Source organism: Prionailurus viverrinus, chromosome B3, assembly GCF_022837055.1.
Source record: "Prionailurus viverrinus isolate Anna chromosome B3, UM_Priviv_1.0, whole genome shotgun sequence".
Lineage (NCBI taxonomy): Eukaryota > Metazoa > Chordata > Mammalia > Carnivora > Felidae > Prionailurus > Prionailurus viverrinus.
Genome location: NC_062566.1, coordinates 105477473 through 105759213, shown reverse-complemented (window position 1 = coordinate 105759213; position 281741 = coordinate 105477473). Strand labels below are relative to the sequence as shown.

Sequence of the window (281741 nt, the reverse complement as noted above, 5' to 3'; positions counted from 1 at the left end):
TCTCTCTTCACACTCTGCCCTTACCCTGCTTGCTCTCTCTCTCAAAATAAAAAACTTAAAATTAAAACAAAACAAAACAAAACAACACAATAGTATTATTACCTCTTCAGATTTGAGGTTTTCCCTTTGTCCTGTATTAGGGGTTCTCTTAACTGAAATCTCATTATAGCATATATCAAAACCTGGGATTCTCTTGCTTATGTATTATTGGCTTCAAATGTTCTGTCTTTATGATATAAGCTCCATGAACAAAAAATAGCCTGTGCCTCTATTTACTTCTGGGTCCCTGGGACAGCAGGCATTTGATTAACATATGTTTAATGAATACTCAATCCGTAGACAGGCTATATAGTATGTACATTTTTCTGGGGGAAAAATTCTACAACTTCCAACAGGTTCTCAAAGAGATTAATGATCTAAAAAAGTAAAAAATTATGTAACAGTTTACTTTTTAGTTGTTTTAAAACTTTAGCTTGTAAATAAATGGTTCCAATTTATCTGGTAGGAATTTTATCACTTTTCATGCAAATATTTAAAGGATAATTTAGATTCTTGAAATGTTTTGCCTGTAATTACTTCAATGCCCTGTTTTATAGAATGTGATTTCTGTCCAAATTATTATTTATCTTTTTAAAAGTCTATTTATTTTGAGAGAAAGGGTGTGTGAGTGGGCAGGGGCAGAGAGAGAGAGAGAATATCCCAAGCAGGCTCTGCCTTCTCAGTGCAGAGGAGCCTGATGCAGGGGCTCGAACTTATGAACCAGGAGATCATGACCGAAGCTGAAGTGGGATACTTAACCTACTGAGCCACCCAGGCGCCCCAAGGTATTATTTCTTTAAAAGCAAATTTTTATTCTCTCCCTCTCTCTCTGCCCCTCCCCCACTTACACACACATGTGCACACCCACACTCTGTCTCAAAAATAAATAAATGGTAAAAAAAAAATTTTTAAAGGGGTTCCTGGGTGGCTCAGTCAGTTGAGTGTCTAACTCTTGGTTTCAGCTCTGATCATGATCTCACTGTTCCTGAGTTTGAGCCCTTCGTCCCCTCCTTGGGCTCTGCACTGACAGCACAGAGCTTGCTTGGGACTCTCTATCTCCCTCTCGCACTGCCCCTCTCCTGCTTGATCGTGTGCATGCTTTCTCTCAAAAATAAATAAACACTAAAAAAACTAAAAGTGAATCTGCCAAAAGTGTTCTGTATAAATGAGGGTATAACATTTGTTCCCAGTTAATAAGCTATAGAAGTGTAATCTTGAGAATATTACTTTGCCCCTCTTTTTATCTGGGTTGATTTAGGGATGAAATTCGCCAAACTCATTTTAATGGATAGTGTTACTTTTGGTTATTTCTCATTGAAGTACTATGATAACAGCCTTGAAATAGTGAACATAAAAAACTGAACTAATACTCCTTCAACATTTTCCACTCTGCAAAATGTTTCAAATAGCGTTACAAAATAAATATTTTAAAAACATTTCCCTTGGCAGCATATTCCCAAAATTTATTTATGGACACAAGCTGTAAATTTTTAAAATTAACATATAATGTCCAAATATATAGCATAATTTATAAGTAACATTAATCAATTATAAACCCAAATACAGCATTTACATCTGAAATCTTTTTTCTATCTTTCCTAAAAATCATCTACATTTTCCCACATTACATATGTTAAGGGGATTATAGAATTATAAAACATTTTAGATCTATATAGGATCTCAGAGCTCATATACAGCAACTCCATACCAAATTCATAAATCTATAATATTATTAGCAGATACAGGCATACCTCATATATTGTGGGTTTGGTTTCAGATCACTGGGATAAAGTGAGTATCACAGTAAAGGGAGTCAAATCAATTTTTTGTTTTACCAAAAAGTGCATATAAAAGTCATGTCTATACTGTAGTCTATTAAGTGTGCAATAGCATTACATCTACGAAAAAAACACCCCAACTGACATATCTTAATTTAAAAAATACTTTATTGCTAAAAAATGCTAACCATCATCTGAGCTTTCAGTGAGTCTGTAATCACTGATCATCATCATAAGGAAAGAGTTTAAAATACTGCAGGAATTACTAACGTGTGACACACACACAAAGTGAGCAAATGCTGCCGGAAAAATGGCACTGATTGGTTCGACACAGGATTGCCACAAAACTTCAATTTCTAAAAAACAAAACCCAATCCCCGCAATATCTGTGAAATGCAATACAATGAGGTATGCCTGTGATTATGTGCAATCTTAATTACTTCCTCAGGCAGGCAGACTATAACTTCATGATGCAGTGTTGAACAGTTCCAAGTGAATGAAAATTTGGATGGGCTAAGAGCACTGTGGTGGGGCAAAGGATACATCTTTGGTAGAAGAAATGAGTAGAACCAAGGCACAAAAATGGGAGTGTGTTAGACATGGTTAGCAAACAAATGCACTGCAGGTGGTCAGGTACCTGGAAGAGAGTAGTAGGATATAAAGTTGAAAAGTTTGTAAAAATGTTTAATAAGAAATTCGTATAAACAATGAAGTGTTGCCTTTCTTTACCAGTAGAAGAGCTGCAGTATTTATTACTCACTTAGCTCAGGGATGAAATTACACCCAGCTTGAAGGTAATCAAAACTATTGTTTGATAGATACTTTTTTGTTTCTTCTTCTTTTTTTAAATCTGTGATAAATGAAAAGGCTAATGTGTTTTGCTTTAAGTCTTGTTTACCTATTAAGAGGAAAAATAAGGTAATTTCATATATTAATCTTGGATTTTATATCAAGAAGCCCAAGGCCTTGATTTTGGTGACATGAGATCATGACTTCCATAGATGCAGTTAGAGGAGGAGACCCCAGTGAGTCAGGACTTTGAATATGAAGTTATACTACTCCCCTCACCTTCCAAACCCTCACTAGAGGGAAGTAAAACAAACTAATGACACACCAAGAAACCCGCTAACAGACCATGAGGGAACAGGTCACGAGGATAAGGAAGAGGCTGCAGACCAGCTACAAGTAGGCTTTCTGCGTTCTACAGCGAGGACTAGCTCCCAGGGGACTCACTCTGGGCTTTCCAGCCACTCTGGGAATAACACTGGTGTTCTTCAGCGTAATTCTTAACCCACCATACTGAGACTGTGACGTTTCTTCAATGGATTGAGAGGTCAGAACCTATCACACATCTGATGAACCCCAACCGCTTGAGTTATGAAAACTCTGAGGTGAGTGTGGGAAGGGTGTTTGCTAGTAGAATCACAGACACCAAGATATGTTCCCCATGTGTGAGGTAATCCCCGATACACCCACGACCACCTAATTTTCCTGATTCAGCATTATTGTTCAAAAGGCTCTTGACTGCTTCATGGGGTGGGGGTGGGGGGTGTCCTATCTGAAAAAGACATAATGACCATATTGTCCTATATTTTACCTTCCAGTTAGGCCTCAAACATGTTACTGGCTATTGCAGATCTGCACGTGCAGGCGTTCCATGTACACCTATTCCCCTGAAACTCATTCCAGTGAAACTTGGGTGACTGTTCCATGAGGCGCTTTTAGAAGTCAGAAGGAAAGATTGTAGACTTCTGCCTTTGGGGACTTTAAGGTATTCCATGTCATCATATGTTAATGTCTATTATAAAGCTGGTTTCAGATTCTGGGCTTGCAAGCAGTGGTTTTTTTCCAGTCCTGACCTTGACACTTTACAGAATTCTTTTGTCCATTCTTGTGAAAGTCTTTGTGCATGAATTCCATTCTGCATGAAGATGCTAGTGCAAACTGGTATTGGCTTTCATGTTCCCATCCCGTGTCTGTTTTCTCCTAAACACACAGTGACAAAACAGGTTATGCTGAATAAAAGAAATACATTCAAGCCAGTATGTTACAGATGAAGAAATCAGAAGACCAGAAGTTCTGTTTTGATTTGATTTTAGACTCTGACTCTACTCTGCTATACCTTTAGGCACTAGCTCTGTCTTCTGTGAGACGCAATTTCCTCACATGTTAAATGAAGAGGTTAGACTCGATGTTCTCTAAAATCCCTTTCAACATTAAAAGTTTATTAAACTGTTGTAGACTGAGTAAAAACAAAAGGAATATTTCTATTGTTTGTATTAGAATACTGAAATTTAATGGAAAAAAAAGAATTTTAGTCCGTTTTTGTTGAGGAAATAGAGTTGAGGGAGCATGTCTTGCCCTGTCCACAAAAAGTTTGTATATACTCCTTTAAGAAAGTTACAAGTTTCTCCAAAAAGAAACAATGAGTTCATTGCTTTAGGAGAGTAATAACATTGATTTGAATTACAAGGTTTAAAGTGACTGCTAAGTATTACCTAATTCAACATACTCTTCAAATAGTTCTGAATCGTAATCACCCTAAACATAGTTCTTTGCTAAAAAATAAAAGTAGAGGGAGACAGGTAGACACCAATAACCTCAGGAATTCTGTAACTCGTTGAACAAATGTTGCTAGCCATGGGGATGGATGTGTAAATGAAAAAGAAAGAAGAAAGTCTGGGCTGTGGTCAGCAGGCCTTTGCCGCAAAGCCTGCCTTTGAGTTGACTTGCAAGGTTCTGTGTTTCTTCGGCAAAAACTGGTCAAAATGGTTACTATACAATCTGTTCCCAGAGTTTTGAAACATTCAGTGAAACTTTTTAAAACTTTGCATGATGTATTTCTTTTTTTTTAGAAAGTTATTGTTTGAGAACAATGTCTTTTTATACCAGGAAATAGTTATCCTGAAATGACACTGAAAACTTCTCCCTCCCCCTTTATTTATTTATTTTTTAACCAATACATGTTAAAGTAACAAGTCTAAAAAAAAAAAAAAAGAAAGAAGAAAGTCTAAGAATCTCATTCAGAACTAAAACAAACAGAAGAGAATGCTGCATAAGGTGAAACTACTTTATTACAAGCATGAACCTGGTATGAACCCTGAAGATTTAAGCTGTATTTCTGAAAATAAGACCCTTGTAATATAAAACATTTTAAAACTGTAGAGCACCGTATCAAGTTATAAATATTTTTTAAAAATAAAGCCGAACATAAATGTTCACTAGAACATTTCTAAAATTCAATAATGCTTACAGCAGAAAGGCATTTTAAAAAATATTTCAGAAGTTCTATTAGAAAACATGAGGTTATTCTTGAATGTCATTCAGATGGTTTCTTATGATGGTTTTACTTACCACTTCTCAACTTTATGACAGTGCAAAAGTGATACTTCTTCACTAGAAACTGTATATGGAATTTTGCATTCCGATCTTTTCTGAGCTAGCGATATGTGGTACAATACTCTTGTGATGCTGGGCAGTGGCAGTGAGCCACAGCTCCCAGCCAGCCACGTGATTACGTGGGTAAACAACCGATTCACTCGTAACCATTCGGCACCCATACGACCATTCTGGTTTTCACTTTCAGTACAGTAGTCAGTGTATTACATGAGATATTCAATACTTTATTATAACATAGGCTTTGTGTTGGATGATTTTGCCCAACTGTAGACTAACATGTTGTGAGCACATTGAGGGTAGGCTAGGCTAAACTGTGTTCAGTGGATTAGGAGTATTAAATGCATTTTCACTTAGGTATTTTCAACTTAACAATGGGTTTACCAGGACATAAACCCGTGTTAAGAGGAGGAAGATCTGTAACTGAAATTAAATCCAAACACCTTAAGAATGTCTTCAAGGCCCTACATCATCTGGCCCCTACCTCACTCTGACTTAAAACTCTATTCCAGGGGCACCTGGGTGTCTCAGTTGGTTAAGTGTCTGATTCCGGCCTAGGTCAGGTCTGTGCTGACGGTTCAGAGCCTGGAGCCTGCTTCGGATCTTGTGTCTCCCTCTCAACCTCTCTCTCTCTGCCCCTCCCCCACTCGCTCTCGGTCTCTCTCAAAAATAAACATTAAAAAAAGAATATAACTCTATTCCAATCACAATGGCCTATTTCTCTAACCAAGCATCACAAACTTTGCCACTGCCACCTCCCTTGACTGGAACACTCCCTCTACCTCTTCCTATGGATGGCTTCCCCTCAATATTCACATCTCGGCTTAAATAGCATCCTCTCAGTGAAGCTTTCCCTGGTCATAATATCTAATGGACTCCCCATCTCCTGTATGGTTTTATCACATTATCTTGTAGTATATTGTTCATAGCACTGAAATGATCTTACTTGTTTGCTTTTTATATTCTTTCCTCACTAGCATTGAAACTCCATGAAGGCAGGGACGATATCTACTATATTCTGTGCTTTATTCCCAGCACCTAGATTTAGTAGGGACTCAGGACATATTTGACTGAATGGATCTGCTTTATTATTTTATAGTGCTGTATGGTACAATTATATAAATCTATCACAGTTTACTTAACTATTATTCCATTAATGGACTTTCAGATTGCCACTAATTTTTTGCTAAAACAATGCTACTCTGAGGGTGCCTGGGTGGCTCTGTCAGTTAAGCGTCTGACTCTTCGTTTTGGCTTGGGTCTTGATCTCACGGTTAGTGAGTTCAAGCCCCGGGTCGGACTCCGCGCTAACAGTGTGGAGCCTGCTTGGAATTCTCTCTCCCCGCCTCTCTCTGCCCCTCCCCCAATTGCGTGCCCTCTCTCTCTGTCACTCGCTCTCTCTCAAAATGAATAATTAAACATTAAAAACAGGGCGCCTGGGTGGCTAGGTTGGTTAAGCGTCCAACTTCAGCTCAGGCCATAACATCATGGCTCGTGAGTTTGAGCCCCTGCATCGGGCTCTGTGCTGATAGCTCAGAGCCTGGAGCCTGCTTCAGATTCTGTGTCTCCCTCTCTCTCACTCATGCTCTGTCTCTCTCTCTCTCTCAAAAATAAATAAATGTTAAAAAAAAAAATTAAAAACAATGCTACTCTAAAGATTCTTGTGTCTTGTAATTGCACATAACTACACATAGGCTGGGAGCCAATAAGAAATGAGTAAGTAAGACAATATCCTGTCTTCACCCCAACATCATTTGTTTCCTTTTCCCACAGAGATTTAAAGAGCTCTTACATGCAAAATAGTTTTTAAATATAAAACCAGTTTTTTTTTTTAATAGTTCAGATCCAAAGAGAAAGTTGTTGCTTTCATCAGAATATATTCTTTGTCACAATCGCATTAGATTTCAAATTCTCTCATATCAAAAAAATCAGCTGGGATTGTAAAAAGATAGAACAAGACCTTTAAAACCACCTCTGCAAATAATTTTAAGTTGGATCTCTTATCATCTCATCATCTTAATCATCTATTTTGGCTCCTTGCCTGTTTATACCTTCAGCAATTTATACTAGAATGTTAAAAAGTGCTATACTGAACATTTTGTAACTATCATTTAAAATGGATATTTATTATGGCACAAAAACAGACACAAACACCAATAGAATAGAATAGAAACCCCAGAACTAGACCCACAAACGTATGGCCAACTCATCTTTGACAAAGCAGGAAAGAACATCCAATGGAAAAAAGACAGTCTCTTTAAAAATGGTGCTGGGAGAACTGGACAGCAACATGCAGAAGGTTGAAACTAGACCACTTTCTCACACCATTCACAAAAATAAACTCAGAATGGATAAAGGACCTGAATGTGAGACAGGAAACCATCAAAACCCTAGAGGAGAAAGCAGGAAAAGACCTCTCTGACCTCAGCCGTAGCAATCTCTTACTCGACACATCCCCAAAGGCAAGGGAATTAAAAGCAAAAATGAACTATTGGGACCTTATGAAGATAAAAAGCTTCTGCACAGCAAAGGAAACAACCAACAAAACTAAAAGGCAACCAACAGAATGGGAAAAGATATTCGCAAATGACATATCGGACAAAGGGCTAGTATCCAAAATCTATAAAGAGCTCACCAAACTCCACACCCGAAAAACAAATAACCCAGTGAAGAAATGGGCAGAAAACATGAATAGACACTTCTCTAAAGAAGACATCCGGATGGCCAACAGGCACATGAAAAGATGTTCAGCGTCGCTCCTTATCAGGGAAATACAAATCAAAACCACACTCAGATACCACCTCACGCCAGTCAGAGTGGCTAAAATGAACAAATCAGGAGACTATAGATGCTGGAGAGGATGTGGAGAAATGGGAACCCTCTTGCACTGTTGGTGGGAATGCAAACTGGTGCAGCCACTCTGGAAAGCAGTGTGGAGGTTCCTCAGAAAATTAAAAATAGACCTACCCTATGACCCAGCAATAGCACTGCCAGGGATTTACCCAAGGGATACAGGAGTACTGATGCATAGGGGCACTTGTACCCCAATGTTTATAGCAGCACTCTCAACAATAGCCAAATTATGGAAAGAGCCGAAATGTCCATCAACTGATGAATGGATAAAGAAATTGTGGTTTATATACACAATGGAGTACTACGCGGCAATGAGAAAGAATGAAATATGGCCCTTTGTAGCAACGTGGATGGAACTGGAGAGTGTGATGCTAAGTGAAATAAGCCATACAGAGAAAGACAGATACCATATGGTTTCACTCTTATGTGGATCCTGAGAAACTTAACAGAAACCCATGGGGGAGGGGAAGGAAAAAAAAAGGAGGTTAGAGTGCGAGAGAGCCAAAGCATAAGAGACTGTTAAAAACTGAGAACAAACTGAGGGTTGATGGGGGGTGGAAGGGAGGGGAGGGTGGGTGATGGGTATTGAGGAGGGCACCTTTTGGGATGAGCACTGGGTGTTGTATGGAAACCAATTTGACAATAAATTTCATATATTGAAAAAATAAATAAAAAAATAAAAGCTCAGAGAAATGAAACCTAAAAAAATAAATAAATAAATAAAATGGATGTTTATTGGTATTTACATTAATTTTTACATTAAAAAATTTTTGCTATATTTAAATAAAAATGTATGATTTATTTCAATAAAATTAATAGCAACAATTAAAAGATAACAGGTCCAGTGGCGCCTGGGTGGCTCAGTTGGTTAAGCGTCCAACTTTAGCTCAGGTCATGACCTCGCGGCATTTGTGAGTTTGAGCCCGCATCAGGCTCGGTGCTGACAGCTCAGAGCCTGGAGCCTGCTTCAGATTCTATCTCCCTCTCTCTTACCCTCCCCTGCTCACTCTCTGTCCCTCTCTCTCTCTAAAATAAGTAAATAAATAAGTAAAAGATAACAGATCTGATAATATTGTTCTTCATGGCCAATAATTTCTTGTAGTCCTTACTCTTTTCCTTTGCTACCGTTCCACTATGCTTTTGCTGAAATGAGACAATGTTTTATTGCTTGTGAGGACTATATACTGTACCTAACCATATTAAATCAATTGGAGACTACATTTGGGCTATTATAATTGGGCTATTACAAGCTTTTTTTTATTCCAAATAACATTGATAAGACATTAAGCCTCAAATATGAATTCCAACTAATTATCAATGTTTTATCAGTTCAAACCCAAGAATATATTGCAAAATAACATCTTGCAAATGAACTGTAAAAGAGGCAGGACTAATTAACATATTTTAGATATCAATAATCTTTGGAGTTTATTATTACTAATTCACTAAATATGTATTCAAGGAAATGTATAAACACAATATAGAACTTGAAGTATATGAACAGAAGTAACAGAAACCTTGCTCAAAATAGGTTTTAAAAATAAAATTAATTATCTCATTTAACAATATCTAGAAGTAGTGGGTTACAGATCATGTTTGATCCAGGGAAACCTAGAGCCATGGAAATAGACAAAATTGCTTCTGGAACAATCTTCACAACATATATTTCATCTCAAGGACAAACACCAATCAACGAAGTATTTTGCAGAAGCTATGTTGTGAAGAATTACTTAAATTCTGTTGATAGGAGCTGTTAAATAACAAAATTCAATTAAGTAAACTTGAAGATCTCATTGGCTTTATTAAATGATTCATTGGCACAAAAACAGACACATAGACCAATGGAATAGAATAGAAACCCCAGAACTAGACCCACAAACGTATGGCCAACTCATCTTTGACAAGGCAGGAAAGAACATCCAATGGAAAAAAGACAGTCTCTTTAAAAATGGTGCTGGGAGAACTGGACAGCAACATGCAGAAGGTTGAAACTAGACCACTTTCTCACACCATTCACAAAAATAAACTCAAAATGGATAAAGGACCTGAATGTGAGACAGGAAACCATCAAAACCTTAGAGGAGAAAGCAGGAAAAGACCTCTCTGACCTCAGCCGTAGCAATCTCTTACTCGACACATCCCCAAAGGCAAGGGAATTAAAAGCAAAAGTGAATTACTGGGACCTTATGAAGATAAAAAGCTTCTGCACAGCAAAGGAAACAACCAACAAAACTAAAAGGCAACCAACGGAATGGGAAAAGATATTCGCAAATGACATATAGGACAAAGGGCTAGTATCCAAAATCTATAAAGAGCTCACCAAACTCCACACCCGAAAAACAAATAACCCAGTGAAGAAATGGGCAGAAAACATGAATAGACACTTCTCTAAAGAAGACATCCGGATGGCCAACAGGCACATGAAAAGATGTTCAGCGTCGCTCCTTATCAGGGAAATACAAATCAAAACCACACTCAGGTATCACCTCACGCCAGTCAGAGTGGCCCAAATGAACAAATCAGGAGACTAGAGATGCTGGAGAGGATGTGGAGAAATGGGAACCCTCTTGCACTGTTGGTGGGAATGCAAACTGGTGCAGCCACTCTGGAAAGCAGTGTGGAGGTTCCTCAGAAAATTAAAAATAGACCTACCCTATGACCCAGCAATAGCACTGCTAGGAATTTATCCAAGGGATACAGGAGTACGGATGCATAGGGGCACTTGTACCCCACTGTTCATAGCAGCACTCTCAACAATAGCCAAATTATGGAAAGAGCCTAAATGTCTATCAACTGATGAATGGATAAAGAAATTGTGGTTTATATACACAATGGAGTACTACGCGGCAATGAGAAAAAATGAAATATGGCCTTTTGTAGCAACATGGATGGAACTGGAGAGTGTGATGCTAAGTGAAATAAGCCATACAGAGAAAGACAGATACCATATGGTTTCACTCTTATGTGGATCCTGAGAAACTTAACAGAAACCCATGGGGGAGGGGAAGAAAAAAAAAAAAAAGAGGTTAGAGTGGGAGACAGCCAAAGCATAAGAGACTGTTAAAAACTGAGAACAAACTGAGGGTTGATGGGGGGTGGGAGGGAGGAGAGGGTGGGTGATGGGTATTGAGGAGGGCACCTTTTGGGATGAGCACTGGGTGTTGTATGGAAACCAATTTGACAATAAATTTCATATATAAAAAAAAATTAAATAAACATTTAAAAAGTTAAACATCAAACATTAAATACTTGATAGACATTCTATTGAAAAACAATCTTTATATCATAAAATTATTGGAGATTTTTTTTCAAAAAAAATATTTTCTGAAATAGAAAAAAATAAAAAAAATAAAAAAAATAAAAAAATAAATGATTCATGAATTGGGCTGTGCCCCATTTAGCAAGTAGAGAGGTACTACAAGGAGTTACACAAAGTAGACGGTTTTTATAGACGGAGGGTGGGGGCAAGAAAGCAATCAGCAAAAGAAAAGGACTTTCCGGAGGAGCCTTTTGCTAGGGGAAAAAGCAAGGCGTCTTATGCAGATTACCTCATCTTTCTTTGGGGGACGGGGAAGACCCAGGTGACAGACTCACTGGTGCTGACATAAAGAAAAATTTCCTGACTGACTGCTTAAGGCCACATTTCTGGGGGACACTCAAACTGTAATTAGACTTGCTATTAAGCATTGGTTTGGGAACCTGGTCTAAGTGACACCACTTTGGACACCATTTTTTAACAGAATGCTGTGGTCAATTAATGATGTCTGCCAAGGGCAATGGAGAGAGGAGGTAGAAGATAGGAAGCCAATGAAAGAAACACTAAAATGCAGACTGGAAAGGAGGAGAGAGTTGCCAGAAGAACAAAGAGATCAACAGTGGGTATGTGGATATGTGGTAGGGGCAAGTAGTAAGACTTTAATAAATGATTCAATGATTTAATTATTTGGAAGGGAAAAAAAGGAATTGGGAAATGAGGCAGTAAATACATTTCTGGGGTTTACAGACTTGTGAAATTGGTAGATAGTACATGCTAGAACTGATTTTATTACGTGCGGGGTTTTTTTAATCTACATTATATCTAAGATTAGATTGTATCTGAGTAAGAATGTAAAATTGAAAGGTAACAATAGCCATCAAATGGCTTCGTAGCACCTGATCTTAAACACTACTTTGTGCCATTAATCATTAAACTTACATTTGTCAAACAGAAACATTAGGGAACCACATCAAAGGGTTCAGCTCAGTTACCTGAACTGTGATTCTCAACGTGCAGTCCCCTGACCTGCAGCATCAGCATCACCTGGGAACTTGGTAGAAAAGCAAATTCCTGGGTCCCATCTCAGACTTTTTGAATCAAAAACTGGGGGATCAGGACCTAGCAATTTGTTTAACAAGCCCACCAGGTAATTTGGATGCACACTCCAGTGGTTGTATTAAACAGCATTTTCTCGTTAAAGAAGCCACATACTTATTAAGTTACTAGTGCACTGGGTCTGCCTGACCTAGATTCTGTACCGCCAAACACTTTCAAGGGGTTAGAGCCAACTAAAAGTCTTTTAAGAATATTGTGGTCTATTGGCCAGCTGTGGTCTATTGAGAAATCTCTGGAGAAAAAAAGCAAGCAAGCTCTGAGCTACAGGAAAGATGATTATTCACATTGGGGGCCAGCAATCCTCACAAGTAAGAGAACTTCCTCTCCCTAACTCCCCATGGCTTGAACTCAGAAGTCTCAGGCACCGACTGAGCCACCCAGGCACCCTCATGCATACAATAATTTTTGACAGATTCATCTATAAGGAACAGTTTTGAATTTTTGACTCGCTACCCATTTACAGCATGTCCTACCAAAAGTCTTCCTTTTTACAGCAGTTTATTTGTGTATCCATTTTATTGTTCTATTAAACATTATAGTGGAGCACCTGGGTGGCTCAATCGGTTAAGTGTCCAACTTCAGCTCAGGTCATGACCTCACAGCTCATGAGTCTGAGCCCCACGTTGGGCTCTGTGCTGACAGCTCAGAGCCTGGAACCTGCTTCAGATTCTGCGTCTCCCTCTCTCTCTCTGCCCTCCCTGCTTGCACTCTGTCTCTCTCTCTCTCAAAAATAAATAAACATTTTTTAAAAATTGAACACCCTACTGCATTTCAAAATAATCAGATCCTTTAAAAAGATCCATCTAAAAAGCATGTTTCTCTTGCCAAGTTCTCCCTTTCAGTCTTGTGATTATCTAAGGTCTTTACCTAATGTAATTAAAATCTGGCTTCTTCATAGAATAACCTAGTGTCAGACAATAGATTATCTAGCCAGCATTTACATGTCATAGAGTTGACTCAGCTGCACCTGTACCCACTAATCCAAGGCTCTCTTACTTTCTCTGTTGACTGTGATTTGGTCCCGGTTACTTCACTGGTCCATCTGTGCTATGGGCATGAGGCTAGAAACAGCAACCTTACATCTGCCAACCCTAGGTATGCCAGGAAAGAAGGTCTAAGACAGAACCCCCCAATGTGGATCGATAACTGTGATTCACATTTGCAAAACTGTCCAAGAACATTCATTTTTCAGTGTTTTTTCAAAGAAAACTGGAAACGTCCTTTAGTGATCAAGATTTCTTTTTTTTTTTTTAATTTTTTTTTCAACGTTTATTTTATTTTTGGGACAGAGAGAGACAGAGCATGAACGGAGGAGGGGCAGAGAGAGAGGAAGACACAGAATCGGAAGCAGGCTCCAGGCTCTGAGCCATCAGCCCAGAGCCTGACGCGGGGCTAGAACTCCCGGACCGCGAGATGGTGACCTGGCTGAAGTCGGACGCTTAACTGACTGCGCCACCCAGGCGCCCCCAAGATTTCTAATAAAAATTACACTATGAGTGGCTGCACCACCAATTTCAAAGCATTTTTAGAATGACCTTAAGAGTGCCATCTTTGTTGCTCCTTCAGATCTTTGCCTTGTCTTGTTACTTCTATGAATCTCTAATCTGTGTTTCAGATTATCATGTAACCCTGAAATGGCTGACAGTGTTTATGAATGCTTTAAATTCATGTCTTTGACATACTTATAATTCATTTAAAAATTTTCCAGTGTCTTAAATTCATTGCTACCAGTAAAATGCAGGCGCATCATTGTTTCTTTTTTAAATCTACATTTTGGAGGCACCTGGCTGGCTCTGTTGGTAGAACACACAACTCAACGTCATGGTTGTAAATCTGAGCACCATGCTGGGTGTAGACATTACTTAAAAAGAAAATCTTTTAAAAAATCTACATTTCAATTAGTACAATGAAAATCACGTATCACTAATGTTTACTAATAATTGTGCAATAGCATAAACTACCATGTTTCAAATAATCTTCAAACATTTATCAACACTTAAATTGATAGTATTTTATCGAAAAATGTAAATACAAAACAATAATTTCTCCTGCCTCAGAAATAATACTCCTTATAAAGTATAGTTAGGTTTGAAAGAAAAGAGAAAGGAAGAATGTTTACAAAAGTTCATATAAACCTACTTCTAATGCATTCAATAACATGTATTTAGTAACTTCAGTTTCTTCTAGAGTAAATTGAACAAACTGAAATTTCTGACTTCTGCCTACATTTATCTAGATTCTTCAAATCAGCATTTTGTTTTCTGCTATGCAAACTTTCCTTCAAGTCCTGAACTAAAATGCTTCACTTTAAAGATATTTCTATTGCAGGGGGAAAAAAATCCCACAAATCAGTACCCTAAGAATTATAAAACTATAAAACAGTTGGAAAGCAGTACATATCTCTCTTCTGCTATTGGAGCTTAAGACTCCCAATAAAAAAATCTCATCTGGTTAAGGATTTAGGACTGAGCAGAGGTAGGAAACATTTTTATAGGTCTAAAACAATAACAAGAGGATTCATACTTCCCAATTGTTAATAATTATCAGTTCCAAGTACAAAAGGCTACTCTATATTACCAGATTGGAAATTAATCTTCATTGCCAGACTTACACATATCTCTCTCCCATGTCCAAAAGAGAGCATGACTAATGCATTACTGGTAATTTCCAACATTATTTACCTAGCAAATATATCATTAGTAATACTGGCGAAAACTTAACCTACATAGGCTACTTTTTTCAAGGTTCTCAATATATAAATGTTTCACATAAGTGTTCAAATTCTAAGGATACAGGCTGGCATTTCTTAAAAAGATTTTGTTTTATTCCTGTATGTAGTGTTTCTAGGATGGTAGTCTGAATATTTTTATGAAGAGTGGGTTCTTACTAGAATCAAAATTACATCAATATTTTGAAAACTTAGTAATATGTGTAAACACGTAAGGGTAAAACAGTTGTTTTTCTCTTTTCCAGAGAAAAAACTTCTCTATTTCTTTGCAGCTATTTAAAACAATATATTGGAGGTTTAGAAAATCAAGAAGTAACATTAACAACTTACTTTCACTGTCCTTGATACAGAAGTCCCAAACTAATCAGAGTAATTTGCACATTTTTATATTACCTCTACTTTAAAGTGTATTGATTTATAGCTAAATGTCAATTAAAATTAACCAGAATGCTTTGAGATGAACCACTTGATTAGCTTTTCAAAAATCAGCTGAGTGTTAAAAAAAAGCTTTTTTTGATGGAAACCTTTTTATTTTTTATTTATTTATTTTTATCTTAAAGAAAGAGAGACAGTATGTGCATCAGCGGGGGAGAGGGAAGACAAGAGGGGGAAGAGGAAAGAATCTTTAGCAGGTTCCACGCTCAGTGCAAAGCCTGACGTGGGGCTCAATCCCACGATCCTGCGATCATGACCTGGACCGAATTCAAGAGTTGGACGTTTAACTGACTGAGCCACCCGGGTGCCCCAGACGAGAATCTTTTTAAATTTACAAATAAATATTAACAAGATTTTGTCGTTACTCTTTAATTTTCCTTAAACGATGGAGTCTAATCTACCCTGACAGTCAATATATGGACCGGCAAGTTTTCACGTGCTATTGCAATCTGTATAGAGAGACAGTTCTCAGAGCTTGAAGGCTGCTTTTTTAAAAAAGGGATTGCAGCAAAGCTTTCTGAGGCGGGTATGACATTTAAAGTAGCCATTTTATGTAGCTATTTCAGTGTACTGACATTTTAATAACTTTATCATGAATGAATAAAACTTGCTCATGGTTACATAAAAAATTAAAACAAAACAGATATAAAAGAAAAATAACTCTAAAGGCTGTCACTGCTCAGAGGTAACTATTATTGACCAATCCTTCTTCAGATTTTTAAAAATGTACACACTAGCATATATTTCCTTTTCAAAGTTAAATAAAAATGAGCTGCATATACGGTCTGTACAGTTTTCTTCTTTTAAAAATGTATATAATGAAGGATGTACTTAATTTTAATGACTATATATTATTATATTCTTGTAGCATAATTTAACTAATATTCTGTTTGTACATTTAAGATATTGTCAGGTTTTTAAAAATTAGTGATACAGGGACCATCCTTATATATACATTTTTATACATTTATATGAAGTGGAATTGATGAATAAACCTCTGTGGATTTCTTTGTGATGACAGATGTCAAACTGGCCTCGAGATAAGATTATATTAATTGATAATGCCATTAGTGGTATATAAGAGTACCTGCTTCCCTATTCATCATCAATACTGGCTCATATTATTGAACTTTTCCATATTTCACTCTGAGTAAAAACTGCTTTATTCTTAAAATTAATTTTATTGTTTTATTTTGCATTTATTTATTTATTTATAAGTTTAAGCCTTTTCCCGAATATGTTACATATTCACATCTTTGTCCATTTTATTTTAGGCTTTTGTCTTACTGACAAAAGAGTGCTCTTTGCATATTAACCCTTTCTGTCACTTACACATAATGAATATATATACACACACACACACACATACACACACACACACACACATATATATATATACACATACATAATTCACTTACACATAATGAATATATATACACACACACACACACACACACACATTATTCCAAAGGACTATTTTATGTAGCCAAAAACAAAAAAAAGGTGACAACTATATACATACTAATGTGGAATAACTCCAACCTATTTCCAAGTTGCAAAAAAAAAAAGCAAAAGAAAGAAAAGTATGTTCCTGTATATTTACCAAAAACAGATAATATGTGGGGTACCTGGGTGGCTCAGTTGGTTATGCATTCACCTCGATTTCGGCTCAGGTCATGATCTCACCATTTGTGAGTTCAAAAGCCCCGCACTGGGCCCTGCACTGCCAGTGCAGACACTGCTTGGGATTCTCTCTCCCTCTCTCTCTGCCCCTCCCCCACTCTCACTCTCTCTCTCTCTCTCTCTCTCTCTCTCTCTCTCAAAATAAATAAATAAATAAACTTAAAAAAAAAAAAACCCAGATAATATATACATAAAAGGCACATAATATCTCTGGAAAGATACCCAAGAAACTAGTTTTAGGGATCAGCTTTGGGAAGAGAAATAGGGAGAGAGTGAGAGGGTAATTCACTTCTTAATGTATATAGTTTTGTATCATTTCAAGGTTTTTTCTTTTTTTGTTTTACCATGAATGTGAATAACCTAATTTTTCTAAAGAAGTGACCTAATGCAAATTCAGTCCTTTTTTTTTTTTGTGGCTATCTTATTTTCCCAAAAGTATTGTTGAATAAGTCACCCCTTTACTCTGAAATGTTATCTTTATCTTGTACTAAATTCCCATATAAATATTAGTCTTTTTCTGGAGTCTTTACTCAGCTTCATTGATTTGTTTATCTGGTTGCAAAGGGTTTCTAGTACTGCACGTTTACAATAAGTTTCAATTTTTAGAAAGATTAATTATTTCTCTATTAATGTTCTTTTTTAAAAAGTTTTTTTTCTCTCAAGCCGCCTGGGTGGCTCAATTGATTGAGCATCCAACTCTTGATTTTGGCTCAGATCATGATCTCACAGTTCGTGGGATCAAGCCCTATGTATGGCTCTGTGCTGAGCATGGAGTCAGCTTAAGATTCTCTCTCTCTCTGCCCCCTCCCCCGCTTGTGCTCTCTAAAATATAATAATTTTTAAAAAGTTTTTTCTGTCTATTCTCATATTTCCAGATGAAGTTTTTTGGCCATTTTTTTTAATTGTAAAATATACATAAAATGTACTACTTTAACCATTCTTTTAAATGTTTATTTATTTTTGAGCAAGAGAGCACAAGCAGGAGAAAGGCAGAGAGCGGGGGAGATACAGAATCCGAAGCTGGCTCCAGGCTCTGAGCTGTCAGTACATAGCCTGACGTGGGGCTCGAACCCATGAACTGTGAGATCATGACCTGAGCCAAAGTCAGATGCTTAACCAACAGACTGCCTACCCAAGTGCCTACCATTTTAACCATTTGTAAGTGTACAATTTCACTGTGCATACTCACATTATTGTGCAAATATCTCCACCAATTATCTCCAGAATCTAGATGAATTCTAACACTTTGTCAGTTTCCAAAACATAATGCTGCCGATATGCCAACTGTTATTATATTCAAGGTATGGATTAATTTACGTAGAGTAACAGTTTTTACGATATTATCACTCACTTAAGAAACATTTATTGAGTGCCTATTACACCAGGAACTATACTAGGCACTGGAGATGTAAATGTAACTAAAGTAACATATCCGTTTTTACAGATATTGTGAAATCCAGAAGAGGAAAGAGATTAAGCAAATCGTTGCACATATAAACATAAAATTGCCAAGCTTTAAGGGACAGATACATGGTTTCATGGTGAATTTACATTAAGTGGTTTGATACAACCCAGGGGATCTGGGCAGTCTTCCTGGAAGAAATGACAACTGAACTGACTCTGCGAAACATACTCAAATCATCTTCAGTATCCTCCAGTTAGCTTCACACAGGCCTAGCACATTTCTTAGGTTTGTCCCTGAGTATATAATCTTTTAAATAGTATATGGGATCTTTTATTCACTTTATGTTCTAACTGGATCTTTTCTATGTATGGGAAAGCTATTGATCTCTGAGTATTAAATTTGTAATCATTGCCTTTAGAATTTTGATTGTTTTTGAGGAAACTCATTCTTTCACTCTTACACATTTTTGCTTCAGCCAAGAAGGTAAGAATGTCTGCCAAAGCTTCCTTTCTTTAGGAAGTTCTAGGGGAGAGGCCTCTGTCTTCTCTCCACCTCTGTGAATGCAAGAGTGATCTATCTATTTGTGAAATGGTGAGACTATGGCATCTATTGAACCACCTTTCTGTATTGAGTAGAATTAACATGTGAAAGGGCCATGGCGCATATGTGGACCGTGTCTTTTGGCTCTCTATAATCAACAGGTCATGCAGATCTCAATCTACCATGCAGCAGGCTGGTTTATAGGTTTGCTCTGTTGACTTAACTCTCCCATCACAGAAAGGATGTTTGAGTTCCATACGCTACATTACTCTATGTATGATTTCAGATTGTTTTGCCAAGAAAAAACTTGAAAGTTCTATTTTCAGGGGTGCCTGGGTAGCTCAGTCGGTTAAGCATATGACTTGGGCTCAGGTCATGATCTCACGGTTCATGGGTTTGAGCCCTGCATGAGGCTCTGTGCTGACAGCTCAGAGCCTGGAGCCTGCTTCTGATTCTGTGTCTCCCTCTCTGTCTACCCCTCCCCTGCTCATGCTCTGTCTCTCTCTCAAAAATAAACATTAAAAAAAAGAAAGTTATATTTTCATTCTTACATCTTGAATTTGCACCTATTTTAGAATGCAATTAAAATACTTAATTGTATCAGCTTAGAGAGTTTCATTAAAGAATAAAAATCACTCTACTTCTGAAACCAACACTATACTATATGTTAACTAACTTGAATTTAAGTAAAATCCTGGAAGAAGGAACAAAAAAAGAATAAAAAGCATTCTGTCAATGTAGTACTTAGTGTTCACTAAACCCCTGGTCACCAAATTTTGTTGACTATACATTCATCATAAAAAAGTTCAAGTATCTATTCCCAATCTGTAATTAATAAATTATCTACATGTACCAATGCTTTTTATATTATAAAATACACATAGAATAAGGATTTTTACAGAATGAGATCTCTAAAATAATTTTTACTTATTGATGATTCTTAAATATTTTGCTCTCATGAAAAATAGAAGTAATTTCATCATTTTTGAAACTCTTGGTTTAACATCTTGGATATAAAGATACTTGAGGGACACCTGGGTGGCTCTGTGGGTTAAGTGTCATGGTTCATGGGATTGAGCCCCATGTGGGGCTCCATCCTGCTTGGGATTCTCTCTCTCTTCCTCTCTCTGCTCCTCCCCCCCCCTCCCTATCTCAAAATAATAATTTAAAAAAAGGTAGTAAGATTCAAAGGGAAGTAATACAAAAAAAGGATACTCGTTTCTTTTATCCTGTATCCTAATTATGAAGATTTTTGTCAAATTCCACTAGAAATATCCATCTTCCCTAACATCAATCAGATGTTACTTTTTTATATCTAACACATAGATTAAAAATATACTCTAACTCTTCATTTAGTAAATTTTCAAACAAGTTTGAAAATCATTTCTAACTTCAGTGTACTTCAATTTTTTTTAATTTATCTTTTTAATGTTTATTTTGTTTTTGAGAGAGACAGAGACAGAGTCTCAGTGGGTGAGGGGCAGAGAGAGAGAGGGAGACACAGAATGGGAAGCAGCCTCCAGGCTCTGAGCGGTGCTGACGCAGGGCTGGAACTCACAAACTACGAGATCATGACCTGAGCCGAAGTCGGACACTTAATGAACTGAACCACCCAGGAGCCCCAGTGTACTTCAATTTTTATATGTGAAAAACTTGTGTCATCTTCAGCAATAAATTCACACAATCAATAATAGAAACATTTCCAAGCATGTGTTTTCAAATTATACATTCTTCTGATGAGAAATCACTTTTCCATTCATTGTTAAAAGATTACTGTTACCTGAAATAATCAGATCAAGTGTTCCTTTTTTCTGTTCCCCAAAATATTTGCCAACATTGCATTTTACAGAAAGCCACTTGTCAGCACAAGAAAGGCAGGAAATTTGAAACTCTTTCCTTTTTATAAAAAGAAAGTGTGTAATTTTTCTTCACTTTGGCAAATCTATTATTTGGCCACAGAAAAATCCGTGAACCTCTCCCTCTATATGAAAATTTTTTATACTCATTCTACATATAATTAAAAAGTATTATAAAGAACCTACACTCCCAGGGTGCCTGGCTGGCTCAGCGGATACAGCACACAACTCTTGATCTTGGGGTTGTTGAGTTTGAGCCCCATGCAGGGTGTGGAGATTACTCAAAAATAAAATCTTAAAAAAGTCTACACTAAAATTTTATTTTATTTTATTAAAAAAATTTTTTTTAACGTTTATTTATTTTTGAGACAGAGAGAGATGGAGCATGAACAGGGGAGAGTCAGAGAGAGAGGGAGACACAGAATCTGAAATGGGCTCCAGGCTCTGAGCTGTCAGCACAGAGCCCGACACAGGGCTCGAACTCACGGACCGTGAGATCATGACCTGAGCCGAAGTCGGACGTTTAACCGACTGAGCCACCCAGGCGCCCCTACACTAAAATTTTAAAGTCTTGTTTTTATTAAATAACTAGACTGATGAGGGGCACCTGGGTGGCTCAGTAGGTTAAGCATCAACTTTGGCTCAGGTCATGATTTCACAATTTGTGGGTTCAAGCCCTGCATCAGGCTCTGGGCTGACAATGCAGAGGATTTGGTTTTCTCTTTCTGCCCCTCCCATATGCTCTTGCTTTTTCTCAAAATAAACTCTTCATTAAAAAAAAAAAGACAGGTTGGGGCACCTGGGTGGCTCAGTCAGTTAAGTGTCTGACTTCAGCTCAGGTCATGATCTCATGGGTCATAGGTTCAAGTCCTGCATCGGGCTCTGTGCTGACAGCTCAGAGCCTGGAGCCTGTTTCGGATTCTGTGTCTCCCCGTCTCTCTGCCCTCCTTCCACACCCCTCCCCACCGCCTTGTGCTCTGTCTCTGTCTCTCAAAAATAAACATTAAAAAAAGGTTTTCTTAAATAACCAGATTGATGACATTCTGCAGAAGTTTGTATAGTCTGACTCCAACTATCTTTTTATTATATCCTGCCAGTGATGAATCCCATGATTTAATGTCACATGTGTCATTAGCACTGTAACCATATTCCAGAAAATTCATTTATTCTAGTGAAGTCAGTTGCCCCACTAATACTAAAAAAGTCAGTTTTGTTTTCCCATGAAAAATTTTTATTAAAGAAGTCATTTACTATTAAAAACATAATCTCTCTGAGATAGCTTTTTTGTAATGGCTTAAGAAAAACAGTTCTTCCCATGTTTCATTATTGACTCAGAATTGAATAAATACCATAAGCTGAGACATGTTAGAAACACTTTTATTTTCATCCAAATTAATAGGAACCTCTCGCACCACATAACTTTTTCTAATATTTGTTCCTTCAACTTTCCACAATAGATTCTATTCATATTCTTTTTAGTGTATGTTACCTAAAGGAATGTGTTTTAGGGGTGCCTGGGTGGCTCAGTCGGTTAAGCGTCAGACCGCTGATTTTGACTTAGGTCACAATCTCGCAGTTCTTGAGTTCAGGCCCCACATCTGGCTGTGCACGGCCAGGGCAGACTGCTCTGCCCCTCCCCTGCTCGTGCTCTCTCTCTTTCTCTCTCTCTCTCAAAATAAGCATAAATTAAAAAAATATATGTTTTGTCCCTTTTTAAAATTCTTTAAATTATTTTAGCTATTTAACTGTGGTAGGAAGGAATGATGTGTAATTAGTGGTAAATTGGTTTCTTTTTAGTTGTTGCTATTTTTTTGTTTTGTCTTTCAGTGTTAGGAAACCTGGGAAGAAATCTTAGAATTCTAAACATTTATCACTTAATGTTACGTGAAATTGTATAAAGTATTGCATGGTCACATAATTTTAAACATCACTGAAAAGACTGCTGAGATTTAAGCTTCATATTCTGGATGCATAGATTTTAAATACCTTGCTGACAGTGTTTTACTTATTAGCTAATATTTCAAACCATCCTAGTCACTAAGGCAAGATTCACTTGCTAGAAAAGTGAATAGAAATCCATATTTCAAATAGTCTTCTTTATAATTTTACCTGACTTCTTATTAGATCTCATCAAGCTGCCATTTTTACCACATATTTTGACTAAGAAGAGACTGTGCTGGAAGTAAGAAAAATCTAGTTTGCCATTTTGTTGTTGCTTTTGTATTATTGATCTTTTCTTGTCTTCTTTTTGTGACTTTTATTTTTTTATTTTTAAATGTGTAAAAATGTTTATTTATTTTTGAGAGAGAGAGAAAGACAGAGCATGATAGGGGGAGGGCAGAGAGAGTGGGAGACACAGAATCTGAAGCAGGCTCCAGGCTCTGAGGTGTCACTACAGAGCCCGACTCGGAGCTTGAACTCACAAACCGGGAGATTATGAACTAAGGCCAAGTCAGATGCTTAACCAACTGCGTCACCCAGGCAGTCCATGAGTATTTCAAAAGTATATGCTTATTGTCTTAGGCCAGGTTCTTAAGAAGCAGAGTTTGAGATGAGGATTCCAGTGATTCCTTTCTGAGAGTGATGTTATGATGAAACCTGTAAGGCAGTGAGAAAAAGAGAACAGGGTAGGAGAAAGGGCTAGGCAAAGGTGTGGACTCCATTGAAATTTATCCTCAGTCTGATCCCACAAGGAGCTTTGGGGTACGGATGGCACCAGGGAGTCATCTCACTTTGAGGAAAGGAGGCAAGCCTTACGTTTGGTCATCAGCTCCAGGTCTCCTGGGGTGTGGGTAGGAAGGCAGTGGTAGTGTCCAACCTCTCTGATTAGGTGGCCCCCATCATTTCAGGGCAATTCCCCCAGGCAGGAGGGATACCTATGAGTTGTTAGCAGCCAAGAACAGACAGCATATGGGGAATGGGTGCAATGACCAGGAAAGAGATCTTGCACCAATACCCATTTTGTGAGGTTAGTGTAGTTAGATGTTATGATTGGTAAATCTTTTTCTGTACCATTGTACAATGTATCGCAATGTGCTAAAAAGGAGCAAACACAGAAGAGTGACACCTGAATTCTTGTTGCTGGATACCCGCCACCTCATGTGACCATCTGACCTTTGGACTGAATGCAAGTGGCATTCTATTTATTAAATATTAGTAAAAATTAATTTCCTGTTTTTAGGTAAAAAGGAAATGTAATGTTTATTTATTTGGGCGGGGGGGAGGCAGAGAGAGAAAGAGGGGGAGACACAGACTCCAAAGCAGGCTTCAGGCTCTGAGCTGTCAGCACAGAGCCGGACGTGGGGCTCGAACCCATAGACTGCGAGATCATGACCTGAGCCGAAGTGGGACGCTTAACCGACTGAGCCACCCAGGCACCCCTAATCTTTTTTTTTTTTTAACACTTATTTGAGACCGAGTGAGAGAGAGCAAGCAGGGGATGGGCAGAGAGAGGGAGACAGAGGATCCAAAGCAGGCTCCACACGGTGAGCACAGAGCCTGATGTGAGGCTTGAACTCATGACCAGCCATGAGATCATGACCTGAGATGAAATCAAAAGTTGGCTACTTAACCAACTGAGTCACCCAGGCGCCCCTAGAACTGCCTATTTCCAGCATTGCCTTCCTATATAAAGTTTCTACAAATGGGGGGGGAGCTGGGTGACTCAGTTGGTTAAGCATCTGACTCTTGATTTCGGCTCAGGTCATGATCTCACAGTTGTGAGACTGAGCCCTGCATTGGGCTCCGGGCTGAGTGTGGAACCTGGTTAAGAGTCTCTCTTTCTCCCACTCCCTCTGTCCCTCCCTCCCTTGCTCTCTTTCTTTTTTATTAATTTTTTTTAACGTTTTTATTTATTTTTGAGACAGAGAGAGATAGACCATGAACGGGGAGGGGCAGAGAGAGAGGGAGACACAGAATCGGAAGCAGGCTCCAGGCTCTGAGCCATCAGCCCAGAGTCCGACGTGGGGCTCGAACTCACGGACCGGGAGATCGTGACCTGAGTGAAGTCAGACGCTTAACCGACTGAGCCACCCAGGCGCCCCATGCTCTCTCTCTTTCAAAAAAAAAAAAAAAAAAAGAGAGAGAAAAAAAGATTTTATATCTAAGTAATCTCTACAGCCAGCGTGGGGCCTGAATTCACAACCCTGAGATCAAGAGTCTCACGCTCCACCGACTGAGCCAGCTACGTTCCCCATTACTACATATTTTAAAATATATTATTCATAAAATGTTACTTAGGTTAACATGCAATAGGCTTAATATTGTTACTTAAAAATAGGCAAATATTTAAAATTTTTATTTTAATTTCAAATACAAAAGTATCGATAGACATAGCATATAAACAACAGCTCCGTGGGGTCCTCAATAATTTTTGAGTGTAGAGGGGTCCTGAGAACAAAAGTTCCAGAACTACTGGTCTGAAATGCTCTGTTCTTTACTCATCTTCTCTCTCTCCCGGCAACAGCACGTTCCTTCCTGTACATGGAGATTTGTGTACCTGTATTATTGCCTCTACCTGAAGAGAGAGCTCTTTGTATTCACCACGGTACTCAGCAAGGCTCTGCATGTAACAGAAGCTCAGTAAGTATTTTTTTCAATAGGTATTTGCTGAATTCAAAAGATGAATGTTGCCTCCCAGTTTTCTTCTAAAATCTGCTCTCCTTTCCAAATTTATCTTTGCTTGACTCCACTGCTCCGTATAGGCAGCCATCGAATCATCTCTCGTTTCCTTTTCATAAAACTCAGATGCATGCTTTTCACTTAGCTCCATACCAACTGCGGTGACTCATCAGGTGTGGTGAGTCCAAGAGGGAGCCTTGCGCTCCTGCCAACTTACACACTAACCTTCCTTAAGTACTGGTATTGTTGCATTACTCTTAAGAGCCTACCGAGTCCCTGTTTACCACCTCAGGTCCAAATACCTCTGCCTGTTTATGCTCACAACTTTATCCCACGTACCATCCTCATCTCCCATTCACCCAACCTTATCTCTCATTCACCCAACGTACACCCTCTTTGTAAGCAAACTGATTCCCACGCACTCTTTCCCAATGACAGACTTTTTGCACTGGCCACTCCCACCACCTGGCTAGATGTTATCCATCCTTTAACACCAGTTCAGTTCCCACAATCTCCATTAAATCTGCTTAGGCCAATGTCTTCTTTCTTCCTGTATCATCAGAGCAAACAGGTGCCTTGCAGGTTTCAAGCTCTGAACTGGACCTCAGTGACAGAAGTTGAATCAAATACAATCCTTGTCCTCCTCAGGACTGCAGCCAATAGGGGAGGTTGACATGACCATAATAAACACTATGTTCTAAGTATGTACAATGAATTATCTCATGTAATATTCAAAACAATCTATTCTGTCTTATTTTCCCATCTAAGAAATGAAGCAGGTGGACACAAAGATATGTAGCCTGCCCTGTCACAAAGCCAGGAAGTGCCAGAGTCCTCTCTACTCCAGAACTGGAGTTCTTAATTGTTATCTCACAACGCTTGCCGAGTAAGAGAATCAAAGCACAATGGACAGAGTGATTGGAGAGCAAGAAAGAAAAAGCCTTTGTTTCTGGGAGGAGGGAGAGGGCGGGCCCAATAAGAGGAAGTTTCATGTTGTCCTTCTGCATGGCCAAAACAACCCCAAACACAAATCAGCATCATCAAGGGCATGGAGCTCTAAGAGACAAACTTGTGCAACATGTTGCTCTTTCTTTTGGATTCCCATGGAACAGGTAGTTGTCTATACTTTTGTTTAAGCATCAAATGCATGGAAGTGCTTCTTTTTTATGCATCTGTTTCTGCTATTAGACCATTCAGTGAGGATGGAGAAAGCATCTTATTCGTCTTTCTACAGCCACTAGCTCACAGTAGGTGCTCAATCCATGTTCATAAAGGAATACATGATGGGTGTGCAGGATGTGTGAGGCTGGGAAGAGAGGGTTGATAAAGAGATCAGAAGGCAGGAGGAGGCCTGATTTTAGAAAGCAGGCTATGGACATTTAAGGCATATTTGCAGGCAAAAGGGAGCAGGGAAGCTAGAGAGGTTTCTTATTAATATTATTTACTGTTTTCCAAAGCAATAAAAGTCTATAGTTTTAGGGGTGCCTGGCTGGCTCAGTTGGTAGAACATGGGACTCTTGATCTCAAGGTTATGAGTTCAAGCCCCACATTGGGTGTAGAGCTTACTAAAATAAAATAAAATAAAATAAAATAAAATAAAATAAAATAAAAGGCTATAGTTTTAAAAAGACATAATACTAAAAGGCTCACAATTCTAACAGTAGTTTTCTGCTGTGATCCCAGTCCTGCTTACCAGGTAACTATCTTAAATTCTTTTAGATGTTTACCCAAATTTACAACCATATTTCTAAACAATGCTCTTATAAAGTTATCTTAAAATTAATTTTATTTATTTTTTTTAAATTTATTTATTTAGCAGGCTCTTCACTACCAGTGCAGAGTCTGACATGGGGCTCAAACCCACGAAACTGGGAAACCATGACCTGAGCCAAAACCAAGAGTTGGAGGTTTAACTGACTGAGCCACCCAGGCACCCCTAAAATTAATTTTAGATATTGACTTCCCATCACAGTGGAGGAAGACTTCATTCCACCACAGTCCACCTCCCTCATTACTGTGGATCTTCTCCGTAAGCCCAGGATACTGACATTTCTCCATAACATACCTTAGTTGTGCTTTCTCTTTCCTCTTTGGGAGACACAACAATGACTCATATCCTTCTGTTCTAGGACATGTTTTTGTATTATTTCTTTGATAAATGGCAGCCTTCAATTTTCTTTCTTCTCTTTCTATACTTCATATTAACTGAAATTTCTGAATTCTTTAAAAAATTTTTTTCATCTAAAGACAAATACCAGGGGCGCCTGGGTGGTGCAGTCGGTTAAGCGTCCAACTTCAGCCAGGTCACGATCTCGCGGTCCGTGAGTTCGAGCCCTGCGTCGGGCTCTGGGCTGATGGCTCAGAGCCTGGAGCCTGTTTCCCATTCTGTGTCTCCCTTCTCTCTGCCCCTCCCCCGTTCATGCTCTGTCTTTCTCTGTCCCAAAAATAAATAAACGTTGAAAAAAAAATTTTTTTTTTTAAAGACAAATACCATATGACTTCATTCATATATGGCATTTAAAAAACAAAACAAACAGGGGCACCTGGGTGGCTCAGTCAGTTAAGCATCTGACTCTTGACCTCCGTTCGGGTCAGGATCTCACGGTTTGTGAATTTGAGCCCTGAGGCAGGCTCTGCGCTGACAGCGTGAAGCCTGCTTGGGATTTTGTCTCTCCTCTCTGCTCCTCCCTCTCTCTCAACATAAATAAATACAATTTAAAAAGAAGAGGGGCGCCTGGGTGGCGCAGTCGGTTAAGCGTCCAACTTCAGCCAGGTCACGATCTCGCGGTCCGTGAGTTCGAGCCCCGCGTCGGGCTCTGGGCTGATGGCTCAGAGCCTGGAGCCTGTTTCCGATTCTGTGTCTCCCTCTCTCTCTGCCCCTCCCCCGTTCATGCTCTGTCTCTCTCTGTCCCAAAAATAAATAAACGTTGAAAAAAATAAAATAAAAATAAAAATAAAAAGAAGAAAAGAGGGGTACCTGGGTGGCTCAGTTGGTTAAAGAAGCTGACTCTTGCTTTCAGCTCAGGTCATGATCTCGTGGTTCATGAGTTTGAGCTCCATATCGGGCTCTGTACTCTGATAGTGTAGACCCTGCTTGGGATTCTCCATCTCTCTCTCCCTCTCTCTCTGCCCCTTCCGTGGCTGTCTCTCTCAAAATAAACAAACTTTAAAAAATTTAAAAAAAAGAAAAGAAAAGAAACGAGTGAACAAAGGAGAAAAAAGAGACAGACTAAAAACCAGACTGTTAGCTATAAACAACAACCACATGGTTACCAGATGGAAGGTGGGTAGGGGGATGGGTGAAGCAGGTGAAATGGGGATTGAGGAGCGCACTTGTGATGAGTACGGAGTATTGTATAGAACTGCTGGATCACTGCACTGTACACTTGACATGAATACGCTTCCTGTCTTGTCCTTGGCACTGCCTGTGGAGGTGGCAGCCATCTCTTACTCGGCATCACGGCTGCCCTTAACCTCTGGTGAAGCCCAAGATTGCTAAAAAGAGGACCAAGAAGTTCATCCGGCACCAGTCAGACCGACATGTCAAAATCAAGCACAACCGGCGGAAACCCAGAGGCATCGACAATAGAGTGCGCAGAAGACTCAACGGCCAGATCTTGATGCCCAACGTTGATTACGGGAGCAACAAGAAGACAAAGCACATGCTGCCCCGTGGCTTCCGGAAGTTCCTAGTCCACAATGTCAAGGAGCTTGAGGTGCTGCTGATGTGCAATAAATCTTACTGTGCAGAGACTGCTCACAATGTCTCCTCCAAGAATCAAAAAGCCATTGTAGAAGGAGCAGCCCAACTGGCCATCAGAGTCACGAATCCCAATGCCAGACTGTGCAGCGAAGAAAATGAATAGACAGCTTATGTGCATGTCATATTTGTGTTAAATAAAACCATAAAACTATGAAAGAAAGAAAGAAAGAAAGAAAGAAAGAAAGAAAGAAACAAACAAACAAACAAACAAACAAACTTATATAACACTGTAGGGGTGCCTGGGTGGCTCAGTTGGTTAAGCATCCAAATTTTGCTTTTGGCTCAGCTCATGATCTCACAGTTTGTGAGTTCAAGCCCTGGGTTGGGTGCCAGGCTGACAGCACAGAGCCTGCCTGGAATTTTCTTTCTCTTTGCCCCTCCCCTGCTCTCTCCCAAAATAAATAAACATTTAATATAATACTGTATGTTAACTATACTGGCATTAAAATTAAAAGCTTAATAAAAATGTTTTTTCTTCAACTTTCCATTTCATTGCTTTTTATTCTACTTTCTGTGAGATTTTTTTTTTTCATTTTCAAGGGCTCTTTCTTGTTAACTAACATATACATTTGATATATATCTAACATACATCTACATATTATATATGTTTAATGCAAATTATATAATGAATATCTACATATAATGTATATCGAACTCTTACTTGTTAACTGATATGTGTAGATATTATTACTTTTTAAAGTTTTATTTTATTTATTTTGAGAGAGAGAGAGAGAGAGAGCACGTGTGGGTGCACACGAGCAGGGAAGGGGCAGAGAGAGAAAGACTCCCAAGTAGGCTCCAGCACTGTCGGATGGGAACCCGACATGGGGCTAGAACTCACGAACTGTGAGATCATGGCCCAGAGCTGAAATCAAGAATCAGACACTTAACTGACTGAGCCACCCATGCACTCCCATGTAATTAAATATTATATATGACATATACAGTTATATGTAACATTTATTAATAAGCTTGTTAAACATTTTATTAAATATACACCATAAAACACATATACACATACCTTATTCTTTTATGGATGCAAATTCTTTATAATAGTGATTATTTTATAGTGTTCCCTACAGTGACCCTATTTTCTCCACATCTGCTTTGGTTTTTGTTGGAGGTTTTCCTACAATGTCTGTAATTTTGGGCTATCTGTTCATTTTTAGGCATGAGGATCTGTAGGATGGGAGAGGGGAACTAGGATTTCAATGCCAGACTTTTGATGCTCGGTCTAATGCCATCTGGTGGACTTGGTACCTGTAAGTACTGAGCCTCTGAGGGATTCTTCAGAGTTAACTGTCTTGCTCTTCATGAACATTTCTCTCTTTTTAAAAATGTTTTTATTTGTTTTTGAAAAAGAGAGCATGAGCAGGGGAGGGAAAGAGAGAGAGGGGGACCAAGGATCTGAAGTGGGCTCTGTGCTGACAGCAGTGAGCCCAACGTGGGGCTCTAACTCACAAACTCCAAGATCATGACCTGAGCTGACGTTGGATGCTTAACCGATTGAGCAACCCAGGTGCCCCATTCTGATTTTTGTTCCTTAAATTGTTAGCTCCACCACCATGCTAAATCAAGTACCACTCTTCCATTCATTTTCCATCCTCTATAAATCCATTAGAATTTCTTTTCTTTTTTTTTTTAATGTTTATTTATTTATTTTTGGGGGGGGGGAGAGAGTGAGAGAGACAGAGAGAGAAAGAACACAAGCAGGGGAGGGGCAGAGAGAGAGAGGGAGACACAGAATTGGAAGCAGGCTCCAGGCTCTGAGCTGTTAGCATAGAGCCCAACATGGGGCCAGAAGCCATGAACACCGAGATCATGACCTGGGCTGAAGTTGTGACGCTTAACCGACTGAGCCACCCAGGCGCCCCTAGAATCTCTTTTCTTCTCACTTGTTTGCTTGGTCCTTCTGAGTTAATAACTTTTTTCATTCCTTTACAACACTTTAGAAAATGTGAGGAAACAGAGTGAAACTTGTGTTACTCCACCTTTTAAAACCAAAGTCCACTGAAGGTTTAAGGAGAGTTAAGGATTTGCTTGTTTTAAAAGCTAAAACACTGGTGGCTTTATAGAAAAGAGGCTGACAGAGAAAGAAAGAAGATGCAAAGTTGGTTTGAGGCTATTGCAAAGTTAGAACAAACCATGAGGAACTGAGTTAGGACATTAGCAGTGGGGAAAACAAGGGTATGTGAAAATGTGGTTTATTCCCCCAGGTACTATCAGTGTGTGACTGAACGAAGAGGGTTGAGGGTCAAAAATTATGTTAAGGCTTTTAGTGTGGGTGACTGAGACAGTGCAGCCATTGAGAAAGGGAACACAGAAGGTGGAGAAAATCTTATGTGGACCTTTGGTGACATTTACTTCAGGAGGCGGCAAAGGAACTGAAAAAGGACTAGGATGAAAGATGAGCAAAGGAGAGTGGTGTTTCACAAGATGCTGGGAGAGGTCAATGTTCTCAAATGGTAGGGATGTCCTCTCAGACAAAAAGACAGAAAGTCCTTGGATTTGGCAAGTAAGAGTTGACTTGTGACCTATGAGAGAAAGGTTTTCATGGGAGCCTAGAGAGTAAAGCTATGTTACAGCAGATTGAAGGATGAAGGTGAGATGAAATAGAGGCAGTATAGAAAGTATTATAGAAAGTGGAGTAAATCAGGGGCACCTGGGTGGCTCAGTCGGTTGAGCGTCCAACTTCGGCTCAGGTCATGATCTCACGGTCTGTGAGTTCGAGCCCCATGTCGGGCTCTGTGCTGACAGCTCAGAGCCTGGAGCCTGTTTCAGATTCTGTGTCTCCCTCTTCCTCTCTCCTCCCCCGCTCATGCTCTGTCTCTCTCTTCTCAAAAATAAATAAACGTTAAAAAATAATAATTAAAAAAAAAAAAGAAAGAGGAGTAAATCCATGGGTTGTCAGAGTCACAGTAAAAGTATTCTATAGAACAGAAGAGACTTACATATTGGTAGGAAGAAGGAAAAGGTAGAACTGGAGAAAAGGTGGAAAATAAAGTGAGGATACAATTGATTCAAGGCCTTGGCAGACATGTGATTAAATACATGGGCAGAGATCAACCTCAGAAAGAAGGGCACTCCTGAACTTCCTAGAATCTCCTAGCAACCTCTGCTCCCCTTAAAACACACACAGAAAACACTCACCCACAAGGTTTTTGTCTTGCACTAGGATCTGTCTCTCTCTCTCTATCCTACCAGTTCCATCTGTAGGAAACAATAACTCATTGTAACAAATATCCTAAAATATGAATTATTCGGGCCAGAACAGCACAAAGGAGCCTTCATCAGAGGAGAGTAAGGTTGCTGGGGCTCCTGGGTGGCTCAGTCAGTTGAGCATCCAACTTCGGCTCAGATCATGATCTCACAATCTGCGAGTTCAAGCCCCGAACGGGGCTCTGTGCTGACAGCTCAGAGCCTGGAGCCTGCTTCGGATTCTGTGTCTACCTCTCTCTCTGCCCCTCCCCTGCTCATGTTCTATCTCTCTCTGTCTCAAAAATAAATAAAAACATTAAAAAAATTTTTTTTAAATAAAAAAAAGGAAAAAAAAAAGAAGAGTGTAAGGTTGGCTTTGGCATTCCTAGTTCATGTCCCCACTGAAGCCTCTCCATCAGGGTGGGGTAAAGAGATATTTTCCATGCTCTCTGGTCATCCAATAGACAACTGTTGTAGAAATATCCACGTTTGTGTGTGCGTGCGCATAGAGACACTTCCCAAGGACACTGCCTTCTCAGAAAGAATACAGAGTTAATACAGCATTACTCGATCACTCTCCATCCTCTTAGCCTGCCCTATTTGTCTCCAAAGCACCAGGGCTGATTTTCAGCAGATATACTTTAGCATGGCTCTATCAATTGCTATAATATTGAAATGCTCTACTTCTGTACTGGCAAGGAAATAGCTGCTGCCCCAGAACCTGATGCATCCACTGTTTTTGCTATCCTAGCATCTCCCAGATCTTCCCATGATCCAGCAACTCAAGGCATAACACCAGCCACAACAAGGGTTAAGGCTGGCCCATGTTCCAACCGGGAGTGGAACACTCTATTGGGAAGTTCAATATCAAGGAAGTTAGAGTGTGCAGGAAAGGGAAGTAAGGTGGGGAAGGAAGAGAAAATACAAGGGAACACAAGGGGATGTGAAACCATACCAAATATCACAAGCTGGCCATACCAATATTAGATATTTGAATATTCCACCATGCATAGTACTTACAATTAGCTGAAATTACACTATATACTTTCTAATATATAGTTATTTGTCTGCCAACTAGAAAGTAAGCTGTATGAAAGCAGGGACTTTTTTTTAATATTATATGTTCAGGACCTAAGATATGCCAGGCATATATTAGGTGAGCAATGATATTTGTTCAATGAATGAATCATTTCATATCAAGGAGAAACATTTTCTAAATAAAACACATTTTTATGTAAGTTCCTAGCCATAACAGATTTAGTTCTTTATAATATTTTTGCAGAATGGTTTCCATTCCTCATTTTTTTTTTTTTTTTTTTTTTTTTTTTTTATTTATTTTTGGGACAGAGAGAGACAGAGCATGAACGGGGGAGGGGCAGAGAGAGAGGGAGACACAGAATTGGAAACAGGCTCCAGGCTCTGAGCCATCAGCCCAGAGCCTGATGCGGGGCTCGAACTCACAGACCGCGAGATCGTGACCTGGCTGAAGTCGGACGCCCAACCGACTGCGCCACCCAGGCGCCCCTCCATTCCTCATTTTTTTATCCTCCAGTTTCCTTATCTTGCCCAGAGGCTGTCTTGTGCATAAGAAATGACCACATGGTGACCATTCCACATTGGAGTCATCTGCCATCTGTCTACTCAAAGACACAGTAAAACTTGGAAATCCTTGCTTTTCCTTTTCTTAGCTCTGATCAAACAGGCAGGCAAGGCACTGTAAGGGAAAAGGGAGATTTGTTTTCTCCTGCTCAGAGCTTTCTCCCAGGGGTGGGGGGGCAAAGGTTCTAATTCATCTCACTTATACTTGGTATTTATGATTTTTCTTTTCCCTTTTTTTTTTTTTTGGTTTCTTTTTCTTTTATTAAAGTTTTTATTTCAATTCCAGTTAGTTCACATACAGTGTCATATTAGTTTCAGGTACACAATACAGTGATTCAATACCTTCCATACAATACCTGGTACTCATCACAACAAACACACTCCTTAATCCCCATTCCCTAACCCTAACCCGTCCCCCCAGCCACCTTCCTTCTCGTAACCTTCAGTTTGTTCTCTATGGTTAAGAGCCTGTTTCTTGGGTTACCTCTCTTTTTTTCCCCCTTTGCTCGTTTGTTTTGTTTCCTAAATTCCACATATGAGTGAAATCATATGGTATTTGCTTTCTCTGACTTATTTTGCTTGTAATTATGATTTTGCTTTTTGAAAGAAACAGTTTTCTTGGGGCGCCTGGGTGGCGCAGTCGGTTAAGCGTCCGACTTCAGCCAGGTCACGATCTCACGGTCCGTGAGTTCGAGCCCCACGTCAGGCTCTGGGCTGATGGCTCAGAGCCTGGAGCCTGTTTCCAATTCTGTGTCTCCCTCTTTCTCTGTTCATGCTCTGTCTCTCTCTGTCCCAAAAATAAATAAACGTTGAAAAAAAAATTTAAAAAAAAAAAAAAAGAAAGAAAGAAACAGTTTTCTTTTCACTGGTCATGCTGCTCTGAGTAGTACTGTGAGTTTTAAAGAGTAGTTTGGTATAATGTAAAAAATTTATACGAAAAATTATCACACGCTACAAGTTTCAGTGGGAAATGATTATTGATAGTAGTCACTTAAAAAAACAAAGTAGTCACTTTGTCGTACAAACCAGCAACTACCAAGTATTGATTTTCAATATTTGAATTTAAGGGTGGGAAATGCTAATTACATTAATATATTCATGACTGAGACTTAATCTACTTAATGTTCCTTTTCTCTTCTAAAATTTCACTTCATCAGCCTGAGGGCAATCATCTGTAATCATTGGTAATCATCTAATTACAAACTTATTCAAGCTGCCAGCTCTTGCTGTGACTGTATTTTATCTCCTTCATCATTACCCTGTATTTTTTAAAATGAAAGAAAACATGACTTCTTTGCAATATGACACTATTATTGTTGCTCAGACATTAAGATGCTGGTAATCATGATCAGATTTATCTTTATAATGTTCACCACAACTTAGGATATTCTATTATCTGGCAAGGAAATTTATTTAATAGAATGCTTAGAAAATTAAATCCAGCCTCCTACTGAATACTTTTCTAGAATAGAAGAGAAAGTAAATAGGTAATTCCAATATGTGAATCCAAAAAGATGAAGACAATGAGTAAGAACACTGCTATTTGAGTATGGGGGGGCTGAAAGTTCCAGAAATCCTACAGAAGAAAAGGCTTTCATATTTCTTTATAGCTCAGAAAATTGTTTTTAATTTTTTTAATGTTTATTTATTTTTGAGAGAGAGACAGACAGACAGACAGAATGTGAGCAGGGGAGGGGCAGAGAGAGAGGGAGACACAGAATCCAAAGCAGGCTCCAGGCTCTGAGCTGTCAGAACAGAGCCCAACACGGGGCTCCAACTCACAAGCTGTGAGATCATGACCTGAGCTGAAGTCAGACGCTCAACCGACTGGGCCACCCAGGCGCCCCAAGGAAATTGTTTTTATATTACATCGTCACATACATTAGTTGGAGATCACATAAGAAATTCTAAGACAGTCATATAGTCTGTATTTCACATAAGTTCACATCAATTGTCTTTTTATTACTGGGCTTTACTTTGCTCGTAACTTTGATCTACCTCATGTAAATGTCTTTGATTCTTGAGGTGCTTGGGTGGGTCAGTTGGTTAAGCACCCAACTTTGGCTCAGGTCACGACCTCACCACTCATGAGTTCAAGCCCTACTATCTGCTGTCAGCACAGAGCCCACTTCGTACCCTCTGTCTCCCTCTCTCTCTGACCGTCCCCTGCTAGCACTCTCTCTCTCAAAAATAAATAAACATTAAAAAGATTTTTTCCCAAGGATCATTTCAACAGTTAAAGAGCTCAGCAAACATCCTTTTTTTTGGTCATTTTTTCCTATAGCTTCTCAGAGCAAGTAGTATAAGCCACCAAAGGCCAGAACTTGAATGTCTGCAATGTGGCGAGCACTGTGTTAGGTGTCTCAGTGATGTTAAGTTAATCTTCAGAAAACCCCTGAAAGGGAGATATTGTCAACTGATGAGTAATTTGAGGTTTAGAGAGATTAAAGAACTTGCTCAAAATCACACACCTCGTTTTGAGTAACAGTCCTTATTAAAATATCTGCCTATTGAGGTTATGTTTGGAGAAAAAAAATCTGTTATTATTTAGTGATAAAAAGAGATACTTATAAGCCAAATGATGTCTGGGATAGGAGATCTAACAGGAATGTGGGTGCAATCGAAGTAAGTCTAGCCATCAGTTAAACTTGGGTGAATGGGGTCATATACAAAAGGGTTTGTGTATCATTTTTTCTACCTTTGTGTATGACCGAACTTTCCCAAACTGAACAGTTTTTAAAAGTAAGTAACCTGAAAAGTAAAATTAGTATAAATTGGGGGCAAGGAGGAGGAAAAATGAGGATGTAAATGTGTGATGACATTCACCTTAGCCTTCAGCTATGTCCATTTAGAGCTAATCTTGTGGCCATATGCTCTGAATCACTTCATATGCACAAGCAAATAGGTACTTTGGTATCTTATTCAAGAAAAAAGTGAACTTGTTTCTTAGCAATTACTAGATCCCAAGCTGTTGGTTTCATTCCTAATCATACTTCTCTGTGTAAAATAAACTATAATCATAATTATTAATTAAATAAAAAACCCAAAGACTAGTTTATCAAATACTTTGGCCTCTCTCTCTTCCCAACTCGATTTAGTGTGCCATTTCACTATTTGTTCATTCTTTTTAACGTCAAAGTGGCAGGAAGAGAACATACAGCTTAAACCAGCCAATTCACTTTTAAGCAACTCTGTCAAGAGGTTTTTTGGCAGTAGGTGCTGTTTCTGATTAACAGATAATTAACATAATTATCTGTTTTAATACTTTTCCTGCCTCGTCCCCAACTTTCATCAGTCTAAAGTAAAAGGAGAAACAGTAAAGCCCATCTAAAAACTAAGTTAAAATAGCACCATTGAAAAAAATTTGTCATGGTGACTGGCATAAATCAGCAGGCACCTATCCCAGGATGTCCTCATCACCACCCCACCCTCTGGCTTCAATGGCAGTCTTGTTGCCATTTGCAAAAGCTCCACAGCTGGTAGCTTGCCAGGAAGTACTCCTTACATGTTAGAGGCATGCATGCCTAGGCACATATATATTATTGGGAAACCTCCAAGGAGCTCTGGGATTCAGAAGTTGGACAAAGGAATATGGTGCTTAGGAATGAAACCAGAAGCTTCAGATACAGGCTGTTAGGCCAAGGTCTCAAGGACTAGCCAGCCAAATGAGGCAGGGAGTTAGAGAAGCAGGCTGGAACGAAGCTTGAAGGAGAGCTGTTCTTTTTAGACATATTTTACCAGAGTTGAAAAGCGGGTTTGATTTGTACCTTCTGTATGCTTAAATTAATCCATTCCCACAAATACAAGACACAATATCAAACACGGTTCTCTGGAATGACTTCCAAGCCTGAAACCCCCACTCTCAAAGGAGTGATTTGAAGTTCTTCATCAATGTGTTGCTGCGAAGGCATTTTGTAGATGTAATTAACATTCATAATCAGTAGACTTTAAATAAAGATTATCCTGGGTAATCTGGATGGGCCTGACTCAGGTGGTTTTCCAGAAGTTCTGCCTGTGGACTACAACTTCAGCTCATGCCTGAGAATTTCAGTTTGCCTTTCTTGACTGCCAGCTCTACAGATTTCACACTTGCCCCCTAGCCAGTCCCCAACATTGTACAAGTCAATTCCTTGCAAAAAATTTAATATATATTTCCCAATGGTTCTATGTCTTTGGTTGAGCCTTGGTATAGTGATTGAACATAAGTATTTCTAAGTATTATGCATAATTTGGACTTTGTATTTAAAAAATTTTTTAACTTATTTGAGAGAGAGAGAGCCCAAGCAGGGGAGGGAGGAGCAGCGACAGAGGGGGAGAGAGAATCCCAAGCAGGCTCCATGCCATCAGTGCAGAGCCTGATGTGGGGCTTGAACTCACGAACTGTGAGATCATGACCTGAGCTGAGATCAAGAGTTGTGGATGCTTAACCGACGGAGCCACCCAGGTGCCCCTGGACTTTGTATTTTAATAGCAAATACAAATATTTTTGTGTGTATATAGGAGAGTGTCTGTGGGGTTATACACATATACGTGTTCTTTTTTTGAGTAGGCCTGACCTTGGGCTCCCATGTCCTTCCTTATAATGTCCGATTCTAGTAAGAATGCTAAGTCAGTTTAACCATATCTGACTGGGTTCCTCGCCTTCACTATGCCCCAGGTGAGGTTTGATTACCCTAGCCTGTTTTCAGCAAGAACACTGCTGATTCAATCTAGCAATAATCCTCCACACCCCAATGTTTCTTCTTCATAATTTTCCATCCACTGACCTCCACACCCTGCTCACTGGCTATAAATTCCTACTTATGCATTCAGAGTTGAGCTCAATTCTCTCCCATATTACAAAACCCCACCACAATAGCCCCCCGCGAATAAAGTATGTCTTCCTGTCTTTAATAGCATCGTGAATAATTTTTTCTTTAACACTTCCAGACTATTTTGATCACATAATTCCCAGTAAAAAAAATTTTTTACCATTCATTCCAAACTGGATAAGCTAGATTTCAAGAAGTCTATACTGTTATACCATGTGCACAATTTTTTAAGAGACAAAAATGGAAAGAAAAAAGTTGAGATTAAAAAGTAAATACAAACAGGTAGAAGTATTCTCTTCCTGCACCTCAAGACTCCTCTTGCATTTATCTCCCTTTGAGGCCATTGTTTAACCTACTTCCCATATAGACACTATATAAAAAGGATTCCAAGGTTCACATCTTAACAGGCAGTAATGGCACCTGTTTCAATTTCTATTCTTACATTCTCAACAAATAATGATTTAAGCTCTTTAAGTGGGACACTCTGGGAGCTTCCCAAAGAGTGAGCACTTAGGACAGTTAATACAGATTAGCCAAATGTGCTCACGATTCAGTCACTCAGTTGACTCATCACTCAGTTAAACACTGCTCCTCACCACAGTAGTAGTCTTGACACCTGCAGTTCTTAATGTTTTTTATTCTGGGGCATCTGAATTTCATTTATATCCCAAATGTGAACCACTAATTTGAATTAGGAGGCAGGGGCACCTGGGTCACTCAGTCGGTTTAGCGTCCGACTGCTGATATTGGCTCAGGTCATGATCCCACAGTCGTGAGACTGAGCCTTGTGTCGTACTCCATGCTTAGTGTGGAGCCTGCCTGGGATTCTCTCTTTCTCTCTCTGCCCCTCCCTCACTCACACATGCTCTCTCTCTCTCTCTCCTAAAATACACAATAAACTTAAAAGTAATAAATTAGGAGGCAAAAGGAAAAATAACACTAAAATGCTAGATAATGGAAAACATTAAAACTTATAATTCTGAATTTTTGCCTCAGGGTAACTTTTATATTCGCAGATTTCACTTAGTACATGATATAGAGTATTAAAAGGAGAAATGTTGATTACACTCAGTTTGGCTCTTCATTTATTGTGAATAAAAAGAAATATTATCTTCCATGGTGTATTTACAAACAATCTGATACTCTTGGTCATTTAGGAACAAGACACAAAAAGATGATAAAAATAATTTGATTTTTTTAAAACAAAAATGTAATAATTCCAAACATCAGTCATAAAAACAGTTTTTGCTTAGCTTTAAAATGTACTTAACTTTAAATCCAGAATGTGGAACTATTATACATCATAAAATCGTGTTTTTTTCTTACACAAATTAAACACTTCATATTACCTATTAATTAGGGTAAAAAATGTCGAAAGGGAAAAGGCCACTCAAGAGAAGTTTTTGGTATTTATACATTGATTTTTACTTTTGCCAAACACAAAAGTGATGTAATATTACCAAATGGGCCCAGGGAAGTGAAAGTTCATGATTCAATAAATGTAGCGAAACCCTGCCTTAAACCAACATGTTTCCATAAAGATTGAAAATGGACTTCATAACGCAATCTTGAATAATGCACAATGCGTGTAACCTTCTGAGATTGGTCATGCTTAACATTTTAAACTATAGCACTATTTTCCTGTCATGACGGCAGCCAGTTCTTCTTGTCCTATCAACACTTGATTTATGTGAGCAGCTGCTACCCACACCGAAACAGTATATTAACTGCCAAATTTAGGGTACTTTTCAAATATTCGCGAATGTAGACTAATATGAAAATCAAAGACCGTTTTGTGGCAATGGCAAAATTTTTACAAACCAACAATCTTACTATTCACTTAATACGGTATTTACGAACATCTAGCACAGCGCCCAAGCACAAGCTGTAAAATGTTTCAAACACTACTATTTATCTTTACAACACACATCAAGTCTTTTCAGTTTCTCTAAGTGTCTTTCAGCTTTAACGGTGCTGATCGGTGAAAAGATAAAAAGCACAACGGAACACATCAAAACCACAGTAAACGTCAGCGGGTGTTAATCATAAGGAAGAACCTAGCAGCAACAACCACATTTAAAGCGACAGAACTTGAGCGCCCGGGACTACAAATCCTAGAGTTCCTTGGGGCGGAGGCAGAGCTTCTTTCAAATTGATAGCTCTTTCGGCCAATGACACAGCCGACGCAAAAGGTGTAAAAAGAGTAGTTTCTTTGCGTTCAAACACTGAAGTCATACTTAGAAGTTATGAGAGTACGTGGGTATTTCAGGACCCTAACTATTAAGTACTTCTTACTCACAGTAAAATCTTCGTAGTCATTGTAACAATTTCTCTACCTGAATTTGGCTCAGTGGAAGTTACAGCATCCAAAAGAAGGAAGGAAGTCACGTTGCCCAAAGTCATCTGAATGGCTCAGTCACCCGAAAAAGAGGCGGAAACCGCTTTATTCTTGCCCTTTATTGGCCACGCAGCCAGGAGGCGTAAACCATCACAACCAATGAATCGTTGAAACTTCCGTTAACGTAACGTAAAAGGGGCGGTACTGTGCGGGGCTATACGTAAACTGAGTTTACTCAGGCGCAGTCGTCCTGTTTTCGCCCAATCCGGAGAGAGGTTGGCTCCTGGCGCTTCGTTGCCCCTCCCCCTCCTCTTACGCTTCCCCGGAGCTATGGCCCGCCTCTCTGCTGCTGACCAATGCTCTGCATTTTCCTTTGCGCGTTTACCCTATCGGAGACGTAGGGGGTGGAGTTCCGGTCGTAACGCTGTGCGCCTTGACAGACCTCGCGTTTCCTCCCGCGCCGGTTGAGGGCTTGCAGTTGAGGTATATTTCACGGGGACCGGTTGGGCTCGTTGACGGGCAGGTCTCTGACGGACGGCGACAGTGTAGGTTGAGTCTAGAAAGCCGCAGTTGCTGATTCTGTAGCACGAGGAGTTCTGAGGGAAGTGGGGAGGGCCTGGGAGGAGAGAGACACGTGTTGAAGCTTCTGGTGCGGGGTGGGAGCCCCTGGACCACACCCGTGCTGTCCCTGCTCCGCGTCCTTAACGCGGGTTAGGTTTTGGGATCGCTGGCCCCAGCGTCTCCTGTAGGTTATCTTTCGGTAAAAGCGAAGCGCCGTTCACCAAGTGTTCAAGAAAGGGTACCCAGGGCCTGTTTTTATTTTTCTCCTGTGCCTCGCTCTTTTCTTACCTCTCGAGTTTGTTAATTTTCGAGGTCGGAAAGCAAATTTTAATTTGGGAAGAGCCGTCCTGTAACATATAACACAGACTGTGAGACCAGCTATGTTAAGCACTGTGCGTATATTATCTCATATAATCCACACAGCAATCTAAGGGGTAGTAGTATTCCTGTTCTCATTTTCACGCGAAGGAGCAGACTGTTTAGTAACTCGTCCACATGTTTTCTTCAGCCCGTCTCTTGACAAACTTGAGTGTGGCATTCCGTTTGCGAGGACATAAAATTAAAATATGCTGTTGTAAAATGTTGCTTATGTTTTCTTTCCGAGCTTGAAGTTATTTCAGAAGCCAGTGCAACATACCCATAGGTATATTGATATTATCGATGTAAAAGATCATCTGGTAGAAGACCTTGGACTAGGAGCCGTTTCCACCTTTTCAGCCGCATCTTCCTCAACTGCAGAATTGAAATCAATACCAGACATGACTACTACCTAGAGTTGTAAGGACCAAATTAGAGACTGGATATAATATATAAATTACTGATGTTAAGTTTCTATGTTTTTCTGCTTTTCAGATTCTTTCCTGTGGAGGCCAGACTAGCATTAAATAGCATAGATTTTTTTTGATAGATATTTTTATATATGTATTTTTATATATTCTGTATGTATAAAGCAGTGATAATATGCAGCCTGCTATCACGTAAGCGTGAACTACCTCTTTTTTTTTTTCTTAAGATTCCTCCCCCCCCCCCCCCCCCCATTTAGTCTGCTGTTTTCAATCCCACTGAACCCTCAGCCTTCATAAATCATTTAGGTAGCACTTGATTAGGAATGGGAAGACCACTGAGAGAGACCAGGATGCTTTCAACCAGATTTTCCATCATCTGTTGTCTGGCTTGATGAGTAACACTTGCAATGTGAGGTGTCCATGATGTTCTTCATCATCAACAAAGGATGACCCTGGCAGAGGCTTTGGTTGCATGGCTTCCAGCACTGTAGGCTTTAATAACCCCTGCTTGAAGAGCTTCCACCAGTGTCTCTCTTGATCGACTTCACAAACATTCATCAGCTTATTCATTTAACGTTTGTTTTGAAAGAGAAGGTGTGGGGGAGGGGCAGAGGGAGAGAGAATCCCAAGCAGGTTCCGTGCTGGCAGCCCAGAGCCAGACCTAGGGCTCGAGCTCACCAACCGTGAGATCATGACCTGAGTCAAAATCGAGTCGGACGCTTAACCGACTGAGCCACCGAGGCACCCCCATTTATCAGCTTATTGAGGATATGATAAAGCATATGACCTAACAGCCAGATGGAAGAGATGCATAGAGCAAGGTGTGCAGAAAGGGTGCGAAGCTTCCATGCCCTTTCTAGGTATATTACTGTCTCCAGTCTTCACATGGTCAGCAGTCTGTAAACTCCAAAATTCGTCTTAAGCCTATATGGCCCCTCTTACCTATTTATTCAGAGTTCAGGACAGTGTTTCCTATAAATGCAAGTGTGTTACTCATCTGGTTTGTATTCCACCTTGGATGGGCATAGATAGCATAAAGTGAAAATAGTTCAGCTCACATAACTACTTTTCTCAGTGCCAGTTCCTCCTGGAAGATCTGAGCAGAAGATTCATTTCCTTGCCCTTTTCAGCTTCTTGTGGCTGCTTATATTAGTTGGGCTTATGGTGCCTTCATCTTCCAAGCACGGAACTCCAATCTCTGCTTCCATCATCACGCTGTCTTCTGTGGTCAAATCTTCCTCTGCCTTCCTCTTATGAGGGCACTTGTGCTTACATTTAGGTTCACCTAGATAATCCAAAATAATCTCTCCATCCCAAGATCTTAGTTACAGAACTCCTTATGTATGGAACCATTTATAGGAATCAGGTTTTGGGTATCTTTGAGGGCCATCTTTTAGGTTTACTACAAAGGATATAAAGAAGGGTAAAACATCCTATTCTAGTGTGGCTTAAAGTCTAACAGGATGTGCTATAAGGGGGGGAAAAAGACTTCCAGGTTGCTGTGAAATGAACTAAGTTCATTTCACATAGGTTGGTACTTCTCCAACTTTTCCTCAGGAAAATAGTGGTAAATGAATATTCCAGTGATAGCTGAACACAAAGCCTGCATTAACACCTTCAAAGAATGAAATTTCTTTGAATTTTACTCTTCTATTTTAAAAACTCATGTGATTTTTGTATTCCACTTCATAATATGCCATGTTTGATATTCTTCTGAATTAGTTGCCACATCATAACTTTGCTATTCTAGGGATTTAGACTTGTGGCTTATAATAGCCAGTTTACTCTAGTCATTGATGTGTCCTCCGGTTTAAGAAGCATGACCTCAGATGATGGGGATTCATTATAAGGAAGGCATTTAAGCAACCCGATAACTACTCTAGGTCCCATTGTTCCTATGGCTAGAATGTGCACTCGGCTTCATGGAGAACTGGACTGACAGTCCCTCACCATTGATACTTGCCAATTCCCCCAGCAAGACAGCCGCTCTGATGACTTTAGGTTTTGGTCATATCTTCAGAAGAAGATAGCCCAACTGTTGCTCTTGTGTCTGCTTAGGAATCATAATTAGGAGACAGGATCTCATGAGTCAGGTTTGTTACCATTCAGTATGAATGAAGATGAAAAAGAGCCCAGCTCTGAGTAGGCATTCATTACGTAAGAACTATTCAGTAAAGATCTCTGTGCCTTGTGTATGGAGTTGGAAGGAGAAGCACATGTGGGCCATCTATATGGGCAGGGCCTGGAAGTGACCTACATTACTTTTTCTCATGTTGCTTGGGCTAGAACTCTGATACGAAGTGACACCTAATGTCTAGGTGTGTGCCTCACTAGTGATCTGCTGATGAATTAGTCTCTGCTATGATACTTAGCTGCTTAAGATTTGTTCTCAGCCTGCAGCGTTTAGTTTCTTCACCCTGTGAGCTCTCCATGGCAGTCACATGTCTCTAGACAACCTTATTGGACAAAGTCCTTTTTTTTTTTTTTTTAATTTTTTTTTTTTAACGTTTATTTATTTTTGAGACAGAGAGACACAGAGCATGAACGGGGGAGGGGCAGAGATAGAGGGAGACACAGAATCGGAAGCAGGCTCCAGGGTCTGAGCCATCAGCCCAGAGCCCGACGCGGGGCTCGAACTCACGGACCGTGAGATCGTGACCTGAGCTGAAGTCGGACGCTCAACCGACTGAGCCACCCAGGCGCCCCGGACAAAGTACTTTTTAAGCTGGCCCCATACCAATGCTATCATAGGTCCGCAGGAAAAAGCTTCGTATCCTTTGCCCTGACAAAGTCTAGATGTACAGACCAATAACCATGTAATGCAGCCATTTTCTTTTGTTCTCTGAGGAGGTAGCCAGCCACAGTCTTAGACTTTGCCAAGTGTGGATTCTATATCCATAGTCTACAGGGGACCAGATCAAGGTCTGAGTTTGAGCTACTCATGCTTGGGTAAAATGGGAACAAGGAGAGAATTCCACAATATTTTTTCACAAATAACTTCTAAAGAAATTCTTTTTGAAGCGTTTTCACTTTGGTGATTTTATTCCCTGAAAATGGACGTCAAGCTAGTGGTTGCAAAACTAGTTTTAGGTCATCTTCTTTGCGAGTCCAATGCATGTCACCTGACTTAGGGATGTGAGGGTATAGTATACAGTTTATAGGCTAGAAAAAAAAATTTTTAATGTCTATTTTTGAAGAGGACAGAGAGAGACAGAGTGTGGGCAGGGAGGCTCAGAGAGAGGGAGACACAGAATGTGAAATTGGCCCAGGCTCTGAGTTGTCAGCACAGAGCCCGACTTAAGACCAGAACTCACAAACTATGAGATCAAGACCTGAGCTGAAGTTGGATGCCCCAGGCACGTAGGCTATGAAATTTTTATTTTTTGTACAAAGTACAGTTTACTGGGCATTTTCCTGATGACTAATTATGTAACTGATGTTTTAAAAAATTCTCCCAGTAGGGCACTGAGTGACTCAGTCGGTTAAGCAACCAACTTCGTCATGATCTCATGGTTTGTGAGTTCGAACCCTACATTGGGCTCTCTGCTGTTAGCACAGAGCCCACTTTGGATCCTCTGTCCCTCTGTCTCTCTGCCCCTCCCCCATTTGTACTATCTCTCTCTCTCTCTCTCTCAAAAATAAAAAGAATTAAAAGAGAATTATCCCAGTAATCCATTTTAAGTAATTTCACTTGTTGAATGTTCCTATTTGGTTCCCCAGCCCTTTCTGTGCCTTGGTTTGGTAATTATCAAATCTAGGTGAACTATCTTTGAAATTGATCATCTCTGGGAAGCTAGCATTTCTCAGAAAATAAAAACTTCCTTAGGTTTCCCAATCATCAAACAGAATCATTTAATTTTATAAGTTGCCGTATTTGGTTTAGAAGAAACTTAAATGATTGAGGTAAATGGTGGTTAGAAGTGATTTTTGGTTTTTACTCTTGAAAAATAGTACTATTTCAGGGTCACATTATTTCCCACTTAAGCATTTAAAATTGGATTCACTTAGTGTTTTTTTATTAAGTTTTTTAATTCCAGTATAGTTAACAGTGTTATATTAGTTTCAGGTGTACAGTGTGCTGATTCAACAATTCTATACATTACCCGGTGCTCATCATGATACATGTGTGGATTTATCTAACGTTAAATGCAGATTTTTTTTCTTAGATTTCAAGTCCATTTTGGCTGAGTTAACTGGTTCATCATTTCAGCTAGATATATTGTACATCATAAAACAAGATCTTTAGCAAAACTCAACATTTTAAGGATCATAACCTTCATTATGTGTTCTTTATTACTTTCCAAATTTTCTTGCCTAAGCATTAATTGTCATGAAACAACTTGAAAATCATAAGCATAAAGTTGTTGGCAGCATGATGTGATAGAAGAAGCACATGGAGTCAGAGATCTTTCTATTGGGGTGCCTGAGGGGCTCATTCGGTTAAGTGTCTGACTTCGGTTCAGGTCATGATCTCACGGTTCGTGATTTCGAGCCCTGCATTGGCCTGTCTGCTGTCAGCACAGAGCTCACTTCAGATCCTCTCTCCCCCTCTCTTTCTGCCCCTCCCCATCTCTCTCTCTCTCTCTCTCTCTCTCTCTCTCTCTCAAAATAAATAAATAAACAAACTTAAAAAAAAAAAAGCTCTGGGGCACTTGGGTGGCTCAGTCAGTTAAGTGTCCAACTTCAGCTCAGGTCGTGATCTCACGGTTTGTGGGTTCCAGCCCTGCGTTGCGTTCTGTGCTGACAGCTCGGAGCCTGGAGCCTGCTTCGGATTCTTTGTTTCCCTCTCTCTTTCTGCCCCTTTCCCACTCACGCTCTGTCTCTCTCTCTCAAAAATAAATAAACATTAAAAGTTAAAAAAAAAAAAAAGAAAGGAAAAGCTCTTTCTATCTAGAGCATACAAAATGTTTAACTTTGCTGAACTTTACTTATTTGTAAGTATAATACTACTACTTGTCTTACTTAACTCTCACAATTGTGAGAATCTGATGAAATGACAAATACTGTAGTCCTTCACAAAATGTGATTCTTCTATTAAGATCATATTAAGTATTTACTGTACTTTTTTTAAGTAGGCTCTATTCCCAACATGGAGCCCAACATAGGACTTGACCTCACGACCCTGAAATCAAGGCCTGAGATCAAGAGTTGGACTTAGCTGACTGAGCCACCTAGATGCCCTCTGTTGTACTTTTAAAGGGTTCAAATTTATCATTAATTCTGTTGTGAGCTCCACTAGTTCATGTGATTTTTTTTTTTTGCTTTTAGAACTCTACCACAGTTTTTTTGCCTCTTCATATGTTGAATGGACCAAGAAATGATAAAAATCCTGTTGAGCATGTCTCTTAAGTTAATGTTAATGAATATTAGTCTCCAAATGTCATTTGCTAACAATATCATTTCATAGGAAATTTTTTTAATATTTATTTTTTTTTATTTTTGAGAGAGAGAGAGGGAAAGAGTGCACACATGCGAGCAGGGGAGGGACAGAGAAGAAGACAGGATCCAAAGTGGGCTCTGTGCTAACAGCAGAGAGCCCAGTGCAGGCCTCAAACTCATGAACCATGAGATCATGACCTGAGCCAAAGTCAGATGCCTAACCAACTGAGCCACAGGTATCCCAGTCTCACATGAAAATTAAAAGAAACCTCTTCTTTCAAAGACTAGTAAGTTTAGTGTGCCATTATAACTAAAACTGATAATTTATATTACTTCATTTACCATGTCAGTTAATATTTCTTTACATTTTCCTTAGTGTTAGTGTGGATGCTGAGATAGGTGATGACTCTATTCTCTTTGTGGGCATTCTTCGTGATCATTGTTATGATTACTTTTTATTGTCTTTTTAAGAAAAAAAATTCACCATTCCTTGAATTATAGCAGAGCTAACGGTTAAGGGCACAGATTTTTAAACCAAACTGCCTGAATTGAGCACTGACTGCAATTAGTAGCTCTATAATCTCAGGCTGTTTACATGTAACCCTTCTGCGTTTCAGTTATCTGTCCATGAAATGGGATAATTGCAAGTACTTCATAGGCTGTTCTGAGAATTACATGAGTAAATATTTGTGCAGTGCTTAAAACAGTGCCTGACAGGGGCGCCTGGGTGGCGCAGTCGGTTAAGCGTCCGACTTCAGCCAGGTCACGATCTCGCGGTCTGTGAGTTCGAGCCCCGTGTCAGGCTCTGGGCTGATGGCTCAGAGCCTGGAGCCTGTTTCGGATTCTGTGTCTCCCTCTCTCTGCCCCTCCCCCATTCATGCTCTGTCTCTGTCCCCAAAATAAATAAACGTTGAAAAAAAAAAAAAAAACAGTGCCTGACAAACCCTATTAAATATCTTTCTCTGATTTTACTCCATATCATTCATCAAGTAGGAATGTGAAATAATAGCTAGGAGAGAAAAAGCTCTAGGTCAAGGCTTATGTGTTAAATTTACTATATCTTATAGCATATATAGATTTTCAATCTTTTTTTAAGCTTGTAAGCACTTGGAAATTTGCATGTCCAGACAACTAAAAGTTATACTGAACTTCACATCATTTGGTACTGCTTTTTATCTTAAATTTTTGCTGGTATTAAGACTTTCCACGTGTGTATGCTTTAAACATTTTAACTGTATGTTGCTTGGTTATATAAATGATATTGATTCATTTAGTGCAGATGAGAATTATAATAACAACCTTACATTTGAATGGCCATTTAAAAATGCTTTGTAGAACATGTGTTTTATATCATTTGGGGGTCAGTGTAAGAAAGCATTTAAGAGTGTGGGCTCTAAAATCAGATTTCAGTTCCAGTCCCTGCTATGCATTTGTGAACCATGTGATCTTTGGCAAATCACCTGCCTTTGCTAAGCCCCACTTTTCTAATTATGGGTAAATAAGGTACTTACTGTATAGGGCTGTCCCCAGGATTAAATGAGATATAATGCATAGAAAGCATTCAGAATAGTACCTTGGATACAACAAGAGTTCAATATATCTTAGTTACTATTAATATCATTGATGGATACAAAAGAGCCAGTAAGAAGAATAAGTGGAAGTGTGAGAAAACCAAGATTCAGAGTAGATTCAGTGATTTACTAAAGGTCATGTGCAAAAAAAAAAAAAAAACCCAAAACAAAACAAACAAAAACATGCTCCCTCACTTCTAGTGCAGGTCTTTTCCCATAACCCCTTTTCAGCTCACTCATATCAACGAAGTCCACCACAAAGACATGTTCCTTTATTTCCCACTGTGTTTCCAATTCTTGGCCACTTGTCAGGATATTTTCATCTTGGTTCTTATTCAATCAGAGTCTTTCCCTTTCTTCGTGAATCCTTCAGCCCTGTGTTACTTGGGCTTTTAAGTTGTTACCATGCATGACAGGCATCTATTTTCAGGAAAGGAAGAAAGGAGATATTGAAGCTAAATTTTTATAATGGTTAGGTTTTTTAAACTTGTGACTCCATTAGCCTATCATTTATTTGTATTTAACGTAGCACTGAATTATTTTTACAGAACTACTTTATTCCCTCTAAATTCTCCCCTCTTTTTTCCCCCTAAGATTGTAAAATCAAATTGAACTTTTTCTTAGGAATTAAGAAAGGAGTTTGAGAATCACACAAATCCCTTGAGCCATTCTAAAAATAGGAAGAATACAATTTATGAATCATTGGGTTATTTTGAAAATCTTGAATGATTAAAATGTGGATGTATCTCTTTTTGGCATCAAAAACGTATGTATATAAGCAAAGCACATAGTATTTACTGCATTATTCTGGAAATTTGAGGTAATTTGATCCTATAACTCATTTCGTGCAAGAATAGCATTTTGAACATAGTTTAATTCCAGGATTTGGGTATGTAAGAATATCTATTAAATTACATTCACACCAGCAGGTGTTTATTGAATGCTTTCTGCTTCTAGGGTACTATGTGCGATGGTAAAGTGATGTTCCCAAATCCCAAGCCTTTTCTTAGCTTCTTCAGTTCTCCCTTCATGGTGTTTTCTGTAACTTTATAGGTTGAGATGAATTGATCTCAAAGCTGTGGTTATGGGTATCATGGATGTCAGTGTTGATACTGTTTGATTTATTTCTTTTTCTTTATTTCTTTGCTTTTTCCAGAAAAGGGATGGCTGCCTCTGTGGCTTGTGTGTGTGTGTGTGTGTGTGTGTGTGTGTGTGTGTGTGTACGTGTGTGTGCGCGCGTCCTACCTTTGTTGTTGTTTTACATATCTGTGTAGTTCCTTATCCTTGCCTCTTTGTCCTCTATGGAGTGTGTTTTGTGTGTGTTTGTATTTTTATATACCTCTCACAGGAAGTAGGATTTTGTGAGGTAGGCTATAGAGTTAGCCTCAGGCTGGTAGAGGATTGATACTAGAGAATTGGAAAACATGGTTCATGTCCTTAAGAGATATACACTCTATAGTAGACAGAAACGAATATAAATATGTAAAACAGCTAGGGATAAATAACACTTCAATATATTTGGTATGCGATTACTGCTATGTAAATAACAGACAATATTTTGGCATTCAGAGTAAGTATAAACCTACTTTAGGCTAGGTTAAGAAAAATGTGGTACTGGTAGAATCTGAGCTAGATCTTGAAGCATGGGTATGACCTAGATAGCTCAAGAAAACAATATAGGATTCTTGGAGAGAATGGCAACCTTTTTTGCAGTTTTATTATTGTAGGGAAGATATTTTACCCGTTAAAATATTGATATGTCTGGGGCTGCTGTAAAATACAGCATGGGATTCACAAGTTCAAACGACTGCAGCCCATGCAAAAACAAAAGAATGTATATGTCACTTTATAAAAATTAAGTAGTTTTATGTACTTAAAAAATGTTTGTGGCATCGCATGTTTACTTTTATTTTCCACTTTGTGTCAGGCTGAATGTCAGTGTTTTTTACAACATGAAAATAATTTCTAAGAACAACGTTTTTTTTATATGATCTTACTCTCATAGGAAGTAAAATTTGTCCCATTCTTGCCATCTTTTTCCAGGAATTAGAGGTTAAATTGAGTATTTCCTGTCCTGTGTGTGTGTCAGGGGTGTAGAGAAAACATATTTCAGTTGCAGATGAGGGGTAATGAAAACTGGATAAACAATGGAGGATAATGGCAGGGTGAACAGTGATGAGATAGATGTGAAGGGCGATTTTCAAGGGAGGTTTTTTTAGTTCCTTGAGTCTTGTCCTGTGGCTTTCTTTAATCAAAGATGATTCTGTGATGTTGGGCCTAGGTGGCTGAGAATACCATATCGTGACAGGTGTTTGAGTTATATTTTGGGTATATTTATTTATTTAAAAAAAAATTTTTTTTTCAACGTTTATTTATTTTGGGGACAGAGAGAGACAGAGCATGAACGGGGGAGGGACAGAGAGAGAGGGAGACACAGAATCGGAAACAGGCTCCAGGCTCTGAGCCATCAGCCCAGAGCCTGACGCAGGGCTCGAACTCCCGGACCGCGAGATCGTGACCTGGCTGAAGTCGGACGCTTAACCGACTGTGCCACCCAGGCGCCCCTATTTTGGGTATATTTAATTTGGAGTTTTGGCAGCATGTTCAGGGGTAGGGGTCTGGGCAAACATTAGAGCTATGGGGTTGGAATTTTGGAGAGAGATCAGGGTTGAAGATAAAATCCAGGAGTTCACATAGAGGTGATAATTTATGTTGCATGGGGAAGAGAGGAAAGAACAAGTAAGGAAAATTCAATCTCACTTGTCATGATTAACAACAGAAATTTGAATAACTACTAATAAGTTATAGCATCTTTCTCTTTAGACTGTAGCTAAGTCCTGAATGATATATATTTTTTTCCGTTCTCTAATTTTTGGACCTCTTGCTAGAGGGCAGTAGTAGTTAATTCCAAGGGCAAGGAAGGCAAGTATTAAAAGAGTTTGATGGCTTAAGTCTAAGCTAAACATATTCCTGTGTTTCCTAAACTTACATTCGACAGTACATTATTTTCAGTCCTTTTTATCCTTCACGTCAGATCTGTTAAGTGTGAAATTTTTTTTCTCTTAATATCCGGCTTTTGCAGGATGGTTCAAGAATTATGCCTTTTGTTGGTTATCTCTGATATCAGGATCTTTCAATATGTTCAGAAGAGAGGAAATGAGTTTAGAATTTAACTACATTCTGATCTTCCCACGATATGGCACAATGTAGTTAGGAGATCTCATCTGTTCTACTGTAACTTTACACAAGTATAAGACTATAAATAGTTATGTTCAGGGTTTTGCCATTATTTTGATTTCATTTCAGCAGATCCCTTTTGGACATTCACCCAATTTGGAGTATTAAATAGTGAATCTACCTTAAAATGTAAAGGAAAGTGTCAATCTATAAATATTTATAAGATATTGTCTGATTGTGTGAGATACACTGACATGATTGTAAGATATCCAGTGTCCGAATAACACTGGTTAACAGTGGAAACTTAAAGAATTATTAATATATTAAAGTATCTTTCTGTTTGGAGACTTTTTTGGGGAACATTTCATTTTGTGACTTCACCTTAGAAGTATCTAGTCTTTCTCACTCTCCTGCCCCGTGTGTGCACATGCGCACGCACGCCCGAATGTGTATGCATTTTCACTTCAATCTCAGTTGTCATGATTAACAGCAGGGGTGTGTGTGTATTTGTTTACTTATACATAGTAGAATTTATATCTGATAGTGTACTCTGCAGGTTTGTTATTTGACACTATTGTATTTCTTTGAAATTTTCTTCTAGGGGTGCCTGGGTAGCTCAGTCGGTTGAGCGTCCGACTTCAGCTCAGGTCACGATCTCGCGGTCCGTGAGTTCGAGCCCCGCGTCGGGCTCTGGGCTGATGGCTCAGAGCCTGGAGCCTGCTTCCAATTCTGTGTCTCCCTCTCTCTCTGCCCCTCCCCCGTTCATGCTCCGTCTCTCTCTGTCTCAAAAATAAATAAATGAAAAAAAAATTTTTCTTTTAGGTCACTTACTGGTCTTCTTCTGTATCAGGCATCATTCTGAGCATTTAGGATGTAGTAATTAAGTTATTCTTTTTAACAACCCTCTGAGGTTGCAACTGTTACCCCTGTTTGAAGAATAGGAAGCTGAAAGACATGTCTTGTGACACCAGGATTTGAACCCGAGCATATACCCGTTCTCTTAAACTACCATGCAAGGCCTATTTCTCTAAGCCTCAGTCTCCTAGTCTAAAAAGCAGTAATAAACAGACCTATCTTTTAGGGTTTTGGGTAGGGTTAAATGAAGCAATGCATGTGAAGAGGCCGATGCTGGATCTAGATATTAATGATCAGTTACTATTAGCTGTTAGTTGGCCACTTTTCTGATTTTCCTCTGGTGCTTTTGTTCTTTGTCTCCCTTGTAGTTTATTCTTCGTTGGCCTGTTCTTTAAACAATGGTATTCTAGAGTTCCACTTTTGACCTGCTGTTTTATAGCATTCTGCATAATTTCCCTTCAGAAGGTTTATCCACTTTCCTAGTTTTTAACTACTGCCTACTACCTGTAATCTGATGACCCAACTCCATACATTTCCGCCAAGCTATAGCCTGTTGTAGCCAAATGTCTGCTGTACATCCACCTTTGGGCATCCCCACGTGTCCCTTGCGCTTGATGTAGATAAAACTGGAAAATTTTTAATGTAAAATGGAACTGAAGGATATGAAGTGGAGAACCTCACACATGCACCCGCAGAAAATGGAACTCAAAAGACTGAGACTGACTTCTCACAAATAATCTGATTTATAGAGGGTTGAAATTTATCCTCTGACCAATGAGCATCACCAAGAATGTCTTCCATCTTCAAGCCAGTGAACTTGCTGCTTGGCCCCTTGCTGGTCTTTCCCCTCTTACACTCCTTGCCCATAAAAGCAACCCAAGCAAAACCTTCAGCAGACTCCTACAGCTTGCTGAAGTTTGAATGTCCCAAGTTGTAGTTCCTCTACTATTCCTGAATAAACTCAGTTTCTGGCAACTCGACTTTGCCTTAGTTTATCTCTCTTCTCTTAGGTAGACATTACATGGTATCAAAGTGAGATCTGAAGAAGGTGATCACCAGGAACACCAACATCCAGAAATAAGTGAGTTTCCTGCACTTGAGCCCTTTGCACTCATAGTTTGTGCAAGACAAGGTAACTTTCAGTTTGGTAAGTTTCCTCTCAGGTGTTGAGCTGCCTTCTTTGGTGGAGCTCTCTGACTTTATTTGGGATCTGGAGAAGGGCGGATTGCCCTTCTGGTATGTACTCTTTTATTTCTGATAATGGGATCCCAGTCATCTGAATTTTCTAAGGGTGGCCCCCCTTGGGCAACCCTCGCTGGTTTTATGTTAAAAAATTACAGCCCTTCCTCACACACGTTTGACTAAACCAGTTTTACTAAGGATAACCTAGAACTCCAGTGACCATTATGCGGAAACTTTGATCTCCCCAAACTTATTTTTCTCTGAACTAATTTAGAAGACCATGTTTACAAAACTTAACAATCCAAGTGGGATGGTTATTTTAATTGGTATCTGGAAGCTTCCAAATGTGTTCAGGATTCTAAAATTGCCTCCTTACAAAATACTGTTGCTAAATTAAAGCAAATAAATAACTAACAATGTGTAAGAAGAAAACACCGGAGGCCTGTTCTTGCTGCTAACCAGGGTCTTTCCTAACTTTACTATTCTACCTCCTCTATCTTCCTGTTTGCCTTCTCTTAACCCTTTACCCTCTCTCTAAACTTCCTTTCTTTCCTATTACTGAAACCTCATCCACTGATCTCATTAAAACCTTCCCTTTCAAAATTAAACCTGAGGATTCTAAACCACCCCAGATTTCCTACACTCCATGGACAAAGGCCAAAGTTAGGACTATAAGAATTTTCCCAAGGTAACTGGGGTCTCCATGCATTTGTTGAGGAATTCATTATTGAAAGTATAACTCGCCAAACTGCTCTTCCATTTCTTATCAGTTAGCCCACATTCGTATCAGAGAAGGTCAAAGTGTAGCAATGGATTAAAACTGCTGTTTGGGGAAATCCCAAACAATCTCTAGAGTTTAAACTAAACCAACCACCAACCCTTTTATATGATCAGGCTTGCAGACTGGACAAAAGGCTACATGAAGCCATTCCTAGGGCCTTCCCCAAACCCGTGGACTGGAACAAAATTCAGGCACACACTCAAAAGCCTACCAAATCTGTCCATGACTAATAAAGCAGACTCTACATCATTTTTTAAAATTCTGGACTTTCCATAGATGTTGAATCCACGCTGGTGGCTTTTAATTCCATGTTCATGAATGGCCTAAACAAGGACTTCTTCCTGTTGGTCAAAAGAACCCATATAGAACGGGAGACAGTGTGCATCCCTGACTTTGTCAATCTGGCTAATCAATTACTTGCACCCTAGAGGATGACACCAGAAAAAAAGACAACTAATATTTTGAGTCTTTACCTTGGAAAGGTAACTTCCAAGGTTTCCAATATGGAAACTCCAAAGCCATCTTCTAGAACTATGTCATTACTGCAAAAAACCTGGCCATTGGAAAACAGATTGCTAGAAATGGACTCAGGAGCTACACTATCAGTAGCTACACTGAAAGAGTACACTACAATTAAAGAGTCTTCCTCTAAAATATGTATGCTCACCCAGGGGGCACCTGGGTGGCTCAGTTGGTTAAGCGTCTGACTTCGGCGCAGGTCATGATCTCACGGTTCGTGAGTTCAAGCCCTGCATCAGGCTCTGTGCTGACAGCTCGGAGCCTGGAGCCTGCTTCAGATTCAGAGCTAGCCCCCTCCCTAGCTCACGCTTGCTCTCTCTCTCTCTGTCAAAAATAAATAAACTTAAGAAAAATCAAAATAAATAAAATATGTATGCTCAGTGAAGGTCTTTTGTTTTTTTAATTTTTTTAACATTCATTTTTTTGAGAGTCAGAGACAGTGCAAGCAGGGGAGGGGCAGAGAGAGAGGGAGACACGGAATCTGAAGCAGGCTCCAGGCTCTGAGCTGTTAGCACACAGCCTGAATCGGGACTCGAACCCATGAACCGTGAAGTCATGACCTGAGCTGAAGTCAGACGCTTAACCGACTGAGCCACCCAGGTGCCCCAGATAGTGGGGGTCTTAAATAAACCACAATGTGTGCCTATTTCTAAGCCCATATGTTTTTGTCTGGGACTTTGGCAAGTTGAGCTACCCATTTCTCCTTAATGATTTAGTTCCCACACATTAGAAGGAGATTTCCTGGAGAAATCTAATGTTGCCATTTTTTTCTCTCAAAAGGGAAATAACCATTGAGTTTGAATCCCAACACTTAGGAAAATTCAATCCTCTTTGCCCTTCCTTGCACTCTACAAGCCAAGGAAGTCTAAACTTCAGACTCATCCCCGCTGTTAAACCTGGTAACCCCCACTTTTTGGGCAAAATCGTTAATAGATGTAGGCAGAGTTCATATTGCCCCTCCCATTAAGATCCAGATTGACCCCTCAAAAAACTCTCCCAACAAAAAAACCAATATCCTATAAATAAAGCTTACAGGGCATAAGGCTTATTACAGAGGATGATAAGCCTCAAGGACTCGTTATCCTTTGCACCAGTCCTCGTAATACCCTATTTTGCCTGCAAAAAATTGAGTGGCTGAGGATGGAGATTTGTCTAAGACCTAGGGCAATAAATAACATTCTAAGTCCCTGCCTCCCCGTCATCCTTAATCTCCACATGCTATTGGTATCCATTCCTACTATAAGCATTTTTTTTTTAACTTTGATTGATTTATGCGATCGATTTTAAAAGATCCTTGTTGGTAGGGATAATTAATATCTTTTTGCCTTTACCTGGGAAGGATAACTGTATTCCTAGACAGTCATGCCTCAGGGCTTCACTGAGAGTCTATCTTCTCACAAGTTTTAGAAGCTGACTTAAATGACAAAATTCTCTGAAGGCTCCATTACTACAATATGTGGACGATTTGCTTTTTTGCTTGCCCTTCCAATGCTCCTCACAAAAAGAGAGTGTTTACGTGTTGAAAATCTTAGCCATTGAAGGACATAGGGTCTCAAAGGAAAAATTACAATTTTTCCAAACTGAGGTTTGATATTTTAGGACATTTAATCTCATAACAGGGACTGTACCTAGTTTAAAGGTTTCAAGACATTTTCAACTTTCCAAACCCTAAAGGCAAATGTCACTTACAGGGTTTTTTTGGGGCTAGCTGGCTATTGTCATAATTGGACCCCAAATTTCTCCTTGTTGGTTCATTAAGGAGTATACCCCATTGTTTGGGATGACCAAGATAGTTTGATCTTTAAGACCTTGAAGGAAAGCTTAATAAATCCCCCTGCCCTTGGATACACAAATTATCAGCTACCCTCTTTCCTTTTTGTATATGAGAGAGAAGGGAATGCCCTTAAAGTACTTACCCAAAAACGCAGGGGCTATCACTGACATCTGAGTTACTACACCCAAAAATTAGATTCATTTCCCTGAAGACACCCACCACACCTTACTTACCTACTACTGACGCTTTAGTTAAAGCTACCAAAGAGATAGTTATGGGATCCTCTTTGACCATCTTTGTACCCCAGTCTGTCAGGACACTCTCACATTCACACCACACTTAACACCTTTCAGCAAACTATCTCACCTCCTGTGAAATCCTCATATGCACTGTCCCCCATATCACTCTTGTTCAAAAAGCAGAAGTTTTAAATTTCAATTAAAAAGTTTTTCTTTTCTAGTACATGCTTTTTGTATTCTAAGAAATCTCCACCAATCTTATGGTCATAGGTTCCCTATTTTTTTCCTTGGAATTCTGTAGTTCTTGCTCTCATGTTTACATCTATGATCAATTTTGAGTCAATTTCTTATTCTGACTTCTCCTTTGTCTGGTATTAAGAAGCCACTGTAGCTTTCCTTTTATTAATGTTTGCATGGTATATCCTTTTCTATCCATTTACTTTTAATCTGCTTTATATTTAAAATAGTTTTCCTTTGGACAGCATATGGTTGGGTCTTGCCTCTTTCCCCTGAGAATCTCTGCCTTTCAATTGAGATATTCAGATCATTTATATTTAATGTAATTGCTGATATGGTTGGATTTAAATCTACCATCTTGCGGGGCGCCTGGGTGGCTCAGTCGGTTGAGCGTCCGACTTCGGCTCAGGTCATGATCTCGTGGTTTGCGAGTTCGAGCCCCGCGTCGGGCTCTGGGCTGATGGCTCGGAGCCTGGAGCCTGCTTCCGATTCTGTGTCTCCCTCTCTCTCTGCCCCTCCCCCGTTCATGCTGTGTCTCTCTCTGTCTCAAAAATCAATAAACGTTAAAAAAAAAAAAAAAAAAAAAATCTACCATCTTGCTAGTTGTTTCTAGATTTTTTTATTTTTCTCTTTAGTTTTTTGTTCCTTTTTTCTTCTTTCTTGCTGTCTTTTGGATTAAGTGTTTTTATAATTACATTTTATCTCTACTATTAGTTTGCTAATTTTACCTGTTTTTTCCTTTAGTTGTTGCTCTAGGGTTTACAATGCACTTCTTTAACTTGTGTAAAGTCTACCTTCAAATAATATATAATATCATATATATAATATGATAGTTATATATAATATAATATGATGTCATATGTGTTATATAATATATATAATAATGTACTTCTTTAACTTCTATAAAGTCTGCCTTTAGATAATGTGATAACAAATTGTGGTGTAAGAACATATATTGCAGCATATGTTTCCATTTCTTCCCTCCCGTCCTCTTACTAATGCTGTCATGTATTTGACTTTTAATAACACTCTAATATGTTGTTAGTATTTTTTGCTTTAAACAGCCAATTGTTTTTTAAGGAGATTTTTAAAAGAAGAACAGGGTCTTAAATTTACCCTCATATTTACCATTTTCAGTTCTCTTTATTCCTTCATGTCAATCTAGATTTCCAGTACTTGTCTGGCTGAATAACTTTCTTTAACATTTCTTATTTTGCACACTACTGGCAATGATTCCTCTCAGCTTTTTTCTGAATGTTTTTCTTTTAGCCTTTTTTTTTTGGAAAGGTATTTTTGCTGGGTATAGAGCTTTGTGTTGACAAATTTTCCTTTTCTTTGAATGCTTTAAAAGTGTCACTCTTTGTCCCCTGACTCCCATAGTTTTTTTATATCTCTTAGCAGTCACTTCAAATTTCCCTCTTCCCCCAGCCCCTGGCAACCGTTAATCTTTTTGATGTACAAGTTTGCCTCTTCTAGACATTTCATATAAATGGAATCATACAATATGTGGTCTTTTGTGTTAAATATATGGTCTTAGCATAATGTTTTCAAGGGTTATCCATGTTGTAACATTTAGCAGGACTTCATTCCTTTTTATGTCAGAATAATGCTCCATTGCATGGGTATGCCATATATTGTTTATTCATTCATCCATCAATAAACACTTGGGTTGTTTTTTTGCTATTATGAATAGTGCTACTGTGAACAATCCTATACAAATATTTGCATGAACATATGTTGAACTTTATGAGAAACTACCAAACTTTTTCACAGGCTGCTACATTTCACATTCCCACTGATATTGTATAAGGGTTCCAATTGCTTCACATTCTCACCATCATTTATTGTTTTTTGTTTGTTTTGTTTTTAATAGCCAATTCATGATCATTTTAAAGTCCATTATTTGGGTGATCTCCATGTCTTTTCTAGTCATTGCCTTATTTCTTGACAATTTGTTTTTTTCTTGCTTGTGTGAGTCTCTTTTTTTTTTTTTTTTTTTTTCTTTTTTTACTTTTTTTTTTAATTGAATTCTGGGTATTGTATGTAGAAGAATAGTAGATACTGAGGTAAAAAATATTTAGTCCTGGAAGTGGACACATCTCTGCTTCTATCAGACTGTTAGTGTTAAGGATTGAATAGTCTAATCAGTAGGTGAGCTGGCTTAGGTTTTGTTGTTGCTATGGTTACCTTTAGTACACTACAGACTTGAAATTCTTCAGCGGTGGGTTGTTAATATCTTGTGCTTAGTATTGCGCCTGGTATGCTGAAGAGTTTTCCTCATTGTTCCTCCTCCACTGTCAACTTTTAGCAGGCCCTGCTTACCTATGCCAAATAAGGGATTTCATGACACTGTCTTCTTCCTCTTTCAGCCATTGATGCTTTTCACTCAAGGTGAGAATCATGGTGGAACCAGGGGGTCATTCTCCTCCATGATGGTTTGTTTGTTTTTCAAATGCATATATCTGTGCATAATCACCACCCACAAAGTTCTCCTGTTGTCCTTCCCAGTCCGTATCCCCCTCAAAAGATAACCAGTATTGTGATTTCTACCATTTTAGACTTGTTTTGCCTGTTTTTAAATTATGTGTAAGTGAAATTATAATAGTCTCCTTCTGTTTCAGGCTTCTGTCACTAAACAGTTCTGAGATGCTTCCATTATCGTTGCATGTACCAGTCGTATATGGTTTTTTATTGCCATGTAGAATTCCAGTGTATTAATATACCACGGTCGATCAGTAAAGACTATTTAAGCAATTGGATACGTGTCTAATTATCTAATTAACCATCTTGTAATTTTCTTAAAAACTTGTAATTACCCTAAAAGTAACAAGCCAACGTTGGCCTTGTTGCTCAGGCCAGAAACCTAAGAATCATCCATCTTTGTCACCTCTCCCCATACCCTACTTGCAGTCTAATCAGGAAATTCTGTTTATTCCTCTTTCATAATTGTGGCCTGTATCCAGCCATTTCTCTCTTTTATATCTGCTGCCCAGAATTTTGCACAAACCTTTCACTTACTTCCATTCTTCCCCCAAGGTCTATGCTCTAGGCAGCAGCCAGAGGAATCCCTCCACAAACATCTCTCACCTGCTCTCAACTGGCTTTCCTTCTCACTTAAGAATAAAATATACGGGTGCCTGGGTGGCTCCTTCAGTTAAGCATCTGATTTCGGCTCGGGTCATGACCTCACAGTTCATGAGGTCAAGCCCTGCGTTGGGCTCTGTGCTGACAGCTCAGAGCCTGGAGCCTGCTTTGGATTCTCCCCCCCCCCCCCAACCCCCCACCCCCGCCTCTCTCTCTCTCTCTCTCTCTCTCTCTCTCTCTCTCTCTCAAAATACATAAACGTTAAAGATAAATAAATAAAATTGAATGTTCCGACCGTGGCCCTGCAAAGCCCTTATTTGTCTCCAGCTACCTCTTTAACCTTATTTCCTGTACCACTCTCCTTCTCTGACTCATCTTCAGCTGCTGTGGACCACTTGCTGTTTCTCTCTGCCCAGGAGGCTTTTAGCCCACACCCTCATTTCCTTCTGGTCTCAGCTGAAATGTCACCTCATGGGAGAGATTTTCCTTTATTTATTTTTTGAAGTGTATTTATTTATTTTGAGCAGGGGATGAACAGGGGAAGGGCAGAGAGAGAGAGAATCCCAAACAGGCTCTGTGCTGTCAGTGCAGAGCCTGAAGCGCCAGGGCTCGGTCTCACTGAGTGTGAGATCATGACCTGGGCTGAAACCAAGAGTCAGACCCTTGACTGACTGGGCCACCCAGGCACCCCGAGATTTTCCTTTAATGACTGAATCCAAAAGGCTTGTCCTGCCTCATTTTTATGGCCTTAACCAGTATTATTTTTCATACCACTTTGACTTTTCATTATTATAATTAGTTATTTGTCTAATAGCTGTCTGTCACCCCACTGGCCTCAATGAAAGCTAGGACTTTGCCTGTGTTCTTTGCTGAATCCAGTGTGTTCTAGGCCTGTCATTCCCATCCTTCAAGATTTGGTTTTGAATTATTGAAAAGGGTCATTCTTTAGGACTTCTGAGCAGATTTAATGTTGATATTGCTTATCAATTTCTAACTATACCATAATATGCAAGTGGCTGGTTCTCAGATGTTAACATCATTCTGTTATGGCCTCTAGGCATTGGTTCTTTTTTTTATCCCCCACCTTTTTTTGCAGTTATTAAAGAGAATGCATGTGCTTAATTTTTAAAAACGTCTATTCAGACTTATAAAAAGAAGTAGTAAACATATAGTACCAACTCAAAATTTTGGATTATTCCACACTGCTACTAACTGTTCCAAATTAAGACATCTGGTGACTGGGGAAGTTTGGTTTCTGTCTCTATTTGGTTAACCAGCTGGTTGTTCTGGAAAGGCAAACACAGTTAATTGTTCTTGTTGAAAGAAGCAGGGCGTTCATAGATTTACTTCAAAGCGTGACTTTTCGGTGGAAGATTTACTTGAGAAATTAGACAGCGCAGGATGTTACTGAGAAAAATGTCTTTGTTTTTAAAAAGATACTTGAATGTTATATCTGGAACTTGATACTTGAATGTTGTATCCCCGACTGCATGAGAAAGTGTGTGTGTCATTCCCTCCTCCCCCTCCCCCTTTTCCTTGGTAACAGATTCCTGCACTTTAAAAACTCTTTCTCTACGAATTTTAGTGTATTTAATGCATGAGATGCCATATGTTGTTGCAGCCAGTATCTTTGAACATTCCTGTGAATAAGAATAGCATATTCAGACTCACTAAGCAGGATTAATTTACAAAGACATTTAGTCTCAGTCATTAATGAATATGATATTTAAAATTACATCGACGTTGTAGCAGATGTCAGTTTAGCATACCTTCCACTCAATATTCAGCACTTCTTCCCAGTTGAAAACAAATGGCTCTTTGGCAAATTGTTTCAAAGCCAGTTCTGTGTTAGTTTAAAATACACACACAAATTTGTCTAAATTTTTGACATAAATGTTTTCTGAGAGATGTTCTGCTGAAGTTAAACCAATGCATACTTTTTATCCCAAGGTATTGTTTCCTCTAAGACATACTGATACTGAATAGGAGTGACTGTTACTATTTCACTCTTCCTGGTTTTTCTGAAATAAATATTAATAACCAGCTTCCTAAGTTTTACTTGTGCAGTTTTGCTTCAGATAGGCTGACATTAGGGGCGCCTGGGTGGCTCAGTCGGTTAAGCGTCCGACTTCAGCTCAGGTCACGATCTCGAAGTCCGTGAGTTTGAGCCCCACATCGGGCTCTGGGCTGATGGCTCAGAGCCTGGAGCCTGCTTCCGATTCTGTGTCTCTCTCTCTCTCTCTGCCCCTCCCCCATTTATGCTCTGTCTCTCTCTGTCTCAAAAATAAATAAATGTTAAAAAAAAATTTTTAACAGATATGCTGACATTAGATATGCTTGATAACTAATAAGCTTCTTTAATATCCAGCATAGAGATTTTTGTGGCTCCCATTAGATTTTTCATGTTTGCCATTAATATATGACAGTAGTAGCTACTCCTTCCAAGTGCTCTATTAATATAGTCTGCCCCCTTTTAAAAAAATAACTATGATATATGCTTACTATACAGCTAACATCATCTACCCATATTGTTTTTATTTATTTTGAGAGAGAGAGAGAGAGCATGTGTGCATGCACGCACTAGTGGGGCAAGAGCAGAGAGAGGGGCAGAGCCAGCACAGAGCCCGACATGTGGCCCAAACCCACGAACCATGAAATCATGACCTAAGCCAAAGTCAGGAGGTAGACACTTAACCAACTGAGTCACCCAGCCGCCCCCACCCTTATTTTTTAAAAATATGATATGTACTTGGGATGCCTGGCTGGCTCAGTTGGTAAAGCATGTGACTCTTGGAGTTGTGCGTTCAAGCCCCACACTGGGCATAGAAATTACTAAATAAATAAATAAAATCTGATGTATACTTATTATACATACGTCTATGAATAATGCACATATATGTATAATGTTACATATCTGTAGGTGTGCCTTATTATAGGGGAAGTATAATATAGGAGTTAATACTGTGGGCTCTGGAACAAGAATGCTTGAGTTCAGAAACCAGCCTTACTGTATATTAGTTGTTCATTATTAAAAATTGTAGCAATATATGGGGTGCCTGGGTTGCTCAGTTGGTTGAGTGACCGACTTTGGCTCAGGTCATGATCTCACAGTTTGTGAGTTTGAGCCCCGTGTCAAGCCCTGTGCTGACAGCTCAGAGTTTGGAGCCTGCTTCGGATTCTGTGTCTCCCTCTGTCTCTGCCCCTCTCCTACTTGCGCTCTGTCTCAGTCTCTCTCTCAAAAATAAATGAACATTAAAAAAAAAATTTAGCAATATAGAAAAGTACTAGAAAGACAACACACACCCCCATGTGCGTGCACATGTACACATATGCACTCCAGATATTTGAAATACATTTTACGAACGTTATTCTGGAGATCTTTCTGCACATATATACAGATAGAGTGAGCAGAATTGTGCATAGGAATGATTTTATTAAAATAGGATGGTATAGTATACATTTTCTCTACATAGTATTACATTTAATTTGGATTTAATAAAAAATAAATAAAATGTAAGTGCTGAAGGTATGGTGTTTCTTTAGTATAAGAAATTAATTGCCCTTTTATTTTTAAGTTTATTTATTTTGAGAGAGAGAGAATCCCAAGCGGGCTCTGTGTTGTCAGCATGAGCCCAATGTGGGGCTCAGTCTCATAAACCACGAGATCATGACCTGAGCCGAAATCAGGAGTCGGTCGCTTAACCGACTGAGCCACCCAGGCGCCCTCCCCCCACTTTGGATTTAACCTAAAGAAAATGTGAATAGTATTATGAGGTTGGGGTCATTTTGTTTTTCAGTTTTTTAAACTATATGTTTCAGATATCTACACAACTGATGGATATACTCAGACGTAGGTTTTTCTGGTGAGCAGGTAGCCTTTCATGTGATGACTGGAGGGCTCAGACCCTTTCATTTTATGGCTCAACCAGAGGGCTCTGAAGTCCTCTGCATCCAGCCAGCAGTTAGGTGAAGAGAAGGTGAAGACACACCACTTCCGGATCACCTGGCCCAAACATGACACGATGTACTTCCACTTGCAAAAACTAGTCACTGGGACTGAGGCAAACCTTGGGGGCCCTGGTCTCTGTTTTCTCCTCTGAGATCCGTACCAAGTCCTGGGTATATCCCACTCCTGTGAGCTGCTTCTCATTTCCCACAAGTAGCATAGACTTTAGAAATACAGTAAGCCCTAGCAGCCCTCTTTGCTGAGCTCCTGTGGTTTAGTAAGTAAGGGTATTTACTTCTTAGAGTGTTTCTGAGGTTGCCTACCTTCCTCCTCAATTGACTTCTTTCCAAATCTGGGAGTGTTAGATTTTATTTTTTATATTTTTATAATGAAAAGAGAGAGCTGACTGGGGGAGAGGTTGGTGGTGGCCTTCATGACTGGCCTGAGTTATCTCAGGTCTGGAATTGAGACTGACATAAGAGCTTTTTGGCATAGCAACATTCCTAGCACGTATGTATGCAAAATCCTTTCTTATTCCTCCAAACGTCCATGATGTGTATCAAGAACATTTTCAAAAAGTGTTTTTTGAATAAGATTAGGTTTCTAGAAGAGTTGCAAAGATACTACAGTTTCTATATACCCTTCACCCTAATGTTAATGTTTCCAAACCAAATTTGCTAACATTTACCCAAACTAAGAAATTAACACTGGTACAATACTATTGACTAAACTATACAGTTTGTTTGGATTTCACCAGCTTTTCCACTAATATCCTTTTTCTGGTCAGTCCAGTCAAGGATACCACATCCACATTTAGTTGTCAAACCTCCTTAGTCTCCTCCGGCCTGTGACAGTCTCTCAGATCTTGCTTATTTTTCATGACCTTGAAACTTTTGAAGAGTACCAACCAGGTGTTTGTAAGATATCCCTGAATGTAGGTTTGTGTGATGCTTTCTCATGATTCCACCGGGGTGATGGATTAGGGGGAAGAATACCACAGAAGCGAAGGATCTTTCCCATCATGTCACACCAGGGGGCACGTGACATCAACACGATTTAACCTTCATCAGTTGGGTAAGGTGATATCTTCCAGGTTCCTCTACTTAAAGTTACTATTTTTTACTCTTTTCATACTCTATTCTTTGAAGCAAGTAATTAAGACTAGTCTGTACTGGAGGGGAGGAGAATTAAGCTCCACCTCCTGGAGGAGGTATATCTCCTTAAATTACTTAGAATTCTTCCCTTGTTTAAAAAAAAATTTTTTTTTAACGTTTTATTCATTTTTGAGACAAGGAGAGACAGAGCATGAACGGGGGAGGGTCAGAGAGAGAGGGAGACACAGAATCTGAAACAGGCTCCAGGCTCTGAGCTGTCAGCACAGAGCCCGACGTGGGGCTTGAAATCACGGACCTCGAGATCATGACCTGAGCCGAAGTCGGACGCTTAACCGACTGAGCCACCCAGGCGCCCCTCTTCCCTTGTTTATTTACTTATATAGGCATTTATTTTTATCCGTATGGATTCATGAGTATTTTATTCTTGAGATTATAATCCAATTTAACTGTTATTTTGCTGTTCAAATTAGTCTAGTGTGACCAGTGGGAGACCTTGGCTCTTGTGCCTTATTTATTTATTTATTTACTTACTTACTTACTTACTTATGTATTTAGCACTACTTTACTTTCTGGCATTATTTGATGCTCTCTGCTGATCTTGAATTTTCCCTGCCCCAGACCTAGAATCAGCCATTTGTTCAAGGAGCTCAAAGGGTATTTTTAATAGGTTAGATCTTAAGCTTTTCTGACTAGTACCTAACTAAAAGATAAACTTATAGCAGTGAAACTGTATCGTCTTATAAAACATGTTGAAGTTTATTTGCTCTTTACAAGTGTATTTTTCATTATAAGATAAAAAATAAAATCTTAAAAAGCACCAGCTCAGTTTGATATGTTAGTAATTTATTCAGATTTGAGAATTATTTGTTTGATACTAGTGTTCATGAAATTTTGCATATTGATTCATTTTTTAAAAAAAGTTTTAATATAAAAGTAACTGAGACTGCTTACCTATTTTAAAAGCTTTAAGAATTATAAACTTTTAAAATTTGAATGTAAAATGAAATAAAATGAATGCAAAGCACATGAAAGTTCATTAGAAGAAAGGAAATTAACATTTGTTGCTTATTTTCTTAATGCCAAGAATTGTGCCCTCTAATACTTCTGCGTTCCTGTATTCTGTGATTACCCGTTCTTATACTATATTGTAATTGTTTACTGTTCAGTCTCCTAACTACTTAAAGACAGCAAATATGTTTTTGATCTGAATCTCCAGCATTTAGCATAGTACTTAGCCATAATAGGTACTCAATATTGAGAGTGTCCATTTTTATCTCCACGTTATTTTTTTTTTTATTTATTTAAGTGATCTCTGTATCCAACATTAGGCTTGAACTTACGACCCCAAGATCAAGAGCTGCATGCTCTTCTGACAGCCAGCCAAGCACTGCTTTATCCCTACTTAAAGATGGGGAAACTGAGGCTTAGAGAGTTCAGGTAATTTGTACTATGATGACTTTGCTAGTTTGTGGCAGAACAAGAGCATGAAATTAGGATCTTTGATTCTTTTTTTATTTTATTTTTTTTAAGTTTGTTTATTTTAAGAGTGAGAGAGACAGGTGGGGACAGAGAGGGAGGGATGGAGGGAGGGAGAGAGAGAGACAGACAGAGAAAGAGAGAGAAAGAGAATTCCAAGCAGGCTCTGCACTAACAGTGCAGTGATGCAGGGCTCAAACCCATGAACTGTGAGATTATGACCTGAGCTCAAACCAAGAATTGAATGCTCAACCGACTGAGCCACTGGGTGCCCCTGATTCTTTTTTTTTTTTTTCCCTTCTAATTTTTTTTTTTTTTTTTTTTTTTTTTGAGAGGGAGGGATAGAGAATCTGAAGCAGGCTCTGTGCTCAGCGGGGCTTGATTTCATGACTGTGAAATCATGACCTGAGCTGAAATCAAAAGTCAGACGCTTAACTGACTGAGCCACCCAGGCACCCCAAAATGTTTGATTCTTTTTTTTTTTTTAATATTTATTTATTTAAGAGGGGGCGGGGGAGGGGCAGAGAGAGAGAGGTAGACACAGAATCTGAAGCAGGCTCCAGGCTCTGAGCTGTCCGCACAGAGCCTGACGTGGGACTTGAACTCATGAGCTGTGAGATCATGACCTGAGCCGAAGTCAGATGCTTAACTGACTGAGCCCCCCAGGATGTTTAATTCTTAAGCCTATTGCTTTTTCTGTTGTACCACACTCACAGTTTTTTGATAAGCTGAAAATAACTTCACTGCATTATTTTCAAATTGATAATCTCTGAAAGTATTCAGAAGAAACTGGCAATATTTGTTGCCTCCAGGGAGAGGAAAGGGGCTTGAGGACAAGCCAAGACATTAGTTTTGGAACCTTTTGAATTTTAAACCATATGACTATTTTAGATATTAAAAAATATAAATACATTTAAAAAAATATACGGAAACTTACCAGATGGAGTTTTACATTGTTTTTAAACATTGTATCATTTCAATGGTTGTTTTTTTATTTTGTAGAGCAAATATAGATTTGCTCTGTATTAATGGTAGGATCCCTGATTCTAAAGATATCTTTTATAGAGTCTTCTGGGAAGTTTTTTGTGTATTTTATTTTTACCCTTTATTTTTGGACAAGAAATTTGAAAGATGGGGTGTAGGAGAGGATAGATGTTTTAAAGGGAACAGAAGATCAAGGTCCCTCTGTTCAGTGTGAATGAAATTTGACTTCTTAAAATATGTTCCCTAAATCTTCCTTTATAGGAGCCTCTTACCTTAAGTGAGTACTCGGTGATACACCCAAGACTTTATTTGATTATATTTAATTAGAGTGGTTCCGGCTGCATTAATAAAAACTCTGCTACAAACTGACTTAAATAGAAAATGTAGAATCTCATTAACATGGACTAATGGAAGCAAAGTTCTTCCCATCAGTTGAATTGGGTTCACTTTAGAATTAGTGTTGCACGTCTGAACAAATTATAGTTGGAAGGAGAATACTGAATAGATTGGCAAGAATATAAGTTTCTGAACCAAGGATAGAATTAAAAGGATAGAATTACTGATTTAAAAGGATAGAATTACTGTGATTGGTTTAGGCTAATCAGGATCTGCCCCTGGAGCTAGGGTCAAGTCTTCAAACCATGTTGATGCCACATGGAGGAGGGAGAGAAGGATGAGTTGGAGAGGTTCCATCATACTGTCCACTAGAGCTCCTTAACTGCCTTTCAAATAATATATGATGTATAAGGGACCCTCCAATCCTAATCACAACTTTTGAGGAATGTAATTGTTCATGCTGGCTGATGGGTGCATATTCTCTACTCCATACAAATTCCATAATAAGAAGTTTAAAAAGAAAGAAAAGGGGGGACACACAAAAATAATGAGTAAGTGATGGTTGCTTATTGTAATATTTTTCCAGGCCAGTATGTGTTTTTTTAATCCTCCTGCTCCCTTTCTTTCTCCGCTGCTTATATGTGGGGTTAACATGTAATGCCCCCTCTCAAAGGCTAATAGGCATGTTCCTTAATTATAGTTGACATTAATGCTTCAGTACTTACATTGAAGAGCAACAGCATAGTATTAGAGTGAGCACAGGTTCTCAGGTTTTTGAAGTTACAACTTGGGTTTCGAACTGAACTCCCCCCACATCCTCACCTTAGTGGCTGTGAGAGCATTGACAAGTACTCAGTCCCTCGGAGCTTTAATTTCCTCTGTAAAATGGGGATAATGAGTTCCTGGGTGGCTCAGCTGCTTAAGCGTCTGACTTCGGCTCAGGCCATGATTTTCATGGTTCGTGAGCTGGAGCCTCGCCATCGGGCTCTCTGCTGACAGCACAGAGCCCGCTTCAGGTCCTCTGTCTCCCTCCCTCAAAAATAAGTAAACATTTTTAAAAAATGAGGATAATAATCCCTATCCTGTAAGGTTAAATGATTATGATTAAAAAAAACAAAAAACTAGTAAGTTGGTAGCACAGAGCCCAGCATTCGTTGAACTCTAGTTATGATTATTTTCTTCTCTGTGAGGCTCAGTTATCCTTGCCTAATTTGATAAATGCAGTATAGCATTGTAGTTAAATTGTAAGTGTAGATTGTGAACTTATTAATGCCCATTCCTGAATGCCTTTTCCCCATGAAACTTTTCCCTACATTTGGGACATTTGCCGGACCTCTGCATCCCAGTCATCATAGCTAATTCCTTATAGTAAGTGGGCAATACTAAGTTTCAGCTGTGGGGAATTAAGTTTTTCTGACTCAAGTCTGATAAATTGTCTCAAAAGAAAACTGGTCTTATGTCCAACATATACTTCCCATACAACTGTTACTCTTCAGTAGTAAAAGTATAAAAGTATATATGCTTATGCTGTCAAATCTTTCACGTATGGTGAACATTCATACCTGCAAGATAGAAACACATGTATTTTTTTTTTTAATGTTTATTTATCTTGAGAGAGAGACAGGGAGCACAAGCCAAGCTGGGAGGGCCAGAGAGAGAAAGAGAGAATCCCAAGCAGGCTCTGTGCTGTCAATGCGGAGCCTGATGCCAGGCTCAATCCCACGAACCGCGAGATCATGACCTGAGCCGAAATCAAGAGTTGGACGCTTAAACAACTGAGCCACCCAGGTGCCCCAGAAATATATGTATTTCTAAGGATACCTCCATTTCTGATTTCATGCAAAATAATATGCAGAAGACCTTTGGTATAGTGCCTTTCATAGTCAATAGTTTCTTTTCTTTCTTTTTTTTTTTTGTAGTTTTATGGTTTTATTAACACAAATATGATATGCACATAAGCTGTCTATTCATTTTCTTCGCTGCACAGTCTGGCATTGGGATTCGTGACTCTGATGGCCAGCTGAGCTGCTCTTTCCACAATGGCTTTATGGTTCTTGGAGGAGACCTTGTGAACAGTCTCTGCACAGTAAGACTTATTGCACATCAGCAGCACCTCAAGCTCCTTGACATTGTGGACTAGAAACTTCCGGAAGCCACGGGGCAGCATGTGCTTTGTCTTCTTGTTGCTCCCGTAATCAACGTTGGGCATCAAGATCTGGCCGTTGAGTCTTCTGCGCACTCTATTGTCAATGCCTCTGGGTTTCCACCGGTTGCGCTTGATTTTGACATGTCGGTCTGACTGGTGCCGGATGAACTTCTTGGTCCTCTTTTGAGCAATCTTGGGCTTCAACCAGAGGTCTGAGGACAGCCATGATGCCAAGTTACAGATGGCTGCCACCCCATAGTCAATAGTTTAAGAGATGTGAAATATATGTTATTTTCTTTTTTTTGCTTTTTATTTAAGTGGAAAAGAAAGCTACTTCCTCTTCCATTATAGAAATATTTAAGCTAGGCTGTCCTTCAGATTTCATACTTAAACTTAGCCAGCTTAGAATAAGAGCAATACCTAGTTGCAGCTAGATACGTTTGGGATGCACTTCATATACAGAAAGAACATTTTATTGGTTTTATTTTAATAGGAAATAAAGTGAAATAGTATTTCAATTGATTAAAGAACTTAAATCTTATTAAGACACAAGTGATGAGGAATTCACACTTATGTTTAGGGATTTTGCTATTAAGTAAACAACTGTTAATTATCTCAGGACAATTTTTATTATTTTTTAATTTGAGAGAGAGAATCCCAAGAATCCCACAATCCTGGGATCATGACCTGAGCTGAAATCCAGGGTTGGACGCTCAACCGACTGAGCCACCCCAGTGCCCCTAAGGATAATTGTTGAGATAAGAGATTGGTCAGCACTTCCATCTAATGTGTTCCAAGATGGCAGTTCATCAAGAATTTAATATTCTCACCCCCTTAAAACTCGTCCTGAGATGTTTGTTTTGGGTCGTCTTTATAAACATCTTCCACCCTCTGCATCATATTGAGACGTGAGAACTCTGTATCCCAGCAAGAACCACAACAGCAGTTTTGAGGTCCTGCCGTTTCCTGATCTGCACTAGGTGGTTCAAGATGAGATATTAGTAATTGTTCTACCTCCATTCTCAGCATCCTTAGGCCCATATTTAAAGTGGCTATGATTGCTAGCTAACTGTAACAGGCAATCTTTGTAAAATGAAGAAAACTTTTTAGCCACGCGTAGCTTTAGACTTTACTAAACTTCCATTATCTGGATCTCTTCTTAGATTGTCTCACCTCACCTGTGTATGACTCCAGAGCTGGGGCAGTACCTCCCCCTTCCCCCGCCTTTTTTGTACATTCCTTTTTCTTTGCTGTTCCCTTGTGGCTTATTTTCATTTCTTTTCTCCTCCATGTTCTTTAGTACGCTTGTCTGTCCCCTTCTTTTTGCACCCCTTTCCACTTGGGTATGTGTATGTATGTATGTTGACATAAGAAAGGCTCACGCGGCTCTCACTAGCCTGTTGAAATCTAGAATGCTAATCTTCCTTTTATGCATCTAACAGAAACAAATAGAGAAAAATTATGGTTAATCTTGTGTGTTCTTTTCATATGTTTTTGTTAGATTGAATCATATGAGGTTGTCAATATTGTTTTGATCTACAGAAATAGATTTAATTTAATACTTCCCTAAGCATCCTGCAGCCCAAAAGTAGGATTTGGAAATTGTTTGGATGAGAGGCCTGAGCAAGGAGAATTAGATATCGCAGAGGTTCTGGCTTAACTGAGTAGATGAGAATGCTGTCATGCTGTTAATACCATCGACCAAAGTGGAGACAATTGTGAAGTGTACATTGTGTTTGTTTTTAAGGGGAAGGCTTGGTGGGGTTGGGAGGGGGAGCATAAATAATCACTTTTATTTTGGGGTGTAGTGGGATACAGTAAGGAGAAATGGCCAGTAGACAGAAATATAGATTTGTAAATAGATGAGATCATTAACATGTAGTGGTGCTTGAAATGTGAATGTGACAGAAGTTACCCAGCGAGAGTATAGAGTGGGAAGAAAAGAGATCCTATGGCTTCTCTTCAGGACTGGGAAGTGGGTCATGCAAAGAAACCTCAGATAAGGGCTATACGTAGAAGAAAAAGTATATATCATCTTAGAATGATTCATTAGTATGTAAAATTAAGAATTAACTACCTAGCCTTGGAAGGTTATATTTCAAATATGACTCACTTGCATATGAATGTGTTAAAACATAAGTAGAGGTTTTCATGTTTCCCCATAAGAGATTGAATTATTTTACTGTTTGAATGAATATAAGCTCTATAGTTTGAGATTGTTGTAAGATATACCTACCTTACTTCTAATATCTTTCTTCTTCCTTCTCCTCCCTCCCTTTTTCTTCCTTTCTTCCTCTTCCTTCCTTCTTTCCTTCCTTCCTCCCTCCCTCCCTCCATTCCTTCCTTCCTTCTATCCTTATTTGAACAGTGTATCATGTGGACAACCACTGTGATTATTATCATTGCTACAGTCTTAAAGTGTTAAGTTTGCTGTAGTATTTAATCTGGGGCCCGCTCTGCCTGTCCGATCAACCCCCAGAATCCGTTGAATTAAAGCCACACAGGGAACTTTTCCAATGTGAAACAGACTCTCCAGGCAATGTACTGCAGGGAAGGAGTACAGCACTATTGTTCTGCTTGAGAGCATGGTCATAGACCTACAAATTACTGTTAGCTAAAAGGCATGATAAACTTGGTTATTTAAAATTCTCATCAACCTTGGACACCTGGGTGGCTCAGTTGGTTGAGCATCTGACTCATGATTTTGGCTTAGATCATGATCCCAGGGTCATGGGATTGAACCCTGTGTTGGGCTCTGTGCTGAGCATGGAGCCTGCTTAAAATTAAAATTCTCTCTCTCTCTCTCTCCCTCCCTCCCTCCCTCCCTCCCTCCCTCCCTCCCTCCCTCTCTCCCTTCCCCCTCTGCCTGTCTTCCCTGCTTGTGCACTCTGTCTCTCTCTAAAATAAAAAAATAGCAGTGCTTGAGCCTGCTATTGAGCAGCTAGCTGACTCTTGGTTTCAGCTCAGGTCATGATCTCACAGTTTGTAGGTTCGAGCCCTGCATCAGGCTCTGTACTGATAGCTCAGAGCCTGGAGCCTGCTTTGGATTCTGTGTCTCCCTCTCTCTCTCTCTCTCTCTCTGTCCCTCCCCTGCTCTCGTTCTGTCTCTCTCTCTCAAAAGTAAACATTAAAGAAAGAAAGAAAGAAAGAAAGAAAGAAAGAAAGAAAAAGAAAGAAAGAAAGAAAGGAAGGAAGAAAGAAAGAGGAGGAAAGAAAAAAATAGACAATCTAGCGTGGTCATGAAGAGCACAGTCCTTGGACAGAGTGCCTAGGTCCACGTTCCAGCTCCACCATTTACAAGCTACTACAGCCTGAGAAGTACTTCTCCAGAATTTCATACTGGGAACCCCTGTTGTATTGTTTCTTATTGTTGCTGTAACAGGTTACTACAAACTTGGTGGCTTGAAACAACACAAGTTTATTATATTATAATTCTGGGGTTCAGAAACCCAAATTAGATTTCACTGGGTGAAAATGGTGGTGTTAGCCAGGGCTGCATTTCCATCTGGAGGCTCTAAAGGGGAACAATTCTTGGCCTTTTCTAGGTTCTAGAGGCCACCCATTAATTTTTTTGTAAATGTTTATTTATTTTGAGGGGGAGGAGAGAGCAGCAGTGGGGCAGAGACTCCCAGACAGGTTCTGTACCGTCAGTGCAGAGCCCTACTCAGGGCGCCATCTCACAAACCGTGAGATCATGACCTGAGCTGAAACCAAGAGTTGGATGCTTAACTGAGTGAGCCAACCAGGCACCCTGAGTCCAGCCACTTCTTGACCTTCTTCACCCAAACCAGCAATGTATCTTTCTGTAGCTGTAACATAGCAACACCTATCTCTGATTCTCATCATGTTCTGCCTCCTCCATTTACTTTTTTTTTGTTTTTAATATTAGAGGGGGGGAAGATAGGGGGAGAGAGAGAGAGAGAGAGAGAGAGAGAGAGAGAGAGAATTTTAAGCAGGCTCCATGCTCAGCATGGAGCCCGACATGGGGCTTGATCCCACAACCCTGGAATCATTTCCTGAGCTGAAATCAAGAGTGGGACACTCAACCAGCTGGGCCACCCAGGTGGCTCCTTCTACTTTTAAGAACACTGGTGGGGAGCCTGAGTGGCTCAGGCGGTTAAGTGTCCAACTTTGGCTCAGGTCATGATCTCACAGTTTGTGGGTTTGAGCCCCACGTTGGGCTCTGTGCTGACAGCTCAGAGCCTGGAGCTGCTTCGGATTCTGTGTCTCCCTCTCCCTCTGCCCCTCCCCAGCTCTTGCTCTGTCTCTCTCACTTAAAAATAAGCATTAAAAAAAAAATTAAAAAAAAAAAAAAACAAACACCAGTGATTACATTGGCTCCACCTAGCTAATCCAGAATAATCTCCCTATTATAAGATCAGCTATAAGCACAACTCAGCACAGAAGCCAAATAATCCAAATGAAATGAGCAGAAGATCTGAATAGGCATTTTTGCAAAGAAGACGTACAGATGGCAAATGAATACAGGAAACGATGCTCAACATCACTAATCACCGGGAAATGCAAATCAAAACCACAATGAGATATCACCTTACACCTGTCAGAATGGCTAGAGTCAAAAAGACATGAAATAACAAGTGTTGGTAAGGATGTGGAGAAAAAGAAACCCTCATGCACTTTTTTTTAAAATTTATTTTTTAAATAGAGATAGTGTGTGCAGGCAGGGGAGGAGGGACAGAGAGAAGAGAGGTGAGAGGAGAGAGAGAATGTTAAGCAGGCTCCACACTCTGCACAGAGCCCAACTTGGGGCTTGATCCCAAAACCTGGGATCATGACCTGAGCCGAAATCAAGAGTCAGGCACTCAACCGACTGAATCACCCACGTGTCTCCCTCACATACTGTTATCGGGGGGAATGAAACTGGTGCAGCCACTGTACAAGACAGTATGGAGGTTCCTTTAAAAATGTAAAATAGGAATACCAAATTACCCAATAATTCTACTACTGGGTATTTACCCAAAGAAAATGAAAACACTCATTTAAAAAGATACGTGCTCCCCTGTGTTTGTTGCAGCATCATTTATAATACTACCGAGCTACAAAAAAGGGAATGAGATCTTGTCATTCATGACAACATGGATGGATCCAGAGGCTATTATGCTAAGTGAAATAGGTCCAACAGAGAAAGACAGATACCATATGATTTCACGTATATGTGGAATTTTAAAAACAAAAAGCAGAAACAGATCCATAAATACACAGAACAAACTGATGGTTGCCAGAGGGGAGCGGTGGAGAGAGGTAGGCAAAATGGATAGAGGGGAGTGGGAGATACAGGCTTCCACTTACGGAATGAGTAAGTGACAGAGGTAAAAAAGCATGGGGAATATATATAGTCCGTGGTATTGTAACAATGTATGGTGACAGATGGTAGCTACACTTGGGGTGAGCATAAGATACAGACTTGTGAGTCACTGTGTTGTACACCTGAAATTAATGTAACATTGTGTGCCAATTATACTTCACTAATTTAAAAAAGTTTTTTTTAAAGGTCAGCTGATTAGCTGCCTCAATTCCTCTTTGCCAGGAAACCTCTAACATTCACAGGTTCCAGGGATGAAGGCTTAGACATCTTTGGAGGACCACTTTTCTGCGTTCACAACTAGATTTAAATTCTAAAAGTTACATTAAGGCAGCTAGGGCCAGGAGAAGATGATCCCAAAGTGGAGAATGCTGAGAATTAGGAGTATGACCAATAATTGAGTTTAAGCTGAAAGGAGCTGCTGAGCAACACCTATATAGGTTATAAAATTCTCTTACTGGCATAAAGCATATATGGTAGATTCAGTATTCAAGACCGATTGAATCAGAAGGAGGCAACTAAGTTTTAGCCATATCATGGCAGGGAAAGATTAAAATATTAGAGTAGATTTTATTTTTTTTTCTTTTGTTTTGTGCCAGCTCTAAAAGGGAAATGTTCTTGATTTAATCATAATTTTGGGAAGCTTTGGGTTTAATTTTAGTTTTTTGTATTTTTCTTACAGATTTGTACTGCACTTTGAGTGCTCCTCCTGACATGGAGAGGATTGAGGAACAATTCGCTAACCTGAACATTGTTAAACGTTCCTCGGGGACTACAGAGCCTACTTACCTGCTGGGCATAGATGCATCAAAAACCGTACAAGCAGAAAAAGAAAGCTTGATCGCTGTTTTATGTTCTAACGGATCAATCAGAATCTATGATAAAGAGAGGTTATACATACTACGAGAATTTCGTGGCTATCCTGGACTTCTCAATGGAGTCAAATTTGCAAATTCTTGTGACAATATATATTCATCATGTACTGACGGCACTGTAAAATGTTGGGACGCTCGATTAGCCAGTGAAAAACCTGTCCAGCTGTTCAAGGGTTACCCTTCCAATATTTTCATTAGTTTTGATATCAGCTGTAATGATCACGTCATTTGTGCTGGTACAGAAAAAGTTGATGATGATGCATTGCTGGTATTTTGGGATGCAAGAATTAATTCTCAGGATTTGTCTACTTCTAAAGACCCACTTGGAGCATATTCAGAGACACACAGTGATGACGTCACTCAAGTACGCTTCCATCCCAGCAATCCCAACATGGTGGTCTCCGGTTCAACTGATGGCCTGGTGAATGTATTTGATATTAGTATTGATAATGAAGAAGATGCACTGGTTACGACCTGTAACTCTGTTTCTTCCGTAAGCTGTATTGGTTGGTCTGGGAAGGACTATAAACAGATTTATTGCATGACACACGATGAAGGATTTTGTTGGTGGGATCTTAATCATCTGGATACTGATGAACCAATTACACGTTTGAACATCCAGGATGTCAGAGAAGTAATTAATGTGAAAGGAGGCATTTTGGACTATTTGGTTGGTGGCCTGTATCACGAAAAAATGGACAAATTGTTTGTTGTTGGGGGAACAAACACAGGAATTATTCACTTACTGAGCTGTACTACAGCAGGATTGATTCATGTGACCAGCCTTCACGGAGGGCATGCTGCTACAGTCCGTTCTTTCTGTTGGAATATGCAAGATGATTCTTTGCTAACCGGAGGGGAAGATGCACAGTTGTTACTTTGGAAACCTGGAGCATTAGACAAGACATTTACAAAGAAAGACAGCATGAAAATAGCATCCTCTGTGTACCAGCGAGTTCGAGTTCACAGTAATGATTCTTACAAGAAAAGGAAGAAGCAGTGATGTGATGTTGGGAGCTTCCTTGAAAGGTTTTATAGTCGCAAGTAATTATCTTTGTGTTCTACCTGTGACAGATCTGTTTAAAGCTCATATGTAAAAACAAGCCAGTTAGCAAACAATCCTGGAAAAACGCTGAAAATGGTTTAATTCAGGTCTTCATGTATTCTAAAATTATTTTTTTTAAAGCTGCCAGTTGAGTATATAATCAGTGAGTTGAAAGTAAAATTACATTCCTCATTTTTAAAACCCATCTGTTGAGTTAGTAAATGTTGGGTTTTAAGAAATAGCTTTGATAAGGACTTTTTAGAAGTAGATGGCTGATATGACTTTAAAAAATCAGGTGGTTTGAGCTATATTTTGTAAGCTCAGTTTTTTACATTTTAAATCATCTTCATTATTTATAAAACCAAATCAGACTGTTTTCTGTCAGAGCTCCTACTTGCTTAATACACATAGATTATGTTGGAGTATTTAAATGTAAATATTCTAATGATTCTAAATAGTACTGAGCTTTTTTAGAAACAAAGTGATTTGCGTCTATTTAAAAATATATATTTAGTAAATATTTGCATCTATATTTTAAAATGGTTAAATAGTAAGCAGGTATTTCATTGAGGAAAAAGAAATTATCTTGCAAAATTCATTTTGAGTCCGTGGAAATACAACAATGAAAGTATAATAGCAGAATGACTTTTTTATTTCAAAGTAGTCTAGTATTTTGTGATAAAATTTTCTTTCATAGTGCTTTATCCATATTTTTAAACATAAGAGCCCATGGGGAGTGGGGGCCATGCAAGAGGTGGCCGCCAGAGCTTAAAGGGGGACACCACCATAATCTAATTTAAACGTGAATTTTTGTTTACTGCTAATTTTTTCATCCTTCTACGTACTTTTCCAAGGTATCCTAATAAAAAGTTGGTCACTCTAAAGGTTTAGTATGTTCTTACGTTTAATTAAAAATAAAAATATCTTTTTATAGATAAAAATATTTATAAAAATATTTTAGAACGTTTTTATCTTTTGAACTAAAAATATGCTTGAAAAATACAAGCATTACTTTAGAACCTTTTACATTTCTCTTTAAATGTTAATAGTGACTTATCTCTGCAAGTAGCAGTGGGGGAACTTTTTATTCCATAGAACAATGCAACTTCTATTTAGGTATGATCTTGCTTAACTCACTTGGGACTGAACAATACGCATAGTTAAGTCACTCTTAAACATATTCAAAATGGCGTCTGGGTGGCTCAGTCGGTTGGGCGGCCGACTGCGGCTCAGGTCATGATCTCGCGGTCTGTGGGTTCGGACCCCATGTTGGGCTCTGTGCTGGCCGCTCAGAGCCTGGAGCCTGCTTCCGATTCTGTATCTCCCTTTCTCTCTGCCCTTCCGCTGCTTGTTCTCTGTCTCTGTCTCTCTTTCTCTTTCAAATAATAAACATTTAAAAAAATTAAAAAAACATTCAAAACAGATAATTCTTATTTGGAAAAATTCAGCTCTTCTTGCTGTTGTTTAAACCATAACCCGGTGGTTAATCCTGGACTTTATTCTTTCCCCCTAACCAGTCAATCACCAAATCCTTTGCCATTCCACCTCCTAAAATCTGTCTTCTGTTCTTTTGCTGTTACCCCACCACTATCGCCTTAAATAAGAGTTTCATCATTTCTCACCTAGATTACAGACCCTGTCTCTCCAGTTCTTCCCACTGTTTCTAGGCTGACCAGAGAAAACACAGAGCATTTGATAATGCCTCATGCTGCTTAAAATCTTTGGTACATTTTGATCTTTTGATGGAGCAAGCACTATATAAAAATGAAAAACCATATTTCTAAGATACTTAGGATTTGAGACAGTGCTGACTATGTAAGTAGAAAAGCTGTATAAAAAGATTTGGAGACCTTGCATGTATAACACAACAGGAAATGAAACAGTTATCAAAACAGTATAAGCTTTCAAAAATATTTAAAATTTAAAAGTAATTAATAGGGGGCGCCCGGGTGGCTCAGCCGGTTGGGCGTCCGACTTCGGCTCAGGTCATGATCTCACGGTCGGTGAGTTCGAGCCCCGCGTCGGGCTGTGTGCCGACAGCTCGGAGCCTGGAGCCTGCTTCGGTTTCTGTGTCTCCCCCTCTCTCTGCCCCTCCCCTGCTCATGCTCTGTCTCTCTCTGTCTCAAAAATAAATAAAAACATTTAAAAAAATTTTTTAAAAAGTAATTAATAGGGTTGGAAGATGGAGATGAGGAAATGTCTTTGAAAGTAGACCCTCAAAGAGACAGCAAGTGAGAGAAAAGGCAAAAGCCACAGAAGGTAAATGTAGAGGTCTAATATCAGACTATCGGTGTTTACAATGTGGAAAAAACGTTTTTAAGGGAGTGGGAGGGCTTATTAAAACGAAATAATATTAGAGGCTATCCCCAGAACTTTGTCTGTAGATTAGAAGGCCAACAGAGTGTCAAATGTAACGAATGAAAAAGACCCACACCGAGGCATAGCACAGTGAAGTTTCAGAACTCCAAGAAGAAAGAGAAAATTGTAGAAGTTTCCAAAGGGAGGGGAGAAAAATACAATCATTAGGTACAAAGATAACATGTGCATTAGACTCTTCATTAGCAAATCTGGATGACACAAAATGCTGGATCAAAGTCTTCAAAGTCCTGAGGATAGTTTCCTGCTATCTGAACTTACGCTCTCCAAACTCATGAATCAAGTAGATGACCGTAAATCTTTTTGAGACATCCCTTACTAAGTGAATGTTTCCTATTTCCTCTCTGAAACTCAGGAACCAAATTTACTTAGCTAACCAGAATATCCATGGCTAAACAGACTCATTGGCCACTGAGGAATTAAAAGATTTGGATTTCAGGAGGTACTTGCCTTTTCAACCTATAATTCTGTAGGTCAAATTGTCCTCACATGTGAGGTTTAAAACAATTTTTCTTAAACATTTATTTATTTTTGAGAGACAGGGCAAGACAGAGCATGAGTGGGGGAGGAGTGAAGAGAGGAGGCGGGGGCGGTGGGGGGGTGGACACAGAATCTGAAGCAGGCTCCAGGCTCTGTGCTGACAGCACAGAGCGGGGCTCAAACCCACGGACCATGAGATCATGACCTGAGACAAAGTCAGATGCTTAACCGACTGAGCCACCCAGGCGCCCCCTCACAGGTGAGGTTTAAAACACTTTCAGACATAAAAATTTCAGACTTTACTGTCTGTGGAGCTTTTTAAAAAGGATACTGAAAGATGTACTCCACAAAGGATAAGGGAGAAAATCAAGGAAGACAAGAGATACCAAGAATCAGGGCACCAACCCAACATAGTGGCAGGATAACAGCCTTATAGCAGGCCTGCAGTATTGAGTCCAGGTCGGAACAAGAGGACATAAGCTATCAGGAGGGAGATGTCCAGGGAGGAAAATAAACTTGACAGAGGTTTCCCAGTGCATTTGACCACGTGGAAAATGGTTATGTGCCTTAAACTCACCAATTGAAAGAAACCCTCATATTGAAAATGATTTAAAAATAAGAGTTTTTAAAAGATTAAAAAATAGAGGCTCCTGGGTGGCTCAGATGGTTAAGCATCTGACTCTTCAGGTCACGATCTCACGGTTGTGAGATCGAGCCCCATGTCGGGCTCTGTGCTGAGTGTGGAGCCTGCTTAAGACTCTCTCTCTCTCTCTCTCTCTCTCTCTCTCTCTCTCTCTCTCTCCCCCCCCCTCTCAAAATATAAAAAATAATCTTAAAGGGTTAAAAAATAAATACTTTCAGCGGTGCCTGGATGGCTCAGCTGGTTAAGTAGCCAACTCTTAATCTCGGGATCATGAGTTCAAGCCCCCTGTTGCACCCCACATTGGGCCCCACCCTGGGAGTAGAGCCTGGGTGGCTCAGTCGGTTAAGTGCCCGACTCTTGATTTCAGCTCAGGTCATGACCTCATGGGTTTGTGAGTTTGAGCCCCACGTGGGGCTCCGCACTGACAGTGAGGAGCCTACTTGGGGTTCTCTCTCTCTCTCTCTCTCTCTCTCTCTCTCTCTCTCCCTCTCTTTCTGCCCCTCCTCTCTCTCTCTCTCTCTCTCAGAATTAAATAAATTTCCCAAAAAAATAAAGACATAGGTTTTAAAACTTGAAGAATGAAGAAAGGCATACCAACCCCCAGAATGGGAGAAAATATTTGCAAATAATATATCACATGAGAACTTGTATTCAAAACATTTTTTAAAAATGTCACCACTCAATAAGAGAACACAATTTTTTAAATGGTCAAGGGTGTGAATAGACTTTTCTCCAAAGAAGATACAGAAATAGTCAATAAACACACACTAAGATGCTTAGCATTATTAGTCAGCAGAGAAATGCAAACCAAAACCACAATGAGATACCACTGGGTATCTATAATGGGATGGCTATAATAAAAAAAAAATGTTGGTGAGGATATGGAGGAATGGAAAGCTTCATATTCTGCTGTTAGGAATGTAAAATAGTTTAGCTACAGTCTGGCAATTCCTCAAACAGTTACTCTTTGACCCAGCAGTTCCACTCCTCGGCTTTTGCTGAAGGGACCTGAAAACATAAGTCCACACAAAAACTGGTACACGAGTCTTCGTAATAGCATTGTTCATAATAGCCAAAAGGTGGAAACACTCCAAATATCCATCAATTGATGGAGGGGTAAATTATGGTCTGTCCATACAATGGAATATTATTCAGTCATAAAAAGAAAAGAAGTGCAAATACATGCTACAAGTTGGATGAACCTTGAAAACATGCTAGGTAAAAACAGCCGCAAAAGACCACGTATCATAGGATCCCATGTACATCAAACGTCCAGGATAATCAAGTCTATAAAGAACACATTTGAGTGGTTACCTAGGGCTGAATGGTGGGGGGGAAATGGGAGAGTTGGATGATTTGGAGGGGAAGGGGTGGTGATGAAAATTGATGGCGATTTTAGTTGCACAACTCTAAAAACCATTGAATTATACACTTTAAATAAATGTGAATGTTACCCACATGAAACTACTACCAAACAAAAAAAAAAACAAAAAAAACCAACTATTACCAAAAAACTGTTTGTCATACCAGACAAATATGAACCAAAAAGCCAGGGTGACAGTCTTAATAGTTGACAAAATGGAATTTAAGGCTAAGACAACCTTAATTCCAAAGCCAGATGAATATGAAGAAAAAAGTGAATCCACTTTGTTTAAGAATATATATTCCCCGTTAAAAATATTAGCTAACCAGGGGCACCTGGATGGCTCAGTTGGTTAAGCATCCGACTTCAGCTTGGGTCATGAGCTCACAGTTCATGAGTTCACGCCCTGTGTTGGACTCTGTGCTGACAGCTCAGGGCCTGGAGCCTGCTTTGGATTCTTTGTCTCCCTCTCTCTCTGTTCCTCCCCTACTTGCACTCTCTCTCAAAAATAAATAAAGAGTCAAAAAAAATGTTTTTAAATAAAAAATATTAGCTAACCAAATTCAATGGTGCATTTTAAAAAATATGACTAAGATGTATCTCAGGATGACTCAACATCAGAAAATCTATGACAGTAATAGACAAAAGGGAAAAAAATCATGATTATCTTAATTGAGATAGAAAAACACAGTGTGGTTTTGCACCTATTTATGAAAAATGTAAACATCATGCTATTGAAAGAATAGTTTTTTAACTTGGTTAAAGTTAATATATCAAAATCCAGGGGAGACATTATTCTTAGTGGAGAAATGTTAAATTAAATACATTCCCTTTAAGACCAAGACTCAGGAAGTCTATCACAATAGTATGAATTCTGGCTAATACTATAAGGAAAGAAAAAGTATGACAATGTGTATGGATTGGAAGAAGAAAGGGAAAAAAAAAACTCCTTTGCAAATGATATACACCTAGAAAATCCAATATGCAAATGACCTATACCTAGGTATATACCTAGACTTGTGTTTTCAATTCTCTTTGAACTATTAAAAGAGATTCAACAAAGTTGCCAGGACAAGGTCAGCCTACGGAAATCTAAAGGATATTATTTTATGATAGCAGGAAATGTAAAAACTATCAAGGAATTAACAGAAATACCCAAGATCTATTTAGAAAAACTTTAAAATTCCAGTAAAGACATAGAAGATGTCCTAAGAAATACTCCTTGCTTCCAATGATGGTAATATTTTAAAAATGACCATTCTGAATTTAATCTGAAAAATCAATATAATCCCCACCAAATTCTAGTTGGATTTTTTTGAGGAACTGAAACTTACTTTAAAATTTGTATGGACTAATGAGGTCCACAAATAAAAATAAACTTAGAAAAGGGGAACTCTACCAGATATTAAGACTATCGGATTCCACAAAATCATAGAAAAACTGTGATGTGTCCTTAGAACAATGTCGATGAATAGAGCTCAGAGAGCATGGGTATATAACAACTTAACACCTTAGAAAGGTGACAATGTAAAAGGGAGCTTTTTATTAGATGGTATTGGGAATAGTAGCTCACTAGATGGAGAAAAATAAAACTAGATTCCTTTAAAAAAAATTTTTTTTAACCTTTATTTTTGAGACAGACAGAGACAGAGCATGAACGGGGGAGGGTCGGAGAGAGGGAGACACAGAATCTGAAACAGGCTCCAGGCTCTGAGTTGTCAGCACAGAGCCCGATGCAAGGCTTGAACCCACAGACCGCGAGATCACGACCTGAGCTGAAGTCGGACGCTCAACCGACTGAGCCATCCAGGCGCCCCACTAGATTCCTTTTTAAAAAAAATTTTCGGGGTGCCTAGGTGGCTCAGTCGGTTAAGCATCTGACTTCAACTCAGGTCATGATCAGTGAGTTTGAGCCCTGCGTTGGCTCTGTGCTGACAGCTCAGAGCCTGGAGCCTGCTTCAGATTCTGTCTCCCTCTTTCTCTGCCCCTCCCCCCTCACACTCTGTCTCTCAAAAATGAATAAATGTTTAAAAAAATTGTAAAAAAATTTTGTTTAATATTTATTTTTGGGAGAGAGAGCACAAGGGGGAAGGGGCAGAGAGAGAGGGAGACACAGAATTGGAAGCAAGCTCCAACTGTCAGCACAGAGCCCAACTCGGGGCTCGAACCCATGAATCATGAGATCATGACTTGAGCCAAAGTCTGATATTTAACCGACTGAGCCACCCAGGTGCCCCAAAACTAGGTTCCTTAAATGGTAGATTTAAACGATAAAAGATGAAACCTATAAATTTAATACGAGGAAGTATGGGAAAATGCCTCTGTGGCCTGCAAGTGGCAAATGACTTTCTAAACTTCAAAAGTATGAAGTATAAGGCAAAAAAGAAATTCTATATCAAAATTAAGCATTTCTCATCCCCCCAAATCTATAGATAAACAACAAGATGGGAGAAAATATATTTGAAATCAACAAGTGGTTCCATTAGACTATAGACGGCATTGTAGATCTATATGGGAACACAGTGGCAATGGGAAAATGAGCAAAGAATATGCAAAGGCAAATTTCAGAAGAAACTAAAACGGTGGCCAAACTCCCTAGAAATTAGAGAAACGGAGACTCACAAAAATCACTTCATCCCTTTTAGAACTACAAAAATTAGAAAACTAAATGATGCCAAATGTTGGAAGCATTTGGGCATATAGGAACCATCCTGTACTGGTGATGGGAATGTAGGCACAGAGGCAGCTATTCTGGAGAGCCAACACATGTGTGTTGATGTACTCTCTGACCTAGCGATTGTACTGCTTGGTGTAATATCTCAAAGATATTTTCATATAGGCCCATTACTGGGCATCATTTGTGATGTTATAGCGTTGGAAACAAAGTGGACATCCATCCCTGAGAGACAGGATAGGTAAAAACGTGTCGGTTTACACAATGAAGTACTCCGCAGTATTTACAAGCCACAGTTGAGATGTATACTGGGCCATATGGCTTGATCATAAAAATATAGCATCCAATGAAAACAGCAGGAGACCATGCATGTGTGGGGAAAGCCATTTATATAAATTTAAAATATACAAAGAACTTCACATTTTGCACAAACACAGAAAAGTTGTACATATTAATGACAATAGAGCGGTTGTGGGTATTGGGGGAGAAGGGACTGGAAGTAGATTTAGAAATAAAAGAGGAGGGGCGCCTGGGTGGCTAAGTCGGTTGGGCATCTGACTTCAGCTTAAGTCATGATCTCGCGGTTCGTGAGTTCTAGCCCCGTGTCTGGCTCTGTGCTGACAGCTCAGAGCCTGGAGTCTGCTTCAGATTCTGTGTCTCCCTCTCTCTCTGCCCCTCCCCTGCTTGCGCTCTGTCTCCCTCTGTCTCTCAAGAATGAATAAACGTTAAAAAAAATTGATTAGAAATAAAAGAGGAATGCCGAATGAGCGAGGGAGGGAAGGGAGAAAGACAAGAAATTTTAATGGGAAAGAAAAAAAATCACGTTCAAAGGGTATTACAAATCGGTTGGAGAGTTTCAGAAAAAATACCAGCCACTCAGAAAGCCATGCATATGGGCAGGGGTGGAAGATTATTTTTAGCTCCAAAAGGTAAAAAATTGTGTAAGAAAAGAAATGCACTCAGGGCACTACGTAACTCTTAACCAGTGAATAATATTTATGAGGTCATAATGATGTAAGCACAGTGCTGATTTAATCAAACATTGTAAAACTATTGAGAGCAGGGAAGAGACAAGGAAGAGGTGTGCAAGTGTTGAACTACTACTCCCATAGTAGAAAGTCAATACTCTTTCTGTAGATAAATCAAACAAATAGCACTACGAACACATTATTTAGAAGCATGTAAGTAAACTGCCTGCCAAAAAGCTAAACAAAGTGAAAGGGATTCCCTTCCAGAGAAGAGCTAGGCAGGAGAGATGGGGGAGGAGACTGCTGTTTTTGTTCTTTGATATTTGTTATGTACTTACCTTGTGTACTTCTGGCTGCAAATACCAGCTCAATTCAAACGAACCATATAAGGAAACTAATACCTCACATAAATTCAGGAGTGGAACATTTCCAGGGTTGGTTGTTAGGAAGAATGCAAATTCTTTCCATTTTTCTGCTCTGCCAATCTTCATCTTGTCAGCTTCAAGTTCACAAGATTGCTATAATCGGTAAATGATCACATCCACATTCAACAATGTCCAATGGAAAACAGACTGTTTCTTCGTCTGTGATCCTTTTTATTAATGATCACACACACACACACACACACACACACACACATACACTTTCTGAGAAGCCTCATAGCAAGTGTCATTGGTTGGAATTTCATTATGTGCCCATGCCTAAAATAGTCACCAGCAGAAGAAATGTGATCGCCACCAATTCGTCCAATCGTGATTCATTGCCTGTGGGGCTGAGAATAACATAGGCTTCTCTGAAGCTTGTGGGTTCAGGGAAGGATATAGAAATTAGATTGGGGTTAATGAGTAGTTGTTGACAAGGTGGCCACAGTGTCTCCTACAGGTACTACTTGACCTTGGTCATGTGTATGTATTTCCTCACAATATTTTTCATCTGAACATTGACTCAAATAAATGTAAGATATTTGTGAGGCAATAATTCGCCCGCACTGTGTTGCTTTTCCCTAATCACTGTGCACTAAATGCAAACTATTCTACCTTTACCGGATGATCGTTTAGAGGAGAGGTCGACATTTTACAAAAATTAAAAGGCAAAATTGAAAAATGTGAGTCAGATGATATTTGTTATCCTTTCGGCAAAATTTATATAATCTTCTGCCACGGCAGTCAGCAATGTCATATTGAATCAATTTACTATTCAATTACTGACCCATTTTACTAATCCATCTCTCAGATCCACACTCCAACTCAATTATCTAGCTTTGAGATTACTCACACATTATGCCTTTTGCACTTTAGCACTGCCTGGGTTTTGTGCATTTCACTGCCTGTTCTCCTTTTGATCATGTAAGGGGTCAGAATTAAAATCATATAACTTTGTAGCGCCATCCTCCTCCTTCATTCTTCCCACCTCACACTTTATGCATAAGCAAAACAAACAAAAAACAAACAAACAAAAAAACTACTTGAAATCCTTGAATGCATCGTTGGTTTCATTATCTGAAAAATAGAGGGAGACAAGAGGAAGAAACCCCTGTCTTCCATTATCTGTTCTCCCTTTCCATAGTTATCAAACTCCAAATCATAGATGGCGATGTAATATCCAGAATAAGGACTATTTCCCAGAGTATTTTACAAGTCTTTGTGGTTACAAGACTATGTTAGGCGTAATGAGGTATATGTGGAAACTTCTAAGAATCTGCACAAAATGATGGTTGTTGAGTTCCCTGTGTCCCCTCTCCTGCTGTCTATGGATGTGATAGCTGGAGTTCTAGACAACATCTTGGACTGTGAGGGAGGATAAAGGCCATGACTAGCTTCTAGACTACTTGGCTAAAATTAGTCTGGGACCCTGAGGTTGTGTAGAGAAAGAAAGAAACTGCTCTATTGTTTAAGCCACTGTTATTTTATTTTATTGTTTTAAGCTTATTTATTTTGAGAGAGAGAGAGAGGTGGGGAGGGGCAGAGAGAGAGAGGGAGAGAGAATCCCAAGCAGGTTCTGTGCTGTCAGCTCAGAGCCCAACGTGGGGCTCAATCTTACAAACCGTGAGATACATGAACTGAGCTGGGATCAAGAGTCAGATGCTTAACTGACTGGGCCACCCAGGGTCCTCAAAAACCATTGTTATTTTAAGTCTGTGTTACAAGCAGTGGAATCTAATTGATAGCATTGTTTAAACGTTTTAAGATTGTTGGCAATGTTACATGAGCTGACCCATGTAAAAGCTCTGAGAACAGTGGGAGTAAAGTAAGCACTAAGCAGTATTTATATATGTTATGCTCTTTCCATGCTTTGATAAAGTTGCTTCCTCTGCCTGGCAGTTTGTTTCACTCCTGTTTGTCCTTATGACCCAGATCAATCATTTCCTCCTCTGTGAAACTGTTTCTGATCCTTCTTTCACTTTATACTAGCGCTTAATCTTGTGTTTACCTTTATAGCAACTTGGATATTTTTATTTACACATCTGTCTCCCTACTAAACCTCTCTTCCTCATTAAAAAAAAAAAAAGACAGCAAGAGTTTTCTTTCTTTCTTTCTTTCATTTTTTTAAGATTTTATTTTTAAGTAGTCTCTATACCCAATGTGCGGCTGGAACTTGCAACCCCAAGATCAAGAGCCACACACTGCACCAACTGAGCCAGTCAGGCACCCCTAGAGTTCTCTTTCAAGAAGCACATAAATTTCATGGCTCACATAGATTCTGATAGTGCCCCTAAACCTATGACAATATTCAATTTGCCAGTCTGGCAAACCACCACATCCTGATGCACACAAGGAGATGCCACAAAGGAGAAGAGAAAAGAGGGGTGGTGCCTGGGTGGCTCAGTCGGCTAAGCATTGGACTCTTACTCTCGGCTCAGGTCATAATCTCACAGTTTGTGGGTTCAAGCCCCATATCGGGCTCTGAGCTGACAGCACAGAGCCTGCTTGGGATTCTGTCTCTCCCTCTCTCTTTGCCCCCTGCCCCCTCATGTTCCCTCTCCTCTTTCTTTCTCTCAGAATAAATAAATAAACTTAGAAGAAAGATACTGACGCACCCCGAAGTTCCCGATGCATGCCAAAGATTCCTGTGCGCCAGTCCTAGAGGAGACATATCCTTCCTCCCCTCTCCTGGCCCACTCATTTGATCAGCTGAGATACATATCTGTTGGGCTGGGCACTGTAGTGGACGATGCTGGAGAAAGAGGTTTGATCTCTGTCCTCCAAGAGTCTGCGATGTGCTAAGAGACACAGAGTTTCAAAATAATAACAATAGAAATATGAACAGAGTGCAAACTAGGAAGGAGGAAACCATTCATTCTGTTCTGAGCACAGGTTAAGAGAAGATGATGTCCGGAATGTATTTTGAATGAAAACTAGTTTACCCGATAGTCTGGAGAAAGGGAAAAAAGAGCAACAGAAGATAACATGGTCAGAGGGAACAACATGTGCAAAAGCACAGAGGCATAAGATACGTGCTTAATTTTCGTCCTGAGCATCGGACTCCGGTCCTTCCCAAGTTTCTGTGCAAACACATTCCTGAAACGTTTCTTAGGGTGATTTACCTCTGCAGATGGCTCCCTGCATCTATTATGTCTTGATTTCTCACTGTTTTAATTCTGAGGACAATGTTTCCCTGAGCTGTTGTCTAGACTCCGTACCACGAGGTGTGGCCAACGTGGTTAATATTATTATTCTAAAGAAGCTCTCCTCGGTGCCACTTCAAGGCCCCACCGTTGACTCACCCTGCAGTTGTGGGCTTTAAGGAGCTCTTGCCTCTTAAAGGCCCATTCTTTTCTCTGACATTTGCAAGACTGCCTTGGAAAAACTTCTTGGTTAGTTTTTAGCTACTCATTTCTAGTTAACAGCACATTTGTCAGTTTTCTACCTTCTGTCTTTAGTACCTAGCCTAGGGGCAATGCTGCATTAATTTAACTTGAGTCTGGGTTGTTTTTTTTTTTTTTTTTTTTGTTCCAGTAACTTCCCTCGTTGATTAAAGTAGACTGTATGAAGTTGCCATCTGTGCCTTCATTTCTCTTCTCTAGGACAGAGGAAAAGCTCCATATAGCCTTAGGGGCTTTACAAATAATGCAGCTTGGCCCAGGAGTTGAATGAGATCCAAATAGGGGGTTTAACCAAGTGGTCTTTTCCCTGGAGACCCTCAGTAGCTCTGATTCCCACAGCGTCCTGAGCCTGGCGTCATTGTACTGCCTCTTGGCTGGATGGAGCCGTAGCACTCTGCCTGGCAATTCCTTTTAAAGTTGGATTGAGTGTTCTACCAGCCTTGAAGGCTGTTCCAGATCCACGCACTATCTGTAGGCACCTGCCAGGGCAGTTCTCTCCCTGCTTCCACAGGACTCAACACACATGCCTCTGCTGTTACACGTTTCGTTTCCATTTCTGTCTATTCTGTCTGGTGTACGTAGCCATCAGCTTCCTGCCATTAGTATTGACCAAAGCCAAAGAACTGAATTAAAAAGAAGGCGGTGTCCCGTCTTGCGAATGCCCTTTCTCTTCACAACAACTCTGTGGCTTACTTGGCCACAGAGTCTTGGATTGAAAAGGCCTGAGTGCTGATTCTCAGCATCCATCCGCCGGCAAATACGCTCGCTCATTAATAGATGCTGAGCTCCTCCTAGGTGAGGATTACCGTGCTCTGCCTCCATGCGGTCTTTTTGTTTTCCTTTACTGCTGCATCTGTTGCAATGTGATCAGTCACTGGCCCTGGGCTCTAGGTTTGATCCCCTTCCTGGCTTGGCTCCCTGATGCAGACTTGGAGATAATCCTCACAAACAACTCAGTGAAATAGGAGCCATCAATATACCCATTTTACATATGAGGAAACAGAGGTTGACAGAGGTAAAGTTACTTCTGACTCCACAACTGGCCCAAGAAGCAGTGTCAGCTTTGTGAGGTCAGTGGCAGCCTACTTCGACTCGTGCCTGAAGACGAATATTCTGTACTACTTTCATCCTTGCTGGCATTTTGGTGGCTCAGGTATTTGCTTATGGAAGTAAGTCATATATGTTACTCTTAGTTTTGGTCCTTAGCCCACAGAATGATAGATGCCACATAAACTACTTTAAGTATGGTACGGGGTACTTTATTGGCAAAGCAACTAAATCACAGTTCTTAAGATGTGTTAACGTGCCATGAGGAGCAATGTGGAAAACGTGGTAGAGTTTAGTAGGAGTGGATAGAATGCCACAACTGAGCACCGTAGGGAAGACCAAGTCAAGGAGATCTATTCGTGGTGACAGAACAAGTATATATACATTTTGAGAAAGAAGGTGTTTTCCTGGTCATGATAACAATTAAAACAATGTTAAATGTTTTACGTTTGCTTCCCTGTATTTGGTATTTCAAATCAACAAAATTTAAACTGAAGAAGAAGGAGGAGGAGGAGGAGGAGAAAGAGGAGAGGGGGAGGTAACTGGCTCCTGTTAATGACGTCAGGGTTGTTTATAGGAGGCACCAGGTGATGTGGTTAAGAGTGTGGATCCAGCTGCCAGATTCCCTGGGTTAAATCCTGACTGTATTACTCTTTGCCTCTGTGGTTTTGGAGGGCAAGTTACATAACGTTCTGTACTTTGGCTTCCTCATCTGAAAAAGTGGGCAAATTAATAGTCTTATAAGAATTAAATGAGTTAATATATGTAAAGCACTTAGGACAGTGCTTCAGACATGAAAATTGCACCGTAAGTGTTATTATTATTATTTTTTACCAGCAGCAGCAGCATCGTTGAAAACAAGGAGCCGGATAAAATGAAGTCCAGAGTCATTAGTCATTTGTTCACACCATTTTGTACTTGCGTTATGCTTTCCAGTGTTCAAAGAACTTTCATATTCATTATCCTGTGTGATTCCATCACCATAATACACTGTTGGCTGGTACAGCCAGTTATGCCGTCTTCATTTTAGAGATTCATTCATTTAGCTCTATTTATTGAGGCCCCTTATGTGCCTGGCACTGCTATGTTCTGAAAATTCACAGGAAACTTGTGGTTCCTGCTCTTTTGTTAATAAGAACTGTCTTGGGGAGTAGGTTTTGAGGGGGCCTTTCACTTTCTTTTAAAAAAATGGTTTTTTTGTTCTTTTTATTTTTTGAGAGAGAGAGAGTGTGTGAACGTGAACGAGGGAGGAGGAGAGAGACGGGGAGAGACAGAATACCGAGCAGGCTCCATGCTGTCAGTGCAGAGCCCAAAGCAGGGCTTGATCTCACGAACCATGAGATCATGACCTGAACCAAAATCAAGAGTCAGGAGCTTAACTGACTGAGCCACTCAGGCGCCCCTTACCCTCTATAGTTTGTTTGAATTTATATGATAAAATATATCACTTTTATGGTGATGGGGGAAGAGTCTAATGGGAAGGCAGGCATGCAAATTACTAATCATAATACAATTGTCATTATGGCAGTATAGACAAGGGTCAGTGGACACATAGGAGTTCTAAGAAGAAAGTCTGAGTAGTGGCATTTAAGGCATGTTGAGTAGAAGTTAGCCAAATTAAAAAAAAAAAAGGGGGAGAAGGGCGTTCAAGCAGAGAAAGCCTGAATGAGTGTGGTATACCTTGAGGAAATTACATATCATTCATTGTTGCTTGACACAGATAGAGGGGGGAAATGATATAAGTTAAGCTGTTTAGGTAAGTAGGAGTCAAATAATGAAGGAATTTACTAGCCAGAGGTGGGTTCAGAGTTTGCCTGTAGGTGATGGGTGCCCGTGAACAATTTTATGTTGGGAAATAACATGATCAGCTTTGTATCGTTCTCCTGGAAGTTGGCGGTGGAGACCATGAAAACTGATACTTTTCTGAAAGGCCAATACAGTCAAAGCAATACCAGTGTCAGAACTTAAGTCTTTTAACCTGAGATTAGCAGGTTTCCATTAAACTGTGCTGATTCCTCTATAAAGCAATATATAGGGGCACACTCTCTCTCTCAAAAATAAATAGACATTAAAACAAATAATAAAGCAATATCTAAACAAGGTCTCACTATTTACCATATTGATCTGGCAGTGTGAATTTAAATTCATGACTAAGAGAATGGGAAAAGACTTCACATAATCACCAGGCAACCTGACCTTCCCTTTCATCTCTTTTGGGAGCCATGCCTATTAGAAGATACTTTTCACTTGAATTCCATCTCCTCATTTGAATGGAAGAGGGCTTACATTTCATTCACTCTTCAGATATGTGCAGAGCATAATTTCCACTGAACCTAGAGGTTCTAGGGCCTCTATCCTTTAAAAGTTCCTGTATTTTTTTGTTAGGTCTAGATTTAATTTTTACTGATACGGCATAATCCCATTTCCTCCAGTTCCTTTCATAAGGTTGTGAATCAAGTCCAAAGACGTATGCATAGCGGCCTTTGGAGGAGAGCTTGCTTTCTTTATGAGACACAATAGCTGTTCTGTTTGTTTAACCCTCTCTTCACTCCCACACCCCTCTCCTCATTAGAGGGCATCAGTCAGCCTAATGTGCAGCAAGCTGGTCAGCAGGAAATCTTCTACTTGGTGTGACAGTGCTTTTGCTGCCAGTGTTCTCTAACCAGCGTCCATGCTGTCTGGCAGAAACGAAGAGAAATAACCATCCTGCACTATTAACACCCTCTCTTGGCTTTTTCTACCTAGAGCTCTGTCCTATTAATCCAGTAAGACCTTATTAGAATTCCAAGGGTTTCCCAAGCTCTCCAAACCCACATGGTTGGTATGATCCTGTGTTACCATCAGAGCATTAGTCTGAATATATCCTAGAGATGGTATCATCCTTCTGGTGAAATTCCTGTCATCGAATGTCTCTTTGCCATGAATGTTTTAGTTCCTACTTGCTGGAACAAGAAGTGCTAAACTATTCCCTCTTATCAATGACAACACCCACTTCTAGGGGCAAGTTCAATTTTTTTTAAAATTTTTTTTTTAACGTTTATTTATTTTTGAGACAGAGACAGAGCATGAATGGGGGGAGGGTCAGAGAGAGAGGAAGACACAGAATCGGAAGCAGGCTCCAGGCTCCCGACGCGGGGCTCGAACTCGTGAACCACAAGATTATGACCTGAGCCGAAGTCGGACACTTAACCGACTGAGCCACCCAGGCGCCCCTAGTTCAATTTTTTTTTGACTACACGCAGCAACATGGTCTTTTATTCATGCACTCATTCCATTCATTGAACCATTTTTTGAAGGCTTATGATATGCCAGACACTGTGCTAGTTACTTGAAGTGCAGTATTAAACAAAAGAGGTCCTTCCATCATGAATCCTCTCATCTAGTGCCCCTGATAACGGGGGGTCTGCAGTGAGGTGGGGGTAAAAGTGGAGAAGAGCTTGTTAACTGAGACTGGGAGGAAATGGAAGCATCAAAAGTTGCCAATATTGTAATTGACTCATCTTAAGTAAGAAGTTTAAACATATTTTAATGGTTACATACAAGCATGACTGCTATTTTCTTTTTTTTTTTTTTAAGTTTGTTTGTTTGTTTGTTTAGAAAGAGAAAGAGAGCAGGGAGGGGCAGCAAGAGAGGGTGAGAGAGAATCCCAAGCAGGCTCCATGCTGTCAGCACAGAGCTGGATGCAGGGCTTGAACTCACAAACCATGAGATCGTGACCTGAGCTAAAGTCAAGAGTGGGACTGTTAACTGACTGAACCACTCAGGCACCCCTGATATTTTCCACTTAATTAGAGGAAAGGCAATATGCTGTTAACATAATGCGGTAGAGTTTATGAGAATGAGGATGTTTGTTTAGAAGTTAATATTGTTCCTCAAAAAATTAAATACAGAATTATCTATCACATCATCTGTCAATCCCATTCTGGGTATATATCCAAAAGAATTGAAAGCAGGATCTCAAAGAGATATCTGCACGTCCGTGTTCAGTGCAACATTACCCAGTTGCCAGGGGTAGAAGCAGCCCAAATGTCCATGGACAAGTGAACAGATAAAGAAGATGTGGTATACACACACACACACACACACACTGGAATATTATTCAGCCTTAAAAAAGAAGAAATTCTGACACATGCTACAACATGGGTGAACCTGAGTGAAATAAGCCAGTCACGGAAGGACAAATACTGTATGATTCCACTTAAATGAGATATCTACAGTAATCAAGATCATGGGAACAGAAAGTGGCATGGTGGTTGGTCAGGGGCTGGAGGAAGGGACACATGGAGAACTGTTGCTGGATGGCTGTAGACTTGGAGTTTTACAAGATGAAAGATTTCCAGAGATCAGTTATAGAATGATGTCATTAGAGTTAACTTCATCAAACTGTACCCTTAAAAAATGGTTAAGAGGGAAATTTCATATTAGGTGGGATTTTTTTTTTGCCACAATTAAAAATAAAATTAAAAAAAATTAAAGTTAACACAGCATGGAAGCAGTTGTGCGTTCGAGAGAATGAGTGGCGGATTGGGGTCAACCAGAAGGCTGGGTTTGCAGAGCTGACACTGCCAATTCCTAGCTGTGTGACCTTGGACTTGCTTGCATTTAACCTCTAATCCCCAGCATCCACCCTGGTAAAATGGAGCTATGTCACCTACTTCAAAGTTTTGCAACGGTTAAATAAGATGATGTGTGGGTAAATTAGCAAACCTTAAAGCGCTATGCAAATGTAAGGCATTCTGACTGCAGATGCTGGGTTTCCCTATTTTCTGGCTTCACCACTCTTTTCCTCCATAGCAGGGCATGGTGGGAATGTTGAGGCACCAGCTCCAGCTTCTCTTTCCATTTGTCCTGTTACTTTCTCTGCCTAACCTGGTTGCTGATCCTCTTACCAGTAACAGTTCTTCCTGACGTCTCTCCAGACAAACTCCACTGGTCGCCCGTTGTCTTATTTCAGTTAACTTGGTCATAGAATTGGAGAGACCACATAAGACATAGGAGAAAACTGAATAGCAGTGCAAGCTAGTGGGCCAACTTCTGACTAGGATGCTTAGAGTAGCTGGGACCCCAGCTGGCCCTTGATGGAAGGAAAGTTTTGAATAAACAAAATGATGGGAATGGAAGGAAGGGTTGGCATTCTTGATTGGAGAGAACTTCATGCGCAAAGTTTGTAGGGAAAAAAAAATCAACAAGGAAAGTATTTAGTGGACAAGGCAGACACTGGCCTGCCGGAAAGAATGAGCCTAGAAGATGAGAACAGGTACAAAGAATAGGGGACTTCAGTAACAGGCGGAAGGTATTTGATTTTCTGCAGTGAGGGGTTTAGTCATTTCAGTTTGAGAGTAGAGGAATGAGCTGTTGAATGGGAGTTTTAGACCCAAATAATTCTACAATAAAATCTCAATAGGTTATTTAGGGTACTCTACAAAATGACACTGAAATTCAACCAGATGAACCATCGGGTGAGAATAAGTAAGAAAAAGATTTAAAAGTATCATGAAAAATGACCTGCCTTGTCAATGAACGATGGTGGGAAAATTGGTTATTTATTTTAAGAAAATCAATTTAGGTTCCCATTTCACACATTATAGCAAAATTAATTCAAGTTCAATTGAACAGTTCAGTGTAAGAGACAAAACAAAAATTAGAAGACAATATGTATAGATAAGTGTCTGCACTCTGAATAGGTAAGAAGTTTTGAGAATGACAGAATCTCTGATATGCTGCTGGTGGGACTGTAAATCGGTACAATCATATAGGAAAGCAATTTGCCCTGATCTTGTGAATTTGAAGAAGCACATACCCTACAACCTGGTTCCACTTCTGGATATGACACACAAACTCGAGAAACCATACACAAAGAGATGTGCCTAGGAATGTTCTCAGCACCACTGTTCAAAATAGTAAAATGCTGGAAACAATCCAACCATCACAAAGCAATATGAACAAACTGCAGAGCATTTGGAAATGGAATACTATGTAGCAGTGAAAGGGGATAGTCTAAAGGATCCATATCAACATGGTTAAATTAAAAACACATCATTCTGGGGCACCTGGGTGGCTCAGTCAGTTAAGCATCCGACTTCAACTGGGGTCATGATCATGTGATTCATGAGTTCAACCCCCTCATCTGGCTCTCTGCTGTCAGTATGGAACCTGCTTCAGATCCTCTCTCTCTCTCTCTCTCTGTCCCTTCCCTGCTTGTGCTCTCTTTCTCTCTCTCAAAAATAAATAAACATCAAAAAAAAAAAAATAAAAGCACATCATGTTGAGTGAAAAAATAAGTTACAGAAGATAACATACCAATTATATACAAGCCTAAAATATATCAAAAAAGTACTACATGCTCCTTAGGAATGTGTACATATTTAGTAAAAGTATAACCTGTACATATTTAGTATAAGTTATGTAAAAGTATGATATCATGGGATTAAAAAACACCAGATTTAGGGTCATGGTAACCTGTGAGAAAGAGGAATAGGATGGAAAAGTTTACACAAGATGCTTTCACTGTGCTGGTATTTATTTCTAGAACTCGGTGGTAGGTGCCATGGTTAGATGTCATATTCCTCATTCTGGGGCTTTGTAAGTCTAAGATGTTTTGCGAAATAAAATTTAAAGGTAATATATATTCTTTCTAAAAAATTAAAACAATATCTGAATATATAATTTAATCACTACTTCCAACCTGTGACCAAAGGAGTTCACTGCTAACAATTCTAAGTACATCCTTCCAGACTTCTTCTGGATATTTACCTTTTCTAGATATCTATATATTTCATACATCGTGTTTTTTCTAATACAATAGGGTGCTGCTTTACAAATAATTTTGTAATTCTTATTTTTTTTTTCACTTAATACCATAGATACCTCTCCATATAAATACATATACAGGGCGCCTGGGAGGCTCAGTTGGTTTAAGCATCTGACTCTTGATCTCAGCCCAGGTCATGATCTCATGGTTTGTGAATTTGAGCCCCTCATTGGGCTCCTTGAATAATAGCGTGGAGCCTACTTGGGATTCTGTCTCTTCCTATCCCTGCCCCTCCCACGCTCTGTCTGCCTCTCAAAATAAATAAATAAACTTAAAAAAAAATACATACACATCTCCCTCATATTTAATTCCTATATAAGATTCCATGGCACGAATATGCCATAATTTTACTACACCTCGATTGATACATTCTTCGGTGCTTTCTATTTTTTGTTATTAAAATTATGCATTAAACACCCCTGGTGAACCTTAGAAGTGTTCTTGTTTAGAAAATTTTCAGGAGGAAGAATTTTTGAGGGAAAGACTTTTTTAAGAGTTTTGCTTAGCAATTAAAAATGAAAGACATCTCCAAGGAATTATGGTATACTTCTCTATGTAAAATCAATACGTAAAAAATTCATCTAAGTGAACCACAAAAGCACTAAAACTACCAGAGAAGCAAAGAACTCCAATAGATAACGGTGGAAAAATAGACATAAATGACTATTAGATGCGTGGAAAATATTTTAACTATTCCAGCTCTGTGATTGAAAAGATGAAAATGATACTTAGTTTCAAATATTTGGCCTGTACATTTGGACAGGATGAGAAAGGAAGTAATAGTGTTGACAAAGTGGCAGAAATTAATCAAGAGCTTAAAAATGTTCATATTCTTAGGTTCGTTAATTCTATTATTATAAATTTAACTTGAAGAAATAAAGATGTTGTAAGTAGACAACCATTGGGTGTTATTTTGGGGCAATAGCTCCTTCTCTTCTTTTTCTTCCCCCAAACCCATGGAAACAGCAGAGAGCCCCCATCATTCATTTTATGCAACATGGCTGATAGCCAGACCACAGCTGACTGGAATAGGCATAGGTCCCTGACCTAAGCTGGGCCCTTGGTCAGAGCAGGGGACCCTACTAGAGATCTCAGCTGCTCTCTCAAATAAAGACAATGCAAACGTGAGAGCTTGATCTGCCATTTTGTACCACATGGCCTGTCCCTCAGAGAAGGCCCCTCTTCAGTGTGAGAAAAAAAAAAAAAAAAAAAAAGGCGCACAATCACAGCAAAAGACAGAACGCAAAAAAAGACCTCAGGGTTTTCCCGTCCTGCTGCTAGTCCCTGCTTGCTGAGGCTAACTGAATCCCTGCCCAGAATTCCAACAATTCCCCGCCTTTGCTTACACGGGTTCCCATAAGTCCCTGGTAAGGCTCCTGCTGTTCTGACTCAACTGAGAAGCATGGATTCTGCCCTGTTCCTCAACATCCCAGCACACAGAGAAGGATCCCAGCTCTGAAGGTGTACGGGGGGAAGCCAAGGAGGGATGGAAGGAAGAATTCAATTCTGGTGGAGCACTTATTAATTAAATGAAAATAATTTGTGTGACTCACTTTGGATAGTTCCTGGTCCATAGTAAAGAATGCCTTAAACAAACAAACAAACAAACAAACAAAAGCAAACAGGGTGCCAAGCCAGGAGGGAATGAGAATTCTGAGTGTCCCAAAGTTCAGCTTAATATCATTTCCTCTTTTTCCCTTATTATTTTTTTTTTTCTATTTTCCCCTCCTGATCACAAGATTTTACACTGGCTCTGGGCTTCCATAATAATTAGCCCTTGATTATAACTTTTTATAAATACACCAGAGAGATAGTACTTATTATGTCTTACTCAGATTTGAATTTCCCCAGGGTACTTAAATGTTTGAAATGAATGCATTAGGGAACGATTAAATGCATTTATGAAGACTTGGTTAGGAAAGTTCTCCTATATTAAGTGTTTGAAAGGGCTATTGAAATGTGCTAACCATCATGACGATGAGGCTTTCTCTTGAGGTGGGGCACTTGCCATATTCTGCCTATGAAACCAGTGACTTTTAGTTAATTATGAACAGTTTTCTTTGAAAGGTCAAGACAGCTAGAATTTTATACTTTGAAGGAGTCTTTTCCAATGCTTGTTTTTCAAAACTACTTTTTCATAAATACTTTGTTCCAGTTCCCAACTGGTTTGTTAACCGAGTCACTAACTTTCCAAATCTGAGATTATATGCTTTCTTGACTTAGAAAAACCATCAAACAAAACAGTTTCAACTACTTGAGGTGATTTCTGCCATTATTCTTGTTTTCAAAGCTCCTTAAGCCTAAACTCAAAAAAAAAAAAAAAAAAAAAACTCTCATGGAGAAGGTTGACTTGGGTCCATTCTGCAACCCAACTCTACCAGCTTTTCACCAAGACAGAATGAGGGGTTCTTTGTTATTTTGGAGAGAGACAATTATCAAGGGAAATGAGTGTGGAAAGCCTTCATGTTTTCTGTATATGCTACACAGCACTGTATACAGACCTGATTGTATAGATTTCCAGTGGGGCAGGAAGTAGAAATAGTTTAGAATTTCAGGACCTTTCTTCTAATTTTAACTCCTTCCACTTACTAGATGTATAACCTTGAAAAGAAACTAAACTTTCTGTATCTTAGTCTGCATCTGTAAAATGGGGCAAAAGTACCTACACCAACGTGTTGTGAGGTTAATACGCACAGATTGTCTGCCATAGTTTCTGGCTCATTAATGTTCAGTAAACGGGAGACCATGCTGCTGCTGATTGAAGACTTGGCCCATTGTTTCCACTTTCTTTTCTTTAAGATCTTGTGTAAGACATTTAACCTCTGTATCTTATCAATCTCTCCTTCTGCAAGATGGGGAAAGCAGCACCTTTATATTCAATTCTTTCGACAAATCATTAGCAACCAAGGACTTAAAGAGGCAACTTGGTACAGTGTAAAAAGGTCTGGCCCTTGGAAGAACTGGGCTCACATTGTGGTTCTATTAGTTACTGGCTGTGTGACACTGGATAAGTTTTCTGATCCTCACGTTTCATATTTATAAATTAGAATTACTGTGTATAATGGGGCCCCCGGCTGGCTCAGTCGGTTAAGCGTCCGACTTCGGTTCATGTCATGATCTCACAGACCATGAGTTCACGCCTCGCTTCGGGCTCTGTGCTGCCAGCTTCAGAGCCTGGAGCCTGCTTTGGATTCTGTGTCTCCCTCTCTCTCTCTGCCCCTCCCCTGCTCACACTGTGTCTCTCTCGTCTCTCAAAAATAAATAAACGTTGAAAAAAAAAATACTATGTATCTACAGAGTTAAGGTTCAAATTAAATAGTGCACACGAAAGTGAACTAACTTGCTATATGTATGTTCGCAGATACGATTGCCAGTACGACCCAAGATTGTATGTGTTGTATATGTTGTCCTTATTGGTTTATTTTGTTTTAATAACAGCACGTTCAGATTTAAGTATTTAAGTTTTCACCCTTTTTTGGTTGTCTTGCCCTTTTAGAACATTTTAGCAGTAATTTACTCTATGTTCATAGATTTTACTCTATTAATATCTTAAAAACAATGTCCTCTCTCTATAATGGAGAGATGAGAAAGAACCCTAGATGCAACATTCAACCATAGGCTGCATTTTCTAAAACCTGGCTTTGGTGTTTTAAAGGACACAGTAAAAATAACCTATTGAAGAGCCGTTTGCTAAGAATAAAGCTTATTTTCATGTTTGGTAGGTCACTGCACTGTCTTTCCTCGTGTAGGTGTATTCTAGGGGGACTTAATTCTGAAAGTATAATGCGTTTTTTAATTTATTACTATTATTTTTTAATGTTTATTCATTTTTTGAAAGAGAGAGCACAAGTGGGAGAGAGGCAAAGAGAGAGGGAGACACAGAATCCGAAGCAGGCTCCAGGCTCTGAGCTGTCAGCACAGATCCCAGCACAGGGCTTGAACCCACGAACCGTGAGATCATGACCTGAGCTGAAGTTGGACGCTTAACCCACTGATCCACCCAGGCGCCCTTTTTATTTTTTATTTTTGAGAGAGAGAGAGAGAGAGAGAGAGAGAGAGAGCATGCACAAGCAAGGGAGAGGAGCAGAGGGGAGAGGAGGAGAGGGAGAAAGAGAGAGAATCTTTTTTTTTTTTTTTAACATTTATTTATTTTTGAGAGACAGAGCATGAGTGAGGGAGGGGCAGAGAGAGAGGGAGACACAGAATCCAAAGCAGGCTCCAGGCTCTGAAGCTGGCAGCACAGAGCCCGACGTGGGGCTCGAACTTACAAACCGTGAGATCATGACCTGAGCCGAAGTCGGACGCTTACCCAACTGAGCCATCCAGGTGCCCCATGAGAGAGAGAGAATCTTAAGCAGTCTCCATGCCCAGCATGGAGCCCAACTCAGGACTTGATCGCAGGACCCTGGGATCATGACCTGAGCTGAAATCAGTTAGATGCTCAACTGACTGAGCCACTCTGGCACGCCCTGAAAATAGAATTCTATTTTATTTAATGTCTTTAAAAAAAAAAAGTTTATTTATTTATTTTGAGAGAGAGAGAATGAGAGAGAGAGAGAGAGAGAGAGAGAGAGAGAGAGAACAAGCAGGGAAAGAACATAGAGAAGGAGAGACTGAATCCCAAGCAGGCTCCACGCCATCAGTGCAGAGTCCAAATCGGGGCTCCAACTCATGAACCGCGAGATCATGACCAGAGCTGAGATGAAGAGTTGGACGCTCAACTGACTGAGCCACTTAGGTGCCCCCTGAAAGTATAATTCTTAAGAATATCTGCTTTGAGTCTTAAAAAAAAAGCCAACAAATAAACTAGACTTGATGAATTACAGTAGGAAAGAATTCCTGGCAGGGTCACTTTAAATGATTGCCTTTCATGCTTAAGATTAGATTTCATCTAAATATTTCATTTAGTTCAACTCCTAGAAAACCCCAGATCCTGGGTCTAAGAGTAAACTGAGGCTTGGTGAGGTTAAGTGACTTGCCTGGGTGTTGTACGTCCGGATTCTTTTGGGCATAAGTTATAGAAATTCAACTCCAACGTAGCTTAAACAAAAAAGGAAATTTACTGGCTCATATAATTGAAACTACTTTTGGACAGAGTTGAATCCAGCCGCTCCAATTGTGTTGTTAAAACCTGGCATCTGCCAAAGTTTCTTCCACAGTATTGGATTCCACCAGGATGGAGGGGGAGGAGATGGTAACACATAGGTCCAAATTTACCTCACTTCTGTGGTTTATGTTCCAAGAGGAAGAGAGGTATCCCTCTCCCAGCATGCACAGAGCAGATCTTGGGGAAGATCCAACCCATCTCCTTGCGTCTTGTACCTGTCTCTCGTGGGGAGGAAAGAGAGAAGCTGCAGGGTTACCAGTCCACCAGGATCACATGAAGTGAGGAGCATGGTCCTCCAAGAAAAAGAGGGGCGTGGCCAGGAAGCAGATACCGGCCACATCAAGTCTAGGCCGTTACTCAAGGCAGGGCTAGGACAGAAACCAGGACCATAGTCCTAGTGCAAGAGAGGAAGAGAAATGGTTGAGAGCAAAAATAGTTTGAGCCTCTTTTAGAAGGAATACCAATTAGAAATGAAGATAAAGCTCTGAAATGATGTTAACTCGAATGACCGATTTTTTCACTTTTAGAAGTATACGGATATTGTAAGATGCAAATTTTTGTTATTGCTAATGACTGCTCCCACACACTTCTATCATTTAGCATGGGAGTGGTCTGAAAGGCATGCCTCGTTTCCTTGCTTCTTGTTTTCTTCCTGTCACAGTGGGGTAAGCCAGAATAAAATTTCGAGGAAAAAAACTTTCTTGAAGTTTCTAGATGGATTAAAATACAAAGAAAGTGGACGATTATGGTCATAACCAGTATTTATTGAGCAGCTAACATGTGCCAGACACACGTAACGGAGTAAATGCATAACGTCACATAAATGTGAGGACTACCCTGTGAGTTAGGAAGCGTTAGTCTGTTCATTTACAGGCTGGGAAACCAAGGCTGTGAGAAGCAAATAATTTGCCCCAGCTCCTGACTGTCTGAGCTGGGATCCCACCTCAGGTACATCTGATTCCACAGTCTATGTTTTCGGCATCGTGCTTATAATTAGTTATAGCTTTAATTCAGTTAATTGTGAAATTTAACTATTTTAGAAGCGAATTTGTTGCTTACGGTGTGTTATTTTGTTTTATCCTGTACATAACAAAGTGCACTTGAAGCTGGCTATCACTTCCCCATCAGTGACATAGGGCCCCTCTTCCTGTCTTGATCCATCAGTGACCTAGGGCCTCTCACTGCAAGGTAGGGAACTGGAGCACCTAAACATTTTAAATCTTAGCCAATAATTGTACACATGATCACATGGAAAGCCAGGAATAACCTACAACCCTGAGGCACATCTGAAAACCTAACTGTGCTATTTGAATTGCGACCCAAAGAAATGCCACCGCCGAGGGGTTTCCCAGTGTAGATAAATGTGGCTTGAAGAAGTGTTACAGCAGAGTCCCCTGTCTACACTAGCTGTGTGTATACTGATTTTCTTTTTTTTTTTCCCAAGAAAGCAGCTCTTGCCTCGGGCTTTTTCACTATTTTTCCCTCTCAGCCCAAAACCAGCTTTCAAAACGTACACATTTTGGGCTAGTCAACTTCTAGGATGATATATAGGTCTTTTCCTCCATTACTGGTTGATAATTGGTTTGATGATACTTCTGCTTATTATCTTACCCTTCTTTAGTTCACCAGTCAGCTACCATTTGATAGTCTATGCCTTCTAGTCTCATCATATGACCAGCCTGCCAGTAGATTCCAGCAGATTCGCGATAAGCTCAGCCTTGATATCTGGGAGGTGAATGCTTTCATCTGATACCAATGAACAGTTTTGTCACTTGATGATGGCTTCCCAGATGACTATAATGTATATTTTTGTATTATCTAGAGTAACAAGTCTCCAAACTTTTTTGACCATTCATTCCCATCAGTATGTTTTTTTGGAGGCAGTTCTTAATCAAATATACGCATATTTATTTACAAAGTATAAACATACGCTTCCATTTATAACTCAGTCACAATATATGCTTAGGGTGAAATTCATTGTTAACGACAGTGGATATAAATCCTCATTCACATAATCTCCTTGATGAATTTAACATTTTTTTTAAAAGCCAAAATTTGGTTAGATTTGTTAGATTGTTATTTTAACTTTGAAATGTGTTTGTCAAAGATCTGGTACTAGAAATTGCAGTGCTGCCATTTGCTTGTTTTCCTGTGGTTTGTTAGCAAAGGATTCTTCTAAAGTTGTCTATTTTCTACCGGTTTAATTAAACCTAGATAATATCATCAGTAAATCCACTTAGTCGGAATCTAGCAAATTATAAGAAGTCACTACAAGATGACAGGGACTGACTGGACGGGACCACCACTGCCCACCGTTGGAAATGGGTAACTTCCACTTTTCTTTGAGGAAATCTCCTATGTTGTTCTAGGCCAAGAGAAGATTCCGTGGTCAGAGTCCAGGTTCCCTTATTCTGTACATAAAATATTAATTGATCTTAATGACTTTAGTTTTCAAATAGAATTAAGCATAAGCAGATGTCCTCATATTTTATTCTTCTGCATTCCAAATGGATTGCCTCACCCTATTCCTGAAATATATACACCCCTGGCTTATGTGGACCCCTTTAGAAAATACTGTCCAAGGAACAATTTCTCACATAGGCAAGGATGTTCCCACTTTAAAAGACCTGCCCATTTCAGTTACCCAGCCATTTTATAGAAAATGAGTTTTGAAATGAATTCTTTATAGAGATCCATAATTTTCAAGCTAAATCTCCACTCTACAAAATGTGAAATGTTCTAAGCAGCAGCTGTGAGCATTTCAAACGTGCACTACTCCTTGACGGTCCAACTGTTGCCAAGGGAAATGGAGTTGGCTTTAAAATCTTCCTTGGTTTTAATTCTGCATTTCCCTCAATCAGAGAGCAAAGGGGCTCTGCATGGCTGGGACACTCAACTTTTCATGAAGACTAGCATGTGAAATTCAGATGTAGAAATGCAGTTTCTTGAAGGTTGGAAGAAGAATGGTATTCCAGCCAGTTTTATAAAGCCTAGTGGTGGACTTTTAGAGCAAAAAAATGGGCACTATCTATACAGTGGCAAATCATCTGGAGTCAGTAGGGGGAACCGCTTCTACCAAGACAGCCATCTTTTCCTGTTTCCCATTTCAGTTCAAAACCACATTTTTTTTTTTTTTAAATCGTTCATGGCACAAAATTTTTTTTCCACTCAAGATCCGTTCCTGAGGGGCGCCTGGGTGGCGCAGTTGGTTAAGCGTCCGACTTCAGCCAGGTCACGATCTCGCGGTCAGTGAGTTCGAGCCCCACGTCGGGCTCTGGGCTGATGGCTCAGAGCCTGGAGCCTGTTTCCGATTCTGTGTCTCCCTCTCTCTCTGCCCCTCCCCCGTTCATGCTCTGTCTCTCTCTGTCCCAAAAATAAATAAACGTTGAAAAAAAAATTAAAAAAAAAAAAAAAGATCCGTTCCTGAGAGTGTGAATAAAAATTTGCAACACCTGAGTGTTAACACAAACAAGAAATGCAATGCATTTTGTTTGTGTTACTTGTACATATGGTACCTAGTTTTATTTCTTAACTGTATAGAAAACATGATAAAATGCCGACGGGGAAAAACTAGGCTCCAAAACAACACACACAAAATTAAAAGAAAAAAATACCGGAGGGAAGTACATCAAAATGCTAACAGTGTCTAAGTTAAATTTTTTCCCACAAGTTTTTAATAATTGATCTGATATTTGTAGTTAAGCATTAAGAATTTTCTTCCCTCTCAACCGTCCCCCACCCCCCCACCCCCAATAAAGGTGTACGTAGCGTGCATTCAGATAGAGTGACAGTCCCCATAATTCTCTGGAATTGCATCACTTGGGTTTGAGCTCACCAAAGATGCAAACACTTCCCTAAATATTTTATTACTTCATCTAGCTAGAGTTGAGTGAAGTCTTCTCCATAAACTCTTCTGGATCCAACTTGCCAATTAAAATCTCGCAAGCTCCTAGAGTCTGGAGCTGGGATGCCCCGAGCTCTGTGCAGCGGGAGGGCCCAGGTAGTTGATCGGGATAAATGATTGCAGAGCACAGAGACAGCATTCCCACCTGCATGAGCTACACTGAACTGGCCTCTATCAAGGCTTGCAGGAGTTTCAGGGAGCTGACACTCAAAACAGAGGTTTAGGGAAAAGAAGACGAGGTGAGACAGAATTCGAAGCAATACCCAACCCTTGGCCCAGGCCCAGAGGTTCAGATTTCGGTGCCAGGTCCCACAAGGTTCAGCCGAGAGCGACGGCTGGGGGTTTCACAGAGGGCTGCAAGGGGCCCACACCAACAGTGGCGCACAGGAGCGGGCAGGAGATCTTATTTTCTTCTCCGCTTATGTCAGCGCTGGTTCCCGTCCTAAGTGGGGGTCCTCCACCCCAGCCCAGAAGGACCACCCTAGGCGCTGAAGGGCGCGGATTCCAGGCCCGGGGTTCCCCCACCCTTAGCCGACCCTTGCCCTTGGAACCCTCTGCTTGAAGTCGACCGCCGCCCAGAGAAGCCGCATTGCGTGGAACCCCCCCACCCCACCCCCAACCCATTGATCTATCAGTCGCACACCTCCCGGCTTTCAGGAGCTCCGCACAGGCCTAGCGGCTGTCGTACCCCACTACCTCACCCTACTCAACAGCCTAGCGGAAGCCGCAGCGGCGCGGCCGGAGCTCGCGGCTGCATCCGGGTCCTTCTCGCCTCAGCCCAATCCTCGGCCTTGTCTCTTCCCACCCTCCTGATTCTCCGCCCCCCCCGCCGCCAATCCCAGATCTGCTCTCAGTCGAACCTGCTGGCCTGGGAGTGAAGGCGGAGGCAGGCCAATGAGGACTCGCTTCCCGTTTGAAGCCTCCAGTGAGTGGGCGCCGGAGGCGGGCGCTGTTGGCCAGAAGGTTCGGTTGCGCGTGTGCCATGGACTCAGCCGCCCGGTGATATTGACAATAGGAGAGAGAAAGGGGCATTGACGGGGACCCACCGCGGGTACCAAAGGGCGGCTCTGGCAGCGGCGGCTCCAGCTCCAGCGGCTCCTCCTCCTTCTCCTTCCTTCTCCTGCTGCCGCTGCGGATCCAGTCTTCCTCCCTCCCTTCCCCCCCTCCCCACGTCGTCGCCGTCGCCGCCGGGTCCGGGGCAACGAGCAGAGGCGCCGCCCGCCGGGAATGTGAGCGAGGAGCCACCGGCTGAGCCGCTACGGGGTCGGTGCCGATTTGATGGGACGGGCCCGCGGGGGAGGATCTTGAGGCCGCCGCCGCCGCCGCCGCCGGAGCGCTGAGGTTCAGGTCCGGCCGTGAGGCCTAGAGGCGCCGCCGCCGCGGAACCGGAGGGACGCCGCGCCGGACAGCCGTCGCCCCGGGCTCCCTGCCGCTGTCCGGACCTCCCCCCGCACGTCCCGGTCCCGCCACCCGCCCCCGCTGCGGCCCTCTCGCAGGTCTCCCGCCCCTCGAAACCACAGATCATCTTCGGATTCTTCCCCAGAAGCTTCAAGGTAACTTCGTCCCTCCAGCACCTCGGCTCGCCGCTTCCTTTCCTCTTCCCTGTCCTGAGGAACCTGCAGGACACCGGTCTCTGGAAGGCCTGGCCGGGGCAGGCGAGGGGTGCGGTGGGGTGGGGTGCGGGAGAGGAAGCGCCCGTCCCACTTGTCCGATTTACCTGCAAATGCTTGTGATGATGCTTCCCATTCACTCTACCCTCCTCCCTCCTTTTCCCCTCACCTTCCGGCATTGGAGGCATATTCTTGTCCCCCTTTATCCACTGACGGGGGGCGGGGAAACACGGGGGGGGGGGGTTGATGTAGTGTGGAGGATTCAGTAACAGCTTATCTTCTCCAGGGTTTGGGCGGGTGGGGTGGGGTGGGGTGGGATGGGAGCAAAGAGTAATTTAGTATCCCCACAAGGAAACCCATTCCCTGTCTTTCTCCTCCACCCTGGTACCCCCTTCCACACCGCCCCCCCCCCCCCCCAACGGCTTGGATTATCCTGAACCCTGGAAATGCCCCGTGCCCGCTGCTTAGATGACGATAAAGCTTCAGACGTCCTGGTCCAGGGCAAAACCTGTTTCCCCGGGCTTTGCACGGACCCACCGCTACTGCAAGTTCAGTTCTGCAGAGCTTTAGGGTTGAGATCCTTGACGTTTATTCTGGGCCGCGGGCAGAAGGGGCAGATGATAAAAAAAAAAAAAAAAAAAAAAAAAATACTAGCAATAAATCATCTTTAGAGATGGGAGGTGAGGAATAAAAACGAGACAAAAAGAGTGATGGAGGAACAGGATTTACTGAAATCTTGCATTGTTAGGGTTAAGTGAAATTTAAATAATTCACGTACCAGATTGGAAAAGCTGCCCCTAAATTTACAACATACAAATGTGATGTGGAGCTTCTTGCTGATGCAGTCATTGTGAGAAATTTTAAGTAATCTTACTTCTATAGTCATTCATAGCTTGCAATTCCATTTCGAATCTGTCACATGTTTTTTACGGTTAAATTAGATAGATTTCTAAAAACTTTTTTAAGAAAGACAACCTAACGACTTCAAAAATTCCAAACCTCAAGATCCTGTGGTTTTATTTGTTTTCTGTTTATGTTTTTGTTATTTTTACCTTGTCGGAATCCATATAATCCAGATAACTTTTTATTCTTACATGTTCAGGAAGAAACTCCCTTACTCTTTTATTTAGAGGTTAAAAAACACTTGTCTTATGTATTGGAATGACAGGTGAGTAATTACATTTCAGTATTTCCCCCATATGCATTACTTTTATTCAAGTCTGCCATTAATCTTGAATGGAGCCTCAGTGCCACGGAAATGATGGCATCTGTTTAAATTGGAATATGAAATTGAGCTTACGGCTTGTGACTTTTAGGAAATAGCCTTCATTTTAATAATTTGAGAGGTTTAAACTCTCAAAGAACTGTTCAGTTCTCTCAGTTTGATGGAACGAAAACCAGTATTTGATGATGAACTTAAAGGGAACTCAACTTGGTTGTGTAAGTAGGGTGTGAATTTATGTTTTCATTTCAACTTTGATGCACGACTTCATCGTAATTTTGTGTATTAAGCTTTATTAACTTAAGATGGCTTCATTCAAAAAGAAGACTTCTTTGAAATGCTTTTAATTATGCCCTTTATGTGTTCTGTTTACAGTAATCTAACCTGTCCTCATTTGTGGTGTGGTTTAGTTTATCATAGCTAACACAGCACATTGCATTAAAAGTCATGCCTAGATAGTTTCAGTAGTTGTAAATTTCACTTTGCTGTGATACATTGGTGTAGACTCTTGAAGTACATTAAGGGTTTTAACTCCAGAACCCATTCATAATATTAAATATCTTGTGAAAATGTATCGATGGAAGTTTTCCAGTGGCAGAGTAGCTCTAAAATTACTTCAGGAATCTCAAGATGAGAAGAGCTTTGCAGTCAGAAGATGAATAGATGGCTGAGAAGAGTTCTTCAGGTATAAATGAGCATCTTTAATGCTCATTATCAGAGTGGCAGCAGCACAGCGCATTAGAACTATAATATTGCTTATGTGGTACTTCTGTTACTTCTGTTTTTTCCAAAATTTCATGTCCCCCGTTGAACGTACGACTTTTCTTGATTGATTTTATTTGCTTTCTTCATCACATAATCCCGTTTTCATGAATATTGTATATGGGGGTTTTAGAATTTGTATAATTCACATGTATGCTTCCACCCTGGGGATATGTTTATGATGCCTCTTTCTCTTCAGTAGGGATATGTCCTCAGCACCAACTACTCCTCCATCAGTGGATAAAGTAGACGGATTTTCTCGGAAGTCCGTCAGAAAAGCCAGACAGAAGAGGTCGCAAAGTTCCTCACAGTTTAGGTCTCAAGGCAAGCCTATTGAGTTAACACCTCTGCCGCTGCTAAAAGGTAAGGCTCGTGACCAGGTGATGGATTCCTTTCCAGTTGATCTTTTTGTATCCATATATATAATTTTCTTTTCGTGGTATTTCATATTTGTTAAAGTTATGTGTTGCACATTGAAGGGATGGGAGATTTCAGACATGTTGAAGTTACAGGCTTTTTAAAGGGCTCAACCTAATATAAATAGCTGTGGACACATGAAAAGAAACATTATCAGGAGGATCTTTTACACTGATAAATAGAAAAACTGAATGCCAGAGAAACCCGAAGAGGCCTAGGTCTGTGTTTTTCATTTTTTCTTCTGTTGACATTTAGATATATACATCATATGTGATAACAGCTACATATTGTACAGTTTTAGTCACAACAAGTAGACCTAGTAGAGGAGATGGTACCATTAACTTATGTATAGAAAATGGTGTTTGAAAGAATTCGGTTTTAAAAATCAAGAAAAAAATGGTCAGTTAGTAATTGCTTACATGCATTCTTGTTTTCAGATAGTACAAATAGGAAACATGATGATCATACTTGTTCAATACTACTTTTCTCTTTCCTTTGGAATGAATTCATATTTTAATATGAAACTGCTTTTCCTGAATAGACTTCTCAATTTTTGTTTGGGTATGTGGATACTTTTTTTTTTTTTGGTTCCTTTTAATTTCCGTCTGTTTGCTTGATGTTTATGAACAGGCGTGTTTGAAGTGCATCAGAACACAGCATTTATAGCATGGAAACTATCAGAATCTACCTCTGAAGGTTGATTTCGGTTTGCTGAACACTTGAGAGTGAGGAGAGAGGGAGCACGAACAACAGAGTGTACTTTCGTGGCTCAGAGGAAGTCAGAAAACCTGGTGTGCTAGTTCATTAATGAACATTTACTTCTGTAACAAGTTTGTGAAATTAGAAGGTATTATAAGAAAAACTGGAGATCGATTAGAAAAGGTCCTCAAAATGTAGCCTAGGATAGTTCAGGCTTCTGTTTTTCCCCATGTGAACTTTTTTTTTTTTTTAAAGTTTATTTATTTATTTTGAGAGAGACAAGAGAGAGTGAGTGGGGGAGGGGTAGAGAGAGAGGGAGAATCTCAAGCAGGCGCTGTGCTGTCAGCACAGACTCCTATGTGGAACTCTAACTTACGAAACTGTGAGAACATGACCTGAGCAGAGAAATCAAGAGTTCAACGCTCAACTGGCTAAGCCACCCAGGTGTCCCCTCCCCCCCCCCCTTCTTTTTTCTTAAGGAGGGGAGAGTTGTAACTCAGATTCTCATGTTTGTACTTGAAACTGGTGGAGACTAAATGAATTCTGACGACTATAAAGATGATATATCTACTAGTTCCTAAAGATGAGCTCTTATGAGTCTGATGGGGGAGAAAATTTTAGCTAAAGGTTTTGCTAAAATGGAGAAGTCTTTCCAAGATTTTAGAAGAACAAGGAAAAATTGTAGAAATGAAACTAATCATGCTTGAAATACAAAGTTGAGAGGTGCATGGATTCCTTAGTAATTTATTTAATCTGAACTAGACATATAATAGCAATTAGCATCTTTATCTGGCAATGGACTTTTTTCTGAGGAAGTAGATGAAACTTTTTTAGGTTTAGAAAGAATTTTAAACTTTATTGTTATACTCATTTCTTGGGGCTTATGGTAAATATTTAAATTAGAACTGAATTGACCACTCGTTGGTTTTGTGGGTAGTGAAGAGGCATGCGTGAGAAGAATTTGACACATTTTAATATTTTGTTATTCCTTTTATTGTGGTAAAATACACCTAAGAAAACATTGACTGTCGTGGCTATTTTTAAGTATGCGTTAAGTGTGACAGTTAGTACGTTCATGTTGTGTGCATCCATCACCACCATCCTTCTCTGGAACTTACTTGTTTTCCCCAACTGAAGCTGTGTCCCTTAGGGGCACCTGGGTGGCTCAGTCGGTTAAACGTCCGACTTCAGCTCAGGTCGTGATCTCACAGCTCGTGAGTTCGAGCCCCGCGTCGGGCTCTGTGCTGACAGCTCAGAGCCTGGAGCCTGCTTCCGATTCTGTGTCTTCCTCTGTCTCTGCCTCTTCCCTGTTCAAGCTCTGTCTCTCTCTCTGTCTGAAAAATAAATAAAACATTAAAAAAGAAAAAAAAAAGAAACTGTATCCATTAAACACTAACACCCCATTCTCCCCTCCCCTCAGCCCCTTGGCGAGTAACCACCATTCTACTTTCTGTCTTTGTAAATTTGCCTATCCTAGGTAGCTCATATAAGTAGAATCATACAATATTTGTCTTTTTGTCACTGGCTTATTTTACTTAGCCTGCTGTCCTCAAGATTCACCCATGGTGTAGCACATGTTAGAATTTCCTTCCTTTTAAGGCTGAATAATATTCCACTGTGTGTATATGCCGTCAATGGACACTTGGATCATTTCCATCTTTTGGTTGTTGTGAATGCTGCTATGGACATGGGTGTACAAGTGTTTTCTTGAGCCCATGCTTTCACTTGCTCTGGGTACATGCCCAGAAGTGGAATTGCTGGATCATATATTTAATTTTTGGAGGAATTGCCAGACTGTTTTCCACAGCAGCTGTACCATTTTACGTTCTTACCATCAATGCACAAGAGTTGCAATTTCTCCGTATCCTCACCAGCATGTTATTTTTTGTTGTTTTTTTTTGTTTTCGATAATAGCCATCATGATGTGTGTGAAGTGGCATTTCATTGTGGTTTTGATTTGCATTTCCTTTATGGCTAATGAATGATGTGGAACATCTTTTCATGTGCTTATTGGCTATTTGTCTATCCTTTTCTCATTTTTAAAGTGAAGTCTGGTCATATTGAAAAATTTCCAAGAGCTCTGCTCTCCAAGAATGGAATTTTTGTGAACTTGTGTATTTTGCCAGTGTGGGAGAATTGGAGAGTAACAGGACCATACAGTATTAGATACAGCCACAGCTTACTTCCAGACAGACTAAAAGCGATTGTTGTGTAGTAATCATGTAATGGGGAAATATTCTGGAAAGCATCCCACAAATTAGATTTCCGTATCTATAGAACAACAAAGAAGTATAGTCAGATACAGACTTCAGAAATGTTCCTGATTTTTATAAAATGCTCCTGATTTTTATTACAACTTTGTTAAATGACATTTGATTGTCTTGTAATGGATTGAATTTTATTTGTGTGTTGTCTTCTCACCAACTTTAGGAAGTAATTTATGGAATGTAAAGAAAATATAGGAGGAATTTCTTTTTTTTTTTTTTACCATTTCCTTAGGAGAAACCAGAGTAAATTATGTGTGCCTGCCAAAGGATAGTTACTGATTTAATTCTGTAGTATTGCTTTGACCACATTGGAAGGTTTGAGTTAATTTTATTTGGTGGTATAATATAAATGGCAGTTGGATTTTGTGGGTTGCATTGTAGAATAAAGTAAAAATCATGTCCTCAAGATCTTTAATTTTAGGGGAGTTTGAAAATGGAAATTGTGTAATTTTGTTAGTCATCCTTTAGAAATGTAATTTTTGAGAACTCACACATTAGGCGTTCATTAATGATCACTTGTTTTGCATGTATGCATTATCAGAATGGTTATTATATGCATCGTATTTGACTGACTTGTAAGTAATACTGCCATTAACTCTTAGCGTTGTAATATTTATTTATTTTTTGGGAAAGCTCAAGCAGGGGAGGGGCAGAGAGAGAGAGACAGAGGATCCAAAGTGGGTTCTGCGCTGACGGGCTGACAGCCGCAAGCCCGATGTGGGGCTCAAACTCCTGAACTGGGAGATCATGACCTGAGCCAAAGTCGGGTGCTTAACCAACTGAGCTACCCAGGTGCCCCAACTCTTAGTGTTTTAAAAAAGTCTCTTCACTTGCAGAACTGTAACAAAGTGAAAGGAAAGTTTCATCTATTTTGCCTCTTTTCTAACAGGTGGGGTTTTCAAATTTATATCAATGATGCTATTTTCTACAGAAAGCAATGCCAGCATGTTTTTCTGTATATATGCGTGATAAGTTTCCCGGCTTTTCCTCCGCTGTTTGTAGTGACATTGTAGAATAAACCTTTGAAATAGAGACATTTTAATTTTCTCGCTCTTTACAGACTTCTGAAAGTGTCTGCAGAGAGTCCTAAAGTTTTTGAACTTGAAGGACCCTTACTCAAGGGAAATTCAGTGAAGGTTTTAGTGCCTTTGTGCTTGATAAGAAGGTAAAGACTTGGACGCTTTCCTTGTGCCTACACGGCATGACACGAAGCAAGCTTTGATGGTTATCTGTCTCAATAAGAACGGTTAAACTAAACAGGTTGGGGATAGACATGCACATTTACAATAATAATAATAGTAATAATAATTAGTAGTAGCAACAGTAGTGTACTACCTGGTTGGGTGATTTGTTCTCTCCCACCCCATCCTCCTCCCGTGCCCTGTTTCCTTTTTTGACTTTAAAAGATTACATAAGTTTAGATTTGAGTGAAATGTTTTTGAAAAGTACTGCCTCTTTGAAGATGGGGTTATGATGAGAATGACGTCATCATTTCTAGTCTCATAATTCGTTATACGTTTTTGAGGCGTTTTGCTAATAGTTTGGACCTTCAGTATTAAACATTCCAAAAACTATAACGACTTGAACGTTTCAGCAGAAATTCTGCCTCTTGGTGTTAAAACTTTTACATCGGTAACATTGTGTTTCTGCAACGTTCTTTCTTTAGTTAAAATCTTTTTTTTTTTTTTTTTAAGCTCTAGGCTTGTGATTCAGCTTACATTTTTATTTTTGAGGGTGACAGTCTGTGAGGACTTTATTCAAAAGTTTGTTTTATTTACTTAGAGAGAGTGCTTGTGTGGGTGTGTGAGTGGGGGAGGGGCAGAGAGTGAGGGAGAGAGAGAATCCCAAACAGGCTCCGTACTGTCTGTGCAGAGCCTGATGCAGGACTCAATCTCACAAACCATGAGATCATGACCTGAGCCCAAATCAAGAGTCGGATGCTTAACTGACTGAGCCACACAGGGGCCCTACGGACTTTAAAAATCCCAATTTAAAACTAGTTTTTGTGGGGGCGCCTGGGTGGCTCAGTCGGTTGAGCGTCTGACTTCGGCTCAGGTCATGATCTCACGGTCCGTGAGTTCGAGCCGCGCGTCAGGCTCTGTGCCGACAGCTCAGAGCCTGGAGCCTGTTCAGATTCTGTGTCTCCCTCTCTCTCTCTCTGACCCTCCCCCGTTCATGCTCTGTCTCTCTCTGTCTCAAAAAACTAAATAAACATTAAAAAAAAATTAAAAAAAAAACTAGTTTTTGTGCTTTTCTAATTTTTGGATAGGCTGATTCTTTTTCATCCATATGTGCCTTGTGTAGTGTAAAGAAGGAATAGGCAGAAATAGTTCTCGATTTTTATAATGGGTTAGTGCCCTAAAGCGTATTTATAATGAGACTAGTTTCTTAAGGAATAGCGTCCTTTATTTTAGTGTTTACCATCTTCCTTGTGCTGTGCAGTGTCCCGTGGGGAAAGTACTTGGGCTTTGCCACCTGCCAGGGTCCTAGCTCACTCACAACTTGTGTTGTCTGGGGCAAGTATGTCAACTCCTAAAGGCCTTGGTTTTCTTGTCAGTCAAAGGGGGATGATGATAATCAAGAGCTGTGGCAGTGCCACATTCAGTAAATACTAGCTGTTGTTATTTAACTGGGTTTGAGAAGTTAAAATGTGAATAGTGTGGAATTATTTCACTTTTTATATTTTTTCAGCAAAAAGTTGGATTGGAAATTTCTCAGAAAATTATGAAACAAGACCATAGTTTTGCAGTGATGAACCTTTTCCACCAAAAAATTGGAAGAAACAGTTTACCAATGTATTGAATTTGGTAGACTGGTTATTTTAAACACCTTTGATTGGAGATTTTCACCTAATGCATTGGTATGCTGCTACATTTTTTAGCATAATGCTTTTATTTTTAATGTATTCATTTATTGAATAGATAATACAGTTACATGGTTCAACTCTCAAAAAATACACAAGGATGTATAGTGAAAAATCTTCTTCCTGATTTGGTTCTTCCACCCACCCTTCCCTGGAGCAACCAGTCATGATATTCTTCTATAGAAGGTATAGACATTCTTAAACCCTTGATTGAATGTGAAACGTGTTTTGCAGCCTGAAATTATATGCACATTTTGTATGAGTATGTCCATTGTTTAAATGGAAGGATTCTGTTATATTTTTCAGATTCTCAAAGGGGTTTTTGAATCAAAAAAGGTTAAGAACCATTGATCTAGTTTGTATCTTAATGATGCATGTTTTTAGACAACTAAATTGTCGTGTTTGTGTGTGTGTGTGTGTGTGTGTGTGTGTGTGTGTGGTTTAAAGAAATAATCATAAGCTTCCCTTTTAAAGTGGAAGCATGTCTGTAAGTTAATAGGTGTTAACATCCAGCTTCGCAGCCTTTGAGACAATGTGGCAGTGTTTTTCTTTTGGGGAAGAAATTATAAGATCTTGCAGAAAACCGAGTGTCAGTTGCACTGTTTTCATGTGTGAAAGATGATATACTCAGTTGTAGTGAGGAGGTATTTCATTCACTCTTTAGGGAGAAATATTTTTTCTTTACCTGATAGTCTATAGCATAGAGAAAATTCCCATACAGAGTTGTACGTGGGCCAAAAGATATTAACAGTAAGCAGGGGCACCGGCGTGGCTCAATTGGATAAGCATCCGACTTTAGCTTAGGTCATGATCTCATGGTTCGTGAGTTCGAGCCCTGTGTCAGGATTTGTGCTGACGGCTCAGAGCCTGGAGCCTGTTTCAGATTCTGTGTCTTCCTCCCTCTCTGTCCCTCCCCCGCTCATGCTCTGTCTCTCTCATAAATAAACTTAAAAAAAAATAAGATACCTGATTTATTAATCATTGAAAAGTAGGATAGCAAGGTGCCTGGTTGGCTTAGTCGATTAAACATCCGACTTCAGCTCAGGTCATGATCTCACCATCCGTGAGTTTGAGCCCTGCGTCAGGCTCTGTGCTGACAGCTCAGAGCCTGGAACCTGCTTCAGATTCTGTGTCTCCCTCTCTCTCTGCCCCTCCCCCACTCTCTCTCTCTCTCTCTCTCTCTCTCTCTGCCTCTCAAAAATGAATAAACATTAAAAAAAATTAAAAAAAAAAGTAGGATAGCAAGTTACATTCATATCACATTCTTTTTGAGTGTGATAATTACTGTGTAGTTCTTAACCTTGGGTTCATGGATTTCTGGTTGGGGATAGGATGTGTGCATCATGAATGGACTTTGGGGTTCCTTTTTTAATGTTTATTTTTGAGAGATCGTGCATAAGCAGGGGAGGGCCAGAGAGAGAGGGGACAGAGGATCTGAAGCGGGTCTCTGTGCTGATAGCAGTGAGCCCAATGCGGGGCTCGAACTCATGAACCGTGAGATCATGACCTGAGCCAAAGTTGGACACTCAATTGACTGAGTCACCTGGGTGCTCTGGGCTTTAAGGTTCTAAGACCCTCCCAAAATTATATGTAAAGTTTCTGTGAGTGTGCATTTTGTTTTAGAACAGAGTTCACTGCTTTCCTCAGATTGTGGAAGATTTAGCCCTACCATTCTTGCTCTTTCCTCATAGGTAAGAGCTTTGGAGTTAGACTAAAAGACTGGGAATTGTTAATATTTTCTGAGTATTACGTTAGCTGTACGTGTAAACTTATGCTTTATACACTTAACACTAAACGTGATAAGCTACAAACAGAAGTCATCATAACGTGGATCTCTCCAGGATATAACCCAGCCCAGGCATAAAATATTGAGGTGCCAAATGAATCTTCTCATAAGGTGAAGCGGCCTTTTGTACCTAGAACTTTCTTCCCCCCACTTCGTGTCATTCTTCAAATTTCATCTCACATGGAACCTTCTTAGGGATCATCCTTCCTGACTCTTAAGACTGATCTTCTTTGAAGTTGCTGTCAGTTTGTTGTTTCTTGTTTTATATTTATAATCTGAAATTATTTTTTGTTAGTTGGTTCACTTGTATGTTATCTGTTTCTCCTCCTGCATTAGAATAGAATCTTCAGTGTAGAAACCTGGTTTTTCTTATCTCTAGGGCTTAGATCTGTGCCTAGTACATAGCCGGCCTTTGATAAATATTTGTTAGCAAATTAATTAACATTGTTAGTTGACATTTCAGTTGTTAGTAATGGTAGCATAGGCATTTGTTTTTTCTTCCTTAAGTACTAAATTATTTTCCCCGCAAATCCAACTCATGCAGATTTTGTGTTAGCTTTTAATTTATACAAAGTCATAGACTTGTTTAATGAAGACTTTTTATTTTTAAAGGATCAAATTGCCGAGTGTTCTCTTAAAATCCTGAGTGAGGCTTTGTACTTTGATATTTATGCATGTTTCAGGTTAGGAACAGAAGTAGTATCTGGTGAAGGGAGGATGGAGTGGTTTTTAATGTATGACATACTTTGAGTGGTTTCTTTTACTTGGAGGATTCATCACTTGCGTGTTACAGCAAATGTTAAATACAGTGGAATGCCTTTTTTCTGCTGATGTTTGAGGACTGAAGTATGGGCTAATCAAATCACCAGCCTTTCTTTCTTTACATAGTTTAAGAGGGAGTAGCATATCTGAATATCATAATGGATTTTCAGAGCAGGGTTTTATGGTTAAATTTCCTCATCGTTCAAACTTTTAATTTGTAATAATGTTAGCTCTTAATATTAGATGTTGTAGTGCTTACAAAAGAACAGTAAAGTTTCTAGATAGTTCTAAAATGCTAGCTAGGGTAGTTCTTTGGTTTGTTTGCAAATGATGCCATGATGTCCTTTTCTACTACTTAAAAATACTTGTCTGCCCGTTGTATTTGAAGATTTTCTGAAAACAAATATGGGATCTTATTTTTATGTTACAGTAGAATTAAGCCTATGATGAACATATTGCTTGGACAATATGTTATTTTTGCCTAATATGTAGTAATATATACCTAATATATATATAATATATATTACCTACGTGGGGACTTCTAAGTGTTTTCTTTTATCTTCAAAATTGGGAGAGTATTATAGCCCACCTCATAGAGTCAGATGAAGTGCTATAAAGCAGATAAAACATTTATCTCAGTGTTGGATACATGGTAGGGGTTGAAGAATATTAACTGTTATAGTTAATATAACTGTATAATAACTACAGAAAATACAGAAAAACTGTATAATAGAAAAATGCTTCTTGGGGGGGCCTGGGTGGCTCAGTTGGTTAAGTGTCCGACTTCAGCTCACAAGTTTGAGCCCCACGTCGGGCTCTGTGCTGACAGTTCAGAGCCTGGAGCCTGTTTCAGATTCTGTGTCTCCCTCTCTCTCTCTCTCCCTATCCGACTGGCCCTCTGTCTCTCTCTTTCAAAAATAAATAAACATTAAAAAAAAAAAAAGAGAGAGAAATGCTTACTAGTGTTTTTCAGTTGATTTTTATTCTCTTAATATTTTACATGGATTATTTCCATTTAAGGAAGAAAAATATGGAGCATGTAGAACTGTGAGAATCAGACTTTTAAAACAAAAAGAGCTAGTTCTTATGGAACATTCTCAGCATTACTATTTGGTTAACATCTGTTTCAGACTGGCTTCTCATTTCAGGAATAACATAAAGGGGGGTGGGGTGCCTGGGTGGCTCAGTCGGTTAAATATCCGACTCTTGATTTTGGCTCAGGTCATGATCTCATGATTCATGGGTTTGAGTCCCACATGGGGCTTTGTGCTGATAGTTCAAAGCCTGCGTGGAATTCTCTCTCCCTCTCTCTCTGCCCCTCTCCTGTTTGCACGAGCTCTCTGCTGTCTCCCCTCCCCCATCTCTCTCTCTCTCTCAAAATAAATAAATAAATATTAAAAAAAAACGAACATAAAGTGGCTAATATAATTATTTCTAGAGGAAATTCCATTTGTAGGAAGTCACCAGGTAAAATTTTTGTCTGATGAACTTATTTTGGAAGTCATCTACTGGGACAGGATCTCCAAACTTTTTTTTGTAATTGTTTACTCATATCAGTAAAAATAACATATATATTTGTTTATACATGTATACATGTGCTCTTATACAAATATATAACATACATGAAGAAAATAAACAAGTACAGAAACTTAAAAAGCATGATAATGAAATATAAGATGTATAGATGTTTTAGTATTTAATTTTGGTACCTCCTTTTCCCTTACCCATACCCCCAACACATGCACTGGCTCTGAGCACATCTTTGTTTTGAGATTTTGCTTTGAAGAGATAACCACTTCAGCTTCAGAGTCTCACAGCATTTTGTTTTAAGCCAGAGAGAGATGTGAAGGGTGGAATGAGAAAATCTTTACATTCTTAAGGTTTTTGTCCAGGTTTCTGAATTTCTTGCACCTTAAAGAAACAAAATCTGAATTTTGCCAGTTTAAGAAGTATCATAGATCGTTCTTTGTCGAGGGCTCTTATCTTGCTGCTAATGGGTGGCTTTCAGAGGGCCCTTGACTCTCTTGAAATTCCAAGCTATATTTTGTGTCTCTGGGCAGATTGTCGTTTTTCTGGGCAAAGGGTTTAGATCTTTCATCAGATTCTGAAAGGAGTTTCCCCCAAGGCTGGGAGCCACTGCTTTGGGTGATGGGCATTTGGTTCCTCACTTAGAGCAGAGAGAGAGAATTTGTCATATAGTCCCTTTCTGTAGAAGGGAGATTAAAAAAAAAAAAATTTTTTAACGTTTATTTATTTTAGGGTAAGGGAAAAAGCGAGAGACAGAGCATGAGTGGTGGGGGGGCAGAGAGAGAGGAAAACACAGAATCCAAAGCAGGCTCCAGGCTCCGAGCTGTCAGCACGGAGCCCGACACGGGGTTCCAACTCACGGACCGTGAGATCATGACCTCAGCTGAAGTCAGACGCTTAACCGACTGAGCCACCCAGGCGCTCCTAGAAGGGAGATCTTTCAACAAGAAGTTTCTTCTGTGTGTCTCTCCTAATTTTTAATTCTTTTTACTACCAAACAGAATTTTTAAAGGTGTTTGAAGATAGAAGTTAATTACATGACTCCAGCCATTGTGGTTGTTTGGAGCTTTTTGATCCGTATCATTTGAAAAGTTAAGCTGAGTGAATGAATACTACCAATGGTAAACTTGAATGTGCTTGTCAAAAAGCATTTATTCTGGAGTAGCTGTGGACCTGGAAAAAGCCAGGAGGAGAGACTCAGATTGTCTTTGCTGGTGAAGAAATAGTTGAGCAACCAATGATGGAGAAGAGAAGCAATGTCTATAGTTTTGTACCAGGTGATGTATTCTATGGTGTCACCTTGAAGCTTCCCAAGAAACCAAGAACAAGGGATGTTTGTTGTTAATTGAGGGCTGTGTAACTTGCCTCCCCCTTTAGACAGAGCCAGGGTCGGGACCCCGGGCCTGTCTGGTTCCAAAGCCAGTGTTTATGGGCACGAACGTGGGTGAGCCCCGGAGCTAACCACCGTCTTGCTCGTGCTGTGCTGGGATGATCTCCCCAGTGAGCCATTTTACTGCCTCTTGCAAAGAACCTTGAAAATTATGAGGAGACTGAAGTGGTGAGAGAAGTGGAGAAGAGAAGGGGGCGAGCAGCCAGGCCAGCAGCAACACGGGGGGTGGCGGGTGACGATGGACGGAACCGTGGAAGAACAGCCGGCCTCGGAGTTGGCTCCTTCGAAAGGCCCGTCAGTGCTGCCAAGAGGCAGACAGGAAGGGTCACCAACACTTCATGATGGCAAGGGCCGGGGTGGGGAAGATGCCACTCTGGATCCTGCAGGGTTCGAACGCTGTCATGAAAAAGTCATGCTGGTCATGGAGTGGTTTGGGTTTGGTAAACTGGTGACTGTGTGGCAGCGGTTTTCTTTATCATCCGTCTTTACGTCTTTGGGAAGTAGCTTAAGTAGAGGAAAGGGTGTGGGTTCAGGTCTCGGTGATAATCCCGGCTTTGTGAACTGAGGTTAGTTATTTAATGTCTCAGAGCTTTAATTTCTACTTTGGTAACACGGGGCTCACACTTGCCAAGGTGGTTGTGAGGAGTGTGATAATGCGGGGAGGCTGCCTAATGTGTGGTTTGTTGTGTGAGAAATAATTCCTTCCCTTCTCTTTCTGCCATCGATCTTTCTTTGAGTCACTCCAGAGGACCTGGATCTTGTTTCAGATCTTGTGAGGGTGGAGATCTGGCAAAAGTTCATCCATTTATGCAGGGCGTCATGACAGACTTTCACCTTATGGTGATGTTACATTTTTTGGATTTAATTAATTCATGGTTGCTGGTGCCTGGAACATTGTTCAAACATTAAAACACATGGAGAAAATGGGGACTTGGCAGCATTTCAGGAGAAGTACCATCTTTGAATAAGGTAGATATAGGCTTCGGATTAGCCTTTTACTGAAGCGCCTCCAGAAGACGATGTCTGGAAATGGAAGGAGATCACTCCTTTGCCGTACGTTGTAAGGAATTCAGAGTGGGTTCGGGCTCCTGAGGAGCTGTCTTATATTAGCAGGTGGGAAATCACAGCAGAAAACACTTTTCTTTTCAAATGAATGAGTATTTTGAAATCAAGGACGTTTTGTAGCAGAAAGGAAGTTCCTTTTGAGAGTCAGAGGGCCTATTCAAGCTTTGTCTCATCAAGTTAATTTTTCAGAGTGATAGTGATGCATCCAAAGGTCTGGTGTTTTTCCCTAATTTGTGAGCAAAAGTCAAACTGACTTAAAATAAGATGTGTACAGAGGACTTGTTTTGTTTTGTTTTGTTTTGTTTTAAAGGTAGGCTCCCTGCCCAATGTGGGGCTCAAACTCACGACCCTGAGATCATGAGTCACGTGCTCTACTGACTGAGCTAGCCAGGTGCCCCTGTACAAAGGATTTTTGAAAATTAAAGGGAGGTTTTAGTACTCTGTTCTGCCCTGTCTTCATGCATCCTCCTACCTTTGCTTCTTTAACTCCGTCTACAACTGCTGTAACTAGTGTTCTTGATGGTAACCAGCCATCTAGAAATAATATTCATTTCACTTTAAGAAATCGTAAAGACATCATTTTAATCAAAAACAGTTGAGTTGAAATTCTGAAACTTGGTAGTTGTGAAATTTGTCTGGCATGTGGCTGGATCTCAGTGGGGGAGAGCATTGCAAGGTTTCAGGTAGGAGTAACTTCGATGGAACATTTGGCTGCTGAGGAGACTGTTTTACCACCTAGATTTTTTACCACCTAGGTAGGTTTTGGATAGAACTCTATTTTTGTTGTATTTAGATTTACATTGTCATATCATAAAAGGCATTTCAACTAATGGTGGAATTTATTTAGGCTTTTCTGGTTTAGTAGGATGTTCTAGAAATGGTATATACTTTAGACACCATTGGGCCTAGGAGTGGTAAGACTCTGTACTCACACTCCTGAGTTACGATGAGGCTTACATGAAATGAATTGTGTGCAAATGCTTTTCAAAGTGCGTGGGAAGCAAACGCACAGCTCTGAAAGGAGTCTATATATGACCTGGCTAAGTAGCCTCCTCCAAGGGCCTTATATTCTCGTTTTTGTAATTGGTCTGTGGGTTGTGTGGTTCAGTTCATTCAGTCATCAGATTTCTACAAGCGGTATGATGCACCAGGCACTGCCCTGGCAACGCAGTGGTGAGCGAAAGAGGAAGGTTGATGCAGTTCTTCTCAAAAGGCCGTTGTAGCTGGAGGTCAGAGATTGATGGGGCTACTTAGGTTGTTGGAACCAAAACCAAATCATTCTGGTTGGGTTAAAGTTTGTCCTTGATCCTCAGAGCATGTTTTCATAGCTGTAAATATGTGATCACTGAATATATCAATCACCCATAAATTCCCTACTCAGTCATGAGGAATAATATTTTCCCTCATGTTTATATATTCTTGTGTTAGGTGTAATTTTTTTTTTTTTTTTTTTTTGGTCTATATGATACCCGACAGTATTATGATTACACTGAGATGGTCTTACTGTTGGAGTTGGAATTTTAAAAAGTTGTCTTGTTATGGTAACATTGTTATTTTATATAATACTGAGGCAAAACAACGTAATCACTGCTTGCTTGAAAAAGAAAATATTACCAATTTACTTTTAGGCTATAAACATGAAATTGTACAAACCGTAAAAAGCATACCAAGTCCCTTTAAAAGTGAGTACGATCTGTCTGTGGGTCTAGCTCTATGCTCTGTAGACGGCACTGTGTAATTAAAGTACACGATCTTAAGTCTTCCTGGGTTTTAATTCACTGTTTTATGAACTGCTGCTTAGGAGAGTGGGGGACATAATACAATAGATTTAATTCACTAAGAGAATAAAAGTTGAGAAGATTAGAGCTAGAATTAGTGGCAGCGCCAATTGATGTTTATTAACTGAGAATACAAGCAACAGTAAAACCACAGTTAGGCAAAACAGTGAACACTGGTGGTGTTATGGTTACTGTGAACACTGGAAAAATAAATAATTGCAAGTATTTTAACTGTGGCAAATCGAATGAAGTTAAAAATTGAATCCCCCTCCTTGTTCACTGGCTAATTTTAAAATTTCCCGAGCTATTGTGATTTAAATTATTGAGCCTTATCTGAGCCGCATTCTGTGGGCGGTAAAAATTGAGTGGAGTGTGCGCTTTTGGAACCAGTGCTCGAAGTAGAGCTGGATTTGTGATGGTTTACATAAGGAGGAAAGCATCATCTAGGATTATCTCAGACACTGACCTGTGGGAGAGTCCAACAAAATAAAAAGACTGTCTATAGAGAGAGTTTGGAGTTCGTGATGGTCAGTACTTAAATGGCCACCCTTGTACCTTAACGGTTACTGAATTTCAGAATGATTTCAGAATCATTTCATGGTCAGTCAAACAATGTGCATTCCTACGAGTGCATATCTGTATTTAATATTGACATAATCTGGGTGAAATCATATTTCTTTACAGTTTTACTTAATGGAGTATTATTTTTCTCTTCTATGTAGGGAGGACACTACACCTACATTTCTTGGCTAGAAAGATATTCTCCGACCCCTTTTTTGAGCCAGGCTGTTTGTAATATTGTACCGTTTATTAAGAGAATAATTTCTTCACATTAGGGTATCATAGTTCATGACCAATATTCTTTTGTCTCCATAAATGCAAGGATAATTGAGTAGTTACTTGCTTCTTTCTTGGTGAGATGGTCATGAAGTTTTGCTTGACTCATTTGCAGATGAGAGATCAAGAACCTCTCTATAGAGTGGTTTGTTTTCATGACTGCATGATTTAATGTAGCTAATGGTTAGAGTGGGACCCAGATCAGAGTAAGTGTTATATACATGTTAACTACCTTTGTCATTGTTGTTGCTGTTATTGTTACGTATAAATGCTACTTAATCTGTATCTTATGACTTGGATCCTGTAAAGATGATCTGTTTTTGTGTACCGTGTTCAGGAAAATGGGTGTTTGAGTTTTAAAATCCATTAAGGTTATTCATAAACTAAATTGTTTACGTAAAAGAATATATCACTATCTATTACAGTTGCTAATGAGCTTTAAAAAGCATTTAGAAAGCGTTGCTGAGTGAAAGTAACATTTGGAAGCTGTCAGAGTCAGTACGTTTCAGAACCCAAGGACTAGTGTGAGTTGTGTTGCTTTATGACGGATGTTAGAGTGTTGTGTTCACCTGTCTCCCCCAGCTGGAGTGTGTGGTGCTGTGGGAGATGGGGGAGTTGGATGTGTGCGATGACTCTGAACGTTGTCTCTGTGAGACATCGGGAAGGGCTATTGGTGGCCACTAAATGTAGTTAAGAGGTTGCTACCTGGACAGATAGGACGTGGACATTAACCTTACATCTTTGATTAAGTGGCAGTGTTGAAAAATCTTTAAAAAAGAAAAACAATTTGCAGGAATTTCTAGGAGTCTGCAGAAGTATCTTTGGTACAGGTGGCTTACAATATGAATTTCATGTGTGTTAGAAATTTTTTCTTCATCTGTGAGTTTTTTACCTAAAGCTATTTTTATCAACTCCAATTATGGATTTGTTGTGTGCCTGTAATTTTGATTGGCAGTGAAGCCTGCATTTAATCTTTATTTGGACCTAGAAAGGTTTTTTGTTTCCTTTTTGTCTCTCATGGGAAGTTAGTCCGAACCACTCATTTCTCATACTTAACCTCAAGATAATGAGTGTCGTCGATCTGTCTTCAGTTTCCATCGAGACAAGAAAATGTATTCAAGCCTAGTGTATTTTTTCTTTCATGATGAGTTTAAATAAAATAAGTGACTGAGTGAATATGTTTACAAAAGCAACATGTACATGTATTTGAAGTAGGTACGTAATGAGGGAAACCAAGGTCCCAAGAAATAACTGGCAGATCAGAGTTCAGTAAGTGCAGTTGAATAGGAATGTCAGTCAGAATTCTCTCTTCCAAGTTATCTTCTTGAGCTGGTAGATGATGATGTTTCTGTTGTACCTTGAGTTCTTACATTTTATCCTAGAGATTGTAAATACTCAAAAGGCTGAACAGTGAAAGCTTCAGTCAAGGCAGGGCACTTTAGGTGTCTATACTGTTTGACGTTAGCTGTACTGAAGCAAGAGATAGTCCCTTATGGTTATTATTTTTTCCCCTTCCCATCATTTAGCGTTTTCTTTAAAATGAATTTTTGACATTTTTTTCTTCTCTCTGTATAGTAGCTCCTCAAAACTACAGATAGTAATCAACTCTCTATATATGTTTAAAAATTTTTTTAAAATGTTAATTTATTTTTGAGAGAGAGAGAGAGAGCATGAGCAGGGGAGGGCGGAGAGAGAGGGAGACACAGAATCCGAACCAGGCTCCAGGCTCCGAGCTGTCAGCACAGAACCCGACCCGGGGCTCGAACTCACGAGTTGTGAGGTCATGACCTGAGCCAAAGTCGGACGCTTAACCGACTGTTTTTTTTCCGTATACCTGCACACCTGTGGTTAAGTTTAGCTCATAAATTGGATACAGTAACAGATTAACAGCAATAACATTTATGACAACATACCATAACGAAAGTTATGTGATTGTGGTCTGTCTCTCAAAATATCTTTGAACCGTACCCCCCCTTCTTGTGATGATGTGAGATGGTAAAGTGCCTGCATAATTAGATCAAGTGAGGTGAATGACGTAGGCTTGTGATGTAGAGTTAGGCTGCCATTGACCTCCTGATGATACGTCAGAGGGAGGATCATCTTCTTCTGGACCACGGTTAACTGTGGGTAACTGCGGAAGGGGAAACTGGGTAAGTGGGGACTGCCATACAGGTGGGTTTGCTTAGGGCCATTTAGAGCTGTGGCCAGGTCAGAAATACAGAGGTAGCATGCGAAGCTCGGGAGGCTGACGATTTAGACTCAAAGAAGTTGCCTGTCCAGCAAGGTAGAGTTATGGAGAGAGGATAGGTTTGTCAGCGAGTGAGCTAGCCAGCCTTAGAATTCCAGCCAGTTTTCCTTGCAAGCTGGGTGACTTTGCAAGCTGGGTGATCTTCTTAGAACCTCAGTTTGCTTATCTGTAAAGTGATGATAATATCGTCTGCCTTGCAGGATTAGTTTGAGAGGCAATGTATGTGAAATGCCTAGACCAGTACTGACATGGCAGATACTTGGTAATTGATAGTTATCATAATATTTCTGTCCTTGAGGTCAGAGACCATGTCCATTCATGATTGTATTCCCATTGGGCAGGATTGTGCCCCCCCCCCCCCCCCCCCCCCATCTTTACGGCTCAGAGAGTACCTGCTGACTGAAACCATCCTTTCAGGTAGGAAGGGAATTCTTCATGTATATGAGGCACTGCTGACTCATAATATCACTTCCTAACTCAATCCTTTCTTTTCTGATTTATGTTGTCTTAAATATTCTTTTAAAGAATATATATATATATTTTTTTTTAAATTTTTTTTTTTCAAAGTTTATTTATTTTTTTGGGACAGAGAGAGACAGAGCATGAACGGGGGAGGGGCAGAGAGAGAGGGAGACACAGAATCGGAAACAGGCTCCAGGCTCTGAGCCATCAGCCCAGAGCCCGACGCGGGGCTCAAACTCACGGACCACGAGATCGTGACCTGGCTGAAGTCGGACGCTTAACCGACTGCGCCACCCAGGCGCCCCAAGAATATATTTTTTTTAAATGAAGAGAGTTTTGTAAAGATTTTTTTTTTTAATTTTTAATTTTAGAGAGAGAGAGAGAGAGTGTGAGTGGGGGAGAGGGGCAGAGGAAGAGAGAGAATCTTAGGCTGTACACTCAGCGCGGAGCCCGACACAGGGCTCGATCCCACGACCCTGGGATCATGACCTCAGCTGAAATTGAGTCGGATGCTGAAAAGACTGAGCCAGCCAGGTGCCCCAAAGAGAGTTTTTGTGTGATAAACCGAACATAGCTTTAAAGGCAAAGGTTTATGATTATGGTCTGCATTGCCTAGCTGAAAAGGTGTTGCTTTGGACAGAAAACAGCCTCTGAAAGGCCCGTGATTATCAAAGGTTGCCAAGTGCTTTGAAAGGCTCTGGGCAAAAGTTTTCATTTCCGGTTTTATCCTCAGTCTCTTCTGCCGTGATGGAGAGCTGGCAGAGTCTGGAGCGAAGGAGATATGGAATGCGTGTTTACTGAGTGAATGGATTAATATGGTGATTATTCAGACCTCAAAATTCAGTGGGGTCTTTGTCAGGTAGTATTTATTTGATCAGCTTTGGAGAGCAGAAATAGTATACAAACGTTAAGTGGATTTTAGTGAGTCTTGACAATAAGAGCAGCTGGGTTTGCTGCCACATCTCGGGTTTAGACCAGAGACTTACTAGTTCACAAGAATTGCAGCTGGCACTAACCTGGCACTTTGCTGCTCTCTCTTCGAGGTACATCATAGAAAACTTTTCACTGGGCGGGCACCCAGGATCCGAAAATCAGCATTAACTTTGTGTAAATCTCCTGTGGGGGCATTCGAGGGGGATGTGTAAGTAGAAGAGTAAGCTGCCGGAGAGAGTGAGATAGTCTAGTCCTTTCTCTTGCTCTGGCCCCCCTTGCCTCATGGGGATTTATGTCAGCTCGGAGGCAAGTGGTTTTGGCTCAGCACAATTAATCAAAGATGAGTGCTAAAAAAGTTACTACTTTGGTCCTCTGGGTAGTTTCTCGTTCTTCTTAGATGGGCTTTTCACCCAGTCTGTCTTTACTTTTTTGTTTGATGTGTATTCAGGAGATTTAAAAAGCTTATTTTAAATTTTTTTTTTTTTTTTCAACGTTTATTTATTTTTTGGGACAGAGAGAGACAGAGCATGAATGGGCAAGGGGCAGAGAGAGAGGGAGACACAGAATCGGAAACAGGCTCCAGGCTCTGAGCCATCAGCCCAGAGCCTGATGCGGGGCTCGAACTCACGGACAGCGAGATCGTGACCTGGCTGAAGTCGGACGCTTAACCGACTGCGCCACCCAGGCGCCCCTAAAAAGCTTATTTTAAATCTAGGCTTCAGCAAACGTAATTAAAAAGGAAAAGTTTCTGTTTGCTGTTGCAGGAAGCCTGCTTCCCTTCCCCCTCACCCCTACAATTGGTACATTTCTCAATACTCAGGAAGAAGTGAATTTTAGGTTATCCGTGTTTCTATCCCTTCATTAGTGAGTATAATGAAGAGGTGCAAGGATTTGATGTGGTTTGCCAAATTTTTAGGGAACACAAAAAGCACACACTTAGTCGTTCATATTTTTGAAAATCTTTGTACAGTATTTGGGAAGATTTTCTTTTACTAGAAACCTCATTTTCTGGGCTCTTCATTTTGCTATGCATAATTCGAGAAGACTCTATCTATCCATCTATCTTTGTCCTTGGTATTTGAAGGATATGCAGTATATATTCTGAATAGACCGTCATGACCCTGGGAGGCCTTTCTTTGGTTAAGTGTATCTTCAGAAACAGAGGTAATCAAGATCTGTCTCCAGGAATTTTCTTTCTTTTCAAAGCCTCATTTTCACATGTCAAATATAATAAAGGCCTATAAACTCTGGCGAGTGCTTTCATTTAACCATCCAAACAGTTTCTGTTTCAGTTCCAAAAAAGGTAATTTCTCCTCCTCCGATTAAATACTTAGGTTTCTTTCTTTCTTTCTTTCTTTCTTTCTTTCTTTCTTTCTTTGCTTCTTTCTTTCTTTCAGGCAGAATGGAGTCATTCATTGCTCTTGAGTTCTCTTTGGTGTTAATAGATGGGGTGTTTCAGAAATCAATCCATTTAGCATATATAATAAATACCAGCGTTAGATTTTTATGGAGTTTGGAAAGCTCTTATAGAAACACATATAGTTAGGAGTCTACTTGATTTATTGGGGTGGCTTGAAAGAATTATAAATGTTTTGGTATTAAAAGTTGCCGTGTCAGACATAAGACTTTGAAAAGACTCATAAAGAGATGCAAAGAACCTGTTAACGGTGGATATCTTTGGGCAATAAAAATAGGTTTCACTTTCTACCTTGACATTAAAAAAACTAATTAAAAAACAGAAGGGTAGTCATGTGTCTGTTTTCCAAACTAATGAAAGTAAGCAAACTACTGGGAATAAAATGAGCCATTGACCATTGGTGATCATTAGATTAAGCCTTTATGGAATCAGTTGGAACATGAGGAAATATACACAGGATTCTTTTCATACAGCATAAATGCTCAAAGTAACTAATAAAGTATTAGTTGACGTATGTATGTTTGTCCTTCTATCTTTCCATCTTCTGTTGACCCATCATTGTTCTACCCATTTGTGATAGTCAAGAAAAAGAAATTTAGCTTGTCATCTCTTTAGTATAATTGGTTTCTTTTCGATAAGGAAAGAGCTTTAATTGCTCATCTATTCAGATAAGCTTGAAAAAGCATTATTTTTGATGTTCAGCAGGAGGGTAAAGTACTTAATTTTCAGAAATGGTAGATGGGGTACTGAAAAGGTAAATTCTGTTGGTGTAAAGTCTTTTATTTCCACTGTTTTCTGAGATACAGTACTTATCTTGGTGATTTTATTGTGCAAAGAACTCCGCTTCTTGGCTGTCATACACCGCACATTAATGAGCTAGAGCTACACAATAATTTGTGACTTGCACTATTTCCTTTTCTAATCAACTCATCAACTCATCAATATCATGCCCATTCTGCATCAGTTTACTCTAGAATTGAGAAAAATTTTTTTTTCTTTTTTTTTTGTATTGCCGTAAGAGAACCAAGAGAGCTTAGTGGCTTGCATTCCGTTTGGGGGATAAAAAAATATTGAATTGGCTTTTGCTGCTTAAACCACTCCAAAACTCGGTGGCTTAAAACAACAGACAGCCATTTATTTAGCTCCGCATCCTGTGGTTTGGCAGTTTGGACTGGGTTCAGCTGTGTGAGGGTCTTCGTCTCTGCTGGACTCACTCATGCACCTGCAGTCAGCTGGCGGCTGACGGTCTCATTCACATCTGATCATTGGCTGACTGTTGGTTGGTTGTGGGTACCAGGGTGTCTGGGCCGTGAGAGTCTCCTCATCCAGCCCGGTAGCCTGGACCTTTTTACGTGGTGGGTTGTGGGGTTCTCTAGAGCAGTAAGAGAGGGCAAGCACAAATACTTTTCAGGTCTGTCCTTGCATTGTGTTTGCAGTTATCCCCTTGGCCAGAGCAAGTTACAAGCCGGTTGAAACTCTAAGAGTGGAGAAAGACTCCCTCTCTTTGTGGGTGGAGCTCCAAAATTATACTGCCATGGCATGAATACAAGGAGGGGAAGAATTTGTGGCCGGTTCTGCAACCTGCCATGGATATTCTGAGGACTTCAGATCTTGGTTCAGTGGATATTGTCTCTGTTTTGAAATACATCTAACTACTCACTTTCTCTTGTGCTGCCTTCTGAGTCCAAACCACTCAGTGTGTGCCTCCTTACAGGTTCCCTGCTTCCCACCCTTGTCCCCTGTGCTCCCCACGGCAGCCAGAGCAAACTTTTCAAATTAGAAGTCAGAGCATGTTCAAAACCTCCCATTGGCTTCCCATTTCATTCAGAATAAAATTTAAATTCCCTACTGAGGCTGCAAGACTACCTGACATGGCCCTTTCTTTGACCTCATCTCCCCGGACTCTCTCTCATCCTGTCCCAGCTGCTCTTCCCTCCTTGCTGTTAGTCAGACATGCCAAACCTCCTGCCTCAGGGCTTTGCATTGGCTGTTTTCTCAGCCAGAAGTTCAGCGGCTCCCTCCTTTCCTTCCTTGGGGTCTCTCTTTATAAATCACTTTCTCAGAGAGGCCTTGGTTGATATCCCTGCATAAAATAACATTCTTTCCTACCAATTTCTCACTTGCCTTGTTGTACTCCATGGCACGTATCACCACCTGACATTTGTTTATTTTCTATCTCTTCCATGAGGGGTGGTGACTTTGAGTGTTAGCCCCAGTGCCTCCAATGGGGCCTGGCGCAGAGTTTATGTTCCCCAAGCCTCGGTGGAATGACTGTAAAGTGCAGTTTATCACCTACTCTTAGTGGTGGCTCTTCTCTAGAGCTGGTGAGGTCTGTGTTCCATCAGTCTTGGGCTAGAGGCAACCTGTTTTCCCCTTGCCCGATGCTCAGCTGGACTGGTGTAATGATGCTTAATGAGGTGTTCATCCTACTCCTCTTTAAAAATTTTCAGCAATTTTTTGGGGTGCCTGGGTGGCGCAGTCAGTTAAGCGTCCGACTTCAGCCAGGTCACGATCTTGCGGTCCGTGAGTTCGAGCCCCGCGTCGGGCTCTGGGCTGATGGCTCAGAGACTGGAGCCTGTTTCCGATTCTGTGTCTCCCTCTCTCTCTGCCCTTCCCCCGTTCATGCTCTGTCTCTCTCTGTCCCAAAAATAAATAAACGTTGAAAAAAAAAAATTAAAAAAAAAAAATTTTTCAGCAATTTTAATTCGGTGATTTTGGGATCATTTTCCTTTATAGAATAGATTTAGAAGTATAATCATTCTATTATATGCTGATGGTTTGTGTAAATGCACAGCTATACATATGTATGGTTTTTTTTTGCCCAAGAGTGGCACACAGCAAACCCTCAGGCTAGCCCTGGAGGCTCAGGTAGTTGTGGTCTTAACACCGTCTTCACGTACTCTTGAAATTCCTCAGTCCCCCAAGCCTCTTTTACTCAGACCTATGTACCAAATTGCTGAGGCCCCACTGGGCCTCTGACTTCCTCTGAGCAGCTCTGAAAGGTGCTATTCTTCAAGTGTAATTTGTGTCTCGGATGGCTTTCCTATAGCTGCTTCTCAGGCTTTGAATCTGAGTTCTGTTAGTCCACGGGAGCTGACCATTGCGGGTATATGTTCGTAACAGATAGTCAAACCTCTAATTTGGAAAAATGAGATGGGACAGAAGTGAGTAGGAGGAAGGGCAGTCTAGCTTAGTAAAGCCCCTGAATCACAGAATATTTAAAAATAAAGACAGTTCTATGATTTTTAAATTACAGTGCACATGATAGACTAATACATAACTGGGACATAATGAGCCATGTAAGCAGCAGCAATGGAAATATTTACAATTCACAATAGGCCTACTGAATAAGCTAAGAAATTTAAGCAGCAAAGTCTGGGTAAGGGTTATTTGACTCAGAATTTGAGGGCTAATCCAAAGAATGTGAGGAGTCAGTAACTTCTTGAATGCTTCGATTGGAAAGTGTTGTCGATTTTTATATTGCATTTTCCCAATTGGTAAGGACCTAAAAATGTGCAGGTGCGGACTGACTCGTGCTTGCCTAGAATCACGTTCTTCTAAGTTTAGAGTGGATATATGGAAGAGGAGCTGAGACCTGCTTTGGCTTTTACCCTCTGGCTGTTGAGGTTAGTATTTCAGAAACATCTTCACCCATCCTAGAAAGTGCATGAGTATGTGTTCATTTTTGTTGTCCCGATGCTGATTGAGTTAGAAAGCTGGGAGACAAAGCGATGGGGTTTCAAATAATTTAGTGGAAAGAGAATGCTGATAAGTAACAACAGGGATTGTGGGACCATTCTGGATTCTGGCCATCATGACAGGAAGGGCCGGGGTTAAGAACATGCACTTTGGAGGCAGACAGGCTAGGGTTTTGGTCTAGTTTTTGCCATTTACTATTTGAATGGTCTTAAATAAGTTATTTAACCTCTCTACATCTCAGCTTCCTTTGTGATAAAAAAAGAGGTCCCGGGAGCCCCTGGCTGGTCAGTCGGTGGAGCATGCGACTCTTGATCTCTGGGTTGTGAGTTCAAGCCCCACTCTGGGCGTGGAGCCTACTTAATTAAAAAAAAAGGAGGGGGTGCTGACAGAGCTTGTCTCTTAGATTTGTTGTAAGAAATAACGGTTATGTATGTCAGAGGCTTAATACTAGAAAAGGCATACAGTAAATGCTCAGGAAATGTTTGCTGGAGAAGGCGTACTTTCTCAAGAATCTAGAAAAATGCTGGTACCAGAAGGGCTTAAATTGGTACCAGGGCATAGTCTTGTGTGGTGTTTTGGCCCCTATGAAAATACTGAATACATGCAGTCTGTGAGAGGGACAGGATGGGGGTGACTGGCAGAGGCCATAGCATTCCTAAGGACTATAGCTTGGCGGGGTGTGGGCAGGGTGGAGCTAGTGAGTGAGGTGGTTTGGTGAGGAATGGGCAGGGCCTTTCACGTGTGCACAGCAGCTCCAAAGAGAGGAGTGTGAAGTGTGTGAGGAGGGAAAAGCATATACCTGGTAGTGGTGGCCAGAGAGCCACGGGAGCAGGAAGAGGACACTGGTGTGTACAGGAGAGTGTTGGGGAGAGGGGTGCCTGGTGAGTGGAGTGAGGGCTTGCAGGCTTCAATTTGGCAATTACATTTGTTTCTAAGGCAATTAGGAGCCACTCAAGCTAAGCCTCTGCAGAGAGAAAGGATATCACCAAGGCTCTGGAAGAATAGGGTTCTTCCTGTTGGGTGTCTGACAGTTTCCTAAGATGATGCTCAAATTTATCCACTCAGGTATCCTTAGGAATAAGAGAATTGCCAAAATCCTGCAATTTCTTTGAAGTCTCGTATTTCTGCTTTAAAAATTCAGAGATTTTTGCATTTCATAATATATTAGCTTCATTCTACAAGTTGGTGTTTTTAGTAAACGTAATGGCTCTGTGTTTATCCCGTGGCTTCTGGAAGGTACTCACACTGCTGTCCTCCCGATTCATCCAGGAGCAAGATAATTAGCAGGTCGGGTATTTAGACTGCCAGGGCTGAAGGGCTTTAGCAGGTGCTTCCTACTCACAGCCGACAGACGGGCAGAAGGTGCCCCTTGTTACTCTTTGCCCAGTCCTTGTGGGCCCTAAATCCTTTCTTTCTGCAAGGCGTCTTGGGAGTTTTTGAAGGCCCCATTAACAACAGTCGTTTAATGCTCACTGCTTCCTCATCTTATTTTTTCTCTTCCCCTGGCCTAAAATACCTAACTTCTTTCTTACTGTTTTTTGTGTAAACAATTTCATTGAGATATCATTTACACACCATACCATTCTCCCATTTAAAGTGTTCAGTATATTTGCAGGTTTGTGCAACCATTACCGCTGTCTACTTTTAGAACATTTTTGTTCCTCCTAAAAGAAACTCTACTCGTTACTGGTTACTTCTCCTTCTTCTGCCTCCACCCCTGTCACTCCTAGCCCTAGGTGACTATAATGTACTTCCTGTGCACAGATTTGCCTATTCTGGACATTTCATATAGGTGGAATCATATACCGTGTGGCCCTTTGTGACTGATTTCTTTCACTTGGAATAATACTTTCCAGGTTCACCAATGGCGTAGCATGTATCATTCCTTTAAATTGTTGAACGAATAGTAATTGTGTTATACCACATTTTGTTTATCCATTCATCAGCTGGTGAACATTCAGGTTGTTTCCACTTTTTGGCTATTATGAATAATGCTACTTTGCTTTTGTGTGGATGTGTTCTCACTTCTTTTGGGTAATACTTCAGGAGTGGAATTGCTGGGTCATATGGTAACTCTATGTTTAACTTTTTGAGGAACTGCCGAGCTGTTTTTTTCCAAAGTAGCTACACCACTTTGCATTCCCACTTGCAATCTAAGGGATCCAATTTCTCTACATCCCTGCCAACACTTGTTATTTTTTGTCTTTTTGATTCTAGCCATTCAATTGGGTATGATTTGCATTTCCCTGGTGGCTCATGATGCTGAGCATCTTTTCATGTTTTCATTGGCCATTTGTGTATCTTTGGAGAAAAGTCTGTTCAAATCATTTGCCCATTTTTGGTTTGTTTTTTTGTTATCAAATCGTAAGAATTCTTGAGTACAAGTCCCTTATCAGATATATGATTTATAAATATATAAATTTATATATACATGAAAACATTTTTTTTTTACTGTTTTATTTTTTTTGTTGAGAGAGAGAGAGAGAGAGACCGAGCATGAGCGGGGGAGCAGCAGAGAGGGAGGGAGACACAGAATCCGAAGCAGGCTCCAGGCTCTGAGCTGTCAGCACAGAGCCTGACGTGGGGCCCAAACCCATAACGATGAGATCATGACCTAAGTGGAAGTCGGACACTTAACCCACTGAGCCACCCAGGCACCCCTATGTAAATTTATATGTATATAAGTATATATAAATCTGCCATTCAGCAGTTTGTCTTTTCACTTTCTCGATGGTGTGCTTAGAAGCAGAAATGTTTTTGGTCTTGATGAACTCCCGTTTATTTATTTTTTTCTTTTATTGCTTGTGCCATTATTACTGCTTTTTAATCCCTAGCTATTCTGCAGAATATTGGGCTAGGAACCAGAGCACCTGGGCTTTGGTTTTGCCACTAATAAGCTGGTTGACATTGGTCAAGTAACTGCTTGCCCTGCCTACACCATTTTTTCCCCCACAAAAGTGATCGTTTCCTAATAAATCCAAGTTGATCATATCACTTCCTTCTTCCTAAATGCTTATTGGTTTCCTGTTGTCCATAACTGATAAAATCTAAACAGTTATGTTTGGCATTTAAAGCTCTCCCACAAGCTGGCTTGCTCTTTTTTTTTAGCATATGCTCTCTGCACTCTACTCCAGACATGCTCACAATTTCACACACATAGAAATCTCTCATACCCCATTCTTAGTTCCCAACTCTACATGTGCTTTGGTGAAGAATGCCTTCCCTACCCCCTACTCTGCTTTATGTCATAAGCTCCCCATTTAGTCTTTGAGAATCCAGGGCAAATGTTCATTGTTGTGTCCATGCGGTGCCTGGCAGATAGTATATGCTTAGCAAATCTTTGTTAGGTGAATGCACAGTTGAAAGAAACACTGCCTTTTCTTGATAGCCTTGCTCGGCTTTTTATACAAAGTTGTCAGTTGCTCTCTTGGATTCCTACAGTGTATACTTTCTCATACCTGTTATACTCTTGCTCTCTTTTGTAGTTTGTTTTACTGTCTTTATCCCCTGCCCAGTGATTGCTTGGGAGGCAGGTGCTATGTCCATTATGTTCCAGGCCCGAGCTTCTGGCAAGTGTAGTAGGGTGGTAAGTATAACTGTTGGCCTGTGAATGGATGAGTTTCTTTGGGGAGTTCTGGAAAGTGTAAGAGGCGATGCATCTAGTCTAGATTACTGGTTTTCAGCTTTCCTGAACCTGTTTAGATAAGATTGTAGAGTATATGCAGACGGACGTGAGGAGTTAAATCCTCAGAAAAAGAGGTTTTCTAGGTGCAGTCCAAACTCTGACAGAGTGGAAATAGGCTGGCTCCATGACCTTGCCTGATGTTTTGAGTGTGGGGGGATGGTGTGGGGAGAGCTGATGAACGGTGAAGGATTGAGTGTGTGAGCAGGTTGTTCTTGCTTTTTCATAATACCCACTGTCCATGTGGATTTCCTCAGTTTTAAAGTAGTTACCACCCTGTTTAATTCTCTTCTTAACCTTTGAGGTGCAAAGCTGCTTTTGGCCTCTTTGGAATTGTGCTTGGGAGTTACCAGATTACATGATTCCACTAATGCTTAATGCTGTAAGACTTCTTGCAGCTCTAAGATTTCATGGTTCAAGACGTTGTCTTCCCCATGAAATATTTCTTTTTTTCTTTTTTTTTTTTTAATTTTTTTTCAACGTTTTTTATTTATTTTTGGGACAGAGAGAGACAGAGCATGAACGGGGGAGGGGCAGAGAGAGAGGGAGACACAGAATCGGAAACAGGCTCCAGGCTCTGAGCCATCAGCCCAGAGCCTGACGCAGGGCTCGAACTCACGGACCGCGAGATCGTGACCTGGCTGAAGTCGGACGCTTAACCGACTGCGCCACCCAGGCGCCCCCCCATGAAATATTTCTTGATGACTTTAGTCCTCAGTGATTTCTCTTTTCTTATCGTAAGTCACGTAAGACATATTCATGTGTACTGCACCCTTTCATTCATTCATTCATTCATTCATTCAGCAAACACTGTACTAGGAACCTGGAAATGCTGGAGTGACAAAGGTGACTATAATAGCATTCATTTGAGTGTTTAATGAACACATATTTTAGTCTCTGCCCTGGGGATTATAATGTGAGGAAGACATGTGGCAAAGTCTCTTGCATTTTGAAAGTTGCTGCTTTTCATTGGTGTTGGTTTTCTGTCCCCAATTAGACTATGTTTAGACTATGTAAGCTATGTTTTTAATGTAATTTTAATTTTAATTTTTATGGGGGTGGAGGGGCAGAGGGAGGGAGAGAGAGATGGAGAGAATCCCAAGCAGGCTCCATGCTCCGCACTCATTGGAGTCTGATGTGGGGCTGGATCTCATGACCAGAAGGTCATGACTCAATCCAAAATTAAGAGTCGGACACCCAACTGACTGAGCCAACCAGGTGCCCCTAACCTATGTTTTTTATATTTCATTCCCCTGATCATTTTAATATGCCATATAAATAGTTCTCAAGAATTACTTGATTGACTTCTTGGATGGGGTTCTTTTGATTGCCAAGAAAAACCTCTGTTGTCAAGAAAACATGAGGCCTGTTTGGTGAAATCAGAACTCTGAAGTTTATAATCCATACAATATGTACAGGTCTCACAAGTGGTTACTTGAGGAAAGTGGTAGTGTGGCTGATTTTTTTTTTTTTTTTCTTTTCCATTTGGAAGTAGATGGGAGAGTTATTTAGAACTAACTTCTCATACTCCCTATTCATTTCTGAGTAATGAACTTACATATTACAGTTTTGGACTTAGGATGCTGGCATGTGATTTTTGGTACTGCATGCTTAATCAGAACTTCAAAGCGTTTTTCTATTTTGTTTTGTTTTTGGAATCAGGACTGTGCCCTTCCTCGTAAAGCAGAATTTTGTTTGTTTGTTTGAGTTGATAGGAGTTTTTTCCAAATGGTTTTCTTCACATTCTGCCATCTGAGCCTTTGTAATAAAAGCGTTCAAAGCCCTCATGCAATTCTCATAGTTTTACTTCATGTAGAGGAGTCAGACTATGATATTTAGATGAGAAACTCATTAAAATACATAATACAGTAACATGATTTTGGAGAATGAGAGTAGTCAGGAGTATTAAAACAGTATCTTTTAAAACAGTTGTCTTCCTGGGGCGCCTCGGTGGCTCAGTCGATTTAAGCGCCTGACTCTTGATATCGGCTCAGGTCGTGATCTCACTGTTGGTGAGATCGAGCCCCGCATTGGGCTCTGTGCTGACGGCATGGAGCCTGTTTGGGATTCTCTCCGTCTCTCTCTGCCCCTTTTCTGCTCATGCACACACTCTCTCTGTCTCTCAAAATAAATAAACTTAAAAAAAAAAATCAACCGTCTTCCTTGCAACATTTAAAATGTGACTTAAATGTACTGGGTTTTGCCCTTACTGCTTTCATTATGTTACTTCCTTGCTGGGGAACAGTTGTTTTCAAACTTCAGTGTGCCAAAGAACCACCTGAGGAGTTGGTTTGTGCTGTCACTTCTCCCCATCTCTCCCCAGTGGTTCTGATGAGATCTCTTCTGGACACCTGCAGGCCAGATGGTTCGGAGGCTGCGAGCCATGACTGGACAGTGGTTTGGAAGCGTCACAGTGTTCCTTTCTAACCTCTTATCACTCCTCCCACACAGGCCAGTTGGCCTGTCCTCAGCCTGCTGCCCCCTACCCCATGTTCTTTAATGGCCTCAGTGCCTTTGCCCTGTCATTATTACCCAAGTTGGAAATGCATCTCCTGTCTTTCTCTCTTTTTATTTTACGTATGTATGTATATATGTGTTTTTATTATTTTTTTAAAGACTGTATCTTTTTTTTTAAGTTTACTTATTTATTTTGGGAATGAGAGAGAGCAGGGGAGGGGCAGAGAGAGAGGGAGAGAGAGTCACTAGCAGGCTTCCCACTGCCAGTGCAGAGCCCCATGTGGGGCTTGAACCTGTGAACTGTGAGATCATAACCTGAGCCGAAATCCAGAGTCAGATGCTTAACTTGACTAAGTCACCCAGGCGCTCCTCTCTTTTTTATTTTTAAAGATAGTATTTTAAGTCATGTCTACACCCAACGTGGGGTTTGAACTCACAACCCCCAGAGCATGAGTCGTATGGTTCACTGACTGAGCCTGCCAGGCACCCCCTCCTGTCTCCTTAGAGCTCAGCTTCTAAGCTGAGGTGGGCTTCCCGATAAGCTGTCTTTTCTAGTTTAGTCCACCCTAATGGTTCCTTCCTCTAAACTCCTGTGTAGATATGGTAGTTTTAAAAAAATTGCCAACATTTAGATATCAGGAACTACTTATAAAAAGTATTTTTAACTCTCATGGTAATGACTGGTTGGAGCTGATTTGCAACATTTGTTACTTTACAGTTTTTAAGTCTTACTTGTCCCCTTACCTCCTTCATTTTGGACAAGGGTCATTTGTTGTTTACCTTCACATTTGTGCTGCTGCCTTATTTTCAATGAGCTGGTTTTACTCATAATCTTTCCTTATTTGGCTCTTGTGAATATTGAGTGTGTAATTCTTGATTTATGGTCCGTGTTGCTCATTAGACCATTCCTGGATATTTGCCTGCCTTACTTAGTATATCTTTCAGGGCTCCCATGTACAGATTCACAGGTTGTACACTGCATGATAGTATGTGCTGGCCCTGTGTCTTTTAATGTAAAAATATTCTATTTCTCAAAATAAGATTTTAAATGCCTTGAAATAGGAATAATCCTAGGCTTCCATAGTCTCCATAGCACATAGTAACTATATTTCAACTTACTTCTTCTAATGTTTGGTGTCATTCATATACTAGAAAATATACTAGTCATTTCATATACTAGTCATTTCATATACTAGAAAAAATGGTAGTACTATTTTGTCTCTTATTTAGAAAGGAACTGTCATAAAAAATGATTTAAGATTAGCTACATAGTCTTAAACTTAATGAATGTTCTTTTTTAATTTTTAGAGTTATTTTTCTGCCACTGCTTTACGTTATAACTTAGTAAGTTTGTGATAAGTAATATATATATTTTTAAAGTTTATTTATTTTGAGAGAGAGAGCGAGAGAGTGCACGCTCATGTGTGCATGTGAGGGGTGAGGGGCAGAGAGAGGAGAGAGAGAATCCCAAGCAGGCTCCAGTGTAGAGCGTGACATGGAGCTTGATCTTACGAATTGTGAGATCATGACTTGAGCCAAAATCGAGTCGGATGCTTAACTGACTGAGCCATCCAGGCACCCCAGTAAGGAATATTTTAATTTAAAGTACTATTGATTGACTTGTCCTAAGGAATATGCAGTTGCTAAAGATGATTTTGATGTAAACATTCCATTTATTTTATTTTATTTTTTGAGAGTTTTATTTTTTTAACTCACATCCAAGTTAGTTAGCATATAGTGAAACAATGATTTCAGGAGTAGATTCTTTAGTGCCCTTACCCATTTAGCCCATCCCCCCTCCCACAGTCCCTCCAGTAACCCTCTGTTTGTTCTCCATATTTAAGAGTCTCTTCTGTTTTTCCCCCTCCCTGTTTTTATATAATTTTTGCTTCCCTTCCTTTGTGTTCATCTGTTCTGTGTCTTAAAGTCATCATATGAGTGAAGTCATATGATATTTGTCTTTCTCTGACTAATTTTGCTTAGCATAACACCCTCCAGTTCCATCCACGTAGTTGCAAATGGCAAGATTTCATTCTTTTTGATTGCCGAGTAATACTCCATTGTAGATATATACCACATCTTCTTTATCCATTCATCCACTGATGGACATTTGGGCTCTTTCTGTACTTTGGCTATTGTTGATAGTGCTGCTATAAACGTTGGGGTGCATGTGTCCCTTTGAAACAGCACAGCTGTATCCCTTGGATAAATACCTAGTAGTGCAATTGCTGGGTCGTAGGGTAGTTCTATTTTTAGTTTTTTGAGGAACCTCCACACTGTTTTCCAGAGTGGCTGCACCAGCTTGCATTCCCACCAGCAGTGCAAAAGAGATCTCTTTCTCCGCATCCTTGCCAACATCTGTTGTTGCCTGAGTTGTCAATGTTAGCCATTCTGACAGGTGTAAGGTGGTATCTCATTGTGGTTTTAATTTGTATTTCCCTGATGATGAGTGATGTTGAGCATTTTTTCATGTGTTGGTTGGTCATCTGGATGTCTTCTTTGGAGAAGTGTCTATTCATGTCTTCTGCCCATTTCTTCACTGGATTATTTGTTTTTTGGGTGTTGAGTTTGATAAGTTCTTTATAGATTTTGGATACTAACCCTTTATCTGATATGTCCTTTGCAAATATCTTCTCCCATCCTATCGATTGACTTTTAGTTTTGTTGATTGTTTCTTTCGCTGTGCAGAAGCTTTTTATTTTGATGAGGTCCCAGTAGTTCATTTTTGCTTTTGTTTCCCTTGCCTCTGGAGACGTGTTGAGTAAGAAGTTGCTGAGGCCAAGGTCAAAGAGGTTTTTGCCTGCTTTCTCCTTGAAGATTTGATGGTTTCCTGTCTCACATTTAGGTCTTTCATCCATTTTGGGTTTATTTTTGTGTATGGTGTAAGATAGTGGTCCAGGTTCATTCTTCTGCATGCCGCTGTCCAGTTTTCCCAGCACCACTTGCTGAAGAGACAGCCTTTATTCCATTGGATATTCTTTCCTGCTTTGTCAAAGGTTAGTTGGCCATACGTTTGTGGGTCCATTTCTGGGTTCTCTATTCTGTTCCATTGATCTGTTTGTTTTTGTGCCATAAACATTCCCTGTAGAAGCCTTGTAAACACACACACACACACACACACACACACACACACACACACACACACAAATTGTTCATATGTGAATAGTTGAATGTGTTTTTGGTCTTTTTCCAAAAAAGAGAAAAGGAAATTTTTTCTTTTTTAAAATGTTTATTACTTTTGAGAGAGAGAGGAGAGAGAGCACGTGCGTGCGTGTGCATGATGTAGGCTCGAACTCATGAACCACAGATCATGACTTGAGCCGAAGTTGGACACTTAACCAACCGCCTGAGCCAACCAGGTGCCCCAGGAAACTTTTGTAGTTACAAAAGTCATGCGTGTATTATCACAGAATATATAGATTAACATTATGAAAAGATTAAAAAAAAATCATCCCTACTCTCAGCTCCAGAGATATTGCAAACATTTTGGTGTGTATTATTTAAGTTTTTTTTTTAGGGCGGTAGGGGGTAGGGTTGGTGGCGGTGGCAGCTGTATTTGTATGATTCATAGTTTTGAAAATAATTCTGAATTTATTTGTTAATAGTCCAAATAACTTTCTTTTTTCCTATCCCAGTATTATAACTAACCTGGTAAACGTTTTTGTTTTTTGTTTTTTTTTTAATTTTTTTAATGTTTATTTTTGAGAGAGAGAGAGAGAGAGAGAGAGACTGGGGGAGGGGCAGAGAGAGAGGGACAGAATCTGAAGCAGGCTTCAGGCTCTGAGCTGTCAGCATAGAGCCTGACGTGGGGCTCGAACTCACAAACCATGAGATCATGACCTGAGCCGAAGTCGGCCGCTTAACTGACTGAGCCGCCCCGGCGCCCCTGACCTGGTGAAAGTTTAACAAGTCATCATTATGAATAATTTATATTAACTTGCCTTTTTATCATGTCAAATTGAGTAATTGGCTTCTCCGACTGATAGTACACCTCCTGATTAGATTAGTGCTTGTTGAATCACAAGACTGAAATACAAAGAATACAAAGTCGTGCTCCTAGAGTATTGGGTGGTATGTGTTCCTGCTTCAATCAGCTGTGTATCTATTCAGTTTGGAGACCCACTGAGGTTTTTTTTTTGTTTATTTATTTATTTTTTCCCTTGTGAAAACTGAGCCCGAGCATTACTTGCTTGTAGTTTGAGGAAGGAGAGTGTTCATGTTCGGCTTCCCTGTGTTTTGAAGAATCATGATTTATGACACAATGTGTACTTTTCTGCGGTTCCCTTCTCATCCTTTCCAGCTTCTAGGTAGAAAGAATCAAAGTGATTGCTGGCTAGTGGCAATAAAAAGGTTTCTTGTGTTCATAGAAGAAGCATGATAGAGTGAGTGGAAGATCACAAGCTTTTGGGATATGCGGCTTTTTACCTGTGTGTGACCATTAGCTTAACCCCTCTGAGTCACAGTCAGCTCACCTGTAAAATGGGAATAAAACTCGAAAGATTAATCTGGCGGATAAATGAGATAACTACTTTCTCCCTAAGTCTCTAGTCTTATCCTGCTCCATTCCCGGCTTCTTCTCCACACCCCACAACGGACATACCTCCTTTGTGATGGCCAACAGACATGAATCGTCCTGAACTTCGTGAACTTTCTGCCCTGTCTCTCATCTTGTGTGCGTCTAAGTGTTTCCCATCTTATTTCAGTGGAGAAGGTGTTCAGTTCAGTAAATTCATTTTTCCGTCTGTGCTCTGGATTTATCTCCCCTCTTCTAGTCTTTGCTCCCTTGATCATTCCTTCTGTTGTTCTGGCTCTTCTTCCTCCTCCTTTTCTTCTTGGTGGACTCTTCTCGATCTGACAAAGTGTAGCTCAGATGTCACCTGCAGGAAGCCTGTGACCTCCCTGGCCTCAAGGAGATACCCCCACTCTGTACCCTCACAGTGTCCTCAACATTCTTAGAGCACTTGGCATTTGGGGTGTGTTTGCCTGGTTTCCTCATGACAGGGTAAGTGCCCTGAGGGTCACAACTGTATCTTACTTGCCTTGCGTAAGGGCCCCAGTGAATGAGTCGAATAAACGAGTCTCAAAAAATGTTAATCATTTTCGTTTTCAGAGTAGTGTCCATACTGGGTTAGATTAGATTATGGACTCTGGGGCCAGTGTGCTTAAATCCATACTGCAGCTCAGCTACTTGTTAAGTGTACACCTTGTGGCAGGTGCCTCGAATGGGGCTAATAAAGGTAGCGTTTATCTAATAGGCTTGTTGTGAGAATTAAGTGATGCAACAGATGAGTAGTGCTCTGAACATTGTGGCACACAGTGAGTGCTCACTAAGAATTAACTGTTTATTATTATTACACTATTACTACGTTTCTTGAGCTTTCATGTGCCTTTTTTGGATAATTTTCTTGTAATCTTTCACTGATATTTTGATTTTATAAAATCTCGACATGGTAACATTTATTCTTCCTATAGGTGGCATTTGATTATTTTAGAAGCATTTTCATTACATCATGTTTCATTTGGTCCTTTTGGCAAATGAGGGAATGAGAATGAATATTATCAACCTCATTATTTACATAATTTATAGAAGGGAAGTTATGGGCGTAGGGCCAGGACTTCCTGCCTCTAAATCCGGTGTCTTCTACTCTATGCCGTTGTTGGTTTCATTAAAAAAAAACAAACAAACCCAAAACTTAAAAAAAAAAAAAATTTATATTTAAAGTTGCAAAAATAGAGAATTCAAACTGCTTTCCTAGCAAGTTACATAACTGTCATCTCCATTTTTTTTCCTATTGAGTGTGGTTCAGTTTTGAATATATCTCACCACCATTTTAAAAAAACAACAACACAGCTTTATTGAGATATAATCATGTACCATGCAGTTTACCCATTTGAAGTGTACAATTCATTCGTTTCTAGTATATTCACAGATTTGTGTAGCCATCACTATAGTCTAATTTTAGAACATTTTTATCACCTCAGAAAGAAACCCTATACTCATTAGTAGTCACTGCCCATTTCTCTCTCTGCCCCTCTAGCACCCCCCCCCCCCCCCCGCCCCCGCCGTCCTCCTCCTTCAACCTCAGGTAACCAGTAATCTTTGGGTTTGCCTCTTCTGGACATTCGTGTAGAATTTACACAATCTTTATATCTTGTTAGCATTTTCTATGCAGACTCTGGAGCTCCACTGCCTGGGTTGAAATCCTGGCTCTCTGATGGTGCACTTGTGATTTAATTTGTCTCTTTCTTGGTTTCCTAGTTTGTAAAGTGGGGATAATAGTATCTGCATAGGGGGTTGTAAGAAGTAAATGAATTATCATGTGGAAAGCACTTAAAGCTGTATCTTTCCCCAATAAGTACTCTGTAAATTTTAACTGTTGTTATTTTGTGATGATCATATTTCTAATTAATTCATTGTGTAGTTTTCCATATGGGTATTTACTGTCTTTGCTTTGTCAACAACTAACCTTATACGTATATAAAAATTATTTAGGTCCATTTTAGTATTGTGTCCTAAATCTTGAGCTTAGAATTTAGTCATTATAAACTTTCTCCTGTCATAAAGACTTAGTTGGTGAAAAAAAACTGTAGCATTTGGCAGTGTAATTGTGCATCTCATTTGGCACCTTGGTGTATTTATTTGAATGGGAGATGATACACCCAATCTGATTTAGTTCAAGTAGAAATAAATCTAGGGCATTGGCTTCTGAAAACCAAGTCGTACTTTCATTCACGTAAGTTTGTTTCTTGAAAAGTTGCACTTGACGCTGACTTTTTAAAACACATTTATTTGTCATAGACTTCCAAGATCAAAGAGGAGATACGTTCCTATAAGAAAAATTCATAGTACCCAAAATATATCCACCACCACCTCCATAGATGGGAAAACTCTGAGGATTTGTTTAAATGATCTGCAGGATAGTAAAATGAAGTGTGAGAAATGTCTGTTCAAAATAGCTACCACCGTCAAAATAATTTTCAACATAAATGCGAATCCCATCTAGATTAGGACACAGGAGAGGCATTGTGAAATACCAGGTAAGACACTGGAGATGTTGGGCTGGGAACCGGAAGTTGGGGCACCTGGACTTCCGACCTGTCAGCTGAATGCCCTCCAGCAGCACGCAGCTCCAATTCTTTGGCCTTCTGTTTCCTCACTCGTAAGATGAGGCAGTGGCACTGGGCCAGACAAATGGTCTCTGGGGGCCTTCCCAGAGTGGAAATTCTTTGGTTTATTTCTCAGGACCACAAACAAGATGCTACCGAACATCAGTCAGTTCTCTCTGCGCATTAGTGAGGGAAGGATATGGAAGAGAAGTCTCTACATTTGTATTCTTACTGCTCTTTTTCCTGTTCTTTCATTACTGCCAGGACCCTTCTAGTTTCTCAGTGAGATTGCTGTTTTACTGTTCGTACTTTTGCATTTCTGCCACGTGTATTCGTCTCTTGCAGGCCACTCTGACCTGTGGTACCTCCAAACTCTTACTGAGATTTTAGTTACAGATGCTCCAGCCGAGCTCGAGACTAAAATCAGCCTTCCCTCCGCAGTGGTGGAAATGGAAGCTGCATGTCCTGTGTTCTCGTGTGTCCCGAGGCCTTTTTATGAGTAATTGCATTTTTTTTTAAATGTTATTTTTTTTAACTTTATTTTTTATTTTTAAAAATTTACTTCCAAATTAGTTAGCATCTAGTGCAACAATGATTTCAGGAGTAGATTCCTTAGTGCCCCTTACCCGTTTAGCCCATTCCCCCTCCCACACCCCCTCCAGCAACCCTCAGTTTGTTCTCCATATTTATGAGTCTCTTCTGTTTTGTCCCCCTCCCTGTTTTTAGATTATTTTTGTTTCCCTTCCCTTATGTTCATCTGTTTTGTCTCTTAAAGTCCTCCTATGAGTGAATTCATATGATTTTTGTCTTTCTCTGACTAATTTCGCTTAGCATAATACCCTCCAGTTCCATCCACGTAGTTGCAAATGGCAAGATGTCATTCTTTTTGATTGCCGAGTAATACTCCATTGTGTGTGTGTGTGTGTGTGTGTGTGTGTGTGTGTGTGTATACACACACACCACATCTTCTTTATCCATTCATCCATCGACGGACATTTGGACTCTCTCCATACTTTGGCTATTGTTGATAGTGCTGCTATAGACGTGGGGGTGCATGTGTCCCTTCGAAACAGCACATCTGTATCCCTTGGATAAATACCTAGTAGTGCAATTGCTGGGTTGTAGGGTAGTTCTATTTTTAGTTTTTTGAGGAACCTCCATACTGTTTTCCAGAGTGGTTGCGTCAGCTTACATTCCCAAGTAATCGCATTTCTTAAAAATTGTCTATGAGGGAAATGTTTGTGTATAAATGATTTTTGTGACTAATTTTGATTTTAAATTTGGCATTGTAGTTTCATAGGGGAAAACATAATGGCACCTGACATAATAGATTTTCACTTAAGATTCCAAGTATTAAAAAAAAAAGATTCCAAGTATTATTTTAAAGAACCTTTTTCTTTGTTAACTAGGCAGTTTTATATTTCATGTTCTTTGCCACTGGCTCTCAATTGTGGGCTCTGAAACTTGGAGAGGTATATACAGTTATTGTAAGATGTTTAGTCATCTACACGAACCCCTCACACTGCAGACTAGATAAAAAATAGACCTGGGGCATAAATATACTATTGTTTTTCAAATGTATGTAGATGCTTGTGGTTAATAAAGCACAGATTTATTTAAAAGCACTTAACTAAATTCCTGAAAATTTATTGTCGCTGTATTTTCTTTAATGTTATCAGTGATAATCTAGCATGTAATCTAAGAACACTTAAAAACTTTCCAAAGGCTTGTATGTATGAAGCTTAGAAACATTCTTCTTTACAACTATGTCAAGAAGGTAGTGAAATGGTCAGAGGAGCCACCTGATGTTATACATTTGTTTAGAAGCATGTCTATATTAAGTAGTTTCCGTTTTGAGTAAAACTTAAGGAATTTAAGCAATCTCTGCTTTTTTCACTTAATAAAAACCGCATTATTTTTCTCTTTAATGAATTTAGGGCATTGGGTTTCAAGGCAAAATGAGTCCAAAAGCCCTCAAGATTTGGTTGATCTTGAAGCAGTCGAACTCACAAGGAAAGGATAATTGACTTTATTTCTGATAAGATGATTAGTTTGGTTGACTGACTTGTCATCCTGCTTAAAATAAGACAGAAGCTACAGAAACGGAATTCAGCTTATTGCCAGTTCACCCAATACATTACCTTCTCCTATGTGGATAAGAAAAAGAGATTTATTGATATTTGTAACAAGAGAAATACTGAGCAACAGAAGTGTGTGGTATACCAGGTGGTGCCACTAACTCGAGTGTGTTCCTGGCCAGGAAAGGAATAGTGTTCCGTGACAGCTCGCAGTGGTCATCGATCCACCTTTTAAGATTCTGGGTAAACTTTGAACAGCCTCGCGTGTTCATACCCAGTTCCTTACTCTGTATACTATTAGTTGGGCAGTTTGGAAGGGCAAGGGGTGTGGTTTATTCAGGCATGGTGCTTGTCAAGAAAGAAAAGCATTGTGGCCTTTTGATGTGGAGCCAAGTTTTCTGAAATCCCGTGGAGACAGGCTTCAGATCCAGGGTTCTAATTGAATAAAGACCTTCAAGGTTCTTTTGTTGTATTGTTCCTTCAAAGGAAAGGAAGTACTATCACATTCACATTTATGTATCCCTGTATAAAGTGTTTGGAAATAGTTACATATGGATATTGTATATTTGTGATAACTGCCTGTGTAGAGGTTAAAATGTCATGGAAAAATGGGGAAACTGAAGCAGGAGGAAATAGATAAAGTTTATTTTTAGTAATTTAGAGTGTTCTGTTTAAAAGCAGCTCCACAGGCTGGTGCTGTGGGCAGGGGGAGGGGTGCTAGGGTAGTTTAAAGGCCATCGCTATTATGGTGAGTGTCTGACATTTTGTTTTGAAGTATGTCTGCTCATTTATTTTAGAACCAGGGAGATTTCTTGGAAAATTGCCTTTTTCACTGCACACCCTGATAAAATAGTTATTCCAAATGTAGAATTGAGAGTGTAATTTTTATTAATTGTCAGCTCTGTCATTCTTCCAGATGTTTGACTTCTTTGGTTATTCATTCAAGATTTCAGTGGGAGAGGAAAACCCACATCAGTAAGTTGTGGTCATTTAGATCAATAAGTCAGTAAGTTGTGATCATTTAGATCAATAAGTTGAAAAGGAGAATCAGAATCCTTTAAATATGACTGTATATGATCAGATTCGGCTGAATTAAACAATGAACATATTAAATATTTCTTAAAAATAAGCATTCTACTTACTAAAACTACTACTCTCGGAATATGTTCTTAAGTCGTTGATTGGTCATGCTTCAAGAGGGCAGCTAGGTAAGGTTTCCTAACTGTCTGAAATTGTTTGGCAAATTGAATTAAGTCTTATGTGATTCATTTGAAGGCTCACCAGGGTCAGTGTAATTAATGTTGGTGGAAAAGCGGTGAACACCAACTGTTACATCCCAATATATGGTATGAAATTATCCACAAACCTGGATTTATAGAAGTGACATTTATAAAAGAAAGCTTTTAACCCTTAAATTTGAGAATTGAAGATAGCCAAAGTCCACTTTTAAATCCATGTCTTGAAAAATATTGTTAACTGCTTGAGAAAAACACATACTTGTCAAAAGAATGAAAACAAATTGGTGTGTATTCCTTTAGACTTTTTTGTCTACATCTACGTATGTTATGTATATATTTTTAAACAAAAATGGGACCTTATTCTCTCTCACTATATCTTTATCTTTGAACATTTATTTCTCACTTTTTTTGTTATATTGTTGCTTTTTTAACAGCTGTACGGTCTTCCAAGGTGTGAATGGATAGTAACTTATTTAAAACCATTTCCTTATTAATAACGTTTGAAGTATTTCCAGTTTATTGCTGTTATAAATGTGCTGTGGGACCTGTTTAATACATACCTCTCCTTGTGCATAGGTGAGTCTGTCTGTGGGACTGATTCCTGCAAGTGGAATTTTTAGTACAAAATAAAGTCTGGTGGATGCTGCCGAATCGTTTTACGTTCCTGGCAAGGGTATCTGAGAGCACCTGTTTTCTCACTGTCCCTGAAAGTTCTCAGTCCTGTTAATCTCTGCTAATTATATAGGTCAGAAAGTGGTATCTTATTTTTATTTTAAAACTCTATTTCTTAAAAAAAATTTTTTTTTTCTTAATGTTTTTATTTATTTTTGAGACAGAGAGAGACAGAGCATGAGCAGGGAAGGGGCAGAGAGAGAGGGAGACACAGAATTGGAAGTAGGCTCCAGGCTCTGAGCCATCAGCACAGAGCCCGATGCGGGGCTCGAACTTACAGACTGTGAGATCATGACCTGAGCTGAAGTTGGATGCTCAACCGACTGAGCCGCCCAGGTGCCCCTAGAACTCTATTTCTTAAAAATAACAATCTGAGTTTGGGAGTTGTAACCTCCTGTCTTCTGAGCAGTTGATCTGATCATTACTGGTTAATCTGCTGGGGGGGTAAAAATGTTAACCAACTAAATTAGTACTGAGCCAGGAAGCTTTGCTTCTACTGGAGTTGAAGAATCTTGTGCCCCAAGACATTCGGCTGGTTCAGTATCGCTAGAATACTTCATTATATTGTTACCTATATTGTTTGAAAATATCAGAAAGTTTGTGAGAAATATTTCTTATCAGGTGTGCAAGCCAACTGCTTGAATACAACTTGCCACCCTGGATACAGTGTGCCTTTGCCTTGGCTTGCTGCTTGCAAGTTTTTTCAGGTGTTTTTTGCTCTGAATACCATTGATTCTCAAGCTGGGGCAGTTTTGCCCCCTCCAAGGGGCATTTGGCAATGTCTGGAGACCTTTTTGGTTGTCAGAACTCTAGGGGTGGGATTGGGTGCAGGAAGAGAGGTTGTTACTACCTGTATCTAGTGGTAGGGAGGCCAAGGATGCTGCTAAATCTCATGTAATTCCCAGGACATCTGCCCACAGTAAAAATTGTCTGGGCCAAAATATCAGTAGTGCTGAGGTTGAGAAACCTGTCTCTACACAAAGAAAATTAGGGTGGTCAGCCTTACGACTTTCTCATTCCTTCACTTACACTGATTCTTCCCCATTTCTTGGAGCCACATGCCAGCCTTATCTGCGGTATGTCAGGATTCCTTACCTAGAGTGACTGGCAGGTGACTGTGGCTACCCTTGGTTACCTTGGGGACTTTGTTGTTAGAATTTCTAGCTTTTCTCACATTTTGCTCAAGGGTAGAGACAGGCAGAGTTAGATAGAGCTTGGCAAGGAAGGCCTGGTATAACGACTCAACTTCTGAAATCTGGTAAGGATTCTGGTAATTTCTGGGCCAGAAGAAGTGGCTATTACTATTTTGCTAGTAAGTACCTTTCCACTCAAATGGAGAAGTCAAACAAACACTTAACCTCCTTCCCTCCAAAACAAACAAACACCCACTCACCCACCCACCCAACCAAAACAACAACAACAACAACAACAACAACAAACCCCCAAAAAACCCCAACCCAACAAACAAAAACAAAATATCTGGTGAACAAGAAGAACCTAAAGTAATTTGCCTTATTCCGCGTTTCAAGTTTGTACTTGACCTGGGCTAGCATAAAGAAAACTAACTGGTATGACTGACCTGAGTGCATTTCCAGTGAAGAGGCTGGGAGAGTCCAAAAGAATGTTTTGAGTCATCAGATCCTTTTAAAATGCCAGATTCTTTCCGTGGGGTTAATTTAAACCTGTTGTAACCCTTTAAAAATCTTCACAAGAGGCCTCAGGAGCCATAATGACATGGAATACTGCTTGTGTAGTGGAAATCTTTCTAAAGGGCACCTTTATATTTGGCCATAACTTTTATATCATCAGCCATCATGTAAGAGAAAAACAGATAGGAATTTTTGGGTCCTACAGGAAAGAATAGCTGCTTGGGGCAAGAGATTCTCATGAAGTCATTTCCTTCTGAATTAGAAGGAAAGCTCTCCCGTTGGAAAATAAGGTATATTCTAATTTCTTTTTCCTGAGAATTTAGGTTTAGGCTAAGCATATGAATTGTATATTAAGGTGCAAAAAATTCAGCGTGCTATTTATTTAAGATCTGCCTGTAATTCTTGTTCAGAGGTAGTAAGTTGTAAGTCAGGTGATCGAGGAATAAAGGATGATGATTGGGTTTCTTGTATGACCACAGAGTGAGCTATTCCAGGGCCCAGCAAACAGGAAGTGTCCCCTTTGTTTTTGTTGTCATCCTTTGCTCCCTTTGTTTCTTTGTTGTTATAGTTTAGTGCTCATCCTCAAAAATATGATGCAAGCCACCTATGTAATTTGAGGTTTTCTAGTAGCTAGATTTAAAAAAAGTAGAAACAGATGAAAATAATTTTAAAGTTTTCCTTAACTCAGTATATCTAAAATACCATAATTTCAATATGTAACCAATATAAAAATGAGTTATTTTATATTGTCTTTCTCTCATACTGAGTCTTTGGTTTAAAAAAAATTTTTTTTAATGTTTATTTTTGAGAGAGAGAGAGAGAGACAGAGCGTGAGCAGGGGAGGAGCAGAGAGAGAGGGAGACACAGAATCCAGAGCAGGCTCCAGGCTCTGAGCTGTCAGCACAGAATCCTATGTGCGGTTTGAATTCAGGAATTGTGAGATCATGACCTGAGTTGTAGTCAGACACTTAACTGACTGAGCCACCCAGGCACCCTTCTCATACTAAGTCTTTGAAATCTTATGTGTATCCCAGTTAGGATTAGTCATATTCCAAGTGCTCAATAGTCATATGTGTGTTAGTGGTTGCCATATTGATGTATGACTGACAAATATTGTGTATATTTAAAGTTTACCGGAGCTCCTGAGTGGCTCAGTCAGTTAAGTATCCAGCTCTTGGTTTCAGCTCAGGTCATGATCTCGGTGGTTCGTGAGATCCAGCCCTCCGTTGGGGTCTGCACTGACAGTGCGGAGCCAGCTTGGGATTCTCTGTCTCCCTCTCTCTGCCCCTCCCATGCTCATGCCCTGTCTCTCTCTCCTTCTTTCAAAATAAATAAATAAACATGAAAAAAAAAGTTTACAACACGTTTTAATATATGTATGTATACAATCGAGCTAATTAATGTATCTGTCATCTCACATTGTTACCATTTGTGTGTGTGTGTGATGAGAACATTTTAGATCTACTTACCAGATTTCAAGTATGTGATACATTATTTTTAACTATAGTCTGTATTTTCTATATCAGGTCTTCAGAACTTACTCATTTTATAGCTGAAACTTTGTTCTCTTTGACCAACATCTCGCTATTTCTACCACCCTTCCATACAGCACAGTCTTTTACATTTAAAAAAAAAAATTTTTTTTTTTTTAAACATTTACTCATTTTTGAGAGAGACAGAGTGTGGGCAGGGCAGAGAGAAAAGGAGACACAGGATTGGAAGCAGGCTCCAGGTTCTGAGCTGTCAGCACAGAGCCTGATGCGGGGCTCAAACCCACGAACCACGAGATCACGACCTGAGCTGAAGTCTGAAGCTTAACCAGCTCAGCCACCCAGGCGCCCCTTGTACAGCACAGTCTTAATTGGTCTGTTTCAGTTCTGCAATAATTGTTACTACTGATGAGTTACAGGACATTCAGACTAAGGTGTTTGTATACTAACATAAAATAATTTAAGAAACAAATTGTACTTGGTAACTTCAACCACTCTTGTTTGTTATTTTTTTAATTTTACTGGTTTTTGTGAGAGAGAGAGAGACAGAGAGAGACAGAGCGTGAGTGGGGGTGGGGAACAGAGAGAGACAGAGAGAGAGAGAGAGAGAGAGAGAAAGAGAGAATCTGAAGAAGGCTCCAGGTTCCTATCTGTCAGCACAGAGCCTGATGCGGGGCTCAAACTCACAAACTGAGAGATCGTGACCTGAGCTGAAGTAGGATGCTTAATCAACTGAACCACCCAGGCACCCGTCAGCCACTCTTGTTTAAAATCAAAATATGTCATGTTTCAGCATTGTAGTTGATGGCATAGATTGACCCTAACTTCATTATATTCGTGGCTGCTCATAAGCCAATTTTCTAGTGACATGTATTCTTTGAAAACAGGCATATAGCTGAGAGAAGTGTCATCCAATGAAAAAGAAAATGACTTTCACTTCCATTAAGTTGTAGTGTATTCTGATAGAAGCATTCTAAACCTAGGTGCCATCAGGAAGCTTGTTGATAATTGACATTAAGAATTTTGGTATTTGGTGACCAACATTGAGTGAGGTGCTATATGAACCCATGAAGAAGAAAATGGGCTTTATCTTTATTAAAAATTGACAAATTGAAGAGGACTAAATGGGATGTAAACTAAAACTCCAGTAAATGAAACTCAGTTTTGAGAAATACAGTTTCTATTGGGTGAGGGTATATGAGAGACTGTGACACTTTAAAAGTGAATCAACAGGGGTACTTGGCAGGCTCAGTTGACTCTTGCTCTCGGGGTTGTGAATTTGAATTCACACCATGTTGGGTGCAGAGAGATCACTTAAAGATAAAATTGACACTGCTATTTCTTAAAAAATAAATATAAGTGAATCAATATTTTATGCTCACTTTTTAACTTTCCAAATGTTTGGCAGTGAGCCTGTATTTTTGTAATCAGAAATAAACTACCCACCCCCCAAAAAAAATTAAAGAAAAAAAGAAACTAAAGGAAAAAGGAAGCCCAAAACCAACAAGCCAAACTCACCAGTAGTACACAAAAGTGAAGAGGTTTGGAGATCTGGATTCTAATCCTGGTTCTGTCATTAACCATCTATATGACTTTGGGCAAGTCAGTTAACCTCTACAGATTTCTTCATCTGTAGAACCTGAGATTATAATTGATTAGGTTCTTTGGGTCTTTTGATCATATGGCAATGCAATTCCATGATAGTTTTCACGTGAGACTTTTGGAGAAGTTTTCGGAAGGAATATATAGCTTGCAGAGAGTCTAGGATCTTCTCCTGCAATCATACACTAAATGAATATTTTATAAGATGCCTCCTAAGAGTCCAGCAGTGTCCCTTAGCTCTAAAGAATTTGAAAGAAATTGTCCTAAGAAGGGGTGGGGGTTGAAGTGGGGATGGAAAAAAGGAATGAAGCAAAAAGATGAGAATGAATAATAGAAATAAAGTGAGTCTGTACATAGTATGGTATAATTTAAAAGGTGCTTTCCTGTTTAGTATCTCATTTAACACCATTTAATATTTTGGAGACATGAGGGAAGTATATAAGGAAGCAGTTGGGATGACGTGGAAGATAAATAAGGAAGAGGAAATTAACGAAGCCTTGAGAATACTGTAATAAAGCGGTATTTAGAAGAATGTGAGAAAAGGATATTTGGACTAATTCTGAAAGTACTTAAGAAAATGTGATTGGGTTGCAATGACATTGTGAATATGGAACCCCAAAATTAAGCCTGAGTGTTAGAAACAATAGGAAGGATTCTTTGACATAGTAAATACATAGAGGGTATACAGTTGAATTTGTTGCTGGGTTAAAGATGTTTTGAAAGCGGAGTGACCAGTTTTTAAAAATTATTTATTTTATTTTGAGAGAGAGAGAGAGACAGACAGACAGACAGACAGACACGGGACAGAGAGAGAGGGAGACAGAGAGAGAGAGAGAGAGAGAGAGAGAGACAGACAGACAGACAGACAGACAGACACGGGACAGAGAGAGAGGGAGACAGAGGATCTGAAGTAGGCTCTGCACTGACAGCAGACAGTCCGATATGGGGCTCGAACTCTGGAACTGTGAGATCATGACCTGAGCCAAAGTCGGATGCTTAATTGACCCACATGCCCCGCAGAGTGACCAATTTGTAAAGTAGAAAAGATTACAAGTTTGATAAGACCTTCCAAACATAGCTATTCCTCCTAGGTTTATGTTGCAGTCTCTGAAATGTTTTTCAGAAGCCATTGGATTGATTTTCAAATGCTCCCATCATTGGCCCTGACCCTATTTCTCCACACTTATTCCTGTCCTTCCCTTCTGCTTTTGAACAATTTTCAAGCTCCTTTTCAAGTTCCTTCTCCAAATGACTAAGCTGAAGGAGAAAAAACATCTGTTGGCTCTGGAGAAAGACCAAACAGAAGAGTTTAAAAGAGAGGCAGGATAAATTGTTGCAATTGTTTAATTCTTTTATTTTTTAAATCTGATTTCCTAGTAAAATGTATCATTTTTCTGTTATTTTAAAATATCTTAACAACTTGAGCTAATATTTGTTTTCACTTCAAGTAATGTGTTTAGTTGATGGAAACCCAGGCATTGTGTTAAAATACTCAGAGACTGGTTTCGTATTACTTTTTTGGACGAATGACTTCCTCTGATTCTTTGTAAGGTAGGAACTGTGCTTGTTAAAGGGCCTGAGTACAGGTGGGGCTTTATGGGCAGCTGTATTTCTATTAAATTATTTGTTAGAGAAACATGTGGGTTTGAGACAGCTCAGCTGTATTCATGTTATGTGTTGGTCTGTGAGGTGCTACAGGAATACAAATATAATTAAATATAACTCCAGGAGGGCAGATATTATTGGGTCATGTAATCTAGTTAAGTGTGTAAGAGAGGAATAAGCAAGGGACCCTTGCAGCTCACAGGTAGGGAGAGATCACATCAGGCTGCGAGGGTCACCAGGAAACGCTTCATGAAAGAAGTATCATTTGAGAGGGACCTCTAAGGATGGCTGGAGGTAGAGGCTGGAGGGGGAAGGGGCATCTGAGAGGACCAGAGCAGGGAGAATGAAGGCTTGCATAGATCATTTAGCTGAGCCACAGGTAGCAGTTTGAGTGGGGCTTAGAGTCTGAAAGAAGGAGGCAGGAAAGCAAATAGGCTAGGAAAGAAAATGGACAGAGAGGGAAATGGGGGAGTACCGTGGTTCTCCTTCTTCTTGAGTTTTATATCCTGGTGTGACCCAAGTGATGGTGTTGCTAAATACTTTGTGATGAGAACGTGTGCAATTTAGCGTACATTTCAAAGTAAGAATATTGGCATATGTACATAATAGATCCTTATGTATGAGCGTGTGTAATTCATTCTGGAAAAGAGTGTTTCTTTTGGGATTTGTGGAGAACCCGTCATTTGTGCAAATGTTTCCTCTTGTGAACATCGTGGAGAAAAAGAATCCTTCCCGGTGGAAGAATCTGTGTGCACGTATGTGTGTGAAACGGAAATAGAGGGGAGGAGAGGAAAGTTGGGAGAGGCAAGGAGGAGAGGGGAGGAGAAGAGAAAAGTGAAAAGCGGTGGGGAGAGCAGAGCTAGAACTATATGTAATCAGGGCACATGTTTGAGAGGAAATGCCTTTGGGGAGGCTTCTCCATCACAAATGTACAACCGTGCAGATTGCAACAAACAATTCCAAGTTATATTTTACTAAAAATGAAAATGCCCGTAGATTTTTATGTCTTTTTTTTCTTCCTTAAAAAAAGTAAGAAAAACATGGAAGAGGGCATACATATTTCATAGTTCATCTTGTTGCTAGTATGTTTTTATTCGAATACCGTAACAGTACTCGCTCTCCTGTGAATTAGAGAGAGCTCAGCCCAGAAATCTACAAAAGGAATTGATCCTTCATTTGGATAGAACATTTACTTTTGTAAAAACAAAGCAGGTGAAAAGGCTATTTAAAGAAACGAACTGTTCAGCGAAGATATAATTGCTTCGGGAGAAAGTTTTTCTTTTCCTTTTTCTTAAAGTGCCCAAACGTTATTTATTTTTAAAATGAGAAGCACTGTCACATTGTTCCTTCCTATTGGGAGTTGTTGTCAAAAGTGCACCCTCTGAGGAGAGATGAGCAAACTTGCCCAGTTTGCTGGGAATAGCTTTTCTTTGCTTCCTTGGCCTTCTGCAAATTTAAAAGAAATGATTGGCTTATATGTTTTCATTGTGAATTATTGAAATACTAGGCTGTAAAAATTGAACTCTGTGGTGGCCTGGTCATGTTTTTGAACTTCTCTTGTATCTTTTACTACCCTGAGAAAATTGTGAAGGACTTAGCAAATATACTTGGCCTAGGTTTAGAACCTTTTTTGTGCCTGGCCTTCCTGATCTTTTTTAATGCGTTCTGAGTACTTCTGTTTGGTTTGAATTATACCATTGTTTCTTGTGGTTCTGAAAACTATCTGTAATAGCCTCATTCTTGTCATTGGCTCATTTTTAGGAAGCTGCTTTTTGCTTTTGGGCAATCGTGGGCATTTGATGCAGTGCATGTTTGGGACATATGAAAAATATTAATCATAGTGTTGATGCAAGCTAGTTCTTTCTGAAAAGGGGAATGATTAGAAATCCTCAGTGGTCTTTTTTATACTTGATATCGTGTGTGTGTGTGTGTGTGTGTGTGTGTGTGTGTGTGTATGTATGTTTGTGTGTGTTTGAGTGTAAGAAAGAGAAAGGGAGAGAGAGAGAGGGAGAGAAGGAGAGAAAAGGATCACCTATTCTGGTGTCTTCCACTCTCTCTGAGTCCTCAGTCTTTATTTCCAGGCTAGCATTTTCTCCAGTCCAGACCTGCATTTCTGGCTACCCCTTGGTTGCTCTCACAGGCACTTCAAATTCCACGTGCCTGAGATCTCTCTAGAATCTCTTCTTTTTGAGTTTCCCCATTTTAGTGAGTGGCACCATCCCCTCCTTTGCGGCCCAGGCCCTGTCTGTTGGAGCTCCGAGTCTTTCTGCCTCCAGCTGCTTAATAGCTTTTTGAGTCTGTCCTGCCTTCTCCTTTCCCCATCGCTGCTTTGCTCTTTGATTTCTTGCCTGGTGTCTTGTGAAGTCACCTTTTAGAGTTACCTGCGTGAGCTTTGTGTAGCACAGCTCTGTGGTAGAGAGCTCCATTGGCTACCCTCCTCCCGCATAGAACATGGAAACCTTCTGATTGGACCCCTGCCTGCCTCTCTCCTGGCTGCCTCCTCCCCCTTAACATTCCTAGGCTCCATCCAGGGGACGCTGCCTCTTCCCAGTGTTCTGGGCCCTTGGTCTTCTGGGTGCCCTCACACGTGCTGTTCTCTGGGCATGGAGAGCTCTTAGTCCTTTGTGCCTCTGGTCAGCTTCTCTTATTCTTTTAACCATTGGCTCAGATGTCACCTCCTCCAGGAGGCAAAATTAAGTCCCTCCTCCTCCACATTCTCAGGGAAGCTTGATCAAATCTGATGTGGTACTTATCCCCTTGATGTCATAATCATGTAAATGGCTATCTTCTGGCCCCTCTTTGTGTCCCTTTCCTTGCTTTGCTTTTTCTTTTTCCTATTGCTGCTTAACCTCTTTTAACATACCATATAATATGGCATATAATGCTCTTATTTATAATATTCCCTATGCCCCCATGCTGGAATTCCACTGGGGTAGGGATTGTTGTCTCTCTTGCCTGATACATAGAAAATATTGAGAAATATTTGGTGAAGGAATGTGTACTTGTATGTCAGGGCCCAGCTCACAGCAGGCAGTGGATAAATTAAACTGTTGATGAGCAGTTTATTCCGTTAGACTTTCTAGGGGGTGTGATGCTTTGTACCTTTGTCTGGTACTTAGATGTAAATTTAATTAAATACTTTTCAGGACTTTCATGTGTTGAAATAAATGTGTCCTTTTGTAAAGGGTTGGCTTACTCTGTGTATCAGTTTCAGATGTCCTAGTCAGCTAGATGTCTTTTGTGCCCCAATTATATCACTGCCTTTTCTTGGATAAGCCAACACTCAACAACTGCACAACTGAGAAAATATTTCATCAGAGTTTAAGCTTTCAGAATACCGTCCTTGTAGAGTCCAAAATCATACATGCCCCACAGCAGCAGTTTCGAACATTTTTGGTCATATAAGCTCGAAAGAACTTTGTAAGACAATGAATTTTTGCACTGATTCGAGAAGTGTTTCTGGTATGTTTAGATAATCGCATAGCATGTAACTTCCAGGATATGGTAGATACTGGCATTTAGAGAATGTCAGAGAAGCTGGGTGGTGCATTCAGAGAAGGTACATGGGGGTTCATTATACTGTTCTTTCTACATTTGAATGTATTTTAATATTTACATAACAAAAAGTAAAACAAGACAAAGCAAACATACTTTGTAGAAAGGGTTCCCACGTGTGTTTTCTGGTTTGAGACCACTGTCCTTTGATGCTACTAATAACATTAGTCTTAGTGCGTTTAGCGAAATAAGGCATCCTTTTTTGTAGAATCAAGTGAAATTTCCAGTATTTGACCATCTTTAACCTGTAAAAACGACAGTTTCATATGATTCAACCTAATAATATTTGATTCGATGTATTGGTTTTTCCCTTTGCATCAGTTTCGTTTCACTCATTGGAACAGAGCTTGGTGGTTCAAGGAGAATTTTTTCAGGCTCTTTAATCCTCAAACACTATCTTTTTTAGTTTTGTCAAAAAGCATTTTCATTTGCTGTCAGTACAGTGCTGGGTGCCATTAAGACCGAGTTAAACATGCAGCCACTTCTTCCTTTATTGTATCAAAGACTTAAGTTGCACTTTGTTCAGCTCTTTATTCCTAAGTGTGGGCAAACAGACTGGTCAGTTAATGTAGTGACGTGTTGAGTGAACAGAAGAGAATGTTTGGGCCAGACAGATGGAGCTGTCACCTGAGTAGTACCTGGCAAGTTGACTTTAGAGAGAAATTAATCTTCTAAAGAGCTCAGAATATGTCTCTGTGTTTTTGTCTTTGTTGCGAAGTATTGGAATGACAGACTGGGGACAGATACTTAATGTTTTTTTTTTTAGCAGAAAGAGGTTGGGATCTAGAGAAGTTAAGTGATTTAATCTGCTGTCATGGTAAGTCGGTGTAGAGTCGGGTTCTTGTGAATTCTCGTTCATGCCACATACCCTAGACTAGTCGTTCTCAAAATGTGCTGCCCTGGCTGGCTTGGCCGTTGTCACCCAGAGTTTTCTGTCCCTCTAGTTACATGTGTTGATTTTATATTTGTTAATTTAATAGAGAATATTAAGCATTTAACGTACTTTTTGCTGAGTGAGGCATCACCCACCATAAATTGCAACAAAACTCTGGCTCCTGTGTTAAATAGATCTAACCTCTGAATGTTCTTTTTGGAGAGCTCAATGAAGAGTTTGTCCAGGGTACAGTATGCTTTGATACTTCACCCTCACTATAGAGAACCTCATATATGTTCTACAATTATTTTATGGTGACTCACAAAATAATTATGATGTTTGGAAATGGTCTTGAATTCATAGTAATTTTTATGTTTTGAGTGGGAAGAGAAAAGCTGCCATGGTTTATCACTACTAAGCTGTGTGATTTTAGTTTCACCTGAGTTTGGTAGGAAGACTTTCTTGGTGCAGTTCTGGATGTATGTGTCAAGCTATGGGTTTCATGTAGGTACCATACCAATAGATACAATTAGGGCTGGGCAAAGATTTTTCTCTTTTCATGATTTTTGATATAGATATATATACATCTCAGATCCCATTTAGTTAACATACCTTTATTTCACCTTTAAGGAAATATGCAAGATCACGTAACAGTAAGACTGTCCTGGAAAATCTAGGATGCTGTTTTTCTGATTGGTGCTACTTGCAGTAAATTCATTTTACATCCTGACTCCCAACACACACACACACACACAATTGCAAGGGTGTACATGTAACTAGTATTAAAGTTAAATGAAGTAGAACATAATTGTACTTATTATGTTAGATGCACTTGTTTCTTTTATGTTGTATTCTCTCCTACTTCATTAAAAAAAAAAATACGGCGTTAAGAAATAAAAAAAAAATATGGTGTTGTAGCTCCCTGAATTGAGTTTGAAAAAACAATGAAACAGGACACATTGTTATTGTATGTATGGCATAAGTGCCTTCTAGAAGGAATTTTGGCAAACTGTTGAATATCATTTCTTCTGCTGATTAATTCTGTATAATCTCTCCTTTGTTCTTCCCTTCCTCTGGTATTTAAGGGCTAGTCTGTGCCAGGCCCTGTACTCAGTGCCTAAGGCAGATACAGTCCCTACCCCCTAGGAGATTGTATTCATAATCATGACAATGATAACTGTCACCTACGGAGCCACCCACAAGGAGATTATAGTAACAATACCAATAGCTACCACTTATTAAGTAAGTGCCTATTACTTGCTAAGTGTCGCACATTCTGTTTTATTTGTCACCAACGCTTGCTAGGAGGGTGGTATAATTCTCCCATTGGTGAGGAAAGGAGGCAGCATTTAATCAGTGAGGGAACCAGGATTCTCCTCCAAGTATGTCAGATTCCAGGATGCTTTTTGCTTTCCACTGGACTGTTCTGCTTCCTTGTTGAACTTAACTTCTCTGGGTTTCAATTTCCCTGTTCTCAAAAAAAGAAAGATTGGGTGTTGGATATTAGATTGCCAAGGACCAGAGGTGGTCATTTGGCAGGTTGTCGTTTAACAGGTTGTTTGAAAACAGTAGTCTCCATGTTCAGTGCTACAGGGTAGGTATCTACATCATAAAAAAAAAAAAAAAAAAAAAAAAATCAGTTTGCCCTTCTTTGGTCTCCTTATTAGATGACCAAGTATCAAATGAACCAAGTATTAAATGAAACTGAGTCATGTCTTTTTTTTGTCGCTATTATTTCCACATTTGAGGCAGGAAAACCGCTTAAAATGCGTATCAGCTAAATCATAATGATTCATTTGCCCTTGTTTTGCTTAAGAGCAATCCTAATTGGAATTTATCGTTTGTCTTACATAGATTTTTTTTGGTTTTTAACTGTAGCGTGTGTGTTTATGGAGCACTTTTTCAGTAGGATCCATAGTAGTGGATAGGTTAGAGACTCCTGGCCTGCCTTAAAATGAAGATTTGCGTTTATTTGGCATTTGATTTTTACAGATAGATAATGTGTTAACTTCTCTTTCCCTCTTTTTCCTTATTTCTTCTTCTCTGATCCCATGTCCTTTTCCTGTCACCTCATTTTTTTTTAAACATAAATGAATCCGTAAAATGATAGAAAAATATATAAACACAAAGACTATAACACAAACCTTTGGGCAGCCGTCATTTAACTTGCTCACTCTTTCCAAAAGCTTTGAGTTTCTTTTTCTTTTGGAAGTATTGCCTGTTGATCTATTTCCTGCCCTCTTCCCGGTTTTCTTTTGCTCTCCTCATTCTGTTTTCCACCGTTTTCATTATACTGGATTGTTGTGAAGATCGAATAATACCGGTAGTAACTACCAGTATTTATGGAGTGTTTATCATGTGCCAGCCGTTGTTCTGAGCGCTTTACTTAAATTAGCCCATTTCCACCCGCAAACGGTGAAGAAAGGCTGGTGCTGGGTTTCTCCCTAGCTGCCACTGTGACTTTGGGCAGAATAGTTGGTCTCTGTAGTTCCTTCACTTGTAAAGTGTGGTGTTGTGAGATAACTTCTGTAAACCACATAGAACATTGCCCGACTCACCATCCAGGCTCAATAAATGCAAGCAGCCGTTATGTTTTTTGTTGTTACTGTTGAAGCAGGTTGGCAGTTCCTGGAATGTATTGAATGCTCAGTACGTGGTAGTTATTCATATTATTTAATAATACTGCACTGCATATTTGCTTTTAGAGGATGTATTGAGTTTGGCTGAGACAGATGTGAAGTAGTAATATTCTTATATGCTGTCTTAATTTCTAATGAGAATGGTTTTCTTTTTTATGAAGTGATACTGATGCTGATATTCCATGGCTGTGATCCAAATACTTAGTAGATATTGTGGACTTTCATAAAGGATGCTTGAGAACAGCCCATTGTATTAAATGAGGAGTGGGGAGAAGATTTGGTGCTTACAAATAAGCATTTTCTTTCTTTATTTCTTAAATATTTTATTTTTAATGGGGCACCTGAGTGGCTCAGTCAGTTAAGTGTCCGACTTCGGCTCAGGTCATGATCTTGCAGTCTGTGGGTTCGAGCCCCGCGTCAGGCTCTGTGCTGACAGCTCAGCTGGAGACTGCTTCAGATTCTGTGTCTCCCTCTCTCTCTGCCCCGACCCCACTCACGCTCTCTCTCTCTCTCTCTCAAAAATAAATAAACGTTAAAAAAATTTTTTTTTAAAAATATTTTATTTTTAAGTAATCTCTATACTAAAATGTAGGTCTTGAACTCACAATCCTGAGATCAAGAGTCACATGCTTTACCAACTGAGCCAGCCAGGCACTCTGAATAAGCATTTTATTTTTTTAATTAAAAAAAAAAAAAAAAAAGCTGGCTTACTTATTTTGAGAGAGGGGTGCTTGGGTGGCTCAGTCCCTTAAGCATCTGACTTCAGTTCAGGTCATGATCTCATGGTTCATGGGTTTGAGCCCAGTGTTGGGCTCCATGCTGGCAGTGAGGAGTTTACTTGGGAATCTCTCTGTCTCCCTCTCTTTCTGCCGCTTCCCAATTCACACACTCTTTCTCTCTCAAAATAAATAAACTTAAAAAAAAATAAGTATTTATTTTGAGAGAGAGCTTGCGCACACAAGTGGGGGAGGGGCAGAGAGAGACGGAGAGAATCCCAAGCAGACTATGTGCTGTCAGCACAGAGCCTGATTTGGGGGCTCTATCCCACAAAATCTAAGATCATGACCTGAACTGTAATCAAAAGTTGGACACTTAACTGGTTGAGCCACCCTTGCACACCCCTCTAAATAGGCATTTTAAAATGGAGGCGTATTAGGGGCTCCTGGGTGGTTCAGTCGGTTAAGGGTCTGATTATGATCGGCTCAGGTCCTGATCTCGCGGTTTGTGAGTTCGAGCCCCGCATCGGGCTCTGTGTCCACAGCTCAGAGCCTGGAGCCTGCTTCAGATTCTGTGTCTCCTGCTCTCTGCCCCTCCCCACCGTGTGTGCATGCTCTCTCTCATGCTCTCTCTGTCTCTCAAAAATAACTGAAAACATTAAATTTTTTTTTATAAATTCTGTTTTAAAATTATTTTTTATGTTTAAAAGTGTTTAATACTTCGCAGTCTGAATCCATTCGTCTTGTTCTTTAATGTATCATAGAGTATCTTTTTACTCAGGTTAGTGTTAAATATAGGATCTTATTTATGAATGTCATGAATAGGTAACTTATACATTGCCTTATGGCTACTAATTGTCAGTAGGTTTGACATCCATGGAACTTCTGAGATACGATGGGAACACAGTGACCACTAGCAGCCTTGTAATGGGATCTGTGTACTCATTAAGGAAAATAATACAGTAACATAATGAATGAAATGTCAAAATTGGTTTTCTAGTAATATATCAGTATAGTAGGACATCAGGTGCCTTAGAATTGGTAATCATAGCATGATTAATATTAATATTACTTGAGTGAATAGTTGAGTCTGTTTTAAAGGTCCAAATGTGGTATGTGATATTTGAACCAATTCCAGCAGGGATTTGAAACCCCTTTATCAAAGGCTGTATTAATATAAATGTTAGTGGAAGGAGCAGCGGACTTCTTGTAGTGCGTAAGACCTAGATTTGAATGTGGTCGTTGTGACTCTCTGTATGATTTTGAGCAAATCGTGCATCTTTGGTGCAGTTCAGGTTCCTCAGTTGCAAAATGAGTGTCGGACTCAGCCAGCCTCACTCATAGGTTTGTTGGGATTGTTGAGTGAAATAATACCTTTCGAGAATGCTGGAGAAACTTAGGAGTACTCTACAGATGTAAATTAGCATCAGTTCTACCTTCAAACGTAAGGGCATTGTTTGCGGAGTGTTCTGTCTCCAGCTTGTGTTTATGGTTTTACTTTTTTTGTTTGGGTTCATCAATGGTAAGTACAAGCTTTAAGAATCATAATCATCTATTTTTTTGACCACTAATTGAAATGAATAATGTATGCATTTGTGTCTAGCTGTGTAGACATATGCATATGATAACAGTGCTGTTCATGACACTACGGTCAAGCATTTGTCAGAGTTTCCACTGTAAACTTCCTTCTGGATGTTTTTTCATTTTAGCTTGGCTTTCCTGTGGGATAAAATTACAGGGCCTGAATGTTTTGGGATGGAAACTTTTTTTCTTTTTTTAATAAGGAATGAATGCATGCTACTAAAAACTGTGTGCGTTTTCTTGCATTTTATAACATTTTATCATAAAAGTCTTAAAAGTACTGATATGTACTTTTTCTTTCTTTAGTGATTAAAAATATATTAGATGTTGTGACTCCATATTCATAAAGTTTTTCTTTGCTGTTGGAGTTTCTCCTCTTAAAATGACCACTGTCTTCAATGTATTTATCCAAGTTAAAAGAATGTAAATCATTTTATGAGCTACTGGAAGATACAAAGAGCAATGATATCTTGAATGAACATATGGATACCTATACCAAGTTAAGAAAAAATGAACTGCTTATAATTTATACGCTTAATCCTTAGACCTTCATTAGTAAATGTATTCATTGGTCTTTGTTTTAAATTTTAGTAAAGTGTTTTTGGAGACAGGCCAAGACTTAGAAGACCCCTCATATCCACTGACCGTCTTCTAATGGATGACTGGTTTCTTGTCTCTGGTCTCAGCTGACTGGACTGAGTGGCCACTTGACCCAAGACCATCCGATGAATAGGCAGGCCTTTGGTTTTGGCAGTAATCTGGCCCAGAGACTCTAGTCAGCAGAGATGAGAGTGACTTGATGTACCAATCAGAACTTTAAGTTTGACCTTGGCATAGAGCCATTGAAGGAAGGAATAGAAGCTGAAGACACAAGAAAAAAGAGGGTGTGTTAATGCTGGGGTCATAGCATAGGATTCTGCAAATTCTTGCTGTTATATGGTTCTGCCTTTACCAATGCTTTACTGAAGTGACTCTTATCAAGGTCACCTCCAAATCTGATGGACTTATGTCTGTTAGCAGCATTTGATACTTATCTGCATTCTCTTTGTGGAAACCTACTCTTCTTTGGCTTCTGTGATACTACTTAGGTTTTCTTTCTACGTCTGGTGGTTTCTTCTCATTCTCTTTGATAGTTCTTTCTCCTCTTCTCAACTTGTATGGGTTGGATTTTTTTGGGGGGGCGGGGGCTCCCTGTGCTTCATTTTCTGCACTCTCACCATGGGTGCTCTCATTTATCCTGTTGGCTTTAAGACCATCTCTATACCGTTGGCTCTCATACTTCTGCCTTTAGCTTTGACCTTACTTACTTCAAACTTTGGTCTTATATATGCAATTACTGACTGGACATCTTTAGGTATATGTTTCCCAAACATCTCCAACTTAACACATTCTCAGTGGGACACTTGATTTCCCCACCAAACTATCTCTTCTTTTACTTGATAACTCCTCTATTCAGCTAGCTGTTCAAACCAGACAGCTGAGTCATCTTTGAGTCCTCTGTGTGTCTTGCCTTCTATTCACCATCATACTTTGCCCCAGAATCATTACTGTCAGCAAGTACTGTTGCGTCTGCCTCCAGTAGTTATCTCTAATTTGTCCACTTTGCCGTTATTGTGACTCTGTAGCAGTAGTCCCCAACTGGTTTCCCTGCTTCTCTTGAATGAATTGAGTTCATTCAGTTCATAGCAAGCAGAGTGATCTTTTTAAAAACACAAATCATATGCTGTGTCTCTCCCTCAGGTTTTAATGCTGCCATGTTTTTTCACTGCATCTACAGTTAAACCCAAACTCCTGACCTTTTAATATTCTCTTCATCTTGGCTTTTTTCACACAATTTTCCTGACATTGCTAATTAAAATTTAATATTAAAATCAAATGCGTATGGGTTTATACTTCTGAGTTTCCAAAAACTTGAATGGACTTGGTTTTTCCCCCTTTTATCTTTTCTCCTTTTTCTTCTTCTTCTTTCTCCTAATTTAATAAAATCACACCTTCCTTGGGGCACCTGGCTGGCTCAGTCAGTAGAGGATGTGACTCTCGATCTCAGGGTTGTGAGTTCAAGCCCCACATTGGGTGTGGCGCCTGCCTACATACATACATACATACATACATACATACAAAAATCACACCAAAAGTGAATCACAACTAGCTCTTAGCTGCCCAAGTCTTTGAATTGATTAGGTATCTCTCAGACCTCCTTGATAACTGGATTGTTTCATTAGTGTCAGGGGAATTTCTTCAAGGCTACTGGAGAAGTTTTTCTGATTAAATAGGTCATACACTATTATCATTGGAAGAAGCATGGAACTGTGTGTGTGTGTGTGTGTGTGTGTGTGTGTCTTTAAGTAGGTTCCACGTCCAGTGTGGAGCCCAACGTGGGGCCCAAACTCATGACCCCAAGATCAAAACCTGAGGTGAGATCTAGAGTTGGATGCCCAACTGACTGAACCACCCATGTGTCCCTACTTTTTGTTTTTGGTGACCATTCATTCACCTTCTTGGTTCTGTGTCCCATTACACACTGAGCTTTCTGCCTCATTGTCAGGTTTTCTTCATTTTGTCTCTAACTGTCCCACGGTTCCATTAAAAATTTTATTTTTTTAATGTTTATTCATCTTTTGAGAGAAAGAGAGAGTACAAGTTGGGGAGGAGCAGAGAGAAAGGAAGGAGTAGAGAGAGGGAGACACAATCTGAAGCAGGCTTCAGGCTCTGAGCTGTCAGCACAGAGCCCTATGTAGGACTCAAACCCATGATGGCGAGATCATGACCTGAGCTGAAGTCTGATGCTTAACCAACTGAGCCACCCAAGCACCCCCACGATGGTCCCATTTTTAATCTTCTGTTCTTTGTTGTCCATTTGGTCTGTTATTGTTGTATCTGTTATTTGCTCTATTCCTTTGACTTTCACCTTACTAGGAAAACTCTAAAATCTCTACTCTCAGAGGCGCGTGGTGGCTCAGTTGATTAAGCATCTGACTTTGGCTCAGGTCATGATCTCACAGTTTGTGAGTTTGAGCCCGCATCAGGCTCTGTGCTGACAGCTCAGAGCCTGGATCCTGCTTCAGATTCTCTGTCTCCCTCTCTGCCTCTTCCCTGCTTATACTCTCTCTCTCTCTCTCTCTCTCTTTCTCTCAAAAATAAATAATAAAATATTTAAAAGAAAGAAAGAAAGAAGAAAGAAAGAAAATCTCTCCTCTCTAGGTTATAGCCCCATGTTGCCAAAACTTCTTGCACTAATCTGCACAAACTGTCTTGTTAAACTGACTTCTCTGTCATGGGCTTCCATTTTTACTAGCGTATCATCCTCCAAACCTGGAAGCATTAGTAATTTTTGACTGCCTTTCCTTTTCGTTACATCTGATATGACAAAATATCCTCTTGCTTTCATCTTTTAAATGTATCTCAGACTTCCTTTTCTAGTGTTCATCCACTGCCACCAGCTTAGGATAGGCCCTTGTAATTCTTCACGCTTGGCTTTGGTGACAGTGTTTTCGCACATTTGACTGCCTCCTCTGAAGCTCCCTACAGCACTTACTTATTACTAGCCCAACATATCTCTGTGGTCACTACATGAAACCTAGATTAGTCTGCATTTTTTAAGGTCTTTCATGGCCGGGTTTGTTTGAATTCTTCACTCTTGTTTCCTCTTACCCCCAGTCCACTGTCTCCTCTGCCTAGGCATGCATATCTTCTCACATTTCACCTTGTAATGTGCTCGCTCTTAACCTCCAAGCTCTTCCTGCCTAAGATGTCTTCTAACCTGTCCTGTGTTTATCCGTTGTCCTAGTCATGCTTCCCTTCAGTCCCATTACTGTCTGGGAGCAGTTCAACCTACCGCATGTCTTCTTGAACTTAGGCTGTGCCAGTGACAACAGTGGGTTGTTATCAGAATGTAGAGGGGATCAACAGATATCAAGTGTTCCAGAACAGTTAAACAGCTAAACCTCTGTGTCCTTACATTTCCTTTAAGTAAATTAAATCCAAACAGAAAGAATGTTGAAGGCTTTACATACAGTAAGGCAGGTTAGGCGCAAAGGAAAATGTTAGAAGGCCATAGAAGACTTAAAGTCATCAAGTGTTTGAGAGACTTACCACCACCAAAAGTATTAACAGAAGTAACAAGCCAGCTAGAGCATCTGTATAACCCCTAGTAGCTGCATTTTACTTGGCACAAAGTGGAGGGAGATGACTGAACTCATGTCTGATTCTGTTTGTATCATAGGCTCTATTAGGAAGATTAACCTTTCCAGATGGTCCCTCTAGTGTATGTTGTAGGTATTAAATGAAAAAACAGCAGTGGTTAGTGATAAGCAAACTCATGTTACCCTTTAGCAGAGGTGATAGAGTTGTACAAGTTGCAGATCGCCTGGGTCTGAGGCTCAGCAGGGCCCCTTTCTAGCTATGTGAAAGTCACGAAATACCTCCAGGACTCAATATACGACACGTAAAGTAAGGATGATAATAAATCCCACTTCGCGGCACTGTGGAGAGGATTAAATGAGTTAATACACGTAAACTGCTTAGAACAATGACTGTCTCAGAGTACGTGCTTATTAAGTTTTTACTATTATTACGTATAGATGATATGACTGGGAAAAGATGACTCATTCCAGATTTTCAGAAAGGACTGTTTATTGTGAAACAGGAAATGGCTCTTCAGAATGTGTGTCTTTTTTTCATACCTGATCTGTCCTTGGTGCCCCTTGTTTATTTTGGCTTATTCATTCATTAACAAATATCTTGTAACATTGTTTATAGTGTTGCAGATCCTTAAAAGAGCAGGTTGTAGAAGGTCGTGATATTTTCAAAGAGGACAGATGCTGAAAAAGACTGTAGTGAGGGTTGTGTGAATGAGGGTGTCCTGGTCCTACTGGAGCCCCCCCCCCCGCTAATATCTGTTGATAAAGGTGCCTTATGATCCTGTGAAAGTAGATTAGTTGTCGCTTGAGGGGCTGTAAGTAATTTGCCCATTTTATGTCTGAAATTCCCATGGTTAAAATTTGGCCATCAGATGAAGCTATTTTGTTATTGTTTCTGTGAAGTCTTTGCAAAATTATAAAGACGTTTCTTTGGAGGGATAAATGCATTGTCCTTTTAGCCAGCCAATCATATTTTCAGAAAGCAAGTGCAGATTTTTGTAGGTGTGGAAAGGACATGAGCACAGGTGTGATTGTGGTGGAAATACTGGGTGCCTTGTGGGGGAAGGGGGTTGGAGGTGGGCTGTAAAAAGGGAGGTAGAGGAGGGGGACATTCATTGCTCTGACGTCCACATGCCTACCGCCACCTGTGTCTGTCTAAATCAATGTCAAAGAATTATTTTATTTGATGTAAAATTTACCGTACTTTCTGGTTCTATGTGATGCAGCTGCTCTACACCATTGCTAATAAAACTAAATCCCATGCCGCCTCAGTTTTTATATCTGTAAAATGAGAATATTAATACCTACCTTGTGGGATTTTTATAAGGCTCCAGAACACTGTAGGTCCCCGCCAAGAGCCTTTTCCTTTCCTGTCTCTCAACTTGGCCCATGAAATTTAGATACTTAATAGCATTTTCTTGCTCTTGTTTATATTATATATGTTAATCTTACTGCCCACCAGACTGTAAATTTCATTGTGGATAAGTACCTTTTCTTCCCCCTCCATTCTGTGTCTCATGGGCTCTTATAGTGCCTTTTACTTTTTTTTTTTCCATTTATTTTCCTTTCATTCTTTCATTCCTTTTTTCTGTTTTACAGTAATTTATATGACTATTTAATTAGATTTTCTTCCTTTTTGGTCTGTAAGCTTCCTGAAGGCTAGTATCTTATTTGATTTTGCTGAGAAATGTAAATTACGGCCTAGACCCGTGCCTGGCATGCAAAAAGTGTTCTGTAAATATTTGTGGAATAAATGAACGGATGATTGATCATTAAATTAAACATAGTAGGTTCTAAGCAAATACTTGTTCTGGGAAGGTTGAAACTACCTATCATACTCCTTCCAGACGTAGCCTGAAGCCTCGTAAGAGGCTGTAAAAATTTTGCAGAATTTTAGCTAATGCCTTAGATCTTTAAATAACAGGGTGTGTGGAAAAGAGAAAAGGTTTACAGAATACTTTGAAGTGGTTTAGTACTTCATGATATTTTAGTGGGAGGTCAATAATGTTTGTTATGAATATGTTATTATAAGAAACTCTTAAGTGTAAATTACTATTATTTTAGTTAAGATTTAGAAGTATTAACATCTTTGAATATGAAAATTCAGATTCGAAGGACAAAGCTGTCAAACATTGTTTTGTTTCCTTTGCAAACTTTGCATCAGCCTGATTATATCTTTAAAAAGTTAAAAAATATTTTTTTAATGTTTTTAATTATTTTTGAGAGGGAGAGGGAGAGAGAGACTATGCAAACGGAGGAGGAGCAGAGAGAGAGGGAGACAGAGAATCCGAAGCAGGCTCCAGGCTCTGAACTGTCAGCACAGAGCCTGACGCGGGGCTCGAACTCCATAACTGCAAGATCATGACCTGAGCCGAAGTCGTACACTTAACCGACTGAGTCACCCAGGCACCCCTGAAAAAGTTTATTCTGAAAGAGAAGAGAGAGCATGCATATGCACGAGTGGTAGAGGGACAGAGAGAGGGGGGGTGAGAATCCCAGGCAGGCTCTGTGCTGTTAGCAAGGAGCTGTATACAGGGCTTGATCTCATGAACCGCGAGATCATGACCTGAGCCAAAATCCAGAGTTGAACGCTTGACCTGCTGAGCCATTCAAACGCCCCCAAACCCGATTACATCTGAAGTGAGGTTTGAGGATGTCTGAGAACCAGGTGTGTCCTGATCTTGGCAGTGCTTCTCCAGACTGTTGAATTCTTCATAAATGTTTGCTTTTCTGTTCCGAAGACTCTGTTAGTCTGTCATTCATTCATCCAAATGCTACGTCCCTTCGTCCTCCAGGACTCTGGCACATTGCTGGTGCATGTCCTGGCGCCCGAATTACCCACACATCAAACTGAGTCAGTGCCTTCACCTTTCCTACAGTCACATTACCGTTTTACTTGGAAGTAATCGCACTGGATATTAGTAGGATGAGCCCAATCTTTTTTTTTTTTTTTTAATGTTTATTTTCGAGAGGGAGAGAGCAAGAGAGAGAGAGAGAGAGAGAGAGAGAGAGAGAGAGAGACAGAAAAGGAGAGAGAGGAGAGTGTGGGGGAGGGGCAGAGAGAGACACACACACAGAATCCAAAGCAGGCTCCAGGCTTTGAGCTGTCAGCACGGAGCCTGATGTGGGACTGGTTCTCTCGTGAACCATGAGATCATGACCTGAGCTGAAGTTGGACGCCTAACCAGCTGAGCCACCCAGGTGCCCAGGTTGAGATCAGTCTTATTTTTTTTTCAATATGGCTTGCACAACTGGATATATATACAAAAGAAGGGAAGAAGCCCTATATGCATCAGCACTTGCTGTTGTTTGTTTGATAAGTGGTTTTTTTTTAACCTGACATTTATTGAACATTTTCATGTACCAGGCACTGTGTAGAACATTTTATGTATGTATTATCTCATGAAATTCTCAAGCTATGTCTGTGACAGAGCTACTATTCTTAGACTCATTTTGTAAAGGACACAAAGGCTCAGCCGTGCGTTTTAACAACAGTTTACTACCTGAAATTTATTGAGCACCTAATGCGTTCTGAATGTTATTCCATGTGTTTTTATTTTTATTCACTCACTTAACCCTTAAGTCAACCATATGAGGTAGGTACTGTTATTATGCCCTCATTTATACACGAGCAAACTGAGGCACAGAGATTCACCTATGGTTTCCCAGAAGGAAGTGGCAAAGCCAGGCTTGGAATCCAGGCAGTCTGCTTTTGTAGCCCATTGTCTTTCACTGTCACACCACGTGCCCCAAATTGTCTGGCTGGTACATGGTAGAGAGTGTTTCCAGCCCAGGCTCCCTGACTTTAAAGTGTGGGTGTGTGTGACCGTAAGAAGAGCTTCAGTCGTCTGGAAGAATGCAGAATGGGTTTACATTTTTTTTTCAAGTTTCCCAGTTGTGCTAAAAGAAATTGACCTAATTTGTAAATGTTTCTGTGTTTCTCCAGGATAACAACGGACAGACTTTTGAGATAGTGGACTTCGTTGCCCAGCTTAGTTTGCGTTTTATTACTCTTAATAATGCCAGATCTTATTTTTTATATTTGGTCTGGCTTCTTAAGGAGGAGATACAGTTATTGAATATGTTTTCTGAAAGGGAAAGTCATGGTACAACTGAGGAGAAAATGTTTGTACTATCTGGTGGCATGTTTAACTAAGCCCTAGGGTACCACACTGGGCATAGAATGCGGACTTACATCAGGCTTCAGAAAAAAGGCTTGTGTTTGGAATCGCCTGATTAGCATGCAGATCTTTAGATTTCAGTGACTTTTTCTACCCTTGCTGACAGCCGGTTTGTGGCCAGGAAGTCAGTAGCAAAGAAAGGACTTAAGTTGTGGACGTGCTGGCTTACACTGGTATCCTGTCTTACCATTCAGTGTTTTAAAATGCTTCTTTGCTCTGAAAGTGTTAAGCTTTCCAGACACATATTCTTTGTCTTTTATAAAATGTTTGTATTACTGTTGTTTAAGTTTCAGTTTTGGAGTCATACACTCACAATTGTGCATACCTGTGTACACATCCATAAATACATACTTGTAAGTCTCTACCTCTCTACCGCTATTATTTTTATACACCCTGGAAAAATAAGGTTTTAAAATGGACTTCATTTTTCTTAGTATGATGTTTCAAATGTGAATTTTGGATTTCGTCAATGCTTGTATGTGGGCTACGTTTATGTTTAATTTATATTGTAGTATGCCTTGTATGAAGCATACACGAATTCCACAGGAAGTGGTGTCTCCTACATGCTGTCCCTGGGTTTTATTGCCCAGATTATGACTTTAATTATAAATGTACACTCTTTATTACTCTTGGGATTAGAGGTCATTCCATCAGTGTAGTCCCTCAGTCCTGTCACTCTCAGGAGCTTAAAGGCTCATATTTAAAACTCCCAACGGAGGTTCAGAAATAGCATCTCTAAGCTGGCAGCATTGGATTGACTCTTTTTTATGCTTTAAATCTTTTTTTTTTAAGTTTAAAGATTTTGTTGGTGTCAACTTATGTTGTGAAATAATAGGCAGTGGGCTTAATTGATGTTAATGTGATATCTGTTTCTCTATGCATCTATCTAATTTGTTTTTAAACCTTGTATCATATTGTTAAAGTAGCTGCAGGTTCATCCCATCCTGAACTGATTCACATTGATGTTAATCCTCAAAACAAATGGAAAGTACACAGGCCATTTTTTATCCCTTGTAGAAGTAATCTCTGGGGGAGGGGAAGCCCTCAAGTACCTGAAGTACTTGAAAATAATGTGATCTTTTATTTTTCTTTCTTCCTTCCTTCCTTCCTTCCTTCCTTCCTTCCTTCCTTCCGCGGGAGTGCTTGCCGAACATTTGTAATTCCATTAATTTATTTCTTTACCTTATAACCACAACATAAGTAAAAATAGTCTTTTTGAAGGTTTTTTTGGCTCATACTTTGGAACTCAGCTAGAACAACAATGTTGACTCTTGTGTACATCTTGGGAGTTCTATTAATTTCATTTTTTTAAAAGTTTTTTTATTAAAAATTTTTTTTTTAATGTTTATTCATTTTTGAAAGATGGAGACAGAGCACAAGTAGGGGTGGGCAGAGAGAGAGGGGACACAGAATCTGAAGCAGACTTCGGGCTCCGAGCTGTCAGCCCAGAGCCCGACGCGGGGCTCGAACCCACGAACCGTGAGATCATGACCTGAGCCGAAGTCGGATGCTCAACCGACTGAACCACCCCAGGTGCCCCCTATTAATTTCTTTTTATCAGATTATGATTTTATGACTTTCTCCTGGTCTCAAAAGCCAAGTGCGGAAGAGAAGATGAATTATGGTGTGTGAGGGTTTTAAATACTATAGATGGCCTTTGTTTGATTAAAGTTTGATATTATTAGAATAAAATTTCAACAAAAATTTAATATTTCTAGAAGTGCTTCAGAATTTATTAAGTGGTTTAAAAATAATTTTAAAGCTATGCCAAAAATGCTAAATATATTTCTGTACAGAAAATAGTTTTAATGAGAGCTATGAAACAAGGAATTGATTCTATGCTGTATGTTATAGGTACTTGATAGATGTGTGTCAAATGAGTGACAACTTTGTGAACAGCATTTTCCATCCTACAAATGGCTTTTTCACTTAATCCTCACTCAACCCTGTGAGGTACATTTCCTCAATTTTATGGATGAGGAAACTAAGGCTCAGAGAAATAAGCGGCTTGTCCAGTGTCACCTAGCAAACAGTAAAGATACGATTCCAGCTCAGGACCAGCGTCGAGGCCAAAGTCGAAAAGCGATTCACAAGGCCCAAGAGGACCTACGCTACTCATACCTCACTCTTCTGATCCATCTCCCCCACTTTTCACTTTTCATGTGGATCCAGCCACGTTGGCTTCTTTGCAGATGCTCAGATTCACCAGCACGCTCCCTGCTGCAGAGTTCCTTTGCACTTTCTATCCCCATTGTTGGGCCCGTTTTCCCCCAGATGCCCTTTGGGCTGACTGCCTCACCTCCTTCAAGTGTTTGCTCAGATGCTGTCTTCCAGGTGAATACTGTCCACCCCCAGCATACCACTGCTCAGCATACTGGTTTCCCCCATAGTGTATACCATATAATGTATTCATTCGTTCATTCATTCATTTATCCATTCATTTTTTTTAAGTTTCTTTATTTTGAGAGAGAGAGTATGAGCAGGGAAAGGGCAGAGAGAGAGAGAATCCCCAGCAGGCTCTGCACTGTTAGCACAGAGCCTGATGTGGGGCTCAAACTCATGAACCAGGAGATCATGACCTGAGCCGAAACCAAGAGTCAGACACTTAACCAGATGAGCCACCCAGGCACCCCGTATTTATTTTTTTACTTGCAATTATTTGTCTTCTTGTGCTAGAATGTAAAATTCTTTGAGGGAAGGAATTTTAGTGTCTTCGTTATGTTATCCCAGCAGTGCTTGGCCCTTTGTGGGATTTCATTGAATATTTGGTGAATGAATGAGTAAGTGAATGCAAAGCCTATGCCATTTGCATGAAACCTTCCAACTTTTCTTTTTTTTTTTTTTTTTACTATTTATTTATTTTTGAGAGAGTGTGAATGAGGGAGGGTCAGAGAGAGACGGGGACAGAGGATCCGAAGCAGGCTCTGTGCAGAGAGCCTGATGCGGGGCTTGAACTCATGAACCATGAGATCATAACCTGAGCTGAAGTCAGATGCTCAGCTGACTGAGCCACCCAGGCACTCCTAAACCTTCCTCCTTTTCATTTATTAATGGCACACTTGGCAAAATTATCAGGTTATTTTTGCTGTGGAGGGCATTCCAGATTATACTGTTTCATTAATGTTGTACATTCGTCTTCATTTTGAGTCTTTTTCTCTCATCCTTGAGTAAAAACTATTCTGTTTATTTTAGAAATCAACTAAATTAAAAAAAAATTTTTTTAATGTTTATTTTTGAGAAAGAGACAGACACAGCGTGAGCAGGGGAGGGACACACACACACACACACACACACACACACAGAATCTGGAGCAGGCTCCAGGCTCCGAGCTGGCAGCACAGAGCCCGATGTGGGGCTTGAACCCATAAATTGTGAGATCATGACCTGAGCCGAAATCGGATGCTTAACTGACTGAGCCACCCAGACGCCCCTCAACTAAATTTTTTTAAAAGAAATTTTGCCGACACTTTGCCTTTTTTTAAAAAAAATTATTTATTTATTTTGACATAGAGAAAGCATGAGTCAGGGAGGGGCAGAAAGAGAGGGAAAGAGAAGGGGAGAGAGAGAATCCCAAGCAGGCTTTGCATTGTCAGCACAGAGCCTGACAAGGGGTTCAAAGCCATGAACTGTGAGATCATGACCTGAGTTGAAGTTGGGTGCTCAACCGACTGAGCATCCCAGGCGCCCCCCAACTAGATTTTTTTTAATGAAGTGTTAGAAAAGAAGACATTATTTTATTAGATTGGTAGGGGGAGGTGATATTTTCAAGAAACTAAGGACCTGCCTCTTTTAGCTAGTTTTTTGTCAAGGAACCTGGCCTATTATTTCCTTTTTATGCTCATAAATATTGTATCATTAAAAACCATCCTTGTCTGTCTGTCTTTTCTTCCTTCTCTCATTCCTTCCACCTTTTTGGAAACGTAACTGCCATGTAACATTGTATAAGGTGTGTAAGCATGTGGCTAACACTTCCATCTGGTCACATAATTACTATTTCTTTCTTGTGGTGAGAATGTTTAAGATCTCTCTAACTTTCAAGTGTATGTTATTATATACATAGATCCTGAAACTTACTCGTTTTATAATTGGAAGCTTGTTCCTCTTTGACTAACATCTCTCCATTTCCCTCACCCTCGAGGCCCTGGTAACCATCATTCTGGTCTCTGTTTCTAAGAGTTCGGCTTGTTTACATTTCACATATAAGTGAAATCATATAGTATCTGTCCTTCTCTGATTTACTTTGCTTAGTCCATCTTTCCTTAGGTGTTTTTTGTTTGTTTTATTTTGTTTTGTTTTGTTTTTTGAGAGAGTGCGGGGGCATGAGTAGGGGAGGAGCAGAGGAAGAGGGAGAGACGGTCCTAAGTGACAGGAGGCTCAGTCTCAATCTCAGGACCATGAGTTCGTGACCTGAGCCAAAATCAAGAGTTGGGCGCCTGACCTAGAGTGAGCCACCCAGGCACTGCCATTCTTACCCAGGTGCCCCCATTCTTATTTTTTAATTTTCATTTTATGACTTGGTATTAAAATATTGGAATAATTCATTTTATTTAATATTCCTATTGAACCTTTCCCTCTATCCTGCAGTATAATTTTATTTCTAGAGGAATAAAGTTCTAATTTACAATTAGAAACATGGAGAAAGAAGATTCAATATGTAGAATTTATTGATTAAACCAGTGTCTGTTGTGTACTTACCATATTCTAGAAACTCCTCCTTGGATCTGGGTATTTAAAGATAAACAAGACACGTGTTTGATTCACTGGTTTAAAAAAAAAAAAAAGTACCAGTATAATGTGGCAAGTTCTTGACTGGAGGTGTGTATAAAATTTTGTGAAATTTTTATCTTACGTAGTTTCTAAGGACTACATGGCTGCCGTAAAATGAAAAGCTCTACTATTGTGGGTATGTGTTATCTTCTCAGCTTTTCTGGTCATCTAAACACAGTTGAAATTGGTATGTCAGTGTGGCCAGAACTCTGTGATCCATGCTACAGACAGGTGTTGGAACAAAGTGGCGATACGGCCCAAAGGTCCCCAGATACAGGCTGTGGGAAAGTTGTTCCTGGTGCCCGGCAAAGTGAGCACTAAGTAGAGGGAAGGAAGGTCCAGGCAGAGAACACACGATCTGTGCATGGGCACGTGCCACCGTGCATTTTGAGGAAGGATTGTCTTTTATTCTGAGATTGCCCTTCTCTTCTTTTATTATTCAAAAGAGCTTTCTGTTTATGAAATTATAGTGAAAATATGGTGGCTACTTACTGTTTTCATGACTTTATCTGAAAAACAAGGTCAGCTTGGTCTTTTTTGTAATTTTATTGATACAGAAAATCCTCAAAAAAGGGAATCATTGACAAAGATACTTTTGAACGCTGTGTCCTGCAGCCCTTTTTGGGGGGTGGGGGGTGAAATAGCCCAGCATGCTACAGGAGTTTCTTGTGTTCAGAGGCCCTGGTTCCATCTCTGGAAATAAGCCCTTAGGTGATGAATTAATAATAGACTTATGGGGTGTCTGGGTGGCTCAGATGGTTAAGCATCCAACTCTTGATTTTGGCTCAGGTCATGATCTTGCTGTTCATGAGTTCGAGCCCAGCATCTGGCTCTGTGCTAACGGTGTGGAGTCTGCATTAGCCAGAGGCTTTGGTGGCTTCGGTCCTGTGGGTGATTTTGGTGGCAGGAAAGTAATCTACACCTATAATTAGGAATTGATCAATTTTTAAATGTTTTATTTCTTGTCCTGACAAGTTTCAGTGACTGCCTTGGCATTAGAAGGTAAAACATGAGGGATAGCTAATATGAAGGGTTGGAAACAGAAATATTTATTAGAAGTTGTGTGCAGGGGCGCCTGGGTGGCTCAGTTGGTTGAGTGTCTGGCTTCAGCTCAGGTCATCATCTCACACTCCGTGAGTTCGAGCCCCGTGTCGGGCTCTGTGCTGACAGCTCAGAGCCTGGAGCCTGCTTCAGATTCTGTGTCTCCCCCTCTCTCTGCCCCACCCCCCCACTCATGCTCTGTCTCTCTCTGTCTCAAAAATAAATAAAAGATTTAAAAAAATAAAAAAAAAAGTTGTGTGCATATGCATGTTTTGTGTGTGTGGACTTGTGTGTGTGCATGTATGTTTTTCTCTCTTCTGATTGGAACATAGTGTCAAAGTAATATGAGAGCCTTGAATCCTGTAATTTTGCTGCTGCGGCCACTGGTTTGCATCAGTGGTGACCTTTGGGTTTTGCTTATAAGTGGAGAGCAGGTATTTGTCAGCTTTTGGGAAAGGAAAACTGGAGAGATCCACAGAAGAATAATAACAAATACATGTTGATTGTCCAAGCTGAGCAGAATAATTAATATATTGTCGTTTAGAACTTTAAGTTACCTATCTACCATTGATCACTAGTTCGGTTCTGATTTTATGCTGTTTACGTTTTAAAATACCTAAATGCTTGTAGAAAAGTCCATCAGATTTTCCTTTGCTTTTTTTAGATTACAGCTCCTCTTAAACAAGTGTCTAACCGTGACAGCTTATCCGTAGAGCTCCAGTGGCGGTGGTGGTATTGATCACAGTCACCATCACCACCATCGTCGTCGTTACTGGTGTGGGCTCTGGGGTAAGACGACCTGGATGCGCATCCCAGCTGCAGCCCTTAGTGTAGTGGGTAATGTTGTGCAAGTGATTTAGCTGTTCTGGTCCCCAGTCCTTTCTTCTGAAGAACTGGGATATTAATAGTGGCCACTCATAAGGTGTTCTGAGGATTAAAGGGGGATGATTCCTCTAAGGAGCTTAGTATAGCGCTTTGCACTAGTCTGTGTTCATTATCATTGTCATTCTTTTTACCTTGAAACATCAGTACTGGCCTTTTCTGCCTTTCAGTTTATTGCTTAAACTTGTTTAATACTCACACCCTGGTCTCATTTTTTGGATACTGGATACTGTTTCATCTGTGTAGCCATTCTATGAGATGTACTTTTTACTTATTTTGTTTTTTAAAGTTTATTTATTGATTTATTTTTTTTGAGAGAGAGTGTGTGTGTGTGTGGGAACGTGGGGGAGGGGCAGGCAGAGAGAAAAGGGAGAGAGAGAATCCTAAGCAGGCTCTGTGCTGTGGGGCTCCCTCTCACGCGAGATCATGAGACGTGTTTTGAACCTGTGGGAAAAGCACATGCTAGTAATCAGCCAAGTGTTTCCTATCTTATTAATAAATTGGAAGGAGTTCTAAAAGCAGCCAACTGTACATTCACTTCTTTACGGCCCAGGAGAGGAAGGAATGCTTTCACTGTTGTAGATATTTCCAGGGACCTTCCTTTTCTTGGAAATGGCAAGTTTTCACAGTTAGTTTTTTTGTTTTTTAATTGCTGTTTTTATCTTTTTTTTTTTTTTTTTTTTTGGAGAGGGAGAGAGTGAGTGGGGGAGAGGGAAGAGAATTTAAGCTGGCTCCACATTGAGCCCAACGTGGGGCTTGATCCTATGACCCTGGGATCATGGCCTGAGCCGAAATCAAGAGTGAGATGGCTGAACCAACTGAGTCACCCAGGTGCCCCTCACGGTTAGTTTTCAGTGAACTAAAAAGAGAAAGAATTTCAAAGGTGAAGAAGATGAGAGAAGGATTTTGTAGTTATTACTTTAAAAACTGGCCTCACATTGAAATCACTTGGGATGCTTTTAAAAAATACAGATATATAGTAGTGGAAATACCACACCACCACCACCACCACCACGGTCATCAATAGCAGAACACACGTTTTTGAACCCACTGCTTTGAATACAGTAATAAAGTAATTGGAATGGTGAAGTCTTCACTACTTTAACTACTGTGTTAGTTTCTTTATGTTGAAGTAGCTTGTGCAATCAACATGTTACAGACTAGTTCATAGGACATGAAGCCTCATATTATTACTTGGTTCATTAGAAAGACTTAGAGTTTTCTCTCCCTGTTTTGATGAGATATAGCTGGTTATATCTGCAATTTTGGGGGTGTCAAAAACAATTCCTAATTTAAGCATAGTTCACTAATAAAATAGAATTCCATTTAGTTTTACCAAAATATGTGCTACGAGAGGAGAATGCCTCTCGTATCTGTGTTTAGAAGTAAACTAGGTGGCAAGGGTTTGGACAAAGCACATGGACAGTCAGGCAGGCATTTTACTGCTGGTACTAACATGCCATGCTTCAGTTCATCAAGGACTAGTTTTCTGTAAATGCAGTTTCATATGCTTTATGCAAATGAAAGTCTCATTGACTTTATTGAAGTTTTAGAGGGTTGTATGTGATAGGGATGGAGATTTACATACTTTAGGGAAAGTTGTAAGGGTTGAGGTGGGAGCAGGGATCAAAGACCATGTTTATATCCTCTGTGTTGGTAACTTGATTTTTTTGTGAGAGTGGGAGAACTGGATGTAAAAGGGCTGAGGAATGGCTTAGGACATTTTCAGGTGAAAAGCATTCTTAATTCTTAGTAGGATTTTATTGCAGATCTTTTGAATTCACATAATTGGTCATAAATATTTTTCATCAGGAGCTCAAATAATGTTACTGCTGAAGCTTCCAATGCAAACATCATTTTAGAGAAATGTTTTTTCATTATATTTCCACATTCATTTTAATAGCCTATGTGTGAGTAAGTTACCAGCCCATGTCTTTTTTTAAAATGAATTTGCATTTTTTTCTGTGATGATATGACTAATAAATGTTATAATGATGTAAACCTTCTTTATTTATTTGATTGGCCTGTTTGCAAAGTGTGAATTTAATGTTCTGATTTTCACCAGCTTCAGTTGAATGGAGTCTTAGAGCACTAAACCCAAAGGACACCTAGCTTATGTTTTATTTCTTGTACTTTTGCTTTTTTTTTTTTTTTTTTTGCTTTGCAAAGTCCTGAGTCAGGCCCTGCGGGAAGATGGGCCGATATTGGATCCATGATCCTGTGCCCCAAACATTAGTTGGGATGGAATAATGGAAGCTTGTTGACTAGGGAGGAATGAGTTTATTTTGCTAATTACAGACAAACACTAATAAACCGTCAGCTTTTGAAATCATAGTAAGGGTGAGGGGAGGTTCATGTGTGTGTATGTGTGCCCGTGCACGTGTGCAGGTAATGGGGAGGCGGGAGGTTGGGCTGTGTGGCTAAAGTGTATTTACACTCTGTTGACTGTTCTTTGGACACAAGGAGAATCTTTTGTCTCTTAATTTGAGCTTGCATCCTCCCTCTACTGTGGAATTCTATGTTCGTTTTCCCATTCCTTCTTGTTACTTGTCAATTTTAAAATTATTTGGGTGTGAACACCTTGGAAGTGGGAGTAGTCCTTTTCCCTAGCTTATTGATGAAAATTGGTAGGAGGATGCTGGGAGATGCAATAGAAAAGGCATATGGGAGAAAATGAATGCTAAAAGAAAAAGAGGGACAGTACAGGGAGTAATGTAACTGCCAAGTTGATTGACCACTTAGCTGGTCACTAAATTATTTTCTTGGGTGAGAAACATAGTCTGGAAATCAACTTAATTTGAGAGTTGTTCCAGAGCAGCAGAATCTGATTTTATGAATCTTATCCAAAACTATGAGAATTGATTTGGTTATCTCCTTTTTAAACAAATACTAACATTGGATGGATGGGTTGTTGTGCTCATGACCTTCATGGTATTATATAACCACTTATTGATTCCTCATTATTTATGGTTATGATTCTGTGGAATTCTTCTCCTGGGGGCAGGGACAGCCTGTGTAGACCAGAGGTGTCCATTAGAAGAGAGACGACACAAGCATCCATCCACTGCCTGGTCTGCTTTGGGATTCTAAGATGACCTTTAATTTTTCTAATTTACATTTATTTCTAAATGTCTGTAATTTGTAATTTGTTTTCCTCCAATCTGAGTTATTTCAGAAGTGTTTAGATTCTCAGGTGGCTTGCATTTGGGAGGTGGGTGACTTTGAACTGTTAAAATCTAGTGTTATTACATTATGGTTAGAATGCATTGCCTATGTGATTTCTTCTTTTTGTCATTTATGATCTTCTTTTTCCGACCTAGTACCTGATACTTTTGATAAATGTTTCTTTAAAAGATATTTGTTATCTGCTTCTGGGACCGGTTCCATAAGACATTAAACTTCTATCATTGAAACCTTCTGGGCTACTCAGAGTGTTTCTTCTCCGATACTGGCTTGTTCTACCTTTTCACATTACCCGTTTTCATAGCTCACTGGGATTAGGGAGATGAGGGCAAGGAGGTTGAGAGCAGCACAGCTATTTGAGGCAGTCAGAGGACCAGACAGTACAAGAGCCCTTTGCTCAGGCTGATTTAGGTCCTCCTTCAGTGAGAATGAAAAAAAAATTTTTTTTTGAATTGTTGCTGTAATTGAATTGTCTCTTTCAGGAATACTCCTCCCTCTTTTTCTTTCGTCAGTCTTGATCACTTCTGTTATTTAAGTTAAGGAGAAGAGATCCTTTAGAAGAATTTAGCCTGTGATAAAGAATAGCTTATTGCTGTGTGTGTTAATCTCGGGAATGGGCTAGAGGGAGGATAGAGAAGGGGTTCAGCCTGATCCTTTATGAATGGGGCATGTTGGAGATTACTTGTTGATTTCTCTCTGTGTTCTTCCTTTTCTTATCTCTTTGCACACACCCCGTTTTATGAAGTCTGATATTCTTCTTGTCTTTTATTGAGTTTCATGGTTGCACGATGATGAACAGTCCTTGCTCTGGAGCCAGTGTGCCTGGGTTTGAATCCTGTCTTTCTGCTTGTTGGCTGTATGATTCTGGGCAAGTCACTGAATTTCCTTGTGTCTTGATTTTTTCATTTGTTAAATTGGAAATAGTACCTACTGCATAGAACTGTTGTGGTATTATGTGAGATATAATACTTGAAAATGCTTAGAATAGTACACAACAAATGTACCCAATAGTGCTTAGTAAACGAAAGCGATTATTATTCCATTAGGCAGATGGATAGCCTGCTTCACATTTGTCTATGACATTACGTCAATTTGGATTAAGAATAAATTTCAACTGCCTAACATAAAAAAAAAGACCAAATGTTAATTGCCTGGATTTTAAAAATAGCCAAATATATGAATCTCTTGAGGTTTTTTGCAGCGACCACAATGATTAATCACTGTTGTCACTACTTAAATGATGGTTTGCTTTTTGGAGGAAAGGCTGTCACTTATAGATGCTTTCATAATTCGTATGTGCTGAGTTATGCAGTTCTCCATGTAAATGGTCTGGTTTTCAAGCCTTATTAAAGTTACTGTATCAAAAATAGGATTAATTAAAATCTCCTTTAAAGATTTTAACCTTAATGTTACATTAATAAGATTGTTTTGTTCCCTGTGCAGCATCAAAACTTCCATTCAGCTTTGAGGTATGAGGTCTGACTTAGAACTTGCAGGACTTTAGTACTTAACCATCATGGTCCTATGCATGTAACTAGTCATTGGCTATGGATATATAGCCATTTTCATAAGCTGCTTAGTTTTGTTTACTTATTAATTAATTTTGAATGCTAAAAGCAGGTAGCAATTCAAGAGAAAGCTTGGTCTGATTAAACTCAGTTCTTATAGTCTTTAGACTAGTTTTAATGGTATTTATTTATTTAATTTATTTATTTATTTATTTATTTTTTTTATTTTTGAAGGAGAGAGAGACAGAGCATGGGCGGGGGAGGAGCAGGGAGAGAGGGAGACATAGAATTTGAAGCAGGCTCCAGGCTCTAAGCTGTCAGCACAGAGCCCGATGCGGGGGCTCGAACTCACGAACTGTGAGATCATGACCTGAGCCGAAGTCGGACGCTCAACCGACTGAGCCACCCAGGCGCCCCAGTCTTTAGACTAGTTTTAGACTAGATTTAGACTAGACTAGTTTCAGCTAGATTTTTTTTTTTTTTGAATGTGATTAAGTCTAGGGACATAGAATAAGATATCTCACAGCTTAAATCCCAAAGTCTTTGTAATACATTAGGCTTTTAGGGACCCATGGGGGTGGTGGCAGGGGAGAAAACTTACAGGTTAAGAATAATTTCTAAATTTATAACTTGTTTTCACTAAGAATAGCAGTGATGCTCTACATACCTTCAAAAATACTGACTACTTCTTGTTCCTTTGTATCTGGTAGGAAAATCCTGTGTTTTCAGGTGTCCTGCCCACTCTCATCTAGGCTTACCTGAAAGTTGATGTCAGCAGGCAGTGTTTTGGGAGAATTATCTCTGAGGTCCCACGTACTTGGACTAGCGCTTGGGTTATGGGGTGTGAGCAGGGGAAGAGGGTTGTGGAGAGGAGTCACGTGGACCCTTTTAATAGGAGCCTGCCCTCACTGCCTTCTGCTAGGGCCGCTGGTGTTGTAAGGTGAGTGCTGCTAACTGTCGCACTTACCTCCAGAGAATAGGTGGCCCGTGCTTTACGGCTGCTGGAAAGCATTTACTGGGAAGCTGGCAACTGAAGGTGCTTGCAAGTGAGTGGCCAAACATTGTTAAAGTCCTTCTTGAGTGGTACAAAGGGAGTGTGGAAATGTGGTGGGAGACCTGGGCGCTGGGCCCAGCTCCGTAACTTATTCATTGTGGGACGACCTCAGTGATAGTCTCTAATTTTCTTTTTGGGAAAATAATATCATGCCACCTGCTTACCTTTAAGAGTGTTTTGAGGATTAATGAGTTACGTACCTTGGATGAAGGCGGGAGCCTGGTCATAATTTCATTGCCTTTTTAGAGAAGATCCAGTTTGGGGAATAAAGTAGTGAAAATAAAGGAATGGAGTGGGCTGTTTACAACTTGATGTGTTTCACGTCCAGCTGTAAATCAGGTTTTCATTCTCACTGAGGAATTTTAACTTGAAATTTTTATATATTTTTTAGAAATGACACCAAACCAAATGTCTGACCTGCTGTTTGTGGGAAAAGAACAGATGTTTATTCTGAGAACATACTAATGAAGATGTTAGTGGTTTTCTCGCACTGTTAAGGGAATAAGATGGGTCATAAGAGAGAGCATAGATTGAAGTATAGTTTGCTCTTATTGTCCCATCACTGGTGTGTTCTTTTTGAGAGAATTGATATTACTTCATTTTGTTGGTTTTCCAAGTTTCCTTGACAAAGAAACTTCATAGATGTCAAGCCAAAACAAAACAAAAAATATAAACACACATACAACAGTTGCTTTAAATACCAAGGATGTCAGCGTGAAATTAAAATGAATTTACTGACATTTCTGCTTTGAAATTTTTTTAGTAAAACTAATTTAAACCAAGTGAAAACTTGTGGCTTTACCTTATAATGGGAAGTTTGACCTTTTTCAGTGCTTTTGGCTCAGGGGTTTTGACATGGGATGTTTTTGGTTAAAATTTGCTTCAACTTTCTAATGGCTCTTGGGATTTTGGTCTATCTTTGGTTGGAATAGATATTTGGAATAGCAAATGCTGTCTATTGTGTTGGTACCACGTAGCTTTCAAAGACAAGGTCTCCTAAGTAGTGGCTATGGTATCCCCTCCCGCCCGTGTGTAATTGTTAAAAAGAACACTGTTGTCATGTGAATTCTTATTTTTTTGAGCTTGCCTTTGAAGTAACTTTCACAGAGAATTCCTGTTACCTAGAAATTGATGACAGACTTACACCATTTCCTTTTTTTTTCTTAGACGTTCCGTCCTCAGAGCAGCCTGAACTGTTCCTAAAGAAACTTCAGCAGTGCTGTGTCATTTTTGACTTCATGGACACGCTATCTGATCTTAAAATGAAAGAATACAAGCGCTCCACTCTTAATGAACTGGTGGACTACATTACAATAAGCAGAGGCTGTTTGACAGAGCAGACTTACCCTGAAGTAGTTAGAATGGTGAGTTTCTTTGTTTCGCCGCGGACACTTTTAAGCACCTTCCATAGCGACGTACAGGTGTAATTATTGCAGAGTCAGGTCACTGGAGGCCACCTCCACAAATGAGAACCAACCTTCTGAGAGCTAAGCTAAAGTAGTCGGAACAATACTAGAATTTGAAGAGTATGATTTCATGAGAATGAAATCCACAACTTTTCACCTACAACAGTACTGGAGGAACCAGCGACTTCAGAGTATGAAGCCAGGATTGCCAGGGTGTTCTTGGATTTCTGGCATTGGGAAAAGAAAAGACACAGGAGAATCAACACAAGTTTTAGATCTGTGTTTGAAAAATATTCAAGCCTGTTGGATGTCTTGATTTTTTTTCCCCCTCCCTGTTCACTGTGGTAATTTAGAAATGGCTTTAACCTCAATAAAATTGTGATTTGTAGAATCTAGTTAAAGCCTCTCCTGGCTTTATAAACTAATCATTCCCATTATAATCTTGAAATCTGGGGTGATGTCTTTCATTATTTTTGAACAGTGTCTTGCACTTTGTGTGGTCATTAGGAGTTAAGAGAAGAAACATTATTAGCATAATAGAAGTAATTATGTTCTTTTTGGGTCAGTAATTATATTTGTTGTTGTTGTTGTTGTTGTTGTTTTTTTTTAAAGCTGAGCCAAAATATGGTTTTCTGTTGGATTTCTATGGGAAGCTTGCCTTCCTTGGCATCCCAGAAGATGTTGGATCTAGAGAGTACGTGCTCTTTTGGGGAGGTGGGGCTCTTCCACTAATTGGTGAAATTATGCTGCAGAAATCCAGAAGGGTCAGCGCAACCACTGGGAAGCCCCTTGGAGAATCTGGCCCATTCTCTCTGTACTGCTGAAAACTGTCTAGCTTTTCAGTTCAACTTTTATCATTTGTATTCAACAGATACAGAAAAGAGACCTCCGTGATGAAGTAGATGTAGTTAAAAATGAATAGTTCAGATTTGGGAAGGGATGTGAATTATCATAACTTGAGAAACTGTGACTGATGTGTGAAGATTATTTCAAAACAATGTCCAGTGTATCCCTCAGATATGTGTTTGAGTGTATGTTGCATTTGTTGTTAATTTACGAGAATATACTAGTAGAATGTTTCGTAGGTTAACTATTAACATTGTAGCTCTTGAGCAGTGGTTCTCAACTAGGGGTGGTTTTGCTTCCCAGGGCACTTTGGCAATGTCTAGAGACGATTTGGCAGTCACACCCAGGGGTGGGGAGGGGCATGCTACCAGCATCTCCTGGAGAGAGGTCTAACTGCAGCTAAACATCTCATGATGCACAGGACAGCCCCCTAACAAAGAATTATCTGGCCCTAAATGCCAACAGTACTGTTGTTGAGAAGTCCTGCTCTCGAGTTTGCATGCTATCTGAACCTCTTAACCTGACACCTAAGGTTTTCTCTAGGCCATCTGCCTTCTGCAGGTTTTGGTTTTAACCTACCCCTTGGTTTTAACCTACCCATCTCCTCAGCCAACAGAGGTATCCACCCTGTATAACTTCCTTCTATATCTCATTCCATGGATTGTCCATTAATATGTAAGCACATATAAGCATATAGATATAAATACACAAGTCGTGGCATACTGTACAAACTTATCTGTACCTTGCGTTTTTCACTTAGCAATATAGACTGTATATCAGTGCACATAAAGCTGTCTCATTCAGTCTTACAGGTGTATAATACTTCATTGTGTGGGTGAACCATAATTCATTTAACCACTATCCTATGAATATCCTTATATACCCATCAGTTTACCTTTGTGTGAGAACCTTTGTATGTTTACTGGTTTGTTTTTTTTAAATAGCCTTTCTTTCCCCCTGTTTCTGGACCTTCATGTGTTTCTTGGGCCCCATCTCTGATTCTCCCCTTCCTTTCAAGACTTGGCTTCAGGTGCTATTGCTGTTTCCTGAAAAGCTCAGAGTTGTCCCATACCTTCATTTCCTTCATCTCTTGGCAATTCATCCTTTTGGAATTTGTTCACTTGCTGCTCTTTAATTTTTCACACCTTTATTTGATTTTTCTAATTAGACTATAAGCACTTCTAGGCAGGAACTATGTCCTGCACATCTCTGTGGCCCCCAGAATACCTCCTAGTGCAGGTCTATCAGGAGTTCGTTGAACGAGTGAATGAATTCCCTCTTAAATGCGAGTGTTTCAGGCTCTCAAATTATCTCAAATTAAGATATTGAATGTCATTGGGTTATATTTAGTTTTTAAACCCAGTATTTGGCATAATCAAAAACTTCTTTTATTCCTGTGAAACCAACTTGGTTCTAAATGAGCTTTGGTCTCTTAACGGAGACTATTTTCCCTTCTCCCCTACCCTCCCCCAACCCCCTTCCAAAAATTGTTTTTAAAAGTCTCCTGTCAGGTGAGTTGTGTATGAATGTGGGTTTTAAAGTATACTGGAGGCCTACCTTAGGAGATGTTAAATCTGTAGCACGCGTACTGTTCTAGGGCATTAGAAAATTAACTTTCCAGATGGTGGTTTAGGGTTCTCAGGGGCGTAGTTTATTTTTCAGATCTCATGATTTGTGAAATTGTAACCATTAATTTTACATGGTTCTTAGGCAGTCTAGGGCATTTACAGAGAAGGAGTTAGTGTGGGAGAGTCTGAAAGAGAAGAGACTTTGGAGCCACACAGACCTGGGCTCAAGTGCCAGCTCTGGCCGCACTTACTTGCTTCATCACCTTGGATGGAGCCCTTCCTCTGGGGCCTCAGTTTTTGTGTGGTGCTAAGAGGCACATGGGATCAGGCGAAGGGTGACCATAGTCCTACCTCCGCTGCTCCATGAATACTCTGCCTAAGTAAAGTGCTCTGCACGTAAAGTCCTCACCTCCTCAGATACAATCTTGCAATACAGTCTAGCAAGCTGGCCGCTTAACCACTCCGTAAGAAGGGTTGGAACCCCGTCCCCACTTGTTGCCCTCTACTCCCTTCCATTTTGCCACCTCGGAGGCCCCTTCTATATAGAAATTCTGGTGCTGCCACTGCCCACTTTCCTCATCTGTATCACACCTGCCTTTTTCTGGCCTTTTGTGAGGATTGGCAATATCTGTGTACAAAGCTTATGGAATAGTCCCTAACATATGGCAAGCATTAGTTCAGTAGTGCTATGTTTGGACGATTCTGTTATTATATACTTGATTTTACAATCATTGGTGGAACCCAGCATTCCTTTTGTGGACTTGAGGTGTTGTCAGCTGGATGTGTCGTATTCCATTGCCTCGATGGTTCTCAAATTCTGTAACTCCAAGATGATCCTGCCTCTTGAACAAACGTCACTGTCCCCACCTATTCTTTCTTGTTATTGTAAAATGCAACCACTTTCACTAGGATTAGTGAAGGAAATGGTGGTGCTTTTAGTGAAATATCAGTAAGTGATAGCCAGGTTTTATAAACGAGGATGAGTGATGACTTACAGCGACAGGTTCTGGTGTTAGCACTATTACCAAAAGCCTTTGATCCAACCTGAAGGGACCTGTCCTTTGAGAGTTCTAAGTCTGTTAGGGGAAGGAAAGAGTGACCGATAAAAGTAATCTGTGAGTTGTGGAAGCCATTTTTAGCATTTAAATGAAGTCTAGATACCACCTCCAGGCTGCTAGAATTAAGAAAGCAAAGCAGCTCTTGATGTGTAAACAGGATAAAACAATGTAGTGCGTACCTTCCCTGCGGGAGAGTTGTGTGGGCTGGTGGAGAGAGCCCGAGACTGAGAATGTGGAAGTCACCGTCCACTTGATTGATGGTGAGGTCTCGGGCAAATAATTAATTTCCTCTCAAGCCCCGGTTTCTCCTGTGTATAAATGGAGGGGATCGGTGACGATTGCTCCCACCTTCCAGCTCTGAAAACCACTGGCTCTTTCAGTCAACACAGTCTAAGAAATTGAGAATGGATTCTGCTTCCAAAATAGTAGCTTAGGTAAGTGGTTTGTTTTCATGTATTTCACCTGAGGGCAAATCTGATGGAAAAAACGAGAATCAGGACTTGTAGTTCCTTGAGGCTTTGGCTCATTCTGCTTTGTATCATCTCAAGTGTCAGGCTTCTGTCCTTGAGTCAGTATTTTTACCACATTATGCTAATGTTTTTTCTCTTTGGTTCTGTTGCCATGCATCCATTTGAAAGACTTTTTAGAATTTCTGGCTCTCCCAGTAATCTTGTGCTTTTTTTTTTTTTTTAACCCAAACTCGAGCTCTTTGTATTTTATGCTCTTTATATGTGCACATCTTCCTTTTCAAAAACGTCACTTTTAGGTATAGTTCGAATGTGAGATGGTATCTCATTGGTGAAGACGTTATTTTTAGCTAACTCCAGGTAAAGTTTACTGAATGACTTGGAACCACACTTTTACATTTTGATAATAAAAAAAGGCTGGGTCCTGCTCTGTCAGCAAACTTAAAATCAGGTAGAAGGGATACTCATGAACAAATATAAGAAAATGTCATACGTGTATTAATAGAGGTGTATATACAAGGCAAGAAAGGAGTACAAAGGGTGAGTAGTCCGAGGTAAGTAGAGATGGTTAAGGAAGGCTTTTTACAAAGGAAGTAAAGCCTCAGTAGGTGTTAAAAGGTGAATGCATGTTTTCTAAGTGGCTGAACTAGTGTTGAAATGAAGAAGAGAATTACATGATGCAAAGGGATTTCCCGACCCCGTGATATATTCAGAGAAACACAAGTAGTGTTGTCACAGCATTTTGTGTGTGTGTGTGTGTGTGTGTGTGTGTGTGTGTGTGCACGCGCGCACACGTGTATCGGGGAGTTCGAGGAGGTGAATGGTGGCAGTTGAAGCTGGAGGTGTGGGCCCGTTCTTGAAAGAACCTCACAGACAGTGGATAAACACTGGAAAGTTTTAAGCAGTTGAGTGACATGGTCAGATTTGTATTGCACTGGCAGTGGGCCAGATAGATTGGAGGGAGCCAAAATTGAAGGCGGAGAGGAATCAATTAGGGAAGGGGTGTTTTAGAGAAGCTGTGAAAGCCCTAAGGCAAACACAGGTATGAAAGTAGAGAAGGAGAAGAAAGGATGGCATTTGAGACCCACATAATATTGAAGCCACTTGGCATTTGTGTGGATGTTTGCAGTGTGAGAGAGAGGAAGGGGTGGTGAGGATAGCTTTGGGAATTAGGTGGTTTGTTATGCCACTATTTGAGAAAGGTATAGCTGGAGGGCGAGTGGGTTTTGCGTGGAAACCGAGCAGTGGACTTTTGGTGTGTTAACTTGGAGGTTATGGGGGACCTAGATGTGGAAAGGTGAAGACGGAGATTGGGAATTGTTGGTGTGGGAGGAGAACAGGAGAAAAAAAGAACGATGATGGAATTGCCGGTGGTACAGGGAACCACTGTGCTTTCGAGCATTGGTGCAGGTGGGAGCTGGGGGGTTGAGGAGTGCTCAAAGTATAAGGAAGTTGAGATGATGCCTGTAGATGGTGGTTGCACGTACACTGATGGAATCTTAGGCATACTGCCTTCATTAGAATACAGTCTTATGCCTTCTCTTGCAGACAGTATACCTTGTTGCTGTGGTTGTTTGCCGTTATTTATTTTCATATTTTGTCTTTATGTCTTTACTTTTATTGGTTTCAAAGTCTGCCCTGCTCCTAATCTGTGGTTAAATTTCTGTATACCTCCCATTGTAGAATATGTGATTTTTCCAAAGGTGATATAGTTTTAAAATATTTAGAACATTTTTTTTTCTTTTCTCTTGAAGTCTTTCCTTGAGTCCTAATTATTGTTTCTTGGCCACCATTAGCTTTGTTTTTCCTATTCTCAAATTATACCCTGTCATTTGGTTATCTGTGTGTTGTATCTTTTATATATCCTTTGATTTAACGGGAGATCACAGCTCTGGTTTGCCTCTTAATAGAAAAATACGGTTCTGTAGAAAATAATGAAGTTGCAATTAAAGGTCTCAGAGTCTGCCTACACAGACTTATAGGAGTGCTTTGTTAATTTCACTACATGCTTTATTGGCTGAAGGACAGACAGAGTTTCTTTTCATAAAATAACAACTATCTAAAAGTGCCTTGGGAATGGTAAGTACCAGGGGGAAATGTGAAATTTCCATTTTTCATCTTCTGGCATCTGATAAGGAATGTAACCATACATCCTGGCCAGAATCTGCCTTCGAGGTGACTCTTCAGACTGGAAGGAGATAAGATCTGACCCATGTGGTGGTGCCTGGGTGGGGGTGATGGTGGTGGAGATGGGCTGCCTACACTACTGAAAATATAAATAATGGAAGAGAATTGAGTGATGTCTGGGAAGGACATCTAGGAACTGAAATTATTGGCAAATTTTGAGAATCGGAACAGGACCTGAGAATTAAATTGGAAAGTGAAGGATTCCTTGTTACTTAGAAAAGAATTTAAGGTTACGATAGTGAAGATTATCAACAGACATTTTTAGAATGAGATCCGGAAGAATTGGCCGCTCAAGGTTAGGAGCATATTGTTACCATTTGTAATTTATCAGAGGGTAGAGAGACTGGCAGGCACTTTGTCCTTTCTTTAATTACTGTAAATCTTAAACAACTGCACTGTGCTTCTTTAGTTAATGCCCACTTAATAATATTCATGTAGCATACTAGGGTGTCTGTAGATTGTTTTTATAGTCAGTGGACCTTCTGATGTTGACTGCAGAATTTTGGGTATTTTGTGTTTGTTTGCTCGCTTGTTCGTGTATTTATTTATTTAATTTTGGAGCATGAGAGGGGGAGGGGGCAGAGAGAGAAAGAGAAAGGGAATCCCAAGCAGGCTCCATGTTCAGCATGGCAGACTCTGACACAGGGCTCCATCCCACAGCCCTAGGATCATGGGCTGAGCTGAAATCAAGAGTTGGACGCTCAACTGACTAAGCCACCCAGGCACCCCTGTTTTGTGTATTTTCGTGGTAGAGGATCCATAGCTTTTGACTGACTATTCAAAGACATACCTGACTCCACAGGGGTTTAAGCTTGATCTTACCACACGTGCAATGCTCTGCTAGATGCTGCTCTCTTGGAAAATACACGATTGGAAAGGAGCAGAGTCTTCCCATTCATGGCAGTAACTAAAGATGAAAAATGAAGTTGTTAGAATGATTTCACCAGTGAAACCATCTGGGCCCGTAGTTTTCTCTTTCAGCAGGTTTTTTTTGGTAGTGCATTCAGTTTCTTAAATACGTGTCTGACTCTAGATTTTCCGTTTCATCTTGTGTCAGTTTTGGTAGGTGGTTCTGATAGTTGCACAATTTACAGTTGTAGTCGTATACTTAATCTTTACAGCGTCTTCGCAAAGGTGTGTACTCATAAAAGATCACCAGCACTTGTACAAATTCCATGGTTAGCACAATTGTCTGCAGCACCTACAATATATGAGTTAATTTAGTCTTCACAACAACCCTGTGAGATCGATAGTAATATTATGTATATTATTGTATAGATGATGTGAAGGAAGTAGAGAGAGGCTGTGGAACTTTCCCAGAGCTACTCACCTGGGGAACAGGCAGGGCGGATTTGAATCCAGGCTGTTTGGCTCCAGAGACCATACTCTTAACTGCTGTGCCTAATGCTTTCCTGGAATCATCCTTTACTATAGGAATGAGGACTAAACCCCCAAGATTGGACTCCTGCCTCTGAACTGTGTCCTTTTCCTTGAGCTCTTCTAAATAAATAGGTAATAAGGGTTTTGAATAGCCTTTCCCTGAATCTTGCTGCTCCTCACAAGGCCAAACCAAATAGGAGGCTTCAGGATTAAATGTTCATTGTTGCTTAAGAAACAGCTTCCCTCTCCCGCTCTCTCCCCTCACCACTTCACTACCCCGCCTTTGTGTTATTCTTGAATTAAGAGTGCTTCTCAACCTTGTTTTCTCCCCTCTCCCCCTCCCTTCCAGTATGGGAGAGTGAACGATGATTGGGAGGTGAAGAGGAGCTCAGGAGGAGGGCTGTGTAGTTCAGGACTCTCTTCTGTTCCACCCAAAGTACAGTTCTTGAGATGATCCTATCTCCTGAGTTCATGTGCTCCCCCCATATCTCTTTTGTCTGTCCCACCATTAGAAGCAGGCAAGCTCTACCAGCAGTCAAGGCATCCTTGCGTTACTTGCTTAGCTTGAATTTGGAGCAAGGGAGTTAGATGATGGGAACATCCCTCCATCTCCATGATGGTCCCCAATCGGCGCTTACACGGGTACAGTCTCCTTTTTGTTGCCCTTGCTAGGTGAGTCCTGCCACTTAGATGAGTCTTCACCTTTTTAAGCGTGTGATGTTATAAGGTTGTTATGATGTCTTTATCGCTGTCATTAGTCGTGATACCACCTCTACCACCCCTGTTAGACTCCCCTTTTTCTTTAGATGGTTTAATCAGTTTTTCTAGCTAGCTACAGTGAATCTTGAGAGGCTGAAAGCTTTTTTTTTTTTTTTATAAGTCTCTGTAAGGTAGCTTTCCATATCTTTTCTCTGTTGACTTAAAATTTTAATTTTTCATGGGAAGTTTCATCTCCAGGTCTTTTTTTTTTTGAAGACCCTGTAAATCTGCATGTGCCTGTGTGGTTAGAATTAGATATACATGCATATGTATACAGCCCTTAGTTTACCTGAATAAGATTTTTCCTGATACACTTGCATATTCATGTCTATACTATATTAATAATTTACCATTTCTCTCCAGGAGACATTCTCTCTTAAGGAATCTGACAGGGATTTTAATGGGTTTAGTTTTAATTTAAATGTACAAAGGAGTGGGTTTTTACTCAGGAAACAACTGAGCTACTCATGATTGCTATTTGCTTCATTTACAAGCTGTATCCTTCTGGCTTGACTGCTTTACAGATTGTTCAGAGTTTTCAATATACTTAAAATTGTTTGACAGCTGTGACTTGTCTAGCGCTGATGTATCCAATACTATCCTTTCTCTGTAACGAGAACGAGAACGCTCCCTCTCTCTTTCTTTCCCCCTCCCCTGAAACTGGCTGCAGAATTGTGCAGGCTAAGTCACAGAAGTGCATTCAGGTTTTGGTTTCTCTTTTCTCCTACCTTTTAATTTAACCTTGAAAATGAAAATATGATTAGAGGTGTAAGGAATGCTTCTGGAAAAATCTACCGAGGAAAATATGTGATAAAAAGGTTGGGAAATTGTTGTCTGTGGTTTCTATATAAGTAGGTCTTGGATAATTCTAGCACTTGCTGTTAGTTTATGTAGTTCAGCTGTCTCTCTACTGAGGACAGAAGTGAGAGAGGAAGGGACTTATTAACTGATTCTCTAAAGAGAAAGCTGGTTATACCCCAGTGATGCATTATGAGCAGGAAAAAACAGAGAAAATGAGTGTCCTCAATGTGGAATTCTCTGAGATGGTAATGCCTGAGGCAAGAATTTGGCAAGAAAACAACAAGCAGGTCATTTCCAGGAGGTAGCTGGCTTCTGACCAATATTAAAAGCCAAACTTGATCTGTAGGTGAAAACAAGAAGAAATACGCTATCCAGTGACTTCTGTGGAGGAAGTTGCCTCTGGAAAATGAGGATAAGATAAGGGACTTCTGGAGTTAAAATGCAGTTTCAGGAATGAATAGAGAGAGGTGGGGATTTGCTGAGCGGTGAAGGGAAAACTAGAAAGACCAGAGCCTCAGGCAGCTGCAGGTCCTGGGCAAGGAGCAGCATTGCCAGGAAGGCAGGGGTGACACGTGGAGGAGAGGATGTTTCGGATGTTTCAGGATAAAAATAGGACTGGTTATAACAATTTGGTGAGTTGGAAAGCAAGTTTATCTTTTAATAAGATGGATAAGCAAGCCATGTTGGAGTATATAATGTTTCTTCATTCTTCAGAGATGTAGGTATCAGACAGGGAGTGGGGGCTGGGCAGATAGTGTTAGGTACTTACTAAATGGGCTGCTTTGAAATACTGTGGAATTTCCTTTCCTGAAGAAGGTAAGGCCTTTATGAGAATAGGGTAGAACACTCTGGAATAATGCAGCCCTCTTCCTTTTGTGGGGACTTTTGGCCTTTTCTCTAGAAGTATTTGTTGAGTTTAGACAATAGAGAAGGTGCTAGAAAATTGAGTGTGTATTTGTGCTGTCCATCAGGTGCAAACTGGGGAGCCTGTTGTGCCCTGTTCTGGAAAGTAGGAGGAGTAATTTGAGGGGTAAAATAATCAGAAGGCAATGATCTATAAATACACATTTAAAACGGAAGCTAACAGGGTTGGTGGGCAGTTCCTGTCCCGAGAGCCCTTTCTTGGTTTCTTTCTGAGGCACTTACACCCACACTCCAGCCTCCCCTCCAAGATGAGGCCAGCATGCCTCCGTGAGGCGGGTGAGGAACGGTTGTCTGCCTTGCCCTCCCTTGGTGGCTGATCTTACTCAATTCGTTATGAAGTTGTGTGGGTAAAGAGTGATGTTAATCTGTGATCATGTGTTCAGGTGCGTTTTTGTTTTCATAGCTCACCAGCTAGCTCAAGGTTTGTTTTACTAATGAAGGGTCACAGAGACCGAGAGACAAACCAGAATAAGGGACAGTGATAGCGTGGGCAGCTTCCTGTTTATTTTTAGAGATTTCAAGTAAGAACACATACTCAATAGCCGGAAACATACCTCAGAAGCCTCAAGTGCTTTGTGTGTTTTTAAAATTCAGGGTTTAATTTTTCTTTTAGCATTAGCTGATTTTGAACCGAGTGTCCAAAGCAGATGTTAGAATATAGGTGTCCTCAAAAAAGCCCCATGTTGTTACTGTTTTATTAACTTGTGCACTTTGGATTTTACAGAAACCACTTAATTTAGCAGTTTTAGTACTTTTCTAGGATTGAGGACCCAAAGTCCATGCACAGGAACACGTGGTAGAACCCTGCTGTTGCATGGCTGGCCTCTGTGTGGGGCGTGCGCACTCGACTGCAAGCGCCAGCCAGTACGAGGGCCTGCTCTGCGCTAGGACTGTTGCAGTGTTTACACCTCTATTTTTGGATTCTAAGATTTAATATCAACAGTCTTCACTTTTGGATCCACTGCTACATTTCCAGTTTTGGAGACAGTGTAATGTAGTTGTCTCTGTGTGTGAAATACCATTTCCCTGTGATGATTTTGTGCGGGGCTAACAGACTAGAGAGAATTAATTTAACATTACCATCACCACTTCAGCAGGTAAAAAGCTGCCTCTTATTTTGAGCAGAGTTTAGTCTCGAAATAGAAGCCTGATGGGAGTGGAGGGTTTCATGGTTGGAATTTGTGAGTAATAGGGGGAGAGGCGGGGATGGGTCTAGATTACGGAGGTCTTGGCAAGCCAAGTAAAGGAGGTTAGACTTAATCTTAGAGACTGCAAGCGGAGAGCTGCTAATAAGGTTTTTGAATGGGAGGTGAAATGTACATGATACTAGTTTCCTTTCTCCAGCCCCCACCTAGAAAGTCTGTACCCTTCTGCCAGCTCCTTTCAGGGGGTGTAAGGCTGGCAGATTTAACCCAGGATGGCTGATGGCAGAGGGCTGTTGTCCTACCGTAGTCAGATGGTGACAAAGAAAGAGGAAGTGGAGAGAATATATAAAGAACTCCCCATCCTCCTGTATTTTCTCCTGTGCTCGTCAAAGAAAACTTGAAACCAAAGAAAAAAGATTATCTATAGTTTCATTATTTAAATGCAATCAGTGTTCACATTTTAGCCAGTTTCCTCCTAGCCTGGTTTTTAAATGAGGCTTTCCCTTAAATTAAAAAAAAAATCCAGATATACTTAACACCAACACAGATTTTAAGAACACATCTTAGGCGGTGAATCTTCAATGAATTTAATAATTCTCTGTACTCATACAGCCATAACTCCGGATCTAGAACATGGCCATCACTCTGGAAAATCTCCTTGTGTTCCTTTCCTGTTTTTCTGTATTAAACATTTTTCCCCCTAAGGGGAAAAAAAAATAAATTATTTCATACTAATCTTGTTATACAATTACTTATGTTACTATATGTATAATTTGAACTAAATTTTTTTTTCTTCAGCATTGGGATATAAACATGCTTTCACGTAATTAACTAAATTTAAAAGCATCACTCTAATGGCTGCCATAATGTTCCATTATGGGGATATATGATTGTCTGCTTAACTATTTTGGGACACCAAAACTATTTCCAAATTTCCACTATTAAATATAATATCACCGTTAGCACCAAAGAGATATTGTGAAGGCATAAATCAAATGACCTGTTGATAAGCTGCATAAAGCAGATAGATACAGGAGAGGAAGAGTTAAAGGAAATTCTAAAGGCTTAGACAGAATGAGGAAGGTGAGAAGAGAACTCTCTTCTAGAGGGAAGTGGAGGTCAGTGAGGATGAGATTGGTTTTGACCAGATTGAATTTGAGATCGAGGGAGATGTCAGAACTGCTCTGTATATAGCTGGAAAAAACAGAATTAAGGACATCCTAGTGCCTTGGAAACAGAAGTCATAGAAGAGGGGACAGAGAACTGAGTATTGAGAGAAGAGCATCATGCCATAAATTCAGCTTTGCTCTACCTTGAGTTCTAATGCTGACTTTTTTTTTTTTTTTTTTGGTAAGGAGTTGTGTTGTTCGTTGGGTGAAGTGATGACTTTGAGACATTCGTTTAACTTCTGTGTTCACAGTCTCAAGATCCAGAATGTGCTTTACTTTCTATTTTGCTTCACACTCAGACCTGTTAACATGGTTGGTGTTAATTCTGAGAAAGAGAACTGTAGTGGGAGTATCGCTTTTATCAGGTTGGCACAACGGCCATTTGGTTTTCTGGTGGTTCTGCTGGATTCTTTCCCACTAAAAGGGATTGACATGTTTGCATAAGAAAATTAAATTACTTGAATTAGTAGAAGCTACTGGAGAATGGAAGAAGTAATTTAATAGGAAATAATTGCTAACTTTTGAGTTAAATGGGGAGACTTGAATGCATGCATGTATTTATTTACTTTTACCCCCCGAGATCAGACAGATTACTGAAAAGAAATAAAACCCACAAAAACAAAGCAAAATGGAGAGGAGATCTCAGAGTCAGCATCTTGGGAACTAGCAAAGCACATGAACTGGTGGTCACTGCGTTGGCAGATGAGAAAAAGCGGAGCTGTAAGCAGCAGCAGGGAGAGTCTGGAAGTAGCCCACTCACACCACATTAACTGCGGGAAGCTTCAGAAAGATGCCTTTCTAAAAGTAAAGGTGCACAGAGGCCAGAAGAGGAGTCTTGGTGGAAAGTCTGTGTAAGCAGTAGTCAGAACTCCTGATCCCACCTCACTCCCCCCAAACCAGGCAGCGAAAAGACTGACGGTTTTCTCTCTGGAGAGGCTACACTGGAGGGAAGCTGGGCTGGTGGACATCAGGCACTGCTGACAACAGCAGGCGCCTTTCTGAAAGTAGCGGAGCACGTTGAATGGGAAGATCCTTACCACTCAGCGCTCAGATCCCTTATGCCTGTAATCAGGAGAGGGATGTTTCTTCTTTGGAGAATCAAATAAGCTCGAAGGAAAGACCTAAAGGCACCAGCTAAAGGAGAGTTCTTAGGGGGATGGTGGTAAGGACGTGGCCCAGCTGGTCTGCCCACAAGCCCACTACTCTGTCACTCAGTGCCACCGTCTCATACAGAGCTCCCATTTTAAGTACGCCCGGATGTGGCACTGTCATAAAGGCACAGACTTTCTGGGTTTGAATCCTCTCTCCTGACACTGCCCTGGCGTTAATACTGTTAATTAGTTTTGTATGATTTTGAACTTTATATAAATGTACACGGACGAGACTCAGCTCAGATGCCTTCCATCTTTCCCTTGCATCCTTACCCTGTGCTCACCCCATCTCTTTTCCTGCCCCTGTGGCACTTTCTCATCTGATGGGCGTACGTACAGTAGGTGAAAGAGAGTGGAACGGAAGACAGAGTACTTTCTTTCACACATTTTTCTCCCGTTTGTCTCCTTCTAACTAAATGTTGATGTACTCCTCAAAACTACCTTGTATGTACTTGGATCTGTACTCAGATTCTATTGATTTCCGTTCTTGATCTCACAGACAGATTCTTTTCTTCCATACAGTTGTCAGTGCTCTAATCCTTCTAGAAACTGAACATCTAAAGGGATCCAATTATTTTCAGAAACAATCAGTTTTTGTTAAATACAGTTATACCAGTTGATGATAACAGTTATCAGCGGAACCAACAGCAGTGGCAGCAGCAGTAATAACGACAATGAAAACGGATTATTTTAGTCTGTATAAATCTAAACGGTGTGCATACCTAGTAGATTTTGAAAGAAATACTTGCTAAAGGAAATATAAGTAAAAATGACATCTTTGTGAATTAGGAAAATAGCACATGCCCAAGATTTCTGACTTTAATCTTGTCTTTCAGATTTGACTTGATGTTTTAAAATTCTAATTGGGCGACATAAGTTCTTAAACTTCCTGTTTTGTTTGTTACTCCCTTTCTCCAAAGGACTGCTAAGCTGCTTTTGTCATTTTAAGATGTTCCTTCTGCCTCATTTCAGAAATCAGTTATCATAGAACAGTGCCTATGTCCTAGAAAGCCCGGCTCATACAGATTAAATGTGCAACAGTAATAAGGTTGAAACCATCAACTTTAGAAATCGTTTAAATCCTCTTCTGGATTTCCGGATGTTGTAAAACAGATCAGCTGTCACAAGTGCATGTTTCCTAATCACATGTAAACAGTGAATACTGTCTTTAGCTCTGGTTCAGTGACTGTCTTCTCCTCAGTATAGAACGACGTCCAGAAAGGTGGTTTTACGATAAAAATGTGGGCACCCTTGGTGGAGTAGCTTGACCATACCTGTGTATCACAACGTTCTCGTCCTCCTTGGGTTGCCGCAACCTCTGCTTGTGACAAACAAGAGCATTGTGGCGATTCTTTTGCCTCAAAGAATTGTATTTAACTCAAGTGAACGTGTTTGTAATAATAACTTCTGGAAATTCTTGCCTGAAATTTTTAATTATATTGATAATATTACATAGTAGTGACAGTTATGTATTTAGTGCGTTAGAGAATAAAGGTAGACCTGCAGTGGATGCCTCATAATGTAAGAAGTTGTCATACTGATTTCGTTAAATTTCTCTTTAGATTTAGTGCTAAGGACGTGTCCTTATGTTAGAATAAGGGATTTTAATGGTTTCACGTGTTCAGATAACTTTTAAACAGCTGTGTTCATTCACATCGATGGCGATGGCGAGGTTTAAAAAGAGACTAGTGGCAACTACAGTAAACTTATTATGATAATTAAAAGACATGGTTTGGCTTTAGAAACAAATTACTGGTTGAACAAATTGCCAGTGAGTTAAGTGCTAATTGAAAGTTTTAAAATTTTGCCATTTGTTTCTTAAAGTACAAGCTTAAAAGATGTATATCTGCTCTGATTCTAAGTTTCTTGAGCATAATTACAAAATGTTGGGAGTTTTCTCCTGGTTTTATATATCAATAATTATTTATAATTACTTTACAAGGGGCTGAGAGATTTGATGGGGCGCCTGGGTGGCTCAGTCGGTTGAGCGTCCGACTTCGGCTCAGGTCATGATCTCACGGTTCGTGAGTTTGAGCCCCATGTCAGGCTCTGTGCTGATGGCTCAGAGCCTGGAGCCTACTTCAGATTCTGTGTCTCCCTCTCTCTCTGCCCCGACCCCACTCACGCTCTCTCTTTCTCTCTCTCAAAAATAAATAAATGTTAAGAAAAAATTAAAAAAAAAAAAAGGGTCTGAGAGTCAGATTTGAAACGTTCTGTTTCACTGGGACTATTAAGAATTCTTAAATTTGGTGTTACCAAAGGTACCTTGACATTATATGTGGGTTTAACATTTATTACTTTTATGTTCTAAAACATAAATAGCATAGCAAGGTATCTAGGCATATCTGTTAGAATTTTAGTTCTTTTTCTTAGAGTTTGAATATGTAATACTAATTCTCGTGTGTTTGGAAATTGTCTTCTCTGTACAAATGTCTGATTTAGAGATTTAAAGTAACTTTTGCTTACTTTAATACGTTTCATCATGTTTATTTGATACATTTACTTTGGACTAACACAGAATACTATGAGAATAATGCATGCTGACATAGTTTCAACATTACATTTACTGGGGCTTCCGTCTGGTTCTAAATGCTTGAGTAAATAATTTTGTTTCTTTTCAATACATGATGGATTATAGAATTAACGAATGGATGAACTGGATAAAAAAAAACTGAGGGATATCATTGAAATGGTTACTTGCATAAGATCTTAATACAAATAGTGCTAGAGGAATAATGGCACTTTTCAATTTGCTTGGATGTTCTCTATTTAACATCATTTGTATCGTCCTTTTTTTTTTGTTAGAAAATCTACTTTGTAGATGAAATTTCAAGAAAATTCATTTTATAGCTGTGATGTCATTATTTTTGTATTTATAGTCAGTATACTTCCAATATTGCATGAAATTACAGTGTCACAGTGTCACTAGTTCATCTGCATTTACCCAAGATGATAACCTACTCATCTAGAAAGTAGTATTGTAAAACAGAGGCAAGATGATTTAAGTTGTTTTGTTATACTGTAGTTACAGGTGGTTTTCCGAGTACATTATATGTCTGATTTTACCCAGACCTTCGGTACAAATGGTGCTCACAAATACATAACTAAAGGGAACCGAAAGTATTCATTAGTTGTGTTTTTGTTTTTTTTTTTTTTAAAGAATTCACTATATTGTTCTTACCTTTTGTTCATTGATAATCTTGGCAGATATTTAATAGTGAGTAGCTCACAGGTGCTATCCACATTCTGTTCTTTTATAATGTGCTAGTCATTTTCCTTAAACAACAGCAAAATGTCAACCAAAATCAAGGTGTAAAATTAGTAGTAGCATTTCCATGGAGATCAAGAGAGTCAGGAAAGTGAGAGGTTGTTTTTTTTTTTTTTTTTTCCCCCCTGCAGTAGCTTAAATAACTATTTAAAAATATTAAGAGTTGTATTTTGATATTGTAAGTCAAGAAACAGTAAGATGTTTGTTTAATCAAAACCTGATTAAAATATGCCTAGACACTTCTTCTTTACTTATGGGGCCAGGCACTTAGGATCCTGTTAAATTGTCTCTTTCACATTTGGCCAAGACGTTGAGATTTACTTATTTTTGCACTATAGTTAATGGTAATCAGCAGTAAACTAAAGAGTTGAAAAAGAAGAGAGCAGCTAGTCCCCCAGAGCAGGCAGCTGTTGGTGCCAGGCCTGGCCTGAGGCAGTATCCCCCTCCTTCACCCCCATCCCTCCCCGGGTGCTATGGTGCGGGTGCTCACCGGGTCACAACTGAGTTGTATCCAGTATGGGTTCTTTCTTAATGTTAGTGTTATTTTAGAGTTGTCAGTTTTAGCAAATAAAGACGCAGGGCACCTAGTTCAATTTGAATTTCAGATAAACAATGGATACTTTTTTTTAGTCTAAGTACGTCCCATACGACATGTGGAACTCTAGCTCGGGGAGATGAGAAGAAGGGATGTGAGGAATAGGAGCACCGGAGAGGAAACTTGGCAGTCAGTAATCAGGACGTTTGAAGATGGAGGTCTGAACCAGACGGTGAGGCTGAAGAGATTGTTCTGTTTTTCTTCTAATGCTGAGAAAGGTCAACATAGTTCTGAATGTTCACGGCGGTGGGGGGAGACAGTGAAACCGTGTCCGTGGTTGCCATTGAGGGCCACTGGAGGGAGATAATGGGAAAAGAGAGATGAGCAGTCAAAAAAACTGATAGAAAGAAATGTGGTGGGGGAATCAGAGGAGAAAGAGAAAGAGACGAAGAAGTCAGGTCCATGCATGGTCTTCAGGGATGGGATGGAGGTGGTGCGCCAGAGAAAGGACCCCGAGAACCATCCGTGCGTATCATGGTGCTGTGTTACCTTGCAAAACTCACAAGCTGTTTTCTTATTGGTAAGAGGAGGGAGCTGGATGAGGGAGAGTCTCTAACATGATTGGATTCTAGAAGCAACATGGAATTCCTAATCCTAAATTTTCTGTCTTTAAGGAGGGGTTATTTAGATTTTAATACGTGTTTCTCCTCTTCCCTCAGCCTTGCTTTCTGTCCTTATAGCCATTTTCTAGAGGCCAGCCCAGTGCCTTCAAACTTGTAGTTCGATTCCAATATTCAACATTTATTGTATTATAATGCCTTTGGAATGAAAGTGAATCAGATTATACCTCAAAGACACTTATTTCTTAAACTTCATTTTCTTCACATTGATACCAGTGTAGATTAAAATAAAATAGTTGGAAACCAAATCCTTGTAATGTACTGTAAAAATTTCTTTTGTTCATTTTGGAGAACCCATTCCTGAATAAATAAAATAGACAGCCTACGACTAGAGCCTCATGCATTTAAATACATAATAGAGACAGTTTTCGAGACTTTAGCGATACCGTGTTGCATTTCAGTGTAGCCGCATAGACTCCACAAAATTGCTCTGTGGTGGGGAGTGTTGCCTGTGGCTACTTGTAGTCATGACATGTTTGCATAAGCATAAACCTGCTGTTGGCTATTTAATAACGTTACCTATTTAGTAATCCCTTTAAAGCCTGGACTAGAAATCAGAAGTGGCTGTCAGTGATAAAAAAAGATTTAATGGAAGCAAATTTACCATATTGGATAGTGGTTTGTTTTTTTTTCATGTTTATGTTTTGAGAAAGAGCATGGGGTGGGGAGGGGCAGAGAGAGAAGAAGACAGTGGACCTGAAGAAGGCACTGGCGCCATTAGCCTGCCAGCGCAGACTCACATACGGGGCTCAAACTCCGGAACTGTGAGATCGTGACCCGAGCCCAAATCGAGTCAGACACTCAACCGACTGAGCCTCCGGATATTGGTTTTTAACCATTTTTCGATCTTGGAAATCTTTTGAAAATAGGACCAGGGCAACTAGGTCTTTTCCTAGCTCGGACTCACACATATTAAATGTTGCGGCAAAGTCAGGGGATTTGGAGGACCACCTCCCCTTCCCCACTTCTCGCTGTGGATAAACCAGTTTTAAACTCCCGATTTTGGAGTTCAACCGTATAGTTACACTGGTCCATTCATTGAGTCTTTTAACCATTCGTTCCTGAACTAGGCTCTAGGCATTCTAGGAAGCTCTGATTTTTAACTCTCTCCTGACAGTAATAATCTCATTCAAACAAATTCAAGAGCCCGTTTTCATATTGAAATTAAAGGCATGACTTATATACCGTATGTCTCTTACTTAGGCCTTCTATAGATTTAGGAATTATTTCGTGTGCCTCAAGAGGAATGACAGCAACTACCTAGTTTATCATCCATATTCCTCTTGCTTTGCTACAGCTTTTTAAAATTTTCCTTTAGATATGCATTTCCATCCTGTATGGTTAAAGTCTCATCATTTTCAGTTGTCTTTCCCCCTAAATCTTTATTTATAAACATTTCTTTGTGCTTCTGTGTAGCCATCATCTTTAATGCTGCACAGTATTCTGAGTTGATGTACCTCTTGGATGTTGGACATGAAGATTATTTCTAATTTTACACTTTTTGTAGAATGTTGTCAATGACTACTTTAAGTGGTTTTTTCAGGAGTGCCTGGGTGGCTCAGTCAGTTGAGCGTCTGACTTCGGCTCAGGTTGTGATCTCACAGTTCGTGAGTTCGAGCCCAGCATCGGGCTCTCTGCTGTTGGCATGGAGCCTGCTTTGGATTCTCTGTCTCCCTCTCTTTCTGCCCCCCATGCCCAACACATGCTCTTTCTTTCTTAAAAATAAATAAACATTAAAAAAATGCAGAAAATACTTTTTAAAAAGTAGATTTTTCAGACTTGTCTTGGATTAGTTTTTCACAATAGATTCTCAAGGATGAGAGCCATGGTTCATCCATTCATGACATTTTTATTAAGCACAGTGCCAGCCTGGGTCAAAAGCTTGGCCATTTCCATGACACTTGATATGCTTTGACATTCTTTCCAAATCTGCTAGCAAACTACTTAACCGACTGAGTCAGCTTGTAATTGTCCAGCCCATTTGATCTGTGCTTCCTCATTATTCATGTGGTGAATATTTAGAAGTAAACTGAATAAAGCATTATAAGGAAGACAAATCTGAAGAAACAGCAGTGTGTGGCTAAATGAGATGTGCATGCCTCTAAAACCACTCGGTGTTTAGATTATTCCCATACCTGACATTCTTTTGATGTGATAATTGAGAGATGAAGCTTTGACCAAATTAGAGGTTTAGATGAACTCTGTACAGAGTTAACCATTTTAAGTTAAATAACCTAGATTTATTTAAATTACTCAGAAAACTTTAAATTGAAATTTTAAAAAGCAAAACCAAAATACACAAAACCAAAATGTGTCCAAGTTTTTATTTTGTGAACATTTATTGGATGCCTCGTATGTGCTAGGAAAACAAATATGAATGTGACATTGCATACTCTTCATTAGGGGAGAGAGACAGACAGTTATGTAAACAATTGCTGCAGCACGTGATGGGCACTTTAAGAGAGTGTATATGTCCAAGAGTATAAAGGAGCAGAAGTTTCTGTGTCCTTTTAGTTTTTACTATACAGAGGCCCACTCGCTTTTTAACTTTTATGGTTTATTTTCACATTTTGGAAGAGGAAAAAAACTGTTACAGAGTACAGTAAATATGAATGATTTAGTTGGCATGAAAATTCAGTTTTTGAAATTTATGGTTTCAAAAGCAAGGAACTGAAAGACTTTTGCCCCTTTGTGTGTCTTTTTTCTTAAATATTATTTATTTTGAGAGAGAGAGAATAAGAGCACACTTGCACAAGTGGGGGAGGGGCAGAGAGAGGAGAGAGAGAATCGCAAGCAGGCTCCGCACTTGTCAGCACAGAGCTCCCGAACTGTAAGATCGTGACCTGAGCCAAAATCCAGAGTTGGACGCTTAACCAACTTAGCCACCCAGGTGCCTCTGCCCTTTTGATTACAGTGTGGCTGGCTGGTTGCAGAGAAGTCATTGGTTGATGGCTTTCTGAAAACTCACTAGTTTCTTTGTAAATGGAATTCCTAATAATCATTGGAAGGGACAAAAATAACATGATAGACCTACGCGTGCTGTCATTGGCTGTGGCAGAAATGGTATAATCGAATGATTGTGTTCAGTCATCTCAGCTAAAGTAGAGCAAAAGAAGTGGTCTGCCTACTTTTCTAGAACACTGCGGTAGAGCCTGACAGCCTGGGTTCAGTTGTAACTGCTGGTTACTGAGTGTAACCTCAGATCTTCTCAACACCTGTGTTCCTACTTCCTCAGTGGTAACCTGGAGATAATCATAGTATCCACTTCATAGAGCTGTCGAATCCGATAGGTACTGCTCTATGCGCGTCTCAGTCAACCTCAGAGCAGCACTTGCTGCTGCTGACGTCTTTGTCCTTCCTAAGATACCCTTGGCTCCTGAGACCCTAAACTAGTTCTTTTCTTCTCCTACTTTCTTTCTGTTCCTTTTCATTTGTGTTGCCTGGTGGTTCTTTTCCTGTCTCATTTCTGAGTGTTGGATGCCTGAGGGTCTTTCTGTTTACTCCTTTCCACGCCGATCCGTTAGTCTCACGGCTTTAAATATCATCTGTATGCCAAAGAGTCCTTATATGTCTCTAGTCCTGACCTGTCCAGCTTGGAAGTCCAGATTCATATGTTTGATCGCCTCCTAGATATTGTTTCTTTAACGCATTCCTAACTGGATCTCTGGACCTCCCCACCCACACACGTAAACAAAAAAAGCTTTCACTTTCCCAGCCATCTCCATCTTGGGTGGATGGCCTTGCATCTATGACTCATCCTTGATTCTTTCCTTTTCTTCACCCCATATATCCAAGCCAACAGCAAATATTACCTCCAGAGTATATTTTGAATCGATCTATTTCTGTCTCCTCTGCCACCATCCCAGTCCAAGCCATCATCATCTCTTGCCACCTTCAGAGGCTTCTAACTTGTCCCCTTCCTGTCTGTTCAATACAGAGATACCAGAATGATTTTTTAAAAAGCAAAAATCAAATCATGTCACATTCCTGTTTAAGATCAACTAATGGCTTCCCATGACACTTCAAATCAAATCAAATCAAATCTCTTTTCCATAGCTTATACATCTGGGCTCAGTTTCCATAGTGAGGAAATTGGGATACTTAGGGGTTTAAATAAAACATAAGCTCCTAGAGGGCACAGACTTTTTTCTGCTTTGTTCATTGTTATTTTTCCGGTGCCTGGAACAGTGTGTGAACATGATGGGCATTTAGTAACTATTTGTTAAGTAAACAAATACATTTGGATTAATGGGACCCCAAAAGCCTTTCTTCTTCTCTCTTCCAGAGTAGCGTGCTATATTTAGTATTTTCTGCATTATACAGAAAGTCCAGCAAAGGCTTCTGGTGCAGTCTCCTTTCTTGCCTTGTACACATTTTACCCCACTGACACCTCCTCTCCCCTCTCCTCCCATTTTTTCTTCACATCTGAGAATATGTTTGGGTCATTGAGAGAGGATGGATGACTACGTGGGGCAAGAAACAAATCAAAAAGGAACCTCAAGAATAGTACCAGCCGCAGTTTTAAATTATGTTTTTAATGTTAGAGAGAGAGGGAGAAAGAGACAGACAGAGTTTGAGCCGGGGAGGGGCAGACAGCTAGTGACAGAATCTGAAACGGGCTCTAAGCTGGCAGCTGGCAGCATAGGACCTGACACGGGGCTAGAACCCACAAGCAGTGGGATCATGACCTGAGCCAAAGTCGGACACGTAACCGACGGAGCTACCCAGGTGCCCGCCGCAGTTTTAAAATAAGCATTTTACTACAGAAATCTTGGAACATGTGCAGAAATAGTAGACTGGCATAATGAGTCCTCATGCCTTCATCACCCGGTTTCAATAGTTATCAACTCCTGGCCATTCTTTGAGCAACCAGCATTTAATTTGGAAATTGCCGATGGTAACGGAATACCTAGTCAGTTCACAGAGATTTGTGTCACAGATACAGCTGACTCAGGGCATCATTAACTGCTTTGTAAACCAACTGAGAACAGGTGAAGGATGATTTCAAGTATGTTAGGTTTGGAAATATCTTTTCTGATTTGCTTTTTGTAAATGCCTGGGATTTTACCATTAGTTCAACTGTTAATTTGCAAATCGTGAATAAACCTGGAAAGGGAAGTACATAAAGCCCATTAGCCCATTAATTATTTCTATCTTAGAAGCATGCTTGCCGGGTAAGTAAGCACGAGCAGGCTTTGATGGGAGGTCTAAAATCAAAGGGGCCTGGGCAAGGAGTACTGTTCAGGAGGGCTGGAGGTGCTGCTCTACTACTTTCTGGCTTTGCCGAGAGGTGGTCTTGGCCTCAAAGCCCGTGGAGAGAGGTCCCCGTTCCAGTTCGATGGTGTTCCCATCATCTGTCATCTGGGTTCCCTTTGGCTGGCTGCAGACCTTGTGTACGGCTGCCCAGGAGGTGCTTCCAGCTAACTCTGCTGCTTGTTTATTTTTAGGTGTCTTGCAATATATTCAGAACTCTCCCTCCTAGTGACAGCAATGAATTTGATCCAGAAGAAGATGAACCTACCCTTGAGGCATCATGGCCACACTTACAGGTACTTTGAACTACCATTTGTTATAAAAGAAAGATCCATTAACTTATTAGCTGATTAGCATGGGAGTTTCTTGAAGGCCTTTATTCACCCGGAAATCAAATTAGAGTACATTAGTTGAAAGCTTAGAGAATGCTTTCTGTGTTTCTCACTCTTGATAATTAGGATGCCAAAAGAATAAAATAATAAGTTTCGGTGTAATGCTTTAGTGCGGTTTCTCCCAGGTTGCACAGTTCTTGTTCTTTTATTAGAGCTTCTCTGTGATCCTGCCTGCCGCGGCCTCCAACAGGAGCTGAGCTGTTTTCACATTATTAGTTAGATGTGATTAGGTCACAGAGTCTATATCTCATTTTCAGCAGCAGGTATCCTGGGGACCTTGAACTCCTGTCTTCGTGATAACCACAGATGTGTTTCTGTAGCCTAGAAGGGCAAAAACGAATTGCAGTAGCTGCTACATCGTGCAAGAAAGAGCAACAGCTGATAGAAAGCTTGCGTGAAGGCCAGTTTTGTTCTCTTGCACTGAGAAGGCCATGTTTTCCAGTCCTACGCACGTGCCGGGACAAATCAGGGCCGTCCCCGCATCTCCGCTCCCAGTACCCGGCCCATCTGTACTGGATGTACTGTTCCATACTGGTCTCCTGGCTGCTTGCGCTCCAGGCCCACGTTTCTCAAAGGAAGAGAACAAGGAAATATGAATGGAATGGTCTCCAAGGCTATCTTTCCATCGAGTTAGGATGTCCTCAGAGGCCGGATGACAACCAGCCAGGAGGGAAGGGATGGAGAGAGGGAACAGAACCTCGTACATCAGTCACGCAGAGGCAGAAGCCCGATATCGCATCTTTGAAGTGTGCTCACGGCTACTAGTTGACTTTCTAAAGAGCAGAAAACTGTGCAGCAGCATGATGAGGCCTAGAGATATTCTACAAGTTTATTTTTTCCCCACGTCAGAATTTTTGACATCGATTTGCAACTTTCCCTGTCTTGCTTTGGCAACTCAAGGTCGCTACAGATACATATGTATGCTATTTCTCCTAGTTATGAGGAGAGCTTTCAGGGGCTCTGTTTTCTCAACTCTTACCCAGGCATGTTATACATATGTATCCTTGCTATCAATGCCAGGATTGAGTAAATTAGTTAAAACAGTGTAGCTGATTTCCTGTTTTAGCTGCTTGATATATTTTTTTTTTTTTTAAGGTGTCAGACATACTATCTGCGATCTAAGAAATTTGGAAAATTATTTGTGCTTTTCCTGGTACATCCCAAATGGTGACAAAAATTAAAAAAAAAAAATTCTTTCGAATAGGTGGGCTTCTTGTCCTGTCTTATTCGTAATGCTCACCAGTCATAGAAGTACAGTATAGTCTGGAAGAAATTTAAAAAACAAACCAAACGATAATCTCAGGGAAGCCCCACGTCTCACCGTGGAAAAGACAGAGAGATGTCTTCAAAGCTTCAATTTGTCTTCTCCGCATCCCAGAGACAGTAGACCACTCTGGCCATTTGCAAGAGCTTTTTGAATACTCTAAATCGTGATCACCAAAGATATAAATTTCTCCTAAAGCACAGTAAAGTTTAAGTATTTCAGTTAATCCTTTCTAAGCTTAATGACTCTATAAAATACAGGACCAAATTAATTTCTAAAGCTATTAAACTAAATTCTGCCACCAAAAATCTCTAGCTTACCCTGTGTCATTGCTACTGGAGCATTAACTGTTAGTTCACCTGAAACTCGAAAACCGAAGCAACGGTGAGGAACAGCAGGGAGAGCTGTCCCCTTCTGGATGTAAAGTCACGAACTGTATCCCAGAACGGTGTGGTTCCATCTGTGTTGCCGCTCTGTTCAAGCCTATAATCGTCTCATCCCTTCTTTAGCTCAGGGGGAAATATGACTTAAGTTGGATCAGATAAAGGAAACCTACCTTTAAAATTCACAAATTGACCAGGGCCTCTGGGTGACTCAGTTGGTTAAGCGACTGACTGCAGCTCAGGTCATGACCTCGCAGTTTGTGAGTTCGAGCCCCGCATCGGCCTCTGTGCTGACACCTCAGAACCTGGAGCCCGCTTCAGATTCTGTGTCTCCCCCCTCTCTACCCCTCCCCTGCTCATGCTCTGTGTCTCTCCATCTCTCAATAATAAATAAGCATTAAACAATTTTTTTAAAAATTCACAAATTGGCCTTTATTCCTAGTAAAGGTCAAGTCAGTGGGCACCCTCTGTTGCCTTCAGCAACTATTCCTTTATGGAAGTCTTTGTACTCAAGATTCCTGTGTTTCTCTTATGTATTCTGACTCCACAAATTCTTCACCTTTCCATTTTCACTGATAGGTGGTTTTTAGTACTGACGAGCACTCTCTGAAGGTTCAAGAAATCTCTTTTTTCTGTTCATGATAAGTCATGCATGTTATAGTATAGTAAGTTATCACGAAATTTAACATTTGACTTTTTCATCGATTCAGCTATTTTTCTGACCAAAAAACAGCTCCGGCATTTATTAGCTCCAGCTTTGGCAGCGTACTGCTTCTTGTGGACCACATTTTATAAGGAAGCAAGGTGTTCATTACCAAATATATGGTAATAGTAGAGAACAACCAAATTGCATTGAGATGTGGTTATTGATTGGGTAGACTGCTTCTGCACACATCTTGTCTGATTTAAATTTGTGGCCCATACAAGATTACTCATAAGAAATCCTGGCTCTTTGGAGAGATTTAAAAATAGAAAAATGTTTAAATCCAAATTTTTAGCTTAAATATATCAAAGGTTCTCCTATATGTATGTTACTTGATCTTTTCCGTTACCTGCATTGGTATCTTTTAAACTGGTATCCCACAGTTACCATGGTTATTCTTTGTGTATTTTCTGTATTTGGGTGTGTATTTCCAGTAGAATATGATTTTGCAGGACTTCCATTTGCAATCAGAGGGTTGTTTTTGGCGCCTCTACACTTGAGACTGAAAAATAGAAATGCTACAGTTTTTTTACTCATGTTCCTTGGAGAATTCATTTATGTGACCTTGAAAAGTAAATTATTTTCAGTCCCCAGTCTGTCTTTCCCTTTGGGAATCCAAGAGAGATTTTTGATTCTGAGATAAAAATCTGTCTCGTAAGTGTAGAGAACATTTATGCTTATTAATAAATGTGTCTGAAGTGTTTCCACCCAAGTGTTTTAAACCATAACTGCTTTCAAGGGACCAGAGTGGGGAGAGCGTTTTGCCAATCTTGCTGGAAAGTCCTGCCAGCCCACAAGTCAGGCCTGCAAGATGAGAATCTCTCCACTTGTAGGAATTAACCCCCCTTTTATGGTTATTTGAATAAGGCCGACATTCTGTTTGTAAAAGAGAGTGGAAAACCTAGTGTATGAAACAAGAACAATTCTTCTAGAAGGTGTCGGGACTCAGTCACATTATGATGCCAGAAGTGCAACTTGACAGAGGCACCTGGGTGGCTCGGTTGCTTAAGCATCCAACTCTTGATTTTGGCTCAGGTCATGAACTCATGGTTTGTGAGATTGAGCCCCACATCGGGCTCTGCACTGAGAGCACAGAGCCTGCTTGGGATTCTCTCTGTCTCTGTCTCTCTCTCTTTTTCTCTCTTTCTCTATCTTTCCCCTACCCCTGCTCTCATGTGCATGTGTGCTCTCTCTCTTGCTCTCTCTGAAAATAAATAAACATTAAAAACAAAAAAGAAGTACAATTTGATAATGTTCAGGTCATTGGGCAAGAAGTTTTTCCAAATTCAGAATTTCAAAGAGAAAAACAGTTTTTTACTTTAAAGTAAAATCCTAATGTGCATACCTAATTTAAGCGTTAAGCTACAGTCTAAAGTCGTAGGTAAGGTCACTGTATGATGCTTTTAAGTTAGTGGTCTCAGCAGTCCCTTGGGGGGACCCTGAGACCTGATTTTCAGGCCTGCAAAGTCAAAACTGGTTTTATAATAATACTATGCTGTTTGCTGTTTTCACTGTGTTGACATTTGAAATCATATTTGCAAAAGCGTTGGTGGTTCAAATTGCTGCTGCCTTAGCACAAATCGCAGCGGTTGTGGCACATTGGCTTAGTAGATATTCTTCACTGACATGCATTGACAAAAAACAGCCAGTTTCAATTAAGAATGTTCTTGGAGAAGCAGCAAAAATTATTAAACTAAATACCATTAAGTCTTGACTTTCGAGTACACATTTAAGAAATATTCTCTGTGACAAAGTGGGAAGTATGCATAAAGCCCAATGACTGTATACTTAAGTATACTGATCGTCTTGTGTGCTAAAGCATTTGTGTGATTGAGCTACAGGCTACACTAGCTGTCTTTCCATGAGATGATCAGTTTTGCCCACAGGAATGTCTAGCAAACTGTGCTTGCTCCAACTTGGGTATTTGGTAGATGTTTTTTTTGAAAATAGACAAAGAAAATCATCACCAGTGCTGATTAAATTAGAGCATTCCAGCAAAATTTAGAATTCGAATTTTGGAAAACTTGTCTTTCTGCTGAACTTTATAGCTAATTAAAGCTTAGACTTTTTGATGAAATTGGAGATATTAAGGAATGTGACTTTTTGATACAATCTAGTAAAATTTGTCACCATTTGAAAAATGCATAACTCAGTGAACCAGTATTTTCCAGTGAATGATGTTAGGAAACCATACATGGTAAAGACCCATTCAAGAGTACATGGCAGACCATTGGAATTTAGTGTAACAAAGTATGAAAAACTCATTGATTCTGGTTTCAGATTCTGCAGTGCAACTCCTATTTGAGAAACAACTGTCAAGTTTTGGTGTAGTATCAAAAAAGAATATCCACAATTGTGTGAAAATACTATGAAAATACTCATCCTTTTTCATACTGTTAGATCTGCATGAGGCTCAATTTTGTTTACATACTTCAACCAAAACAGTATGTCACAATGGATTGAATACCGAAGCAGATATTAAACTGTTTTCTAATATGCAATTATAGATTTTTCAAAAATAAAAATAATGCTTCTCAGTAATGGTTTTGGAAAATATGGTTGTTTCCCACAAACATACATTATTTATGTTAATGTGTAATGTGTTGTTTTAAAATGAAATAACAAATACGTATTTGAAATTTTCTCATTGTTTTTCTGACTTTATATATATATATATATGTATATATATATATGTATATATATATATGTATATATATATGTTTTTCACATTTATCATATAAACAAAAGGTTTTGGAGTCTTCAACAATTTTTAAATGTAAAGGAGTAGGACTAAAAACTCTTGAGAATGCTATTTTAGGTAATAGTGATAATGGTGATATGTATTAGTTACTGTGCGCAGTGCTTTATATATATTATCACATTCGGTCTTAGGGATTATCATCCTCATTATTCAGTTGAAGAAACGTAATTGTAGAGAAATTAACTTGCCTAGGGCTACACAGTAGGGGACAGAGCTAGACTCCCAACACAGTGTCTGTCTGCCTCTTACAAGTTCTGTTTTTTATGAACTGTTGTATATTATACCAGGATCTCATGTGTACTTTAAAAAAATTTTTTTAATAAAAAAATATTTTTTTAATGTTTATTCATTTTGGAAAGAGAGAGACAGAGCACAAGCAGGATGGGGCAGAGAGAGAGGGGGACACAGAATCCGAAACACGCCCCGGGCTCTGAGCTGTCAGCACAGAGCCTGACGTGGGGCTCGAACTCCCGAACCGCGAGATCATGACCTGAGCCAAAGTCAGACGCTCAACTGACTGAGCCACCCAGGCCCCCTCATGTGTACTTTAACATAGGTTTATTTTGCCAAGAACATAAACAATGATCTTCTACTGTTTATTAGAACAGTTATTTCAGATTGATTCTGCAGATGAGAATATTCTCATTCCTTGCAGATGAGAGTTTTCTGCTAAACCATCATACATTGCTTAGAGGAGTGTAAATTGCCATAGATTTTCTGAAAGGAAATGTGGCAATAAATGCTGAAAATCCTGAAATGTCTGGATACCTTTTACTCTAACGTTGCCACTTCTAGAAATATTTCCTCATGCAATAATTGAGCAAATGCACACTGATGTATATTACATGATACACAATGTGGCATAATTTGATAGAGAAGTAATTGAGAAACTATCTAAACGTCGAAGCATAGGAGATTGGTTAAATTGATTATGAATAATGGAATTATTCATTTAAAAATTATATGTAGTGGACTCTTTGTAGCTACTAAGAAAGATGGCTTAGTTATTATTGACATAAATTGTATATAATATATTGTTCAGATGGTAAAAGTAGTTTGAAAACTATATAAAAGTATATTTATAGTTCACTGGTATGTTGTAGAAGTATAGAGAAAAATGAGGAGATTCGTACATTACATAGTTGCCAGTGGTTATCTCTGAGTAGTGAGGCTGCGGGGGAATTTCTGTTTGCTTTGTGGCTGTATTAGATTTTTAATTTGAAAAGTTAAAAAACATAATAGCGACTGTGAACCACAAGAAGGGCTGGCGTAGCTTGTAATTGATGCTAAAACTCAGTTTTCTAAGCCCTGTCAGTTTTAGTGTTACAGACTTTTTATGGTTTTTGATACTATGCTCAGGGAAGTACAATTTGAAATTAATTATAATCTGTTTGTTGCAGCTTGTATATGAATTTTTCATACGATTTTTGGAAAGCCAAGAATTCCAACCCAGCATTGCCAAAAAATACATAGATCAGAAATTTGTATTACAGGTAAGCACATTTTTGTGGTTGCCCGAATTTGTCATTCAATTGCTAACACTTTATCTTTTTTTCTCTTGATTGTTAAAAAATCTTTCAATGACAGTTATATCACCTTTTAAACAAATGTATTCTGTATATATGTTAGTTCCCATTATTACCTGTTAAAAGTGACAAGTACCTGTTTAATTTATTATTTAATTTATTGCTGGACATTAATTACATTTTAAACAACAAGGAATGCTAATGCCTAACTCCCTGCAGTTTGCTTGCTTAAAATTTAATTATAAAGGAATTTCGTGAATATAACTCTGGTTTGTGTGAAACTTTATGTAGCTTGAAAACTCCTATTTGCATAAGGATTCTTAAAGAACCATTGCTTAGGTCTGTTAAAAGTGAATAAGCATGGCCTAGAGCAGAAATAACCTTCAATAAATAATCAAAGTCAGATACTGGTGAGCTCTCGCAGTAGGAAATAGCACAGCCTGACAATTTAAAATTCCCATAAAGGGATTAACTCTCACCTCTCTGTTTGGAACTTCTCAGGGTATGTATTCTTCCTGACTTGCCACTTTACATTTTATAACTGTAGATCACATCTTCCTTCTTACGTGCGACTCGGGAATGTTCATGACACTGAATTTTTAGGTAACGTGTTCTTGCTCCTGTTGTTGACACTCCTCTCTAAAAATGGGTACTTGAGCCAACTGGTGTATGGACTGGTGTAGCTCCTTTCTGAATGATTAATGAGCACCAGGGAAAAAAGGAATTAGTATCTATCTCCTAGTGAGCCAGTAAGCAGAATTTAAAATTGAAAACATTATTTTAGCAAGCAGTTGATCTTCTGTGCCTTTCCTGGAGAAAGGTTGATCACCTTTGTGATGACCTCATTTCCCCTCCTTAATTAAATTAATACATTTAGAATTCTGGATATATTGGGTCGAGAGGCTTTGGAAAAGTGAGGTTTGAGTTAGAGATGGAGAGGTAGATAAATAGGTGGATACATGGAGCATTCATTGGTTGGGCAGATAGGTAGACTGATCCAGATTCTTCTACCAAGGAAGCAAAATGCATTTGAGACAAAAAAGCAACACGTAATCAGTCTGTGGTGTTTTGTACTGGAAGGTCCTTGCATTTATATAGCACTGTACAATTGTCAGAGCATCTTTACATGCATCGTTTAATTTAGTCTGTACAACAGTCTAGAATAGACACAGCTAAATTTTAGTCCCATTTTACAGATGAAATACACTGAGGTTTGGAAGATCATCGAGTTTCCCCAGGCAGTTTCCTGTTCTGGTTTTCTGTCCATTATGCCATGATGCCTCCTTGTGATTCCCCTCACTATAACTTGGAATGACTGCAGGGCAGGAGTAGTCCTCACTTGTCAACACTCACGAAATATTAAGGTTTCCTTATGTTTATGGTAAGTTAAAGTACCCAAGAGGATCAGATAGTGAAGCCCGTGTTCAGTTGACATGGAAATAGTACACCAAAAGCTTGCATGGCCCAGCTCAGTGTGTTCTTCATGGTAGATGGGTACTGATGATAATGAAGCTCATTAGATTAAAACATCAGAGAAACCCAGACTTGAAGGGATGTTTTGCATGTCTGTTCTAGTTCTTCACCCAGTGAATTAGTCTCCTTTGGGACCCTGAAAAGGGGTGACTCCCATTTATTCTTTTTTAGTGAAGGAGGACCATATACTTGGGCAGATTATTCTGTTTTTGTTAGAAAGTTCTTTTTTTATTGACCCTCCCTATACCGTGTACCCTCTGGCCTTATTTCCCCAGAATAGTCCTTTAGTACTCACTGGCTCAGACACAACAGTTCAGGTCTTAGACCACAGCGTTTGTGTTTACCTCTTGGCTCTTTTTCCCTAGAACAGCAGTTGCAACTCAAATGCTTCTAGGCTCATTTATAATAAGTATGGTGGCCAGGTGTCAGATAATAGGAGGTAGACAGAGTTCTACTAAAGGGAGCTTTGGCTACCCCTCTTCTTTCAGTTATTGGTAGACTTTTTTTTTTTTTTTTCTTTTCTTCCCTCAAGAGAAACAGAAATCCAGATTATTTGTGAAGTTTTCTCATGAGTTCTAAACTCCTGCTCAGGATGAACTATGCCCATCCGCCTTCTGGATCCAGCCGAGCCACTGTCCGTATGCTCTCTGTTCTAGACTTTGTCTTTAGTTCTGTGGACCCTGTCTCATTTGTCAATTTTGGAAGGCTTCTGTCTCTGTCAGGACATAGTGCCCTGAGCCTTGTCAGTCCAGCACAGCTTAGAATTGGGTTCTCCACGGGTGCCAGGTTTCTTAAAGGGGAAGAAGTCTCATTAGCTCTTCCTGCTGTTCCATGGCACTGTTAACTTGTGTTAACATAAGTTGTGTTAACTTGTGGTCTTTAACTGATTTCTAATTTAGCTTTATGCATAATGTAAAGCCACGTTTTCTCTTGTTCTCGTTCGTTGTACGATTTGCCGTAGGATTTGACATGTATTTCTGCAGAATATCATTTCTCCCCAGACTTTTGAAGTCTTTCTGTATCTTGAGCCTGTCATCCACCGCATTCATCGTGCCTTCCATCTCGATCACATCTGCGACTTTCTTAACTGTGCTAGTAGCTATTGGCTTCATCTCAGGTCATTGACTGAAGAAGTTGTTAAAACAGCCAGCACTGATGATAGAGGCCTTTGGCATGCCTTTAGCGACTTCCCTTTATTTAGCACAGATTCATTAATCAACAGTCTTTGAACTCCATCCTTAAACCCGTTAGAAATTTACTCTAGAATGTCATCATCCTTCTTTCATTTTAAAATTTTGTTCATAAGGAGAGTGTAGAGACTTTGTCAGATGCCAGAGTAAAAGCCACGACTGTGTGCTTATAGCATCCCCCTCATTTATGGGCCATGAGACTTTATCATAAAAAGGAATGCCATTCATCTGCCATGGGACATTAGTGAACTTCTAGGGGCTCCTGCTCCTTATTGGTAATGATACCCTCAGTACTTAACAAACCATGCGATTGATCATCTGTCTCCCGAGTTTTTGCAGAGACGAGAAACTGAGGATACATAGTGAAGTCCATGTACTAATGCTTTGTTTCCAGCCCTTGCCTCATTTCTACAACTTTTGCCTCCTTTACCTTCCCTCTGCTGGGTCTGTTGATGAACTCAACCTTCACATGAGGGCTCACCGCAGTTCCTGAATCAGTCAGGAAAGGGACAGGCAGAGTGTTGGCAAAATCAATAACACCACCGAGTGGTGCTTGAATGTAATCCTGTGACTAAGCAGAGCATTAACTGTCATGTTGGGGATAAGCTCTGGGTGCCAATTAGCTGCCATTTTCCAGAACACCCGTTCATTCTTGTTGCTAGCCTGTAAAGCTGGCCTCCTGCCTTTCTTCATACCCCTTAGTCTGCTGATGACTTACCCGGGATCCTAGCACCTTGCAGGAGTGGGGTCTCAGTCCCCAGTGTGATTCTCCTGAGTTCCCTTCCTGGGTTGTTTGTTTCTGACTTGGGACCTGCTTGGCCTTTTGGAGCTTAAGGCATCGTGCTGAGATTACGCCCTGCCCCTACACACCCTCCTTTTCCTCCCACCGCCATGCCTCAAGTATCCTGGAGCTGGCAGCTCCTTCATTTGTGTACCATGTAGTTCGCTCATTCGTTATTTACACCCCCTCTTCCCCCTGCTTGTTTCTCTCCCCACAGCCTCCTATGGCGCCACCTAGTGCTGGCGTGTTTTGTACCTAAGCCTGGTTTTCTTATGACACGGGAACCCTCCTACCTTTCCCTTTTGCAAATCAGGATGACATTTACCGCATTCCTTTTCCTGGAGCAGATATTTTATTCTCTGTAGATTCTCAAAGGATCTCAGAAGGAATTTTTGGTCATCTCAACTTAAAACTTTTTTATTGAGTTAGGCATAATGTATCCTAGCCATGAGATTTCAACCTAGTTTCTATAGCAGCTAGCTGTATTCTTCACAGTCTATTTTGATTCTTGTTTCTCCTGTCAGTAAAGACAAAAGAAAAATTAAGAATTGAGCTATTTTAACATAAGGTAGTGGAAAGAAAGTTAGCAAGCTGTGTATTTGCATCCTGACTCCCCTGTGTACTCTAAGTAGTAGATTATTGGGCTAAAATATGCACCGTGGGGTAAGAAGGAACTGCATTAAAATGGGCTTTTCTGCCTTACTTGGCAGTGTGGTCTTCAGCCAGTTAATACACTTGCTGTCCGAGCTTGAGTCTCCTCAGTTGCAACATGAGGTAACAGAAAAAATGAGATTTAAGTACATAGGATGTATACCCAAACTGACAATTGTTACATATGCTTGATTGAGTTGGCACTATGGATATAAATATAGGCTCCCTCCCTTCAGTTGTAAGCATGTACCAGAAAACTCGGGCAGATTTTTTTTTACTCTTCTGAACCTCAGTGTTTTCTTCTCTAAATGGCTATAATGTGGACCTCTCTTACAACAAATTATAACAAGTAGGCTTGTTATGATGATAAAATGGTATGACTTGTAAAAACTGCAGATAATCATGCATGGATTATAGTAGTCGCTCATTAAATACGAAATCCTCTTTTTATACTGCCTCATATATTGTTTACCCACATTAGTAGTCTATCTTGCTCATTAAATACTATTGTTTACCCACATTAGTAGTCTTGTTTTTTTTATTCCAATATTAATTTTAAAACCTCCACCTTTTGGGGCACCTGGGTGGCTTGGTCAGTTAAGCATCTGACTCTTGATCTCAACTATGGTCTTGATCTCACAGTTCACGAGATCAAGCCACGCATTGGGCTCTGTTCTGGGTGTGAAGCCTACTTAAAATAAATAAATAAATAAAATCTCCACCTTTCGAAATGAAATTTAAAAGTTTATGTGAGCGGCACCTGGGTGGCTCAGTTGCTTAAGTATCCAACTCTTAATTTCAGTTCAGATCGTGATCTCACAGTTCGCAAGATCAAGCTCCGTGTTGGGCTCTGCACTGATTGCAACGAGCCTGTTTGGGATTCTCTCTCCCTCCCTCCCTGCCTCCCTCCCTGTCGCTCTCTCTGTCTCTCCCCCCCTCCCCACTTGTTCACAAGTGTGTGTGCATGCTCACTCTTGTTCAAAATAAATAGACATTTTGTTTTTAAAAAAGTTTATGTAAAACTTATAAGAAATTTTTGCAAAGAAGCCTTGAACAAATGACATATTCCTAGATGGGAAACTTGCCATCATAAGGATATCCATAGAATCTCCAAGTTAATATACACATTTAGTGCAATTCTAATTACAATTTCAGGGGTGCCTGGGTGGCTCGATCAGTTAAGTGTCCGACTTTGGCTCAGGTCATGATCTTGTGGTTCGTGAGTTCAAGCTCCGCATCGGGCTGTGAGCTGACAGCCCAGAGCCTGGATCCCGCTTCGGATTCTGTGTCTCCCTCTCTCTCTGTTCCTCCCCCACTCGCACTCTGTCTTGCTGTCTCTCAGAAATAAATAAAGAATAAAAAAAAATTTTTTTAGTAGTTTATTTGAAAATTTCAAAGTTCATGAAATAAATTTTTGAAATAGAAAACTAAAGATCCTTTGCCTATTAGATATTTATTCATAACCATGAATGTACTATATTAAAACTATAAAGGCACATGAATTAAAACAGTGTGGCATGGGTACAGGAGACTGGAAGTTAGCAGAGGCTTGAGTGGAAAACATAAGCCATAAATAATGTACCAATGCATTGGTAAAATCCTTTGGAGAGGAAAGCTGGGAGGATTCTGTTGGCTTACATTTTATCCACTGAGCAATTCCATGAGAAATAGTCAGGTGTGTACACAAAGATATATGTACAAGCATGGGGAATGCATCATTGTTAATATAAATTGGAAACAGTTTAAATGTTCCTCAGTAGGGTGTTGGTGGTTGAATAGACTGTGGACATTCATATAATGGGATATTCATCATTTTGTAGAAAGAATGAGATAGAGCTACACAAGATCTGTTTTGAAGTGAAACATGCATATTATGGAACAGTATGATGTTTTTGAATTTGAGTCTCGTATTTTAGGGAAAAGGAATATTTGTATATGCACTAAAAGTTTTGGAAGGCAAACTGTTATTAATTGCCTGGTAGAATGTGATTAAGTGTGAAGAACGTTACTTTCTGATTTTTTGTATTTCTCTAGTTTTTACATTTAAAAAATGAACATGTATGTTATCAGCAGTGATTATAATTACGTTAGTAATTTTCAAATTTTATTTAATAAAATTATAAATAAGTTATTTACTGAGTCTCACTTTGTTGCGTTGCATTTTTCATCAACCTCAGCTGACTCTGTGCATTAGCCTTCGTAAGACTGTTTTTGTAAGACTACGCCATTCATTTATACTTAACATTTGTTTTCATCACTTGTATGTGTCCTTTTCAAATCTGACGCTCAGTGGAAAACTTCCGGTGTTGCCCCAAGAACCTTTCTCAACACTACTCATTTTTCTTCCTCATCAGGAAGCAGTATAGATTAGAGGTGAAGTGGATAGACTGGTTTGAATTCAGGCTCTGCCATTTTTTAGTGCATGACCTTGGGCAAGTTATATAACTGTGTTGCCTCCGTTTCCTCATCTGGAAAGTAGATGCAAAATATCCACAGCATAATCGTAGTTTTGTTGAGAGGTGGTTGTGGAGATTTATTAAGTGAATACATGCATAGGCACTTAGAACAGTTCCTGACAACACTAAGAATCTTCTTCCATCATATTTTCTAGAATAGCCTCAGTCTGTGAAGTCACGTGGTATTTGTCTGTCAACACCTTAACCCCCATGTTATGAATTTTTTTTTGAAATTCGACTTTTACCTTTATAAAAGTCAAAAAAAAAAAAAAACAACCTTTGGACTCTGGCTATTGAGATTTTTTTTCAGGTGTTAAATGTGGTCTCTCCTGTCCTTGGATTCATTTCACCAACTGATTTCTTCCAGTGTTAGAAGTGAAAGTGTATTAGTGCCAGGAGCATAGACTTTTAATAGGTGAGAAGAAGCAGAGGTGCCTGGGTGGCTCAGTCGGTTAGGCGTCTGACTCTTGATTTCGGCTCAGGTCGTGATCTCACGGTGTATGGGATCAAGCCCCACATTGGGTTCTGTGCTGATAGCATGGAACCTGCTTGAGATTCTCTCTCTCTCTCTCTCTCTCTCTCTCTCTCTCTCTCTCTGTCTCTTCCCTTCTCCTCCTCATGCTCTATCTCTCTCTCTCTCAAAACAAATATATAAACTTAAAAAAAATAGGTGAGAAGCAAAGATAGGACATCCAAATATTTATTGAGGCCAGACAAGTGGTACAGAATGAAGTAGTCTGAGTGTGACAGGAAGGAGTGATGGAGACAGCAGTGACCTCAAGAGGTCAAGAGAACCCGGAAATCCAGATTTTTGTACGGGCCAGACAGAACTCTCTGTAACTTGTACCTTTGAAGGGTTTGCTGTTTTTTATTTAAGAATGGTATGACTGAGTGGCTTGCTTAAATTTCACTGTAATTTTTATTAAATCTAGATTTACGTAACCTTTAGCATTTCTTATATACTTAATCTAAGTCTTTATAAAAGAAAGCTGTCAGATTTATCTAGAGAGTCACTTGATTGCATAGTACACTTGTGTCTATGGTCATGTTGATTTTAGACTTAGCAACTGCCTTGTAGAGCTACAGGTGTGCAGGCTGACTTTGGCTTATGGAACACACGTGTCTATTCCCAATAAAGATAATTTTCATCTGTGTTAGGACAGTTGGGAAAGTGGTTTCTTTATGATCTCTCCTTCCACCACCCGATCAAAAAATGAGTTGCCAAACCTTGAATTATTTCGTTGGGTGTATTATCGTGGCAAGAGTTTAGTAGCATATTTCTAAAGACTGCTTTCAACCACTCTGCAAATCTGAAAAGCAGTCAGTGGTTGCTAAGAGACATACTGTTCAAGTGTCCCCGTAAACATATGTACTGCTGGAGATTGCGACTTAGTAATTTGTATTTCACATTTGCAGTTATATTTAAGCTGAAAGGTGCGATAATTACCATGCAAATTATGCAAATCATTTACCCTGTCCTTAAAAGTGACGTTTCGTTATTGTGTTTTAAAAACTCAAGACAAATTGGACGTGACACACAGCAACCTGTTAAAAACTTTTAAGTTTTAAACTGAAATAAATTTCATGAGGCCTTGAACGTCAGCTCTGATACAAAGAGCTATTTTACAAACAAGTTCCTTGAATATGCCAAAATGTTTACATTCTCTCTCAGAGGCTGTAGCATATAAAGCTTTAGAGAATTTATTTCTATCAGGAATTTTATCAGGTAGCCATTACCGATGAACGGTAAACTACCTCTTCACCTCATCCCCTCCAGTGCAACCTGTAACTTAAGAACCTTGGGAAAGGGCTTTCCTGCCTGGACTCCTGCATTCAGAGCCAGCTTTGTGGTTGTGCAGCTTGGGCGATGACACGGGCCCCAGGCTGAGAAGGGCCCTGCTCTTGGTTTAATGCTTTGCCATTGTGGTCTTGAAATTCTTAATGGTTTTTAATTTTTTTTAATGTTTAATTTCTATTTTTGAGAGAGAGAGAGAGAGAAAGAGAGAGAGAGAGACAGCGAGAGACAGCGAGAGACAGCGTGAGCAAGGAGGGGCAGAGAGAATCTGAAGAAGGCTCCTGGCTCTGAACTGTCAGCACAGTGCCCCGACACTGGGCTCGAACTCACGAGACGCGAGATCATGACCTGAACTGAAGTCGGTTGCTTAGCCCACTGAGCCACCCAGGCGCCCCAGAAATTCCTACTAGTTTTTGAACAAGGAGCCCCACATTCTCATTTTGCATTGGGCTCCACAAATTATGTGGCTAGTCCCTGCCTGCATCATTATGTAGAGTAACAGCTCTTTCTTGAAGTGCTGACCAAATTGATTGTCTTAAGATTTTAAATTGCAAGGTTTTGTTGAGGGAGAAAACAATGGACTTCTCTAGTATGTGGGAAGAATAGAAATTAGGAAGAAAATAAAAGCATATGACTTGACAGAGTTGTTCGTGTTTGTGTGACTTCCACCTTTGAAATCTTTATACTGAGTTTCCATCAGAGTCTTGAAGTCAGAATTGCTAGAAGCTTACAGCGTGCAGCCTTTCCACCCCTTGTCCCCACCGTGCTTTCAGTGGTGCCCCCAGATGAGCTCATTTCATACGTTGGTCCTCTTGAGTTGTTCTCATTCATTGGAGTCAGGCTGCTGTTGGCTCTCGTTGCTTGGTTCTGGGCTGTTTTCTCCACGTGCATTACCCGGTCATGGTAAAGGTGTTCAGGAGATATCATTTTTCAGGTTGTAGAATAGCTAAAGTTAAAAACAAAGCCAGAAATTTGGAGACCTGATTTTAATTTGGATGAAAACATTTAGAATACCAATTACATTGATTGTTCACTTGAGCATTTCTGATATTCTTTACATTTAATATTTCTTTACATGGAATGGAGGGCAGGGTAGTTGCTTCTTTATCCTAGTAGAGGGCAGTTGGACGTTTTGTTTCAAACCTTTTGCCCTGAATTTTGAAAAAATAGCTTTAATTAACAAAGTAATGCCTATTAAGTAATTCAAATGTATTTATATGATTTATAAAGAAAAGTAACACTCTTCTGACTCATCCTTCCCCAACCCAGAGTCTCAATCCCTAGAGGTAACCACATTCAAGTCTTCTAGCAGTTTACATGTATTTCCTTGTATGATTTCCATTTCTCTAAATTGCATTCTTAATGCTGTTCCTTGATTTTTTAAAATCTTTTCCTACTGTATATCTTTATATGTCTCCCTCTCTATCTCTTCCTTTATATCTCAACAATGTAGTTGTGTCACAAAATTTAATGAAATTGTAGTGTTTGCATTAGTGTACGTGTTGTTCTCAGCCAAGGCACATGTTATGCTATAATTGTGTTTCTTCTCCTGTAGACCTTTTTTTTTTTTTTTTTTTAACCCCCTGGAATTAATAGTTGCCTTATTTTTCACATGCTTGCTTTTCTGGGTATTGGTTACTAGTTCATCCCTCCGTTCTTCTCTGAGTGCAATGTACAGCTTTTCTCAGTCTGGCCCACACATTGGCTAGTCTGTAGTTCCATTGTTTTCCCTGAAGGTCTCCTTCCCGGAGCTGGAGCTCTGGGCATCTTGCTCTGGTTGGCACTGGTGGCTTCCTCTAGGCTGTATCCACCGTAGTTATCCTGGGATTTCCCTTTGCCACTCTTCTGCACTCTGCTTCTGCACTCTTTGCTTGCTTGTCTCCCTCTCTTTGATTTTGGCAGAATACATCTTCTAGATGCTTCCTAAGAAGGTATGAATGGGTTGTAAGTGTTCGAGACCTGCTTCTCTGAACATGTCTTTATTCTACCCACACACTTGATGGACATTTTGGCTAGGGATAGCTTTATGGGTTAGAACTCATATTCTCTCAGATGTTTTAGGGAGTTCTAGATTGTCTTCTACTTCCAGCATTGGTATTGAGAAGGCCTGCGCCAACTGGGACTCCTTATCCTTTATAGTGACCTATTTTCTCTCTCCGCTTTTGAGATCTTTTCTTTGTCCCCAGTGTCCACATAATTCAAACTGATGTGCTTTGCTGTAGGTCTTTGTTTATTAATTGTGCAGAGAACATACTGGCCCTTAGCGGTATCGAAACTCATGTCCCCTTTTTCTGGAAAATTGCATTGAATTCTTTCTTAGATAATTTCATGTGCTTTGTTTTTGTGTCTGTGTGTCTGTTCTCTGTGCCTGTTTGGAACGTGTTGGACCTTCCAGATGGATCCTCTAGTTACCTTCTTTCTTCTATATACGATCTTCTTCTATACTTTCAGGATAGATTTGCTCATTGTAATGTTCCAGTTCTTCTGGAAGTTTTATTTCTGTTACATCTTGAATTTCCAGAAGTTCTTTTTATTTTCTGAATATCCATCTATAGTTGCTCTGTTTTGTTTCAGGGATCCAATAGGTTTGTTTATTTCTGGGGATAAGTTCTTTTTTGCAGGTTTTTTTTTTGTTTTGTTTTTTTGGTTTGTTTGTTTCTTTACTTGCATTGTGGCTCTTTCCTCTGATGTCTTTATGATTGTTTGTTTTGGTCTCTTTTGTGTTAGAATGCTGGTGATCCTTGGCTTCATAGTTACATGTTAGTCATCAGAGAGGCTTCTTAGAACCATTGAAGAGCCTTCTTAGAGTGCGCGCGTGTGTGTGTGAGCACGCGTGTGTGCATGCATGCACACAAATGGGAGACACTTAGCACATTGGGCAGAGACCTTGCTCTTTCAATGACAAACCCTCAAATATCTGTATCAACAGGTGTTTCCTCTTGAGGCTGTCAAGAGGCTGAGGCTGAGGTCCCTCAAAAGGGACCTTCCTATCTCCTACCTCATCCAGGATTTTGAGGGCTTAGGCAAAGGGACCGGCAGAAGTCTCATGCTTCAGCATGCTGACTGTTATTTAATCCCCCCCCCTTTTTTTTTTAATTTTTCACTTAGCTGTGTACAGTGTCTTGAAGATGAGAGACTTGGGTGCTTATTCTCTCCAGATTTTGATTGTAAATCTTTAGTCCACTGCTTGGGACACGGATCTGGGAGGTCTTGTTACTCTTTCGACAAACTTTCAACCAGCCCTCCTGTTTTTAGCTCCCCACACCCTTGCCATCAAATATATCTGGTGTCTTCAGTTCTTAAGCCTTTTAAGGGTTCTCTAGTGTGAACTGGCTTGCTTCTTGTTGGCTCCCTTCCTTGCTGGCAGGATGGAAAAACACTTAGCAGAGTGGAGAAAGAGGAAACCTAAGATAGTTACCCCTTGCCATCCACTTTCCATCTTTGAAAAATGTGTAAATTTGTCTCATCTGCTCTCCATTCCTCTTTGCCCCGTGGGTTTCTTCCATTTTTATTCTTTTATTCTAATCTCAGGGGGGACTCAGGAGAGAGTTTCAGTCTCCCATGTCTGATTGGGAGACCCTAACTGCCTTTTTCATTTTGCCCTTTTCATGTCCCTGGAGATTTATGATTAGGTTCAAAGGAGGGTTCTTTGGCTAAATCACTCCCCAGTTCATCCCTGTTTGTGAGCTTCAGGAAAGCTGGCTTTGTAAACTAGGAGCCAGCATGTTGACAGGTCTATCTTTGCTCTGTAGTCACCTTGGAAACTCTCCAGCTTTTCTCTGACAACAAGTTGCCTGCTATATTGTAGGGAGTGCAGTTCACTAGGCATTTACAGATGCTGGATGAGATTTCTCATTGCTTTTTTGTGGGCCGTGTCTATATGACTAAGCACAAGTGTGTCATTTTGTTTTGGAAAGCAGAGCTCATCCCTCTCCTCCTTTTCTCAACTTGTGTGTTGTTATACTTTTTCTTTTGTCTTTTATATCATGAACTCACCAAAAATGTGTTCTATAGAGCTGCAAAAAAGTAATTTATATAATGTGATTTGTCTTTCTTTCTCATAGGACATCATATATGATGATACTATTTGTGGCTTTGTAAATGACTTAAGTTAGATGCCTGGTAATGCATGGTTTTTTGAGTGCCTAATGAAAACACAAGTTAAATAATTTTTGCTTAATTATATTTTCATTAAACTCTTAAGATTAATAGTTCATAAGCATAGTTGATTCAGGTTTTGCTAACAGTACACCCCCTCAAACCTTCTCTTATGTTGGTTGCAAATTACCCATTAAACCCTTTTATAACACCTAAAAAAAATAGAAACCAGATTAAAAAGTAGAACTTAAAAGGTTAATTATTTCCATTAACAAGGAGTAGGATGAGTAGGTTAGAGATCTTAAGTCATTTTGTGTGTGTGGTAGATAAGAGATACTGGGCCCCTGGGACCTTTTCGCTTATGGGGCCACATACCTTTCCTTCTTAGAGTGTTCCCTGTGGAAGTGTTTAGTCGACTTGCTCGTTGCTTTCCCTGTGGGCTCCCAAGTTTTTCACTAGTGTGTGTGTGCACAGTAACAAGGACAGTTCTTGGCATGTGTGGACATTGATTGATTGGTTGATGGACTGCATGGCTGACGGGGCAGAGAGACGGCAGTTGTCTTAACAGCTTCTATTCTGATGGGCTGCTGGTGAAGGTATGTGCTGTTGAGCCTGCCATGAACGCTTTCCCTCCACTTCAGCCTTCTCATTTCTTCATGGATCTGTCTGGATGTCACTTCCTCCAGAAGCCTTCCCTACCACTCCACTTCTCCCCAGTAGAGTGGATTTGTCTGCTGTGTGTTCATATAGCATCCTAAACCACTTATGCTGCCCGTTCACCGGTATCGCTCATTTAGACTTGGCTTTGTGAAAGCTGATTGTGTCTGTCTTGCTCACCGTTGTATCTCTGACACCTTGCCCAGTGGCTGGCTCTGAATAAGCAGACATATTTATTTGAGGTACTTGATTTTTGAGTGGACAGACAGGTGGACGGGATAGATAGATGGATGACATTGTGTAGCCAAAAATTGCATTTCTGTCCCTGCCCAATTTTGAAGATTCTCCTTCAGTTTGTACTTCCTGCCGTTATTTGAAGGGCCATTCTTTGTCTGTAATTGTGTCTTTGTTCAACGAAAAGCACCAAGCAAAAGCAGATAATTTATTTGATTACTGCCCACTGAGTTATTCTTCTGCTGTCAGCCTCATGTCTTAATCACCTGAAATCATGCTTACGTGTGTCTTGATAGCTTTTTTGGTAATTAGTGTAGTCTGTGTTCATTTGTATACTGTCAGTATGCTCTTGAGATGTTTTGCTGTAAAGTCAACTTTAGTATAAACTGTGAGTCTTGTTTTATTGTGATGATAATGAATGTATGAGGAACTCTGTAAAATTCAAACAAGTCTTCAAGTTTGTTCTTCAGCTGGAGGAACCTGCCCACTGTCATTTAAAAAAAAAAAAAAGAAAGAAAAAGAAAAGCTTTATTGAAATATAATTCACATACCGTAAAATCCACCCTTTTAAAAAAGTTTCCAACTTAGTGTTGCTTAGTATATTCACCAAGTTGTGTATGCATGACTGCTATATAATCACAGAACGTGTTTTAGCATCCCGCAAAGAAACGCCATACTCCTTAGCGGACATTCTTCATTCTGCTTTCTGTCTCTGTGGATTTGCCTGCTCCTACAGTATGTGGCCCGTGTGTTTGGCTTCTTTCACTTAGAATGATGTTTCAGAGGCTCCTCCGTGTGGTATCAGTACTTCATTCCTTTTTGTGGGCTGAATAATAGTCCATTGTAGCACATTTTGCTCATCCGTGCATTAGTTGATGGCCATTAGGGTTGTTTCCACTTTGCGCTATTGTGAATCATGCCGCTGTGAACGTTCATGTACAGGTTTTGTTGTTGACATATGTTGATATCTTATCAGGATTCAGTTACTGACTGTAGATTACAAGTGAGTGGAAGTTCAAAGAATGTCATCCATGTATAATAAACATACAGAAATCATAAATGTTCACCTCAGTGAGTGTTTACAAAGTGAGTACACCTGTGTAACAAGAACCAAGCTCTACAAAAAGAACACTGCCAGGATCACTGGGGACTTTCAGATGTTGGCTTTGGTTTAGGTTGATTCATTTACCTGCATGCTCGGGTAGAGCTGAAGGCTTATCCTAACTGTATATTTGGAACATGAGCTCAGTAGGTAGTTTGTTATAGGAGTGTGGCAGCTGAAATCACAGACTCTAGGGCATCAGTTGTTTGGTTTCCAACCCCAGCTTTGCCATTTATTAGTGTGAGACCGAGGGCAAGTTGCCCAACGATCTCTGAGCCCCAATTTCCTCATCTGTAAAATGGGGATAACACTACTTTATAGGAAGGATTAACATAAGCAGATTGCTTAGAAAGTTGCATGATAATCGTGCTAAGTGCAGTATGTGTGTTACCTCTTACTGTTGTTACGATGATTGTTACTGTGTTTATCTCTTCATTAGAATGTAAGCCCCTTGTCTGACTGATTTATCTTTGTATTTCCAAAGACTAGCACTGTGCCTGGCCCATAATAAACTTTTGAGGAAGGAAAGGAGGGAGGGATTTTAAATCATGAGTGGCAGAACTCCTAAATCCTTTCCTGAAACCACTTCTGACTTCTACTCTGTCTTTCATTTACAACAGCTTTTGGAGCTATTTGACAGCGAAGACCCCCGGGAACGGGACTACTTAAAAACAGTCTTACACAGAATTTATGGCAAATTTCTTGGTCTTAGAGCATTTATCCGAAAACAGATTAACAATATTTTTCTAAGGTAAGTGAAGGGTGGGGGGGAAGACGAGTAAAATTGGTGGTTTCATAGAAGTGTTAAGTAAACATCAAATATTTGAACATCATGTACTGACTTTATTCTTTCTTTCCTTTTTAAAAAAGGTTTGTTTATGAAACAGAACACTTCAATGGTGTAGCCGAACTGCTGGAAATATTAGGAAGGTAAGCACATTTTTAGCTAATTGCTAATCTCAGGTGAATAACATTTTGCAAATTAGATTCAGGTGGCACAGGGCAACTCTGACCTAGATCTCTTGCTGTATGTACATTGGGTACTCTAATTTGTGCCTTAGCCTATTTCCCAGCTGACCCTACAAGACGTGATTTCTTGTTCCCCCTTGTTCCACAATTAGGCATTCCTAATTCTACCGGAATGACTGAAAGAGCTAACAGTTTGTTCATTGCTACAGAGACAGTACATCTGATTGCAGCCAGGCCAGTTACTCCCAAACACCTTATTCTTTCTTGTTAGTTTCTGGGCTACCTGTCCTTTGCCATATCTTTTGACCACAAGTTCAGATAAATTGGAAGGATTGCCTTTTTCACAGGAGCCATGTACCCAGGTGTAGTTCTTGAACAGCTGCTGCCTGGACGAGTGGAATGAATTGGAAAGAGACAGCTGTTGTGTAGGTTTCTACACACAAGGGAGGTTAATGTAACTGGACAATGTGATTACTTAGTCTCTCCCCCTAATAGGAGGAGAAAAAGAAGGTGGAGTCCCATGGTTTTTTCTGTGATTTCCCCAGGCTGGGCTCTATATCTGTGGTATTCTTGGTCTGAGAAGAAATTCCAGGAATGATGTCTACAAACGGAAAGGGTCATAAGTGAGCAGTTTTAGGGGGAAGGAAAAATAAAGAGTCTTTGATCGAACAGCTTTCTGTTGCTCAGAATCATTTACTCGGTTTAAGAGCATGAGAGCCCATGCCAGGAGATCATCAGCAAATTTTCTTTAATTTCCTTCCTGCTTAAATGTGCTCTTTGAAGTAACTGGGAAATCTTGGATGCCACTGGGGTGGGGTTTAGGTTGTTCTGGACCCAACAGAAACTGATTCCGATTTAACCTGGTCCTTCCATGAACAGGTGGTCTCGGTTTAGCTGGTTGTGATCACGCTGCTAATTCATGTTTCTTTTTTCTTTTTCCTAGTATTATCAATGGCTTTGCTTTACCTCTTAAGGCAGAACACAAACAGTTTCTGGTGAAAGTGTTGATCCCTTTACACACTGTCAGGAGCCTATCACTCTTCCATGCCCAGGTAGAATTTTATGCAAGTTCTTTTGGAAGCAAAATTAAAACTTTATAAACTCAGTGTTTCTTTGATATTGATATTTCCTTACGTAAACAAACAAACAAACTCGTTCAAGTATAAAATACTTCCCAAGGAAAATTAAAATGTGTGTTAATGTTTTCTATGCATAAGGGAATCATGGGAGTATTTTTCAAGAGGGAGGAACATCTATTCCGCCATCTCATTTTACAGAGAACTTTAATGACTTGATTAGTGCACAAAATTATATATTGAACATAGAATAAAATATATGTGTTTTCCAGATTTAGATCTCTGGACTTGTAATCGTTTTTGAGTGTTCTGGAATGTTTGATCTCATCCTCATTTGCATCAGCCTGTCACTTGCTCTCTGCCCCCTCTCTTGGTTAATTCACTGTTTCCTTCTCACTTTCTCCAGGCAAATAAACACACTCCCAAGTAAACAAATCAATCAGTACTTTCACATCTTTTTATTTTTAGCCTCTATGACTTTAAAAAGCATCCTCTGTCTTGTCCCAAGTCTGGTTTCCATGCTAACACTGCCTTGCGTGGTACGTGTGTCCCTAGGGGACAGATAAATGATGTAGTGGCATTTTAATTTTAGTATTCCAAACCAATGGGAATGTTTTGAGTTTGCATAAAAATGTCACACATTTTTCTGAGCAGTGTTCCTCTTTAAATGTGAAATTCTGTGTTTCGAGGAAAAATTAGTCCATATGTTTCTAATTTCGAACACCATCAAAATGTTGTTTCGCAAGGGTGGATTTCTTGTCCAAAAATCTTTACGAGCCCTTTTACAAATCTTGCCTCTGGTTTTTGAAATCACATTTCATGATCGTGTAAAAGAATTCTTACCTAGCTGGGCTAGCATCAGATGTAAAACTTCACATTTCTCCTGGTTCTAACTGTGGCAGGTACAACCTTTTATCTCTTCACGAAACCGCTTCAGCCTGCATGGGCCACTTTAGGCGGTCAGCAAGAGGTTAGTAAGTGCCTGCCTTTCGTGTAGGACTCTTCTGGAGCCACAGTAAAACCCCGTGCTGTTGATGTTGGCACAGAGAGAAAGGAAGCCCATGCGATGTAGCTTAGACTGTATGTAGATGAGATACTTTCAGAATATACTGAATGTGATATTTCTGCTTTTCATTAGCTGGATACTTCATGTCTCAGTATCCTTTTTTTTTTTTTTTTTTTTTTTAACAAAATTCCCCTGGGGCGTTATTAGTGTCAATCTTTGGCTTGAAAAAGTAGCTTTTTATTTCATTTTATATATATTATATTTTTAGAATGAATTGAACATGAAATTACTAAAACCAGAGTCTAGAAACTTTGTAGGAAGTTTTGATGTATCTTTGAGCCCTTTTGAGTATATAGCATTTCCAATTTTGTCTTTCATTTTTCTGTTTCTCCAGCTGGCATATTGCATAGTACAGTTTCTGGAGAAAGATCCTTCACTCACAGAACCAGTAAGTATTTTTTCCATAATTTCAAAAGACTTCAAAATGACTACTTTTCATAGAGTCTATGTGGACAATTAAGTACCATTGTTTTTCTCCTTTTCATTTTAGGTTATTAGGGGGTTAATGAAATTTTGGCCTAAAACATGTAGTCAAAAAGAGGTAAGTGCTTAATGTCAGCGTGTTAATAACTTACTAAATACTTTGTAGAGTGTCAGGCTCTGAGCCGATAAGTATGTGTAAAAATCCATGATCTCGTCTAATCTTCATTTTATCTCTGTCAGGCAGGTCTGTAAATATTCACATGTTACTAGTTTTAAAATGGAAGCATGGAGAGCTGAAGCAGCCTGCCTGAGTAGACGCTAAGTGGAAGGGAGTGGGTCAGAATCCGCCACCCTGATTCCTGAACCCTGAACTTTTATCACGCTCCGCTCAGTCCCAGGGAAGCCCAAGGCAGGCTCCGGTCACGTGCCCCACTGTCTAGCTTTATCGAAGTCACCTTTCTAGTGGCCACCCTCATGGTGTGGAGGTTTTGGTGTTGCTGTAGATAGGTGCTAAAGCCACCAGCCCAAATACTCCCCATTTTAAAATAGAGTATAGATGGGATCTTACTGTCTACAATTGTAAACTGTGTTACAGACCTCTAGTTCCAGCTCTTCAGAAGTGGCCCTGGAAATCCCTGACCTTCAGTCATTTGTACTTTTGCTAAGACCTAACCAGCCATGTGCCCTGTGAGGAGGTTGTAGGGGAGGAAGTCTCTTAGCTTAGCTGTGAGCCTAGCTGGGTGCCAGACCTGCACTCACTCTTCTATAGAAACCATGTGGAAAATGGCCCAGCAGGAAAGGTCATCTGTTAGCTTGACATTTTGGGAGACTTGGGGGAGAACTCCTCTATGTGTCTTGACAAATGGCAAGAGTCAGCTGCCTACTTTGTATTACTTTTAACAGAAATACCCTCCTTTTCAAATCCGTTTCAATTCTCCAAAACCCTACTTTATACAATTTCAGGAAGTCATCTGACTTTTTAATACCTGTTAGGCAAAATTAAACTCTACATTGCTGCCCAGATGCACCTCAAGATTTGAAAACGTTGTCATATGTCGTATTTTAATTGCATAGTTAATTTTTTTTAAGGTAATTATTTTTCCGTGCCTAAATGGGTAACTCTTTTTTATTTCTCTGTAAGTTTTCCGTTGTATTTAAAACAGTCGACTGTGCTATTGATTTGGCTCCATTTTGTGATCTAAAAGCTCAGTTTCTTGAGACACATAGTGCCGAGGCTGAGACTCGTTGTGCTTTATGGTGGGTGGGCAGTTGTGCGCGCTACGTGTGTGTGTGTACGTAAGTGTGTGGAGGCGTGGAGATGGGCTCAGTGCGTGCTAATGGGATTAAAATGGTACCTGCATGTGGGTGAACCTGCTCATTTGTGTCTCTCCGTCTCTGTTAACTGGTGAAGCCTACGGGAGCACCTAGCACGTAGCAGGGGCTGAAACACTTAGCAGATACCTGCATGCGCCACTGTGGACCTTTGTTCATCATGCAGGAGGACCGCTTTTCCCACTGTTTGAAAAATAAGAGTAGGGAGGCAGATGCTAGCCAGGTGAGAGCAAAAGAGGGGAGAGCCCCAGGGACATTGCTGTTTCCCAAGGGCCCTGCCATCACATGTAAGTGCCCCCCCCCCCACCTTTCTGGGTTAGATGTAGCACGTAGAGGAATTTTTCCAAAGTAAATGGAATCATATTTTCAAAGCTATAGGGACTTTGCTTTTCATAAGTACCCTCTGGTGAATTCTTTATGAAGTGAGCATCTAACGTAAGACAATGCCTAATTTTTTCCTGTTTGGTTTTATGTGTAAATTTTTCTTAAAACATTACAAACTCTCATGACTCCTCATCATTCATTTGGATTTTTTAACGAAGTACCTGAGGTTTTGCGTTTTGTATGTACTTACAGGTCATGTTCCTTGGGGAGCTGGAAGAAATATTGGATGTGATCGAACCCTCCCAGTTTGTTAAAATCCAAGAACCTTTGTTTAAACAAATTGCCAAATGTGTATCTAGCCCCCATTTTCAGGTTAGTAATAGAGGATGAGCCAGAGTGGCCTGTGCAACATATGTTGTTTGGTAAAATTTTATTTGTATTGAAAGAAATGTAATGGACACTAGCTACCTGTTGTTTTTTATTTGCTATTTTCTCCTATGATAATAATTTTAATAATGACCTCCTCTATGTTGAACACCTGTAATAGGACAGCCACCGTGATGATGCTTTCTGTCTAGTGACTTCAGTGTTCATGATCACTCTGCAAGGAGGGCATTACAAGTTTTACAGATGTGAACACTGAAGTTCGAAGTGGTAAAGTAATTTGTCTCCAGTAAAATGGCTGAGTAAGGGGTGGACTGGTAGGGTTCCTGCAGAGTGTAAGAGAGAATGCGAAATAAAGCTTAAGAGACAGAACACACACGTTCTGTACTGTGCTAGATGCTTTACATGCATTCTTTGTAAACTTCAAATTATCCTACGGGGCTCTCCCCACCCCCTCACCCTCCCTGCCTGCTGTGTTCTAGAAGAAAAAATTGAAATTCAGAGAATGATTTGCTCAAGGCCCCGAGTTCATAAGGAGGTGAGTCCCTTCAGTGTAGCTTCTTGTGAACGTTGGTGACCTTCCCGTGGCACCACTCTGCCTCCTTGTGGCCACTCTGGGGGAATCACAGGGAAGCGAACCCAGCCACCTTTTCCTCAACTGGGCCTATTGCCGCAGTGCTGCAGAACCCACACAAGAGGGAAGGGGGTGACCTGGAGCGAAAACATGTTAGGTTTTATGCCCTTTCACTGTTTGAAAGGGCACTGTTTCACCAAGGTCCAAATCACAGACCTTGAAGATTAACTGTTTAGGTGCTGCCTGTTGACCGGAACAGATTGTTCAGATTGTAGCTGGTAGCACAGAATCACACACTGTTAACATGGTAGACTCGATGGTGAACTTTTCCCCTGAGCTGTCAGTATCCTGAGTAGGTAGGAGACAATTGGCTGTAGTTGTCGTTTTAATTTTTGACCCAAAGACGTGTTAGTATGTTAAGGCAATGATCTTGTGACAGTCTAGCGATTATACCACAAAGCCAACCCAGAGAAAAAAAAAGTGGAAGCCATTTATATGAACCGTTACGTTGCATTCAGATGATACAACACATGTCCAGATAAACAGACCAAAACACAATTGCAGGATACTGTGTCGGTGTTTGCATATTATGCATGGCCTGAGTGCTCAGGCTTCTGGATTGTCTAACTTACTTTTCAGTTTTCATCAGGACGTTTGACATTGTGGAAAGCAAGGACCAGAACCGACTGACACTCTCTCTCTCTCTCCTTTTTTCTCCCCCCGCCAAATGTCTTTTAAGATCACCAGGGAGCCTTAAATGATGCTCAGAAGCTTTAGAAAGGAGACAGTGTCTAGTCAGCTACTGCTATGTCCATTCAGGCTTCTGTAACAAAGTACCACAGACTGGGTGGCTAATGAACAGGAGAAATTTATTTCTATGTTTCTGGAGGCCGGAAGTGTGAGATCAGGGTACCGGCGCAGTTGAGTGAGGCCTCTCTTCAGAGTTGCAGATTTCTTGTATCCTTACTTATCAGTGCTATTGTATCAGCACTAACCCCATTCATGAGGGCTCCATTCTTACAACATTAAGTACCTTTCAAAGGCCCCCTGTACTCATACCATGGTCTTTGGGGGTTAGGATCTCAACATATGAGTTTTGTGGGGACACAGGCATTCAGATCACAGGAGGCTTCTATAACAAAACACCACAGACCATGTGGCTTAAACCACAGAAATGTATTTCTCACAGTTGTGGAGGCTGGAAGTCTGAGATCAGAGTGTCGGCCTGGCCTGCTTCTGGTGAGGGCTCCCTTTCTGGCCTGCAGATGGCTGGCTGCCTTCTTGCTGTGTCCTCACATGGCCTTTCTTTGGTGTGTGTGTGAGGAGAGAGAAGATCTCCCTCTTCCTCCTCTTAAGACCACCAAGCGTATTGGATTAGGACCCCACCCTTATGACTTCTTTTAACCTTAAGTACCTCCTAAAAGTCCTGTCTCCATATACACCCACACTGAGGGTTAGAGCTTCAACATATGAATTTGGCCGGGGCAGGGGGGGTGGGGGGGGGGGTGGGGGGAGGCAGTGTAGTCCACAGCAGAAAGAAAAAATAATTCAAAATTATTTGACAGAAGTAAGACTTAGAACTAAAGAAAGAAGGACAGTAAAGAGGTTCTTCTTTTTCTTTCTTTTCTTTTTTTTTTTTTAATTTTTAAAATGTTTATTTTGAGATAGAGTGCGCACTTGCACACGAGCTGGGGAGGGGCAGAGAGAGGGAGAGAGAGACAGAATTCCAAGTGGGCTCCGTGCTGTCAGCGCAGAGTCCAACTCAGGGCTCGATCTCACAAACCATGAGATCATGGCCTGAGGCTGAAACCAAGAGCCGGACGTTTAACCAACCGAGACACCCAGGTGCCCCAAAGAGGTTCTTATTTATTCATTTCCTAAGTGTTCCTTGGTGTATCCAGCAAACATTTTTCAAGCGCCACTGTGTGTAGTCACATGCCTTTCACTACTTGCCCACCGTGTGGCTTGGAGGTCAGACGGCTCCCACTAGAGACCACTCTATGTGCAAGGAGGACCGTGGGTCCCAGGAAACTAGTGGTTCTGTCCTAGTGTTAGACATGCTAATTTTTGCTTTGCATAAGCATTGCCTTTCCTCTTTAAGGGGCTTTGCTGGATACTGACTTTCTGTAAGTGATTTTGCATAGTAACACATACATCCATTAAAATACTTGTTAGCATTAAGTAGCAGGTAAACATTAGACTTGTAATTGGATGTTGGAAAATCCTAGGTTTCTCCTTCTGTACCAGCATCCTCTGGTGGGCTCTTTAAAAGTTCTTCCCTTTGGTTGTAAGTTTCAGAGCAGCCTCAACCCCGTTCCCTCTTGTCCTTGGCTCTGCCTGCCTCAGCCACGCCTTATGCTTCATGGTTTCTAGACCCATCGTCCATGTTAGCACTTCTGCCGTCCTTTCCTGTGATTCCCTCCGCCTGGAATGCCTTATCCTTCTTTGCTTCATCCTTCAGAGCCCCATTTAGATGCTACCGCCTGTGTTACATTGCTGCTACTCCTCCTCTCCCTCAGGTCATCCAGATTGTTCATTCCACTCTTTCCTCGGGCTCTTTGTTTCTTCTTTATCGGTACAGCATCTGTCACGGGTTACATAGGCTAGGCCCGTAGATCCCCCCTTCCCCTGCTGGCATATGAGCTCCAAGGGGATAACAGAGTAAAGAAGTTAAGAGCAGGGACTCTGGAACCTGCCACTTGCTAGCTATGCGGATTTGAGGCAATGGCTTATATACTCTGGGCTCTATTTTCCTCATTTGCAAAATGGAAATGATGGCGCTTGTGCCATCGTGAGGTCATGAGGATTCAATAAGGTCGTGTGTGTGTGAAACACATAGCACGGTGCCTGGCATGTACTAAACATTCAATAATGACTGTCTTCTTTGTACTCTCAGGGTCTAGTGCCTCATGAGGCCCGGGATTTTTTTTTGAAGCAAGTTGAATAATGTAAATGGAAAGGCTTAATTTCTCAGAGTCTATTGGTGGGTACATCTTGTACCATTTCATTAAATTATTAAATTTAAATTTAATGTAAATTTAATTCATTAAATTAGAATGTAATTTTTTAATCCCTCTGAATGAAAGAAGCCACTCTTTTTTTCTTTTTCTGCAACTCTAAAAAGCACCCTTGTCAAGATTTTAGCCTTTTTGAGATTTGGGGTTTGGTTATTCTTATTTTAGGTTCCTTTTGAGATTGTTTAGGTTATTTTTTTTTGCCTTCCCTTGAATTCATAGAGTCCATTGGCTAGCATGGTGGTCAGAGAAAAGGGACCTGACATAGCAAGCAGGTGTCTGCACAAGCCAGTGTCCCTAAGTCCAGGAACTGAGTGACTTTCTCCTGGCTGATGCAGTTCAAAGGAAGGGACCAGAAATAAACTGTGGAAAGAGTGTGGTCACGAGCCTGGAGTCCCAGTGCTCACCATTTACTGGCAATGTGAGCTTGCCAGGTTGTTAGCCTCTCTGAGACTCAGTGTCTCCATCTCTGCAAGGAGCACACGACCTTATTCCTCGGACGGTGGCAAGGATGGGACGTCCTGTGTGCAGTGTTGGCACAGTGGCCGGGCCAGGGGACGAGCTGAGCAAATGTGACTGGCCTGTGGGGACGGGTAGCTGGGTGTTTCTCAGCAGCTGGTGGCCGAATGTCAGCCACGTGCCGGGCCCTGGGGTTGGTCTGAAGTGTGTAGGATGAAAGAAGGGAGCCAGAAGAGAGTTGAAGACTTGAGGAAGGCAGTGTGCATTAGAGAGGAAAGGTGTTTGGAGTGTTGGGAGGGAAGATGTGAGCTCAGATGAAATGGGCAGTATTGAAGGAGAATACAGAGAAATAATAGGTAGGGAAACTTTTTTCCTTCCCCTAATTGATGAACCTTTTGGGAACTCTCTCAAAGATTTGAAATCCACAACAATGTAAAGTGTGATTAATACTTAATTTCACATTTGATTGAATGATATAAAAATAGTCTTAAAATATTTTTGTTTGGAGAGATTTTAATTTTGTTTTATCTGTCTTTTTTGCTCTCTTAATATTTTCTTTTTCTTTTCCTTTTTAAAGGTGGCGGAAAGGGCACTGTATTATTGGAATAATGAATACATCATGAGTTTGATAGAAGAAAACTCGAATGTCATCCTTCCCATCATGTTTTCCAGTCTTTATAGGATTTCAAAAGAACATTGGAATCCGTAGGTTTTCAGTTTCTCCCCTCTTCTTCCTATCCTCCCTCCTCGCCCTTCCCTCTCTTCCTCCCTCTTTCTCTTTTGCTTAATAAAGTCTTGCCATGTGCCAGATGCTGTGCCTGTTGGTGAAGACAGATATGTGAAAACTCCTGTCTTTTAGAAATTCACTAGCTGGTTGGGGAGACCTACAAGTAAACATATTTTATAAAACAGTGTTTTTTAAGTGCAGTTACATTAAAATCTCTGCTTCCATGAGGGGCTCCTGACTTGTCTGTGAATGTAGCAGAGCTTTTTGGGGGGTGGTCTGAAGTGAGAGGAGAGGGTTGCTGACATTGACGAGGGGGTAATGCTCAAAAGGATTCTTAAAGCAATGTGGCAGGTGGATGGGACGGGGAAGCCCTTTCATAGTCTCATCATCACATTAAAAGGCACAAACACATAAAAAGCACCTGTCAGGTTCTGAAACCTGTAAGTTTGGGAGGGCTAAATTACCAGGTCTTTTGGGGAGGTGGCTAGAAGATGGGGTGAAAAGGGAGAGTTCACCTCCCTCCCCACATGAACCTTCACCAGTGGATGATAAGGAAATACTAAGGAGTCCTAAGGAGGAAAGTGCTTTGAATTGATTTGCATTTTAGCACGATCCATTTCTTAAAAACCCAAGTCTGTCATTACAAATGTTCTCTAGGAAGACAAGTTTAAAATCACTGAAGGATATGTTTAACATCTAGTCCTATGAAGGTTAAAGCATTCTGTATTTGAATGTCTTTACATGTGTCTCTGGAATAGAAAGAAAATTTAGTGTGGATATGATATTAGTAAGATGTAATTAAGTATATTCCTAGTATGCGTTTAGAAGTTTTGCATACAACTGTAAAATATCACATTTCTTATTTTTCAAATTTGCCAAATTTTGTTATTAAAACTCATAAAAATAAAGAACTGGTAAATAATTCTCATTATGCAGGTAGTCTCTTGGGGACGTAGAGAGTGGTTTTGGCAAGTATCTGTAGCTGCTCAGTGCACTGTATCTGGCTCTTGTCCGTCACTATCCATTGTATGTGAGAAGGTCATTTCCCTCAACAGAAGGGAGCTTAAGTTTTCCTTTTAATAGGCACAGGGCAGAACGACACAGCAGGTACATTTATGTTTTGGAAGTATCAAACCCACGGTTTTTTTGACCTATGGCCTGACTTTTACCAGTGCCTTCTTCAGTGGTGTTGGTAGCAGATTTGTTGGCAAAACAGAAGTAATGGGCATTTTTGCAAAGGGCAGTGCTGTTTAGACTCTAGTCTGAAGATATCGAGCCCGTCATGGGCATAGTCCTGAAGACGTCAAGAGCTTATTCTTCCACTTGATGAATCTGTGTGCCGCCATTTTGGCCATTTAGCTATGTTCCACAGCTAACGGCAGCCATCACCAGCTTGCCGGTCACCTCAGCGACACATGTGTTGGGTTGGCGAGGGAACTTAGCAGGAGTGAATGGACTGAACCAGATCACAACTAGAAACTCAACTCATTAAACTGCCCAACTTACAGGGGTTCGGTATCCTGTCTTTGAATATGAATAACATACATATTTGTTTCCATGAGAACAGCTTTTGATTTTGATGAATTATGTATATTATCACTTTAAAAATAAAATTCTGTGCAAATTCTGATCTCTAAGGTTAGTCCTACCACAGGTGCTCCTTTTTAGGGTGAAGTTGCTTTATTTTTATTCTTGCCTTTGTATTAAATGAAGTTAACAAGTGCCCACAGGCAAGTCTATTCTGGGTACCAATAATTAGAAGGGCAGAATTAGATTTTTCTTTCTCTAATCCTGCCAACCCCTCCGAAAGGTATCTTGCCCGGAACAGTGAAGAATGGAACTCTCTTGGTGTGGACATGAACTGTAGGTCGTTTCTAGTTGTGGCAACTGAAAAGGGATGGAGATTTTGCAGTACAAGGAGCTCGTTCAGACACAGGTTCCACTCTCCCTCTTTCCATGCAGCTCCCATTATGCAAGACTAACCAACGTGTTCTCTTGTCTCTGTGCTTCCCAGGGCTATCGTGGCGCTAGTGTATAATGTGTTGAAGGCATTTATGGAGATGAACAGCACCATGTTTGATGAGCTGACAGCCACATACAAGTCAGATCGTCAGCGGTAACTTTTTAAAGCTTTTTTGTCAGCTGTGCACAAAACTGTTGAGTTCTCTCCTTGCTCTTTGCCGCAGTTGTCCGATCGCACCCGAAATCATAAGCAACACACTTTTCTTTCTTTCTGTGTTCACTTTTGCATGCTCATTTGCTGTGTCTTTATTGGTGTGCCACGAGGGAGCAAGGGGTCAGTTTGAGAAAGGCTGCTTTCCTCCTTCCCTTCAGTCATGTGTCTCTTCTGCCTCAGAGTTAAGGGCCTGGCATGTAACTGGTATTTCGGGCCCATTTAAGGAATCCATCAGGTAGCTTGCCATCCGGGTTCACTCCCATTCTGGACTTATCTGAGCTAGAATTGGGCAGACCTTGTATACTTCGCTCCAGCAAGAGGGGTGAGGCACCATTTTTGTTTAGCTCTTTGGCCCAGAACTTACTTTCTGCTCTAGAACACAACAAATTCATTAGGACGTAAAGGACAGTGAAAAGAACTTGGAGGTGAAGAGTCTGGTATTATACAAATTTTGAAATGTTTGCGACCAAAAGGGAGGAAAAACCAGTTGAATTCTTTACATAAATGCTTATGGCTTAGTAAAGCCCTTCTTGATTTCATTTATATGTGATTTTTCAACTTCATTATTTCTTGTTCAACATGTCCGACTTTCTAAAAGAGTTTGTCTTGGTCCGTTTGGTTTGCTCTAACAAAATACCACATACGGGTGTTTTATGGGTAGCTTGTAAACAATAGAAATGTGTTTCTCTGAGTTCTGGAGGCAGGAAGCCAAGATTATGGTGCCAGCATGGTAGATAAGGGCCCTCATTTCTGATTCATAGCCAGCACCTTCTCACTGTGTCTTCACATGATAGAAGGGACAGAGAATCTCTGTGGGATCTTTTTTACAAGGTCACTAATACCTTTCATGAGGGCCCCACCTTATGACCTAATCTTCTCCCCAGAGGCTAGCTACTGAACACATCACCTTTGAAGGTGAGGATCTCAACCTAAGAATTTTGGGCAGGATGGGATGCAAATATTCAGACCTTGACATCGATCTACTTGGAGAACTTGAGGAAGGTCTAGAGAGCTTGTTAGTAGTTGGGCTTCTGGTTTCGCTTTGATCCAGAAGCAAATGTCAGCTTTGTACAGTATGGACTTTGTATACTATGGACTTTAGAAGATCCCAGGGGTGTGTACGAGCATTCAGACCCAAGACCTTGCTGAACCTCCTGAACAGAGCTATGTGTGGTTCCCTTGCTTCTTTGCTTTGCCTGATTTTGCATGTGTTACTTACATTTTACTGATAAAAAGAGCAATGAGGGGAAAGGTTTGGTGGCGGGGCAGAGGACTATCATAGTGATTTTTTAAAAAAAATTACCAGAATGTGGTTATATTGAAAAGCCAATTGAATCATGGAATATGGCAAGTGGTTTACCTGTAGGCAGAAGAGGCTGGGGTATTTTATACAATATTGGGATAAATATCACTTATGGGATATGTTGTGCCGTACTTGTAATTTAAGGAACTTTCAATTTAGCTGTTTACAGTTGTAAATTATTACGTTTATAACCCTCCTTGGCTCAAACTCTTAAAGTCTTTATTTAAAAGTGTTATTTAAGTAGAGGAAATAAAGGGCACATTCTCATACTGTGGCGTACCATTAAAGAGTGTGTTTTACATAATGTCCTTTTCTTTTATAGCAACTGAAAACCCATAATTATTATCCTCTTTCAATAAGGATGAAAGAAAAATCTGTAGAATCCCATTAAGAGAAATAAAGACCTTATTTCTAAAATATTCAAATTGAATTAAATTAATTCATATGTATTGAATTTTGGTAGCTTATCATTTAAACTAAATAGACCAAATCCTTGAAAAGGATACCTATTGACCAAGGGGCCCAGGAATAGACTTGGTGAAGTTGATTCTGAAGATCTGGTGTATTGGAGTGACTTACCATGAGTGGACTTTAAAAAAAAAAAAAATTTTTTTTTTAACCTTTATTTGTTTTTGAGAGAGAAAGACAGAGCACAAGTGGGGAAGGGGCAGAGAGAGAGAGGGAGGCACAGAATCTGAAACCGGCTCCAGGCTCTGAGCTGTCAGCAGAGAGCCCGATGCGAGGCTCGAACTCGGAAACGGCAAGATCACGACCTGAGCCGAAGTCGGTCGCTTAACCAGGCGCCCCCGGACTTTTTTTTAATGAAAGAAGGACTTTTTTAAAGTAAGAGTAATGTTTTGTTAAACGATCAGTAGAAGATTGTACTGAATAGATGGAAACGTTGGCTGCTCCCTGGATGTGAGACTAGGGAAAGGGAAGAAAGAGATTTATTTGCTACTATTAGAGAAGAGCTAAATGGAAGAGTTTACTTCTGGATGGCACCAAGTTTAAGTGTTTCAGTTTAGATAAATTTTTTAAGTATTACAAATCTGGAAATGGTGAGTAGAAGAAATAACTAGCATTGTTATATGCATATGCTAACATTAGTGTGATGTGAAATTGAAATTGGAAGAGAATTTGACAGTAATCCTAGCATGACAGTATGGTTAAGCTTTAAAATTCCCACCTACAGAGAGAGAAAAAAGTAGGAAAGAATGGAATGACAGTAAACTACATCAGAAATATTTAGAATATTTGAAGGTAAAGTTGTCAGTATAGAAGATGTATAATAAGTCAGCATAAAACTCATCTGGAAGAAAGCTCCACAGGACAGATTGTATTGAATGCCATAAAATTTTTATTTTTTTAACGTTTATTTATTTATTTTTGAGAGACCAAGAGAAAGTGTGAGCAGGGGAGGGGCAGAGAGAGAGGGAGACACAGAATCCAAAGTAGGCTCCGGCTCTGAGCTGTCAGCACAGAGCCTGACCCCGGGGCTCAAACCCATGAACCGTGAGATTGTGACCTAAGCCAAAGTTGGATGCTTAACCAACCGAGCCACCCAGGCGCCCCAGCCATAAAACTCTTGATCACAGATGTGAATGAAATGCTTCAGGAACAAGATGATGGGTGTTTTAATGATGTCAGCACTTAATTTAAAGTTCAAATTAGGACAGTGTGAACCTAACATATGTTTAACCTGTGTTTTAGTCAGAGAAAGTTCCTGGGACCCCTGGGTGGCCCATGGTTTTGTGGGTTCCAGCCCTGCGTCGGGCTCTGTGCACTGAACCTGAGGAGCCTAATAGGAATTCTCTCTCTCTCTCTCTCTCTCTCTCTCTCTCTCTCTCTGCCCCTCTTCTGCTCACACACACACTCTCAAAATAAATAAATAATTTTAAAAATTAAAAAGTTCCTAAACCCTTGCTTAACACCTTTTTCCCCCTCCAAATGAAAAGGCCATCAGTGTTCTATGGTAACATTTATTTAGACCTAATATTATTCCTAAACCTTACTGAAAAACCAAAAATGATTAATTTACCAAACAGCTTACTTACAGTTAAGAATTTGGAATTCATGATTGGAGGATCATCTAATTTAGTCTCTATTGCCCTGCAGATATAATTCTTAGAGTCAAAATTACCAGATAGAGACCTGTTGGAAAAATTGTTATGCCCATTGGAATTCATATTGTGCAGATTGTATTTGAAACAGCTGACACTAGTCATAGTATAAAGGCCTAAATTATCAAAATATTAATTATGAAATGATAATATTATTATACTACAGAATCAAATATTTCCTCAAGACTAGTAGAATGAGAATATAAAATTAAGTACTTCTAGAGATTGGGGTTAATTTGTATGGCCGTAGATCTCAAATACTTTTTTAAAACTTGGGGATGACATTAAAAAATATGAGGCATTGGAATTATATACAGCTTTCACTTAACCTGTGTGGATTTCCCTGAGTGCATACTGTACTGTAACTGAGGTTAAGGCCTGGCTAGCTAAAGTGGCACAGGGACCATATCCCCATGGCTGAGATGGCAGGGCCCCCATTTTCAGGAAGGATCAGATTCACAACTCTTACCTGAGTCTGCTGTTTACTGGTTCATCACAGTATGAGAAAGCTAGGGATAGCAGTGGATTATTTTAATAAATGGGAATGTACTTAATTTACGGTATAGTCCTATATTCCTTGATTTTGTATTTTCTATCTGGTTGATGTTAAAATTAACATCCTTTCTTTTATCAAAATATGGTGATATAAAAGGTCCTTGGCAAAAAAAATGTGTTGACCCTATTTTGGACGTCCAGTTTTTTAGTAAAATTTATCAAATTTACCAGTCAAATTGGTATTGAGCCAAATTTGAAGGCTTGGAACATTAAAAATTTGATTCATGATACTGTCAATGAAGTTCCTTCCAGATCGTTACAACTCAAGTCACAAAAGAAAGAACATTTTATTTGGTGGTATATATAGGTATAGAATAAATTAATAACATGGATTTTGTGGTTGATTAATACTTGCAAGAACAAGATTCTGCTAAAGGATTTACTACACATGGTGTAGGGAAAATAGATAGTAATAAAGGGAAAGTATATTTTCTTGACCTACTACTTTCTCTGCATCAGTATCATCCCTAGCATCCCTTTTGAGAAACTCTTTGGAGGCAAAGAGAAAATTAGATTTTAACTAGATCCCCAATAAAAATCGCTTAATGCGCCTTTGGATCTTTAAGATAATGGATACATAGAAGTGACCTCTATTTTTGTTTCTTGGTTATTTTGAAGTTAACTTTCATTGTTAGGCTAAGTAAAAATGAATATTAATTTGAAATCTTAAAATAGTCTTGTCATCTGTTGCTCAGTACATACGTTTCTGTGTATGTAAGTATGAAGAAGAAAAAAAAGCAAGAGAAAAACCGAAATGAAGAAATACCCACAAGCTTAATACCAAACTTTTCAAAGACTACTTCTAAAATATACATGGGGGAAGAGTAGGGGCAGTTACGGTTAGGTAATCTTTTCCGACTTTCCTAGTTGTTTACCTTGTATTCTGTTTTCTCCCCAGTGAGAAAAAGAAAGAAAAGGAACGTGAAGAATTGTGGAAAAAACTGGAGGATCTGGAATTAAAGAGAGGTCTTAGACGTGATGGCATAATTCCAACTTAACAGAAATAACGACAGCAGCATCACTAACCTGTGGAGTCACACATTTATGTAGTAGAAGATGGGAGGAACAGTTTTCTGTATTGTGCACCTTTGCAGTAGATTTCACATTTGTTTCATTATTACAACAGCACTGTATATACCTGTCTCTAAGTAAAGGAAAAAAAAAAAAGGACTTCAGTCCAAAGTTTGGACAGTAGATGGACTTCTCAGAACTTTGCAAACATAATCATTGTTCTAACCCTCTTTAAAAAAAAAAAACACACAAAAAAACAAAAAGCAGTCTTCAGAGATCTGTTGATGAAATTGCTATGTTAAAATTCTATTATCAGGAGTTCCTTATTTATCCTTAGCAGAGAGTATGAAACAATTTTCAAATGTGAACAATCTTAAATTTAGCTTGTCTTTCTGCTAAGCTGTTAAATGTATTTATAGTAATGGAAGAAAAAAAAAACTGTCATTTCCTTATCAGTTTGTATAACATCCTCCTCTGGATAACTTGACTGTAATTTAACATCTTTTCCTTTTGCACATCTTCATGAGTTGAATGTCCATGTGGAAGGGGGCCATGAATTGTGAAGGTCCCTGGTAAAAGTTTTGTTTACTGGAGTGAACATCTTTCCAGTAACCAGGTAGTCCTGGTACTCCTTTAGTTTTAAAATTAGTAGTAAAAGAGAAGAGGTGATAAACATAGTAGGGAAGGGAATTTTGGGTTCATGCATCCAGTTTATGGTGGATCCAAATCAATGTCTTGAATCCTTTGAAAACAGGTACTGGGACATCATAGGCTTCAGTACCTGACCAGTATTAGTTGCATCCATCATTGAACACACATACCAGAGATGTTTGAGAAATGTCAGAAAACATCCTTTTGGACCATTTTGTAATAAGAAAGACAAACACTAAACAGTACAACCATGAGATTGATCACCAGGATTGTGAATCTAATTGGGAAGAGAGTTGAGCAAACAGCTTGGACTGTTTGGAGTTGTTGCCTTACTTTTTAATATGTATTTATAAAGTATTCCAGCAAAAGAGGATGTAGCCTCTGGGAAAAAACAAACATATTACAGTGTTTTTTGTAGATTCTCGTTCTATATCTCATCATAGCGCCAGCCCTGTTTTTAGCCAGAAAGGATTCAGGATAAACATTATTATGCATTCTGAATTGGATGCGTATTCCTAACTACTGTATTTGTTACCAAAAGTGGTTCTACAAATGCTACTGAAAAAAAAAAAATCTGGAAATCCCTAATGTCCTGAGTATTAATAATAAAGTTTAAAAATGCTTTTATATCAAAGGTGCATTGTGACCAAATTGTTTAAGAAAAAAACAAAAACAAAATTTAGGGCTGTATTATAGATCTATACCTTATTGGCTCTCTGCTTTGTATTTAAAAGAGGAATCTTACTACGTCTTGGGGAGATAAGATGCTGATGAAATTTGTGTCCAGTATGTACTTAACCTGATGCGGTTGCATTATTATGTACTGAAAGATAACGTGTTTTGGAATTTATTTTCAGGATGCTTTTGCTTGTTATGGACGTGGCAGCAGTGAGTTGATAATCCTAAACCTTCACCTCCAGCAGTATTCGTGGCATAGGGCTGATTCTGTGTTCATGTATTGAATTGTGATAGTAGCAAACATGAACATATGAAATGTTGTTGCTCTTAATAGAAATATAATATCAATATGGACTTGTATATTTTCTTCCTTCCACTTAAATATAAAGTAGAATATGCAGTTTTATCGTTTCCAAGAAAAAAGGAAAATAAAAGCCGCTGACCTTTCTCCCCTATTAAGTGTTTCAGGATTATCAGGTCACAGTTTGTGCGTAAAAAAAGTCTGCTAATTATGGATATTGTCATCTCAGTAACTTTGTAAAACAAAACCAAAACTTGGCTATGTTAATTCTGAAAAAGAAACAGCAGTAAAAGAGTCATATGCAACACCCAACACAACATGGTTTAATTGAATGAAGATTTTTTTTTTTTTTTTTTAAAGAACATTAATGGGGATTCAATGTAAAGCTGGCAGAGGCTGCTGAAATGAAACAACTTACTTTAAAAGTGCTGGAGCAAAGGTGCAAGTTCAAACACTAAAGATAAAAAATAAATTTGTAACAAATCATCTCCTTTAGCTCTTTTGATTCGAGCCCCGTTAGTTTTGAGTCTGCATTACATTTGTTTTTGACAGTATAAACTTGTTTGCCATTAATTCATCTTTTTAGATAGAGGACGTTTAAAATCCCTGGTTCATGAACTCTCTGCCCATTACAACGAAACGCAGTCATTTGCGATGAGAAAAACGAGGATCCTGTCGTGCACCTCTGCCTGCCTCCGAGCAAAGGTGAGGACTGCACAGATACCCTTGATGTTAAATCTGGACGTTGGCCATTCCAAACTGAGAAGAACAAAACCGAATTTTAGACATATGTACAGAAGCAATTATAAATTTATGTCTAAAATGTATAGGGCAACTTCTGAGAAGAAACGCTGTCTTTCCTTTTTTAAACCGAAAGTGACAATGTGACATCTGTCATGTTGTGTCCGGTGGCGCAGAGTAACCGGGGTGACCTGACTGTTGCACTCTGTGACATAGTTAAGGCCGTACTTGCTGCATTCACAGCAGCCCCCTCTCTCTGTCCTTTCCCACATTTCTGCTGTTGTTGCAGCCTGACTTAATTGTGACAAATGCATCTTTGTGTTCTATTTTGTTGGCTTCATAATTTCCAGAACTATATATAAATATATTTTTTAAATAGCAAATATTGTAGTTAGTGAGTGACGATCACTCCAGCCTCATCCCTACCATATTGGTTTCAGGGATAGGATAAAGAGTGTCTTTGGAAGAAAAAAAAAAAAACACAAAACACAAAAAACGAAATCAAACCAAACCCTGTGGTTTTAGAATGATGCCGAGGTCTTAGGCTGTGGGCCTAGAACAACCATGTGAGTGAACTGACCCATCTCATACTTTGAATCAAGCATGCATTCCTTTTCTCGTTGTGCAAGTGGTCCCCAGTTGTTTCCCTCCCGTGTTGCGTTTTTGTTCCTTTAAATTTTATTATATTTTGCTCTCCCTGACATCTGACTGTTTTTTATAAAAAAATAAAATAAAATAAAAAATTAAAAAAGTAAGAAATAACTAATACCCTTGATGCCGCTGGATACTCACAAGCAGGGTTATGCTCCTTCATCTTGGGCTTGCTTGCCTAAATGGAAGGGTTTAATTTATTTTGTACCTCCTTCTATGCGTGGGACAGTCCAGGAAAGAGCCAGGAATTGCTTGTAATTGCACCTGCTATACAGAAATGTATAGCCCTAGGCTCAATCACACTATGGAAAGAAAAAAAAAAAGTATATTTAGAGCTTTAAAAGCTTTTTTATTTTTTTGTGGGGATCGGGGGGTGGGAAAGGGAAGATGTATGGATGTTACTGGCATTTTTAAGTCTTCAGAGTTTTTCTGTGTTTTTCTTCCCCCCCTTCTGTTTTGTCCTTTGCCTTTAATTAGGTGCACTGAGCTGGCCCAGGAAATGAAGAGATTCTCTCTTTTGATGCTATTACCAATGTTATCACAAAGTTGTGTCACCTGTAGCACAAAGGTGGCACCAGACATGATCAGTGGTGTTTTATTTGCACATCAATATTTTTATTTTTATATTCTGGCTCAGCTGCTTCTCTGAGTGAAGTTAAGGAGTGACCCACAAAGGATTTTTGTAGTAGGCATATTGGCAATGTGTTTTATATTTCTCAGTATTTAATTTTGAAAATCTAAAAGGATTGTGCATCTTGAGAGAAAGTTGAGCAAATTTTGATCTAGTGGAATGTTAATTTGTGCTGCTTCCTGTGCACGATAGCAGCAGTAATCTCTCTCTTGGAAATAAACATCCCAGTTTATGATGTCTATGAATATAGGTTTCCTTTTCTTCCCTTCCTCCTTCCCACCCTTCCCCCCGCCCCGCCCTGCCTCCTTCCTGCCTTCCTTCCCTTCTACCTTCTCCGTTCCCTCCCTTCCTTCTCTTTCTTTACTTTTTTTTTTTTTTTGAAATCACTTATTGTAAATAAGTTGTAATCCAGACCTCATGTATCAATGGGGAACTTTCAAATATAAATATTACCAATACATTTTCTGGTTGTTGTCTGATTTTTGATTGAGGTCTCATGAGAATGACATATCCATTGGTTTTCGTTTGAAAATTGCGCTTTAGCCTCATCAATCTTTTGGTATTGTAGTATTCTATTGTTTTAGCAGGAGAGGGCAGCAAAAGTTTATGTTCCCTGTTAGAAATGCCGTGGTTCGTATTGGTTTTCAATTTAATTGTGTGTGCGTGTGTGTGTGTGTGTGTGTGTGTGTGTTTAAAACAGCATCTGTTTGTCGGCAGAGGTAAAAATGAAACATTTTTGATATGAAAAGTTGCATATGAAAATTATAGACTGGTTTAACCAGACAGTGAAGACTTCTGATCCACATCAAAGTTCAAATGCCACAAAACAATCTTCCAGCTCTGGCTAAAATATGCTACTTCCTTTTCAAACACAACAAAATGCAAGCTGAATCTGAAACACTTGGAATTTAAGATGTCTTTCTTTGAAAAATGATTTACTTTCTTCAAAGTGGTAACAGAAACAAAAATGAAGGTGCTCCCAAAGAGAAATGTAACCTTCCCCTTTCACAGCCATGTGAGAGGCTCTGTACTGTGGGTGCATCCTAATAAAGCAGCGAAGAGTTTTCAGGTGCCTGGCGGTGTGTGTGTGTTTGTTTCTGTCCTCCGTGGCCATTTCAACCATACAAATAACAGATTTGATCCACTTAGTTATGAGGCAGTGGGGTTGGTATGTTCAGGCTTTCATCTTGAGATGATTAGGGGGATGTAATGTTGGACAGTGGTCCAGCATCTTTTGCTTTATGGGCAAACTACTCCAAAACTGAGTGGCATGGTCCAGCAGTTCATCGTTTCATTCACAAGTCTACAGTTTGGGTGAGCTTGGCAAGGACATCTTGTTTCTGCTCCTCAAGTGTTGACTTGGGTTTATCAAGTGGGGCAGGAGAATTCACTTCCAACGTGGCTGGGACTCACATGGCTGGCAAGTTGGTGCTGGTTGTTGGCTTCGGGGTCAGCCAGAGGCCTCAGTTCTTCAAGACATGGGCCTTCTTGGGCTTCCTTATAGGGTGGCAACTGGGTTCTAAAAACAATTATTCTAAGAGACAGAAAATGTAAATTGCCAATTCTTTGAGGCCTGTGCCCCAAGACTGTCATGGCATCACTTCTGATGTATTTTATTGGTCAAGGAGTCACAGGGTCTGCTCAGAATCAAGTGTAGGGGACATAGACCTCACTGTGATGTGACAAGAGGGGTGTCCTCTTTAATCAACCATGGTATACTTTGTAAAGCATTTGATTTCGATGTGATCTGTTCTCTTGGCTAATGAAATCAGATTTGGAACTATGTGGAGTTAGTTAATGTTTCATGTTCAGATTTGGGGAGGGAAAAATCCTTGTAAATTCAGCAATTTTATATTTCAAAACATAACCATTTGTAACATCCGAAGATCACCCTGTTGGTAAGTTACAAGGAAAAGAAACTGGTAACAAAGAATTTTAGGGTTCAAAGAAATCTAAGTTGATTTCAATGAAATATCTAATTCTTTGTATAATATTGCCTCCTGCCTGTAAATAAATATTTATAATAATGGAGGCAAAGTAATGTACAGTCCAATTCCTGTTTCACAGATCTTTATATAATAGTGTGTCCTGTTAGGGGTGCCTGGGTGGCTCAGTCGGTTAAGCATCCGACTTCGGCTCAGGTCATGATCTCGTGGTTCATGGGTTCGAGCCCTGCGTCGGGCTCTGTGCTGACAGCTCGGAGCCTGGAGCCTGCTTCGGAATCTGTGACTCCCCCCCTCTTTCTGTCCCCTACCCAGCTCATGCTCTGTCTCTGTCTCTCAAAAAAATAGATAAATGTTAAAAAAAAAGAAAATAGTGTGTCCTGTTGTTTCTATTAGATCAAGTTCACATTAGATTTGTTTTTAACAGGGACTAAACTATGGGATAGCTAGGGGAATTCAATTTTTTTTCCAATGATACATGTTCATGATATAATTCCTTAAAAAGGCAGATTAAAAAAAAAAAAAGTTGCATAGCTGCTCCTCAAACCTAAAAGTCTGCTACAAGGTGTGCATTTGTAGATTGATTGGACCAGCGTTTTTTGATTGGCTCTGTTCATGGTCTCGCCCATACCCTGATGTTCATATTTTCTGTTTCTTCATTTTCTAATTTAGTTCACCTGTTTTGAAACCATAGTCTGAACTGGTCATATAGTTTGAGTCAAACTTTGCTGCCACTAGATGATCTCAGGCCTCAGAACCAGGATGGATGTCAGCCACAGCCCCCTTCATCCTTGCCAAATCTCTCAGGTAAGAGGTCTCTGGCTGGAGCACCCCACATGACAGCTGTGGACTTGGAAATCAGAGACCTTGGAATCGTTTGGCTTCTACTTTCAGCTGTGTGACTTTGGAAAGTTTCTTGGTCTAAGCCTCAGTTTCATTTGTAAAGTGCAGGCAAAATGGTACTTTATAGTATTGTTGTATTTATTACATTAGATAATATGTATAAAGCAATTAGCACAAAGCTGGGCACATGGTAACCTGGGATTATTACCTACAATAAATGCTTGTGTTATTTGCAGTAGTGACTTAACTATGAATGAATAACTACAATAGCTATCATTTATCAAATGCTATATGTCTTGTATTATGCGAAGAATTTTATATTTATCGTTCGGTTTTCACAACAATCCTGGCGTAGAAGTCCCCATTTTGTGGATAAGGATAAGATAGCTAAGGCTTAGAGAAGTAGCCTTTCTGAGGTCACACAACTACCAAGGATTGAAGGAAGATTGACTCCCAAATTGCTCTAAACAGTGATTGCTGTCCAGTAGGATGACTGACTTATTCTGAGTACAAACATAACATTTTATGCCCCATAACTTAAAAGATTGAAATTTACTCCCTTGCAAGAAAGAACCATATTTCCTTTATCCTTGCATTTCCACTCACCATCCTGTCCGTTCTAGGAGCTACCCCAAACTTCTTTTTTTTTTTTTTTTAATTTAAAAATTTTTTAATGTTTGTTTTTTAAGAGAGAGAGAGAGAGAGAGACAGAGTATGGGCGGGGTTTGGGGCAGAAAGAGCGGGAGACACAGAATCTGAAGCAGGATCCAGGCTCTGAGCTGTCAGCACATGGACTGACTCGACATGGGACTCGAACTCATGTACCATGAGATCATGACCTGAGCCGAAGTCAGACACTTAACCCATTGAGCCACCCAGGCAGGGAACTACCCCAAATTTCCGTGCCACACTCTTCATGTTCTTCATCCCAACCCCACGCCCTTTAATGTCAGTAGAAAATAAGATTACCAGCTGCGAACTTCTTTTATACTGACAAACTTAGCTGTTTTATCCCCCCCGGCCCCCAGCCAAGGCTTCTGCCCAACACCCTAGGAAGACCTCCCTTCCAGGCTTGGCTCATACCCCCTTAGAGGGCCCCGCATCCCACTTTTGATTTTTTTGTTGCACTGTCAATTGTTTTCTCTTAAAATTACTGTTTGGGAAAATATTATATTCCCATGAAAATAATTCAAACATTATCTAACGTCTTTCCAGGCCTACATCCTTAGCCTCTCCCTTAATGTAGTCACTATTCAAATTCTTTTTTTTCTTTGTTTTAGGAAAACCCAACTTGAGTGAGATACAGTTCACATACCATAAAATTCACCCATTTCAAGCAAGTGAGTCCGTGTTTTTAGGATATTCACAGTTATGCAACCACCACCACTAATTTCATAAAACTTTTATCAACTGAAGACAAAAGCCCTCAAAATCATGAGCAGACTCACTCTTCATTTCTGCGTAGTCCCTCTCCCCCCAGCCTGAGGCAACCACTACCTATTGTCTCCATAGATTTGCCTTTTCTGGATTTTTCATACAGATGGGATCATATAACATGTGCTCTTCTGTGACTGGCTTCTTTAACCTGACATAATGTTTGCAAGGTTCATCCATGTAGCATGTTATCACTGCCTTATTTCTTTTTATTATGAAATGATACTCCATGTTGTGGATTTACCATATTTTGTTTTAAAGGTTTTTTTTTTTTTTTTGTAGTCATCAAGAAAACTTTTAATGTATGTCTCAGCATAATTATACTCTTAAAAATCGTAAAAATGTATGCTGATGGGATCACACACATTGTTCTGCCTTTGTTCCCCATTCCCCAGCTTTTATTATGAAAAACTTTAACCATTCAATGAAAGCAAAAGAGTCTTACAGTGAACACCATATATTCGCCCTTAGCATTTTACCATGTTTGCATTTACTGCTTTTGTATCCATTTATCCTTTATCCGTCCATTGATCCATTTTATTTTAAAAATACATTTCAAGGTAAATTACAGACATAAGTAAACTTTCCTCCTAAATACTTCAGCATGTATATCAAACAGAATTTAATATTTGTTTATAGTTGTATTCTTTTGGGGTATAATTTACATACAGTGAAATGAGTTATGACAAACCCATACACCTGTAAAATCCAAATTCTTACCAAGATAGAGAACATTACCATCAGCCCAGAAAGTCCCTTATGTGCCTTCCAGTTAATTCTGAAAGCCCCCTGATATGAGAGAACTATTGTGCCTTTTTCTCACCGTAGATTAGTTTTGCCTATTTAGAATGTTGTAAAAGTGGAATCATGAAGTGTGTATTCTTTTATGTGAGGCTTCTTTTACACATTGTGTTTTTGAGATTAATCCACATTGATGCATGTGTCAGCTGTTTATTCCTTTATATTATAGATTAGCATTCCATTATGTAAATATAGCACAGTTTGTTTATCTAGTCTCCTGTTAATGGACACATGGGCGCATGGGCTGTTTACAGTTTTTGGCTTCTGTGAATGAAGGTGCTATGAACATTCTTGTACAAGTTTTTTGTGTGGATGCGCTGTTAGTTTTCTTGCAGATATATCTAAAGTGGAATATGGGGGTCAGATAGTAGTGTACAAGACACTAGGACTCTGGAAGGAGGGCAGAGTAGGAAGCATCAGGAATCTGTTCCCCCCAACCCCCACCCCACCCACCTAGACAACAATTGCGTTGGCAAAATATGAGGTAACTATTTTGGAACTCTGGAGCCCATTGAAGGCTTCTTCATCCCAGAGGAGGTTGTGGAGGGAAAATTACAGTCAGTTCTGGTCAATTTCAGCTTTTAGTACAGTAGTAATTACTCATCCCCTACTCCCAGCCACGTGACAGGCAGCTGTGCACATTCCTGGAGTAGTGTGCACACAGTGTGGGAGGACTAGGGTGGGAAAAGGGGGGTCTGTCCTCCAAATGTTGGAGATCTGTATTCTGATTGCCAATTGCTGCTTCTGATCATGAAGATGCAAAGAGGCAGGCAGCCATCGTTTTTGTACACCTCCATTGTCCCCGCCCCCTCCCCATCCTCCCCACCCCCCACCCCCAGCTGAAGTGACTTCCAGAGGATTTGAAGGGCTGGGTCCCTTTTTATTGCTCTTTTATGTTTCATTTTTCTCCCTTTCAGGAGCCAGCCATTAAAAGCTCAGACTTTTTTTTGTTTATTTTTATTTTTATTTTCATTTATTTTGAGAGAGAGAGAGTATGCAAGCAGGGAGGGGCAGAGAGAGAAGGGAGAGAGAGAACCCCCAGCAGGCTCCACACTGTTAGTGCAGAGCCCCATGAGGGGCTCCATCTCACGAACCATGAGATCATGTCCTGAGCTGAGATCAAGAGTCAAACACCTGACTGACTGAGCCACCCAGGCACCGTATGTCATTATTTTTAAATGTCTTAGCCTTTGGGCTTGATTTCAGCTCAGGTCATGTTCTCGTGATTCATGAGTTCAAGCCCTGCATTGGGCTCTGTGCTAACAGTGCGGAGCCTGTTTGGGATTCTCTTTTTCCCTCTCTCTCTTTCTGCCCCATCCTCCATTCTGTCGTCTGTCTGTCCCTCTCCCTCTCAAAAATGAATAAATAAACTTAAAAAAAAAAACCCTAACAATAACAACAAAAACCAATGGCATATATGGGAAAATAAGAAAGTGACCACAAACGCCCAAGAAAAGGCTCAGAAAAGACGTGAGAAGACATTAAGTTTCAAGCCAGGCTGATCCTCAGCATAGAAAGAGCCTACAATAATTAAAATGACAACAGCAAACAAAAACTAATAAAATATAGTTAACCCTGGAGAAGGAGGAGAATCTGATTTCCAGTGTTACCACATCATTAGATACAAATGTCTATGTCCAACAAAAAAATTCCCAAAGCATACAAAGAAATGAAAATATGGCCCGCTTAAAGGAAAAAAATATATCAACAAACCTCCCAAAAAAGACCTAATGGCAAGTATACCAGGTAAAGAGTTTAGGGATGCCTGGGTGGCTTAGTTGGTTAAGAGATCAACTCTGGATTTTGGCTCAAATCATGATCTTGTTTGTTCATGAGACTGAGTCCTGTATCAGGCTCTGCTCTAACAACACAGAGCCTGCTTGGGATTGTCTCTCTCCCTCTCTCTGCCCCTCCTTTCCTCTCTCTCTCAAAATAAATAAACTTAAAAAAAAAAAAAGACTTTAAAACAACTGTCTTCAAGGTGCTCAAAGAAAAAGAAAGATGTGGAGAAATTCAGAAAAATGAACGAGCAAAATGGAAATAATCAATAAAGACATAGAAAACTAAAAAAAGAACAACCAAAAAGACATTGTGGAGCTGAGAGTTAAAATAACTGAAATGAAAAATTCACTAGAGAGATGCAAAAGTATTTTTGAGGAGGCAGAAGAAAGAATGAGTGTACTTGAGGATAGGACAATAGCAATTATTAAGGCCAAGGAACAGAAAGAAAAATGATTGAAGAAAAGTGACTAGAACCTAAGGCAACTGTGTGGGTCACCACTAAGTAGACCAACATATGCATCATGGGAGTTCCAGAAGAGAAGAGAAAAGGGCAGGGAATATTTGAGGAAATAATAGCTGAAAACTTCCCAAATTTAATGAGAGATGTGACTATAAATATCTAAGAACTTCAATGGACTCCAAGTAAGATGAATTCAAAGGGATCTAGACTGAGACACATTATAATCAAACCATAAAAAGCAATAGAATCTTGAAAGAAAATATTGAAAGCAGCAAGAGAGAAGCAAGTCATCACATACAAAAGACCTTAACACAATTATCAGCAGATTTCTCATTGGAAACTTTGAAGGGCAGAAGACAGTGAGCCAACATATTCAAATGTTAAAAGAAAAAACCATCAACAAAGAATTCTGTATCCAGGAAAACTGTCCTTCCAAAGGGAGAGAGAAATTAAGACATTCCTGGATAAACAAAAGCTGAGGGGGTTTGTGACCATTATACCTGCCCTGCAAAAAAATGCTCAAGGGCATCCTGCAGGGTGAAATTATTGGTTTACATTTGGGATACACAATGTATGTAGCTAAAATTGTGTGTCATCAACAACTGAAAAGGGTGGGAACAGAGCTATAAGAGAGCAGTATTTTTATATTGTTGAAGTTAAGCTGGTGTAATTTCAAATTAGAGTGTTATAACTTAAAGATGTTAAATGTAATCCCCATGATAACCACAAAGAAAATAGCTATAGTATATACACAAAAGGAAATGAGAAAGAATATAAACAGTTCAGTATAAAAAATCAACTGAACCCAAAAGAAGATAATGCAGGAAATGAGGGATAAGAATGCTATAGGGCATAGAGAAATAAATGGCACAATGACAGAAGTAAGTCCCTCCTTATCAGTAATTACTTTAAATATAAATGGATTAAATTCTCCCTATCAAAAGACAGAGATCGGCAGAATGGATAAAAACATATGACCCAACTATATGCTATCTATAAGAGACTCACTTGAGAAACAAAGACACAAACAGGTTGAAAGTAAAAGGATGGAAAAAAGACATTTCATGCAAATAGTAACCAAAAGAGAGCAGGGATGGCTATATATCAAAATAGGGTTTAAATTAAAAAAAACTTTACAAGAGTCAAAGAAAGGCATTTTATATTAATGAAAGGTTCAATACAACAATAAAATGTAACAATTATAAACATATATGCATCTAATGATAGACCACAAAAAGATATGAAGCAAAAAACTGACAGAACTGAAGGGAAAAGTTTACATCTATGAATAATTTTACGGCAAAAAATTTAGATAACCTAGACAAATTTATAGAAACACAAAATTTACCAACACTAAGTTACAAAAAATAGAAAACCTGAATAGACCTATAACTATTAAGGAGATCTACCAGTCATCAAAAATCTCCCAACAAAGAAAAGTTCTGGTCCTAATGGTTTCACTGGGAACTTCAAACAAACATTTAAAGAAGCATTAGTATTAATTCTAGAATTAAATAAATATTAATTAATGCTAGAATTAATACTAATTCTTCTTAATTACTTCCAAAAAATGGAAGAGGAAGGAGGATTTTCCAACTCATTTTATGGCCAGCATAATCCTGATATCAAAGCCAGGAAAAGATAACTACAAAAAGAGAAAACTATAGATCAATATCCCTCATAGGCATTGATGTACAAATCCTTAAAAAAATACTAGCAAACAGAATTCAGCAGTGTTTTAAAAGGATTATACACCATGACCATGTGGGATTTATTGCTGGAATACAAAGGTGATTAAACATCAATCAATATCAATCAATATGCCAGATCAACAAAATGAAGGGAAAAAAACACATGATCATCTTAATTCATGCAGAAAACTCATTTGACAAAATTTAACATCCTTCTTAATAAAAATACTCAACAAAATAGTAATAGCAGGGAACAACCTCAACATAATAAAACCACATATGAAAGACCCACAGCAAAGATGATACTCAATGGTGAAAGACTGAAAGTTGTTCCTCTAAGGTCAGGAACAAGGCAAGCATGCCCACTTTCACCACTTGTATTCAACACAGTACTGGAAGTTCTAGCCAGAGCAATTAGGCAAGAAAAAGAAATAAACTGTATCCAAATTGAAAAGAAAGAAGTAAAATTATCTCTGTTTGCACATAATACAATCTTATGTGCAGAAAACTCTAAAGACTCCATAAAATTTTTTTTAGAACTACTGAATAAATTAATACAAAGCAGAATACAAAGTCAACACACAAAAATCAGATGCATTTCTATACACAATGAACAATCTGAAAGGGAAATTATAAAACAATTCCACATACTGAATAACATCAACAAGAATAAAGTCCTTATGAATTAACTGAGGAGGTGAAAGATTTGTACAATGAAAACATAAAACATTGCTGAAAGAAATCAAAGAAGACATAAATAAATGGAAACATATACCATGCTCATGGGTTGGAAGACATGAATTTGTTAAAATGTCAATACTACCCAAAGTGATCTATAGATTCAATGCTACTACTATCAAAATCCCAATGAAATTTTTTTTTAGAAACAGAAAAATTCTTTAAAAAAATTCATGTGGAATCTCAAGGAACCCCAAATAGACCAATCTTGAAAAAGAACAAAGCTGGAGGACTCACACTTTCTGATTTTAAAACTTACTACAAAGCTACATATAGTATTGGCATACGGACAAATATATAGACCAGTAGCACAGAATAGAGAGCCCAGAAATAAACCCTAACATATACGGTCAAATGATTTTGCCAAGGATGCCAAGACTATTAGATGGAGAAAGGACATTCTTTTCGACAAGTAGTGCTGGGAAAACTGAATACCCACATGCCAAAGAATGAAGTTGTGCCATTGCCTAACACCATATTAAAAAATTAACTCAAAATGGATCAAGATTCCAAATGTAAGACCTAAAACAAAACAACTCTTAGAAGGAAACTAGGTCAAAATCTTCATGACATTGGATTTGGCAATGATTTATTGGAGATGATATCAAAGACACAGGTAACAAAAGAAAAAATAGACAAATTGGACTTAATGAAAATTCAAAAAAATTTGTGCATCCAAAGACACTATCCCCAGAGTAGAAAACCCACAGAAAGGGAAAAAATGTTTACACATTGTATATCTGATAAACAGTTGATATCCAGAAAAGACAGAGAACTTCTAAAACTCAATAACAAAACAAACAACCCAATTTAAAAATGGGCAAAAGACTTGAATTTCTCCAAAGAAGATACATGTATGTATGGCCAGTAAGCACATGAAAAGATGCTCAACATCAGTAATCATTAAGAAAATTAAGAAATGTAATCATTAAGAAAATTAAGCAATTAAGAAAATTGCTGTGGGTTTTTTATATACGGTTTTTATTATATTGAGGTCGTTTCCCTCTGTTCCTATTTTGTTGAGTATTTTTATCAAGAGAGTCCCAGGTCTTTCCTTATCTTTCATGACTGACACTTTTGAACAGTACCAGTCAGTTATTTTTTTAGGATGTCCCTCGATTTGGGTTTTCTGATATTTTCTCATGATGAGGTTGAAGTTATGCATTATTTGGAAGGATGCTTCAGACACGATGCTCCTCTCTTAGTGCATATATTATAGGTACATGATGCCACTGTATGTTACTAGGCTGCAGAGAATATTCACATAGTCTTATTAATGTAATCCCTGATTACAGATGCAATTAAAATGGTGATATAACTATGTTAGGAGGATGGGAAGCATACATAGGTCAGGCAAAGTTAAGCTAAATCATTATTACTAGTAATGTGTATAGAGTCGCTAAATCAAGGAATAGTAGTATAAAGAATTGGAAATGTGGGAGCAACCATTGACAGTTTAAGGAGTTCAAATTAACTAAAAGTAGTCAAAAAGGACGGGAGAGAGTTATCCTACAAAAGAAGCATGACTGTCTTTCACCAGAGTCTCAATGCCTGAGAAATAGGTCAAATAAATCGTGTGCATTCTTTTTTTCAAAAGCCTAGTAAGACAGACCGCAGACAGCCTCAGCAGCAGATTGAGACGTGCCTGTTGGTATAAAAGGGGCTCTCTCTCTGAGGCCAGAGTAATTACGATGTGGAAGGATAAAACAGATGCAGGTCAAGCATTACGGAGTAACATGTTGAGCCCACATCCCCCTAAATACATAACTTCTTTTTTTTTCTGAGTTTTTAAGAAGGCAAGCATCAGGGATTGACCTGTGCCACTGTTTACTGTATCCCAGATTAGAAAGAAAGCTGGCACGCAGAGCCTTCTAGCTTGCTTGAATGAGGAAATGTGAACATCAGATGGTGTTAATTAGTTAGGCATTTCCAGGCTATTTCACGGACACAAAAAGGATATTATCACTGTTCCACACGGCACTGCAACACCTGGTGTGCTCAGACAATAGCGAATTCACATCCCAAGCCATGTGAAGTGTCAATGATTGTGATCAAACAAATCAAGCCCGTGGAATCTCGAAGGCAAGCCCTTGCCTTGTGGAAGCCTGGGGATGGCTGCAGGAGGGTCTGAGAGGAGGCAGTTGGAAGACGGAGGGGAGCTTTCATTATCGCTTCCCCAGCCTCTAAATCTGAGGCCCCCAAAGTTCGCGAGGCATCTTTGTGGGGGTGTAGTCCTGCTCTCTTCTAATTGGCAATTTGGTGAGGAATTATCACAGAGGGAAACCTCTGGAGATTCATAAAACGCGGCATGAACAGATTAGCTAAATTACAGCAGTGGGAGAGGGAAGGGAATTGTTGGGCAGAAGCACTTTTAAAAGCTCATGAATAAAAAGCACATCAGTTTGGGAGGCTTTGTTTTCATTATGAAATTGCATGTCTCTTTTCATCTTTACTGCTTCCTATAGTATCACAGCTTTGCAGGAAAGTGCGCACGTCACACGTGAACAGCTCACGGGGGTATTTACTGATCTCTTTTTAAAGATAAAAGTGAGAAAGCAAAGTGAGAAGTAGAGGACAAGTTGGGAGAGACTGTATTCTGCTGTCACCATCCAGGGACCAGTGGCTCAATGCTCCGGGGTACACCAGGTGGCCAGGGGTGGCCGCACTCTCTGGAATTGTCTCCACTCCTTGAAGGGCCTCACGCGTGAGCCCCTGTGGGGATACCCGCAGCTGTCGTCCTGCTAACTTCATGCTGTAGCCAGCAACACCTGGGAAGGTAGTAAAAGTCTTCAGGTGCGGCCCGAACAAGAAATAGGACTACAAACTCTTAAAAACTGAGAACAAGCTGAGGGTTGATGGGGGGGGGGGGGGGAGGGAGGGGAGGGTGTTTGATGGGCATTGAGGAGGGCACCTTTCGGGATGAGCACTGGGTGTTGTATGGAAACCAATTTGACAATAAATTTCATATTAAGAAAAAGAGAAAGAAAGAAAGAAAGAAAGAGAGAAAGAAAGAAAGAAAGAGAGAAAGAAAGAGAGAGAGAAAGAAAGAAAGAAAGAGAAAGAAAAGAAAGAAAGAAAGAAAGAAAGAAAGAAGACTACAAGTGAGTAAGGGGATACATACAAAGGCCCTGCTGTGGTTTTCCCAGGAAACTCATGGTTTGTTTCCATCCCATGACTCATCACTGATTCAGTAAGTGAAAGAAAGCCTGAAGGAAAGCCAGTGGATTGTTCTGAATATCACTGTTCTGGGATCACAGGGAGCCATCTTTGAATCTGCTCACCACTGTCTCCCTCCTGGCTCCCAGTGGTTTACCCCCTTCTGCGTATCCCTCCCATACACAAAGTACATTCACCTCCTTCCAAGGGGAGCCAAGAGCCTCAACGTCCAGAATCTCATGATCTAAGTCAGGAACTATAGTCTTTGTGTGAAATTCCACTAGATTTATCAATTGTTTAAACCAGAGAGACAAGTTATCTGCCCCTTGCCTCTGTGACCTGCAATTATGGAATAGGCATAGATTAATTACCTATGGACATTTCAGTTCAAAAGGCAGAAGTGGGAGGTACAGAAGAGTGCTGGGAATAACTCTCCTTGGCTCTGCCCCCTGGGTTCTTGATTCCATCCTGTCTTTTTAAATGAAAGAAAGGACATATTTACAGTGTAATAATGCCATCAGTCTGCTTCCTGCAAGTGGGATTTTGTGAGTCCAAACGCCTCTTTTCTTGGTACTATTTCTATCCCTTTCAGCCCAACGTGGTAGTATTTTTTTTTAAATTTTTTTTCAACGTTTATTTATTTTTGGGACAGAGAGAGACAGAGCATGAACGGGGGAGGGGCAGAGAGAGAGGGAGACACAGAATCGGAAACAGGCTCCAGGCTCTGAGCTGTCAGCACAGAGCCCGACGCGGGGCTCGAACTCACAGACCGCGAGATCGTGACCTGAGCTGAAGTCGGACGCTTAACCGACTGCGCCACCCAGGCGCCCCCAACGTGGTAGTATTTTTGATGAAATAACTTCCTCAAAAACTTGAGGCATCTTCCATGGATTTCACTGGGGTTCGTTCCATTCGACAAGAACCACATCTTACAGATATTTTTGAGATAAGCCCTTTTGAGATACGCCCTTCTCCACCATCTCCTGCTGGGATGGCTGTGGGACTAGGCTCCTAAGCTTCCCCTTGGCCCTTTGATTTGATTTAGAGGATCTGGGAGACATAGCCTTACTGTCTTGAGAGGACCCTTTACGTGACTCTGCTTTTCTGATCTGTCTTGAGATTTTAACAAAAGGTTGTAAAGTCACACTCTTGGTTTTTTCTCCTTGCCGTATTTTCCTGACAGTGCAAGGAAGCCATTCCTTAATTTTAACATCATTTGCCATCTGAGAAGTCTAATACTTTTCAAAATTAAGTGCTGTTCTTTGTGTAATGGGTTTCCCTCAATTTATCTGTCATCCTTGTGCATTTTATTATTATTATTATTATTATTATTATTTTTAATTTGAGAGAGAGACAGAGAACATAAGTGGGGAAGAGGGACAGAGGGTGTGAGAGGGAGAGAGAAGCAGGCTTCACGCTCAGTGCGGAGCCTCATGTGGGGTTCAATCCCACAACCCTGGGATCATGACCTGAGCTGAAATCAAGAGTCAGACACAACTGACTGAGCCACTCAGGTGTCCCTTCCTGTACATTTTAATGTGAGCAGCAACAAGGAATCAGGTGATACCTTCTTCACTTTGCTTACAAATCTCTTTAGCTAACTAATCAAGGTCATTCCTTACATGTTCTGCTTTCAGTTTAGCTGCAGGAGACAACTTTGCTGAGCTATCTGCCACTACGTGGTAAGCATTTCCCTTTCTCTGTTTTCCAATAACATGTTCCCCACTTCCTTCTAAGACTTCATCAGCAGTGTCCTCAGAATCCCTTCTACTAACAATCTATTGAAGCCAGTTTAGGTTTTGTCTCTCATATCCTTCAAAATTCTTCCAGTCTCCACACAGTTCCAAAGTCACTCTTGTATTTTTATGTATTTGTTACAGCAGCGCCCCACCTTCACATACCAGTCCATATTGATAGGTTTTATGTACGTCTCCCAAGCTGAGTTAAGGGAAATTGAAGGTTGACGCACTGATTTATTTTGTTTTATTTTTTATTTTTATTTTTAACATTTATTTATTTTTGAGAGACAGAGCATGAGCAGGGGAGGGCCAGAGAGAGAGGGAGACACAGAGTACGAAGCAGGCTCCAGGCTCTGAGCTGTCCACACAGAGCCCGACGCAGGGCTTGAACCCATGCACTGTGAGATCATGACCTGAGCCGAAGTCGGACGCTTAACTGGCTGAACCACCCAGGCGCCCCAACTCACTTTGATTTCTTAAGTGTTGAATGAAAGCTTAGCGAACTTCAGGAGCATGTTAGGTGTAAGAAAAACTATTTGATGGCCGTTACCTTTTTGCGAAATGTTGGCACTATTGTCCTGACTCTATTATTCCATCATAATAGATAGATTTCTTTTCTCTGCACATTTATAGGCCTGTGGGGTTCAGTCTCTCTTCTGAGTGGGTAGGGAAAATTTCCTTGAAGCAAAGCCACCGGGTAAAGATTCTAGGCTTAGCATCAAGGACAATGGGTAAGTGGCTTAGAGGGTATTAGGGATGGAACATTTGGTGCTGGGCTTGTGTTTTCTGATCTCCAACCCATTTCAAAACATGGATTCCCCAGTAGGCCATTGGGCCACTGCCTGCATGTTTCCTCCAGCACCCTGACCTTTGAGCAGGATGAGAGTTCCTCTGATGGCTGTCCCCTGGGGTAGCAGCCAAGGTACCCAACCATCCTGACACATGATAAAGAAGCTTCAGGCTAGAAAGCACTCCTGGCAACCCTGTTCTGCCTCTAATGAGTCAAGTTGGCAGTGAGATTCCATGACCTGCGTCCACTTCTGGGAATACACCCAGAGGCCCTGGGATCCCACCTGGGGGCTTCCCACAGCTCAAGATACTGCTTGGTATTCATTCTTGGTCCCCACTAATCTGGAACATTTCCTGTAGCAAATACCAGGATGACAAATCTATAGACATCTGAATGCCCTAAGAATCATGCCTGTCTAACTTGGTCTGTATCACATGAGCTTAATTCAGCATGATCTCATGAGTGCCACGGGCATGTCCTTATAACTTAGTGTCCTTATATCTGAGTTGATTGAGTGAATCATTCTTCTGCATGGGAAATTGTTATTACACGTACGGCACCCATCTTTATAGATGTTTCCATTTCATCTAGGTCAATGTATTCCTCAGTTCTAACTAGGATCCTGTTCTCCACTCTCACATAAATATATTCTCTTTCTTCTTTGAAAGATTAATTTTTACTTCTTATCTATTAGGGAAGCTCTCTCAGTCATGGGTGGCCCTGTCTTGTAATTACCTCCAGGAGTTTTCGTCCAACTTTCCAATCAGTTTTAATTAAACTCATTATCTGTTTTCCTTTTTAGGCGGATAGGAGGCAGAGTTCCCAGGAACAGGGTTGTATGGTAATAATTGTTTCAGTTGATGTGAGAAATAGGCAGTCTTAGAGTCCCTTGCTAAGCAGAAAATGCCAATTCTTTAAGAAGAAAAATACTTATAAAGGTAACTCTTGTTTTATTAGTTATTTTAGAGTAGGTTCCTAGGCAAGTCAAGTTGAATCACATTATTTTCGATCATCAGTCCTGGAGTGTAAGTTGTCTACAGGCAAACAAAGGATAAGCTGGTTTGGTAGAGACAAGCATACCATTTCTTCATCTGTGCCTGTCTGCTCTCAAGAACAGATGGGCCCTTCTCTTTTCTCTTTGCCTAAGGTGTAGTGAATTTAATGGTAGCCTCTAAAATATATGTTCAACCAGAACCTGTGAATAGGACCTTATTTGGAATGGGTCTTGGCTGATGTAATTATGTTAAGAATCTTAAGATGAGAAGAGTGCCTGGGTGGCTCAGTCAGTTAAGCTTTTGACTCCTGGTCTCAGCTCAGGTCTTGATCTCAGGGTCGTGAGTTCAGGCCCCACATTGGGCTCCACACTGGGCATGGAGCCGACTTAAAAAAAAAGGATATTAAGATGCGATCATCCTGGGTTTGGAATAAGCTCTAAAATCAATGTCAGGTTTCTTTAGAAGAGAAAGGCAGAGGGAGACAGAGACACAGACACAAAAACATGAACACACAGAGAAGGTGATGTGACGACAGAGGCAGAGATTGGAGATATGCAGCCAAGGAATACCAAGGGTTGCTGGCAGCCATGAGAATCTAGGAAGAGGTCAAGGAATGGATTCTCCCTCAGAGCCTCCAGAAAGAACCAATCCTGCCCACACCTAGGTTTTGAACTTCTGGCCTCCAGAATTATGGGAGAATAAATTACTGGTTTGTGCTAATTTATTATTGCAGCCCTAAGAAACTAACACATATGGCATGAGGCAGGGATGTGGTGGGTTACTATTTGCAGTATCTTTTGGTATCATGGGATAATCTGGGTTCCCTTCAAGAGAGAGATTTGGGGACCAGAAGGTTATTTGGAGCTGGTGGGTTGGCTATTTCAAGGCCTTTGAAGTCAAAGGAGGCCAAGACAGGGGCTGGAGGTCTCCTGGCCCCATAACACCAGGCACTTGGCTGAAGGAGGAGCAGAAAGGAGTCTACTTCTGTCATGTGAGACCAGTCCATGCTGTCTGGGTGGAAAACTAACACTTGCTGAGACAAGATTTATTTGGGCTTAGATAAGCATAAGGAGATTTCCACAGATTGTCCTCTCCTAAGCAGTACCGCAGGCCAGAAAAGAGGTAGCCAGACCCATTCTGGGTGTATTTGAATCTTAAGAAACACTAGCCTACACTGTGGAAAACAGTATAGTGGTTTCCCAAAATATTAAAAATATTACCATATGATCCAGCAATTCCACTTCTGGATACATACTCAAAAGAATTGAAAGCAGGCTCTCAAAGAGATATTTGTACACCCATGTTCATAGCAACATTATTCACAATAGCCAGAATGTGAAAGCAACACAAGTGTCCATCCACAGATGAATGGATAAGGAAAATGTGGTATGTACATACAATAGAATATTGAGCCTTAAAAAGGAAGGAAATTCTGACATGTGACAATACAGATGAATTTTGAGGACATTATGTTAAGTGAAATAAGCCATTCATAAAAAGATAATACCTATATAATTCCACTTAGATGAAGTACTTAGACTAGTCAAAATTATATTTGAGATTTTCCTTGCTTTTTGAGGTAGGCTGTATTGCTATAAACTTCCCTCTCAGAACCACTTTTGCTGTATCCCAAAGATTTTGGACCATTGTGTTTTCATTTCATTTGTTTTCATGTAATTTTTAACTTCTTGGTTGACCCATTCATTGTTTAATAGCCTGTTATTTAACCTCTATGTATTTGTGCTCTTTTCAGACTTTTTTCTTGTGGTTTATTTCTAGTTTTATAGTGTTGTGATTAGCAAAGGTGCATGGTATGACTTCGATTTTTTTGAGATTTATCGTGTGGCCTAACATGTGGTCTATTCTGGAGAATGTTCCATGTGTATTTGAAAAGAATGTGTATTCTTCTGTTTTAAGATGGAATGTTCTGAATATGTCTGTTAAATCCATCTGGTCTAGTGTGTCATTCAAAACCACTGTTTCATTGTTGGTTTTCTGTTTGGATGATCTGTCCATCAATGCAAGTGGGCTGTTAAAGTCTCTGACTATTTTTGTCTTACTACCGATTATTTCTTTTATGTTTGTTATTAACTCCTTTACCTATTTTGGTGCTTTCATGCTGGGTGCATAAATATTTACAATTGTTATATCTTCTTGTTGGATTGTCCCCTTTATTATTATATAGTGTCCTTCTTTGTCTGTTGTTACTAGACTAGTCAAAATTATAGAGACAGAAAATAAAATGGTGGTTGTCAGGGGCTGGGGAGAGGGAGGAACAGAGGAGTTAGTGTTTAATGGGTACAAAGTTTCAGTTTTACAAGAATGAAAAGATTTATGGATACAGATGATGGTGATGGTTGCCCAACATTATGAACATACTTAATATCATTGAACTGTATGCTTAAAAATGGTTAAGATGGTAAATTTTGTATAATACATATTTTATCATAATAAAATAATTGGAAAAAAAAAGAAACACTGGACTAATGGACTAATGCCTTGGCAAAGTCCCCTGAGAGAGAAGTTGAGAGATAGTCTATTTGACATTTTATCAGTCAGGGCTCTCTACAAACACTGGCACATTTAGATCCCTACAGAGTAAAAATTAATTGGAAATAGCTAATCTTAATAGAGAAAGAGCAAAGAATGGCCACTCTCCCTTCCTGGTCACCTGTTATGGAGAATCTATTGACTTCCACTAGTGATGTCATCATCAAAGCTGCCAGAGGGGCCAGAGGATCTGAGTTCTAACCGGGAGCAAGTTTGCGCAGGTACTGTCTTCATTGAGACAGAAAAACGTGCTAAACAGAGGGGAGAACAATTCACTCATGCCCATGAGACCTGGGTTCTAATTCTGGCTGTGCTGCTAATTTCTGCTTGGTATATATCCATTGGATTTTTGACTGCCAACATCTGAATCCCCTTCCTACCCATGGGAGAATCCACAGAGCTCATCTCCTGCCACTTTCCTGGGCTTTAGGATCTAGAAGATGCGTCCTTTTTTCATCCAGTGATGAGGGTCCACTGTGTGCATCCGGTGTCCAATGGAGAAGGTCCAAGCAGAGCTGGTCAATATTATGTGGTGGTGGTGGTGCCTGTGGTGGCTTGTGACTAGGTGGTCTCCCTGACCAGGTCATTCCTGCTTTGCTTGATATCTGAACCTAGGCTCCAGCCTTTCTTCTCTTTTCTCTTAAGTCTATCAAAGTTGGTTTCTCTTGTTTGCACAATAATGTAATTTTGTATAAATTAAACTTGCTGGCATTCAGTTTCAAATTAAGCTCCTTGGAGTTCTAAGATGAAAGATTGGAGCTAAAGGGATCAAGTTTTTGGTCATGGGGTTAGAATACAAGCATGCTTATACCTTCCCCCGACCAGGAGATGAAAGGCTGGGTTTAAGAAGCAGTCACGTATGTGTTCAGTTATTGATTACGGCATGGGCTGGGGTAGTAGAAGACTGGCGACCGTGAAGCAATAGGGTGTTACATATGGAATGCACTATGGCACCAGAATACGCTAGAGCATACCATACAGTTAGTAATGAAGGATGAGGGAGATCTCTTAGAACTGATAAGAAGAGAGCTCCAAAATACATCACTGGGTGAAAAAAGCAGTATTAAAGAGTTTATACAGCATACTTACATTTTTTTGTAATAAAAAAAGAGGGAAAAATAAGATTTATTTTTATTTTTTTTTTGTATTTGCCTAAAGAAATATTGGAAAGACAAGTAAGAAATTAATATAAATGGTTACCTGTAGGGGCAAGAGCAGAAAATGTGGGAGCAAGACTTTTAATATTGGTCTGCTTTTTAAATGTTTGTTTGTTTGTTTGTTTTTTAAAGTTTATTTTGAGAGCTAGAGGGAGCCAGGGAAGGGCAGAGAGAGAGGGAGAGAGAGAATCCCAAACAGGCTCCACACTGACAGCATGGAGCTCTATGTGGGACCCAAGCTCATGAACTGTGAGATCATGATTTGAACCGAAACCAAGAGTCCAACGTTTAACTGATGGAGCCCCCTGGGTGTCCCTAATATTTATTTATTTTTGAGAGAGAGAGTGCGAGTGGGGAAGGGGCAGAAGCAGATTGGGGTGGAGGATCCAAAGGGGCTCTGCACTGACAGCAGAGAGCCCAATGTGGGGCTTGAACTCGGAAACCGTGAGATCATGACCTGAGCTGAAGTCTGACACTCAACTGACTGAGTCACCCAGGCACCCCAATATTGGTTTGTTTTTTAATTAATAAAATATGTTACTTTTTCAACAAAGAGTATGGATTTATAAGATTTAGGCTTTTTCTTCAAATATAACATATATCATATATATAAATAAAATCTATCTATCTCTATCTTTCAACTAAAACAGCTTTTTTAAAATCTATAGAAGTTTGATTTTGAGATTCAAGGAGAAATCTCAATAATCAATGCCAGTCCATATATTACTGACTTCATAACCATTAGAGAAAGCTAGTTGAAACTGTGTTGTGATGTATTTGTTTTTAGTTCCACCATGAATAAGTGTAGGTAAAAAATGACAATGAATTCTAGAAACAAATTAACCAAAAATCAAATTCCTCTCTCTCTTGCTTCCCTCCCTCTCCCTTCTAGTTTCAGTTTAGCCATCTTTTCTTGTAGGGTGGTGCTTCTCAAAGCATGATCTTTGGATTCTGAGATCCTTTTAGGTGTCTGCAAGGTAAAAATTATTTTCAGAATAATATTAAGGTGTCACTTGCTCTTTTTTCACTGTATTGACATTTCCACTGAGAGTGTAGAATCAATGGAGATTAAAGTGCTGGCACCTGAGCATGAATTACGACAGTGGCGCCAAACCATAATACAGTAGCAGTCATTGGCATTTTCACCCACGCATACTCTCAGTTTTAAAAAATGATGCCAGTTTCAATTAAGAATGTCTTTGATAGAAAAAAAAAGAAGGACTTTGATAAAGCAGTATCAATTATTAATTTGACTAAATCTCAATCCTTGAATGATTTCAATATTTGTGTAATGACAATATGGGAAGTATACATAAAGCACTTTTGTTGCATATTGAAATATGACGTTGTTGAGGAACAGCGCTTGTATGATTGAGCTAAGAGTTGAGTAAGTGGATTGCTTTTCATGGGACACCATTTTTACTTGAAAGGATAACAGGCAAGCTGGTGATTTAGAATTGGATATTTGGCAGATATTTTCTAGAAGATGAAACCAGTGATCTGTCACTTCAAGGAAAATAACTGGCAGTGTTGGTTGCCAGAATGAAATTTGAGACTTTTGGGGCTCCTGGGTGGCGCAGTCGGTTAAGCTGCCGACTTCAGCCAGGTCATGATCTCGCGTGGGTTCGAGCCCCGCGTCGGGCTCTGGGCTGATGGCTCAGAGCCTGGAGCCTGTTTCCGATTCTGTGTCTCCCTCTCTCTCTGCCCCTCCCCCGTTCATGCTCTGTCTCTCTCTGTCCCAAAAATAAATAAACGTTGAAAAAAAAAATTAAAAAAAAAAAAAGAAAAAAAAAGAAATTTGAGACTTTAACAGAAAATGGGAATTTTGGAAAATTTGTATTCAGTATGGTGAGATTCTCAGCTTCCAAAAATGTGAAGACCTTTACAATAAGAGTATTGATGAAATTAATGAATGTGATTTTGTGATGTTGTATGATGAAATGTGCGAAAATTTGCAAGATGTGCACCATTTAGTGAGTTAATGTTCTCTAAATGATCAATGCAGGATGTTACGATATCACGCATGGGTAAACAATCCATTCAAAGTGCAAGAGAGACCACTGGATCTTAATGTAACTCATTCTGAAAAGCTTATTCGTATGGTTTCAAATTCTGCATTACAACCAACCTTTTAGAAACCACTACATGTTGACTTTTGGCTTAGTATCAAAGAATACACATTATCTGAAAAGGGTATTAAAATATTCCTCTCATTTCCAATTATGTATCCTTGTGAGGGTATATTTTCTTTACACATCAACAGCATATCACAACAGGCTGAGTATAAAAATATGTATGAGAATCCAGATGTTTTTATATGCCAGATAGTGAAGCAATTTGGAAATGTGTACAGAGCAGTTTCTCTCACTATTTTATTGGAAAAAAAGTATTTTCCACAAAATGTGTTATTTATGTTAATATGTAATAGGCAGGGAGCCTGGGTGGCTCAACTCGGTTCAGTGTCCAACTCTTGGTTTTGGCTCAGGTCATGATCTCACAGTTGGTGAGATTGAGCCCTGCATCGGGCTCTGTGATGACAGCATTGAGCCTGGTTGGGATTCTCTCTCCTTCTCTCTCTGCTTCCCTCTCTCTCTCTCTCAGTAAAATAATATAAACATTTAAAAATATGTAATAGGCTTATTGTTACTTAAAAATGAATTAATTGATAGATATTTAAAACACATCCATGGTTTTAAATTCTGCTATGGTAAATATCCATGGATGAACAAAAGCTTTTGGGAGTCCTCAAAAAAAAATTTTTTTTTAGAGAGAGAGAGAGAAGATGCAAATGAACAAGGGGCAGAGAGAAGAGGGATGGACAGAGAGAAAGAGAAGTGAGGCTCACCCAGGGCTCCTGCTCACCTGAACAGGGCTCATGCTCACCTGATGTGAGACTCGAACTCACCAACTGTGAGATCATTACCTGAGTGAAAGTCAGATACTTAATGACTGAGCCACCCAGGGACCTAGGAGTTCTCAAAAAATTTTAAGAAAATAAAGGGATCCTTAGACCAAAGTGTTTGAAAACTAGTGGTCTAGAAAAGATTTGTGTCCATTCATGTGCACATCCAATGCTATTCTTGTGCTCAGTGATTTCATGTGCTAGTCTTTCATTTCAAAAGTCTCAGTTGAAATGCAGCACAAACTAATATGCACCTAGGATAGATGATGGCTGAGATTTTTAAGATTTTAAATACCACTCTTGGCAGTTTATTATTTTCTTTTCCTGTAAAATAAGGTTAACATCACCCATTTCATAGGGTTGTTGCTGGAATTAGATAATGCATGTACAAGCATGGTGTGATTCTGCTTCTCTCTTGATGGTCTTGATTATAGATGTACAAAAATGCTTAAATATATTTACTTTATCTGGAAATTATATTCCTCTCTGATGGCTTTACTAGCACATTCCTGGGATATGGACAGTCCTATACCTCCCCCCCCCCCATTATCAAATGAAATTTCTGTATTAAGAATATTTTAGCTATTTTTCTTGATGTCCCATAAGGAGAATGAATTCAAGTGGTAACCTCTAAGTAACGATTGTTGTTGCTTTTCTAAACAGAAAAAGTGATGAAGCCTACCACAGAATATTCTTTATGGAGCGCTGAAAAACCCGCTATGACACCAGAGTATCCTAAAGCTATCCTGGAATGTTAGTGATCTTGAGTTACAAGTTCCTAAGAGGAAAGATTACAGAACTCTGTGATGCTTTGAAAAATTCCTACTCACAACCTTTTCTCTTTTTCCTCCACCTGACAAGCTATTCTTAAAACCATTGTCATTACTACTATTTTCTGTTTCTTCAGATTCACCTACAACCCCTCAAAAATCCTTGGCTGTGACATCTTGAGATTTTGGAACAATCTGGCTCATTATTGTGACTAGAAACCAGATAATGAAATTTGTGTTTGGCTTAACTACCAGGGAAAGGAGCATGGAGACATAAGCCACACATAGTCTTTCTAGTATCTTACTTTGATCAAATGTCAGGGTTATGAATAATAGAAATCCTGGTTTAGTTGGGGAGTTGACTAAATATCACAGAGTTACTATGCTATTCTAAAGTAAACAAACATGTCTTTTGTTGTCTTTGTCTTTTTTTTCTACAGATGTATTTTTAAAAGCTTTATATTTTAATAATGTGGATTCATTACTATTGATGACATCTGATCAGTAGCTTACAAATATGAATTGGAAGATTAATTATCTAGGGGAAACTTTGGAAAGGGCTGGAGAATGTTTCATTAACAGGTAGGTATCCTTTCTGAAGGGAACTTTCCCAGTATCTAGTCATGGGAGAGGTGAGATAGAAACCCACTCAAAAGTATGCTAGAGAGAAATGGGATAATGGAATTGGAAGAAGTGGATGTAAAGTTGATTTTTCCATATTAGCTTGTTCTAAATTCTGAATAAGCTGGCTTTATTTGCCTAAGCCCTGACGAATTTATTCTAACGTTGGGTTGTTAGAGTCTCCTACTTTTCCGTCTTTTTTCTTTTACTTTGTGATATTTTTGTGTATTTTATTACTTACAAACATTTACAACCAAGGATGAAGGTTATCACAGAGAAGAAATTTATGGCAAGATGGAAGTCTGATGGCTACTTTCTGCTTGCCCTTCCTCATTTATAAAATAAGAATGATAATATTTCTTACTTTCTAAGGCTGTTATGAGGATTAAAAAAGATAATATGTGTAAAGTGCTCAACACAGTGGCCTGTACAAAGTAAGATCAACAAATAAGAATTGCAAACCAATTTCTGTGAATTAGTTTTGTTGATTGAGAGGAAAAAGGGGGTAAAATTATTGGGTGGCATGAGACTTAGATTTTATCTCCGTTTCCATCAGTCTCTCTTGAATTAGCTGGTTAGAAATGTTATCAACAATATATTCATGATCCCACTCAAGTAATGGTGCAACTTTGTAAACAATTTTTATTTATTTGTTTATTTTGAGAGAGAGAGAGACAGAGCAAGCCCGAGAGCATG

At 39.9% G+C, this 281741-nt stretch overlaps 3 protein-coding genes and 1 pseudogene across 12 annotated transcripts; 3 read left to right on the top strand and 1 right to left on the bottom strand.

Annotated features, from left to right (window-relative positions):
- Window positions 1-29178: 29178 nt before the first annotated feature.
- On the top strand, window positions 29179-29620 carry LOC125168132 (60S ribosomal protein L32-like; the record flags this gene model as incomplete). The annotated part of the gene is made up of 1 exon (XM_047863056.1): window positions 29179-29620. A coding segment is annotated over one exon (393 nt), but the record flags the coding sequence as incomplete, so codon positions are not given.
- A 12197-nt stretch (window positions 29621-41817) lies between these two features.
- WDR89 (WD repeat domain 89) lies at window positions 41818-79688 on the top strand. 8 transcript variants are annotated; one of them, XM_047864070.1, is made up of 4 exons: window positions 41825-41897; window positions 54753-54823; window positions 60844-60865; window positions 77567-79688. In XM_047864070.1, exons 3-4 carry the CDS (start codon window positions 60850-60852, stop codon window positions 78760-78762), a joined length of 1212 nt encoding a protein of 403 aa, XP_047720026.1. In that variant the 5' UTR covers window positions 41825-41897; window positions 54753-54823; window positions 60844-60849; the 3' UTR covers window positions 78763-79688. The 8 variants fall into 8 exon arrangements, with proteins under 8 accessions (XP_047720028.1, XP_047720026.1, XP_047720027.1 ...); XM_047864071.1 differs by lacking the exon at window positions 60844-60865; XM_047864073.1 differs by lacking the exon at window positions 60844-60865 and having other exon boundaries at window positions 41857-41897; window positions 54757-54823.
- LOC125168759 (60S ribosomal protein L32-like) lies at window positions 71302-71787 on the bottom strand (annotated as a pseudogene).
- A 29732-nt stretch (window positions 79689-109420) lies between the features above and the next one.
- Window positions 109421-257131, top strand: PPP2R5E (protein phosphatase 2 regulatory subunit B'epsilon). 3 transcript variants are annotated; one of them, XM_047861354.1, is made up of 14 exons: window positions 109421-109553; window positions 111797-111957; window positions 190612-190808; window positions 214236-214337; window positions 220945-221037; window positions 236128-236258; window positions 236378-236437; window positions 237420-237528; window positions 238953-239006; window positions 239109-239159; window positions 240950-241069; window positions 245706-245833; window positions 247870-247971; window positions 252908-257131. In XM_047861354.1, exons 2-14 carry the CDS (start codon window positions 111801-111803, stop codon window positions 253005-253007), a joined length of 1404 nt encoding a protein of 467 aa, XP_047717310.1. In that variant the 5' UTR covers window positions 109421-109553; window positions 111797-111800; the 3' UTR covers window positions 253008-257131. The 3 variants fall into 3 exon arrangements, with proteins under 3 accessions (XP_047717310.1, XP_047717312.1, XP_047717309.1); XM_047861356.1 differs by having other exon boundaries at window positions 109422-109553; window positions 111794-111957; window positions 247870-247956; XM_047861353.1 differs by having other exon boundaries at window positions 109422-109553; window positions 111794-111957.
- The last annotated feature ends 24610 nt before the right edge of the window (window positions 257132-281741 follow it).

Coding starts and splice junctions, on each gene's coding strand:
- PPP2R5E (XM_047861354.1), top strand. CDS start 111,801: ATGTCCTCAGCACCAACTACTCCTCCATCAGTGGATAAAGTAGACGGA. Junction 241,070..245,705: donor TATCTAGCCCCCATTTTCAG/GTTAGTAATAGA, acceptor TCCTTTTTAAAG/GTGGCGGAAAGGGCACTGTA. Junction 245,834..247,869: donor TCAAAAGAACATTGGAATCC/GTAGGTTTTCAG, acceptor TGTGCTTCCCAG/GGCTATCGTGGCGCTAGTGT.